General features: G+C 32.7%; 2 protein-coding genes across 7 annotated transcripts; one reads left to right on the top strand and one right to left on the bottom strand.

Annotated features, from left to right (window-relative positions):
- The first annotated feature begins 62,826 nt into the window (after positions 1-62,826).
- On the top strand, positions 62,827-136,992 carry LOC143222496 (enhancer of polycomb homolog 1-like). Of its 4 annotated transcripts, none has more exons than XM_076449103.1 (15): positions 62,827-62,847; positions 63,619-63,751; positions 97,272-97,431; positions 100,205-100,350; positions 100,628-100,723; positions 101,837-101,944; positions 109,181-109,248; positions 111,697-111,777; positions 116,006-116,150; positions 119,613-119,771; positions 121,082-121,168; positions 122,956-123,107; positions 129,665-129,787; positions 132,710-133,122; positions 136,415-136,992. In XM_076449103.1, the coding sequence occupies exons 2-15, from the start codon at positions 63,719-63,721 to the stop codon at positions 136,654-136,656; spliced, it is 2,013 nt and encodes a 670-aa protein (XP_076305218.1). In that variant the 5' UTR covers positions 62,827-62,847; positions 63,619-63,718; the 3' UTR covers positions 136,657-136,992. The 4 variants fall into 4 exon arrangements, with proteins under 4 accessions (XP_076305218.1, XP_076305216.1, XP_076305219.1 ...); XM_076449104.1 differs by lacking the exon at positions 62,827-62,847 and adding an exon at positions 73,826-73,869 and having other exon boundaries at positions 63,614-63,751; XM_076449102.1 differs by lacking the exon at positions 62,827-62,847 and adding an exon at positions 81,733-81,853 and having other exon boundaries at positions 63,623-63,751.
- A 3,011-nt stretch (positions 136,993-140,003) lies between these two features.
- Positions 140,004-246,847, bottom strand: LOC143222495 (talin-1-like). Of its 3 annotated transcripts, none has more exons than XM_076449098.1 (60): positions 246,363-246,847; positions 223,209-223,376; positions 221,752-221,849; positions 218,466-218,595; positions 218,195-218,289; positions 217,744-217,813; positions 216,309-216,451; positions 214,986-215,113; positions 214,781-214,844; positions 214,250-214,354; positions 211,052-211,141; positions 210,712-210,777; positions 209,516-209,617; positions 208,571-208,647; positions 205,169-205,263; positions 204,493-204,581; positions 203,342-203,594; positions 202,905-202,956; positions 201,490-201,640; positions 200,579-200,680; positions 198,959-199,126; positions 193,100-193,201; positions 192,068-192,295; positions 191,436-191,567; positions 182,791-182,919; positions 181,204-181,317; positions 179,404-179,517; positions 179,171-179,305; positions 178,590-178,718; positions 177,385-177,468; positions 176,249-176,476; positions 174,135-174,254; positions 173,201-173,398; positions 172,870-173,009; positions 172,456-172,549; positions 171,853-171,942; positions 171,323-171,445; positions 170,780-170,923; positions 169,893-170,054; positions 169,397-169,537; positions 167,844-168,025; positions 167,020-167,152; positions 166,067-166,168; positions 165,395-165,565; positions 165,036-165,182; positions 163,949-164,050; positions 162,450-162,569; positions 158,240-158,386; positions 157,526-157,695; positions 155,886-156,069; positions 154,945-155,070; positions 153,753-153,869; positions 152,718-152,903; positions 150,895-150,999; positions 150,084-150,189; positions 148,769-148,896; positions 147,459-147,584; positions 146,781-146,843; positions 143,374-143,556; positions 140,004-142,883 (listed from the first exon to the last, which is right to left on the bottom strand). In XM_076449098.1, the coding sequence occupies exons 2-60, from the start codon at positions 223,342-223,344 to the stop codon at positions 142,596-142,598; spliced, it is 7,707 nt and encodes a 2,568-aa protein (XP_076305213.1). In that variant the 5' UTR covers positions 223,345-223,376; positions 246,363-246,847; the 3' UTR covers positions 140,004-142,595. The 3 variants fall into 3 exon arrangements, with proteins under 3 accessions (XP_076305213.1, XP_076305215.1, XP_076305214.1); XM_076449100.1 differs by lacking the exon at positions 246,363-246,847 and adding an exon at positions 246,028-246,158; XM_076449099.1 differs by lacking the exon at positions 246,363-246,847 and adding an exon at positions 246,024-246,153.
- Between the last annotated feature and the right edge of the window lie 41,511 nt (positions 246,848-288,358).

Genomic DNA, 288,358 nt, shown 5'->3' with positions numbered 1-288,358 from the left:
TGTTGCAACTCCTCAGACATCCCGCTGTGCCACTGGGGAGTATCACTAAATCACCAAATTACTTACGGATCGACAACTTTGATGGTTACAGGGTCTCTAGAACACAGGATTTACACAAAAACCACCAATTTTCCAAATAGTTCCACTCATTACTGTTGGGAGTTCCTACCAACCTTAAAGAGCAAATGAATGAACTTAAATTCTTTTTTAGCTTATGAAACTGAAAACAGGCAAAAACCACAAGGATACTCAATATGATGCAATATGTATGCGGAATCTACAGTTAAATTGTATGTTGTAAAACAAATATCCAATTGAAAACCTGATAAGCTGTTGTTTTATTATTCTAATTTTGTTCACTTCGATATTATCAAAACTTCTCAGAATTGCCATTTATATTATCTTCAAAGAGAAGCTATAAAGTCGCTAAAAAGGGTGTGAATATCTAGTGACGACCTGCAGTTGAATCCAGAAGTTAAGGTTAACAACCACGAATTTAATGGGTGTGAATATCTAGTGACGACCTGCAGTTGAATCCAGAAGTTAAGGTTAACAACCACGATTTTAATTGGCGTGAATATCTTGTGACGACCTGCAGTTGAATCCAGAAGGTAAGGTTAACAACCACAAATTTAATGGATGTGAATATCTAGTGACGACCTGCAGTTCAATCCAGAAGCTAAGGTTAACAACCACGAATTTAATTAGTTAATGCGTACTGTTGTTGTTTTTTTTTCTGTGCTTTTAAAATACAAGTTTCTGAGAAAAAGAAAAAAAAGTGCTTAAACTGGTGTGTTTATCTTACCTTAAATAACAAATATTTTTGTAATTCTGGTCGTCAATGAATAAAACAACTTGATTTATATATGTCCATTTTGCTTTATATTATTGTTGTTTGTAGTTCCGGTTAGATACTTGATGTAGAATTGAGGATTAAAATGGCGTGTTTTAAAATCGTGATGTCAGTAAGTACACGTGACCTGATGTTCCCTTGAGAACATTTTTGTGTTTTTTCTGTCTTTTTGTTTTTCACTGACTTCTCTAATAATGCAAGCAATATATTAAAGGTTATTAACCCCTAATCAAAGAATAAAAATGTTCATGTTTTATTGTTGAAAGTATCTTACAGTTCTTGGTAATCTATCATTAAATTATAACGTAAATGTAAGATGTATCTAAATCACATACCTGAAATAATTATTATTAATTTTGTACGTTTAAGAAAATCGTAAATGACACAAAAATGCTTTGACTGGGGGGGGGGAGAGGTGAAACAGAACGTATTTAAAGAATATTTCAGATTTTGTTGATAAAAGGAAATCAAAAGAATTTAATGCGAACAACTTTTGAAAAAGCACCTTACTCAATAGGTCATTAACTTTCATAAGTTTTACGAAATAAGAGACGTATGCTTCAGCGTGTGGAGAGATGACTTCGTACGGTTCTACGTATCTGTGCGCGCATACTTATGAACAATATTTGCTTTAATGACATTTTTTTACAGTAATTTTTTGAATAGCTCTAAAACATATTACTTGGAGATTAAGGCTCTGGTGAGAAGGAAGCAAGTCTTCGGATTTACAATGATAAAAACCAGGGGGCTCAATTCTCACTCGGTAGACCGGTTAGACAGCCCATTGTGGCTGTGTTACAACAAAACACACACACAGTGTTTGGAGATTAATTGATACATGAGCCGGTAAAAATGATTCAAACACCTTTTTATGCGAGGTTTAAAACAACAACAAAAAAGGAAAAAGGGAAATCCGACCGTGCCTATGATTTATTGGATCATGTTAAAATACATTCATAGTTTACTTGTTTCTTCATGTCTTATATTGTTGCTGTTTTTTGAGGATGGGGCAAAATGAAAGCCAGTTGTTGTTTTGAATTAAGCACAAAGCTCTCAATGGGCTATTTGTGCTCTACTCACCACGGTTATCACAACCCGTTTTTAGTGTTGTAAGTTCGCAGACATACCGCTGAACTTCTGGGGGACGTGAAAGTCAGAAATTAATAATGTATTAAAAACCTAATTACTCGAAAGTATTTATAAAATCCAAATTAATCCTTAATCATTAGTTAAACGAGTCCTCTGTTTACTAATGCAAACACTCGACCCGTAATCTGATGGTCGCTGTTTCAAATCCTCGCCTCACCAAACATGTTCGTCCTTTCTGCCTTAGGGGCGTTATAATGTGACGGTCAATCCCACTCTTCGTTGGTTAAAGATTGGCCCAAGAGTTGGCGGTGAGTGGGATGACTTCCCTCTAGTCTTACACTGCTAAATTAGAAACGGCTAGCGCAGATAACCCTTGTGTAGCTTTGCACGAAATTCAAATCAAAACAAACAAACTAATGCAAACGATATACCATAGTTGCTATTTCAGCTCAGACATACGTTTTGATATTGAAAAATAATTTTTTTAGTGATTACCATTTTCCCACTTAACTGAATAAACGAGTCTTATGAGCACGTTGCCATATATCTAGATTTTTTTATACTAAATAAGCTTTAAAACTGTAACTTTCAGATATTCAAAATGACGACAAAACGGGAAAATTAATTAATTTTATTTTTTGTTTCAGAATTTTTACACAAATATTACATAACACGCTATCTTCGCACAACTGTTCTCTATCTTGAAATGACTAGTCAACATGACCAACGGTCAATTCTCGGGTTAACCTTGTCTGATGAAATACTGGTATTTGACCATGCCAGGTCGCGAGCCATGAATTCCCACTTCCACGCTAATCACTGGACCCATGTCCGGATCAAACTCTTTAAGCCAAAAAAGGAAAACAATTAAATGTCAACGTAGCTTTATAAATTTTCGCTCACTAGATGGCATTAAGCAACGTAGACACGAAAACGTCGCAATTACATTTTCACTAGAATTGTTTGTTTTGAATTTCGCGCAAAACTACTCGAAGGTTATCTGCGCTAGCCGTCCCTAATTTAGCGCTGTAAGACTAGAGGAAGGACAGCTAGTCATCACCACCCACCGCCAACTCTTGGGCTACTCTTTTACCAACAAACAGTGGGATTGACCGCACATTATAACGCCCCCACGGCTGAAAGAGCGAGCATATTTGGTGCCACCGGGATTCGAACCCGCGACCCTCGGAGTATGAGTAGAACGCCTTAACACGCTTGGCCATGCCCTTTTCATTAGAAATATCTAGAAAAATAACTTTTCAAAATGTACACGTTAACTCTCACCCCAGTTATAGTTAAGTAATTCAGATGCAAATTAAGTAAAGAGTAAAAATATTTGTATGATGTATAACGTTATTTCGTGATAATCTGTTTTTAAATTGTGGCAAAGCTTATTGTGTACGTAACAACAAATAAGAACTGTTTTAACATAAGTGTGATCACAATGCCGTTAAACTAAGTTCTTGAAATTTTAAGTACATTTTCCTTTATTTTTCCAAATGAAAATGCATTTATCTAGTGATGAGAGCTTTTTATTGTTGTACAACTGTAGAAAATTATGTATTGTTCTTATTCAGTTCTGATAGAGAAACTGGAAATATTCTTGTCAGAGTGATTAGCTCTTTTCAGAAAGTCCTCACACAGTTCAGCAGCAATTCTGAGGTCTTGTAATTCTAAAAGTAAGCTTTGAATACCACCGTGACCCTAAGATTACGAGTTCGAACTCCCGTCACACCAAACATGCTCCCCCTTGTAGTCGTGGGGTGTTACAATGTGACGATTAATCCCACTATTCGTTGGTAAAAGAGTAGCTCAAGAGTTGGCGGTGGGTGATAATGACTAGCTGCTTTCCCTCTAGTCTGACACTGCAAAATTATGGACGGCTAGCGCAATAGCCCTCGTGTAGCTTTGGGCGAAATAAAAAAAAACACACTAAAAAACCAGCGAGTGGCACAGCACGTCTCGTTTATCGTGTAGCTTTGGGCGAAATAAAAAAAACACTAAAAACCAGCGAGTGGCACAGCACGTCTCGTCCATCGTGTAGCTTTGGGCGAAATAAAAAAAACACACCAAAAAACCAGCGAGTGGCACAGCACGTCTCGTCCATCGTGTAGCTTTGGGCGAAATAACAAACACACTAAAAAACCAGCGAGTGGCACAGCACGTCTCGTCCATCGTGTAGCTTTGGGCGAAATAAAAAACACACTAAAAAACCAGCGAGTGGCACAGCACGTCTCGTCCATCGTGTAGCTTTGGGCGAAATAAAAAAAACACACCAAAAAACCAGCGAGTGGCACAGCACGTCTCGTCCATCGTGTAGCTTTGGGCGAAATAAAACACACTAAAACCAGCGAGTGGCACAGCACGTCTCGTCCATCGTGTAGCTTTGGGCGAAATAAAAACACACTAAAACCAGCGAGTGGCACAGCACGTCTCGTCCATCGTGTAGCTTTGGGCGAAATAAAAAACACACCAAAAACCAGCGAGTGGCACAGCACGTCTCGTCCATTGTGTAGCTTTGGGTGAAATAAAAAAACACACTAAAAACCAGCGAGTGACACAGCACGTCTCGTCCATCGTGTAGCTTTGGGCGAAATAAAAAACACACTAAAAACCCAGCGAGTGACACAGCACGTCTCGTCCATTGTGTTGCTTAACACTTAACAGAAGTGTGAGAGAAATTCGCGTAAAACCACTCAATGGCTAACTGTCTTAGCTGTCCCTAATTTTTAATTAATTGAGTGGATGAAGCGCACTTAGTCAACAGCACTTTCCGCCAACTCTTGGACTATTTTAATTGAATAATGAGATTTGACTGTCACTCTTGTAACCCACTCAAAACCACAAAGTGTTGACAACAAATTCCCGTCATCGGGACGTCAATCATAAAACCCTTGGATTCACAGCTCAGCACGTTAAGAGTGTGTGTTTTCCTTATAGCAAAGCCATATCGGGCTATCTGCTGAGCTCACTGAGGGGATGCGAGCCTCCTGATTTTAGCGTCGTAAATCCGCAGACATACCGCTGTACAAGCGGGTGGCAGCAGCACGTTAAGAACAAGGTTATATCCACCACAAGTTTGGAATTAAAAAGCAATAATTAATATAACAAGATAACAAAGTTCAAATTCACAATTCAGCACGTTAAGAACCAGGTTCTGTCCACCCAGGGTTTGGAAACTAGCATTAATTACTAATGATAGGGTAATAAAGTTCTTAATATATTTTTTTTGAAAATTTGAAAGATATACGTTACTAGTTAATTTCAGGAAATACTGAGAGACGTAGCAGCACTGAAGAAAGTTGATATTTAAAGAAAACATTAATACGATATATTGCAGTATAAAGAAAAACATTGAAACTAATTATCTCCTGACATTCGATTGATCGATTGCTTAAAAGGGGCATTGAAGACGCGCTACAACATATTTGACATTTCTCAACTTAAAGAGTTTTTCAGTTGCTTAGCAACGTGTTTCATATTGTTTGTGCTTGATTATACATATACATGTATCTGTTAGTTACAAAACTTTCTTTTTAGTTAAGCATAGTGCTACACAATGGGCTACCTATGTGATGCCCACACGTGTATCAAAACGCGATTTTTTGTGTTATAAGCCTTCAGCTTTATTACGCATGCGTATAGGTCGCTGTGTTAAATTTCACGGAGTGATTATGTATAAACAGATAAGTCTCTTACTAAAAATATTTCTTTTTATATTTGAGATTTAACCAGTATATGTGGGTATATGTGTTTGTTTGTTTTAGAGCAAAGTTACACGTTAGACTATCTTCTCTCTTCTCAGTGTGGGAGGCCCAGCATGGCCAAGTGTGTTAAGGCGTGCGACTCGTAATCTGAGGGTCGCGGGTTCGCATCCCCGTTGCACCAAACATGCTCGCCCTTTCAGCCGTGAGGGCGTTATAATGTGACAGTCAATCCCACTATTCGTTGGTAAAAGAGTAGCCCAAGAGTTGGCGGTGGGTGATGATGACTAGCTGCCTTCCCTCTAGTCTTACACTGCTAAAGTAGGGACGAGCACAGATAGCCCTCGAGTAGCTTTGTGCGAAATTCAAAAAACAAACTCACTGTGAGGATTCGAAACCTGGATTTTAGCGTGGGAAGTCGGTAAACTAACCGCTGACCAATAGCGAACGTTTTTTTTTTCCTTTGATGTGGAGGAATGTAAAGGAAGAAAAATGACTTTATACCATAACAAATAGGAGAAACCTATTGTGCTGCACTTCTTTGTGATGAGAGCTGGTTTTCTTCAGGTAAGCCTGAAGATGACCTAAGAAGGTAGAATCGTTGTTCTGTACTTTATTTTAATTAAGGTGCTAACACCCATACCACCCGTCTTGAGAATACATTTTTACTTCAAGTGGGTTTCTCATCATCACGAAGAGCTGGTTTTGGGTATGACTGGCTGAGAGAGAGTAAGTTAAGCAGTACAGCTAGTAAATCTTGTATAAGTTATTGTGAAAAGATTGCTTTTGTTACGATAGGCAGCAGCCATAGAAGAAAACGTACCTTAATCAAATTACTGCACTTAAACGTCTGTCTCTTATTGATACAGAGCTACATTTTTTGGTGTCTCGAGAAATTAAGTATCTGTATTTCTGTTCTGGTTTTACTAATAAGATGTCTGATATGTTAAACTGAATGTATTATACACATAGACTGTTTGCTGTAGTAGGGCCTATATCTACTTTGTTTACATTTCTATGATATACCGTTTTTCTGTATGTTTATTAAACACGAAAAATGTTCCAAAGAATAGCGTAAAATATATTAGTTTTCCAGATAATTCAGCATATTTTTTATGCTGATTTCAACTAGCCGTATCCATAAGGTTCTGTGACGTATAACAAAACGCATGACTAAGGGGGTGTGTTTTACTGAGCCAGTCACGTTCACGCATCTTTCTGTGCGTTTTTACTTCAGAGTAGAGAGAACAAAGAAGAAAAATGAAAGAAAATGGTGGTCTCCGGTATTCTTAATTATACAAATAAATATATTAATATTTATTTAGGGAACTCTGTTAAACTATTTTAAATGCCGAGTATCGAAGTTTTAACAACCATTTACAACTTCTCTAAATAGTTGTTGTGGGTTCGTTCCTTTCCCCCAGTGATACAGCGATATGTCTGTGGACTCACATAGCTAAAACCCTGGTTTCGATACCTATTGTGGACAGAGCACAAATAGGTTTTGGATAGCTTTGTGCTTATTTCAAACAGTTAATAGTTCGTTCCTAGAATTTCGTGTGCAACTACTTATGATTGAGGGAAACTGAAATTTTTGTTTGTTTTGTTGTTAAATACACAATGAGCCATATGCGCTTTGACCAACGCGGGTATCTAAACCCAATTATTATCGTGCTAAGCCTACAAATTTGCCACTGGGTCAATGGGAGGCGAAACGTAAAGCTGGGAGGAGAGGATTAGTTAGTTAAGATGGGGCCTGGAAAACTGTTTGTTTGTTCGTTTATGGTAAAGCTAATACAGTTATATGTCGCATTCTGTAATTATAAAGTGACAGACTAGAGAGAAGGCATCTAGTTAACACCATCCGCCGATTACTCTATTCGAATAGTGGGATTTGGCCATCACTCGTTTTGGCCGTTTCAGGGCGTGAATCATAGAACCTCAGATCTTTAGTCACTGAGCCGCATTCGGTCCATGTGCAGATCGACAGTTAATCATAAGCTACGCTAACGAAGTTCGAGTCGCGAGATAGAAATCGACGCCGAATATTCTCACTCTTTCAACCATGGGGACGTTATAAATTTACGGTCATTTCCTCTTTCAATGATAAAGAGTAGCCCAAGAGTTGGCGGTGGGTGCTGTCGCCAGTTTCCTTGTATCTGTTTTAAAGTTCAAAATTACGAACAACGACAAGTAGTCCTAGTAGTTTCATAAATAAACTGGATGTATTTTCATAGGAAAGACACAGCAGGCTATTAGCTGTGTCCACCAAGGAGAATCGAACCCTCTGATTTCAGAGTTGTAAATCCGAAGACTTACTTCTGTTTCACCGGAGAACTATAAATAAACTAACACTAAAACGATGTTCCAGGTTCTAAATCACAGTTAACCACAACCATGTTATTATTATAACCTTCTGCGAAGAACAGCGAAATCAGCTTTGTAATACACATTTTGGTGAAATGTGGTGAAAAAAATAAATGCTTGTGAACTTTTGGTTCGTGATTATTAGATACCTTAAAGTCATTGTTTTTACATTGTTACGTTTTTTCGATATGATCAGCATCTTGAAGTCATTGTTTATTACACTGTTACGTTTCTTTTCGATATGCTCAGCATCTTGAAGTCATTGTTTATTACATTGTTACATTTTTTCGATATGCTCAGCATCTTGAAGTCATTGTTTATTACATTGTTACATTTTTTTCGATATGCTCAGCATCTTGAAGTCATTGTTTTTTACATTGTTACATTTTTTTTCGATATGCTCAGCATCATTGTAATGGCCGTTTTTCTTTCCTTTTTTGGTGAGGCTATAGGTTCTCTTTCGTAACCATAACCTTCATTTCGCAGATGATTCGACTTTCTTTTTGCTTTCATGGAAAACATTGAATTCTTCCTTCTTCGAAAGTTGTATCGTTCAAATCTCAGATTATACAAATTATCCTTCCTAGGATATAGCAGTATATATTTCTATAGCCATAAAGTATCACCTTGCAGCCCGACACCGTTGACTGTTCTTGAATTTATCATGAACTCAATATCTTTATATCTCAGCTTGTCGCTACTTCTCGCATCTGCTGTAATATGCCACTGTAATAATGCATACAAATAACTTGTGTAAATCGTGAATTAGCTCTCTGAATAATTTCCGCCAATGCTAGTCTCACTTCAACGTAATGCAACTTCATTAGTTTTACAGCACTGCGAGTTCACGAAACGTTTGTTTTTGTCTTGTTTTTTTTTAATTTCGCGCTAAGATACACAAGGGCTATCTGCGCTAGCCGTCCCTAACTTAGCAGCGTAAGACTAGAGGGAAGACAACTAGTCATCACTACACACCGCCAACTTTTGGGCTACTCTTTTACCAATGAATAGTGGGATTGTCCGTCACATTATAACGCTTCCACGGCTAAAAGGTCGAGCATGTTTCGTGTGACGGGAATTCGAAACCACGAACCTCAGATTACGAGTTGAGCGCCCTAATCATCTGTTCATACCAGACCTTCACGAAAGAAACCTATAGAAATAATCTAATGCCAGGATGTTTGTACAGAATTAACGTGTGATTTTTGTTTCTGTAACAAATAAGTATTTGATTAGCAATACGTAATATTGCGTGTAACCAATAGCAGTGTGGTAATTTTGAGCTCTGTCCGTGACCAAGATGGTGGAAATTTCCTTAGCTGATATATCAGATTTCCTGATAACACCAGCAGAAAAGTGTCGCATGGCTGGAGAATCACCATTGTTTGAAGATCCATCCTGATGTGACATTTCATTTGTCATCTCCTCAAGCTGGTCTAATAGAGAATAGATCGTGCTTTTAGGGTTAGTTTCAATATGGTATACTTCACAATGAAATGATCACGCGAGATTTTTACAGTTTCTTTTGACTAAATCCGCGCAAGAAAGTCAATATTCAATTAGAATAATCAGATAAAAGGTCCGATTCTAGCACATTGCACAAGGTAAAAATAAAACTTTATATTTCTACTGTGGTTAACACTGTATATTTGAAGTACATGTGCCTGATATCACTGTAACGGATATTTTTTTAAGGGTTTGAGGTTCTCTTTCGTAACCATAATATTCATTTTCCAAATGAGAAGTTGTTTCGGAAGGGGTTGGGGAGTCATTTAAATAATTATATATATATATATATATATAATTTTATTATTAGGCAAATAATGACGGTCACTGTTTTATGTTGAGACGTTATAATATGACAGCCAATTTTCGGTGAAATTCAAATAAAAAAGTGACAACAAGAAAGAATCACTTTAATATAAACAGTAATACTATAGGAAATAAATGTTCATTTTCTGGGCACTATTTTTCATTTTGTTAAAATGTTCTGTGGCTTATAAAGTTTAATCCAGTGTCTAAGAATAATGCTGACCCCGAAAAATAGAGATGGTTTATTGATTTACTTCATTTATCCTTTATTAATTTCTCTGAGCTGTGTGTTCGGTCCTCAGGTCCAAGGTTCGAGCTATGACATATCGTCAAAAACAAACTAACTTTAAAACGGTGGTGGTGTTATAGGTGTGAAAGTTAATCCCTCTGTTCGGGTAAGAGTAGTGGATGATGACTTGCAGTTTTAATTGGAGGTGGATATGCCTGACCTCATGTTGACCTTAGCTTGAAAAATGACAAACTTTTGTTTTTTTTAGTAATTAATCATCAGTTAATTTATTTTATATGATTATTTTCATTTATTTAAACACTAAAATATCTAACGTAAACATCCTTTAATGTTGAAAGTCCAAAACATTTTTCCTTACACTGTGCATAAATAAACTCATTGATAACACTGCACAACAAAGTTTTTGCTTCTTGAACACTGTTGGGTGTTCCTTATAGATTTTTGGCTGCTGATCACAAAATCACATCCAAATTTGCCCATCACGTACCGTTTTATCGAAATCTTCAGTTTTGCCATGTTTTTTCTTATATTTGTGCAAACATTTTATTTTTTGTAAAAGACCTATGAACAATGTTTTGTGCAGTCTGGGCATGTCCAGGCATGAAATCAGGCCAAGTTGGAAGCTGTTTTGTGGAAGTATCCCGGACATGCCTGGGCAGGACGGAGCCAGCTTGACACTGTCTCAGCAGGATATAAAAGGGGCTTGCATACACAGATGCTGCTCATTGGATTAATATAGACCTTATAGTGTGTACGTATTGTTTGAGAATATGGCATTGCCTCAGTAGCACTGTAACAAGTCAGTTAGATGTTATAGACGTTTTACAGGACGATTGGTGTCAGTCAATATGTCTCGTCAATGTCATAACAGCCGAATTGCTGGGTTCGACACTGCAGGAATGGTGTTTGCTGTCACCAGATACGAAAATTTCTGTTTTTCGAAGCCGCCAAGATGATATAACCGAATTATTTGCACAAGTTGACAGTCTCTGTTTCTGTGTTGACATCGAAGGATTGTTCTCTGTTTTGGGCTGTGACCATGACCCGCAAGAGTGGCATCTCTTTATTGATTCATCAATGTTAAGCCTCAAAGCTGTTCTGTTAAACAATGACAACGCTCACCCTTCAATAACTGTTGGCTATGCAGCACATATGGAAGAAACCTACGAGAACATGGAAATGTTGCTGAAGCACATCCAGTACAGCAAGTACAACTGGAATATCTGTGGAGATCTGAAAGTCGTTGCTCTGCTACTGGGACTGCAGCTCGGCTATACAAAGTACTGTTGTTTCATCTGTGAATGGGACAGTCGTGCCAAAGAGTCACATTATTCTAGACAGAGCTGGCCACTCCGTAAAAAGTTAGTTCCAGGACAGAAAAATATGGCGCATGAACCGCTTGTCGACCCGTCAAGGATTTTTTTACAAAGAAGGAAAAGGTTTCCGTTATTTAAGACAAATGTTCCCAAAAATAACTATGGCCAAGATCAAAGAGGGCATTTTTGTTGGTCTTCAGATCAGACATGTTATGAGTGACAAGCGGTTCGAAGATCTGTTAGTTGGGCCGGAAAAGATTGACTGGAAAGCCTTCAAAGACGTTGTTGACAATTTTCTTGGCAATTATAGAGCCCCACATTATATTCAGCTGGTAGACAAGCTTCTCAAAGCATACAAAACAATGAAGTGCAACATGTCACTCAAGATTCATTTCCTCCACTCACACTTGGACTTCTTCCCCGCAAATCTCGGTGCTGTCATTGACGAGCACTGTGAAATGTTTCACCAGGACATTGCTGCAATGGAAAAACGATATCTGGGCAACTGGAATCGTCACTGCTTGCTGACTACTGTTAGACACTGCAACATGATGAACCGGACATTAAATAGAAACGAAAATCAGGACCAAAACACTTTTAATTACGTTATACTTAATAGCGTATTAGAAACATAAACGCAATTAAACACGCTATTGCCGGTAAACAGTTAACTGTCTATTTCTTAGAGTTCCTACGTGATGAAGCAAAACCAAAAGTATGTTTGTGCATACCCACCAGGTACCTGTCACAATCAGCAAACACTTTTCAGGAAGTAAAACTTTTTAAAAAAATTGTTGTGCAGTGTAGTTTGTGTCCAGATTATCTTATTGTTTTATATGTTTGTTACAGCGCAAAGCTACTCATTGAGTTACCTGTACTCTGTCCATCATGAGGAATCAAAACCCATATTTTAGCGTTATACATCCATAAACTTACTTATGAGCCACTTGGGTAATCATCTTATTGGAAAACTTACTGTTACGTTTTGTCCAACTGTTTTATCAGTTTGTTTTTATAGGAAAATAATAAAATTGTTGTAATTAAACACAATGCTACATAATGGGCTATATTTGCTGTGCTCATTGTGTTAATGCCATAAGTCTTCAGAATTACCAATGTGCCACGTGAGGAAGGAGAAGCAAAATACTGAGACTGTATGTAGTTAAGAGTAAAGCTGCACCACAGGTACCAAAAACAGGTTACATGTCTGTAGACATACCGTAGTGTCACCAGGGGGCAGGAAAATACTAACCAGGTTACATGTCTGCAGACTTACCGTAGTATCACCAGGGGGCAGGAAAATACTAACCAGGTTACATGTCTGTAGACTTACCGTAGTATCACCAGGGGGCAGGAAAATACTAACCAAGTTACATGTCTGTAGACTTACCGTAGTATCACCAGGGGGCAGGAAAATACTAACCAAGTTACATGTCTGCAGAATTACCGTAGTGTCACCAGGGGGCAGGAAAATACTAACCAGGTTACATGTCTGTAGACTTACCGTAGTATCACCAGGGGGCAGGAAAATACTAACCAAGTTACATGTCTGCAGAATTACCGTAGTGTCACCAGGGGGCAGGAAAATACTAACCAGGTTACATGTCTGCAGACTTACCGTAGTATCACCAGGGGGCAGGAAAATACTAACCAAGTTACATGTCTGCAGAATTACCGTAGTATCACCAGGGGGCAGGAAAATACTAACCAAGTTACATGTCTGCAGACTTACCGTAGTATCACCAGGGGGCAGAAAAATACTAACCAAGTTACATGTCTGCAGACTTACCGTAGTATCACCAGGGGGCAGGAAAATACTAACCAAGTTACATGTCTGCAGACTTACCGTAGTATCACCAGGGGGCAGGAAAATACTAACCAAGTTACATGTCTGCAGAATTACCGTAGTATCACTAGGGGGCAGGAAAATACTAACCAAGTTACATGTCTGCAGACTTACCGTAGTATCACCAGGGGGCAGGAAAATACTAACCAAGTTACATGTCTGCAGACTTACCGTAGTATCACCAGGGGGCAGGAAAATACTAACCAAGTTGCATGTCTGTAGACTTACCGTAGTGTCACTAGGGGGCAGGAAAATACTACATCTTTTTTTAATTTTCTTTCATGTTTGATACTGAGAACCACACAACGTTTGTAAGATGTACTTAATGCACTTGTAATGGAGTCGATCTTTATAAAATACTCTCAAATAGACAATAAACGATTCTTAATAAGCACAATCGATTTGGCATTATAGCTCACGAGTTCTGCCAAGTTTGTTTTTCATCATTAACCAATGTAGAGAATATAAGCTGCACAAGTCGATTCGGCGCAGCTCAAGAGGTCGGCCAAGTTTTCTTTTCCTAATAACTAATAGATACAACATTGAAGATTATTGACAACTATCCAAGCCGGTTTGATATATAGCTCATGAGTTCTGCCAAGTTTGTTTGTTTGTTTTTTCCTTAATGACAAATGAATGAAATGGTAAGAGACTCGGTCATTAAGATTCGTAGTCTAGTTGGCTGAAAACCTGTATAATAAAGCTCTGTATCGTAGCCACAATCATTCTTTATTTTTGAATGTTATTTCAAACCTTTGATGCTCACTCGGTTTGGTTTTATGTTGCTTCTACCTTTTAAAATCTTCATCTCTAGACAGGACAGCGGTGGGTTTACGGACTTACAACACTAGAATCTAGGGTTCGATTCCTTGGGGTGAACACAACAATTCACTCAGTATGGCTTTACAATAAGAAAAACAAATAATTCATCATTTTCTAGGAATGACTGTTGCCAATGTTTTAGCACAAAGGTTCATCTGCGCTGTGCCCACCACAAAGAATTGAACCCTGGATTTTAACTTTATAAGTATGTAAATTTGCCACTGACCTACTGGGGTACTTTTTAAAATTCAAAGTTTCTACTTGAGATGTTCTTTTAGAGTAATAAGTGTTTTATATCTGGTGACTTCAAACCAACATCTTAATTTCTATGGAGAACTTTATCCTTATTCATACTGTTCAATTTTACATAACCGTTTCTTTGTTGATGTCAATGTTTCTGTATTGAATACAAGACTAACTATATAATATTTATGTATAGTTATATATATGAATTTTTATACGACTTTATATAGTACACATTTTTAAGGTCTCATTGTTGTCTAATTTAATGTAACTTTGACACTTTTATTCCCTAAGTACTGATGACTTACGCACGAATAAAGCACAAAAAGACAGTAATTAACAAAACGTAATTATCTAATACGGCTGTATAGTTTTCTAAAGGGATGTGACTTAATAAAATACAGTTCATTAAATGTCACTATGTTACATCTGTCATAAGAAATTTGCTTTAAAAAGCCTTTCCGGACACCCCAGGAGATAATGTGTAAATCACTCACTTTTCAGATATTCGAGATGTGTCGCTGAATAAATTATCTGAACAGTTCTTTCCAAGGAAGCCTTTTGTTTTAGTCTGTAATTTCATTTTGTTGAGAAAGTGGAACGCGTCAGTCTGTTTTTGTTTTCCCAATAAACCTTTTTCCTCTAAGTTACTAATTTACTGACTTGTGAGACGTTTATATATGAAAAACGTATGTATTACTTTTTAATTGTTTTTAATAATTAAAATGGACGGATAATTGTGGGTGGATTTTATCCAGAGCAAAGGTTGGTTTTAGGTTATTCAGGAAGGGGTTCATCCCTTTCACAGCCACCTATATATTTACACATTTAGCATCCTCAGAAAGTCATAGAAAGCAATAATTTTCTATTAATTAGGTTATAAATTTAAGAAAAACTGGTAATCTCTTTCATGATAGAATACAATACACAAAACCCCTCTCTCCTCTTGAAACAAAATTACAAACGTCTTACTCAATCAGTACTAACCCATTAAACTCACATAATCAGATACACTGTGTATATACTGGCCTTCTTTGTTCACACTCAAACTAGTAACAGCGTAGTTTTCTAGTTACCAGATAACTACAGTTGGAAGTTACTGATCTCAAATTTATACATGCATTTTAAAGCGCACAATACCGTTCTTACCGTCTGAATTATATATATATATATATATAATTGCTACTGTGTTTTCAATTATTTTAGTCCTTACTTTTTATAACGTAATAGAATGAGTTTCCTGGAGGTGAAACAGATGGTTGTTGTTGTGATGATGTGAATTTAAACTTTCTTCAACCACGACAACTTTTATAATGGCTTACGACAGGATGTATAATAATTCATACAATGACTGGCTTTATTAGGATATCCACTCATAACAAGACGGATTACCTTTCACACTGATAAATCAGAGTGGTAAAGTAAGTGTGACCAAGAAGCTGATTCACGGATTCATAGTATTACCATTTAGTGGCTGTACTAACCGACAAACAAATACATGTCATGTCTTCAGATAACACAAGTACGGCTGATTGTTGTATTATCGTTCTGGTAGATATCTACACCATTAGATGGAAAGTAGTATTTCAGGGTACGTAGGAATAATAAAAATGTTCAGGAACATTCTCGATGTTATTGACCTTTCTAAAGGTTGACCCCACTAACATTGAAAACATTCCTTACATTGTAACACCGCTCCCATCCTCATAACTCTTTCTACATAGGACAAGCACGGGTCAATTAGTGTGAAATTAGGCAGATCATGACTCATAAAACCACCTCAACTTTTACCCTCTAAACATTTCAGAACAATCTGTAATAATAATAGCTTCCGGACTAATTTTTCATTCCATAAAATTGTCTTGTAAATATTTAGTCAGTTGGGACACAGCGTGACGTTTATTACATTTTCAAACTTTTCCAATTTTTTTTATCTCGGTGGATCATTAGTGTTTAATGACCACAATGGAGAATGTACTCCATTTTGATGTCCACTGATGATATATGTCTCAGAACATCTAGTCAAGAAACGGTATTTAATAATGATATTTTGACTAGAAGGGTACCCACTATCATACCCCCTTGAAAGTCAAGATCAAGTTCCGTCGGTCTCAGCGCATTTAACGCAACAACTTTTTCCTAAATTCAAATATTTTTTAAAGAATAAACTCAACTCGAAATTAAATCACGTGACCTTTCTAGTGACAAGTCTATAATATTAACTGTAAAAATCTAATTGTTTGTTTTCGAAATTCGCACAAAGCTACTCGAGGGCTATCTGTGCTAGTCGTCCCTAACTTAGCAGTGTAAGACTAGAGGGAAGGCAGCTAGTCATCACCACCCACCGCCAACTCTTGGGCTACTCTTTTACCAACGAATACCACGGCTGAAAGGGCGAGCATGTTTAGCACGACGGGGATTCGAACCCGCGACCCTCAGATTACGATTCGCACACCTTAGCACGCTTCGCCATGCCTCATTAATTAATAAGCTTAAATTCTTTGTCACCGTGGAATCACCTGAGAACTGGTTACTTCAAAAATTAAATGTGGAAGGTCATGTTAACTAGAGGGATCAGATGATTCTGTTATAGAGTCTCAGCTGATGGACAAGAAGAAACTGACTGTACATCTTTGATCTTTCATGAGGATTTAAATTAAAAAAAAATACCAATGCAAGATCATTTTGGATATCATAATGATAAAACAAGGTGCAATTAAAACAGCAAACTAAAATAACAATAAAGATTATCAAATCATATTCGCAAAGTTATCTTAAAGAACATTGACACTTATACAGTCGAAATCCATTAAATGCAAAACACATTAAATTCATTTTACGTCTCAAGTTTTGTTGGAGTAGGTTGATGCCAGCAAAGTTAATTTACTGTCATTATAAGAACAGCAATTAATGGTATAAATAAGTGTTGCATATTATAAGATTCTGGTCTATAAAAGTATTACTGAACTGCTTGAAGTTTTATTTGGCCTTTCCCAGCTTCCTAATATCTGATATGGGACACGATGATTTTGGTTGTTTCCGCAATTATAATAGATTTAGCTACGTGCTTAAAAGACTCGTTAACTGATGTGCCTCTTGTCACACAAAATGTCTTCAGGTTCTTTTTTATCTGAGTGTCTGTGTGAGTGGAACGTAAGATATGTAATGTGGCTACCTGCTGTAACGTTTTAAGGAAATGGCACTCATAGATAAATCCAATCAGACATCTCGGTATAGAGCTATAAGTTAGGTTCATTATGCTTGTTAAGATAAATCACGCACCGCCTTCCAGCTGGCGCGCCACAGGAAACGGAGTCACACGCGGGAATACTAACTTATCAGTTGTGAGTTGAATCTTGGGATAGAGAACTTAATCCGCTATCCATGTGGGAAAGAACAACGTGGATGTTGTTGATATTTTAGTTTTTTTTTTAATTGATACATGGACGTTGAAAGGACAATAACATCGAGAACTGGTAGACGCTAGTCCCCCCTATACACACACACATGCGATTCTTACCGTGTTTAATGACCAGTTAGGAGTGAACATAACATTTCAAAAATATTATCATTATCCTTTGCTACCAATGAAAACGGAGTGAAATAAATAGGATTTTTTTTATTTTGTAATAATAGGTGCACTTACAAATATAAATTACAGTCAGGAACCACTGTAGTACTTATTAAACTAATTTTGTTAAGTGCAGAGGTGGAGGAAGAGAGAATGTGAAATCGAGCAAGGTTAAATGACGGTTTAAGTGAGCTTGAAAAATGAAATTATAATTGAAATTGACATGAAACTTAACTATCTTTTGAAACATCGGAACATCTTAATTTAAAGTGTTAAAATAATCTATTCAGCACAAAACATCAATATCTTTCCATTAAGGACCTCTCATTACAATTCATAAATATACATTACGTGCCTACAGCGACGCTGAATGAAATATTTAATTTTTTCTTCATTATTTTTTTAATCCCTGGTGGCAGGCAGAGCACACATAACCCATTGCGTGGCTTCGTGCTTAACTTCGTTTCATTTGAATATTTCACGCTTTTATTTAATGCTACAAAACATGTCATTCAATATTATTTACTTAATAAAAATTCTTTAGTTTCGTAATTAATTTGTTATGTATTAGAAAACTGTAAGTTTTATTTTCTTCGGGAAACTATCTGTACAAAAAATGTGAAATGTGCATTACTTGTGTGAAGTAATTTATCAGTTTTGAATGAATAAAATAACATTCTTACTACCTGACGTTTAAGCTCCAATTACTCAGCCTCTGTCTCAGAAAAAAATAAATTAATTAATATGGAAAATGATGTGACTTTTTTGGGAGGGGGAACATGCTCATGTTTCGACAGAACAATGATCCGCTTTCCCTAAAAATATATATCTTTATCATTTTTTTAAGTTGTTGTTTACTAATTTATCACTATTAGGTTGTATAAATAATGTTCCAAATTACTTCTGTGTTTATTGTTAATCAAGCTAGCCTGAAGAGCTCTGGATTGAGGGAAACGAGTCCACATCAGTGGATACAACAAATATAGCATGGCTGAAATATTTTTATTATACATTCTCCTAATTCCCAAGGGACTAGATTAAGAATATATATTTATTTTTTTAAAAAAATGTAACAGGTCTACTAAGACTGATACTTTATGACAAATAAAATGAACATCTAATTGTAAAGTATTGTGCTGCCATCTACTGTTACTGGTTAAAACTGCTTTTTGAACTAGAAATTATTTTCAAGGAAAGTCGAACACATTCAAACAAAAGTGATTTTTTACGTACAGCGGAAAATAAATTTAATTTTTCCATATTTTATTGCTAATTGTTTGTAAAAACAGCAAGAATATAACGTAATAAAAACTTGTAATGGCTTCTTGATTGAATGTGCTGGAAAATATTACGTCTCTCATAATGAGTGCATATAGAAGGATATCGCTAGACTCAGGGTTAAAACAAAATATAAATAACTTCAAAAGTTTGTACTCAGCGCCATCCTATGAGCTCTTGTTCCGTTAATATGCAGTAAAGCCGCTCCTTCCATCATTTAAGCGTCCCGAATTTTTTACTCCGTTGAATTGTACAAAGACAAAGATTCATGTTCAGATGCTGTTCTTTGCATTTTACACTTCAGACAGGCCCGTCTTGGCCACGCGGTCAGGGCGCTTGACTCGCAATCTGAGAATCTCGGATTCGAATCTCCGTTTCACAAAATATGCTAGCCCTTTCAACCTTTGAAGGGTTATAATGTGACGGTCAATCCAACTATTCGTTGGCAAAAGATTAGCTTTAGAGTTGAGGTTAGGTGCTGATGACTAGCTGTCCTCTTCCTAGTCTTTCACTCCTAAATTATAGATGGCTAGCGCAGATAGCCCTCCTGTAGCTTTATTCAACTTCTCCGTGTAGTTTACTAATATGTAAACAATGAAATTACGCCTCGAAAAGTGGTACAAAAATGATTGATCTTTCAATTGTTTATATTTTGGATTTCGCGCAAAGTTACACGAAGGCTATCTGCGCTAGCCGTCCATAATTGAGCAGTGTAAGACTAGATGGAAAGCAGCTAGTCATCACCACTCACCGCCAGCTCTTGGGCTATTCTTTTACCAATAAATAGTGGGATTGACCGTCACATTATAACGCCTCCACGGCTGGAAGGGCGAGCATGTTTGATGTGACGGAGATTCGAACCAGCGACCCTCAGATTACGAGTCGAGTGTCTTAACCACTTGGCCATGATCTTTCAATGCTAGCGACTTAGTGTAAGGTAGCAAAACAAAATTTCTGTTATCAAGTGTTCAAGAACAATGTCGTATTTCTAACGTTTACAGCTTGAAAAACATCTGATTAATAGATAAACTGGACGTGTGTACAATGTTGAACTCAAAGCTGATTAATTAGTTTTGTTGTCAGGTTCGATTTATTCATTTCACCTAAGCTCTAATTTGATCTTTAACGACAAAATATATAACGTGCTGTTTATCCACTCGTTTTATTAACTACTATAAAACTGACCATCGTGAAGACACATTATAAAAAATAATCACAGTAGGAAAACAGGTTTTAGAAATTATAAAAAAGTATAGTGCTTTTATACAGACATATATTCTTACACTGAAAATTGTTCCATAATTTTAGTAAATATTCAGGAATTTCACAAGTTATATACATTTCTAAATATAAATTTAACTAAAACAAACGTTGGTATTCCAAAGAAAAAATTTTAATAGTAAATACGTCACGCGGATTTGAGAATAGTATTATTGGTTTACACTCAATTTGTTCGAGAATTTGAAACGAAAATTCAATTTATGTGTGCGTGTGTCTGTAACTACTGATGCCAGAAAGCCTAACGTATCCTCCTTGAATAATTATAAAATGTTTTGAACATTAAGTAGGGATCATTTTATAACTAAACATGAAGAATATGTTAGGCTTTACCAGGCACGTGAATACACCAAACTTATTTCTTTGTAATCAGCCCTGGTGGTTAGGGCTGATTATGGGTCGACAGTTCGAATCCTGCCACTGGATGCTTGCCTTTTCAACTGTGGGTGTGTTATGTGACGGTTGATCTCACTATCCGTGGATACGGACTAGCCCAAAAGTTGGGAGGTGGGTGGTAATGAGCAGGTGTCTTCCCTCTAGCTTATAACTTCAAAATTAGGCACAGCTAGCGCAGATAGCCTCCTTGAAGCTTTTGGCGAATTTAAAGGAAGTTATCCAAGCTTTTAACTCGTTATGTGTGTGAAGTTTCGTCTCTTTTCTAAACAATAATAAGTTAGTAGTCTTACAAAATTTTTGGCTTCATTACATGTAAAATGTTTATTCAGGGCTCGTTCATCTAAAGAATCGAGCTATGACGGTTGATGAAGCTTCATTACGCAACCGATGGAACTCGGTTTATTTCAGCTGAAACATATTGTGGTCAGCTCATCGAAGCTGTTCATCAAGAGGATCCGAAGTATGTTTATTAATATTTTGTCTTATTGACTTAATAATGTAGAGTTGCTAGTAAATGTTTCAAACAAATAATTAGGCTTGTATAAGATACAAAAAAGATAAAGCAGAATATTTATCTCATTAATGATTAACACGTGTTATTGCAGATATGATGCTACTTTGCGCGAGAAGAAAATGGCGGTGAAGGACCACGAAGAAACCCAGTTACACCAAGAACAGATATTTGGCCAATCGAAAATAACAGCTATTCTATATGTAATTATAGTGGAGACGTCTGGTTTCTGCAGTAGTTCGATCACCAGCTTCTGCCTCTCGATACCCTCGTTCCCAAGAACTAGTTATTACTATAAGAGTCGCTAGGCCAGGCGTTTCTTTAGCTAATTGCGTCAAAAGATCTGTTTCCGTGATGAGTTTTGTTTTCATAGAAGTTATACAATTGTCAGTTAAACAGTAGCACGTCTAAACAAATATTGTAAAGTCTGATATAAGAACATACTGCATCGAAAGAAAGAAATTGTTTATATTCATTTGAAGAAAGGAGCTAATCTGATATACCAGTGTCTCTTTGCATTAAGACAGTGTTATATTAAAAGTGAAAATAATCACTTTTTAACAGCCTTCAGTAAGCTACTACAAAATACAACGCTTTTTGTGCAACATATGCACTAAAATGTTGTCTTTTACAAAAAGTAAAACATTCACTTCGTAGATTGTTTTGAATTTCGCGCAAACGTATACGAGGACCATCTGTACTGTGTGTGTGTGCGTGTTTTCTTATAGCAAAGCCACATCGGGCTATCTGCTGTGGCCAACGAGAGGAATCATATTCCTGATTTTAGCATTGTAAGTCTGAGGAGTTACCGTTGTCCCAATGGGGAGCCTATCTACACTAGCCGTCCCTAATTTAGCAGTGTAAGACGAGAGGGAAGGTAGCTAGTTATCACCACCCACCGCCAATTTTTGAGCTACTCTTTTTACCAACGAATATTGGGATTGACTGATACATTTTAACACCCCCACGGCTGAGAGGGCAAGCATGAATGATGTGACAGGGATTCGAGCCCGCGACCCTCAGAATACGAGTCGAGCATCCCTGACCACCTGGCCATGCCGTGCCCCGTTTAACAGACTAATAGTCGAGATTAATAATCACACTGTACTGCAAATGTGTTTTATTAGATACCTTTCAAGTAGAAACATGTAAAAAGAAATTTATCTTTTTTTGCTCGTCAAATATCAGAAATGTTCCCGGTTGCTGAAAGTTTGACAGCTAAACTCGGGTTTTCATACCTGCGATTGGCAGAACACAGATAGCATCCTGTGTAGTTTATGCTTGAACACGTTCATGCCCAATACATGAGCAAAAAAACAGAAAAGAAAACGTGAATTGTTGTAATTCCTTGTATGTGAGCATAGGAATACTTTGATTCTCTCTGAGTAACGTATTCTTCAAAGTTGAAATAGGTCCCGCATGACCAGGTGGTTGGGATGGTGGAATCGCAATCTCAGGGTCGTATATTCAAACCCCCGTCGCACCAAACATGTCGTCCTTTCAGCCGTGGGGGCGTTAAAACGGTACAGTCAATCTCACTATTCGTTGGTAAAAGAGAAGCTTAAGAGTTAGCGGTGGGTGGTGATGACTAGCTGCCTTTCCCCTAGTGTTACACTGCTAAATTAGGAGAGCTAGTGCAGACAGCCGTCGTGCAGCTTTGAGAGAAATTCAAAAACAAACAAGATTGAAATAGACAATAACTAGCAAAGGATCATTGGTTTGAGTCACGAGCAATTATAGTTTTATCTTTCGGAAACAATGTCTTGTTCTGTTTTGTTATATAAAACCTGCTGAGAAAAACGTAGGTCTGAACAGAATTACCTATCCCCCCCCCCCATCCTGTCGCATAAAGCAGTATACCTTTAAGTCGCGCCTACGTACAGAATATGGACGGTGTTTGGCATCAAGCCTAATCAGTTGGGCTGGACTGTAATGGCGTACAAAAAACTATCAAAAATATTATTTTGTCTAAAAAAGATAGTTTTAAATACTGAAAGCTGGAAAACAGCCACTGGGCCTGCTATTCGTTTTAAATACAATCTCTTTCATTTCGGTCTTTGACAACACGCGTATTAAGTATGTGTGTTTTTCTCACAGCAAAGCCACATCGGGCTATCTGCTCATGCGTATTAAGTATGTGTGTTTTTCTCATAGCAAAGCCACACCAGGCTATCTGCTCATGCGCATTAAATATGTGTGTATTTCTCATAGCAAAGCCACATCGGGCTATCTGCTCATGCAGATTAAATATGTGTGTATTTCTTCTAGCAAAGCCACATCGGGCTATCTGCTCATGCGTATTAAGTATGTGTGTTTTTCTCATAGCAAAGCCACATCAGGCTATCTGCTCATGTGCATTAAATATGTGTGTATTTCTCATAGCAAAGCCACATCGGGCTATCTGCTCATGCGTATTAAATATGTGTGTATTTCTCATAGCAAAGCCACATCGGGCTATCTGCTCATGCGTATTAAATATGTGTGTATTTCTTATAGCAAAGCCACATCGGGCTATCTGCTCATGCGTATTAAATATGTGTGTATTTCTTATAGCAAAGCCACATCGGGCTATCTGCTCATGCGTATTAAGTATATGTGTTTTTCTCATAGCAAAGCCACATCGGGCTATCTGCTCATGCGTATTAAATATGTGTGTATTTCTCACAGCAAAGCCACATCGGGCTATCTGCTGAGTCCATCGAGGGAGGCATTAAGTATGTGTTTGTTTTTGAATTTCGCGCAAAGCTTCACGAGAGCTATCTGCGCTAGCCGTCTCTAATTTAGCAGTGTAAGACTAGAGGGAAGGCAGCTAGTCATCACCACCCACGGCCAATTTTGGGCTACTTTTTTTGCCAACGAATAGTGAGATTTACTGTAACATTATAACACCCCCACGGCTCAAAGGGTGAGCATGTTTATTGTGACGGGGATTTGAACTCGCGACCCTCGGATTACGAGTCGAGTGCCTTAACCACCTGGTTATGCCAGGCCAGCGTGAAGTAAAAAATCTATCTTAAAGACAACAAAACCTATTTGTAACGCTAAAATCCAAGGTTCGGTTCCCCGTGGCGAACAGAGCGCAGATAGCCTATTAGGGAGCTTTGCCCTAAAACAGGTTAAATAACACATTTAAAGAAGTATATTACAGTAAATTCTCCTGGAGCGAAATCATATATTATAATGTATTAACTGAACAATGAAACATCTCAAGATAAGAGAGATTATATGTTCACCACGAACCTTTTGTGTACATCCAGTAATGAAGGTATATCTCCAATAGGTACATTACGAAGATATAGATGGTATTCTGTTGCTTACCATCTAACAATATACGTATTATAACAAGCTAGGTAACGAGTTATATTAATTTTATTAACATCAGAGCCTTCCAATACAAAACTATTGTTTTGTATAAAGATAATGAAAGATAGTTCTAGTAATGCAGATAAAAGACCATTATCTGGCAACTCACAGAAATCAACGGATGAGTTGTTGTGCTGAAATGTTTTAGTCTTTGTTTACGTTGACACCAAAGATCGAAGATGTCGACAAGGTGCTTATGTATTCTCTTCTCAGTGCTGAGTTAGTTGAAACTGTTTTTCAGTGACAACTCTGCTAGATACTTCATAGAGACCTATAATTTTCTCTCCTGGAGTAATTATAGAGCGAAAATTCGAAAACAGGAAGAAGGCATTTTTAGTTTCGCCAGTACTTCAATAGCACTTTTAAGATAGCAGTTACTAGTTGGAGATTGTAATTCCAACAACATTGAATGAAGTAACTGGTCACGATTCTACGAAACTTCTTATCTCTCTTTGACTCTCTTATATAAAACTGATATACTTTGTTTGTCTATCTTGAAGGGCTGACTTGAGTGATATTGGTTACAGTTTGTTTGTTTGTTTTTGAATTTCGCACAAAGCTACACGAGAGTCATCTGTGCTAGCCGTCCCTAATTTAGCAGTGTAAGACTAGAGGGAAGGCAGCTAGTTATCACCGCCCATCACCAACTCTTGGTCTCCTCTTTTACCAGCGAATAGTGGGATTGACTCTCACATTATAACAGTAACACAGCTGAAAGGACGAGCATGTTCGATGTGACAGCGATTCGAACCCGCGACTCTCAGATTACGAGTCGATTGCCTTAACCACCTGGCCACCAGGCCTCCATGACTTGACATCTAGTTTCAACAATTCGTATTACCACTTTATTTCTAAGATTTGAGATACGGTTTTAACTCTCTAGTATTCTCCATTAATAATTTATCTTGGTGTTAGAAAAAAACACTCATGTTAAAGAAATCAAGATGCGTCGTGAGATCAAAATAATCTGCAAGACACAATGTGTCTTATTAACATCAGGCTCCCCAGTGGCTCAGCGGTATGTCTGCGGACTTGAACGCTAAAATCCGGGTTTCGACACTCGTGGTGGGCAGAGCACAGATAGCCCATTGTGTGGCTTTGTGCTTAATTCAAAAACAACAAATCAACAACAGTTTATGAATTTAAAACTTTTTGTAGCTCGTTGTTGTTGTTTGAAGTTAACCATAAAACTACACAAGGGGCTATCTTTTTTCTGCTTACCACAGCTTTTGTAGCTCGAACTGTGGTAATTCAAACTATGACATGTTTTCAGTGGATTTGCTCTACTAGACGCTTGCTTCACATGCCAAATTTTAAGACGATTGTCTTAATATATTCCATTAACAAACACGAGATATAAAATCAATTTTGATTTAATATTTTTTCTTTTATTTTCTTCGACCGAAAGTACAGAAACATTTAATGGAAAAGCATATTTTCCTTTCATTTTTTTTAAAGTTTGACACACTGATAGATATTTACAACATACAATTATGTGTCAACATTGGTCTAAGCACAAGCCACAAGTGTAAAATAATTTGACAAAACCTAATCAGTTTTTACCATAATGTTTACGCAAAAATCACGTGAATTATTTGTCTGAAATTTTTACTACAGCTTCACCTAAAAGCAAAAGTGAACTGTATTTAGTTTTGTCATTCGTATTAAAAAGGGCTAGTTTAAATGTAAAAGTATTGGTAAGCAAAGCAAACTATATTAGCACTTTCTACTGTGAATTTTTAAAATAAACATATGGGTGAACGATTATTATTCATTATTCATTGTCAATTTTAAGCACAAATTTGCTAAAGATGATGACATTTTCCTAATTAAAGAGTGTTTAACGCTACATGATATAACCGTAATCAATTACCATAAATAATGACGTTTGATATGGCTGTATCGATTGCATGCGAGTGATGACAAGAAACTGGTAATCTAGTTTCCATTGCGTTACTATAAAAGTTTACAGTAAACATTCCTTCATTAGTTAGTTCGAACGCGCATTTTTTTTAACCACCATATGTTCTAAGTTAAACAAACTGCGCGGCCTGGCTAACTAATGAATGAGGGTTTGAATTAATGTTTGTCATGTGTAGCCACCATTTTGGTCGCCATTTTAATTTCATTCTGTTGTCTCATACGCTTAATCTTCCTTTTTATGACCGCATCTTTATTTCACACCTAAAGTGCTTTTTATTAGATCAATTTAACACAAAGATGTGATATCCTATAAACCTAGCGCTTTCGAAAGGTTTACCCTTCTTCTTCAGGGGCAAATTAGAAATAACAGCATAGAGCAATGTGTGAGATAAAATGGAGTCTGAGTGAACGTTATGCAGGCTACCTTGGAAATCCGAAAGTGTTTTAGTAACTTTCAATATATTATTATATGGGTTTCTCAGATTTGGAAACAAAAAAGTTAGATATAAAGAAATCAAGAGAAGACATCCTGATTATTAATAAAGTAAAATAAAGGTGAGATATTAAGATTGCTTAATAAAAAATGTTAATATGAGTTTGGTTTGAATTTCGCGCAAAGCTACACGAGGGCTATCTGAGTTAGCTGTCCCTAATTTAGTAGTGTAAGACTAGAGGGAAGGCAGCTACTCATCACCACCTACCGCCAACTCTTGGGCTACTCTTTTGCCAACGAATAGTGGGATAAACAGATACATTATAATAATCCCACGGCTAAAAGGTCAAATATATTTGGCGTAAGGAAATTCGAACCCGTGACCCTAAGAATACGATTCGAGTGCTTTAACCACCTAGCCATGACTGGCCGTTAATACCACTGAAAAGAAAACATGAAATATGATCCTAAATAAACATTAAATCTTAGAAAGATTAGGGATCAAAGTTCAGAATCCACACTATATGAACATAGAAAAACTCTGAACAAACTGGTGATCATTGATTCCAGGATCTTGACTAAATTACATTTCGTCAATAAAAGTTAACAGTTTCTCAGTAGTCATGTTTGCTTTATAAATTATTGGTCGGCTTGGATTATCACGTTTGTGTATTTTAGGTAAGAGATAAAATCGACGTGGACAAAAGTGTCAGGCTATCAAGTGATGAAAATCGACTTGGATAAACCTGTCTGGCTATCAAGTGATGAAAATCGACCTGGACAAACCTATCTGGCTATCGACCTGGACAAACCTATCTGGCTATCGACCTGGACAAAGCTCTCTGGCTATCGACCTGGACAAACCTGTCTGGCTATCAAGTGATGAAAAGTTTCTTTGTTACTTTCCTCGATTTCGAGGAATTCCTCACGTTCGTCATGGACGGTTTTTAGTAAACTGAGTCGTGAGGACCTGTGGCATATTCACAGTTAGCTTTAGTAATATTGTAATATTTGCAGAGAATAACGCTAGCTTTGCACTTATCTGCTAATTTTATTATAATATAATAACATATTAACACTTTATTTGAAAGACTTATGATATGGTTTCATCTCTCCAGTCTGCTCTATTAACGCATCATTTGAGATACTTAAAACATGGTTTCATCTCTCCAGTCTGCTCTGCTCTATTAACATTTTATTTCCAAGACTTAAAATATGGTTTCATCTCTCCAGTCTGCTCTGCTCTATTAACATTTTATTTCCAAGACTTAAAATATGGTTTCATCTCTCCAGTCTGCTCTGCTCTATTAACATTTTATTTCCAAGACTTAAGACATGATTTCATCTCTCCAGTCTGCTCTGCTCTATTAACATTTTATTTCCAAGACTTAAGACATGGTTTCATCTCTCCAGTCTGCTCTGCTCTATTAACATTTTATTTCCAAAACTTAAGACATGGTTTCATCTCTCCAGTCTGCTCTGCTCTATTAACATTTTATTTCCAAGGCTTAAGATATGGTTTCATCTCTACAGTCTGCTCTGCTCTATTAACATTTTATTTCCAAGACTTAAGACATGGTTTCATCTCTCCAGTCTGCTCTGCTCTATTAACATTTTATTTCCAAGGCTTAAGACATGGTTTCATCTCTCCAGTCTAATCTGTAAATTTGAAAAAAACTTATACTAACTGGTCATTTTTAACAATCTTCAGGGAAATTTTATTTATTTTTCATAAGTCTGTCTCAGATTATATAACACCTCATATTCATCTGTTTTTCTGCATTTCATGACATGTCTAGCAACCAGTTTTTAACAATGTCTTGTCTCAGTAGCCAACATGCATTTCTAAGTAACGGAATATCACGATTTCAAGAAGAAAAAGAAAAGAGAAGTAATACCTGATGTCTCACGGTTTTATATAGAGTGCACAATAAATTATTAATAAATAAATAATGATTTCACCAACTAACAAAGTCTAGTTATACATATTGTAGCTAACTGATGGAGAAATAGTCAGAAGGAATATTGATTTCGTGTTTTCTAACTCATTTTTTTTTAAAGAAATAAAAGGTGGCTTCGAAGTTACTGAAGTGAAACATCTTTGACAAAAATTATACAAACATTTTTTTTCCACTAAATGAATTATATATTGATGCAGTAGGTAAAAAATTATTACATAAATATAGCTATCTATATTTCCTGTGTATATAATTAGTAAGGCATAATGTATTTAACATAAAGGTGTATAAGTAAAGGCATGAGGTATTGTGAAGACATATTTTGTTACACGGAAGACTATTTGTAAAAAGATATAGAAATAAATGACGTATACAAAGTTTTTCGTTCATTCTCGATGTATGAACGTTTTTTTTTAAATTAGAAATGAGGATTCTACTAAGATGAAAACTGATATTCTATAGAATTTAACCTTTCACCAGGTGGCTTCCAAGTCAAAGTAATTATTAATTCTCTAAGAATTTTTAGTGTATTTTATTCAAAATTCTTAAATATCATTTAGGCGTCACATATTGATTCTAAGAAACTTTAAACTAGAATTTAAGTTTGTCACTAGAATAGCGCTGTGAAAAAGAACTGTTTATAAACCCTGAGTATAATTTAAATATTTTGATTAGCAAAGTCTTTCAAGTACACCCTCCTATGTCTAAGTCTATTCTCAAGAAAGCAATGGGTAATTAATGAAAACTCTTCGTTATTCTATTTGTGTATATACTTGTTTGACATTAATTCTGTCACTATTTACAATAAGTATTCTCTTACACAAAAGAAGACTATACAGTTAGTTCATTCTTTCAAAATTGGGAGTCTTCAGAGAATATAAATTATATATATATTTATACTTATACGATGGAATATTTAAAAATCTACCAAACGGATTTAAATTATCTTTGAATAAAGGTACATTAATTCACTCTTTTGTTTTGTTTTTCTTTAAACTTCTTCTGAAGCGATCATTTACTTTGAGTATATAACACCCCCAGCGGCATGCCTGCGGACTTACAACGCTAGAAACTGGGTTTCAATACCTGTGGTAGGTAGAGTACAAACAGTCCTTTGTGTATTTTTGTGATTAATTATAAACAATCAACCATGCCACGTTTTACCATTTATTGTAGGATAACGTTCTGGAAACCATAGTCGTTTGCTGAAGAATCACTTGCGACCAAAACTCTCAAGTCTTCACTTCAGTATTTTAAGATAGGGTACTGCTCTTTCTTAAGGTTGTGGAATATTCGTATCTTTGTAATATCCTAATATGCACATGATACGCTGTATTTTTTTAATGAATTCGCACAAAGAAAACTCCCATTATTTCTCTACAACTTGTAATCAGTGATAATTCATAAATTTTATTTTAGTTCGAGAAAACTAACTTAACTTTTGTAAATATTCAGGGCTTTAAGTGCGTTTCAAAAATCGCCACCAATAATTTACTGACATAAAGTTTAATACTGATTTTATTCATTCAATCAGTTATTTTATGCTCTCCAGCGTTTCTAGATTTTTTTCTAATGATCGCTAATATCATGTCAGTCTGTATGTGATATCATAATGAAGTAACAATAAGGCTTAGCAATGAATAACAATAAATAAAGACAAAACCAACTTGTGCCCACCATTTAAACAGTATATTTATTCCAAAATTTATAGTAAAACGTTATACAAAATCAACTGAATTACAGTTTCTTTCTTCTAAACAGAATAAACCAAGCAGTTTAACAAATGCTTTTTATTTTTGCAATTAATTCCATAATAGCTAATCGCTAGTAATCTGTTTTAATATTTTAAACATTGTGACTGCAGCAGGTACCGAATCAATTTCCTTGTATCACTACATCGGTAACACTTGTTACTGAACGCGTACCGATACAGAGTAAGTGATGCGTCTTCGTGATGTCACAGTTTTTTTTGGTTTTACTTATAAATTAATGGAAATTATGCACAGGGCGTGAGTGAGACTCCTCACTCTACTGTGGTCCGTTCTCTTACACCGAGTGTGGCACTTTTCCGTCGTCCACATCTTCTTGTCGCTGCTTAGAATGGAGCTCCATCTTCCATCAGCTGAGCAGAAGGGATTCATGGCGGCAGAGCTATAGAAGGAAGGAGGAGAGATAATTTGATTACTTAGATATCACAGACGCAGCCCATACAGAGGATAGACGAGAGCAGAATGGTTTTACGCGGACAAGAAAATGATAGCGCCAAGTTATGATTAATGGATCTAATGGTTATGCTCGCACTGACGTCGGATCGGTGGAACTCAAGGGTGATCTTCTCTGTTATTTGAAAGACAAATTGATTCATTCGTCATCATCTTGCTCGGATCGGCTGAATAAGCAATTAAAGTCATTTGAACGGCTAGAAGTAGAGACGATGCTTCGTAGAGAAGGGCTGAAATGGAGCTCCGCCCTCGCTGTGCTCTTTAGTTGGCCTCGCTGGCTCCATCGCGGAAATCGGTCAGATATGCCAAATATAGTAAAGTCAAAAAGATTCATGATTCTAGTCTTACATATAAGCCAGATCGATAGTAAGTTAGGTTGAGCAACCCAAAAATTATACTGTGTGTGAAACAAAAAAAAAACAACCCTGCAACACGCTGTAAATTAAAATAAATTTTAAACCTTATTTCTGTTCCTTTTACAACCGTCTTGAGTTTCGAGTTTTTTAATTTTTCGACCTTTAATTTTTTTATATCACAACAGGTGACTATCGACAAAATACCTTCGTTTGATGCATCTACAAGGGTAAATATACTGCAAAAACTATTGGTATTAACTGATTATTTTCAATGAATTGAGTGAGCTCTACGCAATCCTACAAACAGTTTCCATGTTTTAAGTAAAGAATAATTATTATTAATAACTTGAACTATCTGTTTGTCGTTTAAGGTGTAATTAAATAACTTATTACTAAGTGCTTGTCTTCTCTTTTTAACTGACCTTCTGTCCCCTTACACTCCCCTGGCTCAGTTGTAAATGTGAAGATTTATATCATTAAAATCGGAGTTTCGATACCCGTAGTGAGCATGCGCAGATAGCTCATTGTATAGCTTTGCGCTTAACAACGAAAATAAACAAATCACCATTTCAGTCTTTCTGATACAATACAGACGTTATTAACAAAAATCTCTCTCCAGATGCCTTTAAGTGATTTTATTCTAAGCCTAACCTTCGCTGCAGCTATTAAGGTGTTCTTGCTCAAAATTAATTACTCAACAACAAAATGTTCTGACGTTTTTTTTTTTTGCACAATGAAACACTCTCATTCAAGGTCACAATAATAATAAAAACACGTGATTCTTTTTACTAGATCAACAGCTATATGTACAACATGAACCTTATAAACATATTCATTTCCAATAATAAAATAAAAAAACAAAGCTTAAAGGAAATCTTAAAAACTCAAATTACATATTTCTGGTACATATTGTACAAAGTATTGTTACATTCATTCTTAGAAGTTGAACTTAAATTACTCACTAAGCCTAATTTATACATATACGAAAAGAAAATAATATTACAAATACCTTACTTTATACAACTGAAGGTTTCTTCTTATTGTCAGAAACCGAGTAATTTCAGATTTTCCATCCCACGGTAATACAACCGTACGTATTTTTGTAGATGAAATATCAACAAGTGAAATACTAAGAAAATAATCTTTGACTTTTAAAGTTCTTTTTTACGTTTGCTTTCGTTGTCACGCCAAACATGCTCGTCCTTTCAGCCGTGGGGTCGTTATAAAATGAAAGTCAATCTTACTAGTCGTACGTAAAAGCGTAACCTAAGAGTTGGCGGTGGGTGTTGATGACTAGTTGCCTTTCCTCTGGTATTACACTGCTAAATTATGGACGGCTAGCGCAGATGGCCCTCATGTAGCTTTGCGCGAAATTGGAAAACAAGCAAACAATCATTGATACTAATTGTCTAATTTTGTTGTTTTTTCAAGCATTTGCCTTAATTAAAGCTCACCTCAGGAAAGTTGTTTCAAGCTAGAAAGCTGTTTATAAATGTGTAAGAGAAAACTGTTTGTAGTGTATTTTATTAGTATTCTCTTTAACCTCAATCTAGTGGCGCATCGGTAGGTTTCAAAGCTTGCAACACTAAAATTCGGATTTCGATACCCAAGCTGGTCAGAACACAGATAGCTTTCTGTAACTTTGTGCTTCATAGGTGACCTACTGTTTAAAAATATCTCTATCACTTCTTCTCATTTTATGGAACTGTTGTATTATATAATAAAAAATAAACAAACCTTTCAGTCATCAATGAAGCTAGCGGTATTCTCAAACTGAATGTCACAGCATAAAAAATATTATTGAAAAATATTTACAGATTAAGAGCCATTTTTTAAATATGAAATGGGTATCTTTTACCATATAAACGAAGAAAAGTGTTAATTGGACAAATTACTCGCAATTTCAAACACACAATGGCATTGATTTCGTCATTGATATGATGACATTAAAACTGCCATTATCAGTAAATGATATATTAACAATAATACAGGATAATTGTGAGGAAATAAATTATTTGTACTAAAACCAATCAATCAAAAATAGATCATTAATTGAATCAATGTATTTAACTAATTAGTAATTTTATGCAATTATGGGTTGTTGTTTTCTTATTTTAAATAAGACAGTTTTTTCACTGTTGTATTATTAACAGTGTAAAATATTAATACGACTCGTTCACTTATTTGTATAACTCTTCCAATAACGTGACTTTTCCACTTCTGAGTATATGACTCTTCCAGTAATATGTCTTATTCACTGCTGAGTGTATGAGTCTTCCATTATTTAGTACAAGACTCATTTCCAATACTAGATATATTGCTCTTTCTCCATCAGATATATGATCCTTTCATTAGTGAGTGTGTAACTCTTCAACCATTGAATAAAATGCTCTTTTGCAGGACTGAGTGAATGATTTCCCTACAAGGTATATGACCACTTCACTAATGAGTACATGATCCTTTCATTAGTGAGTGTGTACCTCTTCAACCATTGAGTAAAATGCTCTTTTGCAGGACTGAGTGAATAATTATTTTCTTATTAAGTAAATGGCTCCTTCGTATTCGAGTGGCAAATCTCTAATATATATAGATGATCTGGTTCTTTTATGGAACTTGTTCTTTGGAACCAGTTTACGTGTTTCATTTTAATATGCATACATCATTATTCTTTTAAGAATTTAAGTAAGCATTGCCTGTAGACTTGATTTAGTTATTCGAGATTCTCATTACAAAAGTAACATCGTAAACAGATGGTTAATACCAGGTATGGGTATTAACACTTATTGATAAGCAGAGAACAACGTTTCGATCTTCCTAGTCATTCTAGCCTTTCTGAGACACATTTTTATTTCAAGTGGGTATCTCGTCATCAAGATATTGACAATTTACGTATACTGTTGTTAATTAAACAATTAAATATAAAACTAGGTACGTGATTATTCATCTATCATTTACATTACTTCCACTGTCGGTTGTATTCCGAGATTTGTTTTACCTTCTAGTTTCTCTTTAAGTAAAGTCCCCTGAAGGGGAAAAATAAGTTCGATAAATAAACATTATTCATAAAGAAAACTTAGTCTCTTATAAAACTGACCTCTGAATGTTTTACAATGGATACTAGAGTTTTGCTAATAATAATAATCAAAAACACCTTACCTTTCAGAGGTAAAACTACATGAACACGACGTTATTACTATTGTGGAATCAGCAAACAAGTTTAAAAACTTAGTCACCTTGAATCCTCTCTCACAAGAGAGACACTTAGAAAATTGGAGTTAAATATTTTAGTTAATTAAATTAATTAAAACCTCGGTCTGAGAAACATTAAGCAAGGATCTGATCGTGCCCTAGACGTTATCTAGCCTAACATTCAATCCGTGGGCCGACAGCTAGCGTCCTATTTCCAACAAATGGTGCTGGATTGCGTTATAAGAAAAACGACCAAACTATAATTTTTGATCAGATTAATTATACACCTGGAGGTGGGCGCTGTTGATTGCCTACCTTTCATTTCGTCTGTGGTTTTAAAATTAGGGATGTTAGCACAGTTAGGGCTTACGAATCTTTGCGCACGACACAAACATTAAGGAAGCAAATTAACTTATATTTTTAGCTTCCACACCTTATACTGTCTGCCTAAAATATATGTATATGTATACATGTGTATTTTATATGTATACATCTGTATTTTATACGTATATATGTATATTTTATAAAAGCCCGGCGTTGCCAGGTGGGTTAAGGCGTTCAACTCGTAACCTAAAAGCCGCTGGTTCGAATCCCAATCACACAAAACATGCTCACGCTATCAGCCGTGTGGGCGTTATAATGTGATGGCGAATCCTACTATTCGTTGGTAAAAGAGTAGCCAAAGAGTTGGCGGTGGGTGGTGATGACTAGCTGCTTTCCCTCTAGTCTTACACTGCTAAATTAGGGACGGCTAGCGCAGATAGCCCTCGTGTAGCTTTGCGCGAAATTCAAACAGAACGACAACCTTTTAACTGGTGCTTGTTATGACCTCTGTAGCTAGCTTAACTTTTATCAAAAATTTTTATTTCAACATAAATCCCTTTAACTGGGATTAGACACACATATTTTTGAAGTCACAAGCTCGCTCAACTAGTGAAGCAATTAAAACTGTAGTAGTGTGACTAAGGATAATCGGGTAATGCCCAACTCTAAAGGATTTAAAAAGAACCACACGTGAGCTGTCAGTGTAACAATATCATATGTTGAATATGGATGACATAACGCTCAATGGGAATTATTCTGTTTAACGACTGTAGTAACGTGACCGTTAAAAAGTATTAACAATATGATAGACAGCGCCCACGACAAACAAACTTTCCTTTCTTTAGCACCAAACCCTGCTTTAAACCCCGCCCTCTCTCAGATGGCACCAGTACTATCTCCGCCTTCTTCAGGGTTTTTGGCCCCCTTCCCATGACCTGTTAATGGAGCAGATCCCTGCCCTACAGAGGTGTTCGAAGAAATGGGTGGAGCCAATGTTACGGATTTTATTGGATTAACTGTTGCGACAAAAAAAAACATGTATATATGAGAGGGAGTACACCCACTTATCCATTAGCCCAACATGGGAACTGCATAATAGCAGCGATTTTTCACGAGTTTCGAATTTCTTTTGTTACCCTGAATCGTTATGTTTATTCTACTTCACACAACTCCAACTGTCAGTCCACAATTCGTCTGTAATTATATAAAACTTGGTCTTTTTTCCGAAGCTTTTGTAACAACAGTAGAACTTTAACAGAAAAAAAAATCGAAAGAAAACAAAAACGAAGTGAATCACCAAACGATTTAAATAAGTTCAGTGCCGTATTAGTCTGGTACAATACTGATCCAGTTTTATGTGTAAATCTTTTCTGTTGTGACGTTGTGTTAATATTATACACAGATTTTGAAATATCGGCGTTTTGTTTTTAATTTGCTGATAAATGAAATATCCATACACCCATTAGGACTTATTTTTATGTCGTTGTTATTCTGTGACCGAAAAGTTAACGTGTTAATAGAAAGTTTACAGATATGTTTTGGTATAATAAAATTTGTTTTTTGAATTTCGCGCAAAGCTACACGAGGACTATCTGCGCTAACCGTCCCTAATTTAGCAGTGTAAGACTATAAGAAAGGTAGCTAGTCATCACCACCCACCGCCAACTCTTGCGTTACTCTTTTATCAACGAATAGTGGGATTGATCGTTACTTTATAACATACCCACGGCTAAAAGAGCAAGTATGTTTGGTGACGGGGGAATTCGAACCCGCGATCCTCAGATTAAGAGCCGAGCGCCCTAAACATCTGGTCTAATAAAGTTTAACCGTTCGTCTTGTTCAAACGCTTTCATCAAAACTATACTATATTATCAAGTGATATCTAGTCATTTTAATATAGTAATTGTTATGGTACCTTATGGTATTTTAAAGAATGTATTGTTTGTTGTTGTTTTTTAGGAAAGATTTAAGAATACGTGTAAAATATTTATATTAACAATAAAAATTGAAAGTGACAGTCTTACCTTTTACTTTGTTTTATAATAACTTTAAGGAACGAATATAAAGTAAAATATCAATCAAATTTTTCATTCAAATAAATTCAGTTATTTATAAGAATATTTTTAATATTTATTTTACTTTAGTTTTAAAGTTTGATTCTACTAGCCTAATTTATATCACAATTTTCTGGCCCAATGATAACACTGCACAACAATTTTTTTTAAAAGTTTTGCTTCCTGAAAAGTTTTTACTTATTGTGACAGGTACCTGGTGGGTATGCACAAATATAGTTTTGGTTTTCCTTCATCACGTAGGAACTCTGAAAAATAGACATTTAACTGTTTACCGGAAATGACGTATTTAATTGCGTTTATGTTTCTGATACGCTATTAAGTTCAACATAATTAAAATTGTTTTGCTCCTGATTTTCGTTTGAATTCAATGTCCGGTGCATCACGTTGCAGTGTCCAACAGTAGTCAGCAAGCACTGACGGATTCCAGTTGCCCTGGTATCGTTTTTCCATTGTAACAAAACTGAAGATTTCGATGAAACGGTACGTGATGGGCAAATTTGGATGTGATTTTCGTGATCAGCAGCCACAAATCTATAAGGAACACCCAACAGTGTTCAAGAAGCAAAAACTTTTTTGTGCAGTGTTATTTCACTTGAAAGTTTAAGGTTGCATGTTTATTTTTGGCTGTTCTTATATTAGGTTTTCTTAAATAATACATTTATACAATGTTGATGGATATTGAGATTTTCAACCCGAATGACACCTTATGTGACATATGGACAAATAAACAGGTCAAAAAATTTTAGGGCTCAGACATAGTCATTCCTAAGTTGAAACTGATGACCATAAAAAGGACAAGCAGCCAAGATCATCCGCCGCCTATTTTGCTCTTCTTAACCGACAAACGGTATTTGCTGTTTTGGTTATAACAACTTCGTAGCAGATTGTCATATATTAACCACAAAGTTATGTCCAGTCGTGCATGACATTGATGTATTTATAAGCCATCACAAAAGAACAAAGTAAAAATAAGTCTCGTACAACAAAATTGGGTCCAATATGCTTGTTTGTTTGTTGCGCATAGCTATATAATGTATTATCTGTGTACTCAACACGGTTATCGAAACCGCGACTTTAGCGCTCTAAAACTCCAGGCTTAACATTAAGGTGGAGGGCTAATTTCACTCACATTTTGCTTCACTCTGTGTACACAAAAAAAAAACAAAGCAAGTTCTGGAAAATAAAAACGTGTTATAAAAAAGTTTATTGTAAAAAAATGTATAAAACTAAGATATAGTTTCTTAAAGAATCTTTTGTTACTTATATAAGAAACGTGTGTATGTGTATATATATATACATACTTATGGGACTTAAGTATATATATATATAATTTAAATACGTTTTTTCTTATACAGAGATCGTCTAATATGTTATAAAAAATAATTATAAGGAAATAAAAATAAAGGCAAGTGAATGTTTACTGTGTGTGTTTTTCTTATATATGAAAACCACATTGTAAATCTGTAGACTAACCACTGTCACAACCAGAAAGGTAGTGTTTTTCATATATATATTTTACCTATTTGAGGATTTTGGTTCGAATTTCGTGTAAAGCTACTCGAAAGCTACATGTTTTAGCCGTTCCTAATTTAACAGTGATAGACTAGAAAGAGAGCAACTAGTTAACACAATCCTCTGCCAACTCTTGGGCTACTCTTGACCGTCACATTATAACAACCCCGCGACTGAAAGGACGAGCATGTTCAGAGACGACAAGTATTTGAACCCGCGATCCACAAATTGCGAGTCGAGCGCTCTAACGTTAAGAGGCAGGGCTTTTTGTTTCAGGAAACGGACATTTTAGAAAGTAAAATGTGTTTCTCACTGATAAATAGTGTTCGGTTTATTGAAAATAAGTACAAAACATAACAATAGAGAGAAGCAACTTCAAACTATTACTCAGACATTACGTGGTTTCGGCAATCATTTTGTAATCACCTTGAGGGAAAACATTATTTATTATACACTTGTTTTAACGTGCTGTCAATAATTTTAAAACCACAACAGAGAAAGTAACATCTGTTGGACAACGGTAACAGTAATACAAAAACATTTCAAGAAAGAAAGTGAAGTCTTCTACTAAAACCGACATATTTAAGTTACATAAGATCGCTAACTTTGTTTTTGAATTTCGCGCAAAGCTACTCAAGGGCTATCTGCGCTAGCTGTCCATAATTTAGCAGTGTAAAACTAGAGGGAAGGCAGCTAGATCGCTAACTATAATGTTTTTCTCCTAAAATGTCTTTATGCTATTTCAACATGTATTAAATGTTTTTCGGTCATTGTTTATTCAAATTACTATTAGTCGATCCAGCTAAATGAACAGAAACAGAAATCAGTTTCTTTGTTAAGATATTTAGGAACTGAATATTGAAATTATTGCATTGAATCTACACTTTTCACTAGCTGCTCCTGCTAATCGACGCCACCTGCCGCCTTACTCCTGTTATATCGAATGAATGGGGATTCACCATTACTCTTATAACGCATACATAACTCCAAGGTAGAGAATGCAATCTGTGGAGAGGACGTAAGGGGACGCGAACCATTAAACCTCACATTTACAGTCCGAAACGCTAACATTGAGCCGTGTTTGGACCAGAAAATGACATAGAGATAAATAGAGTTTCATATTTTTGGATGATCAGTAAGCATAGCACAAAACAACCATGCTACTTTGTCTAGAAATCAAATTAAATACAATGAGGAATGACTTACGTCATTACAAAGTAGTTCTTACGTCAAGTTCTTCAGACTGGAAAAGCAGAAAGTTCGTAGAAAGAACACAATACTTTAGTCACCAAAGTAAAAAACAAAGATAAAAATCGATAAGTTCAATTGTCATCAAATTGTTGAAGGAATCAAATAATCATTTGTTTTAGAAAGAAACATAATATTTAGAAAATAATTCATAATAAAAATAATGTGTTTTAAAAACGAGTATAACCTTCAGAAAATCGTATACAATAAAATAATGTGTTTTAAAAAGGAACGTAACCTTTAGGAAATCTTAGATAATAAAAATAATGTGTTTTAGCCCACCCTTCCCCCAGTGGCACAGCGCCATGTCTTGTGGCTTATAATGCTATAAACTTAGTTTCAATAATCGTGTTGGGCAGAACACAGATAACCCATTGTTTTGCTATGTACTTAATTATCAACAAACAAACAATAACATGCTGTAGAAAAGAACATAACCTCTACAGAATCATAGATAACAAAATTAGTGTGACTTAAGAAAGAAAAATTGATAGAACTGACGTAGATAACATGAAAAATTTTAGGAGTTAAGATAAAAGTATTTCCTGATGGCACGGTAGAGATTGAAAATTCAGCAATGGCCGAACCTACCAGTGAGAAAATGATATGACAACGATTAAGAATTTAACATTTAAAACTATCCTAGAAAAAAACATGGTAGAGATTGAAAATTCTGCCACGGTTGAACCTATAAGACTGAAGATAATACATTAGGAATAGGGTTGGAACCATCATACAGATGGTTATCATCCCGGCTTCGTAATCTGAAGGTCGCGGGTTCGAGTCCCCATCATACCAAATCTTGGGGCGTTATAATGTTACGGTCAATCCCACTATTCGTTGGCAAAAAAGTAGCCTACGAGTTGGCGGTGGATGGTGGTGACTAGCTGCCTTCCATCTGGTATCACACTGCTAAATTAGAGACGGCTAACACAGATAGCCATCTTGTAGCTTTGCGCGAAATTAAAACAAACAAACAAACCAAGAGATGGTTACCTGAAGACACTGTTGCCTACACGTAGACATAAGTCAATTCACAGGTCAGTTAATAATCTGAAAATAACTTGTAACCTCTGAAGCTAGATTTACAACTCTATGTTTTACAAGAAAGGTTTCAAGCATATTTTAAAGTTACAGAAAGATAACAACTAACGATGCTTGACTGAATGAAAAATTTATCGCAAAAAAGCTGCTGTCGATAAAGTTGTTCCACAGAATGTTCAAACTGTGTTCAGGAAACAGACCAATATTTCAGTTTTGTCTAAATCCAGGCCAACACTTCTTCTTGCTGCCTCTCTTAACCGACTAACGGTTTGTTTTGTTTTGTTTTGAGTTTCGCGCAAAGCTACACGAAGGCTATCTGCGCTAACCGTCCCTAATTTTGTAGTGTAAGACTAGAGGGAAGGCAGGTAGTCATCACTATCCGCCGCCAACTCTTAGGCTACTTTTTACCAACGAATAGTTGGATTGACTGTCATATTATAACATCCCCACAGCTGAAAGGGCGAGTATGTTTAGTGTGACAGAGATTCGAACCCGCGACTCCCGACTTACGACCGACTAACGGTATTTACTGTTTGGGTAATAACAACTCCGTAGCAGCGAGGCTCAAACCTTGGATCTTCTTCTGCACAGATTATCGTATATTAACCACAAAGCTATGTCCAGTCATGCATGACATTAAGATATTTATAAACTCCGACAAAAGAAAGGAGTAAAAATATTTATATATAAAGAAATGAATTTCTTTGATAATGGTAGATATATATATATATACAAACCTTTTATCGCATATCCCTGTTATATATATTCCAAAGAAACATTTTCACTCACGTTTTATCTTTCGAATATATTTTTGTTAATGAAAACAATCTTGTAATTTTGCAGAATTTTTATATGTATATAAATACTGTAAAATAAACAACTGTTTCGAAAAATAATGGACTGATTCGTGCCGTTTCCTGGTAGTTTCAAAGATTTAGAGATGGAATATGTCATTGAAAGATATTTATTTTAACACAGTTAAACTATAATCATAAGAAAGACAACGGTTAAAATTGCTCTTTTCGGCAACTGTACGTTTCAAGTAGAATATCTACCATATTATTCGTATTCCTGTGATAACATAATCACGTTCATACTATGCTGTTGGATTTAAATGTTGCAAATTGTTTAATAATTTAACATATATAATTTCGTCTGCTTTTGATTATTTCAAAATAACTTGTACTCTATTTGCTATAATATATAAGAAATAAAAATAACGTATATCCTAGAGTCTCGACAATAATTCACAAGTCTATATTTTTGTTAGTAGAATTTGTGTGATAAACGTACTACAATTGGTTATTTTCAAAGCATACTCGTAATTGATATTGTAACCAATAAAATTGGAGTTTATCCAGAGGGTTAAAACATATTCAGGTTATGCTGTGTTGTAGGCGATCCACTTTGCTTACTATTATAAAAAAAAATGCGTAGAATCAATCTGAGATAAGAAGCAATTATATCAATTTTAAAATGTATTTCGAGGTATATCAATTTAAATTGCGATCGCATAAACTAACTGATCTAAATTTCATGATAAGTATTCGAAGCAAAACTTGTTTACGATTTCTCAGAAATTGATCCACTGGGCTTTCCTGTGCGGAGAGTATCATGGAGATAAAGTGGTTTATAAATTTACACATGTTATGCCGCATCATAGCAGAAGAAAATTGTTTGTAATTGCGCTGCTATTTCGAGGCTGAACAATCAATAAAAATCCTTTGTTGGAGCCATCATTTTTTTAATCCAAATAAACTATATGATATATATATATATTGTTGTTGTTTTTTATCAGACGAGTTCAAATCCCTCAAGTTGATGACGTAGCAAGAAACTAGCACGAGTAATATCATGGTTCATTTCGTTCTGCAATATCATATCCATCCACCATACCTGAAAGCTCTAATGTCAAATGACTTTTTGTCTTGAAATTCAATCTGCCAGCCCTACGCTTCCGCTTCACAGGTTCCTGAAAGGTTTTACTGGTCGTCAAATCAGATATGACGCACATTCTAAGTACCCAGATCACATGGACATAGAGCACGTGCCTGCATCTCCATCTCAATATACCGTTGTAAAACGAGCTGACGGTTTGGCAACAAGCACGTTGCACCGGTCAATGGTGTCCAAGGCAATGCGAAGTAACACGAGCTTTAGCTGGTCTTCCCGGAGGGGGAGGCGACTGCCGTGCAGGAAAGATGACGCTAGGCCTAATGACGGGTTAGTGAGGATGTAATGACAGTTATTTTGTTTGGAGAGAAATCGTGACTCAGTCTGCCGCCGTTTCTGACCTTTTTCGTCTGAAGTTTTTTTCATATTCCTCCTTTCTTTCTTTCTCTCGTTTCCACGTGCAAGCGCAGAGAGTTGTCGGCTCTCTTCTAAGCCTCTACTACACGTAGGAATTACCATTCAAAGACACCCAATATTAAAAACACAAACTCTATAATCTCGTCCACAGGCGCATATTTTGGGTATATTTATCACGAAAACTCGAGCTAGATACTCCCCGCCTTTCTCTTGCTAAGCCTTTATCCTGGGTTCCAACAAGGTGCTATTGTGTCTAGCATCAACGAGAGTGCTTACAAAAACCTGAACAGCCTCTTATTTCAAACAGTTTGTTTATACAAAGAGTTATGTAATCAAACGCCGTTCCACTTTACACGGAAATAAAAACTAAATTTGTCTTAAATTACTTGTTCTGATAGGTAAAATCATGTTATTAATTGAGAAACTTAGGCTTGCAAGCTTAATACGTGTTTCTGTTGATTCCAACTTAACTACATATGTGTGTAAACACATTGCAAAAACGCTAGTTCTAGATGTTAGAAATTGAAATTTCACTGGCGTCAAAAAGTAGGTCTAGTTAACTTGTTTGTTTGAGAGCTAAACAATATAGGACTACCTTCTGTGTCCACTGCGAGGAATCGAACTCCGAATTTTAATGGTGTAAGTAAGTCAATAAACTTGCCACTGTTCCAGCGGGAACTAAAGCTAAATGCTTTGAAAACCTATTTTAACTTGCATGCAAAAATATAACATATGAATAATCTAGTTTCCAAATGTATGTATGTTTGTTTTGAATTTCGCGCAAAGCAACTCGAAGGCTATCTGCGCTAGCCGTCCCTAATTTAGCAGTGTTAGGCTAGAGGGAATGCAGCTAGTCATCATCACCAACCGCCAACTCTTGGGCTACTCTTTTAGCGACGACTAGCAGTATTGGCCGTCACATTCTAACGCCCCCATGGCTGATAGGACGAGCATGTTGGGTGCGACGGGGATTCGAACCCACGACCCTCAGATTACAAGTAGAGTGTCTTAACCACCTGGCTATGCTGAGCCTGCCTATATTACGAACTCCACGTTTTAATAATTTAATTATAACGATATTTCTCATTTTGTTTATGTCATGAAGGCCTAATGATGAACAATTAGGCCGCGACAACTAAACTATACGTGTACAGGATTTGTTTTTTTATATCATTTATAGCTTTTTCCTTTTACTATTAAACACGTTTTCTGAAACTGAAGGATGAAAATGTTTAATCTGAAGGTTGATTTTTTTAAATTATTCATATCCATAGATTTTTGTTTTGTAACGAAGTTCTTGTTAAATCTTACTAACCATTAGAATATATATATATACATACATATATTGCTGTTTTATTAAATGTACAAAACAAAAGTGTGTATATGTGTCTAATAATAAAATCAAATAATTTCCTAATTTTAATCGTGTAATAACTCAATAAATTTAACAACATTATGAAGAACATATATCTTACTATGTAAGAAACCAGTATGTGTAGTAATATGGCCAGGTGGTTAAGGCACTCAACTCACAATCTGAGGGTTCCAAATTGGAATCCCCATCGCACCAAACATGCTTGCCCTTTCAGCCGTTGGGGATGTTATAATGTAACGGTTAATCCCACTATTCGTTGGTAAAAGAGTAGTCCAAGAGTTGGCGGGTGGCGGTAATGAGTAGCTACCATGCATTGCTAAATTAAGAACAACTAGCGCAGACAGCACTCGTGTAGCTTTGCGCAAAATTCAAAACATCAAATGTGTAGTAATATTATATCTGTACAGTACCACAAAATAGTTCCCGCACTTTAATTTGTAACAGCGTGGATGATGGAGTGCTTCTGACGAGCTGCCTTCCATCTATTCAGTAGTTCAAAATTAGGAACGGCGACAGGTAGTCTTAGTAGCTTTGCCAATAATATAAATAATAATATCATTACAATTATTACTGTTACTAAACGTATAATAAAGTAAAATAAATTCCTTGCCCATGAACTTCCTTCCTGGTTCGTCGTAAGTTACCCGATTTAATGCTATGTAAACCAGTGGATTTTTTCTCGGATTATTTTTTTCTCTACACAGTTTTGGTTCATTCTAAACAATTTGCTCTTTAGAACAAGTTCACGATCTTCGTTTTACTATATTTACGTATATTTATATAATATACGTTTATTTCATTATTATTATAATTATAACTTTATAATTAAGGTCAAATAAAATAAATGTAACCTATCGCAATTGTATGTTCTAATGTTGAACAATTTAAAAAAGCATTGCTTATAAACCTAATTCAGTTATTAAAGATCCCCATTAGGAAAGCAACGTCATAAACAGATATTAACGAACTATATACATCGTTAATAAATAAACGATCAAAATATAAAACTTGAAATCATTTATCCCAGTTTTCTTCCGAACATATGTACGCAATAAACACAAACATGTATGGTTAACTATATACGGAATTTTATGTTGATATCAAGATATATTTATATGGGTATAAATAGGACCTCATGTATATCCTAAATACATATACGTGGATATAGATAATATGTTGTAGAAAGAACACTTCTGTGGGTGTTAAAACACGCATTGATGGGTAAAAATAGCATACTGTAGACAGAACACTTTGTAAGTGTCGCAAAATACATTAACTTAGCAAGAAAGTACTTGTATTGAATTACATAAAATATTAAGTTGTTTATTTATTTAAATTAATTTCATTTTTAAAGGAGCACTTTTTTGATTAATGAAATACATGACTACAGATAATATACTGAATACAGATAGCTTATGTGTGTATTTAGAACATTTGTACATAAGTATACGTAATATACTGAAAATAGATTTCTCGTGTGCATATTAGAACATTTGTACATGACTATAGATAACATATTCAATACACATGACTTGTATGGATATTACTATAGATCAAATATTGAATACACATGATTTGTGTAGATATTAAAACATTTGTACATGACTATAGATAGTATACTGAATACAAATGACTTGTGTGGATATTAGAACATTTGTACATGGATATAGGTAATATTCTGAATACAGATTATTTGCATGGATATTATAACGTATGTTTTGTATGAATATTAGAATGTATGTATATGGGTATAGATGACTGAATACACATGACTTGTGTGGATATTAGACCGTTTATACATGGATATATATGATATGCACTAATTAGAAAACATATTGCAATGTTTCAACATACACACACATATATATGGGTATAGACAATATGCTGTAGATATAACACACACGTGAATGTTAAATTCAACTATAAGTAGTTAGTGTGTGTGATTATTAGAAATAAATCTTAGTGTTGACACAATATATTACAGTGATTTTCCTTTCTTCAAGATGCTAGGAACACATGAAGGTAAAAAATACGAATTAATTACATTTAAAAGATGTATCTTTCTTTATTAGGGGTAAACTTAACGTAATATATATGTTGGTTCAGTACTTATATTAACATACACATTGCCCATGATGAAGAAATGTCCACCTTTCAAAAACACTCAGGCTGCCTGGTTCATTATTTTCGTCTTTAAATTAGTTTACTTTGGATATTCGTAATCAAAGAAAATCCTTCGGTTGATACAACACCATATAATATTTTTACTTTGGATACCATAATTGCAAAATTATATTTCAGTTTAACCGGTTCGTCCAATAAAATGTATTTAACGTTTTCTAGTGATATAAACAGTTTATGCTGTTATCTATATCATCTTCAGTCCAATTTTAAAGCACTGATTAAAAATTCAGTAGCAATATTATATACTAAGGTCTTTCACAACTCATGAATAGAAGTGTAGCGAACGATGCACATATAAATTATTTATTTAATCTCAAACAGAATAAATATTTCATGTGTGTGTGTGTGTGTCGTTTCTTTTACAAAAACCACATCGGGCTGTCTGCTGAGTCCACCGAGGTACTTCATGTGTATCAGCAACGTTTGAAGCTCAGCTCAGTGAACGAAACGTAGAAAACACAAACAGTAAGTAAACTGTAATAAAAGTGCACAAACAAAGATTCGGGAAACCACACATTAAATTATTTATTACCCTTGCGATAACATATTCAATGTCGACACGATCTCATAAATAAACAGAATGTCACTGTGAAACAGGATTTGACTGGTTTAGTTTGTTGTCTTTACCAAATACAAGAACTGCATATTTACACGATCTTATAGAAACAAATAACATCACTGTGAAACAGGGTTTGACTGAGTCAGTTCGTTGTTTTAATAAAATACAAGAACCATATACCTGCACGATTTTATAGATAAACATAACATTACTGTGTAACAGGATTTGACTGATTTAATTTGTTACAGGAACCATAATATTCCTTGAGTGTATCAAAACTGAGTTGGATAAACAATTAAGATAATTAATAAGAACAGCTCATTTTTGTTCATAAATTTACTTGTAAAACGTATAGTACGTTTCATTTCTGGCAGCAGTGGTTAGACATATTGTGCCCGACGACGAAAGCCGTGTAAGATCACTGAAGTTCCGTCATGGTGGCCGACTCTGAAAGAAAAATATATAATGCTTCATTCTTACACGCGGTATGTGCTTATTGAAGACTTTTTTGTTTGTTTTTTTCTCGGAAAATGATGGCTTTCAAATTTAATGAATACTAGTTATGCTAAGATACCTAACGCAAATTAGATTATAATATCCAGATAACCCTGTTGTTCTCCAGGCGGCGTTGTATTGAACTGCTCTGGCAAATGGTGGTAATAGGAAAATAACACATTTTATGTCGACAATAACCTTTGCGGTGACAATAAAAACGGTTGTTTGTGATTCTAACAGGTTAACCTTGTCAGATTCTCGTGTGCATGATTAGTAGGCCACCTGAAAATAATTAACTTTGATTACGATCTTTCACAGAACAAACATGCCCCAATCATCATTATTACGTTTCTTACTACCAGCCGTGATCACAGCTCCTACACGGTACATATAGCTGCTACTCTTTGTATGAATGTTACATAAAAATCAACTCGATTTCTACGAGTTAATCATTGTCAATATTCCTGACGAAATAAACGGTAAGACGGAGATAACTGTGACGGAAATTTCTGCGGTATTGTACAATGGGCGTGAATGTGCACTTTAAACATGGCATCTCTTTTAAGATATTAGAGGATTTCCATATATCAAATCTAATTTCTCTCTTTTCTATTTCAACCACAATCACTCCACGAGTATTTTTATTACATTAAAGACAGTTATTAGATTTAAAATTTTCTTTGCGCTCGTTTTTCACTACTAGATTTCGAAATTAATTAATTTGTCTAACAACATTAAGACGCGTAAAAGGAAAAAAAAACTAAACAACAATATAGAGAAATAGACAGATGTAAGAAAGAAAGATGAGAGCGAGAGGTGTGTCCGGCTCAGATATGATCGATTCCTTGTCTGTCGTATTACAGATCAGTAAACTGTAATAAAAGTGTGTTTTGGACATGATTTATCATAAGGCGGAGGGTCCGTTTGCCATCGTAATCATTACTTTTGTTTCCAGAACGAAGACTTCTCAGTCAGTACTATTTTGATTGAACGAGTTCCAACCAACCACCACCCAAAGTGTCGTTCAGTTTGAAGAACAGCTGGTCTAATTTAGTTTTTATTTTCTTCGACGAATATTAGAAGTATAAATTCCGCATCAGGACAAAGTCAACTTAAAAGTAAAAGGTAAAATGAAATTCGGTCATCTTTAAATATTACAAGTATCAGTGCTCTCTATACAAACATTATGTTTTATTGTGAATATATGTGTTGATACACATGTTTTAGAAAAACTTTGTAGCGGGTTTGCATCCCCGTCGCATCAAACATGCTCGCCTTTTAAGCCGTGGGGGCGTTATAATGTGACGGTCAATCCCACTATTCGTTGGTAAAAGAGTAGCCCAAGAGTTGGCGGTGGGTAGTGATGACTAGCTGCCTTCCATCTAGTCTTACACTGCTAAATTAGGGACGGCGAGCGCAGATAGCCCTCGAGTAGCTTTGCGCGAAATTTAAATGCAATGTCATAGAACAACTTTGAGAAGTCTACTTGAATGTTTTGTGTTTTTAACAAGTTTGTAAGCGTTAAATTTATTATATAATACCTACGTTATTGAATTTTATGATGTAGTTATTTTACTAACTCATTCAATTCAAATACCATAAGTTGGAAAACGTTAGCAAATCGTGACAAATATTTCACGAAAAATCTAACTGTTTCTTTACGTATCTTACTGGACTCACGCAATGTTTTGTTCAAAATTTGAAAATCATCATTTTATAGCTTTTATAGTGTGAATCATTCTGATTACCTTCCAAGCATGACATATACATAGTTTACACGAGTGAATGTGTTTTTCGCGCTTTAAACTAAGTTATAAGGCTTACAACAAGAGAGACTTTTACATTTTCTTTACCTCATAAACAAAATAAAAATCACACGTTTAAATATTGTATTCAGGATGGTGTTTCGCATTTTGTCTTTACTATTATTGTTTTAGTTTGGTTTGTTTTAAATTTCGCGCATAGCTACACGAGGACTATCTGCACTAGCCGTCCCTAATTTAGCAGTGTAAGGCTAGAGGAAAGGCAGCTAGTCATCACCACCCATCGCCATCTCTTGGGCTATTCTTTTAGCAACGAATAATGGAATTGATCGTAACTTTATAACACCTCCATGGCTGAAAGGGCGAGCATGTTTGGTGTGACGGGTATTCGAACCTGCGACCCTCAAATTACGATTCAAGTGCCTTAACTACCTGGTCATGCCGGGCCTCACATTCTGTAGATGTCAGTAAAACTGTACAGCGTTTGAAGTGTAACCAATATAAATAAAAGGTGCAAACTTTTAATATCAGCAGTGAGCAAAATCCTTGAACTTTAATCGAGAAGTTAGCTCGTTAGCAAACAGATTCGTTGGAGAAAAAGAGAGACTTCTGTTAATGAATTAAATCTAGTCCTAATGTGATAAACTACCTAAATTGAGTTATATTCATTGTGGCCGGTTTTATCCGAAAGAAAAATATTTATTATTTATAGAAGAAAAAATACAAAAACAAAACGATTTTTCAGTTTTCATTATTTACAACATATCAAAAGATATATTCTTTGAGTATATGAATCACTCCAGTACATTATAGTTATCACGAGCTATTTAGCCAGCTTTAAATTAAAAAGAAAAGGCCCAATTAGATATTCATTTGCTGGGAAACAGCTCAGAAATTGTTACTAATTATTACATCTGAGAAACTTATATACTGAGAGTAATGCATAAATGAACTTCTAGTTTCGATTTTTATCTCAAATTATATTAGTTTTGTTTGCGTGTAGCTTAGCATAAAAATTGCAAAGTGGACGCTTTGTACCCACGATATGTATCGAAGCCCAGATTAAAACATAATAAGACTTCAGGCTTACCGCTGTTTCATTGGGGGTCATGATACTGGTAATAAGTTAAATAGTCCCCCCGCTAGTACAGCGGTATGTCTCCGGATTTACAACACTAACATCAGCAGTTCGATTCCCCAGGGTGGGCTCAGCAGATAGTCTGCTGTGGCTTTGCTCTAAGAAAACACACACACACACACAATGAGTTAAAGAGCATCATTTACTTAAAATGGATTGATTGGATTATATATTACTTTATTATTTAAATCACTAGGAGACAACACATTCTTGGAAACAATACACTCTTCACTATTGTTAACGTTGTTATTATCAAAAAATATTTTTGCTGATAGAGAAATTTTATTCCTCAAGAAATAACTATGCAATTATAATATTTAAAACAAAACTTGCTAAAGTGAACCAAACGTTGGTAAGTACTTCTTTCGTGATCTGAAAAATTTGTCCAAAGCTTAAATAAATAGCAAATCGTAAATAATATGATTTTCTGAAAATTCCTTTTACAAATAATTATAATAAAATAAGTAGCATATGAAAGAAGCTAATGACTAATTAACCCTGATGATGACGCAGTAAGATGTCAAAACGTAAAATGTGTCTATTTACAGTCTCACTATTTTATCTTTATACACTAAACAATTTAGTATATAAAGTTTTTATTGTATTTATTGTGTATCATTAAACATCGGTTCTTCTTTGAAAATATGTGTTTAGAAACCCATAATAAAGTGAATTATTATTTAAAATGTTTTCTATTTATTGTAATTTATTGTAAGTGCTGATGTAAAATAAAATAATATTGTGCTGCCATCTTTCGGGAATACTAGTTTTTTTCCCGAAATCAAAAAAGCATTATGTAATATAAATATATTATTAGTTTATCTAGAATAAACCTATTTCACAATAAAACTACAGTAAAGTACAAGCCATTCATATTGTTTTATATGTATTTCATATAAAAACAATATAAAACATCTAGCATTCTTTCATACTTTCTATAATGCGGAAGACTGTTTTAATTACAAATCACTAATTAGTAACACCAAATATGATAGAGACACTCTGTCATTATAACCGTACTTATAAATATTAACGTAATAAAAATACAGTTTCATCTTCACAACTGTCATTATCTGAAATATCAAGGATAACATTATATAAGAAAATAAAACTATACCACCCGTGATGAAAGAAGGTTTACCTTCGACAAACGCTCTGGACAGATAGATAGGTTTCAAATTTAAGTTAAAGTATAATTAAGGATCTAAGTATTATAATGATTTTTTGACAGCTATTTCAACAGATTATGTTGTTGCTTCAGATTATATGGTAATAGCGAATAAGAAGTTACAATATTTGAATGATGAATCACAAAATATTTGTTTACATTATTTCCGTTGACAAACACATTTCGAAAATTCAAACGTAAGTTACTTACATTAATTTCTGGGCACGTCATTAATGATTTCATCAAAAATAGACTATAAATCATAATATCATCAAAGTAGACATTTAAAAGTTTATAATATAGCATCTCATAATATTGATTCATGTCAGGTTATATTCTATTTTAAATATAGAAAATGCTTTTATAAATAATTAAGAAAGCATCATGATGAAAAGTCCATAATTGTTCAAAATCATTATATTTTACACTTTTTTTCTCTAATTTTTCGTGTCTTTCGATGGGCCAGCTGTAAATTTACAGACTTTGTTTGTTTTTAATTTCGAGCAAAGCTACACAAGGGCTATCTGCGATAGCCGTCCTTAATTTAGCAGCTTAAGACTAGAGGAAAGAGACCTAGTCAAAACAACTCATTGGCCAACTCTTGAGCTACTCTTCTACCAACGGACAGTGTGATTGATCGTTATATTATAACGCCCCCACGGCTGAAAGGGCGAGCATGTTTGGTGTGTCGGGGATTCGAACGCGTGACCCTCAGATCACGAATCAAGTGCCTTAACTACCTGGTCATGCCGGGCATTTACAGACTTTCAACGATAAAACATTACGTTCGATACAATGGGCACAGGGCAGAACGCCCAGAATATAGTTTTGTGCTTACCAAAAAAATTCACTTCACACTTTCATTTACAAAATTGTTGCTTTCAGCTTAAGCAAAAATATTATGTCGCTAAAATAGACTAAAAAGCGTTTGACAAGAAATTAATCATAACACTGAAGAACATTTTTATAACAAGTTGATTTTATGTTTATAACCACAACAAAAAAGAATGAAAATGCAATATATATGGAATTTTATCAGTTCCCGATGATATATGTTTAACTTCTACTTTATCAAAGATTTATGTTCATAACACGTTTCTCAGAAACTTGTTATAATACTCATTTTAAGTAACTTAATGTTGATAATTAAAAACATCAGAGAAGAACATTCGTGAGCAAAATTTAACTTTTTTAGCTTCTGTAAAATAAGCACTTCTTTTGCGTCTGTCTTCTCGCTGGGACAGCAGTAAGTCTATGGATTTACAATGCTAAAATCAACGGTTCGAATCCTTCTCGGTGGACACAGCAGATAGTTCGATGTGGCTTTGCTGTAACAAAAACACATACGCGCTTTTATCATTTATTTAATAAACATGCTATACACCCGCCCCATCTATTGAAATATTTAAGAAACATGCTATACACCCGCCCCATCTATTGAAATATTTAAAAAACATGCCATACATACACTATTAAAATTACTAAATGTCTCCCAGTGTATAAGTGTTAATTTTACTAACTTTTAAAGCTAAAATCTCAAGTTAATTTCTCCACATTGGACAGAGAACATGTAGCCTATTGTGTAGCTTTATACTAAAATCAAATCACACAAGGAATTCGTAGAAGAATTTAAAAAAAAACAATAAGATGAACGAGTTTTTTGGAATTTTAATAAACTTGCCAGTTACTAGAATAAAAGAAAATTTCCAAAGAAAAGTGTTGAATAGTATGCAAATACATCTCTCTAAATAAATTATTCGAAAACATTCTGTTTTTCAAAGAAGTTATAATAACTGGTTATGTAAAAATGTTGGGTTGTTCATTATGATTATTGACAACGTCTTCCTAAATATGTTTTGGGTTTTTAGTTTTATTCCTTTTTCCTGTGATTACATAGAAAATGGCGAACCTACGTTGGTTATTAACTTATTTAAAAACTAAGCCTCGACTCTATTATCCAACCACTGTAATAAAAATATCATAATAATGAGTGTAATTCATAGCGTTGGTCTCGACAACTTAATCAACTTGCTTACTTTCACTGATCTTTATATATATATATATAGAAACTAGTTTTGAAATGCGTTGCGAACTATTGAATTAATTCATTTTGATGTTTGTATTCATTTTGTTTTCCTTTCCTCTAACTTTTTCAAAGAATTTGAAAACAAGGTCTAGAAATTCTATGTTTCTTTATTTATATGTTTGTTTCACATAAAGTATAATTCTCTACAATCTTTTTAAATTTGGTTTTATTAAGAGCGTTTGTGAATAATGTAGGTCTTATCTGCGACAGGTTTAATAACGGCGTGACACTCACGAACCACAAACAATACAATAATGACGTTTTACATTCGTTGATTATAAGTTTTCCTCTCATATTACATTACCATTTTATTTTCTTTTTCAATCATTTTTTTTTCGTTGTTGAAAAGCCAAGTTAATTTCGGCCCGGCATAGTCAGGTGGTTAAGGAACTCGACTTGTAGTCTGAGGGTCGCAGATTCGAATCCCCGTCGCACCAAACATGCTCGCACTTTCAGCCGTGGAAACGTTATTATGTTACGGTCAACCCCACTATTCGTTAGTAAAAAAGTAGCTCAAGAGTTGACGGTTGGTGGTAGCTGCCTTCCCTCTAGTCTTACACTGCTAAATTATGGACGGCTACCACAGATAGTCCTCGTGTAGTTTTGCGCAAAATTCAAAGCAAACAAACAAACCAAGGTAATTTACATATCAGGAAAATTATCACTTTACCTATTTCGTATTCACATATGTAAATGTTGTCACTTCTTACTATTTTCAAAAGGAAATTTGTTGTTCATATTGATAATCCAGAATAAATATTTAAAACTTATTGAAAGATTGCTCAAAACATATTTTGATTATTGACAATCAGCTCACACATATTTCGTTTAGAGTTGTGGTGTTTGTAATTAAACGCAAAACTACACACAAAGCTATTTGTGCGCTGTCCATCACTGGTATCGAAATCCAGTTTTTAGCATTGTAAGTCCGCAGAAATACCGCTCTCGCTCTCTCTAGGTTTTTGGGTATATATATTTGTATACACATGAGGGTCAGGTACACTAGACCTCTTCCTCCTTCTATTCCTTAGTTGGAATAGACTGATTAATACATTTAGTGTAAATACAAAATGGCTGAAGTAATAGCATAATTTTAAATCTGGTCCTTTTCAGGGCAATGTCCATTTATATTGTTCTTTCATATTTTTTAATTATTATTTTTTTAAAATAAGTCTAGAACATAGGTGGCCTGTTTTATTTAGCACTATTATTATTATTTTAAATTTGATTTTATCTTAAAGATCTGATGTACAAGTTTAACGGGGAGAGATGTTTAGGCCTCTCTTCATCATATATACAATACCCGTCTAGTTCGCATAACAACTCATTTTTTCGCCAATTTTGATCAAAATATTTTATTGTACTATGTAGAAGTCTATCTGGTATTGTTTGTGTATTTGAGTAATTGTGCATGAACTTTGATGAAGTTGTTTTAGGTACTCTGTATGCTGATGTAATTGGTGTATTCTGTAATGTTTGGAGTTTGGTTTGTATTTGTTTTTTACTTACATTAATTCATGCAGGAGCTGCATAGTCTATTACTGGTCTAATGTATGTCTTGTATATTTTAATGATGTTTTCTGGACCCTTCCCTCTAGTCTTACACAGAAATACCGCTGTGACTGGTTTGATTCGTTTTGAATTTCGCGCAAAGCTGCACGATGGCTATCTGCGCTAGCCGTCCTTAATTTAGCAGTGTAAGACAAGAGGCGAAGGCAGCTAGTCATCACCACCCACCGCCAAATCTTGATTTACTCTTGTATCAACCAATAGTGGGATTAACCGTCACATTAAAACGCCCCCACTGCTGAAAGAGCGAGAATGTTTGATGTAACGGGGATTCGAACCCGCCACCTTCGGATTACAAGTCAAGTGCATTAACCACCTGGCCATGCCGGGCCCTGTGACACTGGAGAGAGAAGCTAGTCATTATGGAAATAATTATTCTATTTAAACAATTGATGAGAAAAACACAAAGTATATTATATATTTTTAACAAAATTATTTTGCTGAAAGCTGTTTACAACGAGATGAATATTTTAAAAGGATTATTGCAAGCATGCCAAATTCATTAATTTGTCGTTTTATTAAGCTTAAAAACAGTTCCAAAAAATCCAGAACCATCAGAAAGAAAAACTCAAATTCAGATAGGCTTCGTACTGCATACAGTATTTACCATACAAATAAGGATTTTTGTCAGAAGACCTGTTTGAATCCCTTCTTTCATTTTGTAAAAACAATAACTTTTTTAATGTGAAGATTTTCTTGCTTCCTAACTGGTTTTATGTTTTGAATATCACAGACTTTGATTTTTCAGGCATTTTATTTGATCTAATGTCAATACGACATTTCTACAGTGCATGTTTGTAGAGACAGTCCTTCCATGATGGAAACCGACTTTATTCAATTTCTCCTCGTTGGGCACAGAATATTTGGACCTCAGTCCATTCAGCTCATGAGTGATGGTCGTTATTGAATACAGGTGGCAGGTGAAATGTCCTATCTTCTCAAATAGCTCTGCAGGTACTTTCCAGGACTGACCAAGTTGACTGAACGTGTTCTGGTAAGTGCTCTCCCTTGATAATACTGAGTGTGTCACACCCCGTAATGGTATATAAGCCAATTAAGACTATGCAGAAGATGCTGTTTCCAAGTTTTGCGATGTCAGTAAACCTGTAATCTGCAATTCTGTATTCCACATTTCTTACAGAAAGAGCAGTAGATGTCTCCATTAAAGCCAAGATAAAACACCATTATATCTGTGCCTTCTGCTGTCACTGTGACCGCTTTTGACCCAGTATTTGCAAAGTGAAGTATCGGCTTCTTCATGAGTAGATTTTACTTCGTCAGCTTCCATCTGGTCATCTTGTAGCAGAAATATAAACAGGTTATATACTGTGTCTTGTAGCTTCTCTCTAAACTTCGGAAGATTCCATTCTTCGACCAAGAATTTGGTTAAACTTAACTTATTGCAAGAGCTGCACAGAAACTTCCTCCATTACTTGATATTGGGGCCTCCTTCAATGTTCCTGAATTGAAGAGATGTGCTTTATTCTTTATTGTATTACTTAGCACTTCTGATCGACGTTTCTCGGTATACGTTAAAAATGCTGTCTTTAAGGTAGTTTCATGAATATTTAAAATGGCTCAAAGAGCATCTAAATTTTTCTGAAATGTGTCTGATGTAGTTTGTACATCTTCTAAATTATACAAAAGGATATCTTCATAGTTTTGTGTGATATTTTCTTGAAAAAAACAACACGAAAATCAGCAAAATTTGCACAAAAGTGAAGAAGAAACTGGAAAAAAAAGGTACTTAAAATTCTGTGTTATTATTACCACTCGGAATAATCAAAACGTTTAAAATCAAATTTCCAACAAAGTCACCAAATTTGGTGGCAATCGGCCTACAATGAAAACGTTGGCAACATAAAATGTAGTTGCTTTATAGGGTTAATATGAACTTTTACCCCTTGGGTTGTGCAGAAATCTGGTCTGATACTTGAACTATTATGATGTATTGGTAAATGTGTATGAATGGAAAATGAATAGGTAAATTTTCACGTAAAGAGAAGGTTAAGCCAAACCCCCTATTTTTGTTATGCTGAAATAGCTATAGTTTGTTTTTTGGAATTAAGCACAAAGCTGCACAATAAGCAATCTGTGCTTTTCCCATCACAGGTATCAAAACCCGATTTATAGTGGTGTGCCAGTGGAAGGGGGGGCTATAGAACAGCTACTTGTATCATTTATCATTTTATACGTAGTCTTCATTCTTCTGATAAAGCGTTAGCGATTTCTGGATTCAAACAGTATCATGCCCCCAGCCTCCCTTAGCATTAGCACACTTTGCACACTTCGCACACTTCGCAAAGCTCACAAATTAGAAACCTCTTTCAAACATCCTGCGTGCGGGGCTAATTTTACAGTATTATTTATATTTAAACTTGAGATATTTCGTAAATCGTTTGTTTTACAAAAAATACACCTTGTGTACAGCCTACTTTTAAATTGACGATTTTTTGCAAACGCTTTAAGGCTTAATATTTTTTTGAGTATATATTATTAACAGAAATAAATAAATATTTACAAAAACAAATTCTTACTTCTAAAGCATAAAGGTATGTCAGTCGCTTATTATTTACTGGTTGTCAATACGAGAGACATGACTACACGTATAAATTTACTTTTTGCCAAACACAACGTACTTGTTGTGATGTTCTCACCAACAATATCAAATCCCGGTTTTAGCGTTACGAGCTTTTAGGCTTACCGCTGTACTTTAAAGTTGCACATCCAACTTCACAAACTTCCTACCTAAAGAATTATACCGGTGTTTGATTTTTTTTTTTTTTTTTTGCGAAAATACGTAATACCTTACTACTGGTCTGAGATCAGGGTTTTGCACAAAACTAATTGCAAAGAACAATGTCAACAATCCATAATATTTACGTTGATGCCAAATTGTTTTAAAGGTGTGATAGTGAGTTTAACGATGTGAAAAACAACATATTGACTCCCCCTAAATTACTGTGTCCGGCATGACCAAGTTATTAAGGCACTCGACTCGTAATCCGAGGTTCGCTGGTTCGAATCTCTGTCACACCAAACATGCTTGCCCTTTCAACCGTGGGGAGTTATAATGTGACGGTCAGTCCCACTACTCGTTGGTAAAAGAGTAGCCCAAGAATTGGTGGTGGGTGGTGATGACTAGCTGCTTTCCCTCTAGTCTTACACTGCTAAATTAGGGACGGCTAGCGCAGATAGCCCTCGAGTAGCTTTGCGCGAAATTCAAAACAAACAAACAAGTACCTCAACTTACTGCTTCACCAAGTGTGACAAAGCTTCTCTATTGGTCAACAGATTAATGCATCCTATCTGAAGAGATACACATAGATAAACAACTAACTTCAATAACCAAGTGCTTACCAGGTTTTACTGAGAGTATGATGCAGTGAAAATTCATATTTAACCTTGTCAGCCTCAATCTGATGGTTTGGATTAATTGACGGTGCCATTTGTCAATCGTGTGCTGAATTGATCTAGAGTATACACCTATGAATGTCATGATGGCATACCTTCACAAATGAACAAAAATTTACAAGTTGATCTCTGGATATTCTTCAGATGAAAGGTACAGCTAGTAGTGGGCCTGTATATAGTTCTTGACACAGTTCATAGTTTTCGTAGTGATAGCAATGAATACGTGTAATAGTTGCATTCTGGAGTACTTAATGGCATTAATGCATCAAAGCGATGCTACATGCCATGAGCACATAAGTTGCTCAATTCAGACTAGAGTGGTCTGTATCTTATCTGCCAGGAGGTCAATAAAGCAGTACTTACGTGATGTATGTGTGTGTGTATCGTACACACTAATTAATAAGCTTAAATTCTTTGCCACCGTGGAATCACTTGAGAACTGGTTACTCCAAAAATTAAATGTGAAAGATCATGTTTACTAGAGAGATCAGAGGATTCTGTTATAGAGTCTCAGCTGATGGACAAGAAGAAACTGACTGTATATCTTTGATCTTTTATGAGGATTTAAACGAAAAAATACCAATACAAGATCATTTTGGATATCATAATGATAAAACAAGGTGCAGACAACAATCGCCTAATCTTGGCAGTTGGGATTAATTGCTTGATTAGCAGTTAATATTATCATTGGATTTACAAATCTTTGATTGAAAGGGAAAGACATCTTTTTCATCAAACTTTCGAGCAGTGATTCAAAGTAAATTATTTGCAGGCCGTTGTGTGTTAACCACTTAATTCTGCGTGGTTAGGGCAGCTGAAAGGATGTTGTGCCCCTAAGTTTTCAAGTTATTTAGTTTTATTTTAAAGTAACACATTTGAGCTAATGTTTTGTGATAATTTCTAAATCTATCTAGCTGAGTTGTAAATTCAGTACTGTGTTGCAGAGCTCGTAAAACTTGCCGGATATACAGAGAGGACAGTCGAAGTTGCCATATAAGAATCATTAGACTTTTGGTACATTGATAGTTGGTTTTGACTATTGATGTTAATTGGAAACTTCAGCAATCCAATATGGTCCAAACAATCAGATTAAGTTTTGAGGAAAATGTTAGCAGATTATTTCCTGAAGAAACTTCTTGAGCAAACTAGTTATCAAGAACATAAATCGACACAACCTTTTTTTTTTATTCTGTCATAAGATAGTATCTTATAATCTAGTAGACTTGTACCAGTCTTTGTTAAATGAAATAAATGATATAAACCCTGACACAGAATGAGAATTTTACACCTTGTATAAATTAAACAAAGTATGTATTACTTTGCTATTTCTTTTTTCGAGTTATTTTTTATTATAAAATACATATAAAGAAAACGCATAGTACGTACTTGTAAACATAAAAAATGGCAGTCTGGATTGTGATTACCTTCAAATTTTTCTTTCTCTTGGGATAGACTTATCTCAAGCTAATCACACTGAACTTAAAATAGGACCACAAATATCGATTTCTAGATAGAGGACAAACTAAGAAAGTATATCTAAAATCAGCATGTAAGCTCTGTTTCTTTGTAAAATCGAGTGCATTATCTCTTGACTCCTGTTTTCTCACAGATTGGTCAATTGTAGCATATAAGCAATGTCTATTTGGCTATCAAACGATATTAAAGTCACTAATACTTTCAATCCAGATGTTATATGTCACTTCAGTATCTTCTCGTGCAAAATGTACATTATCTATTATAAAGAACAAAGAAATAAAAACAATTAGAGAAAAACAATTTCAATGTCTTTCCGAACTGCCTGGCATGACCAGGTGGTTAAGGCACTAGAATCGTAATGTGAGGGTCGCGGGTTGGAATCCTCGTCGCACCAAACATGCTTGTTCTTTCAGCCAAGGGGGCATTATAATATGACGGTGAGTTCCACTATTTGTTGGTAAAAGAATAGCCCAAGAGTTGGCGGTTGGTGGTGATGACTAGCTGCCTTCCCTCTAGTCTTACACTGCTAAATGAGGGATGGCTAGCGCAGACAGCCATCGAGTAGCTTTGCGCGAAATTCAAAACAAACCAAGCTAATCTAAAAAGCGCTTAGAAACTAAATGCACGAAAAAAGACCCTGTAAACACTTCTATATAGCTAAAGCAGGTAGAAAACAGATAATTTGCCTGAAAGGATCATTTCTGATTATTTAACGTGGAGTAGTCTGATTTTTACGTGGCACGTGAAGACATTACACGTGCTTTGCACAGGTGTATAATGTGACGACATTGACGCTGATTGCTATGGTTATCAATCTTGTCACTAAGTAGTGACATCAGATTCAAGCTGTATTTTATTAATGTGTGATTTTGATATATATTACTTACGTTATATCTGGATCAGTCTGTGTATTTTTAATGAGATAGATGAATGCGACATATATATATATATATATAAACAATTTTCTAGGTAAACAATGAATTTGTCTTGGAATGTTAAAATGTACATGTTTGGTGACAAATTTAATGATTAATTTAGATCAGATTGGGAGAGAAACAATGTATGATTTTAGAACATTACAGTACCCAAACATCATAGAAACAGTATATACATAGTTTTAAAGTAAAAGTCGTGTAAACGATTTGTTTTTGTATCAATGGTACATCGGTTGTTTTGCTTACTATTTCAGTATTATGATTTTAAATTGTCAGTAGTTCACATTTAGTTTAAGCATTTTCAGTTAAATAATTACAAGCATTTTAATATTCATACAATATAGGTAAAAAGTACTACCCGCAGCAGTAGGAAAATGGTAGAAAATGCTAAGCAGAATTAAGTCTAAAGTCTTTACTTGACTGAGTTGGATGAAAGAGACCAAACACAACACTTTCATTAGGAGAAAACGTTCGTGTATTTGAACGAAAAGGAATAAAAACATATTTCTTCTTTCCAGGCAAAACAAACACAAATTTTAACATATAATTTATATTTCTAAAATCCGGTAAATTTCTCAATATAAAAATACAAAGTTAAATTGTTTTACGCAAGAAAAATACCAATAAACTTTAAGCAAAAAAGACAATATAAATATTTATAATTTAAATCTAATATCCAGAGAAAGAGCAATCACTCAACAACACTGACGACTAATGTGGCCACTATTAAGTGAATAACAGAATTGACTGTCCTTGTTACAATATACCTATAGCTCAAAGTATGAGGCATCTTCAGTAGTATGCCAGATTCAATGCTCGAGCATTCCAGTTCTCAGACCAGCAAGCTAACTCATAGACCACACCTAACCATTTATTGAGGAAACAGGCCCCTAGATTTACTACTTGTTTAGAGACCTTACTTTCCCTAAAAAAAACCCCAAAAAAACAACAAAAACAAAAAGCTCGTCCATTCTGCACTTGGACTTTTAGTCTCTCATCCCTTCAAGCCAAAATTGGTTTATGCGCTCATTTAATTGCTTTTATGTACAACATTCTTAAAACCAGGAAAACGTTTTCACAAAGAATTCATTCTTATTCAGTGATGTCGAGAAACCCAGTTGTTGAGAAATTTATATGCAAAAACGGCTCGTTTGTGCAAACGACCCGTTTTTGCATATAAAATTCATTCTTATTGCTGAGTACAAGTCTTTTCTCTAATCTGAAAAGGATAATTCAGTAACTATAAAAACGTTTACACTTTTTTGACATATGTGACCAACATAATATTATATATTTGTTATATTCTTTCTGATTTTTTACTCCCGAAAGTTTATGAAATGCTTGAGTCTTAGTATGGATAATGAAATGACAGTTACAAACGGAAAGGAATAGGTTATTTTTAACTGTTTTTTTAAAACTATGAAACAAATTATTTGAATTAAAAGTTCGTTATTTCATTAAGGACAATATAAAAACTTTATTTTAGGTCCTATATATTTTAAAACTGATATAGCTGGGTGTTGTACAGTTGAAATTATTTTTCAGACGTTGACTGGTTTATCTGTTTAATATTTCCACAAATGGAGTCGATAACAGGCATTCATGAAAATGTTGAAAAGTTAGGCCTAATATTATGTTATAAACGGGTATTGGTTCTAGTTTGAGAAAAAACACAAAAAAAAAAACACAATGGTGGCATATAATTATGTTAGAAAAAGTTAGACTCGTATAATTAAAATATAAGAAAAAATTTAGGCTTTAGTAGCAGTAAAGTTGAAATAGTTTATATTGGCTAATTGTAATTAGTGTTATGGTATATTAATCAAGCCAAGAATATGATTACAAAAAGGACGTTTGTCCAGGACAACTTCTGTTAAGCCTACTTTTCAGAACGTGAGCTCGGGTAGAGTGATAAATTTTATACGCGGTTGTGCGCTGCATCGTACATGTCCAATAAACACTTAAACATATTTCTGTGAATGTAAAACTTGAAATTGGCTAATTTTAGCTACTATTGGCGTAAGTATAGGCTTTAAATCTAGTCGTGTGTAAGTTGAATGAAACAAAAGTTTTAGAAAGTTAATTGATTAAATTATCACAGTGACATTACTTTCTTCTGTTGGACTTCGTAACAGCATTGAAAATGAGCAAATTGTCATTTAGAGCACGTGCGTTAGATGCATCAAAACCAATTCCACTCTTCAGGTCTGAAGACATTTCAGACCTACCAGACTGTGCAGCAATAAACCGGGCAGTACTTCAAATGCCAACAGGAATGGAGAGAGAAGAGGAACGTGTATGTATAATTAAAACATTAATTTTGTGTAAAATAATTTGATTTTGAATGTATGTCTTTATAACGACAACAATGTGTGATTTGGCCCTTCATGGTTGATCTTGCACACTCCTACTTGAGTAAAGTAAATAAAGCACACCCTGTAAATTTTTTTATTCAGGAAATTTACTATTTCCTGAATACATTTTTCCAACACATCCAAATCTGAGCAAAACTTCAACATGTGTAGTGTAGTGTGAAACACACAGTAATTTATAATGTAAGGAAAATAAATATGTTAAATCATATACATTCAAAATCATATAACTGAAGTGCTTTCAGAAGATGGACATTTATTTATCAGGTTAACCCTGATGATGTAAGGTCATCCTTTCAAAAGCACTTGGTGTATAGGGCCTTGTACTTTAAGATTATGCTCATAAATTTGACATCTGCAAACTTATTTAATTTACTGGTTATCCCTGGAATTCTATGCCATGTTCTTTTTTATTTCTCATTTTCATTAATAATACTAACCAACTTTAAATCTAGCATTCACTTGCAATCGTTATATACTATCCTTTGATATAGCATTATTATTGCAACCTACCATTTTTATCACTTTTTTTCCTCTCCAAAATATCAAGTTCACATCAGGTCTTAAACAGGGAGAGTGGAATTTTTGAAGAAACTTTGTGTCTGTGAGTTTTTTTTTTTTAATTTTTCACACCCACAAAATCCTTAATCCACCCTTAAAATCTAACTTAAATGAAAGAAGCCAAGTTTGCAACAGTATTGTTAGGCAAATAAAAACAAACAAACAGAAGAGTTTAACATTCCTGTCTGCTTCCTTCTATGTAGCTGCCTCCTGTCACATTTTTGGCAGTTTTTTTCCTTTTTTTGAATGTTAATTTTTTGATCATATAAAGAATCAAAGAATACTTTTGAATAACAAATGAGATGAACACAGTTTATTGATTTTTTCCTATTTGTTTGTCATAAATTCTGTATTATTTTGATGAAAAATGAAATCAATAAGACTTCTGTTTGGCATGAACATTTTGAAAACAACAATCATGAAAAAGTGGTGTAAACATTCTTTTAAAATGGTTATTTAAACAAAAAAGGAACCTATTCCTTTCTTTTTTGGGAAAACTCCAGACACTAAATGTGTTCTTTTTGAAACTTGGTCTTTGTGTTGAATTGCAAATAAATATACAAAAAAAATTATATTTGGTTCCTGATGGTTTAACACTTTATAATTGAAAAAAACTGCTCTTACCTGTTATCTTTATAGGGAGCTTTGATGATCACTTCTTCATGAAACCCTGGGGTTCCACGGAACACAGTATGAAAACTATTGGTCTAAGTGGCAAAATGCTAGAAAATATACTTGTTTCCTTCCTGTCTCACAAAATATGCATAAAAAAGTAGTTTTATTTTATAGCAAACAGTGAAAAAGTAAATCTGGTTTCAGGATATTGCTGTGCAGTTAGTGAAGTTTGAGAATGAATTAATTGTTGAGCTCATTAATCAGTTATATTCAAATTATCAATTAATTTCACGTAAGACTTTTGTAGTTGGAATAAAAAAATTGCAGTGATTAAAAACACTAATTTTGATTAACTGACTAACATGTCTTAAGAATGGCAGTAGTTAGACTACATATATGCAAAAATAATAATAATTAATTTTGATTAGTTGATTCTTTTTTATGACATTAAGTGATTGGAATTTTGACCGATAAATAATTTTACACAACATTAATAAATGTAATCGATGCTTGGTGGTAATTGAGTAAATTGTGCTCAGTTCTAATTTATGCATTAAGAAAACAAGATAAAACATTTCATTGGGTTGTACCATCACTTTGTTTTCTCTACCTATGATAAATCAGACCTTGGTGTTCTCGTTGAACAGTTGTCATCTCCATTTTTAATTGGGGGGGGGCTTTAATGAACATAATTCCCTCTGGAGAAGTGTTGATATTGATGGGAGGGGTTGCTTTGTGAGAGTATGCTCTCAGACTACAACCTTTCTTTCTTCAATACTGGGTATTATACTTGTTTTCATGAACCTAATCAGTCTTTTACTGTTACTGATCTCTCAGCCTGCTCCCCTTCACTATTTTCTCTTTTTCTCATGGTCATTTTCTTATCATTTTGAAAAAGACTGGCCGTGGTCAATACCATTTCATCCATGTGCCCCAGTGGAAGCTGGAACAAGCTAACTTGCTCTCGTTTATTGCTGTAGCAGAACTTGATTCTGCCGTCATCTGTAAACCATCAGTAGATGACTGCGTGGCAGCAGTGACTGGCTGTATTATCCAGACAGCTGCTCAATGTACTCCTAAATCCTCAATATGTTTTCCATAGTATCCTCATCCATGGCAGAATCCTGCCTGCAACATGGCACGGAAGGCTCAGAAACAGCCCTGGGATACCTTTCGTAGGTATCTCACACTTTTGAATCATATTGCTTTTCAGCAGGCCCATGCACATGCTTAGAAGGTAAGATGTCAAAGCCAAAAGGAATCTTGAAAATAATTCACAACCAGCATCTCTTCTAAGACCAGTTCTAAATTCATGTGGGACAAGATTCAGAAGATCAGTGGGCAATACAATTCTGTCCCCCATTCGATTTTGCTCTCTCACGATCAGCAAGTTGCTGATACCCAAAGCATTGCTGATATGCTTGGCTAAAGTTTTTGCCAGATATTAAGCACTTCTGTTTCATCCTCCACCTTCTAAGCCATTAAGACTTGGACATAAAGATCACCTCATTCAGGTTGATTGTTTCTGAGACTGTAATCACCCATTTACACTGGTTGAATTCAAGCTGGCAGTACATTGGGCAGACTTAATGATATACACTATGAGATGCTGCACCATCTCTCTCCCACCTTTCTTGCTATTTTGGTTGTTTTTAGCTGTGTCTAGCAGAAGAATGTTTTTTCCTGATGCATGGCACCAGCCAGGGAAGTATCTGAAGATTCCTTCAAACTACTGTCCATTTGCTTTGAAGAGCTGTCTCTGTAAGACCTTAGAGAGGATGGTTAATGCTCATTTTATTTAGTTACTTGAATCAAACAACCTCCTCTCATCCATGCAGAGTGGGTTCTGACAAAAGCGCTCTATCTCATGGACCTCTTGATTCAACTTCAAATGCCAATCAGAGAAGCCTTTTTCAAGCGACAACGTCTTGTATCAGTATTCTTTGACCTTGCGAAGGCTTATAATACCACATAGAGGTGTGGCATTTTGTGAGACCTCCACTAATGTGGGTTGCCTGGCCATTTGCCCATTTTTATTAGAAATGATTTAATGGGCCTGCGATTCCAAGTTTGTGTTGGTTTGACACTTTCCCATTCTTTTCTACAGGAACTTGGAGTTCCTTAGAGCTGTGTCTTGAGTGCCACACTTTTCAGTATAAAGATTAATGCCATCACTGGAACCTCTCTTTTACTGTTGCAAACAGGCTCTCTCAGTGACTTCCACATCTCACATCAGTCATTGAACATGAGGGTTATTGAGCAGCAGCTACAAACTATCCTCAATCATTTACCGAAGTAGACCACAGCAAACAGTTTTAACTTTTTTCTCTCTGAAACCATTTGCGTACACTTTTGCTACCAATTGGGTATTAACCCCAATCATTAACTCTGTGTTGGCGAACTTGTGCTTCCCAGCTTCACGTTGTCCATGAGGCAAGGTTCTTGGGGCTTATTTTTTACCATAAGCTGACTTTTATACTACACATTAAGCAGCTATGAGTCAAGTATGCAAGAGCACTAAACATCCTTTGTGTCCTCTCTTCCACCACTTGGGGAGCAGATTGATGTTCTGTGCTAGAAATATATCGTGCTCTCGTTCGATTGAAAATGAACTGCGGGTCTCTGATCTATGGCTCTGCCAGGACCTCAGCCTTGAAGGTACTGAACCCCAGTTATCGTCAGGGTATTTGGCTCTACATGGCTTTCTGCATTTCCCCAATCCAGAGTTTGTACACAGAGTCTCATGAACCTTCTCCTCTGCCATTTGCAACTGTCTTTACTGTATACTTCAAAATTTTTATCCTTACCACAGCATCCCACCTGGGGTTGTGTTTTCCTTCCTCAGTGGGCCATGCGTTTTCAGAACAAACAATCTGCCTTTGTTCCTTTTGGCTTTCTTATCCAAGTGCAATTGAATGAATTGGATCTATCCTTGGATAACATTGTTGTATTCAGTGGTCATGCCATCTCACCATGGTTTATTACCATCTCCAAGTCTGATCGTACTTTGAGTCATCTGAGAAAAGTGGATACTCCTGATTGGAAGTACCATCTTTTATTTGCCGAACATCTTTCAAACCATCCTTGCATTCCCATTTATATGGATAGTTTGAAATGAGGTAAATCAGGTAACATGGTTTGTTGTGGTTCAGTGGTTGCACATAAAATCCCATCTGCAGTCTGTGTTTGCAGCCAAAATGTGTGCCATTTCTCTTGCCCTGTATCATATAGAGGCAAAGCAGTATATGAATTGTACTATTTATATTGACTCATGTAGCTCTCTACTGGTCCTGGAATTGATTCATGTTAGTTCTCACCTTGTTCTCACCAATATTCAAAACTGACTGGCCCATTTTACTTAACATTTACTTCTTTTCAGTTCTTCTGAATACCAGGCCACATTGGTATTTGTGAGAACAAACTTACTGACACCACAGCTAAGTCTGTCTGCTCTGACATTATCACTGCTGTGCCTGTTCCATACATGGACTATGGTCCTACATTGAGGGCTCAGCACTGTGCCAGTTGGCAGTCAAATCATAGTGAGTAACGTGAGAAAAAGCTTTTCCAAATAAAACTCTCTACTGTACTTTGGCTATCTTGTTTCCATAAGGATTGTAAAGAATTTGTCCTAACTAGACTAAACATTGGTCACAGTTTTTAACCTATCATTTTCTTGTATGATTGTGCCATTTTAGATATTTTTTGTCCACATGTTTACCCCTGACACTGGGCAGTGTCATTGGCAATGGCAATACTGTCCACCTTACAAATGTTTTTAGTTTTTTAAGGGCCATTAGCCTTTTTAATGCTTTTTAAGTTTTTCATTAGAAATTAGACTTTGTTTTGTTTTAACATGATTCCTTTTTTTACAAAGTTTAATAATTTTACTTTAACTTGTTTTACTGGTTGTTTAGTGCAGATAGCCTAGTTGCTTTGCACCACAGAATGCCAAACAGCCAATCAACTAACCTTAAACTAAAATTATAATATTTATTTCCCTTAATATATACATTAAATGCTTTATTTTGCAGGCCTGACAAAAGAGACAGATATTGTTTCTGGTACAAAATATTTTTTAACAGTTAGTGAAAAGGCAATACATAAATGTAATGTTTTTAAAAGGTGTTCATAAGGTACAAAATGCTGAAACATTATTTTCCTATATTCTCTGCCTATTGTCAGCTGTAGATTTTTGTACAGTTTGAATTTGATGTTTGCATTACTAATTGTATTTGAATTGTACTTGTATATATAGAGAGCTGTGTGTATGTATGTATATATATATATAAAGAGCATAGATGGAAAATGCTATATAACTGATGTTTGATATTTTGAGAATATAACTTGTATACTTTAACACTTTTCGTCAGTTCCTGCACATCAGGTGTTTTGATGAGATTCCATATTTAATAAATATGTGTTATCTTGCAAACTGTTTACTATAGACATTGTGGTATGCCTTCATTTTGACATTTAAAATTCAAATTTCCATGTTTGGGCTCCATATTGTATAAAATGATTCTTTTGATATTCATATTTCAAGTAATAATCATTATGTTAATTTCACTTTTACCAATCAGAGGGCAACTAGTGTGGAATTCAACTCTATCCAGAATGAAACAAAACATTTGTTTGTCTTCTCAATAAGCTTCACTTCCATTGTAAGCAACTGATCATAACTGTGTGTATGATTATTTTAATATTGCTTTATATGGCCTGTTATCGTACATCGACAGTCGACACACAAAGGAAAGTAAATAAAGGATATGAGCATATACAGCATGATTTAGATTATTGGTGAGTCATAAAATACACACAAAATTACTGTACTAATATAATATAACCCAATAAAACCTTAACTTCTTACAATGTTGATATGAACATGATAGTTTAATGTTGCATGTACAAGCAGATGACTTTGAATTCAGCTGTCGAAAATTGAAAGATGTTGTACTGATAATAATACCAACATTTATTTTAGAAATAACTACCAAGGCACTTTTGATGTAAGCCCATTCCATCAACTACATTTTTTGCTGAGTTGGCATTATGTGGACTGATACCATTTAAATATATGGTTTGATGGCACATGGCAGTGGACAAAGTACAGACATCCCATTGTTCAGCTTTGCACTAAAATCACTAGCATTCATTATACCATTCTGTTCTAACTATAACAGTTTCTTTATTCTGGCTTGGCACTTCTTGGTGGTTAAGGCAATTGACTCACAATTTGTGGGTCATGAGTTTGAGTTCTCCATCACCAAACATGTTCAATCTTTCAGCTGCAGGGGCATTTTAATATGATGTTTAATTCCACTATTCAGTTAGAGTAGTTCGAAAGTTGGTGATGAGTGATGTTTACTATATGCCTTCTCTCTCGTATATCATATTTAAATTGGAAATGGCTAGTGCAGGTAGTCTTAAAAAAATTCAACAAAAAAACAAACCATAAATTAAATATTGTGATGTTAGAAAAACATGTAGGTTCAAAAAGTCTTGATAGAAATGAAATATAATTGTTCATAGTCCTTAGTTTTCATTTTCCAGTGATGTACATCACTGATATTAAAAAGGGTGCAACTGATTTACTACAATGTGAAGCAATTTCATGGAAGTTTCATAAATATAATGAACTTGAACACTCTCCTTTTCTCCTACCTGCAAGCAAAAAAGTGTCCAATGCTAATTACAAGAACAAAGAGATATATGTAAATTTGAAACATAACAACTTAACTGTGACAGTACAATGCCAAAAGTGTAAAGACTTAAAAACAAGCTGCAACACCATAGTGATTTCTCCAGCTTACCACTTGTAATACAACTACAGTTGCACATCAGATAAAATGTCAGATCTACCTGCCATATTTTCTCCAGCTGTTTGTGCAGAAGAGGGACATTAAATCATCCCTTTTTCATGAGCCAGTTATTTGAACTTTATTTGTAGTTTTTAGGGATTCAGCAGTTATTTTGGTTGCATATCTTCTTAGTGTCATTTGATTTGTTTTTTAAATAATGAATTGGTTTTGATTTTGACATTTAGTAGTTTTCCATATCTTCTCCCAGTTTAATACTATGATTTATATAATGTTTGGTTGTGGAGATGCGTAATGTTTGTATCTCATGTCATAGTAAGGAAATGAAATGTATGTAATGCATGATTACAAATTTATTGGGTTGTTGAAGGGGTAAGATAGTTGACATGTATGAAATAACACTGTATCTGTGCTGTATACAGATGTAGTGTTTTTACACAGAGAAACCATGTTTTATATTTTGTTTCTGGGATTTCTAGCCTCATTTACAGATGTTAGCTACAAATTAATATGCAGTTGCTGAAACATTTTTTACTGATCATTATTTTTTAAAAATATGTTAAGAAAAGATTAATCCAAGTTCTGATTATATTGATTGTTACACAAACAGTCGGCTCATCAAAATTAGTGTTTCTGATTAGTAATATTTTCATTTATTCCAACTATCAAAAATTGAAATATTGCTGTTATGTTTGTTTTTAGGTGTAAAGATACATTACAGGCTATCTATGCTCTACTTGGCTATAGCCTTAGTTTTTCCTTCATTTTTGGTATCTTTTGTTTGTTTTTTTAAGGGAGGGACTCTTGATTTGATGGGCTGGGAATCTATTCCTGTTCCCACTATACTTGGTTCTTTTGTCTTTGTTATTGCAAAAATATTATGGCAGTCTGGTACTTCCACTGAATTTGAACTACTGATTAAATTTTAATGAGACTTCAACTAACTGCCGACTTTTTGTTTTTCTTTTTGAAGTGCTGAATAGAGGGAAAGGAACTGTCTAGTAGCACCTGCCACTAACATTTTCCTTTCTTTTTACTTCAGTTTTTGTTGCTGTTAATTTATACATACCATGGTTTGAGGACAATTATCAGTCATTTAATGAGTTAGCAAATACCACCAACTACCCAACTTAATCAACTGATACTTAGAAAATATCAACCAACATTGAGCCAATAGTTTTTCATTCTATTTCACCACAAAAGAACACCACTGTAGTCCAAGTGACTGTTTATCACTGTATTACTAAACACTAGCTAGACTGGCTTGTAGTTAGCTTCACTGTTACTAACCAAATTACTGAGTACTAACCTCACTTCACTGACTGGTGATTCACTGCTGACTCTGGTGCTTTTATACATGTGTAATAGGCCTTAGAAAAATATAAAAGTATTTATTAGCAAACAATGCATTGAATATTTTCAGAAATTTCCACAGTACATAATGTAATGGAAATCTATAGAAATATTTATATATATATGCTGTTTAGAAACTTCCAGAATATTCCATATAGGTCAATACAAAATACCTAAAAATATCAAGAATTTCCATAAAAAATGTTAAGAAATAGATTTATTTTCTGAGTTATTCTATACAATACTGCAATAAGAATTGTAAGTAATTTCTAGAGTAACAACTAATAAGAACACATATTACAAAGAAATAATTTGTGACCACTTAAGAATGTATATATAATCCTGAAGTTGAGCACAATCTTAAGACCTGTATAGGATATTATAAGTGAAATGATCATTGTCTATTGCTAGTCCTGAAGTTATTTTAGTAAAATGAGTGGCAAGAGACTGTAGTCCTTGTCATTAAGAAGAAGAAAGGAGAGCTTTAGGGTGATTACTCTTCAGGCTTGCAATTTTCTCCTTAGGTAAAAGTGATTTTAATGCATCTTTGATCATTGGACTTGTACTCTGAACAGTAGGGAAGGTATTAACACACTGTATATGGACTACATCAAGGCTTTTGGGAAACTTGTATGTAAAAACGGCTCGTTTGGGTTGAGAAAATATTTTATGTAGGGAAGCGAACAACATTTTGACCTACATCTGTCATCGTCAGTGGGTTTTCTCAACATCACTGACTTTTGGGAAACTGTCAAGTAAACAGTTGCTTGGAAAGGTAACTCATATGGTGTTAGTCAAAATATGAGACTGAATTAAAAGCTTTTTAAACATTCATAAATAATTTTATCCAAATGTTAGCTACTATAATTAGTAAGATATGACCAGCAGCATATCTCAGGATTAGGTCCTTGTCCTAAACTATTTGTGATATTTATTAATAACCTTCCTGTGTTTTTATTTGCTGGTTTTACAAATGTCTATCATGTTATGGGGTCTGTAATAAGTTGTATCACTGAAATAATAGATACTTCTCAACACAATGCACACCTAAGAGGGGCAAAATTTACTGATATACTTCAAATTTCTGTAAAATACTAACTTCTGAATTTGAATATTGAAATAAGGCATTTAGTACTAAAATAGAAGAGCAAATAATATTTTTAGGGGAATTTTTTAATGCACAAATACTTGAAATTTTATGATCATTTGAAGATTGTAATTGCAGCTACATTTTCCAGGAAAATGCATTCTTTTTCAGGCTGTTTTTCTCTTCATTTTCTTATCCTTTTGCTTTATAATTTTTTCTTTCATAAAAATAAATGCAAATAAATTATTTGTTTTTACAATTTTATTGTATCTTGGGATGAATATTTATGTTGACTTCCAACAATCCATGATGGAACATCTCCATGGACGCCTCCTTCAGCTGCTTGCCTTTCATTCTTTTTCTGTTTAATTTGACTGATCTTGCTTATTATTATATTTTGATCAGGGAACTTTTCAATGGTGTTTGTCTCCTTTATCATCTCATATCTTAACTTTTATAATATGTTAGAATTTCAGTAAGATCAGGAAGACCCTGGATTTAATTCCATTATTTTATGAGAGAATCCGTGCAAAAGAAGTTTAACCAGTCATCTTTTTTTCCAGCTTAAACAGCCCCATGGGACCAAGAACAAATTTGTATCATGGAGGTAATCAGTACATTTTAAACTTTCATGTAGGTAAATGCACAGTCCTTTCAATTAACTATATTTAAAACCTATATATATCAAGTATGTCCTTACAAAATGAATTGTGATAGATATTACATCAACTCAGAAATTGTACAGAATAAAAACAAAACAAAAGTGAGTATTGACAAACACCTTTCATTCAGAAAGCATATACAAACTCAAGGTGACAAACTTAAATAAATGGTAGGACTTGTATGTATATCTTTTAAGTATTTATATATTGGTATATTCAGATAGTCATTCAAGGTTTTAATTTGTCCATGTTTAGGATATGCAACCAGTGTATGGTGCCCTTATGTCTAAAAAGACTGACTGTGTGGAATACAAACAAAAACAAGGTGTAAAATTAGTCATAATTTCGAAAAAGCAAACCTACCACCTGAAGATTGGTGTAACAATTTACAGCTAACATTATGTTGTAGATGTTTACATGGAATTATGATTATTAGTGTTTAAAAGTTTAAATGGTAAACATGACAAACAACTGTGAGAATAGCTGTTTATCAATAATTATAAGAGGGCAGTCAATTGAATTGCTTAATTATGTTAGCAATTAGATATCTGTAGATTTTGTTTTCACAATTTTTTATATTTGGACCATCTACAATAGGAATGGTTGGTTCTGACTAAGTTGCAATGTTTGAAAAGTAGACAAATTGTGGAGGGACCAGACAGTTCGGATACAGCTATGAATGAGAGTATATCTAAACAAGATGTGACTACTCAAGTACATATACTTTTTAGAAGGAAATAGAGCTTAGTTTAGAGGTTCAAAAGGGCCTTCATTCAGACACTACATAATTATTAAAGTTTCCTGACGATAATAATTTCTTGGGTATTTCTAGCTATATTTTAACAAATGTATGACTAAAGATCCTTCATTTATAGTGAGTATAAAGTAGTTAATACATTTGAGCTGCTGTAATTGTGATTGTGCATGTAATATAGATGGGAATTAACTCATTAGTAGGTCTAGAGAAGATCTGGTACAGTGGTGGATGAGTGATTCAAACCATCTTTATTATTAACAAAGAAATAAAAGTATGGAGAGGTGACAAAGTAAAGAAATTACTGTTGGTGATAAATCACCTTAAAAACTTTAGTTTTATTTTCTGTTTCTTCTGTGGCCATATTTCACACAAACACCATTTCTCAAGCCAGAAACAAGCCTCTCAGTTAATGGCAAACTGCTTCAGAATATTCTTAGCGGAATACAATACACAAGTACAGAATGTTATGTACCATATAAACATAAGATTCAAACATTATGGTAATGACAGCACAAGAAACCTGAAGAAAATAGTGATTAGATAATAAGATAAAAAAAAAATCAGTTAATAAAAACAAATTCAAAACAATAAAATAAATAACATAAAACAATTTTCTAAACAATAATGAAGATCACTTTGAAAAAAGGGAAATCATTTGTTAACAGCAAAAAAATTTATATGATAAAATTAAAAAACAAACAAACTTTTTTATTCAGATTCTTTGATGTTGGAGGGAATATATGCTTTAATATCCTCAGTGGAAAGATTGTTTTTATTGAAGTGTTGAGCTGTATACTTACCTTGATCTTTAGTTGAAAAACTAAAGTATTTTCATATGCATGCAGTGAACATAAAGCTAGTTTTCCCTATGTATATTTGAACACAGTTGTTACACATAATACAATAAACATTTTGAATTCCCCATGGTTGTGACTTGAGCAAAGAAAGTACTTAGTTATGTTAATAAATAAAGAAAATGTTTAGGAATTTAAAAGATATTGTGCTTTAGAAACTGTGTGCACGTTCATAAACAAATACATGAACTGCTTTAATTCTCCCTTTATACTGTTAACTGCTGTTAGGACATATTAATTAAATTATATTCAGAGAAGGATTGTTCAGTCCATATTTTGATAGTAAAAATGTGTTCAACTAATAGGGTAATTTAGCAGATACAACAGACATCTGGTGAGATTGAGAATGAAACTCGCTCTAGTACCCCCGGTGTCCGAGCCTGGTTGCATTTGAAATTTAATCATTGTTATTGTAATGCAAAGGCAAATATTCCAATAAACTCAGTATTGTAATTTGTAACGTCACTTCAGGAAATAGATACAAAATTTGCTTTTATGCACACACACACTGCTTGCCAAAATCTTAAGACCAATGAACATAAAGAAAAAAATAAGCATTTTGCATTGTTAAACTCAACCACTTATTTGAGTAGAGGTTCGAAAGATGACAATAAGAAAAGGGAAAATAAAAATTAAAAAATTTTTTAGCATTTAATAGGGAAAATGTGAGCACTATGAAATTAGCCTAAATACTAGCTGGTAAAAAGTTTAAGGCCATACTGAAACGAAGTGTTAATCGGTAAACATGTATAAAATTTAGTCATTTGTGTTTAATCATTAGCATTGTCAACATCTCCCACTGACATCTCCTGTGTTACATTGGGTAAAAACGTGGCAAAGGCTAAAAAGGTTGACAGAGTTTGAACGTGGCAGAATTGTCAAGCTGCAAAAGCATGGTTTCTCTCAATGTGCCATTGCTGGTGAGATTGCTGTTGCAAATTTCTTAAAAGATCCTAAGAGGTACAGAACATGAATTTCAAGTGGTCGTCCCAAGAAATTTCGCCAGCATTGAGCAAAAGGATTCGATGGATTGTCCGGCAAGACACCAGCTGATCGTTGAACTAGATTAAGGCCCTTACAGATGCAGAATGCAGCTCAAAAACAATAAGACAGCATCTACGAGAGAAAGGCTTTAAAAACTGTAAAAGTCTTCAAAGGTCACGCTTCCTTCCACACCACGAAATAAGCTCGGTTAAACTGTGCTGAGAATCACCAAACATGGGACGTAGAAAAGTGGATGAAGGTTTTGTTCTCTGATGAGAAAAAAATTAATCTGGATGGTCCAGATGGTTTCCAACGTTACTGGCACGATAAGGAAATCACACCGGAGACATTTTTTTACACGACACAGTGGTCTGGGGTGCTTTCTCGTTCCATGGAAAAATAGAGCATCATGTTACGCAGGGTCGTCAAACAGCAGCTGGCTAGATTGGCAAGTTGGAGGGAGCATCCTTATTGACTGAAGGCCTTTGCTTGTGTGGAAATGACTGGATCTTTTAGCAGGAAAAAGGACTTTTTCATGGCAAATAATGTGATTCTTTTGGACCATCCAGTGTGCTCACCTTAACTGAGCCCCATTGAAAATGTTTGGGGATGGAGACAAGGGAAGTCTATAGAAATGGACGTTAATTCCAAACAGTGCATGATCTTCGTGAAGCCATCTTCACCACTCGGAATAACATTCCAGCCAGCCTTCTGCAAACGCTTATATCGACCATGCCAAAGCGAATGTTTGAAGTTATTCGCAATGATGGCTGTGCAACTCACTACTGAGACCTCTTGTTGGGCATTTCCTACCCTATTTAGGACTTCTTTTTGGTATGGTCTTAAACTTTTGACCAATTAAAAGTATTTAGGCTAATTTCATAGTGTTCACATTTTCCCTATTAAATGCTAAAAAAATTTTATTATTATTTTTCCTTTTCTTATTTTCATCTTTCGAAGCTCTACTCAAATAAGTGTTGAGTCTAACAATGCAAAATGCATATTTTTTCTTTATGTTCATTGGCCTTAAGATTTTGGCCAGCAGTGTGTATGTGTATATATTTATCTATAAAGTAAATATGATTAGAGTTGTTTCTTTTTTTTTAACATGGTCTTTAGGTCAAGTATGTTTTTGAGACAAGTTTGTGTTAATGGTGTGTGTATTCTAATAGTATTAATCAGTAGAACTTTGTCTTTTCATTCATATTTACACTCATTATATTGCTCATGTTATATTGCTAACATTACTTTTTGTACTTGCTGTTTCTAAAGTCACTGTTCTCTGAATGTATGATTTCATACTTCTGGATATTCAAGATACCTTTACTATATTCAAATTCATTTGTAATCTTACTGATATCTAGCTAACTCAAAATGTATTCCATTAGCAGCTCATATTGTACTTCTTTGATTTTCAGGAATCTTTCCGTCATCTGATGACCTTATAAAGAAGTCAGTAAAGTTTCCACTAGAAATTTGCTCAGATGCTTAAATCTTTAGAATATATCAGAAACAGTAAATTTAAATTTAGAATTTTTTAAGTTGTTCAGAGACAACTTTCTCTTATAACTGGAAACTTATTTTTTTCAACTGTTCTTATGTAAGAAGTGATTTTCATGATCAACTGTCAAAATATAAATTTGTCAAAGACATTCTGTATTCTTGTCCTCAGTGTAGCTCCTTCAGGAACTACTTATTTTAGGTGTGAAGAATGTTTTAAAGGAGAGGTTCTCAAGAATTATTTCAAGTCATCAGGTTAATCTAGTATGAATTGTGAGATAGGTTTTAATAGTAGGGAAGAGCTCTTTGGAGAAAAAGAAAATCCACTTATTGTCACTTAATTTAAATATAATGAATTGATTGAATGTAACTGATGAATAGGCTGAACTAACAAGTTCCAGTGGTAAATTTATGTTGTATATTCCAAATATAAATTACTCAAAAACCAGTTACTTGTAAAGTAACTTCCTCTGTCAGTAATAATATTTTTAGATGTTCTGTGTCTGTTAATGACTTTATTCACCATTAGATGAACAGTTACTGATACAAAGGTTTTTCTTGTATGATTTTTGATCTAGGTGGTAGACTAATCAACGTACTTTATATATACATTGGACTTCTTTCAGTGTTTCTGGTAAAGGTGGATAAAGACAATCCCCCATAAATTCTCATATGTGAGAATGATATACAGGAGGTATATTTTCAGGTTTAAAAAAATGATTTCCTGATAAGTATCAGGCAGGCAAACCTGCAAATAATGGCAGATTTAATCAAGAAAGAAGGAGAATATTTTGTAGTTGATAGCTTTATGTTGTGTGAGAAATATGTAGATTGAACACATTTAGTTGACAGTAAAGACAGTCTAATTATACCTAATATAAGAAACTGTATCTGTACCTGAATGGCCAAGTAGACAATTCTGTTTTCTGGATCAGTGAATAGCTCATCAGTTTTCTGTTGCTCAAGATGAGTATCTGCTGTACAAGTTATGTTTAAAGCAAAGTGAGAATGAACCACATGCTGCTGCCACGACAGTGTGGTGACTATATAATCAATAGATTGGTATAATTCTGTATTGCTACAGAATGTAGGAAACCCATGATATGCTCACATATCACACAGATAAAATTATTCATGATGACAAGAAAACCCACTTTTAGAGGAAATTATATATGTAAAAATGACTGGTATGGGTAGAGAAGCACTATATAGAGAATGAACAATGTTTCGCTCCTCTACATAGTGCTTTCTCTATCCATACCAGCCGTTTTTATATATGTAAGATAAAATTATTATTGTTATTTTTGAAAAGAGTCTGATATTCAACAGGAATGGCATATTTTAATGTAAAGTTTCACATCTGAATATAAATTATGCCAGTATATTCTTTTCTGTAATTATTTAACAGTCTCAGATACTTCAACATAATCAGCTGATTAATAATCATGATAATATTATAAAATTTTCTGTGATTAAGTGGGGCATGCTAAAGATTATTATTAACCCCATCATTTTGGGTCATGGTTATGTCATTTTTTTTACATGCATTCAAAATTTTATTGAAATACTATTTTATGAATTTATGTCATTAAACCTTTTGCTGTAGGCTTGGTATAATATACACAAATTCATCTACATGTTCGCACACGTTATGTATTTAGCCTTTAACTTCTGATGCAGCATGTGTATCTTAACAGAATTTGGTAGACTTTTAATAAAGATGACAAGTATTTTGTATACAAAAAATCTGATTTTTTAATGAAATATTTTTACTAAAGATTTGTTTGGGAAAATAGAGTCTGTTTCATTATTAGTTTGAGTACAAAGTGATTTCATGTTAAGGTTAAAAAACTATTTTTCATCCCAAAAATCTCAAATATAATTTGTGTAATCTCTAAAACCTCTTAAATACATTTCAAACGTTTGTTTACAGTAAGACTTTGGCTCGGCATAGCCAGGTGGGTTATGGTGTTCGACTCGTAATCTGAGGGTTGAGGGTTTGAATCCAAGCATGCTTTCAGTTGTGGGGGTGTTATTATGTGATGGTCAATCCCACTATTCATTGATAAAAGAGTAGCCCAAACGTTGGTGGTGGGTGGTGATGACTAGCTGCCTTCCAACTAGTTTTACACTGTTAAATTAGGGATGGCTAGCGCAGATAGCCTTCAAGTAGCTCTCCGCAAAATTCAAAAAACAAACAAACAGTAAGACTATATTTTATGTTATTTTCCATACTCTAACTGTGTGGGTTTTGTCACTTGACCAACTTTGTAACCATCATAAAAAATTAGGAAATATAAATCATGCTTTTTATCATTCTGGAATGATGGCATATTATTATTACATGGCATATTATTACAAACACAAAAATACAAACATTTAGTCTAAGTACCTTAAGTCTCGTAACACTATATATTTATGTATATATTTTTATTGTATTGACCATATAGTCATGCCTAGCTAACATTACATAACTTGCATTGACATGGTATACGTAACAAGTGCACGTGTAATATAGTCACATTTTAATTATTATATATTAAATAAATGTATATAGATTAATACTGTTTAGAAATAAAATGTTAAACCTATTTTTCTTCAAACATAGAACAATAAATCAAGAAGTAAAGCAAACAATTACTTTTTCCGCTACAATCTTCATTACTCCGTTGGTGCTGGACATCAATTACTAAGTCTTTTGGAGGATTTCAAACCAAATTTGTTTTAGGTTTTATATATTCAGTTGAATAATTAGAAAATCATAAATAACTACACTATAGTTTATCAAGTTTATTAATTAACATGTATTTAGATTTAAAAAAAATATGAAATTCCAAGCAGACTAAACTCACAATCTATCTCAATGAAATCTTGGATTGAAAGAATGTGGTAGTCTTATCAAGGATTAAAATGGTTGAGTAAACCACTCTGGGGACATTCTAAGCTACTGATTGATCATTCACATATATTACCTATTAAAGTAAGTATATATAAGGGACTATATAGAAAATTTGAAAGTGTTGAATAGTACATGAGCCATATCTCAGTAAACTAAAAAGATATGAGGTTTTTATTTTATATTCTAGCTTGATAATATTACTATTTTGATTTTCTAGTTTATACAAAACTATAGACTTGGTATTTTGACATAAAAACATGTAATTTTAAATAGTGCTGCATTCAACATATTGCGTGACTCACTAAAATCTAAATTTGGATGTGTTCTTTTAATATTTACTTTTAAATTAGAAATTAACTCATATATAATATTAAAATTTGAATTATAATCTACAGTTTATTTCCAAACTTACTGACATAAATTCATAAAATAGTAGTTCAATGAAATATTGAATGCAGTTTGACAAGTGTGATGACATGGCTTTTGATGTAGAATCCATTACAGAAGGGTTAAGTTTGGTATCAAACTGTAGCTTATAATTTATAATTTAGTATTATACATTATTCAATTTCCTAATTCAAAAATAAGCATTAAAAACTTAAGCATTGATATTTGTATGTCTAGTAGTACGTTAAATGTAGCACTAGTTCAAATCAGAACACAAAGTTTGTAGTTTTGTATGAATTAGGAACTGAAATTACTATTATTAACAAGCTACAATATGAAATAAGAACCTGCTATCTTTTCTATTTGCTGAGATATCACTCACATTGAATGTAATACAATGACCACACTCACCTTTTTCTATTTATAGAATCGGTCCCTTATATACTCTTACTTGTGTACGTAATGTGAGTAACCAATCGAAAGCTCAAGATATTCCCCATTGTCATATGTTAGGATGCCATCTTCTTTCAAAACAAAATTTCAAGGAGGTAGGTTATGTTTTTGATCTACTTGAAACTTGATATTTTTTTTAGACCAAAATACAGCTTAGTTACTAAATTTGATAAATTATAATGGAATTCTATTGTATTGATATAGTAGTTTATGGTTTTTGTTTATTGAATGTGTATGTATAAATCTGCAAAAAAATTATTTATTTTCACATCTTACACTTGCAAAGTGTCTTAAGGCTTAGCAAGCTATAACAATTAACAACCAAGTACGATGGTCATAACAAGAAGAGGTAATTGTTTGGTCTATGTCTTCATTTATTGTTCTGTGTTTTAAGAAAAATAAGTTAAAGAAATTGTTTTTAAGCAGTAAAGATCTATTCAAATAATGTATAACCATTAAAATGTGACTGTATTTTGCAAAATACTGGTCAACTAAAATACAATCAAGACAGATCACTATTTTAAGACTAAAGGTCAGTTTTATATTATTGGACACGTTAACGTGCACGTGTGCCTCAGCATTTTAAAATATATATTATTAATTAGGTATGACTAGAAGGTCAGTATAATAAAAATAATAAATGTACAATGTTATGAGATTCAAGGTAATTAGGCTAAACATTTATTACAGTTTGTAGTCATTCTGGTACAAAAAAGGAAAATTTATATTTATTTCCTGATTTTATTTGTTGTGGTTACAAGGTTGGTGAAATTGACAGACCCCCTATAGATAACGTAGAGAAAACATAAAGTTTTTACTGAAAACAAATGTTTGGAGTGTATTTGGGAGGTTTTAGAGATTACACAAATAATATTTGAGATTTGGGGGATTGAGAATATTTTTTAATTATTATAATAACATGAAAATCACTTTGCACTTGGATTAGTAACAAAACAGACTCAATTTTTCACAAACAAGTCTTTAGTAAAACTCCATTGAAAATTCTGAATATTTGTGTGCAGAAGATTGTGAATCATTACCAAAAGTCTTTTTGGTGAAGATATGACCACAGCATTAAAGTTTACAGTATAAGAATTTAACATGCAAATGTGTCTATAAACTTGTGTATTTTATGCTACGACTGTCATGGAAGGGTTACAAAAATATGTTTTATTTTGTTTGACTTGCATGTACAGTAAACCATATACATGAGCTTAATGAAAACTAGAGTAATGCAAAGGAATACCACGTTGTAATACCGTGATAATATTAGGTACATGTATCATTTTTCTGTATACATTTAGGTAATTTTATGCTGCTTGGCAAGCTCTGAGATTTGGATTTTGAGACAGAAATTATTTTAAACCTGTGGACAATTCCAAAATGAATCTGGAAGGCACGAGTCTCATCTAAATAATCTTCCTGGAATTTTCTTAAGAGTTAATAACCACTTCAGAGCTCTGTGGTCAGAAACAATTAAATTTTTCTCCTTCATGGTAAAGTTGAATATGTTTTAAATCCCAAACAACATCAAGACATTCTCCTTCAGTTGTACTGTAATTTCAACTGGCTTAAAAATACAACTAATATAACATATAATGGAATCTTCTCCAAGGTCACATGATTATGATAAAACTGTTCCCAGCTGAACACCAGAAGTATTGAAGCGTACTACAAAAAACATTTTGAAGTTTAGGAAAATCAAAACTTGTTTAGTGTTTAAATGTAGTTCTGATTTTGAAAGTGTTTGTTGATGATCATTTGTCCAATGGACATCGAAAGATTCACTTTTAGTTGTGTGACTAGAAATAAATTCCCTATAGTAAATATTAAGAACAAGGAAGATTGGTACCCTTTTAATAAAACTTGATATAGGTTTTAAGTAAAGGAACAACTTCAGTTTCATCACTAGTTAATCACTCTTTGGTGGTTATATATCTAATGAAAGGAAACTATGATAGATGAAATTGACTTTTTTTTTTAAGTTTAACCTTTAATCCTACTTCTGACAATCTTTGAAAAACAGCATGTAAGTTTACAGTGTTGTGGAAAGGTGCACAAGTCCACAACAACATCAAAATAAACCAAGTGCATTCTTGTTATATTTCCCCTAAAACTGAATTTGTAGAAATTGACTGTTGAAACTGAGAAAAAGGACAATTCTGAAGAAATACCCTTCATTATGAAGAGAAGAATGATACTAAATCCTGACATTTAAGAAGCATTACAAGAATGAATGTTATTCAAAGGACAATTTTGTAATTATCTAACACATTATTTATAATAATGACTATTTTCTCATGCTCAGGAAGTCAAATCGACATGTTTTTTATGATGTTCTAACATTTGACTCACAGAATTTGTCAATAACTCATCTGGATCTGATAGCTAATAAGAATAATTGTTAGTAGTTTTTTTAATTTTTAGATAAACAAATAAAAGCCTGTCAAAATCTAATTATAAAATATGCCTAAGATGAAATGCTCAACTTCATACATGAAAATGAATGTAACTGTTCCTTCCAAAATAATCCACAATGTTTTATATATATATACACTATCATCATTCTACTTATTGAATGAGTTAAATAGTTCACACTTTTTAAACAGATGGTCAGGGATTAGTTCATTATCATTGTATGGTTCATGATTAAATTCTGTTAAATCTTGTAAGACTAATTGATTAAGAATATTTTCAGGTAAGGAAATGTATAATTATCAAAAATATTTGTTTAATCTGCTTGGTGTATCACAAGAATGGTGTCATTAGTAAATTGTAAACTTTGATTCCAAATATTCAGAATAATAAATAACACAATGTTAAAATTGATACACAATTAAAAACATTTCTCAAGTGTGGACTCTGCATATCATCTTCAGGAATGAATGAAACCTGTAGTGTCTGCATTTTAAAAAAAGTTCTAAAATGTATATCAATTTTAATATTGTTTATTTTTAACATTGTACAAGTTGAAGAAAGTATCTTTATCAGAATCTTCCAAATATGCTGTCATAAGCACATAAAACGTTTTGAATAATAACATCATGAAACAGATCTGACCAACCAGATTGAAGAACATTCTGGTTAGTATTATGTAAATCTATGTCATGATGAAAGTATTATACAAGTAATTCCAAAAAGAAACTTTTTGTGAATAGAAACAAAAATAAAATTGACTACATTATTCAAAACACAACTGGAAATGAGACAGAAAATTAGTAACAAAACTTTAAACTTTCAGAAGATAACAGCATGTACTATAGGAAAAAAAACTGAAATAAATCCAATGTAAAAATAACATTCATTACAAAAATCAAATATAATGTTAAGAATAATATGGTTACAGAACTTTCAAAGCCCTTGATAAATTAGATCAGCACAATGTACACAAACGTTTATATATATAAAAGTGTTGTAAAAAGGTTCTTTCTCCTATTATGCTGCCATTATTACATTAGTAAGTCTTGTTTTATAACTTTTAGTCACAAGGTAATGAAAAAAAGTTGTTCTTGTAGACGTGAGAATAAAAAATTAACAGTTTTGTGGATGTATAAATTCAAAAAGAAAGAACACTTAGTAATGGGAAAAGAAACGTGGATACAAAAAGAGAAACAGTAACTTTAAGAATTTAACAATAGTAATTAAGAAAGAAAAATTATAATACCAATACAGTAACTTACTGACTCTCACAAAATAGCTCTTTTAATTAGTACTGCCCTCTGTTGACAAAAATGCTCATTGCTTGTCACTAGCCTTCTACCTTCTGCTTTTGCATATCCACCTGTGAATTATAATGCAGCAGCTCTCCACCAATAGGAGTGTGACGTAACCCCTATCATAATTAATGCAGTTTCCAAGTTTGTATTCGTTAATCACTTCTAAATTGTCAGTAGTACTGTACAGACATGCTTGTTTTTTCTCATAAATTTGTTGAAATTTTCCTTTTTTCTGCAGACTTAATTTTTCTTTACTTACAGTGGCCTCTTTTGTTAGTGTGTTATGAATCCCAATCTGTAGTGAGTTGTGTCTGACCAGATATGTTTTTTTTTTTTAAATTCACACTGTCCATCCTGTGACCATGCCCTATATCAATGGCATTGTCAGTCTTTTCACTGCAAGTTTTATCTACAGGTGTTTTTTGTGTGTCTCCATTTTAGTTGTTCTCTATACTGAAACAGCTATGTCACAGAATGAGGTTATGCATACCATAGAAATAGGGTGTTTCGTACAACTTCTAGTAGTTCTCTCTAGTTTTTTATAAATATGCACATCCCAGACATACATGAGTGAAGCAGACAGAGATTGCTTCCCATCTCTGATAGTCCATGGCATTGATACTCTTTGGCTTACAGACCTGACCTACAATTTAGGAGGCTGCTGGGTTTTGGTGAAATGACTCCATTGATGTGGTTGCTCTACTATTCAAAATAAGGTATTGTTATTACCTATTGCATTGTCCTCAGTGATGGGGTCTCCTGGACTCTCCATTGTATTTTTTCCTGCTTTTTTCTAAAGGAGTTTAGGAATTCTTTTCATTTACCAGCTCCCGGTTACTGGGGATGGTGGGTTATGGAGGCCTGTCCTTCTGAGTGGGGCATCATACCACTCAGTTGAAAGTAGGGAGTTGGAATTCTGTGTGTGTCAGAAGCATATTGCTCTTCATACCATGGACCTGATGTATTAAGTAATACCAGGCTTTAGTGGTAACACTAGCCATATAAATGTACAATTTTGGATACCCCCAGGTGTTGTATGAGGTCAAACTACCACTATGGTCTGTCCTGATATAGCCTCTCGACACCTAGAGATCCCATTAATTGGTAAAATGTGGTATGGGACTCCTTTATGTTTTTCTGCCCTTCATGTTCACGACATAGTTTTAAAACAGTAAAGACTATACCTGGTTCAAATGTGGTGTAATCTTTTGCTGTGATGTGATATTTTCTTTTTTCGGTTCCACACACTCACACCTGTTCTCTCTTTGGGTGCTTTTTTCACTGGCTCTCTACCAGTTCAGTGTAGAACTCTAGCTATTTTTTGAGAGGAGGTTAACATTGAAGTTAACGTTTTCCTAACTTGAAAATGTATTTCCAATAGACACTTCGCTCCTTTCACATTTTCCACCCAGCTTCCTCACTTTCAGCGATACATAGTGTAGGTTTTTTGACCAATTTTGAAGTGATTAATGAGTGCAACTGTGGAGAGGGCACTGGTTATGATGTGGGCTAAATCATTCTCTTATTGGTGGAGAGTTATTGCATAATCATTTACATTTGGATATGCCAAAGCAGGAGTTGTAATGCTAGTGGCAAGCATGGAAAATTTAAACCAGTAGAGGGCAGTACTAATCTGAGGGTCGAGGGTTCGAATCCCTGTCACACCAAACGTACTCACTCTTTCAGCAGTGGGGTCATTATAATGTGATGGTCACTCCTATTATTCATTGGTAAAAGAGTAGCCCAAGAGTTGGCAATGGGTAATGATAACTAGCTACCTTCCCTCTAGTCTTACGCTCCTAAATTAGGGATGGCTAGTGTAGATAGCCCTCGAGTAGCTTTGTGCAAAATTCAAAACAAACATTTTCTAAGCCATCTCATGAGAAAAATCAGTTAGTTTAATGTAATGGATTCATGAGGTATATCCTAATTACTGTTATGATTTTTCATTATAATCTATTTGTTAATTCAAACAACATAGCCCAGTGATTACTGAAGTTACTTTATGATTCAGTAATTTCAAGTTTGAATGAATATACTGATCAAATTTATGATCTGAAGTAACTGTCCTGTTGCCACCAATCATGCTTGTCGTTTCGGCCATGAGAATGTTATACTTGTTCTTGAGTTATGGCAATGTAAAAACTAGTGTAGCATGAAGAGCATTTAACAAAGCAAAATATTTTTCTCATATCTTCATTATTACTTGCCAGTGCTGACAAAAAAATTTGCCAATTTAATCTCAAAAGATGAGCTTTCATATGTAATAAATCAGTCTTTTTTCATTTTTTCAAAATATTTCAAATATTATTTAAAGGTCCAAAATATATCACTTTTACAAATAACATAGGCACATATTTTTAATGTAATTCAATACAATATTGTAAGTATTTGAAACTGAATTAATAATGTTTGTAGTTAGTGTTTCAGTGTCATTAAATCATGACTATGTACACTTACAGAAGACTATCACTATTTGAAAACATACATATGTACCATGCAAGAGTGTTAGGACAAAATTAGAAATTAGATTTCAGGAACAGTGGAAGGTAAATCACTGGTGAAACATCAGTTTTATTAATCTTCATATTTAGTACAATATAAACTAAGTGGAAGTGCTTGAGTTCAGCAAATAGTTATATATTTTGTGTACCCCTTTTGACTCAGCAACTGCAGACAGTCTTTCAAGTGTTGTTGCGAGATAGTTAATCAAAATGTCCTTTGTTATTTTACTGAAAATGTCTCTAATACATTCCCATAAAGTTTCTTTGGAGGTAACTTTTGATTTGTCAAGTTTTTGAGCTATACAATTCCAGATCTGCTCAATTGGCTTGAGATCAGGACTTCATGGGAGCCATTGCATTATTCAAATGAATCCAGCAGTTCTTTCAAACCTAAGTAATTTCTGTATATTAGGTTGTCAAAAATAAATGTCTTTTTGAACTGTGAAGTTTGGAAAAGTATAAAGTAGTGTTGTGAAATATGCTTTCATCAAAGTAAGCACCATTTGCTTCAACACACTTTTGCCAATGTGTAATGATGCTGTTTATGCCCCTGATGTAGAAATCAGAGTTTCTATGGTCAGTGAACTCCCTGAAAGCTTCTTCTGCAGCTGCCTGGTTTTGAAAGTGTTTATTGCTCAAAAATGAAAATCTGTAGGGAAAAGGCCTGGGGAATAAGGTGGATGAGGCAGAACCTCAATTCCCAAATCATTCTAGTTTTGGAGCATCATCCTTGACACATGGAGATGAACATTGTCATGGAGAAGAATAGGACTCCTTCAATTGACCAGAGCTGGTTGTTTCTCGTGCAACATACAATGAATGTTGGCCAATTATTGACAGTATTTGTCTGCTGTGATTGTTTCCTATGGATTCAAAAAGTTGTGATGAAGGATGCCGGCCACAGTCCACCGTACAGTTACCATGACATTTCTTTGGTGAAACATGGGATTTGGAAATGCTTTTGGGCTGTTTTATAATTGGGCCATTGTGCAGATCCTTTTTGATTGTCATACAGAATTCACTTTTTATTGCATGTCACTATCCATTCAAGAAATGGATCATTTTGGTTCTGCAATAGCAGCATAGAGTATGTCTCATAATGCTGATTTTGTTGATCTTCAGTCAACTCATGCGGAACCCATTTATCCAACTTTTTCATCTTTCCAGTTGCACTCAGGTGGTTGACAAGGCTTGACTTGCTTGTGCCAAGATTTTCTGCAAGCTTACATACTGTTATGTGAGGGTCTGTCTCAACTGCTTCCCTAATGTGTTTTCTTTTAAGGATGGCTTCCTTCCATGATCTTCAAGACTTTCATCTCCATTTTGAAACCTTTGGAACCAACACTGAACTGTATTTTCAGTAACAGATCCATGGCCAAATGCCTGGTTGGTGTTCTGTGTAGTTTTAGTAGCTTTTTCGTTCAAGTTTGAGGTCTTAGAGGAAAATCAGACGAAAGTCCTTGTCCATATTGCTTTGGCCGTTGCAAAACTTACTCTGAGTAGAGTTGAAACAGCAGACAAACATTGGATTAAACCAACCAACCAGTGGTAAGTTACTCAATATTCAGCTTTTAAATGTCATTGTGAGAATTTCAACTTTTATTCCTGGACAACCTAATACGTTAGATGAATGTTTGGGGTCATTATCTTCTAGATAGTAGAATCCTTTACTGATAATACACAAACTACTTGGTATACCATTATGAATCAGTATTGGGTGGTAGTTGACCTAGTCCATTATTCCATCTATGTGGCAAATATCTTCTGTTGCCTCAGAAGAAAACCAACCCAAACTATCACCCATGTTTCATGGTAGATGCTGCACACCATCAGATGTACAACATATACTTTAAACCAGATATTTCAAACTTGGACTCATCTCTTCATAGCTCCATTTTCCAACCATCACCAGTTCAGTTTTGACAGATTTCAATCTCTTAATGATATCTAAAGATTGAAGTAAAGGTTTTTTAATTGTTACACAACCAAATATTCAATTCTTATTGAGTTTTCTTGATACTGTAGATAAATGGCAGTCTTTCTTCTGTCCTGAAGGCTGCATAAATGAAGATACTTAACATCATTGTCATTGAATTTAGATGTTCTGCCTATTTCTTTCCTATTTTTAAATTGCTCTGTCTTGGTCTTACAATGTATGGTACACGTGTTGGTGTTTAGGGAGCATTTCAAGTCTGTGTCAATTTGTTGGAGAGTCCAACCACCATCACATAAAGCTTTTATGCAAACTCTCTGCTCTATTGACAATTCTCTACTCTTTTTGGGCTGTGGCATGACAAGAAAACCTAATGTATAGTGCTAAAAACTGTTTTTATCAAGGTTTATTTGTGAAGTGCTATTGAATTAATTTCTTCTAGCATCTGCCAATACTATATGCTAGCTTCCTTCTGTATAGTTAAGACACTGCATGGGGTATCATGATAATAAATTTGATCAATATGTTCATTCAAGCATATGACTGAATGACTTGCCCTTGGTACAAGTATATGGGAAATCTAAAGAATGATAAGTATTCTCAACCTTGTTCATACAGTTGTCAATATGGATCAGTGAAGCATTACCATAGTGTTGAAATTTACATTCTGTAATGGTATGGAAGAATTAGCCCCATAAAATGAGAAGAATGATAAAATAGTCTGTAATCGTAACAGCTTTGCACAGTATTGTATTTGGTGAAAAATGCTTAAACTTGGTGGGCATGCCTGGTAGGTTAACCATGTTTTAATAAACACGGACAAGTAATTCTGGAAGCTGAATGGTCACAATGTTGTGGACAGAGAGCATGATGATATTGGTTACAAGGCTCCTAGCAGGTAATATTGGCCATATTACATAAAAATAATTAATGAAGATAAGTGTAACTGAGTAATGAGTCCATTGTTTAATCACTTAGAACATTTCACTAATTGTCCAGACCAATTTTTTATTATCTTCTTTACAGCTAGAAGTAAGTACTGTAAGAGTTAAAATATTATCAGCAACTTTATTAATTTACTTATTGTGCCTCTGTCAGTGTCATTAATTGGTGGTCATACTTGCTTCTAGTTGTCCATGCTTTCTAATATGTATGTGTCAAAAAATTACCTCCTGTCTTTCAGAAATTATATTTAAATAATTTAATATATATTTCATGAAATGTACAGAATTGTAACATTTTGTCACAGTAGATGATTTAAACATGACTATACAGGGTGTTTGGAAAGTCACTGTGCACTTGTATATTTATTAACAGACATGTTTTAATATAGAATACAGGAGGTAAACATGAATGACAATTATAAACAATGTTTATAAAGTGACCCCCATTGGCATCAGTACAGGCCTGGAACCTTCTTATTTTGTTTCTAAACACCGCTATCAGTTGCTGGCTTGAAATAGACTGAATAAAATATGATTACAAAACTGCACAGTGACTTTCCGAACACCCTGTATATAACTCCAAGACTTTTCAAATTGAAACTGATAGTTGTCAAAATGATGTAATTTTGGATTTATGCTTTATCACATGCCATAAAGTACCATTTAATTGCTGTTTTCTAGATATTAAGAAGTCAATACATAAGTGTGGTTTTTGCTGATTTTATTGCAGTTCAAACTGAAGTTCACCAAATATACTGTTAACTAATTTTAAATAACACTAAATTGATGTTTTGAGTTGTCTGCACGAATGTGCAAAATTCCTGATTAATAATAAATATTCATTAGTGCTATAAATAGATCCAGATTAGATCTCATTTAAAACTGATAATAACTTGTGTAGCTCACCAGAAAAATAATGTGTAATTTAATTTAAAATTTACTTGTATTGATGTTGAATTTCAACTTGTAGAACTATTGTTTTTTTGTAAAAATTATGTTGATGGTTTATAAACAGTTTTAAAATTAATACTTTAAATATTAATTTTAAATTCTATTCATTTTAATTCACATTATTTGTATAACTGGTTTTCATTAATGTATTTTCATTTCTAATTACTCAAATTTGTGTCTGAATTTTAATTTAGATATGAATAAAAAGTAAATATTGAGTGGTTGAGATTGTATCATTTGTAGAACATGCTGTGTTATCAATGTTAAATATAATTCTTGGAACTAAATTCATAATAACATTATCTTATTGAAGTTTAATTTTTAGTTATAAATAATTGAAAAATTAATAAAAAATAACAAATCAAAAACAAAAATTAAAGAGTGAAAAAGTTATTGTTTAACACTAACTCAAAATATATTGTTATCACAAACTTTATAAAAAAGTAAAAGTTACAGTGTGAAAAAATAGAAAAATAAAGTTAAATAGTTTATCACAAAAGATATCGTTAGTGTTATTGGACATTTGAAATAGTGCTAAGACCATAAGTTTCAAGTGAAGTTACTATTCATATCGAAAATCAGAACTTTTATCTGTCTGCAGTGGTGAAGATTTAAGTTATGTCTGTAATTCAAATGTTTAATGTTGGTCCCTTGTACTGAAAGAATCATTGAATATTTGGTGTGTTCTTCATTCACACAGCTTTCTTAAAAGTTAAAAATGTGATTATGGAATTTTTTGATCAACGTTAAAAAGATGCAATTCTAAAAATGAAGTAGTTTTTTATTATTTTAGAACAGTGTCTCATAACAAAATTTTGAATTTTTCATAGCATAAAAAAATAATAGAAAAAAGAAAATCTATGAAGCTTGCCAAAACTGGACACTCTTTAAGTATATATTAAATTGGTCCAAAGTTTTCTGTGTGATATTTGGTTAAGTTTTTCTGATAAGAAGAAACATTTAAAGAGATATCAGTGACATCCTTCCATTTTTATGCCTTACAAGTGTAGAACAAGTTTTACTGTTCAATTTATTTACTTTCTGTCTGAAATACAAGTTTCTCCACCAATGAAAACTTCTGATTAATATAAATAAGAAAGAACAAAGACCTAAACACTTACCATTAAGGTTCATGTTTGATTGATCTGCATTATTAAGTCTTTTGCCTTCATACAGTTATTTTACAATCTTACTTGTTTTTCTATAGTCCACCATTGTTATTTTCTTAGCTAATCTATTACAAGATTTTGATCTATTTTGTAGAAGCCAGGTGGAAAGAGTTTTTTTCAGAAGTGATCTAATGGCTTATGACAAATGTGATATATTTGTAATTACTATGAAAGGGGCCTAAAGACCACTTGGAGGAGTTACTTGCTTTAACTGCACACCACTGTACAGTGGTATGTTGTTTGTCAGTCAGTCAATAGACACTAGACTACAACTCAGCTTACAAACAAACTACAAAAGCAATGGATAATGATATTTGTTACTCTTAATTTTGATATTATTTACTCTTGAAACAAATCATTTACAAGAACCCTGGAGAAATGCATCTAGCAAATTAAATCATGTATTGGTTGATTTGTTAAGTGAGAAAGAGGAAATATTGTTGTTGCCATTTTTACAGCACTTTTTATTAGGAATTAGGCATTGATAGGAGTATGTGCATAAATATTAGTTATCCTGCTGATAAACCTACATAAGCTTATTATTATGGAAACTACTTGTAAGTCAGAAACTAGATTTTTGTCCACCATTAACCACTCATGAGAGAAAAACTAATCATTTGGAATTAACTTATTTTTTGTATGAGAGAAATATTAATGTTATGAACAGTGAAAAGTATTTTGGTGTGGTATGGTTATTTAACTCACAGTTACAGCTGTTCTCAATTTGACTAACCTCTAGTGTGCAAATTTTTGGTCACCACTAGCCTTCAAACTCCCACCTAATTCGACATATATATACCACATGAGTTGAAAGGTTATCTAAGAGTTGAAAGGTTATCATTATATTGGAAAAAGCTTTGCTCAGGTCTTATTTGGTGTTTTGGATTTAGTTTTTGTCCTTTTATTATAGAAAATACTTTGATTTGCATGAAAAATGTTCATTGGAGTCAATCTATTATAGTGGTTTTTGGTTTGACACATTTAAGCCATAAAGAGAGGTGTAAAAAGTTTAACTTGATTTCTGAGGAGCAGAGAACTGCATGATGACCCACTTTTGCTGTTTAAACTTAATATGGCATTGAATAAATTGCCCATGGTGGATGCAGTAGAGGATAAAGTTGTGAGTAATATCCTAAATATTAGATGAAATAAGTATAAACTATGTAATATCAGCTCAAGGCTTGTTATTAGACAGAATATTTCCTACTAAATATATTAACTTATGGTTTGTACAGATGATGTTGTATGTACTGGATGTTTAAGTTTTTATTGGATAATTTAATGGATGAGAGTATATTTAAACATATAACTGCATTATGTGTACAAAAATACAGGAATTTCTAGACTATGATTTATGTTGTTTTTTTTCAGTATAAAAATTTACATAAAAGAAAATTTTGCCATCTGAATATAGCTAGTAACCAGTAATATAGTTCTCACTTCCAAAGTTTCTGTAACAGATTAACATGTGGGCTTCCTGCAAGATATTTATGATCTTATGTGCCTGATATTGTAAATGCATGGATTCATGAATTTACTTTTGGTTTTGCATTTTTAACTTAACCACTGTCATATTCATGAGGATTTATTTTTCAATTCCCATGGTGGGCTGAGCACAGATAACCCATGGTGTAACTTTATGATTAATATCAACCAATCAGTCAAACACTTCTGTTTGAATATTTATTAATGTACTATGAAGATATATCAGACATGTTTCATCATGTAATGCAAATTGTATTGTACTGTTAGCTGGAAGAGAAATTTGAAGAGAATAAACTTGCTTTATAATCATACATAAGAAATGTAAAACTTAGGTTTTTATTATTGTTTTTCAACATTAATTTAAGGTCATTAGTTAACAGCTATACTGTAACTGAAGGTATAATAAATACACTCCTTAAATGGTTAACAGCTATACTGTAACTGAAGGTGTAATAAATACACTTCTTAAATGGTTAACAGCTATACTGTAACTGAAGGTGTAATAAATACACTCCTTAAATGGTTAACAGCTATACTGTAACTGAAGGTGTAATGAATACACTCCTTGAATGGTTAACAGCTATACTGTAACTGAAGGTGTAATAAATACACTCCTTAAATGGTTAACAGCTATACTGTAACTGAAGGTGTAATAAATACACTCCTTAAATGTTTAACAGCTATACTGTAACTGAAGGTGTAATAAATATACTCCTTAAATGGTTAACAGCTACACTGTAACTGAAGGTGTAATAAATACACTCCTTAAATGGTTAACAGCTATACTGTAACTGAAGGTGTAATAAATACACTCCTTAAATGGTTAACAGCTATACTGTAACTGAAGGTGTAATAAATATACTCCTTAAATGGTTAACAGCTATACTGTAACTGAAGGTGTAATAAATACACTCCTTGAATGGTTAACAGCTATACTGTAACTGAAGGTGTAATAAATACACTCCTTAAATGGTTAACAGCTGTACTGTAACTGAAGGTGTAATAAATACACTCCTTAAATGGTTAACAGCTATACTGTAACTGAAGGTGTAATAAATATACTCCTTAAATGGTTAACAGCTACACTGTAACTGAAGGTGTAATAAATACACTCCTTAAATGGTTAACAGCTATACTGTAACTGAAGGTGTAATAAATACACTCCTTAAATGGTTAACAGCTATACTGTAACTGAAGGTGTAATAAATATACTCCTTAAATGGTTAACAGCTATACTGTAATTGAAGGTGTAATAAATATACTCCTTAAATGGTTAACAGCTATACTGTAACTGAAGGTGTAATAAATACACTCCTTAAATGGTTAACAGCTATACTGTAACTGAAGGTGTAATAAATATACTCCTTAAATGGTTAACAGCTATACTGTAACTGAAGGTGTAATAAATACACTCCTTAAATGGTTAACAGCTATACTGTAACTGAAGGTGTAATAAATATACTCCTTAAATGGTTAACAGCTATACTGTAATTGAAGGTGTAATAAATATACTCCTTAAATGGTTAACAGCTATACTGTAACTGAAGGTGTAATAAATACACTCCTTAAATGGTTAACAGCTATACTGTAACTGAAGGTGTAATAAATATACTCCTTAAATGGTTAACAGCTATACTGTAATTGAAGGTGTAATAAATATACTCCTTAAATGGTTAACAGCTATACTGTAACTGAAGGTGTAATAAATATACTCCTTAAATGGTTAACAGCTGTACTGTAACTGAAGGTGTAATAAATATACTCCTTAAAAAAAGATAACATAAATTAGTTTGTTCTTTTCTTTTATTAAATATTATCTGACTACCTATCATATAATTATAAATGCTGACTGATTTTTTTCTCAAAATTATATGTAAATAAATGTCTTATGAACATGTTTTCTAAAAATTAATGATATTATAGTAACAGCATATTGTATAAAGAATGTTTGTTATCTTTTCAGTATTTTCCCAGACAACATTTTTTTATATATATTTGGTCATCTCCTGATAGTGGTCCTTAATTAGACCTTTGACCTATATATATTTATATCATATTCAAATCTTGTTATTTGTAAAGCCATATAGACTGAAATCAGTTCTCAAAGAAATATTCATACAAGTCAGATATCTGATTAGTCAATTTATTAACTGTCACAGTAAAGGGCAATGAATTTTACAGTGAAAAACAAATGCTTGAAGACCAAACTTTTCATAAAATGCTCATAAAAGTTTCGAACTAAAGTTTTAAAAATCTCTTACCTAAAGTGAAAAACATAAATAATAATGTCCACTAGTGTTATCTATTGTGCTAAAAGATATTTAAGTTGTTTTTGACACATCCAGTCTCTGATGTTTATTATGTAATATGATATCCCTGATTTAGTCTAATTGTATTTCTGTTTTTCTGAATATTTAAAGAGATCATTGTGAAAGTGATAACAGATATATCTTAAAAATTAACACAAAATTCTGACTCATTTGGGATTTGAATGCAGGACTTCCAGACATTGGTCAAGTGTTATGACCACTGTGACAAATTTTAATAATAGAAACTTAACAAGTGGTTCGAATTCCTAATGTAGTCTGTAAAGGTGTTGTTTTTTGTATAATTGTAATATCTTCCTCAAAACTTAATGAGGTAAAAGATTAAAAAAAGTTATGAAAATCCCCACTGAACTGGGATTTGAACTTGAGAAATGCCACTGATCCAATAAGAACAGCATGTGTCTTTTATGTGTGTTTATATATTTTTAGTTTTTAGATGCAAACTACTACTTTGAAATAGTGATAATTATTGTAATTATGTTAGGAACATCATTTACAAAGAGCAATATCTGCCCAACAAGTTTTTGGTCATACGGGAGAGCTGATTATTCCTACACCTGAAGTATATTCTACAAATGAAGATATATACCAGTCTTTGTATCCTGCAAATTACAAGGTTTCAAGACAACTAAGACACATGCAGCGTAAGTAAATACTTAAAAATAAAAATTTTATATGTGTTTATATAAAAACAACCAGATCACCTTGTCTAAGATGCTTGATTCTAAGTAATATTTTTATCACTTTGTTTCTATTATCTATGATAAATGTATTTTAATTTTATGAGGATACTTTTATTTGTATACTGTCATTTATTTTTAAGTGGTATTTGGTATTCAATTCTTGTGACAGAATAGGTCATAAGCACTCAATTTATGTAAACCTGTGTTGCTGATGGATTTTTCTGCAAAGGACTGCTTCACCTGTAAATAAATGTCCCACCAATTTAAGCAGAGTCCACAAATGTCTTTAATGCTTGTTGTGACATTTATATTTTTATGTCTGTTCATTACTGAACTTCTGAACTATGATAGGACAACTATTCCACTATTGATTTGATGCAGCCTATTATTTTATTTTTTGAAGATATATTTAGTAGGTAGAATAAAGTGAACTTATGAATAAGAATTATCATTCCAATAGGTGAACCTCATATGAAAAACAAAATAACCTTATCATTAAACTTTAAATGTACTTATAGTGCTGTATATACTTGTTGTGTCAGTTGTTTGTGAAAGGATCACATATATGTTTATTGATACACAGTTATGGTGATATATATATTATCTGATGTTATTGGTGGTTTCATAGATGGTGTATTGTTATTTTGATTATTTTACCTTCTAACATTATCTTATGCCCGTAGCATTAACAGCTTTCTGTTGCTTTTACCTTTTCTTTCTTCAGATGAATTTCTGTATGATTTTAACTGTTATCCTCAAGCAGGTCTATTTTTGAATTGAAAGAACTGGAAGAGAAAGGATAAGTTCAAATTTGGCTTTTCACAATAATGTTTATTGTTAAAGGATTTTGTCTGCCAAAACTGAATCATGATTAGGTAACGTATTTAAACAAGCTACTGGTATCATGTCTTGTAAACTGATCAGATACACTTGTAAGTCTCACTTAGGAACTTAATGGCCTAATGGTATTATTTCACATCAGTTCTTTATTAATAAAGACATTTAACATGATTAAAAACTTAATAATCTTAAATACTTTAAAAGTGATGCACTACCAAAACAGCTTAAAGTTTCTTTAAAATAGGATTTTATGTTTCTAAAGTGAAATTAGTAATAGAAAGAGAACATAAAACTAACTTAATGTCTGTGAAAATAATATATATTATTATATATATATAATGATATAAATAATATAATATAAATAACATATATAATTATATATAATATAATATAATTTTTAACTTGAACTTCTTTTTAAATAAAGGTATCTTTTTTTTAGAACAAAACTATGTATTGCAAATCTTAGTTCAAGATGTCTTTTTTTTATTTTTTGTCTAATTATAAGAATAAAACTAACTGAATTTTGAATGCAAATCATGTGGGGATTTTAATCATTGAGATTAATTCATAGGCAAGTGTCATAATGTACTGTGATGATAGTTTGCATGATAGTAGAGCTCCTTATATAAGGGACATAAGGCTTTAAGCATCTCTTAACTGCCATTTATTCTTGGACTTAAGACTTTATTAAGTGTTTTTGGTTGAAATCAGTAAATAGTGACTCGTACCATAAACCTTTCAGATTTTTAAACTGTTATTCTGACTAATGTCACCCTTTATAATGAAATAAAACAACAAAACAGTTTGTTTACCGTTTTTATTTTCTGTTCTTTGATTAATTTTTAAAAATATGTGTTTGATATCTTTGTAATTGAGGTTAAAAAAACAAAACAAAAACTGTGCACCTCTCCAGTATTTGTGTCAATTTTACATTAATAGTGTGATATGTAGGTATACTTTATGCATTATGCTTTATCTAAATCTAAACTTTTTAAAAATTTTCATTTATTTTAGGTATTTCCAGTTTATACATAACACATGACCAATAAAGTTAACTTACTTTAACTACAACTACCTATTGTTTTGTGTCTTTACCCTGAGATAATGCCTTGTTTGCCCAAGGAGAAAGTAGCTACAAGGTTATACACGACTGTTTTTATTGCTGGATGATCAACCTCATTAATCAAGATAACAGATTAATTATGAGTGTTTGCTAGTGTGGAATAAAAACATCTTTTAATTTAAATTGTGATTAAATTTATTATTGTCATGAAAATAATGAACTAATAGATTATTACCAATTTTGATTATTCCAACTATTCAAGTCTTGTGTAGAAATAACAATTAATTCAATATAGGCATTAATGAATACAACAATTAATTGATTAACAAATTATAGTAATTGCCCAGCTCTAACTGTTTTCACCAAAATTTCATGCAACACTGAAATATTGTCAAGTGTGAAAAAAGTGTAATTTTTTTTTCATTTTTATTAATGATAAATCCCAAAACTGTAAAAATAGAAGTATAAACTATGAAAATATTTTAAGTACCTAGTCAGTACAAGAGGTCAAGGTACATTTTATAGATGCCACATGTAAAAATGTACATGTCATATAAAAATAATTGTATTGTATTGACTGTGGAAATAAGGCATTAACTCTTTGAGTAATATGAACATGAGGCCTTGACCTTGAACAGAATTTGGAGTGAAAATCAAATATTTGATGAGGGGGTACAGATAATGTCTTTTGAATTAAGGTCAAGAATATGTGCAATATATTTTTCTGGTACTATGCCAAGTATTATAAATTGTTTAACTACTGAAGTGTATTGGAATGATTTTTATTTCTGCATGTACCACTTAAGATTTTGTTTTCTTTCTCTTCTACAGCTTTTGCAGTTGATCGTGATATTCCTGACTATGACATGGATTCGGAAGATGAAGGATGGCTGACACAACAAGCCAATAAAATGGAAGTTACACCTCTGCAGCTTGAAGAAATGATGGATCGTTTGGAGAAAAGTAGCGGGCAACAGGTATGTCATGCTAAAGTGTGTTGTTTCTAAGAACATATAATATGATTTCAAAAATACATTTTGTGTTAGTAGTTAGTATGGAAATACAGACAATTGTATACAAGTCTCTTCCAGTTATTAGTGTGGCTATAATGTGATGAAGTATGCATGCCTTATACATATCTTGTCTAATGTTCTGTTACTCTTACGGGAGAAAAATAAAAATCCTCTACTAAGCAAGATGTTGCTTATTTCTTTCTTATCACGTGTACCACTAAGCAAAATAGTTTCTTTATAGGTTGTTACACTGAAAGAAGCTAAACTTCTTTTGAAGGAAGATGATGAGGTTATTATTGCAGTTTATGACTACTGGTTGAACAAAAGATTGACAATGGTTTGTAACAATACTTTATTTTCTTTGTAAATCTGCTCTTTTTTTCTTTTTTCTCAGTGTCATTGTTTAGTGGTTTCTAATCAGGACTGTGAGAAATTGCACAAAATCATAGGCAAAACTATTATCTTGTCAGCCTACATAAAAAATGGTATTGGATATTGCACTCGAACATTTTGTAGAATACTAAATAAGGTACTGTGAAAAGTGTATTTGATTCTTCTTTATTTTACTCAAGCTAAAAACATCATAATTCAAGTGTAAATGAAGCTATAATTACCCCTCGAGTTAGCTTTTTTATAAGCTTATGGTGTTCTATTAAAAACTTAAGTACCAGGTGAAACAGGAATTACCAGCCAGTTAGAGACTGACATTATATTCTGTGCCTGTACAGTTGGTGACTTTAGGGAGTTAACCCTTATATTATGTATGAAGTGGAGGAATAAAAAAATCAACACCCATACTATTAAATTTTATAATTGCAAACTTTGTTAAATGGATGGCATTCCTTTCAGCTAAGTTTCATAATAAAAACTTGGCTTAAACAATTTATCAAAGAATACATTCTTTATAGTTTGGCATTATTAAGTAGTTAATTTTGAGATTATTTGTGTGTGAAAAGTACCAGCATTTTAAAGGTATTTTCATTTGAATAGTCACAGATTTCCTGTGAGAAATGGATATTTTGTTAAAGCATCAATTTGGAGTAACTAGAAAGTGTTATAACTTTTGCAAAATTGATGTCACTGATTTTGATAAAATGACAATAATTATATATTTTAAGGTTTTGATATTGTTCGTATTTGAGATTTATAATATATATACAAAAATGCTTTTTCCAAAAGCATTTCATCACTCTGAAATGTAAGCTAAACAACGTGTTATTAATTACTTTTATGAAAATCTCACTTTATATATGTTAAAGAGATTAACTGTCTGTTTTTTGAACATACTTAATATTTACAAATTGTGACTGTTCAGTAAAATAAGCTTTTTTTACAGATAATTGTTCTTCTGAAATAAATCTTTCAAGTGAGTTCTCTGGAAAAATTTAAATCGGGGCACACTTATCTAAAGAATAGTTTTTATAATAATCCATATTGGTTCTATTTCCAGCAACATCCATTAATTGCACAAGTTAGAACAGAAAAGAGGGATAGTTCAACTACCAACAATCCTTACGTAGCCTTTCGAAGGCGTATGGAGAAAATGCAGACAAGAAAGGTTTGTTCAGTAATTAAAAAATTAATTAATGAAGTAATGATAAGTATCACTGAAATATTGTTAGTAACATTGTGAAAATCATTTGTACTTATTTTAATTGTATTTTGCATTGTTTATCCATATTAAACAAAAATTCCAAGAAAGCACTGGAAGTCATTTCTTTTTGTATCATCTGAATTAATCTAAAGCAAAGAAAGGAGAAAGTTGTTGTTGTTCAATGATAAATATCTTTAAGTAGTTAATATTTTTTTACATTATTTAAACTTTTTTCTACAGAATAGTGTTTTGTTGTTTTTTGATAGTATTTAAAAAAATGCATTCGTAATTAGACATTTTAAAATAGTGTATGAAGTACTCAACAGGTGGCTAAGGAACATTTTTAAAATTTTAGCAGTGCTGTCTTTTAAACAAATTTGATCTATTTGGGTTCAATGTTACTTCAACAGAATTTCATTTCAGTTTCTTATCGTAATTTACGGTTAACAGTCTAGAGGAACATGTTTTATACAACATAAAAACTGCTACTGATGAAGCTAGACAGTTTATTAAAGTCTTTTGTGCTTCATCAGTACAGCCACTGTTTTTTTTTTATGCAAGAATCTTAAGTGCAACAGTCTGCATTTAACTTAATGAAATTTTCATTCATCAAAGGAATACAAGTTTTATTGTACCTTAGTTTTTATTTCAAGAGCATTTACAATTATGATGAATTCTCAAGTAACAGTAACTTTGAATTTTTCCTGTGAAAGTGAAGGAATTACAAACACAGGACCTGTTTCTACTATGACTTTGGGAGGCTCATTGGCAGTTGAGGACATTACAACTACTGTGCAGAATGTTATGGATTTTCTCATGCATTCTGGGCCTACTCCTTCTTTCCCTTCAGACATTTTCCCTTCTCCTCAATTTGAGATGACTAGGAGGATAACATATTTGACTGTTTCCCCTTACACAAGGGTTTGTTTCAGTTGCTGCCTTACTAATTGAGGAAAATTCTCAACCTTCAAATATATTTCTGGACATGGTTTTTCAGGTATGTTCTTTTCTTCATCTTTTGCTTGTGTCTTTTGGTTCTTCCTATTTTGTACTCCTTGAAACAAATTCTAAAGAGTCCTTTGTTTTCTTCCTTCACTTGATTACACTGATTCCTTTCTTGAACAACTGTATTGTATTGTGAGTCTACATAAAAAAATGGCATAATATATTGTACTCAAACATGATGATCTTTTTGACTCTTTTATCCTAGCTTACAGCGATTCTTCTTTATCTTTTATAGGTTCCATGTCTCTTCTTCCTGTTTTGGAAGATAACCCTGTGACTTTTCTTTTGCTTTCTAGTGCCCAGTTTTCGTGTCATCTTTTTCTCATCATCTTCCTGCATCACTCATCCTCTTTCCACCTTATGTGTGAGGTACTAGAGTTTGGTTTTTTGAAGAGGTTTATTCTCTTCTTCTTACTACCTTGGCCCATACAACTTTCTTGGTCCATCCTTCTATACTTGGTTCCTCTTCTGTTGAGTTAGAATGCACTCCTCACAAATGTCAATCTCTCTCCGTCATATGTACATGATCTTCATTGGGTTCCTTTTCTTTGCCCAGAATTTTTTTGTTTTTATTCCTTATTCACAAGAGACCAAATGTGAAGCAGCTTGGCATCATTTCTTGTTATCTTTCCCCAGTTTCTCATCTTTTTCAACCGTGCTCTTTGACTTATGTTCCTACCAGATCACTCTGCCTCTACCCTTCCCATTTGAGCTTTCAGGCCTTTTTCTTTTTCCACTTCCCAACATCATGTTCATTGCTGGTCTGGTCTCATCAGTGTCTATCGTATCAGGTGGGCCTAATAGATGTCTATATGTCTCACATTGCCAACCTTTGATCTTAGTCTTCTATCAACAGATGGGCTCTTCAATTTCTACCCCATAGTCTATCCATGTCCATTCTGTTCTGATCCCATTTATTTTCAACGTCTTGTGGATGCAGTCTTGAATCTTTTGACCAAACTTGGGTAGTTACTTCTTCAGGTTTTTACTCTAACCTCTTTACCTCTTTGTGGTCTTCAAGAAGACTTGCGTCTGGTTGTAGACCCGATCATCTCAAAGCCAGTCTTTGGTTGTTCCCTAGTTTGAGATAGATATTTATTTTTCTCTCAGATTGTCTTTTTTCACTTACCCTATAGATAACCAAGGTGAACTTGTTGGATGCCTCTTTCTACATGTTTTGACTGCCTTGTCTTACAGATGTCTTCTGCATTTCTTCTATTGGAATCAAGTCTTTCAATTCTGTAATTTTCCATATGGTATAGCTACAGTTTTTTATGTTTGAATCAAGTCATCTGGGCTTTTGCTTATCCTTCCTCTGAGGTTTTCCTTCTCTCACATCTTTTTGTTTCTGCAGAAAGCTGGTCCTATTGGGATGACTTTTTAAACCCTTCCTCTCAGTATTTAGTACATCTGGGCATTTTCTTCAATTCTCATCTCGTTTGAGCTCAGTTTTCATGTCTTTTTCTATGAGCTATGGAATGTATGGTTACTAAGGTTTGTACTTTTCGTTTTCATTCTGCGTGAGAGGTTATTTTGCTTTTGGGGACTGTGGTTTCCTTGGAATTACTCATTCTTTTTAAATCTTTTGAATCTTTTTTAGGATCCATGGTCTTTGATTGTGAACTTTCTTTTTCATTCCTATTCTGTTTATCTTATGTTCTTTAAGGAGCTTTTACTTGAAGCTAGATTTCCTTTCTCAGCCATATAATTGTTTCTCAATCTCAACATTTTTCATTAGGTTTACTCTCAGTAGAGTTACCTTCATAGATGCTTTTGCCACTCCTCTGTTCTGGTTCTCAGTTCCTCATCTTTAAGCTCTGACTGTTGATATTCTCAGCCAGGACTGGTGTCACCTTTTTCTGTATTCCTATTCTTCCTTAGATTCTCTTGGTTGTGTCTCTGTGACCATCTCAGCCCTGGTGTTTCTTATGCTTTTTTGATTGATATCGTGGTCCTCTTTTCCAATATCCAATATCCCTTCTCTATTGATTCAACCCCTACATCACTTTTTTATCCAGAGCTATCATCCCTTCACCTTCACATGTGGGATTTGTCCACTCCATTGTGTTTAACATTGTGATTTAGCCATATTCTTATCCCATTCGTATTGCCCTTTCACCTTGCCTGGCTATCAACAGAAGTGGCTGGTTTATCATCATTGATCCATCTACCACTCCCTTCCTCACAGCCATCCTACTGTGACACTCCTTTCTCCCTTTTCCACATGGTTTGTCAATTTCTACCATCACTGGTTATAGGGCAGATTTATTCACTTCCTTTTGCTTTTCCATTTACCATAGGATGTTTTTGTCCCTTGTCCTCTCCACTCTGTTGTGATCCTTATGTTTTCACCATCTTTCTCACCTGATTCCCATGCGTGACTGGAATATTAATGTAGTGTTGTACTCCATCTCATCTGCACTGTTGAGCTGTTGGCTGTGCACTTGTTATATAAATGTTTTCTTTAAATTTCTTTCCTTTTCCTTCTCACCTGTTGTTGCTGTAATTCAGATATCTATCTTGTTGTTGCTTCTTTTACTCTACTTCATCTCATTTTTATCTCTATCCAGACTGGTCCTTTTGTTCTATTTCTTCAGCTGTTTGGGAGAGTGAGCCTTCCTTCTGTCTCTCACCTCTATGCTCATTATGATCCAAATTGACTCCTGTGTTCAGTTCAAACTGTTCTGTGTTAGTTGGCACAGACTTCTTCCTTTCAGGACTTTTACCATACTCTGTTTCTGTTTTATTACCCCTTTTATTATCCAGGGACCTCTCACCTTATATCATTGCCAGGTTGATCTTTGGACTCTTCTGGGTTGTGTATTATTCTCTGGATATTGATGCTTGAGGATTCTTTCACACACAGTTATATCAGATTCTTCACTTTACTCATTCTGTTGCTTCTCATTCTTGCTAGCCTTTGGACAAGAATCTCGTTGTAGGCATGTGGATAACTCTCCACACATTTATTCCTTATTATTTTCATCATCTGTCTGTTTTTGTTTTCCCTGGTTACCATACTTTAACCAACTAACCATCTTTGAGATGGGTATGTTTTCCTTTTTGTTTAACAGGAACTTGTCAGGTAGCTGGTGCTGCCTTTCAGGATATACTTATGTTTACTTTCCAGACTCAACATTGGGCAAAGGGTAATGGACAGTGTTCAAACCATGTGCTGTGGTTCTACCAATGCTCTCTGTTGAGACAGGGTGTACTGCAAGACCACTAGAAGTATACAGTATTGCTTAATTGTTTGATCCAGACTGTGCCATTTCACGAACTATCACAGAAAAAGCCAGCATCAGTGAAGTGACTGCCCACTTCTATGTCATGTGCTTACTGGCTTTTAAAAATAGGATTTTGTGGCCACCTCTTGTATTGTATCCAGAAAAAGAACTTTCTAACAGTTGTTCATGAGGAATACAGGCACTTCTGAGTCTTTCCAGTGCTAATTATGCCTGCCCCCTTCTTAAAGTGAAGCATAGGAAACCTTTGACACTTACCAGTTCATAGCTACTGGGTTGTGGATTTTGGAGGGTTCCTCATTAATTGGGATTAGCACAATGTGATGAGGAATAGGGTGGTGATGACAGTGTAATGATCATGCCATTACTGTGCCTTCTTATATCCCATGTTTGACCAGTTGAGTTGAAGCCAGCATATTCTCTACTGTCTGATTGTTTCCTAACCACACTACTCTTTCTAGTTCTCTGACGACTTGTGTGCAAGTATCATGTTATTATTCTATCCATTCTTGCAACATTTTTGACTGACTTGTCTCTTCTAACCCCTTATTTACATTCCAAGTGAATAGTTTACCTGGTCAATATGAGATGTGGTTTCCCATGAGTTTGTTCCTATGAAACCCTTACCATCAGTTGTCACACTCTGCCAACATTCCCTTCAGGTGCTTTCTGAAAAGAGTTCATCTAGGATTAAATTTTCAGTGACTCCTCCACCAATTTAGTGCGGGATTTTAGCAGATGTGAAGAAGTGAGATATTGTCTTGTATTATAACATTTTTCTAATCTAAGAATGAAGTTATTGTGAGTACTTAAGGGGAGTTATTGCACATGGAAATTTTGTCACCCTTCTGTTGGTGAAAGGCTGTTGTTGTACGATAATGTCATTACGCATCAGTACAGTTCGCATTAAATGCATGAATCTTAGGCAGGAGCTAGCTCAACATTAGTAGCATGCAAATATCACAGGCAGGTGCACAATGAACATAGCTGTTGTGTGTGTGTCTGCTGAGGTGAGTATTTATTGGAAACACACTTTTTAATTAAGAAAATGTTAAAATGTTTGTAAGACAGTGCTGTTTTACTTTTGGTTCTTTTTTCAATTTTTTCAGATACAATTGTACAAATTGTTTGTGCTCAGTTACATGGAATGTTCTATTTTCTGTTAGATGGGTGGCATAAGTAAAAAATTACAAATATTGAAGTTTAGTCTTCTGTATTTTGCAAATTCATTTCCAAAAATTTTTTATAAGTTTTTTTCTAAATATTCCATCACTAAGATAGAATAAGTGGGTGCAATTTAGATTCCCATTGCTTTTCTTTTAATTATAAGTTGTATCGTCAAAACAGAAATAATTATTTTGTAATATGAGTTTAATCCTTACATCACGAAGTCTTTGTTGAATCTTATATGTAGTAACTCTTGATGTGTATGATTAAAAAAAAGTCCATCTTTGGTGAAAGTACTTACATCATATATAATATTAAAGCATTTGTCTATTTATTCTAATATATTTCACTTATAATGTATATATATAAATATTTCACCATATTTACACAGAAGGTTGAGTACATTATACTGAGGTGATTTTGAATAATATGCAAATTAACAAGTGACAATCACAGCTGTTAGAAAATAATGGTTCAATGGCATGTATTAAAACTACATTTTGAAATTGTTTAGAATTTTTTAGTTAGTGTAATACACTAAAAATTGCTTTTGGGAAGGAAATGTAACATATATTTCTGACACAAAATATTTATACATTGAGATCATAAAAGTTTGCTTAGATTTGGTAATTGAAATTTTCAACACTGTCATATCTTTTGCATTGAATGTTATTGGAAAGTAAACAATTTGGGGAACTATGACCATCCAGAAAGAGACCTGCGATAAGTCATATGCCAACAATGGTAAGCAAAGTGTGGTGTCTTATAACAGTTGAAAATCCATGGGGAAAAATCTGCAACAACTCATATGCCAACAATACACATGTCATGTACACAAGTTCATTGTACTATATATTTTGTTCAACCACTGCATTCCTTTATCAATTACAGAATGAAATTGGTATTCATACTATTCCATACCAGGAAATATTGGCAATATTTCTGGATACAACTCCTGTGGAGTTCTTTGCAATCAGGTTGTTGAAGTAGATGCTTGAAAATAATAACTCTCCTACTACAGATGGATTATGGAAAGCACTCAAAAAAGAATGGTGTGCTTTAAGCATGACAGCCTATAGTAATTGAAACTATTCTACAATACTACTGCCAAAATACACAGTTGTAAGATAGAGAATGAATACACATTTTAATGTGGATTGTAGTGTTATGATGAGGCTCAAAATAATTTTGATATAATGTACTTAGCTTTTGTGCACATCTCCAACTTTATAATTTAATATGTTATCTCCATTGTGTTTGCTGACATAACTAGCTCTTTCATTGCAACACTATTTGATAACAGATTTTTCTCATGATAGTACATTGTGTGAGATTTTTTTTCTGTACTACTAGTTAGTGAAATCAAAATATTTAAAAAAAAGGAAATTATTTTAGTTATGTCACTTTATGCAATCAGCATGAAGAGGTTGATGTGTTATGTTCTGGTTGAAATTTGTCAATATAATTGTTTGTGTTATTTATCATCCCTGTATTCATATACTCACAGAGGTATTCAATGTAACTTAAATCACTTTGAGATGTGTAATGCGATGATGTGATGTCGAACGTTAGATATAGAAGGTTATAACCAAGAAACCAATTCAAAGCATGTTTAAATTAGACAAAAATTGTGAAATTTTTTTGTTTTTTAACATGAACGATAAAAACAAAATATTGTTGAAAAGCTAATGCATTATTTTAATATCAAAACAAGTAAAATCAATAACACAACAAAAAAGTAAAACATAATTGATTATTAAATTTATTTAACTTTATGATTTAGAATAGGAAAAATGATGAAACTTCCTATGAAAAAATGTTGAAATTGAGGAGAGACCTAAGTAGGGCTGTGTAAGTACATTTTTAAATTTTTCTCATTTTACCACAAAATGTTTTCAATTGTAAACTTAGATTGCTATTCAATGATATGATCGCAGATAAGTCATACTGGGTGTAAAACCTAATACAAATAAACTGCTGTTTTGAATTTTAAAAATTTTAGTTAGTTGAATAAGTTAACCCCATACTTTACTAAGCATATTTTTTTTAAATCTCATTGATTTCTTTTTGGAGTCTTGAAATGCTAGAAGAGTACATAAAAAAATAGCAGTATGCTTTTTTACCAGTTGCCCTAAAATTACCACTGGGATATAGCAACCTGTTTGAAACATAACCAGTTACATTAAAACGTCAAATATTTGTGTATATTACCACAAAAAGATCAATTTCATAATATAATGAAATATGTTTGGCTGTAATTTTATTTAATCCTTTCTCAATGGGTTACAGGTCAAAGGCCATGTCATCACATTTATTGACTTGTATTCACAATTTTATTGAACTTCTATTTTGTGAATTTATGTCAGTAAGTTTGGAATGAAATTGTAGATTATAATTCAAGCTCTAATGCTATATTTGAGTTGATTTCAAAAGAGTATTAAAACAACAAACTGAAATATATATTTTAGTTAATCACATGGTATGTTGAATGCAGCACTGTTTTAAAATTAAATGTTTGTGATGTCAAAATACTAAGTCTATAGTTTTATACAAATTGGGAACTCAAATTACTAATATTAATAAACTACAATGTAAAATAAGAACCTCATATCTTTTTATTTTGTTGAGATATGGCTTATGTACTGAATCAAATATGATAGCCATGTTCAACTTCCTCCATTTTTTTTTAACTCATCTTTATATTCTCTTATTACAGTATATGACATGAATAACCAATTGACAGCTTAAAACGTTCCCAAAGTGGTGGTCTCAGCCATTTTAATCTTTGAACAGGCTATCATATTCTTTGAACCAAGGTTTCATGAAGTTGTGTCTTTAGTCTGCTTGAAATTTCAAATGTTTCTAAATCTAAATACATCTTAGTTAATAAATTATAATGGATTTCTTCAATATTGATGTAGTTATTTATCATTGTTTGGTTATTCAACTGTACATATGAAACCCAAAAACATTTTGTTTGATATCCTCCTCATGCAAAATTTTAAAAGGCTTAGCAACTTATGCCAAGCAACAGCCAAGTTCAGAGGTCATAGAAAGGAGAAATAATTGTTTGTTTTACTTCAAGATTTATTGTTTTATATTTTAAGAAAAATAAGTTTAATAATTTATTTTTAATATTAATAATCTGTATACTTATACAATGTATAATAATTGAAATGTGATTGTATATTACAAAATAATAGTCAACTAAAACACAGCCAAGACAGGGAAGTGTAAATATCAGTTTTATATTATTGGATACATAACTTGAGTGCACGTGCACCAAGTCAATACAAGTTGCGTAATGTTAGCTGGGTATGACCGGAAGGTCAGTATGATAAATACATAACATTATGAGACTTAAGCTACTTCGACTGAACATTTGTATTTTTATGTTATAATATGTAGTCATTCTTGCATGAAAAAAGCATAACTTATATTTATTTCCTAATTTTTTCATGATGGTAACGAGGTTGGTCAAGTGACAGACCTGCCATAGAAGACAATAGAAAATAACGTAAAATATAGTCTTACTGAAAATAAACATTTGAAATGCAATTAGGTGGTTTTAGAGATTACACCAATAATATCTGAAATTTTTGGGATGAAAAATAGTTTTCTTAATCATAACATGACATCACTTTGTTACTCAGACCAGTAACAAGACAGACTCTATTTTCACAAACAAATCCTCAGTGAAAAATATTTCTTTAAAAAAATCTTTTTTTTTGTCTACCAAAAACATCTAATCTTTACTAAAAGTTCACTTAATTTTGTGAAGATACACATGCTGTATCAAAGTTGTGGTACAAATACTTAATATGTACAAATGAATAGATGAACTCATGAATGTTATTACTGAGCCCATAATAGAAAGGGTTAATGCATCACCATAAATGTTATCTCTTATATAAGCACTATAAAGACCCAACAGTCATGAATAGAGCATCTGAAGTTCTACTTCTGGCATTATTTGTAATTTTTTAATGACACTTATTTTAGTGACTCTTTTGAACAATGTGTAAATTACATTGTACATTTTATTGGATGTTTTCAATATGTCAATCGCCCTGAAAATTATGCTGCTGTATGTTGCGTTTTATGTTATGATAAATCTTATTTTTTCAATTTCTGATTTATATGTGGTACAAAATTAGTAAGTTACTATTTACTTTCAAATGTCTGTTAGAAAAGTATACATCAGTGAAATTATTTTTTGGAAGTACTTTCCAAATGTGTATTAAGTATATTATATTTCTACTGTTACTGTATGTATTACTTTTGATTGATGTTTTCCAGTACATTGTTAGAAATGGTCAAAAGGAGAGAAAAAACAAAAAGAGAACACCTTCACTTGACTGTTGAGATTTTTGAAAAAAGGTGAGAATGTATCTATAAAGAGAGAAATTTGAAACGAATGTAATGATAGCTTTTACTACAGTAGTATATTTTTATGAACCTTATTTTCAGTATTATTGTATTAAAAAAATGTAGAGATATTTAGCTCATCAGGGGCTGTTTCTACAATTTACAAGAAAAAATTGTAACATAAAAGCTAAAACGTTCTTATTAGGGTCTCAGTGAATGTAATTTAGTAAGTTGGACATATGATAAGAACTTTACAGTTCTAAGCAGCTTAATATGTTATTACAATGGTATCAAGTGTTATTTTATTTCATGAGGTTTAGAAATATTATTTTTTCAAAACTTATTTGGGATTGATAAACAAGAACAAAAAAAAGAATGTACCACTTGATATGTGGTAAAAAAAAATTAGTTCTTAAAATCTCAGTTAAATTTCAAGAAGGAATTGAGTATTAATTTCTTAATGGTTCCCACAGTGCATCAGCAGTAGTGCCCTCTGTTGGGCTATACCATTTTACCATTTTATTAACTGGTATAAATTATAATTACACAATTTTATCAGATGTGATAATGTGAATCACAATTTACTCTTGCATAGTGCAGTCAATGACAGTTACTTATGTACAATAAAATTGCTACAATGACCTAAATTTATTAACTCTTTGAACCAATAATTTTTTGTGCATTCTGCTGGAATTATTTTCATGATGTCCAAATGATTATCACCATATCATCTAGAATTTACAGTCTATTTATATAAGCTGGATAACAACATGCTTTGATTAGTTTTCAGCCATACTAACATAAATGTTATCAATGTCAAATGGTTAAATTAGAATTTTTGATCAGACAGGTTTAACCCTATTACAACAGGCTCATTGTAAGATACACAAGTTCATATACACATTTGCAACTATACTGAAAAGAGAAGTTAGTTATAAAATTAGAAATAAAAGCAGCAGCTGTGCCTTTTTATTTTATTAATGGTCATGAAGTTTTAAAGTACTTCTTTTATAAGTCTGAACTGTTAAACGTTTTATGTTTATGTTCTGTTAACTAGAATCCTGCTGAAAATAAGCCAATAAATTGCAGCTTGTTTTAGTAGACTGTTTATGTGACATCACTATAATACAACACCCCTAAAATAACAAAGCATGTGTGAAAAGATAGTCAACTCCAAGAACAGGATGTACAATGTATCAAATTATATATGCTAAAATTTTCTTGGAAAATTCAGGGTAATCGCACTACACTTGGAACCAGTGAAAACATTTACGTCAGCAATAGGATGTGTAATTTATTGGCTTGTGTGTATCCTACAATGCTACAACAAGATGTTTCCAGAATAACAACACTGCACTTTGAACTTGTCAGAACTTTCATTATATGATTTGGTGCTTATATGATAAACATTGCAGTCATTTGAATATTGGTAATCATGGTGGGAATTTTAGAATTTAGTGGTGTAGGTGTTTGTACACATGCTTATAAAATCCTATTTCTCTTTTCAACATTTATTCATCAAGTAATAAAAACTTGGGTTTTAGTATTATGTATCACACTTGCTTAGTCTCAAAAGCATTATAGGTCTAGTCTTCTTCAGAAAACATTCTTACTTAGATGGATATTCATTTATATTTCTGTTGTACGTGTTTTCTGATAGTTACTCACATTGTATATCTTTGTATGTGTTTCAGTTCCTGAATGTACATTGTGAGTAAATATTTGCATATATTTATATAGCTGAGGTTGTACAACTTTTTATTGCTTTCTTTTACCATATATTTCTAAAAGTTATTTTATCCAACTGTAGACATGTATAGTAGACATAAAAAAAAATGTATAAACAGAGCAACAAGACATGAGGAGTGCTATGTGACACCCACACAAATTGATATTTAGCTTTTATATATATATATTTATTTTTATATTAAGAAATTAAAACATATGTGATATTAAAGTATTTTAATACCAATAAAGTTACTTATTAAACTTTTAAAAATAAATCACTAAAAGAATGTGACATGTACAGTTAGATCCATCTGTGGTGAAAGGATCAAGGTATTTATGAAGCATTAGCAAGGGCAGTTAGTTGTCATCACACTCCTTGAGTTAAGAGAAGTGGGTGGATTTAGGAGGTGCACTTATCTTTATAGTTTGTCCAGGAACTGTAGTCTTAATGTTTACTTCATTCAGAGAAAAACCAAGTACATGAGTGATTACTTAAATTTATTAATATCTGATGTAGGCTTTCAGCTTATACTAGATTAAGCTGCATTGGGTTTAAACTACTGAAATTTCCTAGTGTATGTCAGCTGCAAGAGAGAGAAAGAAGTGGTGTGTTGTTCTTTAAGGGAAGATCTGGGATTCTTTAGGGTAAGCATGGGACTGTAGAGTTTAAAACTACACAGGACTTATTTGAAGTATATTTCATCTTTGGAGACATTGTTCAGTTTCATACCTTTGTATTCATATTATTTATTATGGGGTTGTATTTTGAAGAAATAGACTCAAAAGTCTTCAAATGTGGAAATTATGAATGTGGTGCCTGTAATCAAATATTAGTTAATAATGTATTTAATGACTGATGTGTCAGCGAAAGTAATAAATGTTTTGGGGGCTTGTAAATATCACTATTATTTGTGTTCATTTTGAGATGTTAAATCATGTTATTTTGTCTGAACAACTTAGTAAGTTTTGGATATCAGTTTAATAAAATTCTTACTTGATGTATTTCTCTTTGATCAAGTGTTCAAGTCCTCTTTTTTTAATATAGTGCTCTGCAGTATTTGCTACTGATCATTACCCATGTATTAAAATCCACAAACTTTCCGTAGCATGTGATGCACTGTAGGGAATGAAGATTTAAAAAAATTTTGTATTTTGTTTTTTAAGAGACTGGAATATGAACTTCCAACTAAAAATATAATAATTAGTATGTAATATTTAATTTTTTAAACATTGGAGAAATATTATATTAACTGACATTATCTTCCAAAAAAACAGATGTTTCTGGTTCATTTGGTTTGTGGTGTTTTTTATAGTTTCAAGGAAGTAAGTCTAGTAATGATAAGCATCTTTTTTCCTTTGTTAGTGTATTCTAATAACATAGAATCAGTGCATCTTTTTTCCTTTGTTAGTGTATTCTAATAACATAGAATCAGTGCATCTTTTTTCCTTTGTTAGTGTATTCTAATAACATAGAATCAGTGCATCTTTTTTCCTTTGTTAGTGTATTCTAATAACATAGAATCAGTGCATCTTTTTTTCCTTTGTTGGTGTATTCTAATAACATAGAATCAGTGCATCTTTTTTCCTTTGTTAGTGTATTCTAATAACATAGAATCAGTGCATCTTTTTTCCTTTGTTAGTGTATTCTAATAACATAGAATCAGTGCATCTTTTTTCCTTTGTTAGTGTATTCTAATAACATAGAATCAGTGTTGTTTGTGAGTGTAATTTTGATGGGAATACTGTTTGAAATGTATAGGGAAAAATGTTTTGTTCATCTGGTTGATTGGTCTTTGAAGCCATCCAAACAATGGACAGAACAAATAGGATTTTAGGTTGTATTTACAGAAATATAGAATACAAGTTGAAAGAGTTGTATTATAATTGTATAGGTCATTGATTAGGTCATATTTAGAGTATTCTGTTCAGTCTTGGGTTTCTTACCTCAGAAAAGACATTGAATTGTTGGAAAGACTTTAGAAGATGACACTAGAATGACACCTAGGTGGAAAGGTCAACCTGTGAGGACAGGTTAAGATCTCTGAAATTTTTTTCTCTTGAAGAAAGAAGAGTTTAAAGGGACCTGATTAAGGTGTTTAACATTGATAAGGAAATTAACAATATTATCCCCCCATGATTAGTGGAGAGAATGGCAAGACTACAAGACATAAATTTTGTAGGAAAGGAGTAATTTTCAGTTAAGACAGTTTTATTTTTCTAGTATGGTGGTTAGCCTTTGTAATAGGTTGTATTAATATCTGGTGAATGCAGTTAAAGGAATTTAAAGGTAAACTTGATAAATGTATGAATAATAAGAGTAAGTTTTAATTTGTTTTTTTTTATAAGTTTAGTTTTATATTATGTTATTTCAGATGTATTTTTCCTAATTTTTATATTACTGCAAAGAAAGAATATTCTTATATCTTGAATATTAATGTATTTTGAATATTAGTCATATTTAGTAGCTTTTAAGAAAGGTACTCAGGATTCTTTTTCTTATAATGTTTTACAGATACCAAGCTAAAGATTACACTGGACAGATTTTAGCAGAAGTATCTGCATTAAAACATGCTCAAAAATCTTATATTTTGTTTAAAAATCAACTTGCATCTAAGCATGAAGTACAGGTGACTAAGTACAAACTAAAGAGGCATATGGTAAGTCTTGGTTCCTAACATTGTAATATTTATTACAAGATTTTACTATACAGACCATTACTGGGGTAGCAGTATTATTAAGCATATTATTCAGTGTTAAAGAAATTAGGTCTAACCTCACTATGAATATCCTTTAGTGAAACTTTATATAGGTAGAGAAGTATTAGAAGTGCATACTACTTGAAAACAAAAAGTGTTGAATACTTTTGTAAAGTCTACAAGTTTCTTGAAATAAAACGAAGTGTTACTTTGTAATGTATAAGTACCCTACTCACTTGACATCTTTTGGAACCTTCATTCATATCTATTCAGTCTTCTGTCCCAGGTATTATTTAATTTCCTCCTCATTTTAAACCTGCATATTACAGGAGATAGCTTGATGTCACTTCTGTGGTGTTAAACAGTGTTGCATCTATTAATGTATTTCTCCAGTTACTAAACAGTAAACATCCAAATATAAAGTTTATTGTTAAAAATCAATAGAATGATGAACTCCTATTCTCAAATGTTCACATCTTAAATAACCATGGTATATCTACCATTTAAGTTTCATAAAACCTTTTCTCTGGACTTTGTTAATTATGAAAGTTTTACTTATTCAGTATTTAAAGAAATTCTGGTTAAAATTTTGTTTTACAGAGTCTTTAGAATATCAAACTCTTTTGAGAACCATAACTCGCTCATCAGTCCGTCTGATCAACCATATGAACATGACCTATTTGTACTCGTTTAAATACTCCATAAATTATATTGAAAGTTAGATATATTAAGTGTTTATATCTCCAGAAAGTCTGGCAGTCTTTTAGTTAACATTATAAGTCTTTTGCACACAAAGAATTATAATTTTTACTGAAGTATTTTTTAATAAACTAAAATAAAAATTTCTCCATGAATATATGGAATGTTTATTTTTAATAGTTTGTGTGAAAAGTAAATTTCATGTTAAGATTAACAGTACTTTTCCTCATCTCAAATTTCCTTTGTTGTGATCCGCAAAACCTCTTAAATATATTTCAAACATTTGTTTCCAGTAAAACTTTATATTTCGTTTGTTATTTTCTCTACCCTAACTCAAAAATGGATCAGTGAATTTGACTGACTTCATGACTATTAAATAAAATTTGCAATAAATCAAAAATACTCATTTTTTTTATTTCCAGAACGACTTTTAAGTTGTAACATGAAACTACATTAATTTATCCTTAGTAGCTTTAAGCTTGTAACAGTATACATCTGTTAATAATTAACTTTGAACCACATCTAACTACTCTCTGCACCACAATCACACAGGGGGCATGCAGCTTAAGTTACATTGTTGAATTATGATACCTACATGCTGGTAATGTGCATACCTTATGAACCATTTTTGTTGTATCATTATTTGTTTTACGTAATCTGATCTGAACTTTCCAAACACTTTTCCTATTTTTACATTTTATTTACTTTTGTAGTAATAAAAAAAGAACAAACATGAACAACAAGTAAATAACGAACCCAACCTTCTTTTTTTTTACTGTTGATTGTTGAAGACATCTGAGCCTACAAATTGTATACTAATAGTTTAAATTGTTTCAGAAAGTTTTTAAATAAATGAATAATGCACCAAAGAATAGAGATTAATAACATGAAAAAAACAGACAATTTTCCTCAACTCTCTAAATGTATGTTTCTAGTTTTCTAACTATATGATAAAAGCCATTAAAAATTCATCCAAGCAGACTGTTGTGATATCTTTGGGAACCAAAGTTGTATTATAAGTGAAACACATGCTTATCTGCTCAGAACACAACATAATACAACATGTCATTTGATGAATGGAAACCTTGACTTGCTATTGGTTATAGGTACCATATAATTAAACATAAGAGAGAAGTATTAACAAAGAATGAAATTATGGGTGTGACAGGTAGTTGTGGCAGGGAGTGGGTGATTTTTTATTTATAGCTCTGTAACCAAGCAAAATTGAAGGCTATAAAAATTAAAGTTTGTCTGAACAGTAACAATTCTGCAGGGGGCAGTTTATGTTTAATTTTGTACAATTTAAAGGGGTGGTGGATAAACCATAGAAAATGTTATTATATGACACTGGGAAAAGTTCAGGATTTTAAAAAATATTTGCTTGCACAATTAAAAAAACTAAACTTGTATACTGTTAAAATATATATTATTAGTGAAGTTTTTATGCTATGTTAACTGGTGTAACATAAAAAGTATTTTAATACAATTTTGATTGTGAGACACCAAAACTTTTGAGTCGTGTAAAGAATACCCGAGTCAAAAGATGTAAGGTATGACGATGTTTATTTAACTATTTCAACTTCTTATTTGAAAACATCAGAAAAATAAAGTACTGTTAAAAACAGATATTTAACAAATAAACTTTAATAGCAAAACAAAAAGTTTTACAATAAACTTTTAAGTTAATTGTAATAAAAACTTCAGTCTTCTTTTTTCAAAATAGCTATATATTTTCTGATACTTAAACATCTCTTAATAATAGATATATGTTTGCAGAACACTTTGTGTGCATAATTTCTAGTAGTTGTTTGGAAAACTTCAGTGTGTGGCTTTATCAAAATTGCAAGAAATGATTTTTCTTGGTAATATCTCTTTGCATAGTTGGTACATCATAGTATTTCTGTGTGCAGTGCATAACTGCATTCTTACCATATTCCAGTTGTCATTACTCTAACTTGTAGGCACTTGCCCACTGTTGTTTCTTATCCTTTCTACACAGAGGTCTTAATTGATGCAAGGTGTGAGACTTCTGTAATTAATTTCAACATTTCTTGAATTTGTTCTTGAGCACTTTTCCTCAAAAAATATACAGATCTCTGCATTCTGATTATTCAACATTACAAGATTTTTGTCAGTTCCATTTCATATTTTTCAGCTGTTTCGGTTATGAATACTTATAAGAGAAATCTATTGTAAAGCCATTTGCATAAGTAGACTTTTGAAGTTAAGCCATGATATATTGACTTTGTTTTTGTTTTTCAGTTACAGTTTTAAGTTTAAAGCATTTCTAATTAACCTTGAATTCCTCCTGTAACACATCAAAAATCCTAAGGTTATGTGCTATAGTATTAACTAGATATTTAAGGTTGTAAGATTTAAATCGGTAACATGCAGTTGTTATTCAGTATAGTGATAAAGTAAAATGCATGATATTATAATAAGTAGGCAAACAATGATTTATAAATATATGATGAAGTGATTTGTTATTAGGGGAAAATATTACATGTTTCGATAGAACGATGGTCTGTCTTCTTAAGTTGTCTCTCGACTAATGTTCTTTCGATACATGTAATATGTTACCCCAGTATTAATTTATTTTATTATGCTTACAAGAGATTGTATGCTAATTTATTAGTATATTACCATAATGTGCTTCCTTATTCAATTTTTTTAAAACTTGTTTGAATTTTATTGTAGTTTATTTTATCAGTAACTTTTTAACAGCATGAAGGAATACCCAGAAGAAGAAAGGAATACATAAAAAAGAAATACAAACAAGATATTTCACTATTCTTGCACAGACAACTTTCATCAGCACAGAAGATTGATACAGAAATAGATTTTTCAGATGTATTTAGTTCTGATGATGATGGCTTTTCCTCAGTAAGATCTCTAAAATTTGTTTTCTAGGATAAAGATATATTTACAAATATTTATTCCTACAGTTCATTATAACATAATTTAACTAATCAGTACTGGTAGGCATTTGCATCATGTATTGTTAATTATTTTGAGAGTAACATACTCAAAGTGAAAACACGTTTTTCTTAAACTCAGTAATGTTTGAAATGTTATAAATTTGAAGCCTAAAATACTTTTTATAAACTATTTTTAAGGAACAAGATATTTTATTCTTTCACAAAAACATGGGTATTAAACTTTCAATTACTTTTTAATGTATATAAAATCATCTCTATAACATGTGTATAAAAAGTAGTGTTTTGTTGTATTGAACATCGAAATGTTAGTGTTTACCACAAATTATTTTAGGTTATAGCTTAAAGCAATTTTTTTATTAGTGTTATTGCATTTAATTTGCTAAAAAATTTTAAATATTGTTCTTTTATTGTTGATTTCTCTTTCTGCTTCAGAATGGCAATCTGTACTTTTTTCTTAGAGCTTGGAGATTTTGTCTTTTAAAACCTTAAACAAATATATATAAATCATTTGGGAACTTTTCTTGGTTAAAATTAGAAACAAAAAATATTGTATCTTAGTCTTAGTTGTGATTGACATTCTTCACCTGTTTTTTCACTTTATTCCATCGTGGAAGTTAGCTTCTTAAGATGGCATTGTTATCAATAAGATATAAATCAATTTGGAATCATTTAGTAATGTAAGACATTTTTCAATGTCTTTTTTTTTCCTCACAATAAAACTTTTATATAAGTTTCTGTCAAAGGTGTAGTTCTGCTGATCCCATAATGTCCTAAAGTCTGAACCAATGAATGTTTTAATCTTTCCCATGCTCAGCATTACTTTTGATTAAATAAAACTTAATAGTAACTTGCATATAACATTTTATAATAAATTAGCTTAGCTTTGAAACTTTTATACTTTGCTACCCAACAGTTGTCACATACTTGAATAGTAGAATGTTGTAGTAGTTAGTAAAAACTCACCAGTTACTCATTCAGTTGTATACACATTACCAATACCAACCATGAAATTAACTAAACATGTTAGTGGGTTAGATATAATAAAGATTTAAAACATCTTTCTTACAAGCAACAATTTTTATAAACCTTATAAGACATTTTAACATGACTTGTAATAATCTGGAGAAACTTGTTACTATTTTTTTTAGCAACTTATCACTACCATTTTCTACTAGTCCACCATGGAACAGCTGTTGGACGCAAAGTATAGAACTTTAAAATTAGGCTTCTCAAAATGAGTTACATATTTTGTAGGCTACCTCACCATCAGATGCAGAGTATGACGATGATCCTGATGGACCTTTTGTCTTTAAAAGAAAGAAGTTTTGCTATTATCATGCAGTAAGATTTATAGTTACATCCCAGATATTTCAGCCTTTTTTGTTTTGTTTATTGTATTTACCACCATATATAAATCTGTTGTCTTTCTTAACACTGAAGTTATATAACATTAAAACAGATTTGAACTATGCATTAGTGAAATATGCCTAAGCTATCAAAAGCAATGACATTTTTTAGGCTTAAGTTATAAATCATAGTTGACTGCAGATCTTTTTCCTTCATTTTCCTCTTAATTCCTTTACAGATTTCAGTGGTGACTTTTGTCATCTGCAAAAAAGTGTTATTGCTTAAACAGCTTAAGCATTGAATAGTTTTTACTTCATACAAATAACATTTCAAATATATTTGTGGTTGTCATAAGTTAAACTGTTATGTTTGTACTCAGATATTGAACAAAAGTCCTCCAGCTTAGTAACTTGGCAAAGGACTGATGTGTATGAAATGCTATTTTTAATAAAAAATAACTGATTTAGAGGAGTGTAATATAAAAACATGTAATCTAGACTTATTTTAACATTTATAAAACTGTATTGTATTCTGGTTCTTTAGCATGTTAGCCATCAGGTTGGAACAAATTCATTTGACTTTTGGTTCTCTCAAATCACCATGCAGTAAGATTTATATTTACATCCCAGATATTTCAGCCATTTTTGCTATTTAGAAATTTAAGGCATAAATAACAGGATAAAAAATGCACTTCAAAAATATTTGTATAAGCTAACAAAACAAATAAAATGTGCTATTCAAAGAAAAATGTACATGTACCACTTGTGAGTTTCTGTATATGTATCACTTATGACATATACACATTGAATATATGTTCAAGTTAGCTTTTTTCAGTAATGTATTTGGGTTGTTATAAAATATCCTGTTTATTTATTCTGTAGACTGATTTTTAGCAGAAGTAATTTGTTCAGATAAGTATAGTCTGGCATATGATATCAGAGTATATGATATCACGCACGATATCAGAGGAGGGTTTTACGATGAATTGTCACAGATGAGAAGTGGGTTTTTTGTTGTTACAACTTGAGCACTAGCTTGTCAGTTCATGTAGACTTTCAGAATACAGAGCAAAAGTATTATAGTTAAAGTAATGACTTTGTATAACTTAAGCCCTATCTAAGCTTAGTATGGTACATTTATATGTTATACGACTTGTAAAACTTTATATAAGTATAAAGCACAAAAAAAAGTGAATATTAAAAAAAAGAATTTTGCTGTGAATTGACAAATTATAGAGCATATTTTTTTCCTTTAAAACATCATTGCATAGTTTTCTAGGAAGGAAACCAATTGGCAGATTCAGAAAGATACATACTCATCTCTTTTATCAGAAGGAAATGATTGCATGTAGTCACAAATATTGTGAATACATTGAAGTACGCATATATAAAAGTGTTCACTAATAATTCAGAAAAATGTTTTTGTATGCCTATTGTCAATAAAAAGCAAAAGGAGTACTCATTAATATTATGAGAAAAGATTCAAAAGTTATCACTTGGTGAAACCTGTATTTTAGAAATTTAAGGCACAAATAACTAGATAAAAAAATGCACTTCAAAAATATTTGTATAAGCTAACAATACAAATAAAATGTGCTATTCAAAGAAAAGTGTATATGTACCACTTGTGAGTTTCTTTATACGTATCACTTATGACTTACTTTATATTTATCACTTTTATCCACTTTTTTGTGAATATGACATTTCAAGATTATACATATAAATGTTGTTGTATTTGTCAGTAAAGGTTCGAGAACCTCTTCTTTATGTTTTGTATCACAGCCTCTAAGGGAAAGACTAGGAAACTGGCCTTGGTGTAACCCTCAAGAGGAAGGTAGAGGTGGTCATAACTATAGGTTTTGCTTAACATCATTACTGTTTCCAGAAAGGAGATGTATAGGTTTTGCTAGAAGGAGAATGGGTAGAGGTGGTAGGTAAGGAATTAAACTTTTATTATTTAGCACATCTGCATGGATAAGTCTGTTATTTTATTACTTTTTTTCAGGTAAGGAGTTAAACCTTTATTATTTAGCACACTGCACACATGCATGGATAAGTGTTATTTTATTTTATTTTTTTCAGATAAGGAATTAAACCTTTATTATTTAGCACACTGCACACATGCATGGATAAGTGTTATTTTATTTTATTTTTTTCAGATAAGGAATTAAACCTGTATTACTTAGCACACTGTACATCTGCATGGATAAGTCTGTTATTTTATTACTTTTTTTTAAAAAAACTAACTTTTTTATGACATGTCAAGGGTCAAAGGTCGTGCCATTAAGCTTGTTGACTTCAACATTTTATTAAAATACTATTTTATGAATTTGTGTCAGTAGTTTGGTATCAAATTGTAGAATGTAATTCAAACTTTAACATTATATATGAATTAATTTCTTAATTTAAAAGTAAATATTAAAATAATACATTTTTGTGAGTCGTGGGATGTTGAATGCAGCACTGGTTAAAATTACATGTTTTTGATGCCAAAATACTAAGTCTGTAGTTTTGTACAAATTAGGAACTCAAATTAATAATATTATCAAGCTGGAATATGTACTAAGAACTTTGTATCTTTTTAGTTTACTGAGATATGGCTTTTGTACTGGATCAAACACAGTGGGTCCCATTCAATCCTTTCAAATTTTCAAAACAGTCTCTTATATACAATTACTTCACTATATGTCATGTAAATAACCACTCAACAGCTTAGAATGTCCCCAGAGTGGTTTTCTCAGCCATTTTAATCTGTTAAAAGGCTACCTTATTTTTTCCAACCAAGATTTCAAGGAGGGAATCCTATGGTATAAGTATAGTTATTTTTGATTTCTTTTAGTTTTTCAACTGTATATTTAAAACCTAAAAATATTTTATTTTATATTCTGCACATATGAAATTTTAAAAGGCTTAGCAATCTATGACCAGCACCAATGAAGTTTGGAGATTGTAGCTAGAAAAGATAATTGTTTGCTTTACTTCTTTATTCATTATTCTATATTTCAAAAAAAAGTTTAATAACTTATTTCTAAATACTAATAATCTATATACATGTATAATGTATAATAATTGAAATGTGACTGTATATTACAAAATACTAGTCCACTAAAACACAACCAAGACAGAAGACTAAAGATCACTTTTTTATTGGATACATAACACGAGTGAATGTGCACTGCATAAGTGTAAGTTTTGTAACATTAGTCAGACATGACTACTAGGTCAATATAATAAAAAATAATAAATATATATAAATACATAATGTTATGAAATTTAAGCAAATTAGAATAGACATTTGTATTTTTGTGTTATAATTTGTATTCACTCTAGCACACAAAAGAAAGCATAATTTATATTTATTTCTTAATTTTTTAAGATGGTTATTAGGTTGGTCAAATTGGCATATCCCACATAATTAGGATAGAGAAAATAACAGAAAATATAAAGTCTTACTGAAAACAAATGTTTGAAATGTATTTAGAAGGTTTTATAGATAAAACAAAGATTTATAGATTTGAGATTTTGGGGGTGAAGAATAGATGATCATAACACTAAATCATTTGGCACTCTCACTAGTAACGAAACAGATCAATATTTTCACGAACAAATCTTCATTAAAAATCTGATTTTCTGTTTACAAAAATTTTGTGATTTTTATTAATAGTAGATTTAACTGGCTATCAAAACTACATTGTTGAAATAGGCTGTATGAACAAATGTATAAATCATACAAATATAAACAAACACTATTAAGTACATATGTAAGGAAATGTTTCTTAAAACAGTAAAGATGTTGATCACATTTGTAACAGTTAAATGCTTTTATTGAAATGTTTTAAAGTTTATATATATTAACATTAAGTTGCCTTTTGAATTAAAATTGATACTCTAAGTACAGTTACATTTCACATACTTTAATAAACTTTCCATAAAACCTAGATAAAAAACAAATTCTCACTATGAGCTACCCAGAAAATAAATTGGGCCCAGGGCAAACTTAAAATATGGAAATCATATTCACAAGTGTAATGTAAATATATATTATATACAGTATGATGCTGTTTTGAAAGTTAGTTAATTAGTTAGGGTGTTCTCATGATGCTTTTTCACATAAAAACAGAGTTGAATTTATAAGAGTTAAAGGAAAGTGCCTCCAAGCTGGCACCTCATCAAGACAATTTTAAAAGATATTTATATTTGAGGATACTGTATTTTACATCATTCATAGTTTTCTTTTTGTGGTACACTTCTCATTTTTGTTTTCAATTTCTCTTAGAAAATAATTTTTATATTTTTTTGAAGGGGTATTTTGAATTGGGGATCCAAGGCAAGGTTCCCTCTCAATTTCTGATCAGATTCCTGCTTATTAGTCATATTTTAGCTTTGTGTTAGGGCCATCTTGTAATTCTGGAGGGAAATTGTTACAGAACCCTGACTCCTGTTTTATGTATGGACTAATTTTTGTTGTTCAAGGTGTATGTATTACACTTACTTCGTAGTGAAATGGAATAGGAAGCTTATAACAAAATCAACCCTCCTATGTCACATAGAAAGATGTATTATTAAAAAATTGGTGAATGACTTATTACGATATATTTGTGTCGTCTTTATTTAAATTAACCAAGAAATAAATTTTCATAACTTCCACTATTATCCTTGCTCTTGGCTTCAAACTAGTATTCGTCAAGATGACAGATGTATTAAATTGTTAATAGTTCCTTTTGTTTCCCAGTGTAATGAAGGTTATGAGGTAAGAATCTACTTTGAAGTATAATTCCAATATTGTACTTCACTCACATCACAAGATTGGCTATTCTTAACTGTTGCTGCCCCTATATGCAAATGAACTCCTTTATACATGCCACAAGCCTTCTGCATCCCTCTGTTAGAATCAAGTGACACCAATCTGTTTCTCATGTGAATCATCATCTGTTATCTCTCCACCAGTAGGAGCATAGTGCACCCACTTGGTACATGTGACTCCTTCTGTCCCACTTGGTACATGTGACTCCTTCTGTCCCACTTGGTACATGTGACTCCTTCTGTCCCACTTGGTACATGTGACTCCTTCTGTCCAACTTGGTACATGTGACTCCCTCTGTGCACTTTTCACAAACTATCACTTCTCATTTGGCACCATTTAAGTTTGACTTGCTCTTTGGTTTGTTTGTTGTTTCATGTTCAACTTTGTTTTTCTTTAAAAAAAAAGTTATTTTTCAACATCATTTGATTTATCGGTTAATTCAAGTTGGTTTACTTCTATGCTTTAGTTTAGTTTAACCTCTCTGTGCAATGCATTTCAAAGTTAGCCCTACCACTTTGAGGGTTACAATGGTGACTAGGTGTGGGTGACCTAATGGTGAATTTTTCTGCTTCTGTATGTACATCAGGAGATCAAACATTATATGGTCCAACCTTTATCTGTGGACTTCACCTAGGCTCCTACTGAAATTGCTGAGCCTTTGCTGACTGTTCAGAACTTTGATTGTCTTTTTTCACCTCCAGAGTTAACCATTCATTTCCATTCCTAACATGGAGAATCTTCTAGGCTTTCTTTGGTCTTCATGGATTTTTGTCTCTCACATTTGTGTTGTTTTATCCCTGTAATCCATTTCATTATCACCTTATTCATTCCTATTACATGAACGATCTTACAAGCCTTTGGTTTCCCTTCTTTCCCTGATATTTAAATTCTTGCTTATTCATCAACCTCCTAGACCTCCTAGTTGCATGAGAGGATTTGCATTTTGTGCCCTCTGAGAACTTTTGATTATTTCAACTTTTCCTTACATTGTGCTGTCTATTCAGGTTTAGATCAACAGTTGTTAGTTTACATATTTGGGGGGCAGCTCCCTAATCGTAGGTCTTTCTTCCATGTGCCCCATATCTTTGCTTGCTTTTTATCCTTACCAACTTCTTCTGGTGTCCTTCTTACATACATCTCCTGCTGAGGCTGTCTACAGAAATCCTTGTTCTTCTCTCCTCCAATTTAGTTCACATATCATCCTTTGCATCTAGCATTTACTATGTGGTTTCTTTGTTACTGGGACCTTGCAGGTCATGATGCCTAATAGGCTTGGGTTAATTTACCCTTGACTTTTCTTAAAAATTTACTTATGGTCCCATTTTTGGGATATAAAATGTTGATACTGTTCCAGATATTAATGAACTTTCAGTGACGCTGGTCCACCAAACTTCCACCTTTCCATATATTGTATCCTGTTTGTTTCAGTCAGAGCCTCATATTCCACCAGTTTCCATTGTTTTCCCCACCTCTTGTTTCTCATTTCCTTCCTCTTTTTCAAGATCTCATGACTTACCAGCATCAGTTAGAAGTAATTTGGGTATTGCTCTTGGAGCAAAAAGTGGAACTTGTTCCCCATAATTCAAGGGTTTTTTATCCCCATCTTTTTTCTTTGTTCCCAGGAAAAAAGTGGATTGGCAGCCATTAATCAATTTATCTTACCTCAACAGATTCTTTTAATTATCTCATTTAACCATGGAGTCTTTTCTTACCCTGAGATAGACATTGTTTCTTGGGTTGTGGATGACGTCTGGGTATGTCTCCAATATTTATACTGATATTACCTTGGTCTCTTCCTTATCTTCATTTTGTCCACCTTGGGGTGATTTAACAATTTGGGCCATTTTTTAGACTTGTCTCAGTAACATACATGGTTGTTCAGTTGCCTGGACTTTTCCACTGTCTGTGAAAGTACCTTCTTGAATAGATTCCACACAAAGATGACTATAACCATTCAGTGCAAAGTAGATCAACAATGTTCTGTAGGTGATCTGAGTGATGTAATATATCATAATTTGCAACAATCAATACAACAGAGTGAGAAGTATGCAGTTCATTTCTTTGGTTGGGAGACTTCATTCTACCCTCAAGTGGATGTCAGTGCTTTGTGGGCATGTTTTGAATTTAGAGAAAACCAGTCAACTTCAGTCTGCATAGAGTTTTTAGGTTGCATATCTTCCTCTCTCAATTTACTCCATTTGAGTTGTGGGTCACAGCAGTGGTTCATGAGTTCTAGTTCTATCCTTGGCTATCTCATGTTTTATCTCCTTACAGGGATGTTATTGGAACTTGTGTGGTCCTGGACTGTTTCACAGCTGGGGGAGTTGATTACATGTGATAGATATCCTTTCAATACTAGTTGTCAAGTTCCCAGTTCAGTAGCTCAGAGCTGATTTGTTTGTCATACCTGGGAATCAGAGTGGTTTATAATTCCCTGGTTCTTGAGTTTGAGGTGAAGACAATACGATATTCATTCTACACTCACAAGGTTATCATTATCTTACAAGGAAGTTTTAATGTAGTTAATTTACTGAGTAACAGTCTGCCATGACTTAGCTATCAACATTCAGAGACATATCCTTGTTTACCTACATTTCTCATTATAGGATGAAATTACAATATCTTTCTCTTCAGGAATACATTTTCAGTGTAGGTAATTTTAACTTTTGATGAGGTACTTCCCTCCTCTCACACTTTCCACCCTTCTTCCTCGCATACTTCCAGTACTTTCATTTTCTGCAAAACTTTGAAGTGATAATTCAGTATAGGCACATAGAAGGAGTTATATGAGCATACTTGGTCCTACTGATGGAGAGGTGACATGCAGTGATTTATGTGAGAGACATGTTGGAATCACTTGGTTCCAATAGAGAGTCAGAAGGCTATGGGCATGTATTAAAAAAAAAGGTCACATGAAGGGGCAACATTGAACAAGAATAGTTAATCTTGTAAGTGGAAGGAAGTACATTTTTAGTGTAGGAAAATTATAACTTCAGTAGTGGTTTAGAATAGAAAATATAAGTTGTAGTTGAAGCAAATATGAACTGAAGGTGAAATATTATTTCATGGAGCTTTAAACTTTTATTATAAATTAGCAGAAAATCACTGAAAAGACCTAAAAATAAGCAAACAGTGGTAAATGAAAACATATTTGGAATTAATTTATAAAGATAAAATTTTATAGGATTAAATAGTAAAACATTCCTCCAAATTTATACCTAATTTCACACTATTCAGAACTGTATAAGGAACTTAAAGAATCCCAGAGATTCTGAATGCACCATTTTTGAGTTTGAAATACTTACTTCATTACCTTTTATCTATCTAGAACTTCATCATTGCACATGAATCTTCAATTCGTATAAATTGTCCATTAAGGGTTAAAAAATAAACTTACTTTTTTGCCTGAAAAATCTGAAATGTGTACAATTTTACTAGAATGTAGTATTTTTGCCAATATGATTTTTTTACAAAGGACACTGAGGAATTTTAAAAACTTTAGTTATGATTATGGGCAGAAGGATATTTATAGTATGTATATCAATTTAAAAACAACACAATGCTAGTAATATTATTTTTAAGACATATATTTCCTCTTGGTCTTTGAGGAAATCATAAAACATTTGAAGAAAAAAGTCTCTGAAGTTGCACTTAATTATACAAATTCTTAACATTTTTATTTACAAGGCTTTTACTCGACCGTGCCTGGACACCACTAGAAGATTACTGGAGAAATTTAGATGTAACATTCAACAGCTCATTAAATATGATTCCATCAAACACATTTTTATCAGAAGTAATAAATGAGTGGTAAGTGAATCATTTGAAACTGCTGAATTGTACCTTGCTAGTTAAAAAGTTTTTCAATTTAGAAATTGATGAATTAATGGTTTCTGTGAAAATACTGTATAATTATTTCCATTTATAACAATAAGTATTGTAAAGAAACCCAACTTGGTAGTTTTATCAAGCATTGTATGTTGTCAGCACAAAAATATCTCTTAATACAAGACACCTTCTTTTAAGAATTTGGGACTTGTGCATTTTTAATACCAATTTTAGTCATGTAGAAATGAAACATCAGATATTAGAAACTTTATATCCTATGTATTTTTAACTTACCATTTGTTTTAAAGTATGCTTTTATGGAAGACGGGAATTAATTTAGTCCATTTTTAATTTTTATTTGGAAACAATATTAATAATTTTTTTATCATTGGATGTCTGTTGTTAGACTTGTTTGAATAAACACATCTTTATTTATCTGAAGTTAAAGTTGTTTTGTTTAGAGGAAAAAACTTTCTGTTTAAAGCAGGAAAACTTAGAAAGGTTGTCTGAAAACACAGTCTTTCAGTGAAAAATATACTGTATGAAGAGAGAAAGCCTTGGTTAAAGAAATTTGTGATAACATATAGGTTAACACTTAACTATTTGACATTATGTGGATAGCTGTGTGTTTCTAGAGTTTGAAATCATAGGTTTAAAAGTATTCTAAGAATATGAGCTTTACAAATAAGGCAGCAAAATTTTATAACTTTAAAAACTGTGTAAGTTAATTAATCATCTGTTGGGTTTTAATGCACAGTAAAGTTGTATTCGTGATTATTAGTTAATTAGTAGGTCTCCATTTTACATACAGTAACTGACTGGAAACGTTCAACACTTTCATGACAATGTTATACCTCAGTTTGAGAAACAGTCAAAATTCAGATTGCTTTTGATAGCTCAACATGTGTATATATAAAACAAACAAAAAAACTTATTAGCCATCTGGTGAGCTTATTGAAAGAGTCATTCAAATAATGGTAAATTATTATTTCTTAATCGACTGATTTTTTTTTTTTTTTCAAATCATTCTTTTGGTTCATTTTTGCTATAAACATTAAATTTTATAATTAAAACAGTCTGGACTTATAGTAACTGGGAATGTTTTAAATATTTTATTTTCTCTGATACATTTTTGCAGTTTAAAATATAACTTCACTCTCATGCTATTAATATTAAGCACAAACTTTTTGTTCATTATAGTTTCAATTAAGAATATCTTGAAATTGTAATTATCAAAGATGTATTTTATTTATTGTTTATCTATCAGAAAATGCTTGAACCAGAAATAGTTACTTATGATTTTACAGCACATTCATAAAGTGATACAATGTTAGTAATACTAGGTTACTAACATAAAGTTCACATTCATAAAGTGATACAATGTTAGTAATACTAGGTTACTAACATAAAGTTCACATTCATAAAGTGATACAATGTTAGTGATACTAGGTTACTTTATTTTGTACATAAATTCAAAATACCTTTACTGTTTAACTACACTTCTAAAGGGAAGCCATGTAAATTTATATAAATCAGGATAAAGGTGTTATTACACTACATTATCAAGTATATTACGTGAGATTGGAAAGTGTTCTACCTTTAAGGGTGATAATATGTGAGCACAAGTCAAGGTACTATATGACGCTCATTCTATGCTTAGCTACGTGAAAAGACATCTGAAAATGAAAATGACCAGGTGAGGGGGGGAAGGTATTTCTTGTTGTTATTAATGAGCTTTCTTTGATGTGCATGCTTTAAAGAAGAAATATGTATTTACAACAAAGAAAAAGTAGATAGCTACTTCTCCTAAGTAGTTGTAGATAGAATTCATTGTTTTGTGTCACTAACACAAGGATTGGTAACTGTTATAAAATGAGAGGAAAATAAAGTATGGGTCTGGTGATCATGTTTGTGTGTGAACTTCTGTTCAGTATTTCATATTGCATTTGACATGCTTAGTTTTGTTGTTTCCTTTAGTGGTAAGGAGTTTGGAAATATTGGCCATTTTAAAGCAAATTTTACATTTTTTTACAGTCAAACTTTGTAGAAGTGTGAACATTGAGCTTTTCTCTTCACTTTTATACTGCTAAGAAAATTAATAATTTTTGTTTTCTTTTTTTATTCCAGACAAAGATTGGGAATTGAAAATTTTGAAAATATGATGTGAATATAAAATAAAGGAGAGAGGGTAAAGCTGATGAATTAAGTTTTGCAGATCTGTTCTTGAAGAATGCTCAGAATAAAAACAAACCATGTGCCACATCTAATTATGGAAATCATTGATCTCTGTTTCTCCATATTCATAATGGCAGCTTTCTTAATAAACAATGAAAGATAATTGGTTAAAAAGAATGAAATGAAGAAAAGTGATTAGATGTTGATGAGGACTAACTCCTTTTTATGTACATAAAAGTTGCCATGTTTCTAATTACTTGTGGAATTGAAGCAATATAAATGTTACACACAGGTTGTAATAGTAGTCATATTTATACATTAACATTGGTGGACTGATACCAGAATAACTTACAATGCTTGTTAGTATAACTCATTTGTAATACATGACCCTAAAAGGATTTGTGGTTTTTATACACTATGTAATCTGGCATTCTTCAGTTTATTTTGTGCCTCCAGAATATGTCTGTGGACTTGCGATGCTGGATACCTGTTGTGGGCAGGGCACAGATAGCCCATTCTGAATCTTTGGGCTTAACTTCAAACAGTCATAGTTTATTCCAGTCATAACAACGAATTCAGGTCTCATGTTAGATATGTTTTGAAATTTATATCAGGTTTTACTTCTGCAGGTAATTCCATTTTTGTTTTTCACTTGAAGTAATGCATTTTGAAATGTTTTTAAAACAAAATATTTTTTAAAATAATTAATAGCATTATTTTTCTTTTTAGGCCATTTTTTCGACCTCAAACTCCACCATTTGTTAATTGTAAAGAAAATACTGTGTTATTAAATTATCAGTCATCAGCTCAATTGTATAGCTCAATGAAAAAACTGCCTTCTGAAACAGATTTTGAAAACTTCCAACATCACCAAGAAGACTTGTTTGAAATGCAGCGAAAGCAGCTAGAAAGATTAAAACAACAAGAACTCAGTACAGAAATTTCTAAGAACATTGAACATTCCTTTTCATCTCAACCTACATCACATTTTACATTAGATTCTGCAAGTGTTCAGTTTGCTGTGTCAGCTCTACTCACTGTATCAGAAGTCTCTGAAATAATGAATTCTGTAGTTTCTACTGTAACATCAGGTGCACCAGATGGATTTATTAGACATTCTTGTAACAGGATCACTCGCAAAGGTAAGGATATATTTTAAAGAATTTTTTGTTGATGTAGTAAGGAAATTATAGTTGGAAATAATTTGGTTAACTTTAACAGTTGTGACATTTTAAATTTTTTAATTATTTTATAAGTGTATAGTTATTGAGTTTAATATAACTATATAGATTTTTTTATTCAGTTTATTTAGAAAGGGTTTAGCTTCTGGCAGGTTTAAATGTTTATTTATAAGATATTATAAATGTGTTATAAATCCAAAATTATTTAGGTTTTGTAAGAACATTAAACAGTGTATAATTTGTTTTTTTCAGTTACTACTATTTTTACTTTTTCAGGGTTTTACAGGTTGTTGGTTAATTACTTAAATATGCAGGTTGTGCTTTATTCATTTAACTTACACACTCTCTTTTTAAACTTTCAAATTTAAAAACTATAATTATCAACTTACACATATAAATAATAAACTGTCACTAAATCGTTTTGAAACTGACAGTTAGTTTGTATACATTTAAAAAAATAAAACTTGGTAGTTTATTTTTCCCAATGAAAGCAGCTGAAATAATGTTTGTTCACTTAAACAGCAGTGCATAGGTTTAAATTTCCAATATTATAAATAGGTCGTTTTTGGCAGAAAGTCATTGGCAAATAATAGGTGTGCCTGCTATTTTAACTCTATACTCACAATTATTCAAATTGTAGTTAGCTAAATGATTAGAAAACTAAAAACATTTCTAATTCCTTTATGAAAAATAAATGTATTTTTAAATAATTTGAACACTAAAATCTAAATACTTAAAATAATTTTTTATATGTTTAATAATATTCGCTATTAAAAACTTACGTTGTTTTTATTATTTTCTTACTGACAATAAAATGAATTATCAGTATAACCTATACTAAGTCTATAGCATATCTTTGCAAACCAATATATTGAAAGGGGTACGACTGTATGTGCAAAATAAGAGTGACAGCTTTCTTAAATATTGTGAGTTTCTTGTTGAGCCAGGCAGTTAATAGAATTTGCTTATCAATTAATTCATCCAATTTATTGATTGATTACCTTCAATTAATTTGTTGTTCTCACATGAAACTTGGATAACTGAAATAATTGAAAATGATGATAATGAGAAACTAATATTAATTAGTTAATTTATCTTTGTGAGTACTAACACTAATTGTTTAGGCTTACCAACCAAGAATTAATCAAAAATGATAATTGTGATAAATTATTATGGCAATATTTCAATTAATTAGATAGATGTAAATACAAATGTTGATTAATTGATTACGTTTCTACGTTAATAAATTAAATCATAATTTTGTGTAATCAACCACGTTATGTGACACTAATCAATATATGTGGGTAATCAGTCATGTCAGTTAATAAGGTTAAATGCTAAGATGTGGTATTTAGCTTACTTGTGTAGTAATGGCATTCTTATACAGATGTTAGACATTGGATATGTGAACCAGTTGCTACTAACTAATGTTATTTCTTTTTTCATGGGAGGTGCTCAAAATTATCCAGTTAATTTTAGAGTTATTAATCTTATGTTGTTTATGAGGAATGTTTTGAAATTCAAATAAAAGATGCTTTTCTAAATCGTTCAACAAAATTTAAATTTTTTTCTGGATGGTCAGCATGGTTTCACTAAGGAAAATCTTATTTTACTTATATTCTGACATTCTTTTAAAGAGGTTACTTGATGTAGATGAGGGGTGTGGATTTTATGTATCTGTATTTTCAGGAACCATTTGACAAGCAAGGTGCCACATAAAAGTCTTGTAAAACAATTTATCTCTCTGAGTGTGGGGGATAAGTTAACAAAATGGATAAAAGAGTGGCTTGATGGAATAAAGCAAAGGGTATAAATAGAGTTTAGTCCAGCTGAATTAATGTCGCAAGCGGGGAACCGTCCAGCTGAATTAATGTCACAAGCGGGGTACCTCAGGCTTCATTGTTGTATTCTTTGTTGTTTTTAGTTTATATTGATGACACAGATAAAGAAGTGTTCAATAAATTACTTACATTTGTAGATATTTAGGTTTTTGGGTGTTGCTGGCTCTGAAGAGGTGGATGCTTTACAAAATGGATTTAGACTATTTAATGAGTTGGGCAGATAAACGGCACGAGTTTTAATTATAATAAATGAAATATTTTGCATGTGAGTTATCATAATTTCAATTATAAGTATAAATTTGATGGGAATAATCTTAACAGCAGTATGGAAATAAAGGATTTTAGTGTTGTGATTGATCAGTCTTCTAAGCCAATTAATGTGTTGTTGCTAATGTGAGACATATAGGATTTTAGGTTTCATCAATAGAAGTAATGAATTTAACTATAAAAAACTTATAATTTCATTGCTTAGGTTACTTACTTATTCCTCAGAGAATTGTATTTAGTATTGGGCTCCTTACCTTAGCAAAGACATTTAATGTTTGGAAAAAGTTCAGGTGAGGGCTACTAGGATGCTACCTGGTACAAAAAGGTTGTCATAAAAGAATAGGTTAAGATCTCTGAAGTTGTATTCTTTATTTAAAAAAAAAGAAAAAGGTCGAGGGAATTGATAGCATTAGTGTGTCATCTTGTTTCATACTTAATGGTGAGGGTGGTAGGGTTAGGGGACACAAGTATACATTTTGGCAGAGTAAGAGTCATATTCACCCAACACAGTTTTATTTTTTAACAATGTTTAGCTTTTGAAATGGCTCACTTTATGATGTGGTAAATACAGTTAATTTAAGAAAGTTTAAAGGAAGGCATCATGACAATTTGTATGATGTGGGCTTTTTTTTTCTTCACTTTAATTGATTAGATGGGATAATCTAGACTGCCCACAGATCACTTGTTTGTGTTTTTCTTTTGTTATATCATTTTACTGAATGAACTACAACTTGGAAGTTTTACAGAGTTTAGTAGGAAAACAACCATGCTCTTTCCAAAGTGCTTCATGTGCATAAAATAACAGTTTTTGTATGTTTTTCATCAGCTTTTAGATAATAGACCTGGTGTTAAAATTAACTTGTACTCTGTACTCTTAAAGGGTTGAAACTTAGCATTGTTATGTCAAGGAGCTTTAATTTTTTTAATGAAACTTAAAACAAGAAATAATTGTGACTGAGGAATAATACATAAGCATCACTATATTGAGGTTTTTTGGTTGTTTTTTTTCTGATACAAATGTGTATGTCCATTTCTTACTTTCATAATACTTTTTGTTCACAATGCTGAGAGAAATAAAGTATTTATGTATATTATAAATGTAGAAGGAAGTCTCATGCTATGCAAATATATTTTATTTTTGACAGGATACGAAGACACAACAGTCAGCACAGTTCATGCTGTTATTGGTGGTAACTGTGATGAAAACTCTTCTCATAACCCATCAACTGACTCTGTTATCGAAGTTACTTTTCCAACTTTGACATCTTCAGAGTCACAGTGTTTCCAGGTGCTATCATCCTCTGATCTTGATGATGAGGATTCTAGTTCACTTTACAGTCCACCTTTAATTGTTCATAACAGTTTTTCTAGTAACATTGATCATTAAGTCAGCTAGAGAAGCATGCCATGTATGTCACAAAATGTGGAATGAAAGTAGAATTAGAGAATTGTTAGGTATTGGTGGCTAGTGTATATCAAGTAAAGTAATGAAAAACAAAATGGCCTAGTCAAAAAAGTGATTTGTTACTGGTTTGTATTTAAATGGATACACAGGAAGGACATCACATTTAAAAAACCTCTAAACTTACAAGCAGTAAGAAGATAATTTTTTAACTGTTAATAGTTCTAACTAGAACATGTTCATTTTAAATTCAAAAAATGTGAACTTTTCTATGTTGATTATAAATTTTTTGTTGTGTAATAAAACTTAGTAGTATAGAAATTGTGAATTTGTTATAATATGAACCTACAATAAAATCAAGCCATGTTTTTCTATGCCCTCAGTTTCTCCAAGCAGAACAGCACTTACTGGTTTATCCATGTGCATTTTTCATTGGACAGGATATCTTTTAATTGTGTAAATAGAGTTTGATCATTGTTACACAAAAGATATTACATATGAAATTCTAGGCCTGGTTAACTTTTGAAGATTGGGTCATTGATACATAGCAATTTTTTTCCCAGGCTTATACACACATATTTAAATATGGGATGAATGTATATTCACCGAACTGATACAAAAATTACTAGATACAAATTTCTAGGCCTGATTAATTTTTAAAGGTCACTACTATAAACACTTAAAAACAGTGTTTGCACAACCACTGTTTTAATACTTGTTCCTAGAAGTGCTCCACTACCTGAGTGTTAGCATATTTTAAGCTGCTAAAATTGACCTTGTTTAGGAACATATTATTTGGTTTAGTTGAATAGTTTACTACAACTATGATGTCTTTTGTTTATTTTCACTATAACGCTGTGGGAAAGGAACAAGTACCCCAATTGAAACTCTAATTTTGCTCACAATAGTGTGTAAATACCAACTGTAGTTTTTGTCCATTGGTATTTTCCCATTTATGACATATCAAGTCTTAAAAGTATTATGAGTCCTATTGTACCCAGTTCATTTTAGTCTTCAAGCTGTATGAATTGTCTACCATGATGGTCATTTTTGCATTATTTTGGATACGCTGAATAATTGGTTTCAGACGGATATCATATGTGAAAGCATTTTTTTTGTTGAGTGTTGGAACACAAGTTCTTTACCATCACTTGCAGATGTTCCAAAAGTTTTGTTTCTTTTATTACTTTCATCCATCCATGAATATTCAATGTATGTTGGACATTTCAATTTTGAAATAGAAACACACATATATACATAAGTATTAGTAAAAATACAAAGTGCATCATATCTTCAATACCTTCCAGGTCAGTAATTATAGTTAACAAAAGTATTAACACCCAGGTAAAATCCTTTGTTTCCACACACATGCTATTAATCTATTTTTCAACATTTATAAATGAATTTAGGTAATGTTCATGCATGTGTGGAAAACCACACACAAATTTATATGCGTATTGCTAATATCATATATCATTACACACTGTCACAAACTTTAGGAGCTTATAACAGATTGCCATCACCTGTGTAAATTAGTTTCCCAACTTTCTCAACTTGGTAGCTGCTGTGTATAATATGCTGCCATCTTGGAGCAGTTAGAATCAGCTCGTGTTTATTTTCAGAAATCACAAAATAAATAATTAGTGGCATAATTCAGCCAACTAAGAATTTTCATCAAATAAGATTAATATTTGTGCTGTTTCTACTGTATATCAGTACACAGTCAGAGAAATCTCCCTCACGAAATATAAAATCATTATACATTCTCACAACACTTCTGCATTAGGATATTAACTTGGTAGCTTAGAAAACGGGCGTCACAACAGTTTTAGTCACTAATTTCCGAGTCACATAATTGTTCTAGCTTCTGATAATCAAGAAGTTATCATTCAATATTAGGGGTATATACATATATCTTAATAAAACTGTAATTGAAAATTAATGGTTGCTAGGCCCTTTCTGTGCAATTAATCATAGGATCAATAAACCAATGTAACCATGTAATAATTGAGTGTAAAATCAGAAAGGGTGGTCAAACATTGTATAGTAAATCACTTGATTTCTTGGAAAGCAAGAATTGCCACTTTTCAACCAGTAATCTTCCAATCAGCAACTGTTGTAGTTCTCTGATGATCAGTTAGTTCCACAAACATTGATTGAAAAACCACAGGCAATAGCTTAGATAACTACTAAAGTTTTTTTTTTTTTGCCTATAACCCTATGCATTTCCTTATCTGGCTTATTTTTGATAGCCAAGCAAGTACTTTGTTTTTTCACTTGTGTCAAATGATTCAACATTTGAGACACCATCTTTTTCACACTCATTGACCCCAACTTCAGGTCAAGCCAACTGCATGAAAGGTTTGTCTGTAATGTTAATATCTAGTGTGCTGTTTACATATTTACATTTGCTGTGACTTATATACATCAGTGGGCCAATCTCCATGAGAATGAAGTACAGACCTGTCCAACCAGATTCTGAAACACTGGTACATATCAAAGCCACACCAAATTCTTAACTGGTGCATTATTTATTTATTACCTTCTGATAGTGCTTTTAGTGGAGGGTGGCTTTTGCTAATTAGTAAACTCAAGAACCTTGACTAATGGAGACCATTACCTTTATTCCTGGGAACAATGCGGGTTATCTACTCAAGGGGACAATCATTCCTCACGTCTACAATGATCTGGATTTTCTACTGGAATATTTGGTGTCATTAAAGTATGGTTACTGAAGAAAATTTTTGTCATTTTCATTTTGTTTCCTCCTTGGCATTAAAAATGCAATTTATTAACAATGACCTAATGTAAGAAATATGAGGCTTTTATCAGTTGTTTTTTGAACAAGTATGAAAATGCAAGTGTGGTGTGAACTGGTAAGATTCATTCTTAGAAATCACCAAATGTTTTATTTTGTAACCATGATTTAAAACAAATTTAAGGAAATCTATTCTCCTTACACTTTTATTTTGTTTGGAAATTCCATTTCAAAAGGGAAACTATGATATTCAAGTGCATACATCGATATCCACCATGTACTTTTTATATCATTATAGGCTTGAAAATGACATACATGGGACATCAAAATTAGTCAGGGAAATCAACTTCATATTTTAAAAATTCTGCATGTTTTTCTTTACTTAATTTGCACTTATAAAGCTAGTATTTACAATGCCCTTCAGTAGCATGTCTGTAGACTCATAGCGCTAGAAACCAGGTTTTAATACTCGAGGTGGGCAGAGCACATACAGCCCATTATATAGCTGTGTGTTTAACTTCAACAATCTTGACAATATTTTAAAACAACAGTTACAAAAAACTCCACACTGAAGTAAGAAGAATTAATACAGCTTTATTGTCAGTAATTTGATGAAAAATTATATTAGTCAGTAATGTATAAAAGAATGTTTAACTTATTCTAATTACAATTAGGAAGCAAATATAATTTGGCCTATTCAACAACTAAGTAAGAGATACATTTCATATTATTTTCTTTAATCACTGGCTAATTAACATATAGTTCAAAATTAGTTTTTACCTCAGTACAATATACATATATTGTACACAACTAACCTCCTGTATTTCACACTTCTAAACTATGAATTTTTATTCAGAAAGTGATTTACTAACTATCAACAACATAAAGTGGTGAAAACATGAATAACAAAATACACAGAATTTATATTTAAGTCATAGTAGTATTAATAGTGGTTAACTTCATTCTCGAATGTAAGACCTTTCTTTACAAGTAATTTGAAAGAAGTGCCTCTTCAGTAATGGTTTTAAACTTACACAAGTTAATATTTTCGTTGTGAGTTGTCACCATCAGAACAGAATTTTTCATTAATATCAACAGTAAGCACCAGGCTTATTACTAGATTATGAATTAGATATGTAAAAAAACTATATAAACAAGACCATCAACATCGAATAACCACTCTTCTCATAGTTTGTTTTAAACAGAAATAATGAAAATGTTATTTTTATAAATCTTTGCTCTATTCTTCAATTAATATGGTAAATGATATAACACAATGAACAAGAATGTTTCCAATACTACAAAATAAAAATCAGTTTTAAAGTATTCAAGTAAAATGATAGGAATGGTGGACCTTTATCAAAAATACTACTCCATATACCAAAACCATTACTTGGTTGTGATAATACTGCCTTGCAATTAAGAAAAGAACTTCACCTTTGTGACCTGTGTTGAACAAACCATAACACAGAAATACAATACATATTTTTAGTGATTTATACTCAACAAAACAATATTCTTTCACATTATAAAATAATAAAATGTGCATATTTGTTTTGTAAGTTGAAACAAATGTAAAAAAATATACAAAATTCTGTACCAAATGTTTTCCTCCAAACGAAGTATTAGTTATTTTATTAGTAGTAAGAACTGGCTATTCGAAATGATTAATTAGGTTTCTGAGCCTACTTAATATTAGCAGAAAGTTAAGCTGTATTTTTGATAAAATAGTAACGTTTCTATTTAAGCTTAATTTGCTCAGTTTTCATTAACTAGAAGTAGAAAAGAAAAAAAAAAGTCTAAAATTAACCACAGTTGTCCACTTTCAGTACAAATAAATGTGGGAAATACAAGTTTAATTTCTACCAGTACTTGTATAATAGAACATAACAATAACTTTATACGTCTTACATCATGTTGTTGCAAGTTCATTACTACATCAATAGGGTGGAGTCACGGATATGAAGTTTAACAGGAATAACAACTTAACTTACATATGTAAAATTTATCTGATGCCTCTGTGTGCATTTGTCAATATCCCTTTAAAAGCAAACAAGATGACAAAGTCATGATAATGAGCTGTAAGAAAATGTGTTGAAGGAACTTTTTTTTTAAAATCACATTACAAAATTTTGTCAAGGAACCCATGATTATTCAATTTTTTTTCTTGTTTATTAAAAAATAGTTTTCTTCAGTTTATAAACTGATGCTTTTTAGAACCTTTTTATAAGCTAATAAAATACACAATATCTGTGTGAATTAAACTACCTTCAATATTCCTTTTTATTAAACTCTTAATACATACAAGTTTGTACATAATCTATAAACCTAACTTTCCTGGTTTAATTATGCTTTTAAGCATATAGTACCACTACCAACATTAATTTCAGTTTATGACTAGCATGTTATATACAAACTATAGAGAAAAGCTCACTGAGGTTTATTTAGAGTTCTAGTATGCATCTCAGAATACCTGAAATTACACAATTTGTATTACAAGCAAGTATAAAAATAGAAGTTTAATTAAGCATAGAAAAAATATAAATGCTTTACAAGATTTTATGGTAACATAACATACAGACTATAAAGAGAGATTTGTGTTTTAAGAAAATGCTGTGAATTGGAATGAAAGAAGCCACAAAACAACACAATGGATATAAAAATATAAAATAATGCATATTCTCATAGTACACAAAATGACATTGACATGCATGGCGTAACGTATTAAACTTTAGCATGATGCACTCACTACGTATATGTTTCCCTATGTATGAACGGTTTTTGGCTTATACATGCTGTTACACAGTTAACACCTTAGTTTTATCTGTGAAGAGAAAATACTGGTATACAACTCAAGATCTAGGAAGTATTTGAAATAATACGTAACATAGACAAATCATTCACCAGCAAGTTTTAAAAAATGCTAAATAAAAACAATTTTAAACTTCTATCAGTCAGAACTAAAACGTTTGCAGTAGAAACATGTTCAGTGGCTTACATTCTGTTAAGAAACAATTTTCCTTTGCAAAAAGTTACAAACAAATCTCATACTATACAAATACATGCTAGCATTTAAATTTTCATATTAAAACCAAGAATTGTCACACAATAGTTTGATAGTTCAACTGATTACAAGTAGTTGTGTTAGATAGATACATATTAAATGCTATTTTTCAACTTGCTCAGTGAATCCATTCAGGGGAGACCCATAACCATGATATTCATCAGGAGCTTTGTTCCCATACTTTGCTCTGCGAAGAGCTGCTAACCGTTCTCTTGCTTCTTCTAGTTCTCTCTCTTTGCGAAGAATTTCTTCTCTTGCAATAATTTCTTGAGCAATACCACCAACCATTCTTTTATTAATGACCAGACTTCTTTCTTCATCGTTTTCAATTGCTTTTTGAGCAGAACGAACCAGGTTATCTGTAGCTCTTTTAACAGCATTGCCAGCATTCTACAAAAATACGAAAAGGAAAAAGATCAGACAGCTAAAAGAATTTTTTCTATTTTGTTTAAGTCTCGATGTCAGTTTTTTTGTTGTGTAGGTACAATTATTTCTTGCACTAATATTATGTTAGCATTACTGAGAGAAACCTTGTGTCCTTCAACTGAGTAATGTTCGTAACATGTATTCTAAAGTTGGCTGGTATGGGTATTAAAACTTTAATTAATAACATACTTTATTTTAATACCTATACCAGCCGTCTTTAGAAAAGAGTTTTTACTTCAAGTGGGTTTCTCGCCATCACAAGTAATGCTTAGTTTTTCACAATATATGACTACTTCGTTAACGGCTAAAAGCACACAGCCAAACAACAGTAAAAAATAATGTAGGCATTATTATAAGTTCCTTTTGGATTATGAGGTTATGATTAACTACTGCATAGGAAAACTATGATAATGTTTTGAAGAAAAAAAACACCTTATTTTTGCCAATCTCTTACCTGAAGACGTTTCATGGATTGCGACTCGGGATCTGCTTTGACCTTACAAGCAACAAGCAGCTGAGCTGTCGAGCTAGCAACCTGCTTAGCAGAAGAGATGAGCTTTTCTTCTGTAGAATGACCTTGCACAAGTTCATTGGCTGATTCTACAAGACTGTGAGTTGCAGCAGCAACAAGTCGTGCCTGTAAAAAAAAAAAATTAACAGATGCTTTACTTGCTTTAACCATAATGCTGGATGATTGGCATGTGTCCAATGGATTTACTGTTGTTTATTTATTTTAGTATCTACGTTTTTTTCAGTACAGTTTCCTTTTCTCTGTCTTGATGTATTGCACAAGTCCTGCCTGTTTTAAAAACTTGTAGGGAATTCTTGAAAGTGTAAAAATCAACAATACTTGTTTCACAAAAGTGTGCAAGAATATTGGTAAAGGTTCTAAAGACTCACATGAATTGTATAAAAGTAGTACACAAAGAGAGAGAGAATATTACTGTACAGCTACAATCAGTGTGCTATAGGCCTAGGAAGCTATAATTGTTATTAGTATCCATTAATCAGAGAACTACAGAAACGAACCAGAAATGTTTATCGATTTTGAACAAACTGTTCAATGAATTACTTTTGATGTTATTATTTTTATGAAGATCTTAAATATCTTTACTGAAAGGAGTCATCTTGTGCTCAGTGCAAGGCCAATCAAGAAACAATAGCTAGCTAGCTTAAGCATGGTGTGACAATATCAAATTAGAAGTAATCTGGACCAAGATCATTGATATTTAGTTCTATACTGGATATAAGACTCTGTTGTCTTCAAAAACTGTTGTATATGAAAGTAATCATTTATAATGACTAGCAATAACTGTTTTTATAAACTGTTTTGATTATATGTTTATATACTAAAATATATTTGTGTTGTAAAAAGAAATTACATATATTAATCTTGTTGGCAAATAACACAAGTTTAATGCATATTAACATTTCATTAAATTCAAATTTAAATAGTAATACGTAAAACATAATATATTACAGACTCATCCAAAATATATAATATGTATCATAATAATTGGCATAAAGCAACATCTGTACAAAACTGGTACAAAAATAGAACCACATTTAAAAAATGCCAATGGCCCATAAAAAGCTAAAATTACGATCAAGCTAAACAGTATAACCAATGACACCGTCCAACTTATGAGATTAACCCTTAGAAAACATGTCTAAATTGGTGTAGCTTCTCACACTTGAAATGACAATTGTTGTTCAGCATTTATTGGGGCAAAGCTATCTGTGCCAAACAACTGGTAAAAAATTAAAAATAAAACAAAAGTTATTAAAATACATAAAAAGGAATCACATTAAAACAAAGCCCAAACTTTATTTAAATAGAGTTAAAAAGGACAAAGGCCCTTGAAAATTTAAAAACACAATTGAGGTGGACAGCGACACCATAGCCAATGATACTATCAAATGTAAAGGTTGAACCCATGGCAAAAATATATTTAAAATGCTACAATTTCTAACAGTTGTAATGATTGAAGGACAGTAAAATAGAAGCCGTTGTGACCTGAGTGTCATCCAGACCACATAAAAGAAAAGGACGAGTTAAGAAAGTTAAAAAAGGCTACAGTCCATGCATGGAACAGGCACAGCCATGATAGCACCAGAGCAGACAGACTTAGCTGTGGTGTCAGCAAGCCCGTTCTCGTGAGTACTAACGTGTAAAAATTTAATAAAAATAGTTTTTAAAGAGAAAAGTGCCAATCAGTTTAGAATATCAACAAGAACAGGGTGAGAACTAATGTAAGGCGATTCCAGAGCTAAGGTAATCAGTATAAATAGTACAGTTTGTGTACTGCATAGCTGCTATGTGATCCAGGGTAAGAGAAATGGTATACAATTCAGCAGTTAGCACAGAAACTGTAGAGGGGATCCTGTGTGCAACCACCAAATCACAATAAACCATAGTAATGCCCACAGAGCCACCTCATTTTGAATCATTCCCAAAAGGTGGAAGAGAGGACACGGAGGATGTTCAGTGTCCTTGTACATTTGACATGTATCTGCTTAATGTGTGGAATAAAGGTGAGTTTACAATAAAAAATATGCCCCAAGAACTTTGCTTCAGGGACCACAGGAAGCACAACTTTTCCAATGCAGAGCTCAGGATCGGGATGAATATCCCGTTAGTGGAAGAAGTGCATGCAAACAGTTTTAGAGTGAGAAAAGATAAAACTGTGGTCTACTTCAGTGAACAACTGAGGGAAGTCTGTAGCTGCTGCTCCATAAACCTTATGCTCAACTAATAACACAAGATATGGAAGTTGTTGACGTGGAGACTGCAACTGTAGAGGAAGAGTCGTCCACTGATGACATTAATCTTTACGATGAAAACTGTTACACTCAAGACACAGATCTGAGAAACTCCAAGTTCCTGTGGAAAAGAACAGGAAAGTGTCAAAACAATGTGAACTTGGAATCACTGGTCCATCAAAAAATGAGTGGGGTTCTCATACCTCCATGTAGTATAATAAGCTTTCTCACGGTAAAAGAATACAGAAACAAGATGTCACTTGAGAAAGGCTCCCGGATTGACATTTCAAGTCGAATCAGGTGGTCTACGGAGGAATTCTGTCATCAGAACCCACACTGGGTGGGAGAAAAGAGATAAACCCATTTTAGCCAGATGTGCCTGGATACGTAAACCAAATGGAGGAATGGTAAACCGTTTATTCCGAAAACCACAGCCAACTGAGGAAGGAGGATACAACTCCCAATGGAACACTGTGGTAATAATTAAAGCTTAGTAGTATATTGTAAAGAAAGTTGCAAACATAGGAGATGAAGAGAAGGTTTTGTGAGGCTTAGTGTATAAACACTGAACTGAAGAATTGCAAAAACTGAACCAAACTGTAACATTGGATTTACAAGCCACCATAGCTAAGAAAAATTGTAATAAAAATATAAACTGTTGACCCCTCTCACTAAATATAAAACTTTATAATTGGTAGAGAACTTCGTACTCTGAAGATTCCATTACATCCAAGATGCAAACATTACAGTGATTAAAATTCAACCAATATATTATAGATCTTTATCTATGCTCACTAAACTAAAATTTATAAAATTAATTATAAATTACAATTCTTTTTCAATATTCACTACCATGTCCCTTATATTACAATAACTCATGACTTTTGCAAGTTTTCTCAACTCAAGGATATTCAAGCCAAATGTAAAACATTATAAAACACGATTACATGAAAGTTATATTTGTTTCAACAATTAAGAGATATTTAGAGAACAAAAGATTGCATGAATTATTTTAATAAACAAGGCTCCATATACCTTACTTGCAAAATTATCTAACAAGTGAATCATAAAGTCTATGAAAAGGAAGTTAACACTTACAGCTGACACAAGTCCCTCAGACCACTGACCATCATCAGAGGTATACAGAGGATGAGCTCCAACCTGAAACAGTAATGTGAAAACTATTAGAGTGAAAAAGATATAACATGCCACCACTATCACTTCCAAAACTTCCCTTTAAGCAACAATAATTCAGCTGAATTATCTAAAACACTGAATCACAGGCTGATTCAGATAAAACATTAGTTTTTAACATTTCTAGCAAATATAATGATTTTTACTTAAGAACCTCCTGATTTCCAATAAAATATATGATAGAATAATTTACGTTTCTTTTCACTACTCAAAAATAATATGCTGGTATGATTTTTCTTGTCCTTTGGCACACACACATGGTGTGATGCAATTAATAACAAAAGTTTGAATTCTAAAAACTTGATAAACCAGAAGTATTAAAAAAGTTACAATTTGGAAATTTTTCTTTTGTTGTGGAAAAACAAAATATGCTGTTTTTTTAGAATTCCACAATTAATTTTAGTAAAGTAAGAATAGAAATAGCTCTGTTGTTGTTATTTTTAAAAGTTTGATATTTATGTTTCTAACACTTCATGAACATCATGTGTAATTCAAACTTAAGAGTAAAATGTTATGTTTAATAAGTTTTACTTAGCTACAAGAGCAATGTTTTCATTATTAACTATCAGAGTTTTGCTATACCATTCCAGCATCCACCAGCTCTTTCTGTGCAGCAGAAGCAGCTTTAACCAAGGCAGACGTAGCAGCTGTTATGGATTTTGCTGCTTCGAGGATCATTTCGTCGAAATTCATTTCTTCATTGGTTTCCTAAAGTAATTTATTGCTATATTTAGTAATAGGAGATTTATGTTTAAAAGGTCAAGAAAAGCTGAGAAGAACTTGTTTTCTTTTAATTTTCAAACACGCAGAATTTGTTTACTTTACGTCAAAAGAAATAAAAGGCAAAAAATAAATGAGTTTATGAAAAAAAAAAATTATTCAATTCCTATAGGTTAACTTTGTGATCCATAAGTTTCACATCATATTAAATACAAAAACTGTTATAATCCACTTCAGTAATATTTATCAAAAAAATGTAGATACGAAGAAAAAATTGGGGGTCAATTTGGTGGTATGTGCAGTCTTACTTATTATTAACTTTTATGACTGTCAATCAGAACACTATCACAAACAATAACATTTCTGACACATGATCAGTCATTTTTATCACTAATTACAAGGTTAAAATTTTAAGATCACTCATTTTATTGGAAAAAGAACAAACATAATTATGAAATTATCTAAATTCTAATTTTGAACAACTTAGGACTGAATAGCACGTAAACTTTTGCAGTCACAAAAGAAAAAAATATTTCTGAAAAATAAAGTATTCCTTAAAAGATAGAGCAATATTAATGAATTAGTTCTACAATGATAGGAAAACTAGTAAGTTATTTTCTGTTTGAGACCACATCTTATTTACTTCTATCTTACTTGTGGTAAAGGTTAAGTTTACATACTTATTAGTTTGTGATCAAATAATGAACTACAGTAAGCTCATGCTGCAACAAGAAAGCTTTTGTACTTTTCAATCACATATAAGCAATGACATACATTTAACTTTCAACTTTACTTTTAAACATACTATTATACTTTTATTTTCTTCTTTCAAAGCTATGATTAAAGTTTTTCTTGACAGGTTTTTCCCCCCTCTATAAGCATATGTTTGACTCTTAGTTGAAATAAACACCACAACCAAGAATATCAAACATATCTCACAGCTTAGGGATTCTTTCTCTTCTGCTACTAGTAAGTGTCAAACTGCTTCCTTTCCACCCGACATCTTGTGAAGTAAAACAAATCTCATGACTACACTGATGGAATCCATTTTATAGTAGTACATAAACAAAAGATACTACCCTAACTGTTCTGATTTGAATCAAACAATACAAACTGAGGTAAAAAAAATGTTTTTGAAACACTTAAAATAAAAGAAGATTTAGGAAACAAACCCTGATGTTGTTTCTTCTGGGTTTAAGATGGGCTAATTTTTTAGCAGCAGCATCAATGGATGAGGCTGCTCCAAGCAGTTCAGTTTCTGCTATCACTGTCGGATCATCTGGGTCAACCCAGTCTCCACCTGAAATATTAATTTTTTAATAAAGTTTTATTGGATATCAAACTGTTACTGAAACTAAAAATGTATCTCAGAATGGCTAGTATGGGTATTAAAACTTTTACTGATAAGCAGAGAACAACGTTTTGACCTTCCTCTTTACTGACATGAAGATGACCTAGGAAGGTCGAAATGTTGTTCTCTGCTTACCAAAAAAAGTGTTAACACCCATACCAGCCATTCTGAGATACATTTTTATTTCAAGTGAGTTTCTCATCATCAAGAAGTGTTACTGAAACCAGTTTTTTGTTTTTAAACTTTTTGGTTTCCTTCTGAGATTTCATTTAATGGTAAACACTGATACTTAGTATTCATTAATATCTATAGATTTAAGATACGTTGCTGCTGGAATCTTCTGCAATGGTTATATATTACAACAGTATTAAAAACAACAACAATGGAACTCTAAAGAACACAGAGAATACATATTCTTTATATTATTTTCTGTATGCATGCATTGTCTCTGTAAACTAAGGACTATTACATAAAACTAAAACCATATTATTACACAATTACTGTCCATCAAAGTAGAAGAACTTTAGAAGGCTATTCTACATCATACAATAATGTATTTACTGTTGTAAAAAAATACATCTCTTGTGCTTTTAGCTCATAACAACTCATTTTATCATATCATTATAAACCACTGGAATATACATTAAAACAAAAATGTAGGATAAATTGGCCATCATAAAATAAGTTTATGACAGCAATCAGGCTAGCTAGCTAGCTTAAGAGAGTTTATCACATCAAATTCTAAAATAACACAAATAAAAACGTTTATGTAAAACATACAGTTTCTATGAATGATCTATACATTGCATAAATGAGAATTTTAATGACAGCATGATAATGATCTAAACTTAAACCAATATTTAAACTGTATGATTGAAAAAAAGGAAACAAAAAGACTGGAGTCTTATATATATTACAAACCATGATACACTTTCTCAAACTGGGAGAGATTTAAAACAAAACTTAAGCATATAATATTAGTTACAAACTTAAATTATACACAATGCTTAGCTTAACAACACCACTGTATTTTTCCTTCTGTATCCACATTTCAGCACAACCTGTGTTGGTTTAGTCTTCAACATAGAATGACACACTCTCTTATTCACTACCTTTAAGTTAATGCCACAGCTCACCTTTTAAGGCTTCTGCTCCACTCACAATCTCAGAAACAGATTGAGCAATTGTTCTTGACATGCCGATCAACTGTTGCTTGCTCTCGTGACTGGGTCTCTGAATTACCTACATTCATAATATTTTTTTCCATATTAATTAATCTCTGAAGAACTATTAATAAGCAGACTGATTTAATTCTTTTATGTATTACAAGCATTATAACTGTCATTCACCATCAAGTTAACCCTAAACTAAATAAGAGCTCAGACATAGATTGACGTACCTTGATATTTAACACTATTTTTGAGTCAACTTTATAACATTTCTTCAACTTTAATTGCAGTGTTAGGTTTTGAAGTTCTTTACAAGTTTTATAAAACAGAGTAATAATATAATCAAGCTTGGTAACCAGTTATTATCTTACTTTATCTACACAGAACAAGTATCAATGTTATGAGCATAATGCTTCATGATAGCTTTTACAATGTCACAATCAACTGTCTTTTCACACCTACTTGAATCAAGAAATTGATTTATTATCAACAGAAATAAAAGTATAAATACATATTTAGTAACACCCTTCTTAACCTTAAGAACAATCTTTTTTGCAACAGTAATACTTCTATGCTTGAAAAAAAACTGACAGCTCTGGTGAATTATAAAGTAATTTTTACACTTCCTATTAGGATAGCATATTTACAGATCTATAAATATACTATACTTAACAGGAAATGTAAAACCACATTACAATTCACAACTAGTATCATAAATCAAGATATGTTTATAAATAAAGGTACAAAAAATCTGTATACACTACAAACAGGTCCTAACCTGATGAACCATCAACAACAGCTCTCTGTAACTTGTGGCACAACTACGACCGGCTTCCAGGATTTTTGATTTAACTTCATCACTCTCAGCAGAATAAGCAGCTGCCTGTAAGGAAGAAAACAAAAGGCTTTTATTAATACACAAGGAAATATTTTTGAACTTCAATAAAGTTTTTCTTTGTTACTTGTTTTACAGAGACTGCAAATGATAAGAAACAATAAATTACTTTTGTCATGTCCAACATAACGCACAAGTGTCCTCAAACATTTACTTTTATTTTTTCACACAATTTTCCCTCAAGCATTTATGTTGTTGCTCTGTGTTATATTTTAGTTAATGTCAACAACCACCCTGGTTCTATCTTCCACAAATAGGGGGAAAATCCTTGTTAAAAAGTTCTAGCATGGCAATTATTTCTGTCTGTAAATTTACTTATTGCAATTGTTATGATTAAACCAGTTTTAACTTCTTTTTTTCTGCACAGAATTATTATGCTTAAAATATATAATAATATTTGGGAATGTTAAATGAAGTTATAGATTTTGAGTGGTAGCAGGGCAAGTACACTTCCTCCATAGTTGATCGTAACTGTGCATCGATGTACATTTAAACTAAGTGACCTAACCAAGTTTTGTGAAGGATGAAGAACTGATAATGGAAGACTATTGTGATTGTATGAAAAGTTAACAATTTGTCTATGCCTAGTTATGTCATAAAAGTGAACACATATCTTTAGAAGTAAATCATTTTTAACAATAATTTAACAAACACCAAAAACAGAGAAGGAAAACAATATAAATGCATGTTTTATTATAAAACAATATTATTTATACTGGTTTTAGTCGCTGTATAAGTAAGGCTTCTTTGATTTTGCATTTGTTTCCCGACTTAATATTTGGGTGTTGTTTTATGGTTATGTTGTGTTTATTTGAGTTGCAGTGTTCAAAAATGTGTGAAGGTGTTTTTTCATGTTCTTTGAATCTAGTTTCCATTTTTCTGCTTGTTTCTCCAATATAGAAGTTGTGGCAGTTGTTGCATTGTGTTTTATAAATTATGTTGGTGTTGTGTTTGTCAGTGTAAGTTTTTACATAGTATAGACTTTAGTTTTGTAACTGGTTTTTGAATAAATTTGGTGTTTACTGGAATGTTATGTTTTAAGTTTTTCAAATGTTGGTTATTTTCCCGACATCAGCGAAAAAATAACCAATATTTGGAAAAAAAACTTAAACAAAACACAACATTCCAGTAAACACCAAATTTATTCAAAAACCAGTTACAAAACAAAAGCCCATACTATGTAAAAACTACAATTACAAACACACAACAACATAAAGGAACGCCTTTGTACCTATACTAATTAATAACCTAACATACACCTGCAGCCCCCCCTACAATCCCATACCCACCCATGGACTTGTCCCAAAGATACATGTCCATCAACGATCACATTCAAACTCTCTCTTTCTTAACCTGAAGATGACCTACGAAGGTCAAAATGTTGTTCTCTCCTTATCAGTAACAGTGTTAATACCTATAGCAGCCGTTCTTAGATGCATTTTTATTTCAAGTGGGTTTCTCATCAAGAAGCTTGGAACCATTTTGACTTAACTGTGCTACTGAAAAATATAAAAATAACTAATGTGGGGAGGAGAATAACAAAGCTACATATTGAGCTATTTGTGCTCTGCCCACCACGAGTATCAAAACCCAGTTTCTTGAGTCATAAGTCTGCAGACATACTGCCATGCAACTGAAGAGGAAGGGGGGCTCTGTATTTATCACTTAATTGAAAGTAAATCCAAGTATCTCTTCCTCAAACCTACTTTTGAAGTTGTCAAGAGATCAAAAATGGCTTTCCTGCTCATGTTAGCAGCAACAATTACATCATCCTGTTTACCACTGTTTCCTGCAGCGACTGCCTTTGCTGTTGCTAGAGTAACAGGTTTAGTAGCACGAACAAGATCTTCTGGAGTGGCTTTTTTAGCAGGAACATCAGACAAGTCATAGGCCTAAAAATTAGAAGTATATATTTGTTTTCATATTTTGAACTTGAACCAGAAAATTTTCTCATGATCGAGAAACATAAGCTACAGTATTCAAAATGTTTTAATTGCAATATACGCATATGAGAAACGTGTAAGATATATTAAAGCCTTTATCTACATATAAACATTTAAAACTAGTCTGTATGTAAACTGCATTCCCCAAACTATGTTTATTTCATTCTATTACTCTATATTTATAATAAACAAATTTAACAAATTTAAAATAAAAACATAAAAACACTCAAATTTTAAACTCTGCCATAACATTACTCTATACAGTTAAATTAGATATTTATAGACACAACTAATCTGAATGATTAAATTACCAACTTTGGTAGAATTAGCAACCTTATTGACTTAATCACATCAATCTTATTGTCTGTACATTTAAATATATTGAGAAACGAGTTATTGAAAAATAGAATATATACAAATAGCTAATATAGGGTGACAAATTATTTGGAATATTGAAATAAAAACACAATATGTATACTTGACTAGACAAATGTCAAAATAAACAATGTATGTCAAGAACCACGTGATCACATACACACACACACATTCATAAATGTTGCAGTTATCAAGAATAACCTACAAAAATAAACAGAACAAACCATACATAAAGTTTCTATGAAGAAAACTGAGGAAATGAAGTTCTTTTATATGTGTTAGCATTAAGTTGTCATTGCATATAGCATTGCACATGAGTACAAGCCAAGTAAACTTTCTTGATGCACTACAAACATAATAAACCAACAAAGAAACATTCCATGTTATTTCATTTAATGCAGTAACTTCTACAATGTAACGTACTTTAATTTCTTGACCAATCACTTCAATGGTAGATTCCAGGGCTCTTGTACCACGAGAATGTTCATCCTCCACAGACTTGACTGTTTTCAATAATGATGTTACATTTGTTACCATTACCTGAAAAAATAAACTTTATATTAAGTTCTATCATAGATGAGCTCAATGAAAAAATGTGCATATTATTGGTAGTAATTTCAATGTTTGTAAAGGAGGATAAAAACGCAATTATAATTAGTGTTTTCTTTGTGATGTATAATAACACATTTCTTTCACATTTTTTTTATGAAAGCTTGAAACCACATAAAATAACACTATAACAAAATTTTTAAATTTTCTTGTTCCTGGGCAGAAAGTGTTATTTCCCAATTGCTTATGCCTAAAGTAAATGGAAAAGACCTATTTTTCTCTTCAAACTTTACTTTTGTGACCTGGGAGCATATAACAAATACATGATGGAAGACTATATTTGGGGGCTGATACGTGAAAGTGATTTACATTACAGCTGCAAATCTTGAAAAACTACTCACTTCTAAACATTTTTGTATAACTTTAGTATAAATACATGTAAATCTTGATTCATATTGTTTTATTCAAACCCAAATTTGTCCATTTTATTAATTTCTAAATTTCATTATCCAGGTCACAAAAGCAAAGTTTGAAGAGAATAATGGACATTTTCTGTACTTTTACAACAAACAATTAAGAAATAACACATGCTAGCTAGGAACAAAATTTGTGTTACATAGTGTTATTACTAAATTTACCATCTTCTAGTAGACTGCAACAACTGTTATATACCTTTTATTTAAACAAAACAATTATCTAAATTTTAACTTCTTTAAAAACCATTTCTAATTAACAGTTTGGAAAGTTAACCAATTTTTGTTTTAATAAATGAAAAAAGATCAAGTTAAAGAGGCCTGTGGATTTAAGCTTGATAGTTTTGTTGGTTGAAAGCATTTGCCTCATAAGCAGAAACAGGGGTTTTAATCTCACCACTCTTAGTTTTTACTTCTTTAAAAATTATAAACTATCCATAATTAACTAACTACTTCTCTTTTGGGCAAACATTTTAAATACTGAAAGTGTAACTCATTGAAATTATATTCACGTAAAAGGAACTTACTTTTGTAAACTTGAAACAATGTGTAAACCAAAAAAAAAAACATTTCATAACATTATGTGCCTCTACCTTAGCTGATTCTTTCAAATGGGACATTGCAGGATCATTGATACTTTTCCCTGATGCAGCCTTTGTAGCTTGGATAAGATCACCCAGAGCACTAGCAACATCTTTCACAGCATTGATAATCAGAACCTATAATACAATGTGAACAAAACACGTACAAATCCTCCTAGTTTACTTTAATTACCAACAGAAACACCCAAGGAAGATTTTAACATTTTCTACAAAAGTAACAAACACTACATATTTTTTTTATCTTTTGTTTTGTCAGACGAAAACCTTTGTTCAAGATCTGTTGAAACTTCAAGAAACATATTTGTTTTAAAAAATGATAGTAACAACCTTCATTCTGTTTTCATATACATAATTTTTGTTAACTATGATAAATTCTACTTTAAGCTATATCTTTACTGAAAATATTTTAATAAATACAGATTAATTATCTAATTGAAAAAAAGTATGTTTGTTTTTTTGAATTTTTCACAAAGCTACAATGAAGGTTATTTGTGCTTGCCATCCCTAATTTAGAAGTGTAAGACAAGAGGGAAGGCAGTTAGTCATTACCACCTACCATCAACTCTTTTACTAACAAATTGTGGGATTGACTATTCTTTCAGAAATAGAAAAGCCAGCAAGGAAAGTTTCTAATTAAACACTGTTACAAGCTAAAAATAAAGGCTTTAGAATATATTGTTGAAACTGCTATGAACCAAATATGAATAAATTTGGATGCATTTGTAATTATTTCATTTGAAATGAAATAAAAAAAATAATGTAACTGAACTTAAAATTATTCACAAGATTTCTTTGTCTATAAACAAACACAAACATATGAGACAGACCATTATCTGGATGGATCATAAAGTTTGTAACACATTTAGCCTAATTTTGCATAAACTGTGGGCTACAAAAAGATTTTCATGAAAAAAAACAGAACAAAAACTCACCTGAGCTTCAGGGTTATTTGACCCCAGAGATGCTGCTCCAAATTTGACAACCTCAGACAACTGAATAATAGTTGTCACAGCATTTTGAGCAGCCACAGCTAACTGTTCCTGACTGGACGCAGCTCCAGCAACTAATGTTTTTGTATCTTCAACAAGTGCTTTTGCAGTTTTCAAAATATTCTCTCTAAGAATTTTAAATATTATATTAACTATGAACAGGCCCAATTGTTTCTATTTTAATCTGTTTTACTGTACTGCATATATACTCAACCACCAATAAACCAAATCATACATGAGACATTCATCTCTCTATGCAAAGTAATGAAAAACAGGTTAGATAATTAATATTATGCTTCAACCAAAATGATAAATTCAACTTCAGCTTTGTTCCATTAGAAAGAAGAGAAAAATCGCTAAATTACCTCCACAAAAAATGGTAAGGTATAATATTTTTGTTTTAGATATGTATTCAAATTAAACAATAATTCAGGCAATGCATATCATTATTTTTTGCAAATGAAAAGATATGCTACCTACTTAAGAACCAAAGGGTGTTTTATAGACTATGCAGTTACAAAAACATGTATTCTGTTATTTAATAGTAAAGAATAGTATAGCCTAACAAGTAATTGATGAAAAGTTATAGCCACATTTCCTATAACAGAGGAATAATAAAGTATACTACACTGCTTATCACCTAATTATATGTCATATGCTATAAAACAAACAACAAAAAGAGACATGATGCAAACAAAAGCTATCTTGAAGATTTCAAAATAAAAAATTAGACTAATTATAATGTATATTTTGTAATTTGGGTTACAATTAAAGTTCCAATTCCTTTTTCAACAAGTCAACAATTTATGTATACAAAAATGTATTTCTCAGAATTACATTGTTGGGATTTTGACACAATAATGTTGACATCAGTATTTTCGATGTGCCTTATGCACTGTATGATAACCAGACAGATTCAAACAGGTGAATTAGGCCAAACTCTGTTTGACCGATGCAGTCCCACATCCAAAAACAGCTGTGATGCATGTATATAACATAGATTTGTGCAATTTCAGAGTAATAAAATAACACTTAATAATTTACAGTATTTACAAAATAATAAACACATAATAGTCAAGAAGATGCTTTGGTATCATCATTGGATCATGCAAGTTTTAAGTCATTAGTGAACCTTATAACAATAGTTGATCTAATACCTGTGATCAGCGAAATTATAACAATAGTTGATCTAATACCTGTGATCAGCGAAATTATAACAATAGTTGATCTAATACCTGTGATCAGCGAAATTATAACAATAGTTGATCTAATACCTGTGATCAGCAAAATTATAACAATAGTTGATCTAATACCTGTGATCAGCAAAATTATAACAATAGTTGATCTAATACCTGTGATCAGCAAAATTATAACAATAGTTGATCTAATACCTGTGATCAGCAAAATTATAACAATAGTTGATCTAATACCTGTGATCAGCAAAATTATAACAATAGTTGGTCTAATACCTGTGATCAGCAAAATTATAATAGTTGATCTAATACCTGTGATCAGCAAAATTATAACAATAGTTGATCTAATACCTGTGATCAGCGAAATTATAACAATAGTTGATCTAATACCTGTGATCAGCGAAACTTTCATTTTCATTTTCTGCACTTAAAGTTCCAGCAGTAGCAAACATGATAGTTGTGTCAAGATCTCCAATTATTCCATTCACAGTGCTAGCAGCATTGATGCAAGCCTGTGTGCCTCTGGAACCAGCTTGGAGAGCCGCTAGCACGAAGGAAGCCTAGAAAAGAATGAAACAGTGAGTGAAAAATGGCTTTCTGGAAAACAATGCTCCAAGGTTTTTTGTTAAACTATTCATTCTTGACTTGCATTTACTAAAATATTTGTCATAATGATACTTTTTAAAGAACTAACTTTAATTAAAAAGGGAAAAAATATGTTTAAACACACAAATATATCAAAGAATGCAAAGAAATACTTAATTGGATGATTTTAAAATACAAAATTAGGCCACCTACTTATAAAAAAAAATTAAAATGTATATTTTTCAAGTTATTTGTGGTACCAAAAATTTCAAAAATTACAAAACATCCAACCAATTTCAAATTAAAACCCCAAAAACATTTTTTTGATATCAAAAAGCTTTAACTAAGACCAAAAACACTGTAATAAACTGATTCTACCAATGGTAGTAACACAAGTATTAGCAAGTTAAATGTTACCTTCCTCCTTTTGTGTTATACTTAATTTTGTGACTTCACAACAGTGCAAACTTTGATGTACATAACTTACTTGCATATAAACTCACAACTTAATTAACCTACTTTTTCAGAGACACTTCTTGCATTTCCAACCACATCACGCTGACAGAAGATATCATTAGGATTACTTTGACAGGCACCAGCAGATTTGGTCAGATCTATGCATGCTACTCCCAGGTCCTGCACAGCTGTTTTTATTCTACTAGCAACCTAAAAGATCAGAATTAAATCTCTGCATAAGAAACAAAACATAAACCTAATTAGTTTCAAAGGTAGTATGATGCAGGACAAAAGATAGATCCTTATTTTCAATTTCATTAACCCAAAATATAGACCTCATTTTTCAATAACATCAAAAACCTGTCTTATGCATTCAGAGTTTGTTTAATACCAAAACATCTAAATCTGTTGCCACAGTATCAGATGTCTGAGAAAGATGTTCATGAAAACTACCACTATGCTAAACAAGCACAGCTTTTGATTTACTGTAAAAAATGTGATACAACCATACTCATCTTAACTTGTTGGTTTATAATCATTTGCAAAGAATGAAGCACATTACAGTGATTTTGAAGTCTCAAACTATGCCACAACATCCAATCATGAGATCTCTGATGACTGCATACAACAGCCCTGCACCATTGTTTTCATAGCAAATTGCTCTTTTATAAGGATCTCACATCCAAAACACACTATTCCTCCTAATTTGCTTTTCATAATCCATCCAGTGTCCAAAGATGATAGTTGTGCAGCCCCCTATTTCAACACTCCAATCCCACAGAAAGACCTAAGTGCCATGTCTAGTGATTTGACCAGTATGTCTTCATACTGAATAGTATGAATGTGCATTAAACTCTCCAATTTCTTAAAGTATATAATGGCTAAATCTGGGGTATGACTTAAAGTCTTATCTGGTGAACCAATACCCTACTGACCTCATTTACAGATGGAGATCGTTTTTGATTATGTTGCATACAGTTGCCAAGGGAACGTGTATTGCTTTTGCTGCTGACCACTGTTTTGTGGATTTTCACTTCTTAGAAGATGCTGTGCTTTACTTACTATAGCTGGGGTACAATTTGTTAAGTCTCTATCAGGATAATCCTGGTGCCCAAAGCTATCTAAAATTTTGAGTCACAATGTCATTAAGGTTAATGGATATCCCTATCTTAGAAATACATCTTTATGATCTGAGAGTATAAGTATTTTGTGCTAGAAGGGACTGTTACATACCTTTCCAAAAACCAGTTAACCCTATGATTATGGTTTCTCTTTTTGCACATATCACAGAACTTTACTGCATTAAATTCAATGTATATCACTGAAATTAGTATTATAATGTATATTATAATTTAACATTTTAATTCCTGTATTTCAAAAGAAACTTTTCAAATAAAACTTAATTTCTGGTTTTGCTGTCTCACAATGCACAAGCATTTACAAGTTTCAACAGTTGTTGTAATTCTTCTTGCACACTGCATGTTATGTCTACTTAAAAACTTGGTTAATTGCATGATCTAAGAAAAGAAAAATAAATCTAATGAAAACTCTTAACATGCCCAATTTATACACATAAGTCATTCAACTTCATACTCAACTGTATATATTTGAAAGAGCATATTTCAAACTACATTCTTCCAATAGTTATTTTCAAACTGGTGGGCAAAATTCTGACAAAATATGTCAGAGATTTCAAAGCATTTTTGTTGCTTTCATTACCATCAGCACTTGGCATTGTTTGTCACCTAGAAATATGTTAGTTACACACAAAGTTAAATTGTATTTAGGTTTTAGTTTTATATTTTAGTTAGTTATCTGTTATGCTTTAAAATGCATATTAAAAAGTTTCAATATTTAAAAAAAAATAACACAAACCTTGCCTCAATTAATTACATTTAATGTAGCACACAAGTGCAATTTCATTCTGTAGAAGGCTAAAGCATCTATGCCAACAATATTACAGTATTGCTCAAGGATGCCTGTTGACTTTTGTCACAATAAATAATAATGATAAACAAAAGTAAAACACTGAAAGTAAAGTATATGTGAAAAATGTAGATTTGCAACTAAGAATATATTAGAAGATATTTATTTTTTAAAGTTATTCTTACAAAAAGATTAAAAGATACGTACATTTTTTCCATATCTTAACTTTAAACACATTTCATTACACTATATGTTGATGATAATACAAAAAAATATTTAAAGTCTGAGTGCAAATAACTACAACACAAATAGGAATCTTTAGTTAAAGTACTGAATAAGAATAATCTCATTATTTGTGTACAAACAGACTTATAATATTACCAGTTGTTACAAAGATATACGTTAATAACGGTCAGAGTTATTTACAGTACTGCTGAACTGTATGCTGTTCTTCAAACACGAGCAATGTCAAATGAGCACATCCTGCTACTATAGGGTTAACTTTTGGTGGCATCAAACTGTCCAAGAAGTGCAAAACATTGTTTAAATGTAGTTCTGATACATTCTATTCCACCTCAAATTTATACTGGATATACTTGTTACAACACTTGCTGATTTGCACATTTAAAATCATTTTAACATAATGCATTTAATCCTGTCACATGATTCCCATTGTGAGACTACAGTCCTTTTGAGCCATTTTGAATTAAATATATGAAACATACACCAAGCATATGCAAAGTATCTAACTTTTGCATACTATTACTCCTAGTCATGTAATAATGAAAATGCAGCAAGTTATAGTACAATGCAGTTTCTTTCGCATGTTCCAGTATTTGTCTGCCTTTAATTAAATATATTAACAAGATTTGGAACACTGTATATCTTTCATGACTGACGATAAAATTGTTATTTAAACCTAAGTTTGAGATACCTTTCTCACACCTTTAGTTGATATTGTAAGAATTAAAAAGTGAGTTTGTTTTAACCACAGAAACAAAAACAAACACTGACAAAGATAACTTAAAGGTTTGTGTCATTGTTCATTCAGTGACACAGTGTAGTAGTAAATATTAATACAGGTTTAATTTTATTATAGTAATAACAAAATTATAAAAATATGTTGGTGTTTAATTAATAAAAGTACAAAATTTCAACCCTCACACAAAATGTTGTAACTATGCTCAATGTACAAATCAATGATTAAGTAATTTCATTACTGTTGTTCTTGAGTGCACCTAGTTTTGATGTATTGTGATGCAACTAACATTAATGAAAAAGTACACTGCACTAATTTTATCTAGTTGTTGTCAACCACCACTATGTATGCTGTATCCCAGCCAACTTGAAAAGCCTTAGTTTTAGGTGCAAGGCCTTGTCAGCACTGAATATAAGAGATAAACAAAATAGAAATATTATTATACACTCTTCTTTAATTTCACCCAGAAGATGTTATCACAGATTACACCTGAAAATGTTAAAATTAAATTACAAGTTCACCTGATAACCTGACCTTGGATACCATATGTTACTTAAAATAATACAGAATTACTTGGGCTTTCACTTGCGTATAGAAAATCTGTAGATCCACAGATTAAATTCCACAACAAACCCATGCACACACATACTAAAATATTAAAATATGAACACACAGACACACATACGCAGAAACAATTTTGTTTTGTCTGCTTTTGAATTTCACACAAAGCTGCATGAGGGCTACCTGTACTAGCTGTCCTTAATTTAGCAGTATAAGACTAGATGGAAAACACCTAGTCATCACCACCCACTGCCAACTCTTGAGCTACCTTTTTACCAAAGAATAGTGGGATTGACCGTAACATTTTAACACCATCACGGCTGAAATGGCAAGCATGTTTGGTGCAATGGGATTCGAACCCACGACTCTCAGATTATGAGTCAAGCTACTTAGCCATCTGGTCACACTGGGCCTTTTGTTTTGTTCTAAACTGAGAATAGAGGGTTTCCTAAAACTGCTCTTTAGTCTCTTGGGAAGAAAGATACTTTCTCCAAATTTCCAGTACAATTCAATGTTGAATCCCTGATATTTGAAACGTGCATTACAAGATTTTGCCAAATATATTAATAATTAGCTTTAATTCCAAATACTTTATAAATGTAATACACTTTATCAAATTCATGACAATGCTATACTACTGGTTTAGATTTTTTAAAATTATTTACATAATTCATTATAAAAGTTAGAGGTTTACTATTTTTTTTCACCTACCATCAACTGCAATTATAACAAACAACATCTTTGATAAAAAAAATTTTTTCTTGAATATGATTTTTATCCAGCAGCTAATAAATATTCCAATCTTACCTCTGAATTGGAGGTGGCACTAACAGCTCCCCTGGACTCATTGGCAACAATGGCATACTGGTGCGATAAGTTTGCTGCTAGCGGGCCCAAATGATTAACGTTGGTTGTTGATTTAGCAACCTACATTGTGAATGACATTTTATAACTCACAATGTGCTTCAATATTTTTCACTTTTACAAACTTAACAAAAAACTGCACTTTAACTTTATGTTTTAGAAAAAGAAATAAGAAAAGCAATAGGTGAAACACTACACAGGTTTCACTGAAGTTAAACTTAATTCAGTTATTTCCCTATAGAAAGAAAGTCTGACCAACAAAAAGTAATTAATTTCAAACATGCAAACTTGATTTTATATTAAAAAAATTAAGTCATTTTAACAGAACATTAGAAAATTTTAAAATATACAGAAGACATTTAGTTACAGTTTTAGTTAACCATCATGTGACTAGAATATTTAAAAATCCATCTTTAAGAAAACAATTTTTTATAACATATTATTTTACTTTCTATTGTAAAAAATCTATTTCCACTTCCTACCAAATGGTTTTAATAATTACTTGTTAGTTTTGTTCACGTCTTACAAATGGTAATATTTTTTTTTACTTATTCTTGTCAACAAATTGTTTTTCTAACAAATCTTTAACTTCTCTTTTAATTCAAGAACAGATTTCTTATAATTTCCTTAGGGGCTGGAACCCACCCTTGTCATAATTATGTGTAATAAAATGTTTTTTATTCTACTGAACAAGCCTACCAGTGGCACAGCATTATTTACGTTGACTTACAACACCAGAAATCTGGTTTTGATACTCATGGTGGGCAGAACACAAATAGCCCATTGTGTAGCATTGTGTTTGATTACAAACAAACAAACTACTGAACAAATTTTCTTAATTTGCTGTATGAAACTGTTTGTTTGTTGTTAAGTATGTCAAGCACAAACAAAGCTACACAATTTGTACTGTGTATGCCATGGGAATCAAAATCTAGTTTTTAGTATTACAAGCCTTCAGATTTACCACTGAGCCACTACATGGCCATATGAAACTAAATGTACATCTTAAAGGGTAACACCAATATTATTTAAATATAACTGTTTTTAATGATGCTGACATGACAAGAAAGTCACCTGATGTTCCTATTCTAACATTTCCTAGAATAGTTTACCTGAACAGAATAAGTTTTTCCGTGCTTTAACGTACATATCCAATCAGAGCTTTCCATGCAAAATCAAAGTAATGTATCTTCAACGTGTTTTGTTAATGTACATTTTAGTAATTATTGTATTTATTGTATCTTTTATTAAGTTTACTCTTCTTTTTGGTTTAAATTTCATTGTAAAGTTTGTTTTGTCTTTCCTTCCAAACCCTCTTTTAAAATGAGACATCTGTTTGCATATCTATTCCACCCTTCGACACAACATACACGTAATGTGACACCAAGTTTCAAGAACACTACTTATATCTTAAACAACTACTTCCTGTTAAAAATACATACCATATCTTGAGCAATTCTAGCTATTTCTTTAGAGGCATTCACCATTTTAGTTTGGTAGTCAGCAAATGAGTCACTTTCACTGAGTCTAACATGTTCATCAATCTGAAAAATCAGTTGTTATGTATTAATACAAATTCTAAATTTCTAAAATTTCCAAACAAAAGAGCTTCCACAAAAAGTATCTTTTTAAATAAAGCTTTTTCTTTCAGTTAGTTTTTGTAACCTACAACAATAGCACTTTCAACTGAACATATTTTCAACAATTTTGTTCTGATAACATAATTACTTTAGCTGTAATTATAACCTAATAATACACAGGGCAGTCTTACAGTACACAGAAAATGTTATAAACTGTTTGATAGTTAATACAGTTTCTAAGATAACTATAGCTAACATGCACACTTAAAAATGTCATGTTTTACATTCCACAAAAAAATCTTTGTTGAACCAAAAATAGAAGTTATTCTTGGATGACAGAACTCACACACACACACACACATTCTTAAACAACCACTCTATTATAAAACTTACAATTAAGTTTCATAAAAGGCTTAAGAACCTATAACATATTTTAAGTTTCAATGATTTTACTACAAAGCAAAGTTGAAAACAATTCTTAAGAATACAAAGCAAAGTTAAAACAATTCATAAAAAAAAAAAAAAAAAGAGTTCTATTGAAATGAAAATAAATTAAATCAAATAATGCTATAAACATTTAGGCTCACTTTCCCTTTGGTGCTTTACTTGAAATGATTGATAATTTAAAAAAAGCTTCAGATGGGACTACTAAAATTCAAGATTCTTATACCTTAATTACATAAATAACATACAATTAATATTTTTTATTAAATGATTTAAATGTGTATCTACATTAACTTCACAGTAAAATCAGTATTTTTCAAGAAAGTGTGTCTCATACATTTAGTAACAACCATTTCAGAAATTCAATAAAAATAAATTGTGTTTAACCATGACATTTAAACAGTAGGTGTTGAAATTACCAAATATTCTAATATGAAATACCACCTGTTTGCATATACAGACACTTTTATTCTTTATAACCAAAGAGACAAGGAAGAAAATCTACCTTTGCAACTGACTTATTGAGAGATTCAACTAGTCCAGTCACTATTCCAGCCTCAGTGGCTGCAGCCTCTAATGTGTGCAAGAGATCATGTAAGGCATCCTGCATGGCATCGGCCGAGTCGTCGATTTCTGTGTGAGCATGTGTAGCCTATAAAAATAAAGAAAACAGGTTATAACAGATAAGAGTTGCTGTCTCATATTTTGTAGTTTCTTTAATAATATTTACTTGTTTTTTTATTGTTTAAAAGTTGTAAATAGTTTGCATAACTTCATTACTTTTTCACCTTCTTTTGTATATTCATAAAGACAAATGATAACAGTTGAAAGTTATTACATAGACTACAAAAAACTTTGTGCAACCTTTGGATTCCCTCCACACTCTTTTACTGCATACACAAGTTGTAAGGCACATTCAGAAACTGTTTTTGTTTGGTCGAGTAGTGCCATCTGCTGTTTGGAATTCGAAGTATGAGATGCACTACCAACAGCACTTTGAACTAGTGGATTGAAATAATTCACCATTTGTGAAACCTGAAATGAAAATTACATTTACATCAACTAAAAAAATATAAATTAGAATAAGCACATGTTTAAAAAACAGATCTGATAAATTTACCATAAAAGTTTTAAAGGTATCTAAAACACTACTAAAAAATTATCTGTTTCTGTTTCTTATCTAGGGTAAAAGATGAACACATTTTTTTACCAATTTGCATTATATACAGTTATGATTTTTCAAATATGTCAAACATTACAAAAATTGTTGAATAACAATGAAAAAAATGAATTATATTTATGAAAAAGACACTCAAAAATATTTTTGATTGTCAAATAAATGGTCAATTGTAGACTATGAACTTACATCTACAGTATTATCTACAATCAAATTCTATCTTGTATAAAATTATATAAACATATGAAAAATTCATTAATATGCAGCAACAGGAAAGAAACCTGAGAAATATTTTACTAAATTCTGATTATTTGCTTGATTATGTTATCAACATACAATCAGCACTTAACACAACTTACAGCATGACCGATTCTTTCAGCTTCCCCTTTAGATGAAGTTCGAACACTGTCTATTCTGTCCATAATTTCAGTTGCACTGTTTTCCATTTGTTCTTGGAAACCCTTCAATTGGAAAAGATAATTATAAATTACATTCGTGTTTTTACGGATGAAATTTGTTTTAAAAAGTACATAATCAATAACACTCAGACAAAATATAACCAGTCTTGTCAAGAAAGGTAAATAAAAAAAACCCTAAAGATTTCACCTCTAACAATAAAAATATAACAGCTAATCTACTAAACAAATCAACTGAACATTTCTTTAAATAATCCAACCACAAAAGAATGCTCAGAAAAGATCTATTCCCTCTAAGCATCATAGAGATAAGAAAAGTACTGCAACTTAAGTGTTTTAGTCAACAAAGGTGTGGTTGAAAGAAAAAGGTTTGTTTAAGTCTTTTTCTCTAAATTAATGTATCAATTACATTGCTTAAAATAGCTAGAAATCTAAAAAAAACATTATAAACTTAGCTGCATTTTGAAAGCCCTTAGGAAAAAAGTTATGAAAGTTTGAGGTACCAAATTAATCCTACATGCACTTTATACAAATTAATGAAATTATCCATAGAACTGAGAAATACAAAAAGTTTCCAAAATTATGTATGCAACAACCAATGTATTAACAAATGTTTACAAGCTTATAAAAATGTACTAAATATTACACCTACATTACTCCAAAGTAACAAGTTAGTAGAGTAAACAATTTGGTTATAAATAAATAATTTAAAAAATAAAGAAAATAAAATCTATTAATAGAAGGAGATCTCAATTTTCTGTTTTATGCTATGAGCTAATGAACGTCTCACTTAAAGAATAAAATCAAACACTCGAGCTTCGGTTAATTAATTACACATAACTCGTTAATCCATTAAAATATTCTACTTCAAATGCTCCTTATTTCATGTGACAAACCTTCAGGGTATTGTCCTGACGAGGTGAGAGATTCTGACTCATGACATCCAGTGCTACTTGATCCAATGTTTTGATATATGTGCTTAACTTCTTAACAGCTTCTTCACATTCGTTTTGACCTGGAGCTTTATCCCTCGAGTTAAAACAACAAAATCTTACTTAGAATAAAGACACAAATGAAGAAATCAAGTTAATTTGTCCACAAACACCTGTTTCACACTGATGAGTTTCCAGTTATGTTTCAGAGCAGGTTCTTGATTTATTTCATACAACAAAAGTATACAACAGAGAAAATCAACTGATACTTTAAAGTAAGAAAATGAATTTTTGCAGCTGAAGTGGAAAAGTCAAAACATACTTTTGAATTCCATGTATCTTCTAAACTGCTAACGAAAATGAAACGTGTAATATATATAACACGTGAAATTAACTTCCCATACACAGGAGCATGAATAAAAAGAAATGAAGGATTATATATTAAAAAATAGGTTTTAGACTGAAGTCAAATACTTCGATTTCTCTTATCACTTTTTCATTCCCTGAAATATTTCACACAAAAAACACTAACAATAAGTCAACAAATATCTTCTATAACTAATTAAATGTAATTTTTAGTGCCTATTAGATATTCCTCATACATAGACATATACTGTTTAACACAATAAAATTCAAAATAAAATTTTTGTATCTGTGTCATCTTGTAAAAACTAATATATTTTAAGCAATCCAATGATTTGCTATTATATTTTGTAGAGCTTACAAAATTCCATTTCTTGTTTTCCATTTCCCTAAATTTTCATGAAATAAGAGCTTAAATTACTTACTTGATGGAAGAGACCAACTTCTTAATAGCATCAGAAACATCGTTGCTGTACCCAGTCAATGCCTGCCACGAGGGTGGATCTTCAGGCTTGAGGGATAGTGCCTTTGCTGTTTCAATCATGTTGCAGGAACCATCAATAATAGATTTTCCTGCTGAAATAATGGGTTCCTGAGCTTCTTGTGCCTGCAATTATTGAGATTCATCATTTAAAAGTACTGGAAAGCCAATTATAACAAAGCTGTTTCAATCAACTGAAAAAGTCACAAAAAAGTAAACAAACCTTACGCCTACCTAATGACATGTTCACAGATCAGTCACGTTTTGCTTTGTGTGTGTGTGTGTGTTGTGTTTTTTTCTTATAGCAAAGACACATTGAGCTATCTGCTGTGTCCATAAAGAGGAATCAGACCTCTGATTTTAGTGTTGTAAATATGGAGACTTTCACTGTCCCAATGTGTTGCTAACCTGAAACATATTTCTTCAGATTCTACTTCTAGATTATAATTTTTGTCATTTTTAAGTTAACTTTTTATTAAATGATCTATTCCACACTTGTCATTAGCACAAACCACATCTTCCAGCATCATATAGAGATAAAAAATCTAATAAATATACAAAAGACAAAAGGAATGTTGAGTTGGTTATTATTAAAATATGCTAAAATAGCTTGAAAACATGTTATTGGTTTAAATAGTCTGGTAAAATTAATGAGCTCCATGTGTTGTTGATAATATACAAAACTGGCACATACATAGTTAACCATTATTTATTTTATTCAACTCAGGATTACTTTCACACAAGGTGACATAATTTCATAAGTCAAATGTTAACTACTGTAGAAAACTTGTACGTTTATCAGTTACAATCTGAAATCATTATTCATGACATCACAATTGTTGTTTATACATAACATGGAATAATTTAGATAAACTTTCTGATACTTGAGTAAGACAATTTACTCAACTATTTTTTTAATTTTCAAACTCAGGTTTCCAACTAAGATTACACTGCACAACAAAGTTTTTGCTTCTTGAACACTGCTGGGTGTTCCTCATAGATTTTTGGCTGCTAATCACAAAAATCACATCCAAATTTGCCCATCACGTACTGTTTCATTGAAATTTTCAGTTTTGCTTCAATGAAAAAAGATACCAGGGCAACTGGAATCTGTCAATGCTTGCTGACTACTGTTGGACACCGCAACATGAGGAACCGGATATTGAATACAAAGAAAATCAGGAGCAAAACACTTTTAATTATGTTGAACTTAATAGCATATTAAAACAAATGCAATTAAATACATTATTGCCAGTAAACAGTTAACTGTCTATTTCTCAGAGTTCCTACGTGATGAAGCAAAACCAAAACTATATTTGTGCATACCCACCAGGTATCTGTCACAATCAGCAAAAACTTTTCAGAAAGCAAAATTTTTCAAAAAAACTGTCGTGCAGTGTTATGAAAACTAAAAAAAAGTTTCTTGTGACAGCAATTTTTCACTGCAAACTCTTCCATACATGATGTATAAAAACAATTCATGTTTCAATATTTTACCTTTGGGCTGATTTTGGCTGGAATACTTGCAAATTCTGGAGAATTAGCAAATGTATTCAGACTCTCAACAGCTTCAATCAAAGGTTTAGTGGCAGCTGAGCAGTTATGTCGATTTGTTTCACTGGGATCCTGGTCCAGTGCCTTAAAAATAAGAAACCAAAAAGAAAATTATAAAAGAAAATTATGACCATAATTTTAATAAAAACCTACTAACTTTTACAGCATCATCATGAAATTTACCCAACATTAATTTTTTTTCTTCATCAATCAACCTTAGGAATCAACTTTGGTATCCAAACAAATTAAATAATTTTGAGAAAATATTTTAGGAAAACCAGAATTTGACAAGTCTAATTCAAGAAACCCAAAGTGTTAGGCCTAAAATAACTCACAATAAAGGTGTAAACTAGGTGTTTAACCAAACAGTAGATAAAGAAACAAAATCTTTTTTCTGCAGTTAATACATGCAATGATGAAACTTAAGTCAGAAGCATACCTTAATCTCTTTGACTAAGTTTGCAGTCGCATTTGCCAAATCTTTGGCTGACTGAACAAAGTGTCGTTTAGCAACTGGATTACTCGTCTTAGATGATGCAACTCTACAAGAATTGCACAGTGATGATGTATGTTTGGCTATCACTGTAGCTGCAGAAAGGACCTAGAGAAAAAGTTCAATACTTTTATAACAGTTAAACTGTTTGTGCAAAAAATAAAGAAACATAGCACTGATAGTAGATTCAGTACAATACTAATTATGTAGGCTTAAAAAGTAACTAGAAGAGATGAAACACTCATATTTGACTAAAATAAATATGTTGTTAACTATATGAAAACAGATGTAACAAATACTGTAGAACAATAAACATATAAAGCATTTAGATTCAAAGCATGATACACGATCTTAAAATACACACACACACACCATTCAAGATACACAATCTGACTAATAACCTATTCTGTATAGTTACTCTTTAAAATACTTTATGGGATTTATCAATACACTGCCAGTGTACACACATCTTACTAAGTAAATGTTAAAAATATCAACAACTTTCCTGACTTTTATCTAATTTTCTAATCACTTCTTTTTCTTTCCAAATCAATGTTGATATTACTATTTAATTAGTAGCAGTCTTACAGGCATAGAATCATAGACATAAAAAAATTAGTTCACTGTAACATTTTATATCATGATGGTTATGCATTCATTCAAATAAGAATATTTTGGCCAAAAAATCATTTAAAGTTGTCACTTCCTTAAACCTGACAAAAATATGCATTGTTTCAAAGCTTTTGATATTTGAATAAATTAAAGATTTCCCAATACAATTAAAAAAAAATAAAACTAAAAAAAAAAGGAATTTAAAAACTACACCAGCCTACCTGCTGCTGATTACTTGTTTGATTAGTTAGCTGCTGACATGCCATCTGTATGGCTTGGTTAGCACGAGCAAACTGTGCTAGATCCACTAATCCTGATTTTCCTGCAACACTAGAAGGATCTGATATACCAACAAGATAGGCTGCCTAACAGGTTAGAGAAAAGGAATTGTTTTCATATTTGTAAACCTCAGTTCATAATAAGTAAACCAATATCCTGTAGTACAGCAATATTTCAATACTCAAAGCATCAATGTACGTGATGAACACACAAAATTTAAAAATAGATTTCAGACTCAGCTTAATGTGCGTAATATTTTAAAAATCAAATGATAAATTTCTTAGTCAAAATCTAAATCAAATTCCACTCATTTCACTACTGGAAATATCTAAAAAATGAACAAAATGTAGCTGAAAATTTAAAAACTGGTTCACTACAACAGCAATGAGCAAAACACATATACCTTAACCAGCTTAAATTAGAAAAAAAATAAACAAAAATCTTCGTCATGCCAAATATGTAAAGAAGAGGGTGTCGTAAGTCACCTGAGCAGCATTTTCAATCAAGGCAGATATTGATTCTGAGACATCTTTGACTGCTTCACCAAATTTCTCATGTTCATTCTTCTTAGCATGATTTGCAATGTCAGCCATGCCATCATCAAGATTCTGTTGACCAAATAAAAAATGATGATTGGCTGACCTGATCATTTAATAGTTAAATGAAATTCACTTCAGAAAAAAGTTTAAGTTTGTATGTAATATTTCAAAATATAAAAATTTGCTTCTGAAGGAAAAAAAAATTACTTTTTGTTAGAAACTTATTTACAGTTACAAATACTCTGTTTATAACTGAACCTCTGAATTTGTAACTATTGAATTTAAAACAACATGCAAAAACACATCCCTTTAAAAACAACATGCAGAAAACATCCCTTTTTAAAGAACCTGTAAAAGATTCTTAATATTTGGTTTCAAAATATACTAAACTACTACTTTCAAGCACTAGAAATCAAATATCCCGGGAAATTAACGTAAACATTTGAAACTACTGCCACTACAACTTTTTCACGTACCTTTGACTTATCCATGATGTTATCCAGACATTCAAAGTATGAAGAATCATTAATAGCTTCAGAAGAATTTTCCAACAGTGGTCTCATCATCTAGTGACAAAATTATTTACGTTCATGTAAAACAAGAATAAGCAGAAAATAAGTGCACTTTTTACAAATAAGAAAACAAACAAAGTAGTGCCTTACTTCACATACAAAGTTGTACTTCATGAAAATTTTTAAAAAGAAAATTTCTAAAGTTTACTGATCGTTAGTTGTCGTGCATCATAGACAAAACCTTTAAGGAAAATGTGGTCTAATACACTTTAGTGAAACACATTATTAAAAACTAAAAGTTATATTCGTTAATATATTGTATTAACTAACACATAAACTAATAATTATGAAATATAATTAATTTTAGTGGTGCATATAGTTTTTCATTCATTAAGACTTTTGCTGCAAAGGTACTAACCTAAGGGTTAAAAGATAATTATTTATTTATTACACAGATTTTCTGAATAATATCAATAATATTTAATAAAACCATTCATGCTTTTTTCTTTATTATTAATACCATTATACACTACAGTATAAGCATATGTTTTATCTTTACTTATTTACCTGAATATTTCTGATTGCACTATCACATTCCTTCTGACCAGGTGCTGAAGATGTGCACATATTTATCAGATGGTTGATACTTTCTGTCACAGCTCTAGAATTAAAACAAGTTATGTTTATTTTCTAAAATTCAGGAACACCTTACTGCCATACTTACAATCCACTGAAGAAAAAAACAATTCTAATGGTAACTATCGTTTACCGAGACCTATTTCTGCCCATTACCAGAATACTACACCGAAAAATAGTCTTCTTTAAGTCCTCCAACTAAATAAAAACTAAAAATCAATTTCTAACTGTTACAGCATCATATGGTTTCATTAACAAAGCACTAGCCTATTCATACAACAGCTTGCAGAATTATTGTATGAGATAGTGTCAAATAAAAATTACCTGTGAATAAAAGCAACTCACCTTGCAGCAAGTGCTAACTGGTTCTTAGCATTCGGAGCACCAGGATCAGCAGCTACAGATTTAGCTGCAACCAGCAACTTGCTTGATACCATTGACACATTCTTCACACTTAACACCATTTGCCCCTTTACTTCTGAATCCTGTGAAGATGCACATAAAATTTTGTTTTTATTGGCCAATTAACAAAACGAACATGGTTCTCCTTCAAAGGTGCTCCTCTAATTTTGGTTTTTAAATCTATACTTCTACCTACAAAACTTCACACACACATTACAGTACAACAAAGGAAATAACATGAGCAAATTAAGATGTTCTTGAACAACAAACTTACTTTCGTTTGTCCAATGATCTCCATTCCACAGTTCAGTAAATCACCAAAAGCATTTCCAAAGTTTTTGGCAGAGACAGCTAGTTTACTTGGTGAACCTTTAGAGGCCTCCATCACATTACCTACTTCGCTGTTTAAGATGGCAGCAACAGAATTCAAGTTACTTTGGAGCTCACTGTATGATCGACCAGAGCTTGGGAACTAAAAGTGTAAAGACAGCAACACTAATTTCAACAAAACTAAAGTTACAAATATCTTGATTTAATATCTTTTAATTTATATGTTTATTTGTGTAACTGAAATTTAGATAAACATTTTTGTTCAATAACATTCAGTAGCTTTTAATTTATACTGTAAGATCTGCAATGCACCTTTTGGTCATAAACTAAAAAATTACAAAAATAATCAAACAAAAGCAATTCAAGCAGAAATGTGTTGTTTTAATTACTTTTCTCCAATAATAACTGAACATAATTTTACGTTTTTTAAACACAAGTGTGTGTGTGTGTGTGTGTGTGTGTGTGTGTGTGTGTGTGTGTGTGTGTGTGTGTGTATATTAGTGAAATTAAATAATTGCATTTAAATGAAGTTAAATGAATAAACAAAATCAAAAGGAAGGACTGTGTTAAAAACAACAAATCCCAACCTCTGATTAATTATATTATAATCATACATTTTCAAGCCATAAACATTTTTAAAAATATGCAGCGTATTTTATTTCATGTTAATGCGTTTTCTTTATAGCTTGAAAATTTATGGTTATATATATATATATATATATATATATACACACACACACATCAAAAAAACAGGTGTATTGATAATAGTAAATACTTTAAACAGAAGTATAATTTTAACATGAAATATATACTAGAATAGTTTAAAAAGTATATATATTTTTTTTTTTTAAATTCAAGAAGACTCAATTTAAACGTACTTCTTGAGTATTCAAAGCTTGAGTGGCTTCCGTAATGTTACGAATTGCATCATCAACATCCCTCTGTCCAGGAAGGCAGTTAACACAGTTATTTAAAGCTGTTGATACAGACCTTGCAACCTAGAAACAAGAATATATTGTGCTGTTCATCACAAAATATATTTTATTTCTAAATGTTTTTTGTTTGTTTTGTTGTTATTTTTAAATTTCTCACAAAGCTACATGAGGGCTGTCTGCACTAACTATTCCTAATTTAGCAGTATAAGACTAGAGGGAACTTACTCTTAGGCTATTCTTTTACCAACAAATGGTGGGATTGACCATCACATTACATCACACCCACGGCTGAAAGGGTGAGCATGTTTGGTGTGATGGAGAATCGGACCCACGACCCACAGATTATAAGTCAAATGCCTCATCCACCTAACCATGCCTGGCCTATTTCTAAATGAAACTGTCTTGAAGAAGTTTAAATTTTATAAATGTACAAGCTCAGAAATTTGTTGTACAATCATTAAATATGACAATAACATATAAATGAATGTTACAAAGACAAAAAAAACACTTTTGAAACAACAAAGATGTTTTAGCAATTTTAAATAATTTTAACAATTTTGCTATTTTTAATAGAGAGTAAGTTAAATATTTTGTAGTTGATCAGAAGATTTTATCTTTGAATTTTTCAACATTTTTATGTCCTGAAAAAAAAACCCATAAAGTAAAGCAAAAGCTGTAGGAGTTACATTACAGTTGTTAAATTGAAAAACAATTAATTAACTGATTAATTAAATAGGTTTAGGACTTTTTGTAATATTTGTTTTACATTTGATTCATCATAAAGAGAGAACTTTAATTAAAATACAAGGAAAAATGTTACTTATTTAAGAATAGTGGTAAGAACGTCCATCTGACAATAGAATGGACAAATCTGAATTCACACAAAAACAAGCAAAAACTAAATTCCATTTTTTAGTGATAGATTTACTGCTAATTGTTTAAAAATTTTGGTGAAACACAGATTCTTAGCTATTTCTCATTTTCCATACACACACACATTTCATTACAAAGGTATAATAAAACCTACAAAATAAGTACGCCTAATATATAATAGCTGCTATGTCTCAGACATCTTTTTTATAATAAGATTTTTCATCTAGCTGTTTATCATTACATTGTGTATTGGCACATGAGGGCTGAAAATGATACCAAAATAAAATAAAATAAATCAAAATTATATTAAGCCAAACAATTTGTGAAATTCTAAAGTTAAAATCTCTTTTAAAGTAACTATGAATCTTTGAAGTAAGGTTAAAGAGACATGTAATATATTCTTGCTTTTCCTTTTCATAATACTGTTAAAAACCTGAAACAGTACAATGGTGAATAAAACATTTACAGAGATGCCAACTGTTTCAAATGACTGAGCATAGTTGATTGTAGACAGGATCCTTTCACAGTTTTAGTCCTTTTAGAGTTGCCAGAAATAAGACAATCTGGTAAACGAGGCCTCTTTTTTTCCATCTTGTGAATGATCACATTGGTGTTTCTATGCTGCTTACAAAACAAGAAATACCCATCTATGCAAGCGCCGATTGGCTGACAAGCACTGATGACGTAACTATGGATTCTCCCACATACTCAGTATGGAGAAGCACTGCACTCAAACTATTGGTAGACGTCGGAGATACAAATATTTTTTATTATTTCAAGCACAAACATGATTATCGCAAGTAGCCATTTGGACTGTCTTCTATTTATTATCAAAATTTATTTGTATCTCACGAAAAATTTTCTTTTCACCCCTTTCAAGCCATGGGGAACAATTTATCACTTTATTGTATAGGCTTATATAATATATAATAATTTGGGAGTTGCAACAAGTCGTAATATTTGTCTGTATGAGCGTATAGTCGTTATGATTACACTCAACTCATAATGGTTGGCATATCTGCATTTAACAGATGATAACTATTCTTTTAACACATACCAGTCATTGTCAATAATGACTGTTAACTTTGAAACTAAGAAAATATATCATATTTTAATGAAGCACACAAATACAAACTTAGATGTTCAAAATAAGTTAATGCTAATAAAAAGAAAAGACAGTTTACTTGTGTCAATCTTTTCTGATTTTCAGGATGAGTAGGATTTTGAACAGATATTCGAACTTCTTCAATAAGCTGAGCAGACTTGGACATAACATCCTGGGCATTTTCAATAACCTTTAACTGGATGTCTTGTTCAGACGTAGTGGCAGCCACACCTCTTACAGCTCCAGTGAGGACCTTAAGAGCATTTGCAGTATCTCGAGCTGCAATTCCTGTATAATTTTCATTGCCCTGCAAATTAAGACAGATATACACTTCTTATTCTTGCTAAAGAGAATAATGCTGAAATTTTAATTGGTCATTTATAAGTTTCACTATCACAATTTTCATTACGAGTTCAGTAGCTTCAAAGCAAGTCTTTTGTTACCAGACCTTTTTGGTGGAAGAAAATAGCCTCACAGCCCACTTACTGGTTCTACCTTGTCCGTTATGATTTCTCCTGAGATCTAGCTGTGGCATTGAACATCAGCAACTTGCATTTTGTTTCAGTTTCAGAAACACTGCCTTAGAGAATATATTAAACTGCTTATAGTAATAAATCAAATACTGAAATGCAATCAGTATTGTAAATATTACTTTTAAAATAGAAAAGTAAATACCACATACTTCAAATTGTCAAGAAAGTCTGTTACTCAAAACTGATGTTTTTCCTTATGATTAAATAGATAATGTAAAACTAAAAAATAAACTCACACTTTACATTTTACACTCCAGTCACTATAGCTCAGTCGTTTTTTTTAAATAAGCAGATTTCTTCCTAATTTTTTTTAACATTTTACTTTATATAGTACTACTGTTATACATTCCACCATATTTATTATGTCCAACTGTCAAAGAGTAACAAAACATGACTGAAGGTACACATTTCTTTAATCACTTCAAACAATGCAGGTCAAATCCCTTATTCTGATATTTTAGTAGGTGTTTTTATTCTCTCACACACCATCAATAAAGCTTTGACAAACCAAGCATTGGCTTCTACATTGCATTCTTGTTAAGGTTAGCTCAGTATGAAATTTATGGCAAAAGATAATTCTGTTATTATTTTGGTTAGCAAGTGTTTGAAAAATCATCAAAGGGAGTAAAAGAAAGGCAACTGGCAACATTGACAACCTACATAACAAAGAACAGTCACATACTTGAGAAGCTGCTGTGAGCAGTTGAGCTATTGATGATCCAACTGTTTTGGAAGTGCTTCCAAGTTGAAGTGTTGATGACTCATTCTGTTGAGAAAAAGACAAAAAAGGCCCTGATAAAGAAAATATTAGAAATGTACATATACAGACTGCTAAACACTCTCTTTCCATCTTTTCAATTTAACAGATGACAACTATTTTTTATAAGCAATGTAGAACAAAAGTATTTATGACTTGATATGTATTTCAGTTTTTGACTTGGTCTAAAAAGATATGTTTTAATTGTATAATTATTATATGAACTAGTTTACACATTTAAACAATGGTATTTTTTATTTAGATATATATTTTTAAGAAAGCTTCTAGATATTAATTGATGTTTACAGTACACAATCTTCTGTACAGTCACAGTCATTTTAAGTAATTTCAAAACAAAAACAGTATTTGCAAATTACCCTTTTTTTTATTTAACAAGGAAATATTGATGAATTTAAAGCTAAAACAGAAAACAAATCACACCTTCAGTGAGGCACTCTAGGGCTGAAAATCATGATAAATCAATACAGAAATAAATCAAATTCCTGCTGAAATTAACAAGTTGAAAAACTAAAAGTCAAAATTTCTGTTCAAGTGACAAAATCATACTAAAACTGCAGTATAAAAACTCAATTAAATGTAATTAGAATGCTTGTCACAAAAGAGTGAAAATAAATACTTTATGTTGTAAATTCTGACTATGCTAATATTTATATAAATACAAGTAATAAGCAAGTGGCAGAAGAATTATCTGTATGGAATCATAACCTCAAGAAGATCAAGATGAAATGGAAAATAAACCTTTTGGTTGGGATATTTTGAATTACACAATCCATCTTCAGCATTGTTATACAAAAACAATTATGTGGTATGATTTAATATATAGAAATAGAGAGGAAAAATAAAATATAAACACACACGATGAAAAAAAACCTAAGAATAATCAGGTATAAAAGGTTTATTTTTTACTATCATCTTCACCATGTTGAAATAGTAAACAAATACCAAACTTTAATTTAATGACTGTGGCTGCTATAAATGAGTATGGAACTTTTGAAAGCCATACATCGTATACAACACACTCACGTTCAACTGCCTAAGGCAGACCCTTACTCTACACAGCAAATAACGAATATACACTGAAGCAATTATAAAAGCTGTTTTTTACTTACTGTTTCACCAGGCAAAGGTTTCAAGTCAAATGCCTTCACAGCTTTTTTGAAAGCATCAAGTTTGTCCTTTAAGCAGTTGATGAGGTCTAGAGCACTATCAAGTTCAAGTATTCCACAAGCTTCCTGTGCCTGAAGTAATTTTAATATACATTACCATAATTATTAATTGTACATCCATAGATTATGGTGTTAAGATATATGTATGTTTAATTTTTAACACACAAATATAATGTTCTTAATTCATGAGCTAATATTTCATCAGTTGATAAACTTATTGCCATAAAGGATTAAACAATACCTTAAAAAATGATTGGCACATTTAAATGTATTAATTTCTGATGAATATCGATCTTTTGATTTTAAATATATATCAAATTTTCAGGATATGTTACAAATACTCGAGTTATTATACATAGTAAATAATACTAGAGAGTAATCACCATCTTACGTTAAACAATAGGCTATTGTTCCACACGTGTAATATAATTAAGCATGTTTCTACAATTCAATTTTTACAAGTTAAAAATAAACAATAATCAGTTTTAGAGTTTATAATAATAAAAAGCAACACAAGATTTTACCTTTGCCAGGGAACTACGAAGCTCTGACAAGGCACTGGCCATATCTTTAGAAGTACTGTTCAATTGGTTTGCCGAAGAAGAGTCGGTGATTGTTGGAAGTGCTGCCTTAGATGCTGAAATCATCTTAACAATTGGCTGTAAGAACAACAACATACAGATAAGCATAAGAACTTGAGATAAAGTTAAACAGGTAGTGAGTTAAACAAAGATGGATTGTAAATATTAAATTTCACCTGAATCATCTGTTCTGATGCATTGATCAAGAAGAGCTGGTTATTGGCATTATCTGGTTCTTTTGTTGTAGCCTTGATTCCCTGCACCAGGGATGGGATAGTTTCTGCCACTGCCTGAATAGTAAAAACCCAATGATACAAATTGCTATATTTATAATTTTTGAAAGCTATTTTAATGATTGATTCTTAAATCTACTTTTTTGAATGGATAGAAAAAATATAACATTAAAAGAGAGCTTCAACAAGAAACCAACAAAATTGCATGCACAAGGTGATTGTAAATCTCACATTTCAAATAATTATACTTTAGGGATTACTTGTCTCAACATAACAAATTTCACCAATAACACATTAAAAACCACTAGTATTATCTTGGAAATTTTGAACTTAATACAAGATATTTTAAAGCCATATTATGCTATCAACCCTTATTACTTTTTTTTGTCATCAACAAGCATTGCTTTAATTTCTTTTAATAATACAAAGCTGGTTATTTAAATAAAATACAGGATATTAAAAGAATCAACAAGCAGTCTAAAACAGATGCTGCTTGCAGCAGTTCGTTTATAAAAATAGGTTTGATATACTGGTTAAGAATGATTAGAAGCATTTCAATCACATTCTGTAGTACATTCTACCATATTGAAAACTTTGTTCATTAAAACTTATGACCTTCATCATGCCACTAGTAAAACATGGTTTTCCTATGATAAGTAGTTTTTATATAATTACTTTAGAAATATAGTTTTATTTATAATTCCCTATATGTTGTAAAAATCCTCAATACTGAACAAGAAAAAAATGTATAATGTATCATTGTTCAATAATACATTGTTTTCTCCTAGTATAACATGTCTACAATAAAAGATTTGAAAAAAGGTTCACAGTGACAAACAAATAATTATCATGTAAGCTTAATCAAGTAGGCAATAACACTGCCTATGTACGGATGGTTCGGATTGTCCATCAAAATAGTATTTCGAATATCTCCTCAACACATTATCAGAGCGTTACAAAACTATTCAGTGTTTCCTTTTATTACGATATCTATGTAATGACCTTAACCTGGGAATGTTTGTAACTATCAAAGTAAAAAGTTTTAATTTCTTGTTGTTCTTTCTTCTGTTTCTATTTTATTGCATAATAACTTGAAAACTAAAACAATGGTGTTAACCAATTTCAATGAAGTGACACAGTTTCAAACAAAGTATCCACTTTTTATGTACTATTATTAACTAGCAGTAATTTTAAAAAGTCACAATTCTAAAGTAAGTGATGTTATCAATAACTGCTGAAGTTAGTTTTTCTTCAAGCATTTGGTGTTCCTTTAAAAACTTAAGTACAGGGTGAAACAGCAATTATGAGCCAGTAACAGTTAACCAATAAATATCACAGTTGGAATTGCACTGTATTTAGAACTTGCTTGTAAATACAACCTTTCTATATCACATTAAAAAAAAAAAGTAAATGTAGGGATGACTTGTATCAATCTTTCAAAAACAATGCAAAAAAAAAGGATGACATTTGCATCATTCCCACGTAACAGAGCAGACAAGAATTAAAATACAGCAATACATCTATAACTATTCAGTTGCAACTACGTCTAATTTATCCTACTTTTTACTGTTAAAATTCTACTACACTGTGTGGCTGTGTTATTCTGTTATCCCTCTTTACAACTACAATCAATCACGCATGAGGCATTTTATAGCAGTAGCCTAACCTATCCTACAAAGACATAAACAGAATACAAATTCAAAGTTTATTTATACACTAGGTGACAAAGAAAAATCATTTTACCTTACAGCTTTCAATAAGCTCTTCCTGAGATGCCCAGTTCTGATTATGCGATGAAGCTCGCTGTGCAGCTGCTATGTTCTGGGTAGCCATCGAAGCAGCATTTCTTGCAGCATTCTATGGATAAACATACAGGGGGAGAAAATTACTACGAGAAAATCAAGCTGCACTTTAGGCTTTGCTGGAACAAAATATAATTATATCCAATGGTTTTAAAATAAATCTGCTTAACAACAAACTGGATACAATTAATTTTTAACGATTGATTGGTTGGTTGGTTTATTTACTGTTTTATGGCACAAAGCAGCTAGGCTATCTGCGCCAAACGTCCAGTAAAAAGATAAAAGTAAATTTAGTAAAATTTATGAAAGAAAATTAAGGTAAAACAAAACAAAGTTAAAAAATAAATGAATAGCATAAAACTAATGTTTACATCTAGTCTACAACGTCAAGAGAAAAACTACAGTAATTCAAGTTGTAAAGGACTTTCTGTAACATGTCTGTAATAATCATAACTCGCCAGGAAGTCTAAGAGGTCACCTGAAGTTGGCCTTTTCAGTGTTCCTAATTGTTCATATTTCATTATTTTTTCTTTCTTACACCACCAAAATTCCATATGCTGCTAAGCAAACAGTACATTTTTATTTATATATCAAAAAAAAATCTTGTAGAAATTCTAATTAATAAATATTTTCATTTCTCCTTTTTCATGATAATTATTTGCACACTATTAATTTAAAACTCATTACAATTTCAGTTTTCTCTCTCTACAACAAACCAAGAATGCTTTAATACATGTGCCACATTGCATCAGAACACATTTATTTTTGTACCGACTTTAAAACTTCAAATGTGCTCTTGCAATGACAAGTTTTTATTAGAGTAAAGAACTCATAAGCATTAAATACCTCTATCTACAGTACTTAAAAAAAGACACAGAATAAGGAACTGACCTGATTAACTAATTACTCCAAGGAAAATTAACAATAGTTAGAATTTGTATTGGTAAAGTGTTACATGAAGAAAACTCTTAAACAATAAGGACTGTTTAATCTTTGAATTTAATGCACAATTAAATGGTACACACTCTTAAGGGTAAACCTTGAGAGACTGTATACTGAATGTACTTTAAAATGTTATGTATATCCCAAAATGAAAGGTATCAAACACAAAAAGAAAAACAGCAAACCTGAGACATACAAGTATATTTTAATCTGAATAATTCAAGACTTAACCTTCTTTGGGTGTTTTTTTTGTTTTTCACCAGTACAGCAAGTTTATTCACAACTGGTTCAACTTCATTCGCAACAAAACAAAGTGCCTATTAACGCATCAATTTCTGCAAAGTTATTGTGTGTAATATCTGGGATAGTTATAATGTATATTAATCTTTGCTTACATGTGTGTAAAATATCTGAAATTTATATAAATGAGAAAAAATGCACTTTCAAGTATGTAAAAATATGTGTCAGGCACTTGAAATTGAACTTCAAACACGTGCACAACTGTTGGAGTGCACTTGTATATTTGTTAAACAATCTTCTAATTTTTGAAACAAGCCTCCACATAACTAGTAGTCACAGAACATACCTCGAGTCTGTGGATCAACTTCTTCTTTAATGCATTGCTGGCTGCAGCGTTTGTAGCAGTTCTTAACTCCTCTGCAGCTCGTCGCAGTGCATCTTGCGACTCGGAATCATGTGGATTACCAGCACAACCCTATAAGAAATATCAGAAATACTGAAACCAATGGAAAAATAATAGTGTGGATTTAGGTTTTGCATCTTTTTCCTGCAATTTCTAAATGAAGGCTTTATTTGAGAAAGTCTCACAAGTAACAATCTCCAGTATGAGTCCCACTAATTTTTATAAATTTAGTGATGGCTTTACTGTTTTTTGTTTTTTTTATCACATATAAAATAGCAAGATTACACCCATACGAAAACTTTTTTTTGCCTTGAACATAAATACAGAAGTTTGAAACTATTAAAATAATTGCTTTCCAAAAAACATTTTGAAACTATTATTTACAAAAAAAGGTGTTTTCCTAATGCAGACCACTAAAGTTTATGCATATAATTAAAACAGCATTAGAATTCTGTAAAAAAAAATGTTTAATTAAATGTTAATATATAATGTTAAAATACATATTTATATGTGCACTTCCAATACTAGTTAAAAACATTACCAACTTAAAGAGCAATACAATGAAGCCTTTAGAAAAATGCTAATTAATAATATAAAACTACAATTAACCACTAAAAGATATGTGGAAACTATTAGTCATTACATAACATTCCATAAACCACATAAATGTTACTGAGAAAGTATTATCATTACTACAATATCCTTATTCTAGTCCAATCAGCTTAAATAATTCATTACATAGACACCAAAAATTTACGAGGAAGATAGCAGATGGTATGATGCTTGGAAGGTAGCAGATGGTATGATGCTTGGAAGGTAGCAGATGGTATGATGCTTGGAAGGTAGCAGATGGTATGATACTTGGAAGGTAGCAGATGGTATGATACTTGGAAGGTAGCAGATGGTATGATACTTGGAAGGTAGCAGATGGTGTGTCTATTCATTTTTGCTCAAGGCTACATGAGTTAATTGCAGTATCCACCTCTCTAACTTTGAAATAGCAGACAAGAGAAAAAATAGCTAGTCCACATTTCTATTCACCATTTATTGGTGAATACATCTCCAAAATTTGGAGGGTGATTTGTTTTTTAAGAAAGAGGCAATGAAGAGACATGTATGATGGAACCTCTGATCCAAAGTAAAGCACATTAACCACTAGGCTATGCTTGGCTGTGGTATTACAAGAATGAGCAAGGAATGAGCGACTTGTGAAGAACAAGGAAGAAAGTTTAGATTATTTACTCAAACTGACTGGTCTGTCATATGATGTTTTCTTTGACATAGCTCAAAAAATATTTAAACACAATTAATAAAAGAGAGATGCTTTAAATCTTTAACTGATTTATTGATTTCTTTTGTTGAAAAAATTATATCTTCTTCAAAATAATACAAAAAATGTTATGTAATGAAGGTAAAACAAAAAAGTATAAAACCAATATTGACACCTAGTCTACAATGTTAAGATAGAAGGCAGAGTACAAGAAGTTGTAAGGTATTTACTCTAGCAAAAGGTAATGATCATAACCCACCAGGAAGACTAACAGGTAAGTTCAAGAACCATCGTCAGTCACCTGAAGTTGGTCTTTCCAGTCCTGGTTCCGGGTTCTGTGTCATAGCAACCAGTATCAAAATGTAAAAGAATAGAAGTTTTAAAAGATACATAGCAAAATTGTAACAATGAGAAGCCAAATGTCCAGTAAAAAAGATAAAGTCAAGTAAATGGAGTAAAATTTATAAAAGTAAATGAAGGTAAAAACAAAACAGCAATTAAAACAGAAAATGGTGTAAAAACCAATGGTGACATCCAGTCTTCAAAGTTGTAAAATATTTACTCTAGCAAAATGGTAATGATCATAACCCGCCAGGAAGACTAACAGGTAAGTTCAAGAACCACCGTCAATCACCTGAAGTTGGCCTTTCCAGTCCTGGTTCCGGGTTATGTGTCATAGCAGCTATTATCAAAATGTAAAAGAATAAGAGTTTTAAAAGACACTCCGCAAAATCGTAATAATGAGTAGCCAAATGTGCAGTAAAAAGATAAAAGTCAAGTAAATGGAGTAAAATTTGTAAAAGTAATTGAAGATAAAAGCAAAACGGCAATTAAAACAGAAAATGGCGTAAAAACCAATGTTGACATCCAGTCAACAAAGTTGTAAAGAACTACCTGTAGCAGAATGGTACTAAAAAGTAAAGTAGTAAAAGTGTGAAATAATATGCAGCAAAAGTATAATAACAACTCGCCAGGACGACTAACGAGTAGTTCAAACAGTAGCGTTAGTCACCTGAAGTTGGCCTTTCCAGTCCTGGTGTCGAGTTATTTAATGTTCTGGCCATTGTCCAATGTCAAATTGAATGAGAGAGATTAAAACTGTAAAAAAGGAACCACAATTAAATGAATAAATATGCAACACTTAAATGAGATTAAAAAGATTAATGGCCATTAAAAAATTAAAAACATTATCAAGGTGGACAGAGTCACCATCACCAATAACTCTGTCCAATGTTACAGACTGACCCTGGGAAAAAATATGTTTAAAATATTGCCGTCGTTGAGAATTGTAACGATGGCAAGAAAGTAAAACGTGGCTGATAGTGATTTGAGTGTTACACAAACTACACATTGATGCATCAGTTCCAGATAAAAGAAAATGATGAGTTAAAAAACTGTGACCAATGCGTAGCCTAGTGAGAACAACTTCTTCCTTCCCGAACTTTACGGAAGCTAGATGGCCAAAGTCCAATTTTGGGTTTGATTTGAAAAAGTTTGTTGTGGTGTTGCTCACTCCAAGTGGACTGCCAGCTGGCACGGAGCCGAGCCTTGAAGACAACACCATAGTCCATGTACGGAATAGGCATAGGAGTGATGGTGCTGAAGCAGACATATTTAGCTGCCATGTCTGTAAGCTCGTTCCCGCGAATACCAACATGGCCTGGTATCCAGAAAAGCTGGATTGAAGTAGCTGCTAATGAGAAATGGGCCAGTCGGTTTCGAATATCAGCGAGAATAGGATGTGAGCTAACGTGTAGCGATTCCAAGGCAAGTATAGAACTAAGCGAATCAGTATATATAGTGCAGTTGGAGTACTGCTCAGCTGCAATATGATCCAGGGCAAGAGATATAGCATACAGTTCAGCAGTGAACACAGAAGCTGTAGAAGGGATTCTGCGCGCAACTACTGACCCATAGCAAACCATAGCAGAGCCCACTGAATTACCTGATTTGGAACCATCTGTATAAATGGGAACTGAATGATTGTTTGAAAGATATTCATTGAATAAAAGACGGTACTTCCAATCTGGAGTATCTGCCTTTTTAGGTGACTGAAAGAAAGGTCACATTTGGGGCTGTAATAAGCCATGGTGGGATGGGCGACCTGTGGAATCTGCAATGTTATCCAAGGACAGACCCAATTCATCCAATTGCCGGATGCGAAGGCCAAACGGAGCAATGACAGATCGTCTGTTCTGAAAAAGTACTGCCCACCGAGGAAGGAAAACACATTTCCAGGTGGGATGCTTTGGTAAGGAATGAAGTTTCGAAGTATATTGTAAAGATAGTTGCAAACGGCAAAGGTGTAGAGAAGGTTCATGAGATTCAATGTATATACTTTGAACTGGAGAGATACGGAAAGCCCCAGTGCAGAGTCGAAGTCCTTGGTGATGAATGGGGTCCAGCATCTTTAAAGCCAAGGGTCTGGCAGAGCCATAGACCATTGATCCATAATTGAGTTTCGATCTAATAAGAGCACGATATACCTTTAACATTGAACAGCGATCTGCCCCCAACTGGTAGAAGAGAGAACACGGAGGATGTTCAGTGCTCTTGTGCATTTGACCCGAAGCTGCTTTAAGTGTGGTATAAAGGTCAGTTTACGATCAAAGATAAGCCCCAAGAACTTGGTCTCCGGACCACTGGCAGCAAAACTTCACCAATATGAAGTTCAGGATCAGAGTGAATACCCTGTCGATGGCAAAAGTGCATGCATACAGTTTTGGAGAGAGAGAAATTAAAGCCGTTCGCCAGAGTCCACTTCCGTACACAATTGAGGGCGGTTTGTAGTTGCCGCTCAATATATCTCATGTTTGACGACTGACATGAGATGTGAAAGTCGTCGACATACAGCCCATTCGCAACAGTGAGAGGGAGTTGTTCAGTGATGGCATTTATTTTTATACTGAAGAGTGTAACACTCAATACACAGCCTTGAGGGACTACAAGTTCCTGTACAAAAGAACGGGAAAGTGTCGAACCCACACGAACTTGGAATCTCCTGTCCATTAAAATTTTTAATAAACCTGGGTAGATGGCCACGTAACCCATATGTATGGAGGTCTCGCAAAACGCCATACCTCCATGTTGTGTCGTAAGCCTTCTCTATGTCAAAGAATATTGATACAAGATGTTGGCGGTTGAGAAAGGCTTCTCTGATAGATGTTTCAAGACGAATTAGGTGGTCTGTGGTGGAGTGCTGTCGACGAAACTCACACTGGGTGGGCGAGAGGAGGTTGTTTGATTCAAGGAACCAAACAAGACGAGCATTAACCATCCTTTCTAATGTCTTACAGAGACAGCTCGTCAAAGCAATTGGATGGTAGTTTGAAGGAATCTTGGGATCTGACCTGGCTTAGAGAAAGGTAAAATAATAGCCTGGTGCCAGGCATCAGGAAAAACATTCTCCTGCCAGATCCGGTTGAAAACAATCAGAAGGACATCAAGGGAAGCAGGAGATAGATGGTGCAGCATGTCATAATGAATATCATCAGGTCAAACAGACATACTGGCAGACCGATGAAGGGCCATTTTTTAGTTCCACCAGGGTAAAGGGACAATTATAGTCAAAGAAACAGTCAGTTCGAAAGGAAAGAGGTGATCGCTCTGCCCGAGTCTTGATGGCCAGGAAGGTGGAGGAACAAGCAGAAGTGCTAGATACCCGGCAAAAGCTTTCACCTAGAGTGTTAGCGATGTTCCGAACATCAGTCACCTCCTGACCATCAGAGAGTAAGATCGAGAGGAGGATAGAATTGTAGTGCCCATTAACCTTTCGAATCCTGTCCCATATGATCTTGGAACTGGTGGTAGAAGATATGCTGGTTGTGAACTTAATCCAAGATTCCTTCTGGCTTTGACGTCTTACCCACCTAGCATGTGCATGGGCCCGTTGGAAAGCAACCCCGGTTTGAAAGTGTGGGATATCTACGAAAAGTATCCCAGGCCCACTTTTGAGCCTTCCGTGCTAAGTGGCAAGCAGGATTTCACCACGGATGAGGATATCGTGGAAAACGTGTCGAGGTTTTAGGAATACACTGAGCAGCTGCATGTGTAATACAGTCAGTTACCGCTGCTACACAGTCGTCTATTGATGGCTGATTTACAATGGCAGGATCAAGTTCTGCGAGAGCAGTGAAAGTGGACCAGTCTGCCTGATCCAGCTTCCACCGGGCACGCTGGTAGGGTGGCATCGACCACGCCAGTCTCTCTCAAAAGGATCGGAAAATGATCACTGCCTAGTGGATTACTGTCAACCCTCCATGAAAAATGGGAGAATAATGAAGGGGAGCAAACTGAAAGATCAATAGTGGTAAAGGACTGACTAGGTGCATGAAAGTAAGTGGAAGAACCAGTATTGAAAAGAGAAAGATTGTGATCAGAGAGCATCCGCTCTACAGATTGGCCCCTCCCATCAATAATAGCACTTCCCCAGAGGGGATGATGTCCATTAAAATCCCCTAGGATTAGAAATGGAGATGGCAACTGTTCAACGAGAGCATCAAGATATGATTGATCATATGTCTCTCCAGGGGACAGGTACAGAGAACAAACAGTGATGGTATGACCCAAGGAAACACGGATGGCTACAGCCTCCAAGGGCGTGTTTAGTGACAAAGACAGGGTGGCCACGTGTTGATCAACCAACAGTGCCACCCCTCCATGTACTCGACCATCACACAACCTGTCATTTCTGTACAGAGAAAACTGCCGAATGGAGACAGTATCACTAGTTTTGAGAAATGTCTCTTGTAAAGAAAGACAAACAGTATAGTAGGAAGCAATCAGTGTTTTGATATCATCCAGATTAGAACGTAACCCTCAACAATTCCATTGTATCAAGGTGGCCATTTTTAACGGGTAGGTGAAGTGGCTAGAGAACCCTTCGGTTTACGACCACGTCTTTTTTCTTTACTGTCTTTAGTCGGAGGAGGTCTATCAACCTCCATGGATCCTGCTCTGGGTCGGGTGGGCAGGTTTTTGTTATTGGAAGGGGAATCCAGTGACTGAGGACGAGAACGAATAATTGTTTTGTCTCTTGTGGTGGGAGAAAAGATGTATCAGAAGAAATGCCTGTATTTGAAACTGAAGGACGTGGATCTTGAGGTTTGTTGGAAGGTATGGGAGGAACAGAGATGGGTGTGGAAGTCAATTCATCAACCTTTTTAACCACGGAGGTAAAAAGGCTTTTCATTTGTTTTGAAAATGATTCTCTTGGAGGCACAGAGAGATCTGTCTGCACTCCCACTGTAGTTGTGGAATGAAGTGCAGCAGCATATGTCTGAGATGGAGTTGTGGACAGCAATTTTCGAGCCTCAGGATAACTAATGTTATGTGTTGTTTTCAAACGCTGCACCTCTTTTTCCTCCAACCATTTTGGGCAAGAATGAAAGTAAGAGGGGTGAGAACCATTGCAGTTTACGCAATGTGGGTTCATGTCACAGTCATAGGCATCGTGGTCCTTGCGTCCACAACGAGCACATGTCAGGGAACCACGACAAGATGTCTTTGAGTGGCCGAATCTCTGACATTGGAAACATCGAAGAGGGAATGAGATAACCTGCCTTGATGGTGGCAGGTGCACGTGGTGAAGTAAATGTTAAAACGAGGGTATTTGTTGGCAGCATAACTCCATCTTTGCAGTGGAGATGCCTCACTGCAGAAACTCCTTGAGTGGAGAGACCAGCGAGAATCTCTGACTCGGGAACGTTCTTCAAATCCCTTTCAACAATAACTCCTCGTGAAGAATTCAAGGTAGCATGGGGTGTAACCTCAATAGGTATATCCCCAATTGCCTATGAATTCAAGAGGAGTTCACTGTGTTGGGATGTGGATGTTTCAACCAATATGTCTCCAGATCGAAGTTTCTTTACTGATTTTGGAGAGCCAGCAAGTCCCTCTAGTCCCTTTTGAATAAAAAAAGGGGACATTTGCCCTAAAGGTTTTTCCGAAAGAGAATGTAATATAAGAAAATGAGGTGCGTGTGTTACTGATGTTGAAGATTGCTGTTCTGAGTATTCAAGACGTGGTCGCTTACCCATTGACTGTTTTTTTACAATTTTATTTAAATTTTTTGGAGGATTCATAGGAAAAAGGAAAAATTTCGGTACCCACTGACCCCACCCGCCATGGAGCCCTACAAGGAGACGCACTACAAAGTCATGCAAGGACAATGCAGCAAGGACAATGCAGCAACGCCAGGGTTTCGTGAGCACTATACTCAAACACCAGCATAAGGCACAATGTCCACAACACCCGTTGAGAACTTCCACACTGGTACTTGGTTGACTCTAGCCCAAGTGGACCAGCCGATTGACCCAGGGGGCCACCCAAAGGCCGTCTGTCTACAGGAATTCGAGGCCAAAGTGGTGTGTTAGGGTTAAACCCCTCAACCACCAGGATCCTCTCCTCCCCTTCACAGGTCGCCACGCACGGCAAACATGTGGGTGGATGTTTAGATCCCAGAGAAGGTAACCAGATAAAACAGAACCTTCCCTGGGAGGTCCCCTCACCACGTACAGGAATCCACACTGAGGGGTCCAAATAAAACTGTAAATAAGGTTTACTCTTTATGATCTAATTTGTAAAAAAAAAAACACAAAACTGAAGAATAATTAAACAAGATTTTTTTCCCACTTTAAGTACAAAAAATTTTGTTGCATATGTGTAAAAAATGCTACATTTGTCCAGAATAGATTAAATTCTAAGTTAATTTTTCATAATTAATTTCCAGCCACCTGATCCAAGCAGCTTATAGAAATATTACAATTTAATATTTTGGTAAAAGAGAAGAGGATGTTTAAAAAACAAAGCATATGAGTGACACACAGAATTGAAATTATCAAAACTATTAGAGAATTCTTAATTTTAATTTCTATTTACCAAAATCTTATACCTTGGTACATAAAAAAACATATACGTTAGATTTTTCTTTCCTTCCCCGAACTTCATTATCTCATTTATATTGTAATTACTTGCCACTGGATGAACACTGAATTATTTGAAATATGAAAACCAAAATAATAATAAAAAAAGTAAGAACTGTGTAGTAATTTCTTGGTTCAATGTTTACACTGCACATAAAATGTGATTTGTTCTTGTTAAAATACTTAGTTTTGAACTTATTGTCCACTGACTATAGAAAATATTGTTTATGTGTAAATGAAACTATACATCTACTCAGCAATACTAATACTATTAAATCCCATAACATATCCATTACCTTATTTAATTTTGCTTACTTGTTATACAGAATGTTATATTAAAATCCATAATAATAATATCAAATAAAATTACAAACTTGTACTAATGATTTTCGCACCTTTGCTGCTTCTACCATTCGAGTCGTTGCATCTGCTAACATTTTGGCTGCTGCTAGTAAACGTTTTTGTAAATCTGTGTCTGGTTGAGATTCAGCTTCTCCTTTGATGGTTTGAATAAGTTGAGCTGTTGACTAAAATTATATTTACAATCTTAATTATCCATGTATTTAAAATTTCTTTTTCACAAGTAAAAGATATAATTCTGTTCTAATGTGCAAGTTTCTTTAAATGACAAAATTCCTTAAAACTGATCATTTTATGACATCATTAACATAAAAAAGAATTTATAAAAGCACATGCTCATAAATATCTAAATTTATTTCATATGATATTACACATATTAAAATTTAATTAACATTTTATCCTATTAAAACTTCAGTAAATATAAACTTTTAACCACGTTATACAGTTAACTAAAACTTTTATTAAGACTATGGTGCAAATTTTGTAAACTCTTTTTATAGATGATAATGTTGAAGTATATTGTTACTAAATGATTTACTTCATAACTATTTCAGGGTTTTAAGGAAGAGCAAATACTACAACAAAAAATTACCCCTTCTTCAAAATATAATTTCATGCTTTTATTTAAATGTACTACCTTTTATTCAGCTGTAAGTATATGTTATACCTGAGCAAGGACCTTGGCTTGTCGAACCATCTCACTGGCATCACCTGTACTACTGAAAAGCTTGTCAGTGGCATCAAGAATCGTGTCTACAGCACCCTCATGCTCCGAAGATTGCCCATACTGCTCAGGAAGATTTCGTACATGATTTAACAGATCATTAAGAGCCTGAGTCACATCTGTAGCAGCACCCCCAAGTTCTTTTAAGAGTGTTTCATCCCTCACTGCTTCCTAAGACATTAATGATTCAAAGAGATATAAGTTTGGGTAGAATTGGGTGTCACATCACACAGAGAAACATAGAACTGTGTATAAAAAGCTAAATATATTCCAACTTTATGAGTCACTGTTATTCATGCTTACATGATATTTATGAGTAGATAAAAATTAGAAGATTATTTTAATTGTAAATTAAATTTTATGAGAAGACAACCATCTCAGTAAATGTTCTTGTGCATCTAAATCTATCAATTTGTGACAGTACCATACAGAACTAACTTCAGATTTTTCTCACAATGTTATTATTAGAATCTTCTGTCAGAATATTTTGGTTTTCTCTACATAATTTCTTTAAAATTCAACACCATAACTAGAACGATATAGACACTTTCTTTATGTAATCTTACATCAGAGTGAACAACTTTCTCAGATCAAACACTACAATTTTGTTTTACCCCATAGGGTAAAATAAAATAGTAAGTTCATTCGAAAAAAACAAACTTCAAACATGCACTGAAAATGCTAAATAATTGGGCTTTAATTATAGGTTCACTGATATAGCATAACTGGGCAAATATTCAATTAGATAAAACTCAAACTTAAATCTGGCATACAACACCATACGACACAACAAATAATAAGCCTAAAATTATTTCCAACAAAAATAAAGTTAATAAAAATTGCAATATTGCAAATTAATACCTGTGATAATATTCAGAAGAGAAAAAATTTAAAACCAGCACACAATATCTTACACAAAGGAACACAGAATGCAAGACTCTCTCAAACATACTACAAATTAAAGTATGAACCCACCTGACAAACTGTTACAATATTTTCCACAGCCCTAGCAACTTCTTTAGCTGCTTCAGTTAGCTGTTGTTGGCATGCAGAATTACAGATGGTTGGTGCAACTACCTGGTATCATAAGAACAAACACTACATACATGAAGAATAGAGACGTGAAACTTAAAATGCAAAAAAAAAAAGAGTCTTATTTCAATGAATTCAAAACAAAAAAAACTTACAGTACTGTGCAAAATTGTTAAGACAAAGTTAAGAATTAGATTTCAGGCTACTTTCAATGAAGGATGGAAGGTAAATCACAGATGAAACATTAAAATGTTATTAATCTTTGTATTTAGTTCAACAGAAACTCAGTGGAAATGCTCGAGGTCAACAAACAGTTAATATTTTGTGTGTTCCTCTTCTGTTTTAATAATTGTACAGTCTTTCAGTCATTGTTGCAACATATGTAATCAGTGCCCTTTGGTATTTTCCTCCAAATGTCTCCGATATGCTTCCATAATGTTTCTTTGAAAGTAACTTTTGATCAGTCAAGTTTTCCATCTATCAAACCCACATCTGCTCAATTGTTTTTGAGATTGGAGCTCTGTGGAGGTCATTGCAATGTTTAAATGACTCAGGCAGTTTCTTTCTTAGCAATTTCTGCAGATTGGATGAGATTATTATCTTCTTGGTTATAGAATATTTTGCCAATAATACACAAATCACTGGATATAAAATGGTGGATCAGTATATGATCATATTTGTGCTGGTCCATTATTCTATCTATTTTGAAAATATCTCATGTTGCTTCTGCAGAAGAACACCCCAAAACCATCAGACTGCCTCTCCCATGCTTTTTTGTAGTGTTATGTACTGAGGTAAGTATCTTTCCCCTTTCTTCCATTGGATGTTCAACTTATGCTTTGAACCAAATATTTCAAACTTGGACTCATCTGTCCATAATACTCTTTTCCAATCATTAGCAGTTCAGTTTTAGTAGTTTTTTTTAGCAAATTTCAGTCTCTTGAAAATATCTGGAGATCAAAGAAAAGATTTTTAAAAATTTTACACAACCAAATATTCCATCATCAGTAAGTCTTCTTGATACTAAACATCCGGACACTTTTTTGTCATTTGGTACATGGTTGTTTTTCTCATACTTGAGAACAGTGGTTGTCTTCCTTCTGTCCCCAAGGCTGCATAAATGAAGATACTTAACATCAGTGTTGAGATTAGGTGTTCTGCCTCTTTCCTTTCTTTATCTACCTCAGTTTCACAATCTAGGGTGTATGTAGTTGACCGTGTTTGGGGAGCATTTCAAGTCTATAACAATTTGTTAGAGAGTTCAACCACCATCAGGTAAAGCTTTTATATGAACTCTTTGCTCCACTGGTAATTTTCTATGATTTTTGGGCTATAGCATGACAATAACTTTAATATATAGTGCTAAACATGGTTTTTTGGCAATGTTTTTTTGTGGAATGCAATTAAAATGATTTCTTCTAGCATATGTTGATATCACATGCTAGTTCCTTTTTATATAATTAAGACACTCCATGAAGTACCCATAACAGCTATTTCAGACCCTAAATTTGATCAGTATGAACCCTTATGACATGCCCTTGGTACAAGTATTTGGAAATTCTAAACAATGATAAGTATTCTCATTCTGGCTCATTCAGTTGTTAACAGGGATCAGTGAAGCCTTACCATAGTACTGAAATTTACATTTCTTTAATGGCATGAATAATCAGCCTCATAAAATGGAAAAAAAGACAAAATATTCACTTCTTCTAACACTTTTGCACAGTATGTTTAGTGATTTCTTTAAGCACAATATTATTAATATATACTGAGTTTTTAGTGGGACACCCTGAGGATTTGTGAGGGTTAATAAAAAAAACCACTGTTTAGCCAAACACATTTAAAATTAGAGTTTGCTACCAAGATACCAAGTTTTACCTCATGCTCTTATGATGCCCTGTTTTATTAACGTCAGTGCTTTCTTTCTTTCAGAGAGATGCCACTTCAAGGAGTTTAGTTAATGTCTCTAGGAGTGATGCATGACAACAGATGTATGGCAAAAGCCATCTTTGCTCCAAAAGTGTTCATATTTCCAGGCTCACAGACAGAAAGAAGACAGCAATGAGAATAATTTGTACATTCGTGTCCACCGTTTAAAGTAAAGCATAGTGTCAAACCCTCTCCCATTATCTGCTCCAAAGAAAAACTAGCAATTCATCCAGGTTTAACTTTACAAGATTTGAGGTCCACAGATGGTCAATACCACATTGAAGAAGTTTCTCTGCCAACTCTGATATTTCTCTGATGAACTCTTCACTCTCACCTTCTTTGACGATAATGTGTTTATGGAGATAAAGCACAGTATTATCCGAACTCTTGAAAGCCACAGGAGTTAAGATTACCTGAACAAGGCAATGGATGTACAGAAGGACTTGGAGACAAGGGTCAAAGTCATGGTGAACAATCTCAAGCTTTTAAAAATCACAGGCATCAGATTAAACCACTGGTTATCCAAGAACTCAGGCTAATAAGAACAAGATGAAGAATTTTTCAAGGTAAAGAAATTTACAAGCAACTTCAAGTTGTCAACAACATCGCAAAGGTATTGTGGCTCCCATAAAAGAATACAGCCAGATGAGAACCAAAAATAATACCTCCTTTTGATGGTCAAGGAGAACTGATGCAAGGAAAAGCATCAACATTAATGCTGCAAAAACAAACGTTGCTTGATTCTGTTATATGAGAGCACACTGGCAGCTTCAAGGAATTCATTCTTCTATGGTTCTGTAGTGTATTTATTTGTGACATTTTTTAAAGTTCTTACCCTCAACTGTTTCAATAACACTTCCACCAGGTATACAGTTTTTTATTTGTTTGGGCAATTCACTATGTGTGTGATCCACACTGTACAGCACAAGCAACATAGGATGAAAAACATCAAGAGCCAGTGAGCAACACTTTAACATGCTTTGTCTACTTTTGTTTCTGGTGAACTGTTCTACAAGTACAGTGTGTCCCAAAAAAAATTAATTAATTACTTTAGAATTTTATCCCCAAAATAAGGGCCACTGTATTAAACAGATATACACAGACAGTTATTACAAATATGAAACAAAGGAAATGGGCAATATCTGTTTTATTTCAATTGTAATTAGAGAAAAAAAGAAATGTGCTAATTGGTTCATAACATGCAATAAACTATGTATGTTTAACAATTTTGTTGACAAATTTAGCACAAAATACACAAGCTCATATACACATCTGCACGTGTTAATTATTTACACTATAACGTTTAACGTAGTATTTGTACCTTCATAAAATTTGGTAGATGTTTGTGAAATATTACAAGTCTTTTGAACAGAAAAATAAGACTTTTTAATGAAGTATTTTTACTATAGATTTGTCTGTAAACATAATAAGACTTTTGTTACTAATGAGTGCAAAGTGATTTTCATATTATGATTAAAAAACTATTGCTCCTCATATAAATCTCAAAAATCATTTGTACAATCTAAAACCTCCTAAGTACATTTCAAACATTTGTTTACATTTTATCTATTATTTTCTCTATCTTAACTCTATACAAGACCCATCAATTTGACTGACCTTGTTACCACAATAAAAACCTGGGAAATAAATGTTTTTGTTCTACAATGACTACATACATTGAGTTTAAACAGTTTAAATTTCATAACATTATACACTTATATTTATTTATTATTTCTAATATACTGGTTTTTTTAGCAGTGCCTGGCTAACATTACAGAAGTTTTATTGATGTAGTGAGTATACACTCGTGTTACTTTATCCAAGAATATAAGACTGGCTTTTACAAAGTAACCTATCTTGACTGTAATTTAATAGACTAGTATTTTGTGAAATAGTCACATTTCAGTTTTATTGTGTGTGTGTGTGTGTGTGTGTGTGTGTGTAAAATTATAGATTGTTTCTGTTTTGATCTTTGGCTACTCTTTTACCAATGAATTGTGAGAATAACCATCACATTATAATGCCATCACAGCTGAAAGGGAGAGCATGTTTGGTAGGATGAGGATTTGAACCTGTGGCCCTCAGACTGTGATTCAAGTACCCTAACTACTTGGCCATGCCAGGCCAGAATTATAGAAAATAATTATCTCTTCTAGTTATGAGATTAGAACTTGTTTGTTTCTAAGCCTTGTCAAATTTTACACATGGAGAATATGAATAAAAATAAGCATTATAACTTTGCAATTATTGAAATATTGTAAAATTTGTAATAAACTACAATATTTTGTCAGTAATGTTGAAATGCTGATAAAAAATTAATAGTTAATGGATTTAATAAAGAAACTTTAAATAAAATTATCAAACTATTCTGTAACAAATATAAGAATGTATTAAATAAATATCAAGAGTGAAAATTAGAGAAATTTTACTTAAAATTTATAATAATTATTTTTTATTTATGAATAAGGTAATTTAACAACTTGGCACTACTTTATGTGGATGTACACCTTGCTGCATATAAAGGCTTATATAAAGGCATGATACAGTGAACTTAATAAATGGATGGTGGTTGGGAGTCATACGAGTTTATTTAGATAACTGGAATGGACTCTTCATACTAGTATAATTCATTTACTGGAGTACCAATTAGTGCCTTTCTACCATGATGGTGGCTGGAATGCTAACTTCAAGAGGTAAGTTTTTAACTTACTTACTCCCAAACCTTATTTTTTTTTCTTATTTTAATTAGTTCTTTTTTTTTTCTTCTTCTTCTTTACTTTTGAGAACAATTATCTTCCCTCAACTGTCTGCAGGCAGTATGATATAGATATGGAAATATTGTGGGCTTAAGCACAGACATTTCACTCTCCTAATTTCTATTTCTATACCTATTGCTACTCCTCTTTATTTCTTATGTGAAACTGACAAACAGAGGTTAAAACTAAATTGTGTATCCCCACTGCAATGTGGGTCAAACTTCTGCAGTCACCTCCAAAACCTATGATACATTTTATATCCCACATTACAGCTTGTACACTGGGATCTGTTCAATTAGTGCAGTGTTTTTTGTTTATTTTTGTTTCAGCTTGTTTAACAAGCTAATATAATTAGTCAGAGGTTTGGAGTTCCAGTTTTTAATGCTGTCCTTCCTTGTGATTTTGTTCACTTAACTTTACTGGTATTAATTGTCTCTAACATATACATAGTTTGAAGTAACTAAAAATCATAAATTACTGTATCAGTATCGCAGAATTCCAGTATAATTTATCAAGCCTTGGGTCTAAAAACTAGAAAATTTTGAGCTCACTAAATACTTATCTTTACTGTTTGACATCCACAACGAAAAGAATGAATTTTCCAAGTAAATGGTTTGAAAAGGCTCAGAAAACTACACAAGGAATGTCCCGAGTTTATCAGAGTTGTAAATAAAGTAGGTGTACATAAAGTGTTTTCAAAAATGGGAAGTACATTTAACAAAACAGACAGAAGGTGTAAATTTAGATTTTAGCTTGTCAATATTGGTAATTTGAGTTTCCAATTAAAAAAAACTATATACTTTATATTTGGACATCACAAACATCTAATCTATACCAATTCTGCACATACAAAAATCAATATTTAGGATTTCTTTCTTGATATTTACTTTTAAATTCACCAATGTATCATATTATTTGAATTCTAATCTACAATTTGATACCAAACTTCTTGACACACATTTATAAATAGTAGTTCAATAAAATTTTGAATGCAAGTCAACAAACGTTATACGACATGACCTTTGACCCACGGCCCATAGTGATAGGGTTAAGTAGTGATAAATATGAAAATATTTTATTATTCCTACAAAATAAATTCAGAGAGCTAATCATTTACCTTTGCACAAGCAACCAGCTCAGAAGCAGCTAAGGCACAATGAGTTGCAGAACTGATTACTTTGTTCTGCAAAACTGAATCGTCACATCTGCTGGCCACATTCTTGGCTTTCAAAACTAATGCTGCAGTTGCATTTGCCACTCCTTTAGCCAGACTCAACAGAAAATCCTGACAAAAAGTAATAAAATTATTTTTAAAACATATTAAAAGTAGCTTATGGACAAAACATGAAAGAAAATTCTAACAGTCAAAGTACGTTCATTAATTTGTTTCCTTTTTGCAGCACCAAACCATGCAAAACAAACCAGTACCAAAACAAACTTAGGTCACAACTAGCCATACTGGGATCTTTATTTCACCAAACCTAGAAAACATGTATTTTACACACATTTTAAATATAAGCAATAAGAACAGTTTTTAGTTACTTGCTTCATTTAAGGTCAAGTTTACTTTTCAAAGGTCTTGAAAATTTGCATTAACTGTTTTTGTAATTGCTTTCAAGTTAACTCTTTCTATTTATTCAAATCTTATTCCTACTTTCAGTTATTAAACTCATTTTATTCACTGCTGTGATTGTGGTAGATGTAAATACAAAAAAGAGACTGAAATTTATTTTTTTCAGGAACATTTTCCATGAAAAAACAAAGTTTCTACATTTAAAATTTTATGATAACTGTACAAGAAACAGTAAAGCTTTTATAGTGCAAATAATTGATCACACATATCTTCTAGATAAGGAAATATACTTAAACATAACAGTTTTTGTGGTTCCTAGCATGAAACTGCACAAGTACAATCACTTGGAATAAATTAATAAGATTAGAAAAAATCAGTTCCTAAACAGACAATGAGATAATTCTCTATTCGATAGCTTTATGAAGACCAGAACAACCAATAGTCTGATGGGAATTTATAGTAATCAGGTACATCAAAACTGACAGGATTAATCTGGTGGGAACGTATAAATATCAGTTATCACTATAATTAACTTTGACATCAACATATAACAATCACATACATTTATTTTGGATATTCTTCCAAAGCTACTTAAGGGTTAAGTGTGTTAGTCCTCCTATTTTTAAACTCACATTCTAGAAGGCAATTAATCCACAGCACTCACTGTCAATTCATGGGTCATCCTGACAAAATAGTGAAATTGGATCATCTAACTTACAACAAACCTACTACCACAAAGTGTGGAGTGCAATTCTGAAACAACAGGATGTGAACTGAGAGCCATAAGGTTTAAAAGTGGGCATGCTAACACTATTTAATGCACAGCCATAATAAAGTACAAATAAACTAATAGTACCATATGATAATCAGTTATGATTAATCTGATTGTACCTTATAATAAGTAGCCTGGCTAAGACTAATCTGTGCAAACTAATAATGATGAACTCAGTAGCAACTTGGTGAAAATGACTGATGGGAAAAGTATTAAGCAGATCAAAAGAAAAATACAGAATAATCTATTTATTTTCCACAATCTTAATGTTTAAAACACAATTTTTTCAAACTTACTTGATACTAACCACATAATAAAGAAACAAAGTTCAATAAATTAAAAAAAGTTTCTTAAACCATTATGGAAAAAAGTCCTTTTTAACTGAATATTACCTGTACTTCCTTGTCAACACCATCTTCTTCACCAATGGTGTACAGGACGCCATGGCTAGCTTCTCCAACTCGTGTAGCAGCTTGGATTAAGTTCTGACGAGGCTAAAAATAATTTTGAGACTTTCACTTATTTTAATTATTCCAACTGGCATTTTTTTCCTCTTTTAACATGTTTACAATTTCCTGTTTACTATACAATTTATTTTGCAGTAATATACATTTTTATCTTGCTCATAAAAATATTTTTTCAAGTAAACTCAAATACACTTTATACCTCTAAGTTACACACTAATGTTTTCCTTTTTTGTATTTAAAACAAAGCCATTTAGTGGGACACCTTAATAAAATTGCAGTGCTGAACCTTCAACAATATAAAGGGTGAAAAGACAAAACTACAAGCAACATAACAAAACCTTTTTTATAAACAAGTATTTACACAAACACTGAATCAAGCTGATATAATAAAGTTCCTGGCAATGGCATAGCTAGGGTTTTCAGTGCCCAGGGACAAAGTCAGTTTTTGCACCCCCTCGTTACAAAATGTAAGCCATAATTCCTAATTATGTAACATCAATTTGGCGCCCCTCCAATTCTGCACCCGGGGACAGATGTCCACCACCAAACTGTATAAAGAATGTAACTATAATTATGACACTGTATTTAACATTATGAAACTTTGGCAAAAGATTATTATTGGGAATTTTTCACAATATGACCATAACCACTAATTATCAAATAAGTAACTTTTGTCTACAAGTGGGAAAGCAGAAACCTAACTTAGTCAAATTTTCATATTCAACTGATTATACTAGAACTGATATACAAGTTCATCCAGTGAACCCTTCAAAATAATTTTATCTGATGGTAGCAAGTATATAAAATACACTAAACTATCTATAAAACTGTCAAACCTCTGTACTATCAGGTTCAGCAGCTTTTAGTAAGTCAAAAAAGGCTGAGCAAAGGCCTCGGGCAGCATCAAGTAACTTGTTTCCTTCTGCTTCATCCATAAGAGCAGCTATCATTTTTATATCTTTAGACATTTCTGGGAGGTTGGTGGTACTAAAGTAATAAAAAAATTGAATACATACACACGTGTATATAATTAATTACATGTGTACTGTTTCTTAAATACTAATAATAAAATGTAATTTTATAATTACTTTTGACAAAAATTCTGGATGGATATAATTCACTTTCAGTCATAATGAGTCTTGCTAAAACTTTACTGTTTTGTTGTTTTCTAAAGATATTTTCAAATTTCAGTATATTAATATTAAATCAACTTTTTAAGTATTTGTATTTTTTAATGATTAAACAGTTAATAAGTTTAGTTATCTTTTTAGAGATAGTAAGTTTTGCTTTTATATAGCCGTATTTACAAACCAAAAACATTGATACAGATGTAATATTAAGTATAGGAAATATTATTATTTTGTATTTATGGCAAACCTACTAAAGGCTACTTGCCACCATCCCTAATTTTGAATTACTAGCCAGAGGGAAGTCAACCACATTATGAGACTGACTGTCACTCTTATAATGCATATACAAGTTAAACTGAAGGAAATATTCTGTAATATCAAAAACCAGAGAACTATAACAGAGACAACCCACACCAATTAAAGAAAACAGACCAGGATCTATCAATTAACACTTGTAGTGCTTAACCCTTAAAAGACAGCCATCATCAATTGCTGCTGCTACCTACAACATTCCCACTGTTTTAAGGGTTAAGGCAAAGATAAGTCATTAACAAAAATGCAGAATATACAGGTGGTAATAACACTAGAAGCAGGTAACATAAAAATCTTGACACAATGTATCATGTTATATGTTATTACTATAATAACAAATCAGTGAAGACACCAGTGATTACGCTTATCTCGTCCACCTTCAAGCAAAACCACAATCTTAATATCAATGATATTTGGATGCTTTTATGATATGGGATTATACATAAGACATCAGAAAATTGAGCTTTTAGGCTGTTCTTTCATACTCCATGAACAACATAACCACACTAATATCATATACAGTTTTTTAAGAATGACCGTTTATAAAAAACCACAACATATATCTAAACCAACACCACAGTTTCTTCAGCAGACTATTAAAGAACTTGGCACAGAAATCAAAACACTAAACACCCCAGTAATACAAGCATATTTAGATTTTTTTTGACATAATTAAAACAAGATGATGCATATCTTCTATTTGTTATTAAATTAATGGACCAAGTACAAGGATAAAAACATTTTATTCCATTCCATTATGACTTGTTAATATGCTGAAAACTGGGTAACAGAGAGATATAAAATCTTACATGATATTGATAGCTGCATTCACTCCAGGATGGTCAACTTCATCTGGAGAACCTAAAGATTAAATGGTAAAGTTGTACAAAAACAATTGCATTTCTGGTGATAAATAAACACATTGTTCAAACAACTCCTTCTACAAACCAATTATTTCAAACAATTGCAATAAATCTGAAAATAAGAAGTTTTGAAGAAGTCACAACTATATTTAAATGTTATAAAAAAAAAAGAGTTAAACTACAAAAAAATTAAACATTTTTACAGAAAGACGTTTTATCTGAAAATTACTTGATTTTAATATATAATGTTTTTGTTTTACTTTTAAAGAAAAAAGTCTTTTTAAAACCAATATTTAATATCTATAGAGTGTAAATTTTACTTGAGGTAAGATCAACAATAACATTACAAAGACAAGTTTCATATTAAATAAGTCTATACTCACCAGATGTCAGTGTAATCACCTGTGCTGTTGCAGCATTCATTGCTCCAAGATGAGAAGACACACTTTGTTTCTTGACATCAAGTGTGTTCTGTTTCCACTGCAATGAAGCAGGGTCTGTTCCCATTTCAGGAAGATCTGCTTTCTGTTGCAATTCTTTCTGTGCCGATTCTATGGCATCTCGTCCTGTATCAATTGTGCTAAGTAGAGCCTTCTGTGGTTCTGTCAGCGTACTATGAATTTTTGGATGTTGTGGCTACAAAATAAGTAACAGTAATGAAATACGTCTCAGACTATGAACATTTTCTTGAAACAGCCCAAATTAAACTTTTAACTTTAAGGTATTTTGAAACAATTCTAATATAATATCTATGCACATTATGTTTTTCATGATATCAAAAATATTTAGCAGGTTGATACTGAGATTTTATGGAATTTAAAGATGTTGCTAATATTAACAGTGTCAGAAAAACGTAGTGTTTCCTTATGCATCATTATCTTTGTACACATATATAAAAAAGAAAAGATTTACTGGTAATTAATAAACACGAAGTAAAAATGATTTATTATTAAAAGTCTGAATCAACCAATCTGAAATTTATTTTGGACAGAAAGAAATCACCTTTAGAGCCTACAAAACAAATTTTAACTAAAACATGATAGCAAGATGTAAACTTATATATATATATATTATATGTAATAATTTGAATAAAATCACAACTATTCAATCAGACATGTTAAAACAATTTTTATGATTAAAAAAGCAACCTCTATTATAAGTTTACAGTTCACTCTTTTAAGGTTTTACAAAAACAAATAATGAAAACAACAACTGTTAAATGAAGATTTTTATCAGTATTAGGAAATTACACACAGTACTGCAACTATGTAACAACATTAAACACATTTACATGATTAGATCCTACCTTTTAAAGAAACTGGGTAAACAAAATTTATTGTCATTGCATACACACAGAGGTTTAAATACTCTTTTCATTCCTTTTAACAATTGTGCCAATAACACTTGCTTTTTGTTTAGAGATATCACACATACAAGGGTTATTAATACTGAAAGCATAACTATGTATCATATACATTTAATTCAGGTGATCAGTCAAAAACACAAAGAGCCCATCACAAAACTCTCTACTTACTATGGTAGGAGAATGAGCACTATGAACTTGTCCTTTGACTTCTCCATACTGAGCACCTTGCATGTGGCCTGTGTTATAGCTTTGAGTGCCTAGAGGTTACAGTTCAAACTACATTATTTTCAGTAATATTTCATTTGAAGATCAATAACAAGCCTTACACAATTACAATCTTTTGTTATAAACGATTATGAAATTAGAATATGTGAGCAAATAGTTGGTAAGTCCATCACACGCACACAAGTAATAATGCTAACTAAAGGATAATTAACTCTATTTAGATGAGACATAAATGTATTCCTTATAATTTGTGAAGTATTTTAGAAAGTGCCTAAACTGGAAAGCCAAACATTTTGAATTGAAACTTGTATGACACATCAAAGGGGGAGTGACTTAGTGCTTACATTAAAATCATTCACTGTGAGCCCAAAGAGCCGAGTTTTCTCTTACAAATACTTAAATTAGTTGTCCTTACCATTCTTATTGTGTTTCATACAGTATATCTATATTATTCATATAAACTAACAGGATAATATTTGTTTTGTACTTTTTAGTTAGCCACTCACACACAAAGATAAAGGTTATCTGGTTCTGTGACGTATACATATAGATAGCCAACTGGTTCCTTCGCACATGAAATGCAAGTTTTTAATTATTATAATTTTTTTTTTATATTTACCATCTGTTGCACTTCTCATAACACCAGGGACTGCAAGTGATGCAGAGTTTACGTGAGATAACTTAGCTCCTGGAGCATGCTGCATAATTGTGGCTCTATTCAGAGAAAAAAAAAAAAAAAAAGTGTATATTCATTTAACTTTTATGCAACAATACGTCAACCTTATACAATTAATAATTATCTAGTGATAAAGATATCAACAACTGAGCTTATAAAAGACAGGCCAGAATTATAGACAGTTATATCAAAGTCCTACATGAGAATATGCTTATCTGTCTTGGCTTATTCCTGTACACTGAATTACAAGTCCTACCTAAAGTAGTAAGTATAACATTTAGTTATAGTGATGATGGATTAGCTCTAAGAGTTGTAAAATTATTTACTGCTATCATTTTAATTAATAAAATATAAGCATCACTCAGATCTAATCAGAATTTGTTGTGAAATGTAACAAACAAATTAGGTACTTCTACTACTTAAATGTCAGATAAAACCAACTTACTCAAATTATAAAATACTTCTAACTTACAGTATTATATTAAATTTCAAAATATTCATCCACTGTACTACATGAAAAACACATACACAAATATATGTAGCAAACTGAAGTCAGAATCTAAAATACAAAAATCTTGGAAACAAGTTAAAATATTTTCTCAGCTATACACACAGTATCTTACTGTGTATGGTGTGTTTTGAGTTGCAACTAAAAGAACATTTACTCTTAAAAATGAAAATTTGAAATTTTATAATAGTGTGGCTAGACATAAAACAATCAGCAATTAAAACCTACAACAAATTTAACAATTTCCACAGTTTGAATTATGAGAATTCATACAAATATCAAATATACAACTATTTTATTTGTGAATATCACACAAGCTGTAGAAAGTTTCAAATTAGTTTATCCTGTAGTTTGTTTTGGCAATACAATAAAAAACATGCAACAGATGTTTTGAATCTACAAACAGAGGTGTGAAGAAGTTAAACCAAGTAAAAAAACGCAACATAAAACAAAGTTCCAAATAATGATAAGAATCTATTTCTTTTAACACTGTGAATGAACTGCATTTTATAGAAAATTTTAAGTATACAAGTATGACAATTTCTAAACTTCAACTGCTCATTTGACATACAGGTAATTAATTTATTGACGATTAACAGTCAACACATTCTTAGATATTAGAATAAAATCTTCAAAACAAAAGCTCTATTTATACTGCAAAGTAAGAATATTTTTAATTAAAGTACTTTTCCCCATTTAAGAAATATATAAAAACTAAAAATTTTACTTTTCAATACTAACCTTGACCTCTCCTGCTTTTAAGCATGTAGATAAAACAATTTTTTTTAATATGACAGAGAACGAACTTTGAAGAAAAATATCAACATTCTGTATTATATTACACAGACTAAGGCAATAATTCTGTCAACTATATTACATTATTATTAAGAATATACAGTATATGCAGAGATTTACATAATTGATACAGATGCAATAAGAAACAAAACTTGAAAGCACAAAAGGGTGTATCAAAACAAAAATTAAAAGTAACTTTTCTTGTTTGTTTTCACTAAGTTTTGGTGTGTTCATTTGTTGCTTGGTTACTTTATAATTTATGTATTTTTGATGTATATTTTCAATTTGAAATAGAAATATAGTTCCAGTTTGGCAAACTTTACACTACACTTTAATACTGTAGTTTTGTTGATTAGTTACAAAACCTGCAATTTTAATTAAAAGGACGTTTAATCAAAAGCTGAACAAAGAAGCATTTAATTAACTGTAAAATACACTTTGTTTCTTTACTGATGTTTTGTTCTAGTTTCTAATTAACTGAAATAATAGAGAAATTTTTTTTTTGCATATTGATAAATTAACTTTACGAGTGAATACTGAGCATCAAAGTACCATATTAACAATTATTTTTATTTCAGCAGATACTACAACTCAATAATTGTGTTACTAAATGCAAGTAATGTTATTAATGCTACACAAAAATGCTAATACCAATAAGTTAGAGAAAAACTCTTCCAAAGACTCAAGTTTGTGCACATTTTATCTACTGGCAATGTTCTGAAACTGAAATTTATATTATTTTCTTTGAAATGTTTATTATAGTTACATCTTTTGTTGTTATTTATAACTACAATAGGAATGTAACATTTCTATTATGAAGGAATTACATGGGTTGAAATCAATGTTTAAAGCAAAACAAGATGATCTCTTTGTATTCATTTAAAGCCTTTACAGCACAGTGAGTATATCTTTTAAAAATTTGGAAATCTTTCAGTTTTTAGTGAAGTATTTTTAATACACTACAATAAAAATTTGTCCATGAATATACTGAGTATATGTTTTAAATAGTCCAAGTGGAAAATAAATTCCATGTTAAAAATACTTTTTCTCTTCCCAAATTTCCTTTGTATAAGCACTAAAACCTCCTAAATACATTTCAAGCATTGTTCTTTCAGTAAAGCTTTGTATTTTATCTCTTATTTTCCCTCCTAGCAGAAAACAGGATCAGTCAATTTGACCAATGTTGTAACCACTAAAACAAAATTAAAATAAATTATCTTTTTTCTTTCTAGATTGACTTCAAATTGTAACATGAGCTACATTTGTTTACCCTAGGTAGCTTTAAGCTCATAACAATATACATCTATGTATAGTTAAATGTTAGTCTTTTATTGCCCTTTGAACCACATCTAACTATTATTCTTACCACTATAATTTGTAAACCACTCAGGACACATGCAGTACAAGTTATGTTATTGAATTAATTACCCATGTGCTGCTCATGTGTTTGCATTGTAAAACATTTCTAACATGTACATTCTGATAGGTTATATGTAATATATAATTACATGTAAGAGAAAACTATGAACATATCCTGACAGGTGGGTGTGGCAGGAGGGTTTGATTTTCCAGTGATAGTTCTGTAGCTAAACAAAACCAATTCTATACTGAATAATTTGTATTTACTTTCCTACTTCTTCAAGGAGTGGCAGAAAAGAAATAGAGAAGAGAGAAGACAAGATGTCTGGAGAAATTTCAGGATTTTTAAAAAATATTTCCTTGTAAAATTAGAATAAAAAGTTATGCACTATTCAAATATAGATTGTTAGCTAACATTTTATGTTATATTAACTGGTATAACATAAACAAAAAGTATTTTAATAAAATTTTGAATCTAAGACAAACTTTTTTTCATGTGTAGTAAAGGATACCTGGGCTGAAAGAGTTAAAGAAAACATTATCACAATCAATCATGAGCCTCCACCAAACAGTTTGAGTACAGTAGGTTATCTCATTATATTTAGATTCAATATCAAGCACTGAAATTTCAGTCAATGTAATATTCAATTACTCATACAGAAATGATTTTCAACATCACTTACTTTGCTGGTGATACGCTATCTTCTACCATAGTGGAGCCTTCATTGCCTTCAATTCCAAAATGGTCTTTAGATTTTTGCTAGAGATGGTATAAAAGTAAATGTCATAAAGGAAATTTTAATCTTATCAAGTTATATCCATTCAGCTTAGATTTATCATTTAAGAACCAAAAACAGGTGAGTATAAATGATTATGGCTGTGCTGAAATCAGAAAAGTTATTCACCTAAAGTTCTTTTAACTTGAATCAATTTGATTTATTGGAAAAGAAAATGAAAGTATGTAAAAAAAAAAATATCCAACTCTACAGTACTTAGAAAAAGTACTTGATACTAAAGAAACAATTCGTAAGCAAAACATAAAACAAAAACTGCTACATAACATCCAATAAAATATTGGAACTCTATGAAAAAGTGAAAACAAAAGGAAGACAGGATTCAAACCTGCAACTTTACCCATTGTAAAATTACTCACAAACATGCTAGCTGACATTTATATTTGCCAATATTATAAGTCATCAGATAAGGAAAATTTTGACAAGTATGTATGCAAGAGATTTTTTTAAGAAAACAATTAGTTACTAGCAATAAATACATAGCACTAAAAATGTCTCTCAGAATATGCAATATGTAAAGAGATTTCACACTTTAAGTATAGTAAATTTAATTCATATGAGAAAACTAAGACTAGTTTGTTTGCTTCACACAGTTACACAAAACACCATAAGGTGAAATGTGCACTAACCATCCTAATTTTGAACTGACAGACTAAAGGGGAAATTAACTAGCCAAAACAGCCAATACTTGCTCTTATTAAATAACAAGATTTAAACATCTCTTACAATGTACTCCTAACCTCAAAACGTGGAGTGTAATTTTGTAAACTTTCACATTCATAAGTCAATATAATAACAATTAGGCCAAACCTAGTCCAACTCTGTAAAACTCACCTTTTTTAAAATAATATCTATATAACCTGCAATGAGTTGAGAGATATGCTCGCCCTCTGTTGTCTGAACAGAATAGTAAGAATCAGAATAGTCACCAAAGTCCTGTTAAGAAGGAACAGAAACTTTTTATTATTCACGTTAAAATACCACATGCACTCTTAACCAGTAAACACATACTAGATATACAATTTTTAAACTTTCTGCAGTTCTTAAATTTTAATAATAAAAATTGTCTCTTAACAAAACTACAAACATCTGTAAAGATAGCTATGTGTTACACTTAGTACACACAGTAAATATATCAACTAATAACTTGTCAGGTACTGTGACAATGGTAGTTAAATTAAATGTAAAGTAAATGCTTTGAACTTGGTATCACTAAAACTTTACACATCACGAAAGAAGTTTAAACATTACATCTTGTTATAATTTTTAGAAAGGTCTCAATAGCACTGTTCATGTAAATATGCAAAGAACTCAAATGATAGACACTTTTTATGACTGCTTAAAACAATCTATCAAAAGACACTAAAATAATTAACAGCACCCTCAACATGCAGTTGAAACACACAAAGATATTAAACCTCATTTCTCTTGGCAAAAGAAGAGTTAGAGGAAAACTGATGAAGTGTTAAGGAAATTAATATTTGTTGATGCATTTTGTTTGTTTCCATATTGAATGGCCAGAATAGTGAACACAAATATAACTTTTGGCAGGGAAGAAGCAATTAGCTAACACAGCTTTATTTTTCTAACAGGTTAGTTGGCTTATGAAATGAATTGCCTTCAGATGCAGTAAAATTTAAGGAAGTTTATGGGAAAACTTGATAAATATTTGAATGATAAGTACTGTCTTCGAGTTGTTTTCTTCTAAAAGACTTAGTTTATCTTAGTGAACAGGATAGCCTAGAGGGAACCAAAAGGTTCTTCCTGTGCTTTATGTTTTTTTTTTATAGATAACAATAATAGAATGACAGAAATTTCCACTCCTAACAGCTACAGTACTCTTATAAATGTCTCAGCTTTAGAAAACTGAATTTTACCAAAATATTTTTTTCAACAAAAATGTGTCAGGTAAAGGCATACATTTATGGTGTTAGCAAGTCATTAGCTCTAATACAGACATATATTGACAAATAAATACACAGATAAGTTAGTCTGAAGTAACAATAACCAAAGATACTACTAAAACTTACCAAGGTAAAACTATTTGGTGACGCTGCCCACCTTCTAACTGTGGTTAATGGCCACGTCTTTAATATCTACAAACAAACAAAAGTATTTCAGTTTCTCCAATTCCACAAACTTATGAAAAATAAATATATAAATAAATTGAAAAAAATAATTCAGGATATCCTACTCGATATTTCAAACTCTCAACTTGGAACATAGTGACAATAAGAATTTTCAACATACAATTAATACTGGTCAATCTGAGGTGACTTATCATTTTTTTCTTAAACATTTAATATTAATTATCTTTCTTCAAACATACACTGTTAGGTTTTAATTTTATTACATTATACTTTGTCTTACCTCTTTTGTTTTTTCATCTAATCTCAAGACGCTGTCTTTTGTTACTCCAAGCAAACGAGGAGTTAATTTGTTCTTACCTTTCATTTTTTCCTAAAAAAGATTGAGAGAATAACTTAACAGGTAAAACATGAAAGCAATTAGATTTCACCACTTAACTGAAAGATAAAAACAGTAAGAATAAAAATGCATTGATTTAACAATTAACTATACCCTCTTTAACCATCTTGTATCTATTATATGGCAGACATAACTTTAAACCTTTATTTTCAGAATTGTTTCTGAACAACAGTAGCAATGTTTATTACCAACAATCACAAATGTTTCAGCATAGCCTATTATCTAACAGACGTGACTTTAAACTTCCAATGGAAGTGTGGCTATTGGCATCAAAACTGTGATTATCAGAGGTTACATACTGTTCAATGTTGTCTATTATCAAAACTGTGATTATCAGAGGTTACATACTGTTCAATGTTGTCTATTATCTAACAGACGTGACTTTAAACTTCCAATGGAAGTGTGGCTATTGGCATCAAAACTGTGATTATCAGAGGTTACATACTGTTCAATGTTGTCTATTATCAAAACTGTGATTATCAGAGGTTACATACTGTTCAATGTTGTCTATTATCAAAACTGTGATTATCAGAGGTTACATACTGTTCAATGTTGTCTATTATCTAACAGACGTGACTTTAAACATCCAATGGAATTGTGGCTATTGGCATCAAAACTGTGATTATCAGAGGTTACATACTGTTCAATGTTGTCTATTATCAAAACTGTGATTATCAGAGGTTACATACTGTTCAATGTTGTCTATTATCAAAACTGTGATTATCAGAGGTTACATACTGTTTAATGTTGTCTATTATCAAAACTGTGATTATCAGAGGTTACATACTGTTTAATGTTGTCTATTATCAAAACTGTGATTATCAGAGGTTACATACTGTTTAATGTTGTCTATTATCAAAACTGTGATTATCAGAGGTTACATACTGTTCAATGTTGTCTATTATCAAAACTGTGATTATCAGAGGTTACATACTGTTCAATGTTGTCTATTATCAAAACTGTGATTATCAGAGGTTACATACTGTTTAATGTTGTCTATTATCAAAACTGTGATTATCAGAGGTTACATACTGTTTAATGTTGTCTATTATCAAAACTGTGATTATCAGAGGTTACATACTGTTTAATGTTGTCTATTATCAAAACTGTGATTATCAGAGGTTACATACTGTTTAATGTTGTCTATTATCAAAACTGTGATTATCAGAGGTTACATACTGTTTAATGTTGTCTATTATCAAAACTGTGATTATCAGAGGTTACATACTGTTCAATGTTGTCTATTATCAAAACTGTGATTATCAGAGGTTACATACTGTTCAATGTTGTCTATTATCAAAACTGTGATTATCAGAGGTTACATACTGTTCAATGTTGTCTATTATCAAAACTGTGATTATCAGAGGTTACATACTGTTCAATGTTGTCTATTATCAAAACTGTGATTATCAGAGGTTACATACTGTTCAATGTTGTCTATTATCAAAACTGTGATTATCAGAGGTTACATACTGTTCAATGTTGTCTATTATCAAAACTGTGATTATCAGAGGTTACATACTGTTCAATGTTGTCTATTATCAAAACTGTGATTATCAGAGGTTACATACTGTTCAATGTTGTCTATTATCAAAACTGTGATTATCAGAGGTTACATACTGTTCAATGTTGTCTATTATCAAAACTGTGATTATCAGAGGTTACATACTGTTCAATGTTGTCTATTATCAAAACTGTGATTATCAGAGGTTACATACTGTTTAATGTTGTCTATTATCAAAACTGTGATTATCAGAGGTTACATACTGTTCAATGTTGTCTATTATCAAAACTGTGATTATCAGAGGTTACATACTGTTCAATGTTGTCTATTATCAAAACTGTGATTATCAGAGGTTACATACTGTTCAATGTTGTCTATTATCAAAACTGTGATTATCAGAGGTTACATACTGTTCAATGTTGTCTATTATCAAAACTGTGATTATCAGAGGTTACATACTGTTCAATGTTGTCTATTATCAAAACTGTGATTATCAGAGGTTACATACTGTTCAATGTTGTCTATTATCAAAACTGTGATTATCAGAGGTTACATACTGTTCAATGTTGTCTATTATCAAAACTGTGATTATCAGAGGTTACATACTGTTCAATGTTGTCTATTATCAAAACTGTGATTATCAGAGGTTACATACTGTTTAATGTTGTCTATTATCAAAACTGTGATTATCAGAGGTTACATACTGTTCAATGTTGTCTATTATCAAAACTGTGATTATCAGAGGTTACATACTGTTCAATGTTGTCTATTATCAAAACTGTGATTATCAGAGGTTACATACTGTTTAATGTTGTCTATTATCAAAACTGTGATTATCAGAGGTTACATACTGTTCAATGTTGTCTATTATCTCACAGAAATGACTTAAAACTTTTGTTATTGGAACTGTGACTTAACGGTAGCACCAATACACTGATTATTAGAGATCATACGTCATTTAATGTGATCTCAAACCATTTTCAGCACTCAGTATAAAACTGTGTGATTCATTTGAATATTACATTTTTCAAGTAATGTTACCTTTTTCATTTTTACTGGTCATAAAACCAATCCATAACTAGTCTATGCATGAAAATAAAAGATTCATACTACCTCATAACATTTTCCAGGTACCTTTGAAATATATACTAAAATCAAGTTCAAATGCAATTAATCACAAAATCTCATAATATAAAAAGAAGCATTAAAAACTTTTAAAACATCTGTGATAACAAAAGCCATATTTTTCACACTTCATTGCTACTGACTGTAAGAGAATAAAACTATGAACATATGTCTGAAAATAATTTGTGAAGGAAAATGGCTAATAAGACAAAACTTAAAATTATTAATATATATTTAAAAAAAAAACTAAATGTCATAAATCTTTAAAAACAAAAATTATTCACCCATTCCTCAATACCTAAATTAAAAATTTATCAAAACAGTTAAAGTGCATCATTTCCATTGTGTTGTACTGTGCTTGGATAAATGTTTTGTTTGCATTTTTAGCTTTTGTTTTAAGTTTACAAGAGATAATAATCAAGTACATATGCTTTACTTATAAAACAGCTTACCTTAACCAAAAAAAAGGTAACACCATATGTTCTTAGTGACCGTGCAAGTGATACATATTTTACCTTGGCTTCAAGTTCACTCATTCCTAAGCATGTTTTATGTTCCTAAATTAAAAATATCATACTTTTATTTGACATGTAAAACACACAAATCTTGCAAATATTAAAGATTGTTAAACAATTTCAGGAGCCGTATCAGTACGCGTTGAATGTCAAGAGATACAGGGATTAAAACGACGCATACCGAGAATTTTATTAAAACTACACTAACAGCATAAATACTACAAATTAATAAACAGATTTTCTTATTTTATACAAAGATCATTCTGAGGCAAGAGGCACATCATAGAAGTATAAAATAAGTAATTCCATACATCTAATTTTGTCTTTTAAAAGTTTTATTTGAAAATATATTTAATCACAAACAGTTTCCACTCTTAATCTGGGACGTAAACATTTTCAGATGTTGCAATAAAAATACAAGCTAGATGCATACGTAAAACATAACTGACCATAATTACCAACACTTACCGTAAAAATTTTCTTTTCAATCACTTTAACCTTCCAGTAGTCTTTTGGTAAGAATTCTTTAATGCTGCAGAGATATATACACAATGATAAATATTATGGCATAAAAACATGCAAGTAATTTTTATTCAAGTTATCTTCAACTATAAGCTTACTCAAGAAAACTTTAGTGTTAAATACATGTCAAGTTTTTAATTTTTTAGCTTACTCAAGAAAACCTGCTCTATGCTTCTGTTCACTGTGATCTCCAAACTGAATCTGACACTGGATTCCAGCAAACTTGGATGCTTGTTCAATTGTCACTGGATGAGTTCCATTGAGAATAGCATCTCTAGCCTACAAAAAAATTACATATAAGATTGTTCAAAAATATCTTGTTTTTAAAGAACATATATGGTTACAACGTGGTCAACTGTTGAACAAAATTTAGTAGAACTTCAAATAAGGATGGTAAACTTTATTTCAGACATCTACTACTCTACTACCATACAGGAAATATTCATGCTATTTTTTGTAATGAAATTAACTTATTAACAAAGAAATTGCATCAAATCCACAATTAATTTAACTGGCATTTCAAACTAGTTCTTTTAATATCAGAAAATAACTATATTATGAATGTAATAATCCAGTTTTCAAATCAGCCATCAATGAAAATCAGTTTATGTTTTTAACTACAGATTATCTTTCTCTTAGCAAATATGAACTTGGAATAACCATATCATTATCTTACTGAAACTTCTTGTAACTAACTCCCAAATATGACTTAATTACAATCTAATACAAATAAGTAAAGAGCATATAAAAAATAAAGTTTAACAAAATCCACCCAAGTCTTAACAATGAGGTTCTACAACTTAAAACAATTTTCAATAGACATAAGTAGAATAGACATTAAAATAACTACTTATTAAAATTGTCAAAAATTTAATGTAATCTTATAATTACTTTATTAACCTTAGAGCAATCTCACAATTTGAAAGATTTTAAAATGTCATTGACTATTATATATTTCAATAGAAAAATTTCAGATATTATACACCACTTCTTTCATTTTAATCACACAAGTGAAAAACTATAAATGAATCTGGATCCTTAACATTAAAATAAATTTAAAACTTGAAAGATATTCATAACTATTGTACAGTTAGTTGCTTCAAGGTATTAGAAAATGAAAACTTCTATAGACGATCAACTTAATTTCTAATTTGTCTAAAGTAATGGAAGATTTAAAACAAAGTACTCTGCAATAGAAATGTAAGTTACAAAAGAATAATCATTTTAACAAATGAATAATAAAAATCCTTATAGAAATTTGCATTCAATATTTAATTTTTTACAATTTAACTTTTTTTAACTTATTTATATTAATTGACTATAATTATTTACAAACCTTAGTTTACATAAAACCACCACAAATTTTGACGTAAATATTTACATCTAATCGATTTGCCATGTAAGTGGCAATTAATGGAAGTAAATGTCTACAATGTAAGTTCTAACTTAATTTTCTGAGAGTAAGCAAACCTACTTGAACATATAATAAATTTAGCTGTACGGGGTCTCTTGAGTCGACATTTTGATCAGAGAAAAAAAACTTCCGTCTCAACAAAAGTGTTTCATCTTCATTTATACCTTGTTCTCTTAATGTTTTGGAGTGGTCAACCCAATTTACTATATTAAAAAATAAAAACAATGTATCCCATTTTGAAAAAAAAAAACACCATTTCTCTAAACACTATTCTGGCAATGTAACCTTCTTTATAGTATTAAAAGCATTTATATTTCCTTATAAAAATTGTTCAATTCCTAGATACAAGTCAACAGTACCATGAACCATTTTATTCCTTTCAAAATAAAACTCATTTTTGTATGTGAACTTATTGATTCAATATTGTAAAAAAATAACAGCTATGTCACCTATTTCACTTTAATATGAGGTCTGTTCAAAAAATATGCGAACTGACGTCATAACACAAAATGTACTTTATTTAGAAGTTACAGGTCTGGGACCCCTTCAAAGTACTCTCCTCCCCAACGCACACACGTATCCCAACGATGTTTCCACTTGTTGAAACAGTCCTGGTACGCTTCTTTTGTAATGTCCTCCAGCTCCTTCGTCGCATTTGCCTTAATCTCGGGAATCATCTCAAATCTTCTTCCTTTCAAGGGTCTTTTGAGTTTGGGGAACAAGAAAAGATCGCAAAGAGCAAGGTCAGGTGAGTAGGGGAGGTGGGGAAGAACAGTGATCGAGTGTTTGGCCAAAAACTCACAAGTTCTGAGGGCTGAATTTCGCAGCAACGTGGTGCATCTTCAATTTTTCGGTCAAAATCTTGTAACAAGATCCAACTGATATCCCACACTCTTCAGCAAACTCCCCGACAGTCAGACGTCGATTAGCCCGCACCAGGGCATTTATTTTGTCGACATGTGGGTCGTCAGTTGACGTGGAAGGACGTCCAGGATGCTCATCATCTTCAATAAACTGTCGACCATCCTTAAAACGTTCATGCCACTTGTAACATGCCGTACGCTTCATAGCAACATCACCGTAAGCCGTGTTAAACATAGCAAAAGTTTCAGTCACAGATTTTCCAAGTTTAACACAAAATTTCACACCAAGTCGTTGCTCCTTCAGGTCATTCATTCTGAAATCTGCCAAACGAAAAAAATTGCACTTCACTTAAAACCGCGTAGCTAATACACAAATGAAGATATCTGCAATCGGGAAATGGCGTCGTAATCAGCTGATCTGTGCGAACCTAGCGACACCAAGCGGCTTCCCCTGGAACCAACTGGAGCCGCGCAATTCAAACAGTCCGCATATTTTTTGAACAGCCCTTGTTCAAAACTGCGATTTCGTACTCTTCACCACTTCTTTTAGATACATATTTCTTTATTAAAACAGTAGAATCCTGTATTCTGTAAGCTTTACGACATAAAATCAACAGAGATAACCAACTTACAGTCATCATCAGTTTTTAATTTCTTTTTCAACTGCTCCATTTTTTGATCTCTTTCTTTATCCTTTTTATCCTAGTTGTAAAGCACAAAATAACAAAATAATTCATTACTTTTAATTTCAAATTTGAAAATCTGGATTATGGTTATTAAATTTTTAACATTTTAATTAGAAAATTTTCTTAAATTGCTATATAATAAGTAATGTAAAAAGTCTAGTAATTTTTCACAATGTAGTTTAGTTTATATTATTCACTATTACATTACACACTTAGTTTCCTTATACAACTTTTATGTATCTATCACCACAATAAGATGTCATACCTATAAAACAAATCAATGTATGGTTTTCTAAGATAAGTGAAATACAAGTACCCCCAATCCCCAAAAAAATCATTTAAACTAACATCAAATTTCCATATCACTACAAGATTGAAATTCTGAAACAAAACTCACCTTTCTCAAGGTTAGTGTACCTGTGGTAGAAGCATCTTTGACAGGTTCTTCAGCAAGATCTCTCACAAGAGAAAATTCATCATGATTTGTGATTCCTACCATGTATTGCAAAAATGCAAAGATCAGAAAACAAAACAAAACAATAATTCCATTTACTTAAAAACTTTGTTAAAACAACAAGAATCATAAAATCATTGCACTGATGTGAATTTCAGCCCTTATTAACTATTCTTAAAAACTGAATATAATATATTATTTATCTATAACTTACCTATTTTTGTGCAAATAACAACCATGAGATTAGCCACAGGCTGGCTGTCATCTACTCGTAACGTTTTTATCGATTCGTCTAACATTCTGACACGTAACGTCCTCATCTTTTTCTTATATTCAAGTAAGTCCTAGAAGAAACAAAATGTATTCATACAGGCATTAGTTTAACTTTGTCCAATCTGGATAGTTTTCCACATCGATAAAATTAACAGTGATTTTACTATGTGATGCCAAAGCTATCATTCAACTAATCATCTAAGTAAATTATTACTATATCTTTATTAGAATCAAATATCATAGTTCAGATTAAATATATAATGTTAAGTAGTTTAATATATGTTGTAGAAAGTTTAAGTGAAGAACAATTACTAACTAAAATTGATGAATTTGATAGGTTTGATAATATTATATTCCAAGGTACTTGTGGCAATTTCAGTGTAGACAACTATCTTAATAAAGTGCATTAAAGTGTTGTGGCATTGGAATCTCAGTCTTGGAATCAATTTTTTATCCTAACTGTAAACTTCGAGTTTCTGATTTGCGTACTACATTCACGATCGTATATCTGAATTTAACGTAAATCTGTTGTAACTGGTGGTAAAGTCAAGTTCCAACAACTAGCCAACACAGCCACCTGTAATAATAATATCCCGAGTTTGTTTATGTGGCACCAGAAGTATTCCAGGGGCAAACAAAATGGTTTGTAGCTGACTTGTGGCAGCAAAACTGACTAGCCAAAAGTACAAAATAATTCATGCAATAAGAAAGTCAACTCAAACTATGAATTCATGATTTTGCAGTTACACTGAAACAATTCCCAATTTTATAAATTTTCACTAAAACTTACAGCACATACAGCTTCAAGCCCTAACCAGGAAGAATGGACAAAAATAGCATATAACAGTTTGAGGACTTACAGAAAAAAATTGGTTGTTAAAACCGTGCAGTACAGCTTCAAATCTTACAACTAAAAGTAGGATGACTGGTTAGAAAAACACCCATATTATACTACAGTCCTATGACTTAACTAAAACCACTTTATCAAGCTATACAAAAACCATTATTTTCCAGGTAAAATATCTGAAAGTTAGACATATGGCAAGATGTCCAATCTTAAGTTATACAGGAAAGAATAACTAACTAGCCCAAAGAAGTGCGAGAATACTCAGCAAGACTACATGGTTGAAACTAAGGTATATTTTATTACTAGTCACAGCTTTTACAATAAGGAAAAAAAGCAGGTATGATATTTCAGTTACTGATGTGATCATTCTCACGTAAGCAAGGATTAAAAAGTTGTGTACTTGAGAACAACTGTACCAGTCATTGAAACATTGTGCCTGTTTTAAAAAATATCCTTCCTTGCTACAAAAACCTGTAACTTGTAATCTAACCTATATAAAAGTCAATGTATATCATTTCACACTTCGTTTCTTCAAATAGGAGTCATAAATGCCAAACTGCATTTAGCTGGATGAAACAGTCCAATTACTCTCTGTACATTATAATTTTAGTGACAGTAGTGAAAAGATGCCACGAGGGGGTTACCGTGCAGAATCACCTAATCTAAAGACAAGTGTATACAAATTATCATAAATGTTCCAAAGCAACATGACATAAAAGTCATTGTTGGAATATTATGTTACCAAAACATGCTAGTTTTTCTATATATTAGAAGTTGTTAATGGACTCATTTTTACCACTAACTATTTTATGAATATCATAAATTCATGAATGATCTTAATTCTGATTGGCTTGCAAAGGAATTTATCAATGGTTGATTACCTTGATTGTACTTTTTTTGCTTGTTTGTTGATTAAGCTTGATTTTGCAAAATTTATTTATTTTAATTAGATATGAAATGTGAGGTTAGGTTATACTATAGGGTTGGGGTGGTAGTAGTCATATTTGATGGGGTATACACATCAGTAAAATAACAATCAGTAATTAAGCTCAAAAGGAAAGTATTGAAATGCATAAAGCCTACCAATAATTAAATGTACAACTTAAAATGGCCAGGTATGCAACGCTGAGACTAACTAAATGAGCTGAATTAAAACAGCCAGGTATGCAACGCTGAGACTAACTAAATGAACTGAATTAAAACGGCCAGGTATGCAACACTGAGACTAACTAAATGAGCTGAATTAAAACGGACAGGTATGCAATGCTGAGACTAACTAAATGAACTGAATTAAAACGGCCAGGTATGCAACGCTGAGACTAACTAAATGAGCTGAATTAAAACAGACAGGTATGCAACGCTGAGACTAACTAAATGAACTAAATTAAGACAGCCAGGTATGCAACGCTGAGAATAACTAAATGAATGAATTACAACGGCCAGGTATGCAACGCTGAGACTAACTAAATAAACTGAACAGTTACATTACTAAAACCAGTGTCTATCAATAATAATGAATGCCTAAACAAAACAGATTTTAAAAAGCCTCTAGCAATTCTGATAAACTAGATTTACTTACTCCTCAAAGAGTTCTAAGATTACAATTTCTCTCCTCTGCTTTGGAACTACTTCAATAAGTACACATAATTAAGGGTTAAAGAGAGTTTTCATAAATACTTCATATACAGAGAAAGAACAAAGAAAAACTTATCAAACTGTGATATGTCATTTAAACCTTTAGTCTATGACAGTCTTTCACATCACATCACTCCCATTATTACACCATACACCCTTATCACTATTGACCCCTATCCCTTGTACTTCAAATTGGCTGAAAATTTGAAGTTTATGCTAAGACAATGTTCTGAACATTCAATTATCATAGCTCAGATTACATTTCACTCAACCCTCCATCCACTAGTAACCTTGTGTATATGTAAGACATAACAAGTACTAAAAGCAAACACTTTAACAAATAAAACTACATCATATCTCAGTTATTTTGTTTACATTAGTTTGTTAGTGGTGTACAATTAGTTTAATAAAATCCAAAATTAATATTTTTTCAACATCATGACAAAGTTCAAGAACTTCCAACACTCACTGAAAGCTAGAAATGTAAACAACACTGATTGGTCTGACAGAAAAAGAACTGATGTTGCCCTGCATAACAAAAAAAAATGTCTTCAGATCAACTTTACAATAATCCTGAAAACAGACTGATCAATTATTACAGCACTTGGAACACTATTCTTCAAACAAACATGTCTACAACTCAGGATCATGAAATTCTCAGATATTTATCAACTCTGGTTGACATCTGAGATTACCATCTACCATTTTAAAATTATTAAATATAACCTCTTAGCTAATAACTTACCCCATCCCGGAGCAGATAATGTTCCAAGGTTCTACCAGACTCCAGCCACACTCCTTTTTTTGGATCTTCATCGGGCAAGAAAAGCCCATAATCTTTGGCTGTAAAAATATATTCAAATATTAAAAGACAAACCTACAAAAGACTTTTGTGAAATCCACAGTTTTAACAAGGTTAGAGGCATGCGATTTCAGTAATTAATAGAATATATCCAATTCGACTTGGCTTCAACAAATATGAACATGCAAAAATTTTTGTACTTTATAAAGTTTTGAATTTAAAGAACACTATACCAAACCAGTACTTATTAGTCATGTTATTACTAACCTAAAATGTAATCTACTTAACTGATACATTTGCTACTAACCTAATGAAAGACCTTTACAAGTGGCTAAATGTAAAGTGAAAAACTTTGGACTTGACAAGTACTTTACCATATTGTGAACCTTTCAGAATATTTCCACTAATTTTGAATTACTGTTTGGGAAAATTAACACTTGTGTAGTTGATTAGAAAACTTTCATTAACTTCAGTCAACAGTTACAGCTGTTGTAACTCTTACAAACCAAATGAACAAAATGGTTGCATAAACATACAAAATAAATAAACTTCCATATCATACAAGTCATAGGAACCTAACAAAGTGGGGAAGGGGCAATATTCCACTCACTTTGAATATTTGTTTTTATCAAAACATTGTCTTGCCTCATTCACTTACCAGCCCTTCACTTGTCCCCATCCAATCCACAGTTTTAACTAGATTAGAGGCATGTGATTTCAGTAACTAATAAAAGTGTTAAGTACAACACAGTAATGTTTCTTAATCATTTTAGAGAAAAAATTAAAAGCATGGTAAAGTAGAATTCAGGTATGAGTGCTACAGTTATTAGTTAACTTTCAAGCTTAATGAACATATACTGCTTGGGTTTTATAAATATTAATTATCTCTTGTCCTTTTCTGTTGTTCTTTTGGGAGCTTAAAAAAAAGTTTTAACTACAAATTGATTTTTGAGAATGTATATGTATATATATACACAAAATGCTTGCCTGTTTTTTCTATACTTGAGATATATATAAACACACACACGCAAAGGGATATTTTTTTCAGCTACTCACACAAGCTGCTTTTTACACAAACAAGTTATAGTTTAGTATTCCTAAGTTTAGACAATATCAACAATGACAAATATACAATGTTGTAAAAATAATAGAAATAGATCACAGCTGACACTATAGTATTCTATTTAGATAATAAAAATAGATCACAGCTGACACTATGGTATTCTATTTAGATAATAAAAGTAGACCATAGCTGACACTATGGTATTCTGTTTAGATAATAGAAGTAGATCATAGCTGACACTATGGTATTCTGTTTAGATAATAGAAGTAGACCATAGCTGACACTATGGTATTCTAGTTTTTATCAAAAACAAAGTTTATTTTGTACTTCAACTTACATTCTCCTTGGTTGGCCTCGGATATTTTCTCTCTTATGTTTCTACAGGCATCAAAAACTAACATAGAAGGCTTAAACTTCATTGTTTTTACCACATTTTTCTCAAAAACACTTATTTTTAATGAAAGATTTGCCATCTTTAGAGTTTCTTGCTAATTTTCTTCTCCACCTGTTAAATCAAATAAGCATTAACTGTCAAGCCTTCTTATCTAGAAGCTCATAATAGAAACATATTTCTAACATCACATCAATAAAACAACTAATCAAACATTGCTAATGAAAACTTACAAATCAAATCATTCTATTACACATATCTTTAATTAATTCAAAATATAAATAGGCTTATAGGTTAATTTCAACAAAACTTGAACCAATATTGCACATGCAAAATTAAACATTAAGCTGTTTAATTATACATATCTAACTGCTAACTTCAGTAAAAGATAGAAACACACTTACAGAATAAATTCAATAACATGACACTGCCATGAAAATTAGAAAACCAAACCTTTCTATTATATGTACATAACTGCTAACTTCAGTAAAAGATAGAAACAAATTTACAAGATAATTTCAACAAAATGATACTATTAATTCTAAGTTAGAAATCAAGCCATTCTATTAAATGAATTTTTCAATTGTCAACTTACAGATGTAGACATAAATCAAAAGTATAATGACTGGTTTCAAATTAGTTTCCTTCCCTATCAGTTGTACACTACATAGAGCTGACAAATTAACTCAATTATTTCAATTAGTAACAATAAAATAATCAGTTAACCAAAATTACTATTAAATCAGTTAATATCATTAAACAAGTGAACTAATCAAACTAGATTTTCAAATCATTATTATTTTCAATTATCCACTTTTCACTTGAGAATACTGAATGAGCCAAACAATTAATTGGTTAGCAACTTCCACTAATCACTTAGCAGCATATACAATTTTCATTAGTATTTAGTATATCAGTAAGTCTTTTGACATAGTTCTACCATATTTAAACTAAATCCATTATAGAAGAAACTAGTAACCTCAACACTGAACACGTAAATACTACAGAAGAACTCGAAAAACATTACCTCAAGCATGTATGCACTACATATGAAGCCATTAAACATTATATTAAGTATGTAAGCACTACACATGAAGCTGGTGAACATTACCTTAAGTACATAATCACTACATAAAGTTGGTAAACACTAGATTAAATATGTAAGCACTACTAAATATGCAAGCACAATTCATGTCTCACAGTAAAAACTGCTAAATGTTAATTACAAACTAGCATTCAAATGCCAAATATTACATAATCCTTATTTATGACATAAATCAAGTGCTTTAACAAAATATTTTCTAAATGACTGTTTAAAAGTTGTATTAACCAAAGTGACAAACTGTACATTCTATATAATGTTGTTAACATAAACTTTGAACCATAAAATTAAATACAGAAAAAGCAACACTACAAAATGTTTTCAAATGTTAAACTAAAACCTTCACTTTTGATTTATGAGCTTTTCAGAATTTAGCAAAGTTCAGTTTTTGTTTAAATTGAATAGTCATATACATTATAAAGGTTTGGTATATCCAACAATAAACTATTTTTAACTTCTGAAAACAAAATCATTTGTCTCGACCACTTTTACAGAGTATATTAATCAGCAACTACAGGTTACAACTCAAAGGTACTAAAAACTAAAAAAAAATGCTTTTAAAAATGTCTTTTCTTTTGTATATTTCTTGAATGTGTAGGGCCGTTTGGTTTCACAAAATCACATCATCACAACAAAATGTTTTCAGCTCAAGGTAACTAACAGGAGCAACAGCAAGAATATGGTTTTAAAAACTTGTAATGGTAAGAATAGGGGGCAGTTTTGATCAGGAAGAAGTCATTTTCAGCTAAATCAAGTTTATATTTCAAACAGGATGGTTTGCCTCTGAAATGGATTACCTTTGGATACCGTAGATGCAATTAACTTTAAGAAGTTTATATTATGTTAATAATGCTTTTATAAATACTTTCAACTGTAAATTCATTATTATCTTATAATATTTAGATAGGCTTAAAAGATTTATATTACTTGTAAATCACATAGTAATCTAACAATGCAAAATAATCCTGATAATCAAGATACATTATACTAAACAATATAACCAGCACTGTTAAGTAAACTATAACTAAAGAAAGAATACAACATACTTACAAAACATATAAATACAATTTGTTTACTTCATTATAATGTAGTTTTTAACCAACAGCCTTCATAAAATAACACATTCATAAAAATAAAAGTCTAAATGAATTTTTTATGATACAAGATCATTTTATTAAACCTGCAATGCTCCTAAATCTTTCAAAATAGGGATTACTGACTAAATGCTATTAATGACTGTATGTAAAGACCCTGTAATAAAGATGTAAAATACAGACCTAAAATTCAGTGAGAAAATACTCTTACAAGTAAATGCATTTTGAATTATAAGACTAGAAATAACAGATACAATATTTATCAAAATGGCATATCCTATATATTTTAACTTTATTTCACAATTTCCATTTTTGTATATTCAAAAGTGTGTGTGGTTATTTCAGTTAACTGACATTCACATACCTCTTCCTACCTATTTCTAAGTCAAATTACTATAGAAACACGAAAATTATTGCTTAATTTAAGTCATGAAATTTTATACAAGGAAAGAAGAAACAAATATTTTTAATAGCAATTTTTCAACTGTAATGTTTACCCAAGTTGCTTCATGATAAATTTTCTTTTTTCTCGAACATTTCACATTCAACAAACTTAAAGAGTACCATGTTAGGTCTACTGAATATGAATAATATATGAATGTATAATACAAAAAGAACTGGCTTGTAGAAAAACTTATTAATAGTGTGCGATCACCTTATAAGTTAGTTTTTTTAGTAGCACGGCAGACTCATTAATACTACACAAATTACACTTCAGCTCAGTAATGGAGCAGTTATTAACTAACAATTACCATCTTAAAAATATATGACCTAAAGTGCAAAATAACCTAATCTAATGTACATATTTTACAGTAGTAACATTTCAACATATATATCACTCATTACAATAATTAATACGATACATGCAGTTTATGTGCAGTCCTATTACAATAATTTGACTACAGGAATGCTATTATTAACTTTACAGGTCAACCAGTGTCTTCCAAGTTATAACTATATAAATTGCCTTGCTTTTATGCCATAAAATAATAAGGAAATACCAAAGTAGTCTTTAAGAGTAAATAATGTAGTTATTTGTCCATTCCTCGCAAATCAACTTTTTATGACATATTTACATGAGATACTAAAGAAAACATGATTTGAAGGTCAAACAAATGTCTGTACATTTCTTATTTATTTTCTTGACAAAGTTTTCAGAAACTAATAACAAGAAAATGTATGGTAGAGGATAATGTATATTCAAAATGGTTATATTACTACCAAACTTTGAAGAAGTAGATTTCTATCTTACAAGTTTTAATGACATTAAATAAAATTCACAACAAACAGGTATTAACATTAACAATTTTGAAATCTCTCCAATTCCAATTCCCGACATATTTTTATTGAGGTTTGCTAGTCACTTTCATTGGCAAATTAAAAATAAGAAGTTCAAATGACCAATAATTTCTGCTTCGATCAAGAACATCTTTCACTATAGGATAGGAAAAGAAAGAAATATTTGCTAACCATACAAATGAATAGAGTTTCTCTGCAGACATCTGGTGGGTTTTAAATCAATCGTAATATTACAGAAGAAAATGTTACTTGTCTTTTCTCACATTTTACACATTACAAACAGCCCATACATAAATAAATATGAGCTTAACTAATTCCAAAAAACAAACACAATATTTCTAATACCTGGATTTGTGACTTCCCATTATTTCTATATGATATTTTACTGTTTACTTAATCTTTGGAGTATTGCAGTAGAAGGTGAGGGTGGGAGGGGACCTTCGCTGGAGCTACAACTGGGAGACTCCCCTTTTTGTATAGAAAATTATTCAGGTTCTTCATATTTGGGCAGTATTTTGTAAATACTATCCTCCATATACAACTCAAATGTACAACTATATCCTACAGCAAAAATAGCTTCCTGACAAAATTTATTGAATAGGAAATGAATCTAAAACAGTGAAGAATCACAATTTGACAAAAAAAAAAATTGTCTAATTGTACAAAAGTATCAGTTTATCAAAACTTAGTGAGGAAACAAAATTATGATTACAGGTACATATAAACTATTTTTTAACAGCTAATGACTGATAAGTTTACGTGAAATTGATGAAAATTCAAAACAGAAGATAGTGAAACTAATTTTTTTTAACTGTAATTTTCTTTGATAGATTGAATAACAAAAATACTATTTAACATATGAAGTGTGACAAACCTTATTATGTCTGCCTATACGGAAGTAACAAGTCTAAACAGCTCACAATCCTATTGTGGCGTTTAAGTTATGTACTGAGGAAACAATACGTTTCAGAAATATAACATTATTTCCAATACGATTTCCATTAGTTTTAATACATACACATTTATAGCTCAAGAGAAACTTGTTCACAGTGACCTACCAAAAACCTACAATTTCAACAAATTTCATACACACGGTTAAAAACCGTGATTCATGTCTTTTTTTTTTTTTGCAACATACACTCATTATTTCCGGTAAGGAAAACGTCACTTCCAATCTCTAACAGAAACGTTAGTGTAAAGTTCTATGCCTTTAGGTCAAATTAGTTATGAGTTACACTGACTTATAATTTCTATTACATACTTTTTCTTGCTTTTAAAACTTAACATCTCACATGGATTCAAATTCACAACAGTCTTTCTGCTTCAGTTAAATTAATCGTTTTGATGTAAAGGTCTTAGTAAAATTTAAAACAAACCGTTTCAAAAACAGACGAGTTCTTTAGGCTTATTGGTAAAATACTACTACAAATTGCACATCGTTCAAAGGCAACTTAGAAATTTTCAATATAAAGAACATACAATACAATCATATATTGCTGGTAATCACAAATAGTTATACGATGTTGTATTGCACTCAGAACCGCGGTTTGCGTTTCCCCGCGCGTATCTCGAAAACGATTAGATTTGGTTTGTTTTGAATTTCGCGCAAAGCTACATAAGGGCTATATCCGCTAGCCGTTCCTAATTTAGTAGTGTAAGACTAAGGGTAGGCAGCTAGTCATCATCACCAACCACCAGCTGTTGGGCTACTCTTTTACCAACGAACAGTAGGATTGACCGTCACATTATAACGCCACCACGGCTGAACAGGCGACCTATTTAGTGTATCGAGGATTCGAACCTGCGACCCTCGGATTACGCGAAAACTATAATCGATATAAACGAAAAGTTTACAAAAAATGGGAAGTCAGTATGGAATAGTCCTCCCAAAATTTGTTCTGATGATCCAAATCCAGATATTGGATCACTTTCGAGCATTCTTTATAATGGGTAGAGGTGGAATTTTTCCGGTTTTGAGCACTACAAAAATAATATGGATCTGAGAAGGATTTTCTGACTTTTCGAAGGTGAAATTTGACATTATCTAACATAAACGCATGCAATATCGGAAAGTAGCGGCGGGGCAAGGGTATATCATCTCCGATTGCTCTGGTTTATCTTTGTTAAGCACAAAAAGCACAGAGTATGCTATCTGTGACCTACTTGTCGTGAGCGTCAAAAACCGATTTTTAGCTCCGAAATTTATTATTAAGAAAAGCACACTGGAAGAACTTAGTGTATTAAAAATACAAACATTCGGATCAAATCACTATTTACATCAAGTCTTTATAACTAATGTGTGTGTGTGTTAGAAACACTCGTTAACTGGAAATGAAAACTGTAAACCATCAGGATCTCCGATTACAGATGATTCTTAATAAAGACCTGTATTCATTCCAGTCCCGAATAACGTGCGACTACAAGTTTGTCCCAATAACACAAAACATAAACCTGAATACCTCATTTTCACCGCATCAAAAGTGAGCTGAAAAATTAACCGTGCTTAATTTGGACATCTTACAAATCTGACATTTTGAAAACCAAAAAGGGAAGATTAAAGCAAACCTTTCGTTTGATTTTGTTGTTGTTTTACACACCATGTAACTCCAACTTGTGTTTCGGTTACGGAATACATCTAAACGCGATTTTTAAGGTATTTGAGCAAATTATTTTACTCAAAGAAAGACACAAATTATTAAGAATATAAAGTAAAACGCTTCTGATGCTGTTAAGTTACGTTAGAACACCACTAACAATACATCTCTTTCCTAAACTAAATTAACAGTAGTTTAACTTACCAAACGAAATAAAAAGGGCGTAAAATTTAAAAATATTTTCTCTTTCCATGACATTTCTTGATGAATTCGTTCTCTGAAAAACCCAAGCTTCGAAGCACTGACTAAGCTTGTCCTATTACACGCCGATATAGAGACACGGCAGTTGTCAGGGGAAGATAAAGATCTTACTTCGCATGTGTACTGGCGGTTCGTGATGACGAAGGATCTCTCTTCACTGCAGTGCACCACAGCGGTGAATGAGGTAAGCTTCCCTGCAGCCGATAAGATGTTTGCCTTTCTGTGACAAACTTCTTACGCAGATATCGGAAGGATGGAACAATGAAAGATTTATCAAATGTAACTCGGCAGGAACGGTTTGGCTTTTGGTCTTTTAAACTTGATTATTAAAGCACAAACCTTATGTAATTCTACATCTCAAAAAATTAACCCTTCCCTGTAAAAATTCCAACTGTTCAGATAACATCCTACAATACTAAAAAAACACCTGTTTATACAGGATTTAAAATATTAATTACAAATTATTTACGCGTATTCTTCAAAACGAGGGTTCGAATTCCGACACTGGATATGTTCGCCCTTTCAGCCGTGGGTTACGTTATAAAGTGATAGCCAATCAAACTTTTAGTAAGTATAGATTATCCGAAAGTTGGTGGAAGGTGGTATTGATTAGCTGCTTCACCTTTAATCTATCGCTTCTAAATAAGATACGGCTAACTCAGATAACCCTCTAGTAACTTTACGTAAAACTCTACAAAACTGTGTAATTTCAAAAACTGTCTCAAAAAATAGCTAGAATTAATGAGATGCATATTTTACATACCATAATAATCATATGTTCTTATTATTTTGCATTGTCGCTTTACATCATGAAATACAAGGTCAGAGGTGACGCTCTACACCGACCACTGTGAAATTGAATTGGCAAATACATCATTAGTAGTTGTATTCCGTGCATTGTTCAAAGAATAATATTTTTATGTATTATTGTTTGTTATTATCTTTATTGTTAATATTTTTTTCAGATGAAGTGTTACACTTGACTGATCAGTTGAACAAGGGTAACTAGTACTTGTTAGAACGAACCAGTTTTTAATACCTTCTATACAAATAATTTTCTCAATAACCGTTGGAGCTCCTGTATATGTCCATTAGACTGTCTACATATGTTACTAAACTGTGATAAATTGTAACTCAGTTTGTACGTAATCTAATTTCAAACAGTTATTAATACCTTTAAAACGAGATTTGTCTTAAATAAAGGACGAATAAATCATTTAAATAAGAAATATTAGTGAAATAACTGTGATATACGACTGGTTTCTTGAGCGACAAATTATATACCCATTTCGGCCCTCGGTGAAAACCCCATAGATACGGTGAAACTCTACAAGGATTTGTTTGAGTTTGAATTTCGCACAGCGCTACACAAGGGCTATCTGCGCTAGCCGTCCCTAATTTAGCAGTGTAAGACTAGAGGGAAGGTAGCTAGTCACCACCACCCACCACCAACTCTTGGGCTACTCTTTTACCAACGAATAGTGGGATTGACCGTCACATTATAACGCCTCCATGGCTGAAAGGGCGAGCATGTTTAGTGTAATGGGGATTCGAATACACAACCTTCGGATTACGAATCGAGTACCTTAACCATCTGGCCACGCCGGGCGAAACTATACAAATAAAAGTGAACACTCAGTACATGATAGCCTTTCTTTTCAAATATATTAGAAGTTTTGGAGGTTGTTGTACGGATGTTAAAAACCTCCGTCTTTTCAATTTTGAAAACGCAGAAAACACGAATTCGGAAAATCTCTGCCGGAAATTTCAGTAGCGTTCATTCTCCAGGTGCTCCTGCATGGACAAGTGGACAGGTTGCTCGCGACAGGTCGCGGGTTCTAACACTCATCATACCAAACATGCTCGCCCCTTTTAGCTGTGGAAGCGTTATAATTCTACAGTCAATTCTACTATTCGTTGGTGAAAGAGTACCTCAATAGTTGAGAGGTGATGACTAGCTACCTTCTAGTCTTCCACTTCATTAAGGGTAACTAGCGCGAAATTAAGAAACAAACATTCCCCGAGTAAACTGTTGTAAGATAATGGAAGTTAGGATGTGAAAAACTCGAAGTGAGAAAGTTGGCAGAGATGGAAAGCAGTTGTGTCATTCCTTCAACGAAGCCCATTTAGAGTAGAAATGTGGTTAAGCCCTCTAGTGTCTGAATTTGATATATTTAACGCATTAAATTTAATGATAATTTTTGATTTTGCTTTAAGGAAAACAATATTCTACATTAAGAAATTACATATATATATATATATAATATTTAATTTAATTATGCAATATCTCATTTCATAATTCAGCGCTTATTCTAAACCTTGTATAAACCGGAAGTTAAACGGTGCAAATCATAAAAGAGCGGAAAAATTAAGCAGTAGTTATTTCTTTATCAACACATCGTAGCTGGATATTTTATTACTGTAATTTCGATTATTACGAGAAACTAAACAAAGTGCTGAAAATTTTATTTACAACCTTTGATTTGTAGAATTTTGTTTAAATTCAACTATATATAATAGCTAGTGAAATAACGATATTAGGGTTATTCTATAGAATATTTTTCAATGCTTCGGAAACTTTAATATTAATTTGGTTTGCGTTTGGTCTAGTAAGTTAGCAAACCAAGTGTGGTTTGGATCAGTCAAATCTTTCAGAATGAGATGCGTCCACATACAGTTTTCCTTGATATTGGGTAGTTACTGTACACCGGCATGGTACGACTTACTCTGTAACGTACAGCGCACGTGTTTATTTGTATTTAAGCTAAAAGCTACAGGATGGACTATCTGTGTTTTACCCATAACAGGTACAGAAACCCGGTTTCTGGCGGTGTGAGTCCAAAGGCATGCTGCTATATCACTGGGGTGGGGGTAAGACTAGAAGGAAGGCAGTTAGTCAACACCACCACCGCCAACTCTTGTACTAACGCATATGTGAAGAACGTTTGGACCCATATTTTTACACTCAGCTTTGATTTCCTTTGCTGGATAATAACACGAAAACTAAATCTATATCATCAAAACTTACCAATATTAGTTCTCATAGTGCCCTCTCTCGGCGGTGAACCTGCAAGCTGACGACGTAAAGATCCAGGTTTCGATATTTGATGCTAATAAAACACAACTAGCCCACTGTGTAGTTTTGTGCTTAACAAACAAACACTGTTAAATGCGGTGTACAACTCTGCCTTTAGTCATTAGAATCGTTAAACAAAGAACATAATAAAGAAAATGACACACATCATAAATAGGTTTACCGTTGTTTAAAATATTTCCATAGCACAGAATGTAAGTGAGCTGTAACGTTTAAACAACAAACAAGTTATCGTGAATATGTATTGTCGTGCTTTATCATTTCGTATAGTGCTAGTAACTCGTGTAGTATGTCCACTCTTCAATGCTGTACAATATTTTATAGTTGGATTGATTACAATTGTTGTACTTAAACAACGGGGGTTTACAATAGTACTAGAATATCAGAGGTACTTGGATATACATCGAGTAACCTCGATTACGATTTTGTAATGAAAAATAGGGTAAACATGGGTGCCCGAGATAAATCAACACCACATCTACAGTCACACAAGCCTCCAACAATTACCACCATTGGTCTAAACAAAACAGCATCATTAATATGAAGTTACCAAACTGATAATTCTAAGGATGTAGTTCTCTATTCTTAGAAACTGCAGTTACTTTAATAAACATCGAAATTGAGTCTATACAGTTACTTACAACTCATTTTTACCGATATTAATAGAAAAAATACAAATTCAATTTTGTAAATATAACTTGGGGGTATTAGGTGAATATAGGAAGCTAGCTCTGACTATCAAGTATAAATTAATGTGTTTCGAGTATTGACCTCAACTAAATATGAAAGATAACACGGTTCCCTAAAGCATGTTATCATATCGTTAAATGCTCAGATGAAAACCGAACCCGTAAAATAAGACATTGCCTTTTCATATATAGAACTGATTATGTATGGAAAGCACAACAGATTGAAAATTTAAAAAAATTCAAACAGAAATTAACCAAACGCTTGAAGATATTTATATACAAGACTGGTATTCAGGTTTATATGATTATAATAAATGTTACTCTTAAATCAGTTTTAAAACAAAAAATTGGAAAGTTTAAAAGGTCAGATTTGACAAAATTACGTTATTTTAAGTTACAGTTTTGATCCAAAAATAGATCATTATAAAAATACAGATAGATCAGGAAGATGGTGTAATTATTGACTGAAAAAATAATTACAAGCTATAGGAGACGAGTATCGTCTTATTTCTGTTTATCTACAGTTTAATGAACTAAATATAATTAATTAACAAACTCAAAACGTAAAAACAGTAAATAATGAATGAAGCAAAAATGTACGATAGTTAGAGTAGGAAACATCTTTAAATTAATGTTGATTTAAACTATTTTGATGTAATGATTTGTTTGGAATTTCGCGCAAAGATACATGAGGGCTATCTGCGCTAGCCGTGCTAAATTTAACAGTGAAAGAGTAGAAGGCAACTAGTCAACATCGCCCGCCGCCAACTCTGGGGCTACTCTTTTGCCAATGATTATTGGAATTGACCGTCATATAATATCGCTCCCATGGCTAAAAACAATGTTTGGTGAGACAAGGATTCGAACCCGCGACACTCGGATTGCGGGTCAAACGCCCTAATCACCCGGACACATTCGGCCTTGACGTTATGGGCCAACAATCGTAAACGCCTGAAATACAGTTTATTATTAAACATTTAGATTCGATTAGCAAATAACAACAAAGTACTGTTAGTGAGCTCACTAACAAGGGCACCGCTCTTATATACAAGGCTCACACGTAAAAATCGAAAACAAATATATTCTCTACCATTTCAATGTCAAACTGTGCACTAAAAAAATGCGTTAAATAAATACATAACGTTTTCAACTTGTGAACGTCTTTTTCTGTTCAGTTACCTTTACTATCTGCAACTGCAACGGATCGGACTTATTGATTTCATTAGATAATAACTGAGTATTTAGATGCGAGGACGTTTTGAATCTAAAAGTTCTTGGAGATACTTAAAGCAATGGAAGTGAGACACGTGTTCTGTGGTTTCAAACGCAACTTTCACAATGCATATCATACCACTTTGATGTTGATCGCTAAAAATAACGTGACCGTTACTCCCACGAGCACAGAACATCCAGTTTTAGAAATAAAAACAACTTATCAGACAGTAATACAAGGTGACTGGTAATTTATGTAACATGTACTTTACAAACACATATATTCACGTGTACACAAACAGTTTCATATTTAATCACTGTTCCTTTTTGTATGACGTCTCGTATTATGTATATTTTCAGTTTATCACTTTTCTTCCGTGTCTTTTTTTCCGGTAAATGACTCATTAAAATTATCACAATCACATTAATTATAAATGTCGAATCGAACTATAAATGTGATAATAGTTGTATATTATTTGGAATTGTTTTGTTTTGAATTTCGCACAAAGCTGTACGAAGGTTATCAATGTTAACCATCACAAATTTAGTTGTGAAAGACAAGAGAGAAGGCAGCTAATCACCACCTCCCACAGCTAATTGTTAGGCTACTCCTTTAACAACGAATATTGGGATTAACCGTGCGTTATAACGCCCCCACGGCTGAAAGAGCGAGCATGTTTCCCGGACAGGAATTTAAAGCCGCGACCCTCAAATTGCGAGGCAAGCGCTCTAACCACCTATTTGGTTTGTTGTTGTTTGTTTTTTAACGAGAGCATATTTTAGCCCTAACACTTGTGATAAAAATCACATTAGCCTTAGGTTATATATATACTTTTTTTCTTGTGCAGATAAAGGACCTGAAATAACTTTATAAACCCCTGGTGTGATATGGACAAATTACTAAAAATAAAAACATCTGTAGGGCGATTGTTCTCATTATTGTAAAGTATAGACTGGATTTTAATACTCTACGGGTTCAACACCATATCTAGTTTTTGCGCTTTATGTATAAATAGCGATTCGAATAGGCTTCAGGTTGTCAATAAACCAGCACAGAGACGTGATTCAATTGCAAACGAGAGGCATCACGGACAGAGGTGACGTAGGCAAACAACAAATCTGAAATGCCACTTTGACAAGTCTGATTTGCAATCAATAACCCAGAATCTACTAAGACTATGGAAAGCATATCTACACTGAAGCGCATATCTACACATTTTTATCTGTTGGTTTTCAAGGGTAGATAACCCTCCAGAATTCAGGACTTTAAGCTGATTTGTGCACCAAGGTCACATGACTTTAAACAATGGCTGAACCACATATCACACCTGTGTGTACGTAAGTTTAAACTTCAAGATAACAAAAACATAAATCTACATGATTTTGTAACCATCACTTTACTGACCACACTTCTGACTACAATATTTGCTTCAAACCTCGTGAAGGTAACTTTCCCCTAAACCTTATTTGGATAACTGGTGTCGTATTACGGTGCGTGCCACGTTTGGATTCTTTAAAAATTCCAATATGTCTTATTTGGTCAACTAGTATAGCACTGGGTCATGTGCCAGGTTTGATTTGTTAAGCGTCAGGCGTTACAGTTTCGACTGTCGTTCTAGTTTGGTGAAATTGGTTCAACACGTGTAGATTTGACACACAAAAGGTTTTCTTGAGTGGTGTATATGACACGAGAACATACGGACATAAAACGAAGTACCTGGGGCTTTGTAACGTCCGTAGTAGGGAAATATTTCATATAACACGTGTTAATGAGTGGTGTTTTTTTCTCGAAAAGCACGTACTTCTTAAACCTAACTTGGAAACGTCGCCCGGGGCTGCTGTATGCACTTGATTTAATACAGCAGTCGGGGCGACGTTTTTAATTCGTTACTGTTGATATTCCTAATAACCATAAAAGGAAGTGGATAGGATATAAATATATATATATATATATAAAGATGATACCAGAGGTTGGTTTTCTGTCATAGTAACTGAGCGCCATTTTACCATGCCTACCTTCTAACAGTAGCTGGAGCATGTCACCGTCGAACACAAGGCTTAAAAAACGACCCAGATGCTCTTAAATGAGTGATAATGAGAGCAAACGTTCCCGAAGCATAAAATTAATTACATTTATGCTGTAATTACAGAGCTCGACCGGGTATATTAGCACATCTTGAACAGACTTTACTAGCATTTTAGAAGCTTTCAAAATTATCGCTTAGCTAATAAACGATTCGATCTTTGTGTAAACAGATTATCACCGACACAACTAGACTTAGCCTCCGAAGGTATACAACACAATGTTTCAATAAACATTAGTAATACATATTTATCAAATGCTAACCAACACCTTCTAGAACTACGCTTTCTCACAAATGCAAAGATCTTGTTAAGGAGTCAACATGTCTACTGTAAATAAACTATTCACTGACTCAAATCATTTTAAATTCTAATATCGTGGGAAATTCTCCCACATCAGAAAAGAAAAACAATAATGCCGACGACAGTAAATCTACCACTTGAGTTTTTGTTGGTCTCTTAATAAATAGCTAGATAATGGATTAACTGCACTTTGCATGGCCAGGTGGTTAAGGAGCTTGACTCGTAATCTGAGGGTCGCAGGTTCCAATCCCCGTCACACCAAACATGCTCGCCCTTTTAGACGTGGGGGCATTATAGTATTACAGTCAATCCCACTATTCGTTAGTAAAACAGTAGCCCAAGAGTTGGCGGTGGGTGGTGATGAGTAGCTGCCTTCCCTGTAGTCTTACACTGCAAAATTAGGGACGACTAGCGCAGATACCCCTCGTGTAGCTTTGCGCGAAATAAAAAAACAACAACAAAAAACTGCACTCTGCCCGTTGCCGGAAATCGAACCCCGAATTTTGGCGTTGTAATTCTGTAAACTTACCGCTGATCTAACGGTGGGGGAGTAGCGTGTTTTCACTAGTTCCTCTTTTTTTCTCTCTCTCTTCTTTTAGCAGAATAAATATATATTTGAAATATTATTTTAGAGTAATAAACACTGGCAAGTACTTTATGAAAATACTTTTTTCAGCACCCTTACAGAAGGAAAACGTAAAGCAGCAGTAGTTACAGGGAAGTAACAAATGTGGATTAATAAAATCACACCAGTACAGCTGCAGCATTGCAAAAACAAAACCGGAAATATTGAGATAAGATCACTCACCTCTGTTTTCTACAGCTATATACACACATGGGAACCAATTATGAGCAAACGATACCTTAAGCAATATGTGCTTAGGTGTAACATTATTTTATCTATTCCTAAAACCCTGTATATAAACCAGTTTAAAATTAGTTATAATTTACAAATTTACGTTATATTTAATGTGTGTGTGTGTACAGATATGAATGTCAGACTATTTCTCCCTCCATTTTTAATTTTTTTGTACCGGTTTGGTGTCTTCAAAGAAAAAAAAACCCTTAGTAAAACTATTTCCTGAAGCCACACAGCCAGTAGATGGAATTAATAAAGGAGGGGGAGACTTACATTCTAGTGTTCTCTTATTCATATCCACAAACGAATCTCGTCTATGAGTTTTATGTTAATTACAAATACCCCAACAATTTTTTTATTTAAATTTGAAAGTTTTTCGTTATCTAAACATTTCAAGTTAACCAAAATAGCGAATCTATCTAGATTTTACTGAACCATTGTATAAAGTGGACAAATTTTAAAAATTTTGTTCAATTCCAAAGCAACTTGTGAAACTTTTTTTTTTATCTGCAACCCATAGAATGGCTCTGAAGTTTACTTGTTTGTTGTTATTTTAATTAAACTTTTGCTCAAAACTCAGTGATTTCACCAATTATAGATATAATTACAGTTTTGAGAACAGTAAATCAAACCCTTTCAACTGATGTATTTGATCAATCCCAAGGTTTCATTAATTTTCTCTAATCCTGCCTAAATAATTTCAAGGTGCCACAGATTTCATGATTCCCTCTTATTTATAAAAACACTGAGAAGACTGATAACAAATCTTAAAATATGAACACGAACCTGATGGTTGTTTGTGTGACAAAAGATATAAAGGTTATTTGCCGCCTTCCCTTTTTTCGAGCTTCCAACAACACAGGAAAACAATAAGCATTACAGCACCCATCGCCAACCATTGGGTTACTCTTTTACTCACGAATGATAAGACTAGCTGTTACATTGTTACATTCACACAGACAAAAAAGCATATTTGGTGCCATGTTTGGATCCCATGACTCGCAGGTCACGAGGTGATCATGTCCTAAGTCACCAGACCATGCCAGATCCAAATCAAATGAATATTTTTTAAAATTTCTTCTTAAGAAAAGGCAGTCTACTTGTGGTAGGAATGAAATATAGAAAATTTAATTACAAAGATATCACACTTGAATGCTCCAAAAATAGCAAAATACAACAAGTCTTATATATGTTATAGATCACTATTCAAAATTGATTTTAATTTTGTGACATTTTAAATCTTAAGTTCGTTCTTTGCCATAAAGCTTTAAGAATGATAATGAAAGTGCATTTACGTAGTAGAAATTAATTTGCAGCTGAAAAAGAAATTATTTTTAGAATTTATGTTCATTATTTAAACAAATGATCAAAGCACATTTTGATTGTCATGCACAAAGCCACAAAATGGAATACTTAAGCTGGACCCCTTACAGGACCCAAATCCCAAACTTTAATGTTATGATTTCCAAAGCTTACCCCTAAACCATCAGGGAAGGGATAACTAAAACTCATGACAGATTGAATGTACATATTATACGTTCATTTCATAGAGTTGTAGTATGCTCAAACACATTTGCTTAAAAACTTCAACTCAGTTAAAAATTAATAATGATAAATGCAATCTGCATGCACTAAACTAATAAGGGTTAGCAACTATGTCTAGTGACAAATGTTCATATTATGAAAAAAACATTTAAATAAATTTCACAACTTCATGCATGATTTTGCAGTACATGCAGTTGAGAACTTAAACAAAAACTAAACTAATGGAATATGGTTCTTGTTATAAGGTGACATATCAGCATACAACAATTTAAAACTGCAAATGGTGTTATCACTTATGGGATAATACAACAAACAGAAACTTAGCTACAATTACTTAATATACCACTATAAAACCAACACAAATTTATACTAAATAAGGCAATGGTTCAAATATCTTTATAAAACTATCTCCTTGGTAGACTGAACTGTGATACACAATTACATAAAACTCAAAGAAGTTGCTCTAACAACTGTAATAATGTCTAAAGTGTAATTACTTTACACACCTGCAAAATCCCTTAAATAAAGTTCATACATAAATTAGTAGGCCTAGAGCTGTGAATTCACAAGATAAATATTACTTGGTACTAATATAATAACTCACATTATCCATAAAAATTATTATATTATTACTGCCCTTTATACTTGTACAAAACTAAAAAATGATGGTTTAGTTAAAGATAGGGGCACAGCAAAGGTAGGGTGGGGGTGTACCTCTCTAAATTTCCACTTGTTAGCACAAATATTGTGAGAAAAAATAATTTATTGTTGCTACTAAAGTTTGCGAGTTACCCATACCAAAGTTGTTGTTTTTTCATTCAGAGTTGCAGTTAAAGCTATAGTGACATGTGTGCTTGATACATAAAACAGTTTCCAGACAGCATTACCATATGCATGTACATTTATAGTGGTGGAATTCTAGGTTTTCTCACTTATTAATGTCCATAAACACAGACAACTGTTAATTAAATATCACTGATTAATTAACACAAACTTATATTAGAGTAAATAAGAAAAAAAATCATGGTTTTCCATCATATATTTCCTAAAACCTTAAAAGGTGAAGCCTTTTTTTCTTGTTTTTTAAGAACACAAGTGTTATGTTGATCAAACACTAAAACATGTACAGATATGGATTTCATTTCCTACTAGGAAACACCCCATTAAAACTAATGTCAAGCATATGTTTGTAAAGTGACATTTCAATCAAACACTTGAAAAAGAGATGCAGGAATTATAAAATTTAGAAATAATATCTGCACAAAGTTCTTATATTCAGTAGTTTTTCTTAACTGCAAAATAACCATAAGAAATAACATGGACTCCATTTGCTTTTAAACACTTGTAAACTACTTGTATACCAAATCTTTTGAATAGAAATTCCTAATTGCATGAGTTACATAAAAGATACAGAAATTATGTTCATTTTGTAATTTCCAATTAATTCCACTAATTACTATTGCCCTTCCTATATACTTTACACTGAAAATTATTTCACCAAATCTTTTGTTTTGGCAAGTTTTCACTACTGATTATTGTAAAATAAATTTACTCAACATGATAATATCCAGAACTCTACCAGAAGTATACAATATAAATCTAATTTATTAATTTGAAAAATAAAATATTTAGTTATATAGCTTGCCTTCTACAATTAATGTAAACAAATTTAAACATCAAATAAGAAATACCAGATACAATATACATGGATCCTAAAAACCGTATGTACTTTAAAAGGTTCTAGACATTACAAAAACACAAACTGCAAAATATAGAGAACAAAAGTAATTTTACTGTGTATACCATCTTGTACTGACTTATCAGATCAAATAAGCATTTTAAAAACATCTCTCAGGTACAAAAAACTTTAGTGAAAACGAATTTTTAGTGTACAATAGACTTTTACTGTTAACTAAAAGTTGACCACATTTCACAAAGATACACTATAAATTCAGTATTATACTCAATATTACTTCTTCAATGTACCAACCCCACGAACATTTAGTTAAAACAAAATTATGTTTTTGGCATTTCTTATGGGAGATGTACATGTTTGAACATTCCTATGTATAATAAAGACATCACTACTGTGTAGATTGTTTTACATAACTAATAACAGTTTCCACATATGCCTAATCAGACTTCATACTCTCAGCTGTGGGAGAATTCAGAAGCATTGCTATTAGAAAATAAAGGAGCAAGGTAATGCATCTGAAGTATGGTAACACTTGAAACACACTTAATTTAAATGAGAACCAACTCAGTAGTGTTACTAAAAAAACAGGTAGATAAATCACTTAAAGCCATCAGAGCAGTACTTTTTTTTGCCAATAGTAAAGTTAATACAATAACCAAGTATACATGGAAAGAATACCTAATACTGTATATGTGTGTGTTAAAGTGAAAAAAAACAAATGAGTGATGTAGAAATATAATGCATTATTTGAGACATACTATGTTCACACACTTAAGTTACTATGTATATGGGGAAGTAAAATGGACTCAAAACACCATACAAAGTCTAACATTGCTCAACTAGTTATGTTTTTTACCACATCTTTTATTCTTTTATTTTAGCTTGAGAATATATCCTCAAATCATATATCCTCCTTTTTTGGTTCATCATTTTAACTGGTTAATATACCTTATCTCTTCTACAAGACATTTTGTTCTTACTGAAATCAAATGAAAGGATGCTGTCCAAAATTTTTTTCAAATTTGTATATAAAATAATTTTAACTTAACAAGTGTTACCTTGTTTCCTTTTCACCACAAGTCAAAAGAGGTAATTATCTTGCTGTATAAATCACTAGTTAGGCCTTACTTGGAATACTATATACAACTTTGATCTGCTTATTTGAGGAAGAACATTTAACAGAAGGGCTACCATGATTATTACAGGGATGGAAAAATCTTTCAAAGATATATTAAGATCTAACTTAGTTTCACTTAAGAAAAGGATATGATCTGATGTTATCAAAGCCTACAAGATTATATGGGAATAAATAAGATGTATGCATTGGATTTCTTTATCCTACAGTCTGAGGGTGATATGGGATAGATTAGAAAGAAAAAGTTTAGGTTCCAGTTAAAAAAGTTTTATTTTTCTAACAGGGTGACTAACTTATGAAATGCACTGCCCTTATCAATAATGAATCCCAATATTTTGTAAGAATTTCAAAGAGGAATAAAATTTTCCTGACATATTATGGGTATGTTTAAGTTTGTTTTTTTTTGTCCCTATAGGACCAAACCATTTATTGTTGTCCATAGATCAAAAATTTCTCTGTTTGACAATAACAGCTGTATATTAAATTGTATACATGTAATATCAGCAAACCTTCAAGTGTAAAATGTTCATGTGTAAACAAAAATGTGCAGTTTACTAGTATTAACAGCTGTAGGCAAGTTGAGAATGTCATTGCAATTTAACCCTACATACACATGTGGGGTCAAACTGCAGAATCCAAGACCTCTTACATTGTGCTATCAGCTATTCATTTAACTACATTAATGATTTAATGACAGTTCATTGTTGAAGAATGTAAATGCCAGATACAATAAATATACAGGAATATTTAAAAAAAATGTATAAAATACATTTAGAAGACTCTATAGGTTATGCAAAGACAATATGGAAACTATACAAAATGCAACACAATTTATATTTTTCACATGAACATCACCTTGCACTTTGACCAGACATAGTGTAAGTCAGGCTCGTATTAATATTCACAGTCTTGAGTACAAACACATTTGTAATTCATACTTCTTTTAGACTTGCACATTTTACTAAATCCTTACATCATTTTGTGCACATACACAGTAAACTTGGAACTGTGGTCAGTCCAACAGACTGAACCTGTGCATATTTGGGTAATACACTTTCTTTTACATACAAGTAATATTTTCCAAAATATATGAAACTGTTGCACTAGTAGTACTTGTATTGTTGCTTCTCTGTATACTAAACTATTAATTAAAAGTATAAGAAATGTCAATTTAAAACCTTACTAACAGCTTCACAAACTATTAAATATTCATAAAATTAGGTTTTATTTACATTCTTCAAACTTTCAGCATCCTTATTTAAAAAATTAACTTATTTTCTCTCAATAATAGTAACTTATTTGTAAATTAATTCATCTGTCACTTTAGTAATGATCTAATTAAAACATTACAGGCTATAATTGTTCATACTCCCTACAACCATTCAAAAGATAACAGCAACTGTTACTCTTTGTTAATTACATACCAGTAACATATTGTACAACATGCATAGTCAGTTTAGTTAAGAATGTACAATTACTACTTGAATATCAAATGGAAATGATTTACTTGTCTACATTAAAGATAACTCCACCTTTGGTTTCTCAAAAACTTGTGTAATGTAGCAGGTTCCATTACTGCACTGTATGTTATTGAATACTGATCGGTATTACTAGATTGATTTTCACACTTTGTCTTTCTATTTACAGTGCTTGTAAAGCTTTCATATTTCTGCTAATCTATCCTGTATGAACTTTTCAACAGCTTGAGCTCTATTCACTACTTCCTACAGTATTTGAATCAGGGAACAGTTAAATCAGACTGGTGGTAAAATTTTATAGACAAACCACATATCAAGTTTAGCAAGTTTTTCTATTCTGATTACATTTTTCATTATTATGTTATAATGACCATATCAGCTATGATTTGACTTTATTTATTATACTGTGTTTTCATAAACATTGCTTTTTACTTGTGTCATGGGAAAGTTAGTGCTACTAATCCAAAAGATGTTAAACAAATAGATATTGGTGTAACTGTTACACTTAGAATAGTCTTTGGCATTATATACTTGAAGTACTATCCCAAGTTTTATTTGGGAAAATACAATGTCAGAGCAAGGTTCCAAAAATATAGCAACAATGGTTCAAGATGAGAGATCTTGTTTCTGTGTTTCTTAAGTAAAATATTCCATTTTGTTTCATTAATAATATTCCTTATACTAGCTAGTATTACAGTGAATGAAAATACTTTTTATTTTCATTTGCTGTTTAATATTATGCTTTTACAACAAAGTTATTTTGCAGTACTAGCTTAAACTTTGTATTTAGAACTAACCTGAATCTCCTAAACTGGCAGAACCTCTCGAGATATTATTGGGTTTACAGCTGACAATACTGTCAACAGCAAGAGTGCCCACTTAATGAAACATGTTGTCTAATTTTAATACACAGAAATGATACAAAAATAGATTTAGTTAGCTACATTAAAGGTAAGGTTCATTTTTAGTTTCGTTCTAAGTATTTAGCTAACACTGGTTTGAACTTATTAATACTGTTTACTAATGAAGTATTTCCCTGTCAATTCTACCCATTCCAGGATAAAAAATATTAGCTTGCTGTTTTAGAGCTATTTTGTTTTAGGAGTAATTCAACACAGAATATTGGAACAGGTGTCATCTAGTTGAACAAGGTCTGTACAGTAAAAGTTGTTAACCATGTGTTATAGCTCCTATTACCATAAGTTATGTATAAGGTTAACAACAGCTAAGTAAACCCTACTCTTTCAAGATGATCTGGTTTTTTTCAAGTTTTCAATACAGATGTTATCTATTTATTACATTACACTGGTAATATTATACTGCATATACAGTAAAGAATGGTAAAGAACTTGAACACTAGAATTTTTTAACTATAGAACATCACAGATTAAAGTAACTTCTCAATCAGGCTTTAAACTCACGCTGGGCTAACTTCTCTTAACCCAAAGCCAATGTTCTAGCATAAACTATCCAAGACACAGTTAACTTTAAAACTCAACCTTTTGTCAATTCATTTCACAACTCCATTACAATTATCAATTAACATGTAATTTTATAAATAGTGCTTAGGAGAAAGCACTAGAACTTTTCAAAGAAACAGTTTTTACTTATTCTAATAACCAGTATGGTTAAGTAAGTTTACCAACATACAAGTTTAGTCTACTACAAATCTTACACTGAAAGCAGAACATTATTAAAACTTCTGGAAGTACCTAATAGTCGTATTAATAATTTTAATCAGTTGATGATTTCAAAACGTGAAACCGCTTGATATAGTGACAGTTCTATAAATTATAACACAAACATCCACGGCACTAGATAGGATTTACTCTTTAAAAGTTGTCAAAGTCTCTAGATAGTACTTGTACTACTACTGCTACTACTAGTAAAGTAGTACTCGTTACGACATCAGTACTTCAAGTGTACTACACCATTCTACAGTATATACATTTACACTTAACGTTGAAAGTTAGCACTGACACATTAATAGCATACCACTAGCAGTAGTAGATTCATACCGATACTTTACTACTAATAATAAAACTCTTTATACTATTGATAACTTCATTAATTATTTATTATATAACGATTGTATCGATAAACCCAAACTGTCATTATAAATCTATGATAACAGCCACTACGTACAACTAACTTAATTAATTATTATCAGAGTTCATATGTTACTAAGTACATTGCAAAGTTCACTCAGTGTTTACAATTTACTTTAGGGGTAAATTTCATTGTAAAGTTATAATTATAAACAACTTTAGCTTTATATAACTCATTCGGTAACATGTCAAATGATACTTCGTACTTACAGTTAGTTACACGATATCGTTTATGAAATCACAATTACTTCGTGCTCGTCAAACTCAAAACTACCAACGTTAGTGACGTAACTCAGAATATTGTTTCAATCACTCTGGTTTCAATTGCAGCTGATTGCAAAATACTTTACAACAGCCAAGTTTTGTCATTACTAGTACTATTCAAATTGAAGACAGTACATATATCTAACTATTATTCGATATATAATTTTTTAACATAAACTATTATTACTAAAACTGTTTTAGTACACCTTGAACTACTTTTCAAAGTTCAATGATACGCGATAAAGAAGTTTAATTCATACGAACAAATTTTGAATGTATACTTACCATGTGTTTTGACGGCACACCCTCAAACCTGCAAAATGGCGTGCAACGTGACGTCACTATAGCGTTTAAATGATAAATATTTACGAGCCGCACCAGATAAAGGTTCGTATAAATGGTAAAAAATAACGACTGGTTCTCCTTTATTATTCACGATTTCCTCAACAGTCAGCCTGTTCTTTAAAAAAATATTCGCAATTTTTGGAAGCGGTTATAAACAAATGATAAAGTGACAGGAAATTCGATTCTGGCTTCATCATCTTTACATACATCCGACACCAACGCCCATCTGACATGTTTGCCATATAAGGCAATCACTTTCAAATTATATACAATGTCCTACTTTTCCTGAACACAGCTTCCATTTGCTCATTTTACAAATTAATTCTGCAAGTAAATTTTATCGTTTGATTCATGTAGGAATCCCCTTTACACTCTGGAAATCAGGTTGTTTTCCGGTGCCTAAACCATAAAGAACACACCAAGTAATCCAATCGCATTAGCTGCTGGTTTGATATTGCTAGTCAAGTTACGTCATACGTTACTGCTATTGTAAGCAGTCTTAAGAAAAACATCAGTAAATAACTGCTTAATTTATTCATTCTCAATAATTTTGTCATGGTGTTCGCCTTCAATCAACATTGTGAAGATTAAACATTAAGTTACATCACTTCAAAAAATTATATGTTAATATCCTTCATGTAACAACTCAATTGCTAGTTGACTAATAACTGTAAAGTTATATTCAAAGTTTTAAGACAACTAGGTCAAAAGCAAGTGACATCGCATATAAAATACAACAGAACTTAAAAACTACAATGTATAAGAGCTAAACAGCACCAAGTTACAGAAGTCTATATAGGCGAACACGATAGTAGGGGTACACTGTCTCTCATATTTACCTCAGATATTAAATAAAACTAGAAAATATGGGTGCTCAAACCCCCAACGTTCTATACCCAAAACTTCCATTCACAGTTTGTAGTTAGTTTTAAGCGGTGGGTTCTCCGAATGAAATAGAAACATAAATGAATATAAATAAAGTCTAAACCAAGACTACAATTAAACCCTGACGTAAAAAAGTAATACTTTCTCAACTTTGTGTTACACTTTCTTCACCTTGATAGTATGAAGTGATGTATATAAGGACGAGTATGATAGGGATTCGAACACACAGGGTGGGAGTCGAGCACCTTAACCAGCAGGCTATGCCAGGTATCATTAGTAAGAAAAGACACTATTTTCAAATCAACAATTAAATTTAGTTAATCTATATAGTTTATTAACGAATTGTAAACGTATAATTTCGATAATATAAATCTGACTGAAAGACGTGAAATGAAATCAGTCTGTAAACCTCCTAACTTATACAAGAAAAATGTTTGTTATACTGTTGTTTGGTATTAGGCAGAAAGCTCCAACCACGTGTATCGAAACCCGGTTTTTAGTGCAGCCATACCACTGTGGCATTGGGGGTGCTTGTTATAATTAAAGTCATTTCTAATAATACTCATCGTTAAGTATCATTAATAGACATTGCCATCTAGTGGTTTATTTTTTAGTTAAAAAGTAGAGTATAGTGTGAATGCGTGTTATATACTCTACATTAAAGTTGAGAAAATTGTTATGACTAGTAAAGTTACCCGTTTCAGGTTCGGCATTTATTTCCTTTGCCTCGTGAGGATAGCTGTACGTCATTATTTGTAGGCGGAGGAAAACTGAAGAGATATTAAAAACTCGTCAAAGATTAGAAAACAGAGAAAGTAAAGTCGAGCTTCCTAAACAAGCCCCCCTCCCCCAAATCTCATACATTTTGGCTGTGAACTGTCACTTTTGTTGGAGCTTGTTCTTTGGAGAGAAAACAAAAAGTCGAGCACAATAGGCATTATTTAGTTTAATTATGTTTATTCAAATAAATGTAATTATCGCTGAAAGTACTTCCCTGTTAAATGTCAGGAAAATTTTACAAATAATGTTTGTACATATACTGAGGCTTTCCTGGCTCTGTTTCGCGGACCTCAGTTTAGGAACGACTGAGGTAAATTGGATTAGAATCCCTCCGGATTATATTGTAGTATCCCTTAGAGATTTACAGTGATTTGAGATCAAGCGATTGGCAAGTTGACAAACAGATATGTATCTGTAAACAAACAATGTTTACCCAAGTTACAAGATAAATCATACAGAGCACCTGAACTGAAGTTTATATTGCTACCATTTTATCTTTAACCGTTAATGCTATTGAACTACATTCAGTTTTATTAAAAGTTTGACTTATATTGCAGTCATATAGGCAAAGAAACTGGTTACGATTTTAAGCTTGTCTAAAACAGATCTGTGGTTTATAGGTTGAAAATAAAACCTTCTTGTTTAACAGAATGATTTAAAAGCAAACACATATCTTAAGAACTAAAATATCTGAATTTGTTACATGTTGGCAAAGAAAAGTAATGGAATACTTAGATGAAAATATATAGTGCGAAAACTTAGCCTAAAAAAACAAACACGTACTGAAATGCCATCGTAACTGTAGTATAATGCATTAGAACTCTCCATGTAGGGATGGCACGGATTCTTGTATTAAAATAATGCAAAGTCAACTGAAATTTCTTCTCTACAGGCCATCAGAAACTAGATATGAAGAGTTCGCTGACATACTTGCTGTATCTCTGGTGTATATGCTGCATTTCAGCTATTCAGAAAACGCCAAAGTCGAAAACCGGCGAATAGCGCCAAAACTGACATTTTTTATTTTCGTTTATCATAATTTTCGTTCAACAAGCCTAGTGCCACCTAGTTCTATCAGTAACTACAGGAGAGAAAATATCAGGATTTTTAAAATTAGGTTTGGTTTTGGTTAGGCAAAAGTATCGAAACCTGAATTTTAGCTTCAAAAGTCTACAGATTTATCGCTGAGCCAATGGAGGTATTTTTAGAATTAATTAAAATGTGATTTAAATGAATTGTATAATTCATATTATGATTAATAATATCGATGATATCATTTAAAGTTAGTTAAGATTGAAAATTAATTTTAAAAATATTATAAATACAACTCAAAACTTCTATTTATTCTAAGACCTTGTTACCAATAACACCACAACAACAAGAAACACTGAAATAAAAAGGATTGTCATATAATATTTAACAAACAACGAAAAAGATTTAGTGTTTTCGACAGGCAGACCTGTGGTTTACCATTAGTAGATTCTTCATTGAGTTTGGCCATTGTTTACATAAATCATTTCTGGAAATGAGAAAAATATTTTGGAACTCTTTGAAAAAGTAGTTTCCGAAACCGCAAACAATTTAGCTGTAAGTGGAAATGAAATATATTTTACCATCTGTAGTAAGATTACAAGAGATAACTTCATCTTATCCAATTTATCAATATCTCCCGCATTAATTTGGTTGTTAATACGAAGCTTAAAAACACATGAATTAGTGTTTGTCGAATTTCGCGTAAAGTCAAGCGAGGACTATCTGCACTAGTTGTCCCTATTTTTATATAGACAGACAGGAAGAAAGTCAGCTATTAAACACTACCCACCGCTAACTCTTTGACTGCTCTTATTAGACTTATTCCATTTTTGCTTTCTTTTGGCGGTAATAGGACGCGAGCCATTGAACATTAAGCCCACAGTGCTAAATTCTGTGCCAAGCTCGGCCCAGTATATGTATCAATATTAATTTACATAATAGTGCTATGTATATAAGAAGAGAGGATGTCGGTTTTCGAAATTCACATAAATGAAATAAAACTTATTTATCAGTAAGTCAATAAGTCAAGCTGTGAATCTGTGCAGCAGCGGTAAAACCTGACAATGGCTGATGGTTAGAACGCTCGACTCGTAAAGTGTGGATCGTGGGTTTGATTCTCCCTCTCACTAAAACATGTTCACACTTTCAGCCGTGAGGTCGTTTTAATGTGACGGCCAATTCCACTATTCGTTGGTTAAAAGTAGCCCAAGAGTTGGCGGTGGGTGGTGATGACTAGCTGTCTTTCCTCTAGTCTTACACTGCTAAATTAGGAACGGCTAGCGCAGATAACCCTCGTGTAGCTTTGCGTGAACTTCAAAAACAAACAAAACAAAAACAATCCCTCTAGTCTTTCACTGCTAAATTTAGGACGGCTATTGCAGAGTGCCATAGTATGGGTCTAAGATGAACTTAGTTATCTGGTTCGAAGTTGTGCTGTGATAATGTGATAAGAATTATGGTTAGTGCTACAATAAATACAAGTATTAATGCGCATTATAGTGCTTATACAAGGTTAATATTAAAATAGCCAAAGTGTCAATACAGAAATACATTGTGTGAATATTGAAAGAGTGCATAATACAATACTATAACTTGATATATTACATTGTTTTAACAATGCTGTGATGAAAATGGATGCCTTGTCTACGTGTATGAAAAACATACAAAGTTCCAGACCACAATGAAACTTTGTCTGTTGCCGCAGTAAAGACAGACAACGCAATTGCAATCATACTGTGAACTACAATGCTACCTTTTATACTTGTGACACACAACACTGTATCGAAATGCAAAGCGGAAAGAACAGAAAGTGGTATATACACACACTATTATCGCAACGTACTGTATGTGTAACCAAAAGTGTGTGTATTTTTTAGCATATTTTTGAACAGAAGCATACATTAGTGAACTACACAACACACTTTGCTTTGGTAAAGTAGAAATTTAAAATTATTAGTAGTCTTTCGTTACTAGTTGGGTTAAAACATAATAGAAACATCCACACATACGTGAAACACATTTTCTGTATGCATTTACAAGCTTTCTCACTTCTGCAGACTTATTTTATAACCTGACTAAGGGTATTCGGACAAATATCATATTGTTGTAAGCAACAGACAAATTTTATAATTTATGCACAAAACAATACAATGGGCTATTTGTGCTCTGCCCACCATGGGTATCGAAACCCAGATTCTAATGTTGTAAGTCCGCAGATATACTGCTGTGCCTTCTGGGGGCGTTTTTTTTCAGTTACTGCCCTTACTTTTAGAATCGGCCGCTAGAGCGGCCACAATGTTACTGGCGCCATTGCAGTAGTGAAAGAAAATGTAAACAAATTGACATTATTTCAATTTCATTTATTTTTTCACCAAAATGGTTTGCTTTTGCATTTTGCGCAAAGCTATTCAAGGGATATCTGCGCTAGCCGTCCCTAATTTAGCAGTGTAAGACTAGAGGGAAGGCAGCTAGTCATCACCATCCACCGCCAACTCTTGGGCTACTCTTTTACCAACGAATAGTGGGATTGACCGTCACATTATAACGCCACCACGGCTGAAAGGGTCGAGCATGTTTAGTGCGACGGGGATGCGAACCCGCGACCCTCAGATTACGAGTCGCACGCCTCAACCCACCTGGCCATGCCAGGCCCACAAAAATGGAATCAAATAGTAATTATTCAAAACCACCAGACGTAAATAAAGTTACTAGTTGGATCAATCATGTAAGAAAATGGCCAAATGTTATGTATGGCGACATTTACAACTATCTGGTATCATCAAAGACAGTCGATGGTCGGGAGATAAAAATCTTTAAAAATTCGCAGAGTTGTAACTACTTCGAAAGTGGTCATGTAGGTCAAATTTTGCACAAAACATGTGAAAATAATGATATTATTTTGAAAGCAGATATCTGTGCCTCACAAAATATATAAAAACAAATGAATTTTATGCTCTTTGTAAACAAGATGCAAGGCAGGACAAGAACACTCGTGTTGCCACTTATTACCAGTTTTATGGAATCTTGAACATGCACTTAGAAAGAATTATACAGGTATAGCACGTGCTAATGAGTTTGTAACAAGGAACTGAAAGAAATATAAACTTAAAGCCCTTGTCTTCTACTACATGTATATTCCGGAAGCCAAAACGTAGTGGTAACACATTGCCAAACAAGCACATGTAATTTCACATTTCAAATGCAAAATATAAAAACATGGTTACTATGACATAATTATTGCTACTTTTTAAACATTGAAGGTACAACTGTAAAGCTGTTTAAGTTGTAAACCAATGAAATTGTAGAAAAGATTCATAGACACCATGACTTCTTGATGTCTTGTGTAAAATGTTATAATTTTTTAAAGACCTTTGTGGCCCGAGATCAAGCTAAAAATAGACAAACTACAACAACAAGTACTTCATGGAGAGAACCGAGATTTAGAATAGCTGCAGGTTCTGTACCCAAAGTTCCAGTAAAAGAAACTACAGATTGTACAAACTTTATTCATGAACATTTGTACAAAAATTTGTAGGAAAAAGTATATGAAGTATGGAGTTGAACAAAAGTCGCTTTCAAAAGATTGTTTAAAATCTTTTGATTAAATGTTCAGAAAACTGGAATGTATGTGTTGTACAAGGAAACCAACTGCCTGATAGTCCAGATGGAAATAATAACTTGTGATAACTTGCTCGAAATTAAACGTTCTCTTACGACTAACTGGCCAGTGCTGAATGAGTTTATCAGACATGGTAAATACGGTGTCATGAAAACTGAAGACGGCTAATATAAAGCTGAGATGAATTAGAGGTTTTTATTTGCAAGCTGACTATGTTCTGTTCAGGCTCAAAAAATGATAATGTATCCATTGATGTAGAAATTAACGAATATTATTTGCAGATCAAATTAATAGATTAAGAACATTTTATGTGAAATTAATGAAGTACAAAATTGTTGATGAAATAAATGATGATTGTCTCGTTGCTTAGTGTTTAAAACATTCGCGCTCTAATGATGCTTCAATTTAATAGCGTGTAATGATGAATATTAAGGCACCAGTAAATGTTTATCTTGAAAGTTAAGTTTGTTTGCCTCTACATATATATATATATATATATATATATATGTATTCTCTATTTTCTTCCACATACACCTCACTGTTTAAGTGGGAACAATCTTTCACTGGCCATAAAATATATCTAAATTCTTTACAAGCATATTTATATGCAAATGGTAATTGACAAAAGTACTTGCAAAACATTAATTCATCTTTATTAAACATGCCAAATTGTTTACACATGCCAATAAGCTTTCGTTGTTGAGGTCCGGCATGGCCAGGTGGGTTAAGGCCTTCGACTCGTAATCTAAGGGTCGCGGGTTCGAATCCCCGTCGCACCAAAAATGCTTGCCCTTTCATCCGTGGGGGCGTTATAATGTGACGGTCAGTCCCACTATTCGTTGGTAAAAGAGTAGCCCAAGAGTTGGCGGTGAGTGGTGATGACTAGCTGCCTTCCCTCTAGTCTTGCACTGCTAAATTAGGGATGGCTAGCGCAGAGTCCTCGTGTAGCTTTGCGCGAAATTTAAAAAAAAACAACAACAAAGCTTTTGTTGTTTTGTTTGTTTTCCTTCACTTTCTTGTCTCTGTTGCTTTCGTCGACCAGGCATTGTTGTTTTCTCATATCCCAATTTACGCTTAGGTAATGGATTTATTACAGTCAATCTACCGATTAGAAAACGTTCCACACGAAAGTGTAATTTTGCTGGCATTGTTTTCCTGTTTATAGTTTATTTTTCATTTGAACTTAAGTTTAGATGGCAGCACATGATATTTTTAAGAGATTAAACAGGCACATTCTTCATCAATATGTCCGTGTTTATCATATACATTTAGTTTACAGCAATTATTTGAAAGTTCATTGACGGCACATGAAGTCTTTCTGCCTCTTTGGTATTTCTTTTCATTAGCAATTGTCGATTCTTAAAGTAAATAACAATTTAAGAAATGTAAACAAAAGACTGATATTGTTGTGATTAGAGACGTGCGTTTTCTTTCACTATTGTAATAGCAGATGGCCCGGTATGGCCAAGCGCGTTAAGGCGTGCGACTCGTAATCTGAGGGTCGCGGGTTCGCATCCGCGTCGCGCCAAACATGCTCGCCCTCCCAGCCGTGGGGGCGTTATAATGTGACGGTCAATCCCACTATTCGTTGGTAAAAGAGTAGCCCAAGAGTTGGCGGTTAGTGGTGATGACTAGCTGCCTTCCCTTTAGTCTTACACTGCTAAATTAGGGACGGCTAGCGCAGATAGCCCTCGAGTAGCTTTGTGCGAAATTCCAAAAAAACAAACAAAAAACAAAGTAATAGCAGACGCACCACGTGATTGATTGAAGGCAGCGTTCGTGTGAACTTTACGTCAATTATAGATAAATCTGCTTAGATGTTATTAGATGCTGTAATTTGTTTGTTACCTGAAGCAAACTTCTGGATCTGATGATGTAATAGGGCAAAAGTTCAAATTAGTCCTAGAAGTATATAAAGCACGGGTAGATTACAGACATTGGACTTTCTGTGAATCGTCAAGTTAGTTGAGACAACGATAACTACTGCACTACTTTTTACACTAAAGTGGATTGATTATACGTTAGTTCTTGTACTATTGTTAGAGAGGTATAATGTAATTTGTAAATGAAGACCTAAACAACTTGCCACAGCTTAAAAGTGCTTACGTTTGTACAAACGTTTAATATAGGAAATAAACTAATATTATCTCATTAAACGGACTTGACATTGAATAATGTCTTACCTGATAATTTAAAAATTGGCTTCAGACGCTAAAATCTGGCTGCGATACCCGTGGTGGAGAGATAGAAGATAAACCATTGTGTAGCTTTGCTATTTACAACAACCAAACCAAACAGCTCTTAGAACTTACTTTGAAAGTGAATAAACTAAACATTTATGTTAAATATTATTATCTCTGAGTGATGTACACAAAACTTATGAGCATCAATATTACAGACAAGCTCTATTTATTTTATTAGGCTTAACGTTTATTTCTTAAACACTCGAAACACACAACTTCAGATAAAAAAAATTATAAACTGCCCATAAAATCTCTGAAAAGAAAAAAAGAGGACAAAAATATGTTTCTGTGTCATTCATTACTATTTTTGAAGTCGTAGAGATGAAATACTAAGTAGTGAATTAACTTAACCCTAATATTTTCAATGGAAAATAAAACCATCCGATCGAATAACGACAGATTCTACATTGGTTAACGTATACTAAGAAAAATAACTTAATCATCAGTGAAGATAATAAACCATATTAGCTAGGGCTTGTTAAAGAAACGTATCACTGGAGATATTAAAATATTTCATACCAGTTATGGCTATTCGGAACATTACTCCAGTTGTCAGTGAGGGAAAATGAAAAAGTTCTAAATCATTCAGTATCTGTCAAGAAAAGCGCCACACTTATCACTGCGGATAATCAAAGACCCCATATTGGTTTGTGTCCGTCAAGTAATCCAGTCATTAATGAGGATAACAAAACATACCGTTCAGATTAATATCTGTCTGTTATTAAATTCAAAATTGTTTTAAATATTCTAATAATAATAATAATAATAATTATATATATATATATATAACGCTCATGATTGGACGTGGTTGAATGTGGCTTTGATTGAAAGTAATAAAAAAGTAATGTTATATTCAAATTTATAACAAAAATTTAAATATTTTGAATAGACACAGAATATCCGGTTTAGAAGAAAAAGTGTTGAAAACAGAGAAGAAAGCTGGTAATTGAAGAAGCCTGACAACGTTGTCAAGAATGGACTAGTTTATAGATGTAAATTGGAAAACTACTAATATTTTCGAAGGTAAGAAGAAAGAAAAGTAAAAGAGACCAAAATATTTGTCTCCCTGGCGTTAAAAAGAAAGAAACGAAGAGGTTGACTAGTTTGGAAGACATGGTATCGAATGGAATTGAAATGATAAAGTACAATTTATGAGTAATCGCACAATAACTTAAAATTAAAAATATTTTGTTTTGGAATTTCGCACAAAGCTACTCGAGGGCTATCTGTGCTAGCCGTCCCTAATTTAGCAGTGTAAGACTAGAGGGAAGGCAACTAGTCATCACCACCCAGCGCCAACTCTTGAGCTACTCTTTTACCAACGAATAGTGGGATTGACCCTCACATTATAACGCCCCCACGGCTGGGAGGGCGAGCATGTTTGGCGCGACAGGGATGCGAACCCGCGACCCTCAGATTACGAGTCGAACGCCTTAACACGCTTGGCCATGCCGGGCCAATTAAAAATATAATAAAGCAACAGAAAAAAAAGACTTAAAGAAACTTTAGAATTGGAGAGTGTAGCTAAAAAACAGCAAACGTCATTTGAATCAAAAATTAGGCATTTATAATAAAAAATGTGTTGTATCCCTACAAAAATTTATGAATTAGAAAGTTGAAGTAGAGAACCTAATTTAGTATTTAAAGGAATCATCAAGGATGAAAAAAAACTTGATAAGTGTTTGTTTGTTAGATGTTAAGTACAAACCTACATAATGGAACACTTGTGTTGTGGTAACCATAGGTATCAAACCCCGATTTTTAGCGACAAAACTCCAGAAAGTTAGCATTGAACCACTAAAGAAGAGGAGATTTGATAAGAACCAGAAGAAACTATTAAAAATTAAGGTGTGTGAAAGTGTGTGTTAGCACGAGACGTAATAATTATTGAAGATCAAAATCTTGAACGATATAAAAACAAACTAGAAGTTCTAATTAAAAGGAACTAAAAAATCTGTTTGGAAAAGGTTGTTAGGTGGATAAACGAAAAATAAGTGCTGAGAAAAGATTCCGCAAAAAATTTATAAGAAAAAAGTATAGGGAAAGACTGGAAAATGTAGAGTAATAAAAATTGCTCTTAAACTTTGATACGTGTACTACTGGTGATATGTGGAGCTAATATCTATTAAAATATTAATGTAAAAATTATAATATTATGGTTAGGCCAATTTCAGCCTTACGCGTTCATACACACAATAGTCTCTTCACATCAATGTTCCTTATCTGCTTGTATAGATTCGTCAGTGTTTTCCCTTCAAGTTAATAAAAATCTTCTTCAACTGTGCCAGAAAAAAACACAACAAATCAAAAAACAACGACATTAAGAAGGAAGATGTCAAAAAATTAAAAAATGGTCAGCATGAAGAAATGTTTAGAAAATTAAAAGATGGTCAGCATGAAGAAATGTTTAGAAAATTAAAACAAGATCAAGAGGTTAGAGAGAGTAGTTTAATAGATGAGTCAAAAGAAATAAACTTAATGTTTAAAGAAAAATTAAGAACAAATGTAAATCTGGTTCAAAAAAAGTTCCAATAAGCCACTGTGGACTTACAGGCATGGCCAGGTGGGTTAAGGCGTTCGACTTGTAATGTGAGGGTCGCGGGTTCGAATCCCGGTCGCGCCAAACATGCTCGCCCTTTCAGCCGTGGGGGCGTTATAACGTGACGATCAATCCCACTATTCGTTGGTAAAGGAATTGCCCAAGAGTTGGCGGTGATGACTAGTTGCCTTCCCTCTAGTCTTACACTGCTAAATTAGGGACGGCTAGCACAGATAGCCCTCGAGTAGCTTTGTGCGAAATTCAAAACAAATAGACAAACCCAAGAGTTAGCAGTGATTAGTGATGACTAGCTGCCTTTCCTGTAGTCTTACACTGCTAAATTAGGGACGGCTAGCGCAGATAGCCCTCGTGTAGCTTTGCGCGACAATTCAACAAACAAAAACAGATTTACAGCGGGATTACAAAAAGTCTGAGGAAGTGCGGAAAGACAACTACTAAGTACAGAAAGGCAATAAAGACAAAATCTTGGAAGTGTAAGAAAAAAGCATTAGAGTAGAAAACAACATCAGTAAAAATAAATGAGTAGTTATTCAGTATTAAACAAGTGATTCAACTAACTGTCAAATTAGTTCAATGCCAGTATTAGTTATCGATTCTATTCTGCTCTTCATTTACGCGGTAAGTTAGTCTTGTTTACCATCGTTCATTTATGCGGGAAAATTTTATAAGTTAGGTTAAAACCTCGCAAAATATATGAAAACGTTGTATTTGAAGTTAAGATAATATTTAGTTGCGGATTTTAAGTTTAACAGTTCATTCATGAAATTAAGCCTTAAGTGAACATGGTTATAACCAACTCGACTGAAAAAATAAATAATTTGTTACCATTATATAGATTGGACTTGGGCATTATTTTGTTTATCGAATAACCCAAAACAACCTCTCCATCGAAAAACAAATTGTAACAATATCAACTGAAGAACCAAATTATGAAAATACGACTTACTTAATGGTTATAAAGAAAATAAGTACTAAAGGGATTCATTGACTGGAATTAAACACAAAGCTACACAATGGGTTATCTGTGCTCTACCCACCACTTGGGGGAGAAAGGGTTGTTTGTTAGTTTTTGAATTTCGCGCAAAGCTATTCGAGGGCTATCTGCGCTAGCTGTCCCTAATTTATTACTGTAAAACTAGAGGGAATACAGCTAATCACCACCACCCACCGTCAACTCTTCGGCTACTTTTTTACTAACGAATAGCGGGGTTGAACGCGACATTATAACGTCCCCACGTTTGAAAGGGCTAGCATGTTTGGTGAGACGGGGATTCGAACTTCGACCCTCAGATTACGAATCGAACGCCTTAACCCACCTGGCCATGCCGAGCCAAAGAATTGGGTTACCGGGCCTGGGACGAAAGGGAAACGAAGCAGTATCTCTGAAAAGATTTAAGATCAGAAACGGTATATTTATGTAAACACTTTAAATTCCTTAATAGAAAATAAAAACTTCAAAAAAGGGGAGGTTTTCGTCATTTTTTTCGTAAAATAAAAATGCCAGTTACTGTGAGGTGAATGGGAAGCAATTTTATGAATAAACTGTCAAATAAGTATATCTGGTAGAGTATTAGGTTAGAGGAAAATATACACAAACGATAAACAGAAATAAACTAGAGAGTTTTGGAGAATAAAGCAAGTTAAACAAAGATAATCGATACATGATCTAACTATTCTGAATATCTGTACATGACTTAGAATATTAACAGATGTGAGAAATATTCTGCTTGAAGTATACGGGTGACGTCGTAATGATGGCCTATTATCATGACGAATATAAAATCATGTTTAAAATTCGCGGAGAATAATGAAGTAATCTTAAGTTTAGATAAATGAGAGATGCTGGTTTTTAGAAAAGGAGAGAAAATGAAAGAAGAACGAGAAATAAAAACGGACAAGTCAGAAGATAGAGCTGGTCTAAATATATTTCAGATTCTATATAAACACAAATAGTCGATAAACAAATCAAATGAAATATACTAAACACAAAACACAACAAGCAGAAAAAAATATGGAATTTGACTAAAAACAACAAAAAAAAGAATGTGGTACAGAGAAGTTATAAACGTAGAAATAATAATAGCAAAACGGCGTGTAAAATGGACTTCTGTTTTATATAGAAACACGACCTATTACTCCACGATGACGAGAAAACCCACTTGTAGAGAAAAATATATATGAAAAACGGCTGTTTTTACATACATACTATCTTTTACCTAAGGCGATAAGCGTAAGGAGGGAGATATATGTACACATACGAGTATCTTGTTTTGTTTTTGTTGTTAAACGCAAAGCTGAGGCTGCAGTGACGTAAATATTTGGAAAATATTAAAGATAAGGGAAAGAAAGCGGTTGAAACATTGTGTAAACGTAAATTGCAAATGTGATATGGATTGATAAATTAATGGGGATAGGAGATGAAGAAAACGTTTGAGGTTTAGTGTAAGTTCTGAAACGTGTCAGGTGATAACAGAACTGAGAGTAGGAGCGAAAAGTCTGTGTGACGGGATTCTTATCAGAATACAAGAGGAGGTGAAGCAATCGAAAATTATATGAAACCAAAACAACGTTTGTTTTTGAATTTCGTGCAAAACTACACGAGGGCTGTCTGCGCTAGCCGTCCTTAACTTAGCAGTATAACTAGGGAAGGTAGCTAGTCATCACCACCCACCGCCAACTCTTAGGCTACTCTTTTACCAACGAACAGTGGGATTGACCGTAAAATTATAACGCTCCCTTGGCTGAAAGGGCGAGCATGTTTGGAGTGACGGGGATTCGAATTCCTCAAAATCAAAAGAAGACGAAACGAATTCAGCTGTAATTAAGTAAGGAATAATAATGTTTCAAACAGGATAAAAACATAGGTAAAGACCAAAAGTGGAATTTGTGAAAAAAAAAGAACATAGATCGACAATATATTATGGAATTACAGAATAATGGAAGTAAAACATACAGACGGAGCAGAATCGATAGAGAATGGAATAAATTCTTGTATATGGAAACGTTAAAGGAATGAATAAGGAATACCTACACGTGCAAACGCATTTACAGCTGTACTGGGCGTGACTTATTAATTAGCGTGGTCAGACTGTAAGATATACTGTTTAAATTAACATCCTTCTAAAAAGTCGGAAGCCAAGTAACTAAATAAATTAAATAATGCAATTTGGTGTGTGTTGTTAAACATAAAATTACACAACAGGATTTCTCTGTTGTGCCTAAATGTGCCCTTAATTTGGCTTAAATGTATAAAAGCTTGATACAACGTAATTATATATAATTTAATATAATTTAATATTTTAACTCAAAAAAAACCCGGTGTGGCTTTGTTATAAGAAAACACACACATTCTTTCCTGAAAAGTGACCTTTGAAGTCACAAAACCAGTAGAAGAAATTAATAAAGGAAATTTCAGAATTTTATATTCCAGAGATCCCAAAATTCATTATAAACGATCTTAATTTAGAGATTCTGATTGAAAGGAAAAAAACTGGTTAGCATCATCCTTCTCTTATAAGGATATTCGTAACTGAACAGAGAAATTGTCTCACTTTTATAAAACTGCAAATGATTCGAGATAAATTGATGGTGCTGGTTTCGAAAGTGTAATCAGAATTTGTTCAGCGCTTCTGGATTTTGGGTAATTGTAATATCTCACTATTTATCAACACTATATGAAATACCTTCTAATCAACTCTGTATAATAGATTTATGCTGTGATATTAAGTTTAATTGAAAAGTTTAATGGTCATACATATTTGATAACTTCAAATATTCACTGTATTGTATTGGTGTAAAATTTCAAATATATTGTTCATGTATGCTGTTTTTTTACATATAACTGTAGCGAAATAAGCCATTTTTGCTTCATTCTTACATTCACCTACTCAGCCAGAAAATAAAGAAGTTCTTCAACTGAGCATAAAAGGGTTAGAGTCAGGATGCTCTCTCTCAGTTCCCTTTCAACCACCCAGTTGGTAACTTTGCCTTGCTCTTCGATCTTCTTCCAAGCATTATACCCACGATATAACTAAATTCTATAAACCTTTGTTGTAGGTTTTTAATCTTTTAAACTCTAGTTCTGTAAACATAAATTCTCTTATATTTTGTAGAAAATAATTTGAAATGCTGTAGCCTCCAGTTCAAGTAAAGTCCAATAGTGCAAAAAGCACCCAAAAAGTGTCTGTTACGTTTGTAGAAAATATATTCCAGTTTCACAAAGGAAAACTATCCCACACAAGGTAAAGGTACATCTGGTGAATAAAAAAAAAAAAAAAGTGTGTCATTTACAGTTCTCATGATATGGTGTGATTTAACAGGGGCGTAGATTTTTTACACCCGATGGGGGGGATGATTTTTGCAACCACTTATGTGGACTGTTCAAATTGCAAATTGGTAATCACTGATTGCGTGAACCCGAAAGCTGTAAACATGCAGTCACAGAGTAATCTTGTTGCCACGATACTTGCATGTATACTTAGGCCTACTGACTGATACTTACGAACTATCGCTTAGATCGAAAAGCTTAAAAGCACGCCTATGTTAAAGATGTACATTTCGGCTACTGCCTACATCTAGGCCTAATTATGTAATTTGATTGGTAAGAACACGAGAATCACAAGAACAAACACAGAATTTGTAGGCCTGTGATGCAATAAAACAATTCAACAGACCAAACTGTACGGGTGGATGATTGTATGCACTATACCCCCACCTAAAATGAAGGAGTGGATGTATACCCCATCCCCCCCCCAGGATCTACGACCCTGGGTGTGAACCCCAATATTATCTAACTGACTGTTATTTTTGCATGGCTAATGTTTGTGGATGTTCAAGCAAAACTAAACAATATATGAAATATCCAGATGTTGCACCTGCATTGAAACCAGCACATCATTTGTATGGCCTTCCAGTGCCGAATCCATTAATGAATTGGGAAACAGAATAACCATCCTGTGAAAAAGACAATGAATCACCTTCGTTTGTTTTCGAATTTCGCGCAAAGCTACTCGAAGGCTATCTGCGCCAGCCGTCCCTAATTTAGCAATGTAAGACATTTTATCAGAGATGGGATCAAGAAGCTGCAAGCATTCTCCAGATGCATTCTGCTATGTATGTGGCTAATTTAACAAGACAAGAGCGAAAAAGTACTCTGTGACAGCATCTACTAAAATGTGTTAAGCCTACAAGACATATTTTGGCATGCCTGTCAGGGATCAAAACAAACCCTGGGAACCTCATTTTACCTGCAAACACTGCAAAAAACTGTAGAAGGTAAGACGGACGATTTTTGCTTGCTTGAATGGTAAGATTTTATATTATACAAATTTTAGACCTTTTAAAATTCGGTGCACCGCAAAGAGGAATACAACAGCGTCAGGACCTTGCTAGAAGTCTTGAAATATGATGAGTATGGCTGGGAGGTTATCGGAAACTTCAAAATGGTGGCATTTCTAATGGGTCTCCAAGGATGATTTACGATGTTTCCCTGTTATCTTTGCCTTTGGGACAGCAGGAACACCGCAGCGCATTACAATGGGAAGCACTGGCCAATACGGACCATGTTCTCTCTGGGGAGGCACAATGTCAAGTGTGAGCCACTAATGGACCTGCAGAACGTGTTGTTTTCACCATTGCACATAAAATTGGGTCTTATGAAATAATTTGTCACAGCTCTTGGTAAGGAGTCTGCAGTCTTCAAGTACCTTCGAGACTTCTTCCCTAAGCTGTCTGAGGCAAAGGTCAAAGTTGGTGTTTTCGTTGGACCACAAATAAAGAAGATCCTGGAGTGCACAAAATTCCCCAAGAAGCTCAGTAGGAAGGAAAAAAAGCTTGGGGCAACTTTGTCGCAGTGGTTTGGGGCTTCTTGGGCAATCACAAGGCCGAAAATTATGTGGTACTGGTTGAAGCTCTGGTGAAGAACTACGGCAAAATGGGCTACAGGATGTCCCTGAAAGTCCATTTCCTTGACGCTCATCTTGATAAATTCAAGAACATGAGAGCATACTCAGAGCAAGGCGAGCGCTTTCACCAAGATATACTGGACTTTGAACGCCACTACCAAGGAGAATATAACGAAAACATGGTGGGAGACTATAAGTGATTTACATTACAGTCGCAAATCTCGAGAAATTACTCACGTCTAAACATTTTTGTTCATTTTTGTTTAACTTTAGTATAAATACATGTAAATCTTGATTCATGTGTTGTTTTATTCAGACCTTATGTAAATGAAAATGTGCAAATTTGCCAGTTTTTACATAGAAAATAGGTTAACTTCTAAATTTCATTATCCAGGTCACAAAATCAAAGTTTGAAGAGAATAATGACCATTTTCTGTACTTTTACAACATAAGCAATTAAGAAATATCACATACTATCCAGGAACAAAATTCGTGTTACATGGTGTTTGTTATCTTTCGCTTTTGAGCCGTAAATACTAGCCCCTCATTAGCTCAGAAGTGACCTTAAAATCTTATAATTCTAAGATGCAGGTTTCCATCCCAGCGGTGAGCATAATACATGTAGCCAATATTGTGCAATTTTGCGTTTAATAATAGACGAACATAAATTCAAAGCGTTCTATTAGAATTTCTAAAATAAGTTGTTGTATAGCGTGTTTTATGTCTTGGACAAAAAACGATGCTATTTAACTTAATATTGGTGTTGTTTTTATGGGATATTGATTTTGTTATTTACAGGTAAAAACGGTATATAAATTTTATAACTATTCTGGAAAAAATTCTTATAAATCAACACTACGAAGATATTTAGATCTTTCGTGCAAATTTCCACAGGGGCTATTTTGAGCTGATAGACTGGAAAGAAAACAACCAGTTAACAAAAGCCACCACCAAGTTTTGGGCTACGCTTGTCTCACTGAACAGTTGGATTTGACTTTCACTCTCTTAATATATGGTCTCCTCACGGCCACAAAGTACGGATTGCGATTCCTGGGCACGCTAACAACTAGGGTCAGGCATAGCCAGGTGATTTAGGTACTCAACTCGTAATCCGAGGGTTACGGGTTCGAATTTCCGTCAAACAAAACATGCTCGCCTTTTCAGCTGTGGGGGCGTTATAATGTCACGTTCAATCTCACTATTCGTTGTTAAAAGAGTAGCCCAAGAGTTGGTGGTGGGTGGTGATGACTAGCTGCCTTCCTTCTAGCCTTACACTGCTAAATTAGGGACGGCTAGCGCAGATAGTCCTCGCGTAGCTTTGCGAGAAATTAGAAAAACAAACAAACTCACAACTAGGCCACGCACGGACTATTACAGTGATCTTTTGGCTTTAAATGTTAATAGAACCCAGTTGCTCAGCAGTCAACATGAGGACTTACATCGCTAAAAATCAAGTTTCGGTGTCCGAATTTGGTACAGCACAGATCACCCATTGTTTAGCTTTGTGCTTAGTAAGAATAAAACCATGTTACTATATTTCAATTATAATTATGCTTATGACAACGAATTAATAAAAAAATAGCATCTTTATAGCAAAATTATACAAATACATGGATATTATTCATCTAACTTATTATAACGTTTCTAAGTATTGTAAATTTGGGTTAAACTGTCCTCCCGGTGTGACAGCAGTAAGTATTTGGATTTACAACGCTAAAATCAGGGGGTCTATTCTTGTCGGTGGACACAGTAGATAGCTCTATGTGATTTTGCTATAAGAAAAACAAAACACACACAGAATAACAAAATATTGGTTTTGTGGACAGTTAGTCTCATATCTAAAGAAATTCTTAAAATTATCAACTGAAGGTGATTTGATATTTTCATGGAGATTTCATTTAAACCATAAAAAAGTGTGCTTGGTGGTTGCCCAATAGTTTTATCGATAAGCCTTAGTAATTCTGGAGTTAGATTTTGAGATTCTTTCTCTCTAACGAACACAATGTAGATAGCTCATAGTGAAATTTTATGCTAAAACAAACAACCTTTATTCTATAATACAGTTTATAATTAATAAGAATACGTTTAAGCAAACAAAGTCGTAATTTCCCAACCAGTTGAAGCGCAGATTACCTTTGCACCATAAAACGCAAATAACCAACGAATCCAATCCAACAAGTTACGTCAAATGATTTTATATTAATGACAACCAAATAGGGACTTTATTTGCTGTAATTATTAAATATCTTCACATCCATACTTATGATTGTAAGCGATATTTGATCTGTATGCAACTGGATGACAAACAAACGAATAGTGAAAACCATATAAAGTATTTACAATCACATATTTTAATTGAAACTGCTTTAAATAAAAACCACAGAATTATCACTAGAAAATGCGGTAGGACTGGGTAAAAATGGCCGTCGCACATTATGTATTGCTCATCATAGTGCCATATATCTCTTATATCAATTTAAGATACTTTTATAAACACCTCACGCAGGGTTTCAAGCTTTTCAAAATCATCGCTAAGTTTGAAAAGTATCGAGCAGGGTAACAACCAAGTGTTCTACTGATTATTCTGGTTCTGACGTCAGAAAGGTTAGCTCACCACCAATTGAAGTTTTTGAGACGATTTACACACCAGAATGTTGCATTTAGTCTTAATGGTATCGAGGGGGGGATGAAAAGCAGTATAGCGTTTCGTTAACTTACGATGTTCAGCAAGACAATTCATAACATCATTTACACTGACCAGCTCCTATTTGCTTTAGCTTGATGCATAATATTGTTACGAATAGAGTTCTCTCTTTTTTTTTTTAGCTGACATTTGGGCTTAAATGTGCCACCACCATCCATTAAGATAAAAAAAGAAGGAAAATAAAAGTAAGTATACAATTTTGAAAAAAATAAGGATGGTGTGTTTGTTAAGAATTTCGCGCACAGGTACACGAGGGTTATCTGCGCCAACCGTCCCTAATTTAGCAGTGTAAGACTAAAAGGAAGGTAGCTAGTCATCACCACCTACCACCAACTCTTGAGCTACTCTTTACCAACAAATAATGGGCTTGACCATCACATTATAACGCCTCCACGGCTGGAAGGGCGAGTATATTTGGTTTGCCGGGGATTCGAACCCGCGAACCTCGGATTACGAGTCGATTACGAGCCGTAACCACTTGGCCATGCCGGGTCTGGAGGGGGTGGATTTTGTAATGTAAAACAAGATATGGATGAATATGAAAACCATACATAAGCAGATGCTGAGTCAATGTGACAAGCTTATGGAAACTAGCCACTGTAAGACTTCATAACATTATTCATTTTTGGATGATTTTATTCAAAACTGAATTCATATAAATGAAAGTAATTCAATATTTAGTTGTAGATAGAAGTCTTACAGTGTGAAATATTTGGCTACTTTCATAGATATTTTTATATGGTTTTATGTATTAATTCCTACGTTTTTGTTATTGTCTTTGTTCACGATGAGTTTTATTAGTCAAATTGTGACCAGTTCGTGACGTAATCCAAGTATTATATTATGGGAAGAACGCGGTCAAAATTTCGTTTATAACTGGACTGTGAATACAAGGATTCGTGGTTCTAAAACCGTTCTTACAAAAAACGTGCTCTGACGATTATATCCCACTTTTCGATCAAACAAACGAAATCAAAATGTTGATTGTGGGTGTTATTGGCTAACTGCCTTTCTGTTAATATCCCAGTTTGAAACCAGGGAGAGCTATGTACAGGTAGTCCTTATGTAGCTTTATGCGAAATTGTGTAAGGAATAAAACCTAATATTATCATAACTATTTGGTAAATTATATACAAAAGGTCAATTAATGATGGCGCATTCAACTGTGAACCCGTCTTCTTCACAAGTAGAGAAAGAAGGCAAGTCTCACTGGTCACGAGTATGAATGTTTAATTTTTAGGAACGGCTGAATGGGTTATAGAACGGTTCTGAGCTTGATTTTGTTTTTGTATGTGTTTTTTTTTAAAGTACAAGCTTTTAGCTTAAAGCTAATAACAGTTTTAGACTCAGGATGTCTCACCCTTTCCATTGATGTATTTAACCACGCCCAAGGTCTCAGACTAGTGTAATTTAGTATTGCTTAAAATAATTTCAATTTCAAGGTAAGATGGCAAAGGTTCTAATGAGTAATAAAATATACAAGCGCCCCACATTTGGTATTGTTGGCTTACAAAAATACAAGCAATAAAGAGGAAAGAAAGTTCTAGGTTAATTTACTCTATTCTTGCCTAAAAGAATTGGCCCGGCATGGCCAGATGGTTAAGGCACTCGATTCGTAGTCTGAGGGCCGTGGTTTCCAATACCCGTCACACAAAACATGCTCGCCCTTTCAGCCGTGGGGGCATTATAATGTTACGATCAATCCCTCTATTCGTTAGTAAAAGAGTAGCCCAAGAGTTGACGGTGGGTGGTGATGACTAGCTCCCTTCCCTGTAGTCTTACACTGCAAAATTAGCCCTTGTGTAGCTTTGCGCGAAATTCAAAACAAATCAAACCTAAAGTAACTTCCCGTGCCGCGGCTGTTGAGAATTCTCTCTTGTCTCAATATGCTTTACTAACCTCTTTTTAACATCGCATGTTTCTTACTATCAGTGTTTCAACTGCCTAAATGTTACTGAACGCAACTAATGAGTAGAAATTTATGGAATAGTTTTTCAGTGTTATGTTTCTAAACGTATTGGCAAGGAAATAAAGGGATACATTGAAAACTATAGTATATAACATACATATTGAACTTTAATTTCTGTTTCCCATAGTCCACAAACGTTCTTTATGGTAAATATTTGCCGGTCATATCAAAGAAGTTATTCTGTAAGCAACAAAACAGTGGTAAACTAAACTTTCTTACTTAAAGTCTAGGAAGAAAAAGCAAATGTGATAAAAATATTGTTTTGGTCCTAAAGACAAGATTTCAGCGGAAGTGTCGAAGTCTTTATTATTTGCTGTTCATACTTACCGACAAACATCTTGATACAACAAAATGGCGATTCCTTTGAAGTAACTCAAATCCTGAGACAGTCGAACAATGTAGAAAGGCATAACAAGTGTCGAAAACGAAGCAGTTCGTTGTAAGAAAGACGAGCGATCGAACTAGCGAGCTTAGTTCGGATCTAACGAAAGATAAACACAGAACTGAAACGGCTGAAGATCAAATAATTTCTGACTAAAAGGTTTTCTCTTCAAGTCCGTATGTAAGTAACAAGGAAGCAAGCCGTTATTTTCTCGTCTACTTGATGAGAACTGTCACTTCATCATTTAAAAACTTACAGTTATTTGTAAATATTACATTGTCTGCTTAAAGTTTAGAGGTTTCTACATTTTCTTCAAACGTAATCTGTAATTTTTCCTATATATTTGGATGGGTTGAACGTGGCTTAGTAGTTAGCGTGCCGGGCTGTGTATCGAAATATCCGAATAGCCGTGTATGTAGTGGACTGATCATCGGTTAAAAAGTATGACAATGCTAGAAACCGGGTTTCGATACCCATGGTGAGCAGAGCACAGATAGCCCACTGTGAACCTTTGTGTTTAACTTCAAACAAAATTATAAACACTTATATCTGGAATTTGGTGTCTTTCCACTTAACCATTTAGCCCACGTGTCACGTGAGGTATTGCTCTAGTTAAAAATCTCTCTCCTTGAAACATTAGCCTGCCTGTCATGTAAGGTACTGCCGTGGTTAAAATATATTTTCCTTGAAACATCAGCCCGCGTGTCGTGTAAGGTATTGCCCTGGTCTAAATATCTTTTTCCTTGAAACATTAGCCCCCGTGTCACGTAAGGTATTGCCCTTGTCTAAATATCTTTTTACTTGAAACATTAGCCCCTGTGTCATGTAAGGTATTGCCCTGGTTTAAATATCTTTTTCCTTGAAACATTAGCCCCCGTGCCACATAAGGTATTGCCCTGGTTTAAATATCTTTTTCCTTGAAACATTAGCCCCCGTGCCACATAAGATATTGCCCTGGTTTAAATATCTTTCTTTTTGAAACATCTACAGCAAAAAAGTTCCGACTTATACGTCTTATAATCGATTAGATAGTTTTATGTGTTTGACAATAGTTAAAAGTTATTATTTAGAATGTTTCTACCAAAACTGAAGAACAATTCCTATATCATGTTCTTGAGCCAAGGAGTCTGTCTTTTGTTCTGGGAGAAACTACTGAATCAGATACGTTACCACCATGCTAAGAACTTGCAGTTTGTATGTTTGTTTTTCGTCGTAAAACGTAATAGGCTACATGTGCTGTGCCCACCACGAGTTTAAAACCCGTTTTTAGCGGTGCGAACCCGCAGACTTTCTGCTTAGGTACAGGGGGCATCTTGCAGTTATCAGAGATAAACTGTTTTACTAAAAACTGCTGTTTCCAATTTGCTAAAACCTTGCAAGCCACAGAGATAAACTGTCAATTAGACACACTCTCTAAATATACTTAATTAACTCTGTAACTAATAGTCATCATATAGAGTTCTATGTAATTTATCACATATACTAAATAGAGAATGCAAACGTTTGTTTGCAGTTAAGCTCAGAGCTATACAATGTAAATCTGAGCTCTCCCAGTTTTTAGCATTATAAGCCTCCGGACTTACGGATGTACCACTGAGGTCGAGTATATATTACAACCAGATATTTTATTTGAATGTTTCCTTCATACTTTTATTCAATAAAGGTCGAGTGTAGTTATTACGTTGGTACTCTTACAAAATATTTGATAGAGCAGTTTTTGAGATGTTAACATCACGTGCTGACACTTTGCTGTATTTTCACACAACTCTCCTTTGTTCACACAAAACAGTTAAGTGCTCTTTTCTTGCTAGTGGCTAATGCTTTATGTAAAAGAAACAAAACAACTCGTGCAACTATATCTATGCGTTAGCCCAGTGACAAGATAACACTAGTGAGATATTATATTTTATAACAACTATATAAACTTTTTGATAAAAGCTCGATGTCGAAAAGAACCGTTGAAGGGAATAAATGGCTTGAAATCAGATTTTAATCTGAGCAGATTAAAAGGTCAAGCTCAGAGTGCGTAATTGTTTTCAAAGACAGAGGCCCAATTACCGAGCTAAGAGTCTGCGATTTCTTGCAAGTTTCTACATTACGTCAGTACATCTAGTAAAATATTACAGGTTTGTGCGTTTTCGGATGTCCGTGATATGCGCTAGCCGTCCTTAATTTTGAACATAGGCTGCAAAAGAACCTGCTGCCAGCTGATAAATTACTGATTCTCATTAGAGTATTAGGAGCTGATCGTTACTTTTATAATGCCAAAAATCCAAAGTGTGGATAGTGAATTGTTTTGGGGGGAGAGCTTTAGGAAAAACGAGTATTGTCTCGCAGATTTGTAATCTGATACACGGATTACTTGACCAAAATCTTTTTAGTACCATTGGTGAGGGAGTGGAGTAAAAGTGATTTGAGGGCACACTCCTTTGAGTTCATTGCTTGTTTGAAGTTAAGTACAAAGCTGCAAAATGGGCTGTTTGTTTTGAATATCGCGCAAAGCTACACGAGGGCTATCTGTGCTAGCCGTCCCTAATTTAGCAGTGTAAGACTAGAGGGAAGGCAGCTAGTTATCACCACCCACTACCAACTCTTGGGCTACTCTTTTACCAACCAATAGTGGGATTGACAGTCACATTATGACGCCACCACGGCTGAAAGGGCGAGCATTTTGGTGCGACGGGGATGCGAACCTGCGACCCTCGGATTACGAGTCGCACGCCTTAACCCATCTGGCCATGCTGGGCCTCTAAGATGAAAGACGTATGCGTAAAAGTGACTTTCGTCGGAAACGTACGTTATGGCCTGGTTACCATGGTTAGTTTTCCACATGATCACTTAATTCTACCCATTAATTTAATACTAACCTTTCATTGTTACCATTAACAGCACCGTTAGATACTATATCCTAGGTTCTGGCTGCTAACCTGCTGTTGTCTTCAGGTGAGAGGAATCAGGATTTGACCCTGGGTCTCCTTTCTCTTATCTAATTAATTTATTTGTTTCTTGTAAAGCACAGAGCTACAAATGGGTTATCTGTGCTGAGTTTTAATGTTGAACTTCTGGGGGACAAAGCTAGGTTGTAATTTATATATAGTAACATTAATATGAAATATTCAGTCACTACTTAATTACTTAATAGATTAAAACGTACGATTAACATTCACGTCCCTACAATGGATCAGTGGTTATTTCACGAACCTTCAGCGCCAAAATCCGGGATTTAGTTCCTTGCGGTGTATAGAACACAGATGAACTGTAATGTGTCTTTCTAATAAAACAAGTATATTTTATTACGAAACTTAGTTGCTATAGTCACAACCTTATACACAGTATATCGGCTGTCTTGAAATCAGCTCAAATTAAATGCTAAATGGAAATGACATACACGGACGAGTGGTAAATGTTTATTTGCCACACTTGTAACGCTTTTTGATTCTGGACTAAAAATAGTCTTTAAAACTTGGTGAAGGTCAGATAGACTCCTATAGCTATAGAACAGGTGTTAGCTTCAGTAAAACTAGCAGAATTTGTAATGGAACGTTAACTTGTGGGCTGAATCCTTAAAAATTCTTAATTATTACTAGTCACGAGATGACTTAACGTGCAAAACATTGAAGAAAAGAATGCCTTATGATTTAAAATATTCTAATATTTTAAGGGTAAGTATTTTAAAAGAAAAACATACAGTTTAGTATCAATCGGTATTATTTACCCGATAGGGGACTGAAGGCCGCCAAAATGGATTGTATGTTTTAACTATTTACACCTTTATACAGTAGTGTGTTATCTGTCAGTGAGTCAGTAGACACTAAACACAAGGGAATTTTAACGTTGTAGTTTAACTGTTGTGACGTCAGTAAAACATGCACATGCTATTAATCACGAGAGGAATAATACACTCTGTAGGCTACAACACAGCATGCCATCCTGATTTCGAAACCCGGCATGGCCAGGTGATTAAGGCATCCGAGGGTCGCGGGTTCGAATCACCTTTATACCAAACATGCTCACCCTTTCAGCTGTGAGGGCGATATAATGCAACGGTCAATCTTACTATTCGTTGGTAAAAGAGTAGCCCAAGAGTTGGTAGTGGGTGGTGATAACTAGCTGCCTTCCCTCTAGTCTTACACTGCTAAATTAGGGACGGCTAGCGTAGATAACCCTCGTGTAGCTTTGCGCGAAATTGAAAACAAGCCAATAAAATAGACTCTAGATAAAATTAATTGGAAATTCCACAACCTACTAAAAAAGAAAAAAATATTCACACACATTTCTATTCAAACCATTCCTGCAACTAAAAATTAACCAACAATGCTCTCACAATAGTGAGAAAACATAAGCTTCAATCTACAAGTGTAATAATTTTTAATTCATTGGTTTGTTAGGCCACCTTCGGATAGTTAAACACAACATCAGTTTACAAGTCATAAATGAAACTTATCAACTATAGTTGTAATGTTGTTCCAAAAGTTGCTTATTTTAATAATATTTTTACAAGAATTATGAAGGAATTCAGCTGTAAAAAGTTACTAGAAATATCAAGTACGTTTCATCAATCATTACTACTTGGATGACGTTTGGTGATTATTTTTACTGAAGAATTATTCCCTTTTTCACATTATGTCTCTCAATTCAGTTGCTTACTACTTGGATGACGTTTGGTGATTATTGTTACTGAAGAATTATCCCCTTTTTCACATTATGTCTCTCATTTCAGTTGTTTACTACTTGGACGACGTTTGGTGATTATTGTAACTGAAGAATTATTCCCCATTTCCCATTATGTCTCTCATTTCAGTTGCTTACTACTTGGATGACGTTTGGTGATTATTGTAACTGAAGAATTATTCCCTTTTTCACATTATGTCTCTCAATTCAGTTGCTTACTACTTGGACGACGTTTGGTGATTATTGTAACTGAAGAATTATTCCCTTTTTCACATTATGTCTCTTAATTCAGTTGCTTACTACTTGGATGACGTTTGGTGATTATTGTAACTGAAGAATTACTCCCCTTTTCCCATTATGCCTCTCAATTCAGTTGCTTACTACTTGGATGACGTTTGGTGATTATTGTTACTGAAGAATTATTCCCTTTTTCACATTATGTCTTTCATTTCAGTTGCTTACTACTTGGATGACGTTTGGTGATTATTGTAACTGAAGAATTATTCCCTTTTTCACATTATGTCTCTCAATTCAGTTGCTTACTACTTGGACGACGTTTGGTGATTATTGTAACTGAAGAATTATTCCCCATTTCCCATTATGCCTCTCAATTCAGTTGCTTACTACTTGGATGACGTTTGGTGATTATTGTAACTGAAGAATTATTCCCTTTTTCACATTATGTCTCTCAATTCAGTTGCTTACTACTTGGATGACGTTTGGTGATTATTGTTACTGAAGAATTATTCCCTTTTTCACATTATGTCTCTCATTTCAGTTGTTTACTACTTGGACGACGTTTGGTGATTATTGTAACTGAAGAATTATTCCCCATTTCCCATTATGTCTCTCATTTCAGTTGCTTACTACTTGGACGACGTTTGGTGATTATTGTAACTGAAGAATTATTCCCTTTTTCACATTATGTCTCTTAATTCAGTTGCTTACTACTTGGATGACGTTTGGTGATTATTGTAACTGAAGAATTATTCCCTTTTTCACATTATGTCTCTCAATTCAGTTGCTTACTACTTGGATGACGTTTGGTGATTATTGTTACTGAAGAATTATTCCCTTTTTCACATTATGTCTCTCATTTCAGTTGTTTACTACTTGGACGACGTTTGGTGATTATTGTAACTGAAGAATTATTCCCCATTTCCCATTATGCCTCTCAATTCAGTTGCTTACTACTTGGATGACGTTTGGTGATTATTGTAACTGAAGAATTATTCCCTTTTTCACATTATGTCTCTTAATTCAGTTGCTTACTACTTGGATGACGTTTGGTGATTATTGTAACTGAAGAATTACTCCCTTTTTCACATTATGCCTCTCAATTCAGTTGCTTACTACTTGGATGACGTTTGGTGATTATTGTAACTGAAGAATTATTCCCTTTTTCACATTATGTCTCTCAATTCAGTTGCTTACTACTTGGATGACGTTTGGTGATTATTGTAACTGAAGAATTATTCCCTTTTTCACATTATGTCTCTCATTTCAGTTGCTTACTACTTGGACGACGTTTGGTGATTATTGTAACTGAAGAATTATTCCCCATTTCCCATTATGCCTCTCAATTCAGTTGCTTACTACTTGGATGACGTTTGGTGATTATTGTAACTGAAGAATTATTCCCTTTTTCACATTATGTCTCTCAATTCAGTTGCTTACTACTTGGATGACGTTTGGTGATTATTGTTACTGAAGAATTATTCCCTTTTTCACATTATGTCTCTCAATTCAGTTGCTTACTACTTGGATGACGTTTGGTGATTATTGTTACTGAAGAATTATTCCCTTTTTCACATTATGTCTCTCATTTCAGTTGCTTACTACTTGGACGACGTTTGGTGATTATTGTAACTGAAGAATTATTCCCCATTTCCCATTATGCCTCTCAATTCAGTTGCTTACTACTTGGATGACGTTTGGTGATTATTGTAACTGAAGAATTATTCCCTTTTTCACATTATGTCTCTCAATTCAGTTGCTTACTACTTGGATGACGTTTGGTGATTATTGTAACTGAAGAATTACTCCCCTTTTCCCATTATGCCTCTCAATTCAGTTGCTTACTACTTGGATGACGTTTGGTGATTATCGTTACTGAAGAATTATTCCCTTTTTGACATTATGTCTCTCAATTCAGTTTCTCTTAATCATTATATTATCAAATATTTTAAAACAAATGACTGAAGGAATTTTGTTATTGTAGGTAAAACAAGAGAAAATAACTTATATAATCATCTAAACATCCAGTTGAAACAATGATTGCTGTAAGAGCTGTCATCTAAATATCCAATAGAAACGATGATTGCCATAAAGGTTACAATCTAAACATTCAATACAAATATTGATTACCCTAAAGGCTACTATTTAAACATCCAACAGAAATAATGGTTGCCCTAAAAACTAATATCTAAACATAAAAAAAAACAATAGCTAAGGGTAAGCATCAATCCATACAATTGCTCTGAACTAAAATGTCTTCGGTTTAGATACAAAGTGAAATACAGTTTTGTTGTAACTTTAAAAACATGTTTATCTTTTAAATGGAGAGATTAAAAATGTTTACAATGAAATATGTTTTGTATCTCAAGTCAAAACACCAATGTTTTAATTTGAAACATCAACAGTGTTTAATATTTTCCTTTTACACCTCGAACTAAATCAATGCAAGTGTTTTAAAAGTTGTCGTCATATTTTAAGATACAAATGTTGTCAAAGCGAGAAATTAAGAATTTGTAAATGAACTAGAAAGTTTTATAAGTGTTACTACTCTTTATTTACCCTTGTCAACCAAAATCATCGAGTGCATAGGGTTATCTTAGTTTTAACTCTTAATACACTGGCACCAGAGACAAATATAAACCTAATAACGTTTTTCTTGTTCATGACATCAAATAGTGAACTTCAGCAGAAATGAAACATGGTGTCCACTCTGTCATTTTTACACTTGTTAATAAGTTAAATAAATTAAGGAGGCGTTTTACCCTCGGCAATAAACCTCAACAAGAGTGAATCGAAAAACAGGAACGTATTTCTCGTACTCTTAAATTTCATGTATGATGTTTAAGCTGTCTTTTTCTCACCACAGGGAACACCTATTTCATATATATGGGTCTTTAAAAAGCGAATAATATATATATTTTTTTTCTCTTTTAGCACTAAATCTGTGAACTCCAGCGAGAGGGCGCCAAGTGGTAAGTCAGATCATATACTTTTTCGACGTAATTCATGTTTTTGATGGCGTGGTAAGGACAAAATCCAAAACACTAATGTTTCTTTCAACATCTCATTCGTTCAGGCATTTACAATAATAGATCAATAACGTGAGTTATTAAAATATTCTTTAAATACTGTGGTCAGTAACGGACAGCCGAAATAATACACACGAAAATACACTTTATTTATAAAAGTCTGTGAAGTTAAATAAGTGTGTTAATAAAAATTATTAAAACCAAGAATGAAATTGTGATCAGTGTTCTTGATAATTCGCGTACATCGGATCAGAAAGAATTAAACCTTTTTCAAACCTTGATGTTTGTATTTGTTGCAAAAAACAAATACGACATTAATTAACTAAGATACGAGCAGAAAGTTGTTGAAATAAATTTTGTTCTGATGTTGTGATGCAATAAAACTCGTATAAAACAACTTATGCTATTACTAAAACTAACTTTTTCATATACACAAAAACACTTCTAACTTATGGTACAAATCAATCATATACACAAAAACACTTGTAACTTATGGTACACATCAATCATATACACAAAAACACTTGTAACGTATGGTACACATCAATCATATACACAAAAACACTTGTAACTTATGGTACACATCAATCATATACACAAAAACACTTGTAACGTATGGTACATATCAATCATATACACAAAAACACTTGTAACTTATGGTACATATCAATCATATACACAAAAACACTTGTAACTTATGGTACACATCAATCATATACACAAAAACACTTGTAACTTATGGTACACATCAATCATATACACAAAAACACTTGTAACTTATGGTACATATCAATCATATACACAAAAACACTTGTAACTTATGGTACACATCAATCATATACACAAAAACACTTGTAACTTATGGTACATATCAATCATATACACAAAAACACTTGTAACTTATGGTACATATCAATCATATACACAAAAACACTTGTAACTTATGGTACACATCAATCATATACACAAAAACACTTGTAACTTATGGTACACATCAATCATATACACAAAAACACTTGTAACTTATGGTACACATCAATCATATACACAAAAAACACTTGTAACGTATGGTACATATCAATCATATACACAAAAACACTTGTAACTTATGGTACACATCAATCATATACACAAAAAACACTTGTAACTTATGGTACACATCAATCATATACACAAAAACACTTGTAACTTATGGTACATATCAATCATATACACAAAAACACTTTTAACTTATGGTACACATCAATCATATACACAAAAACACTTGTAACTTATGGTACATATCAATCATATACACAAAAACACTTGTAACTTATGGTACACATCAATCATATACACAAAAACACTTGTAACTTATGGTACACATCAATCATATACACAAAAACATTTGTAACTTGTGGTGTATATCAATCATATACACAAAAACACTTGTAACTTATGGTACATATCAATCATATACACAAAAACACTTGTACCTTATGGTACACATCAATCATATACACAAAAACACTTGTAACTTATGGTACATATCAATCATATACACAAAAACACTTGTAACTTATGGTACATATCGATCATATACACAAAAACACTTGTAACTTATGGTACACATCAATCATATACACAAAAACATTTGTAACTTGTGGTGTATATCAATCATATACACAAAAACACTTGTAACTTATGGTACATATCAATCATATACACAAAAACACTTGTACCTTATGGTACACATCAATCATATACACAAAAACACTTGTAACTTATGGTACACATCAATCATATACACAAAAACATTTGTAACTTGTGGTACATATCAATCATATACATAAAAACACTTGTAACTTATGGTTTACATCAATCATATACACAAAAACACTTGTAACTTATGGTACATATCAATCATATACACAAAAACACTTGTAACTTATGGTACACATCAATCATATACACAAAAAACACTTGTAACTTATGGTACATATCAATCATATACACAAAAAACACTTGTAACTTATGGTACACATCAATCATATACACAAAAAACACTTGTAACTTATGGTACATATCAATCACATACACAAAAAACACTTGTAACTTATGGTACACATCAATCATATACACAAAAACACTTGTAACTTATGGTACATATCAATCATATAGACAAAAAGACTTGTAACTTATGGTACATATCAATCATATACACAAAAATACTTGTAACTTATGGTACATATCAATCATATACACAAAAAGACTTGTAACTTATGGTACATATCAATCATATACACAAAAACACTTGTAACTTATGGTACATATCAATCATATACACAAAAACACTTGTAACTTATGGTACACATCAATCATATACACAAAAACACTTGTAACTTATGGTACATATCAATCATATACACAAAAACACTTGTAACTTATGGTACATATCAATCATATACACAAAAACACTTGTAACTTATGGTACACATCAATCATATACACAAAAACACTTGTAACTTATGGTACATATCAATCATATACACAAAAACACTTGTAACTTATGGTACATATCAATCATATACACAAAAAACACTTGTAACTTATGGTACACATCAATCATATACACAAAAAACACTTGTAACTTATGGTACACATCAATCATATACACAAAAACACTTGTAACTTATGGTACACATCAATCATATACACAAAAACACTTGTAACTTATGGTACATATCAATTCTAGAAATGAAACACGTATTTCTTCTTTTCATCCAACAAAAAACAAAAATTCACAAACAATGTTTGTTTGTTTTTGAATTTCGCACAAAGCTACACTAGGGCTATCTGCACTAGCCGTCTCTAATTTAGAATACTAGAGTGGAGGCGGCTGGTCATCACCACCCACCGCCAACTCTTGAGCTACTATTTTTCCCAACCAATGGTAGGATTGGCAGTACATTATAACGTCCCCACGGCTGAAAGGGTGAACATATTTGGTTTGATCCGCAACTCTCACATTACGAGTCGAGTGCCTTAACCACCTGGCCATGCCGGGCCAGTTAATACGGAGGGTTGTATTTGGTGTCTCATATTAAAATGTATCTAATTAACGTGTTTCAAAGCAAAACGTTGTTCGAAATGTGATGAGACTATTTAACGGTCTCATTTTTAGTCGAATTCAACGAGGGGTTTGATATAATGTGTTTTCGTGTGAAACACAATTCATATCTCGTTGTTGTCTCACAGTTTAACAGAAGAGTGGTTTACAATGCTTGTTTTGAGCTTAAATAGAAGCCTAACTAACAACGGAAAATATGAAAGAAATGATATTATTCTTTCGAGAATAATAAATGATCAGAATGATAAAGACACTGATTTCTAAACCTGTAGACTTTTTGAAACAATAGACTTTAAAACAACACGTCATTCGGCAAATTGTCCTCGAATTTATATAAATAATTAAGTTTTCTGTAGCAGAATGGACGATGAAACCAAGGTGTTGCGTTACATCGGAAGTGCAAATGTGTAAAAAAAAACCAAAAAAACTATATTTATAAATATTATAATTAATGAAACTTATATTGTCTTTCTTTACAGACGCCTTCAGTGGCACAGCGGAATGTCTGCGGACTTATAACGCTGGAATCTGGGTCTCGATACCCGTTTTGGGCAAAACATAGAGAGCCCATTGTGTGGCTTTTGTGCTTAATTACAAACAGCAATAAAAATTCTCTGCAGACCAATTAACCCACTATAACGTATGCGTGGAAGGTTTTTCGGTATTCTGTTCTGTCTGTTCTGTTTGTCGATTTATTAAACTACAGAGAAAGATAGAGCTCTCTTACTTACATCAGATCTTTTCCAAAATTGTCTGAGTAATGCAGTAAAACAAACAACAAAGGCGCCTTTGTCACCATAACTGTTATCGATTTATAACAGAAAAAAAATCAAAAATCAAATAGAATACAATAGAATAGAATTCCTCGGAATTTCTATTGAACATCGGAACTAATCTACTTGTTCAGAAAGGTTTTAGGCAAAACCACAAACCTTGTTTATCTTCCTGGTATCAATGAGTTGGTGAGGTAATGTTGCAATACACTTTTAAACTTTACTTAAAGTAAGGAATGCTTCTGTACTGACACAGTGACGTGCGCAGTATTGAAAGACTGATCATTATTGGATATTGCTACTACAAAAATTACCATGGTAACCTGTTTAACAGTTTATATCCAAATAAGAAATTGCTACTAAACCGCACGTCCCTAAGTAAAAGAGATATCCAAATCACTTTTGTTTTGTAGTAATACAACTAAAAAGTAAAACCATGCTCTTTGTGATCACCATTAAGCTTCAATGCATCATCATCATCATAAGAAGAAGAAGAAGACGGCTCCTCCAGCCTTGTAGTCGAAGTAGTTTCACAGTTGATGCTGAAACCAGGCAGAGGTCACCTAAGTGTGCCCATTGGCAGGCTGCCAAGTGAATGCACCATGAACTGGCGCCTACAGAACCGGAGGTGCATCAGTCTCGTTCGAGTTAAGGCGAAATCATACGAAGCAAAAGGCGACTCACCGGCGCCATCGCTTCAGTGCTCAACAAGCACAGCGTTATTTAATTCTGCGGGAAGCAGAACAGCGTATCTTCTTCACAAGGGAGAAGACAAATTACCGACCATCTCCGTAGTGCGAGATAGGCAGATCGAACTTCACGCAGTGATTGTGAAAATTGCATACGAATCATCACCACTCGGAATAAGCAAGCACAGATAACCCAAGTAAAAAATAGAACGATATTAGGTAGCGTGGTTTATGTACAGAAGTGTTACATCTATAGTGATTATTTCACGGTTGTTTCTAGATTAACTGTTTATAGTGTGCACCTAAATATCCTAATCTTTTTACTAATAAAGTCTTCCTTTAATCAATCATAAACAAATGCAAGTTAAATATCACTTATAAATGGTATTTTGTGTGTGTGCCTGACTTAAGATCAAATGATACATTATTTGTAATGTTAACTAGGACATTGACAACATATTTCACTAACACATGGGCCCTGGCATGGCCTAGCGCGTAAGGCGTGCGACTCGTAATCCGAGGGTCGCGAGTTCGCGCCCGCGTCACGCCAAACATGCTCGTCCTCCCAGCCGTGCGGGCGTTATAATGTGACGGTCAATCCCACTATTTGTTGGTAAAAGAGTAGCCCAAGAGTTGGCGGTGGGTGGTGATGACTAGCTGCCTTCCTTCTAGTCTTACACTGCTAAATTAGGGACGGCTAGCACAGATAGCCCTCGAGTTGTTTTGTGCGAAATTCCAAAAAACAAACTGTAAGGGAAGACTAATATGGACTTTGTTTAGCATCTACAATAGGTCGTTTTTAATTTACAGTTAAATTTATCACGGGTATACACTGTTTTTTTTAGAAAATTGCTCAAATTACGCTTCTCTCTTATAATATATCTTGTAAATCGTTTAAAATATTTAAATTGAAACAAATTTGAGTCACGATATTTTTAATTTTTTACGTAACGTAGAAAGAACGTCAACATTTCTAAGTTTTTATTTTATTGTATGCATATGACTAATGTTTTACTAAATTGTAAAAAAAAAAAGTATCCCATTTTGAAAATAAATTCTGATTGGAATGAATAGTGCAAAAGTATCACCAAATTTTACTGTGTCGTTTTAACAACTGTTTATCTTGCAGCCTAAAAACAATAGTCAAATTTTGAGTTTCTATATATTTTGAGACGTAAACTCAGTGTGTTCACTGAAGTCGGTTTTAGTAAAGAATTTAAAAATGGTTGGCTTGTACTCTTTCAGATATGTAAACAGTCTTTAAAACGAAAAAAATCTAATGTCTAAGAGTAGTCACTGATCATGTGTCTTCCTTCTTTACTTTTCTTATATTCATTTCAAATAGTCCTTGAGCTTGAAAGTTCCAGTTTAAAATATATATATTTTTACTGTATCCCAAAATTACTGGTTTGTGCATTGTCATAGCTATTTTTAACGAAACTATGAAACCAAAACATCATTAAATAACAGATGGATTCTCGTCAGAAAACACGTGTTTGCTAGTTTGGCCCCCACACACGTGCACGTAAATATATGCCCAGCGGCAAATCTGAAGGCTTATAACGCTCAAAATCAGGTTTCGATATCCGAGGCCCGGCATGGCCAGGTGGGTTAAGGCGTTCGACTCGTAATGTGAGGGTTGCGGGTTCGAATCCCGATCGCACCAAACATTTTCGCACTTTCAGCAGTGGGGGCGTTATAATGTTACGGTCAATCCCATTATTCGTTGGCAAAAGAGTAGTCCAAGAGTTGGCGGTGGGTGGTGATAACTAGCTGCCTTCCCTCTAGTCTGACACTGCAAAATTAGGAACGGCTAGCGCAGATAGCCCTCGAATAGCTATGCGCAAAATTCAAAACAAACAAACGATATCCACGATGAGAAAATCCCAACTGGCTCTTTGTGTAGCTTTCTGCTTGATAGCAAACAAACAATTATTTTAGGCTCTTTGTGTAGCTTTCTGCTTGATAGCAAACAAACAATTAATTTAGGCTCTTTGTGTAGCTTTCTGCTTGATAGCAAACAAACAATTATTTTAGGCTCTTTGTGTAGCTTTCTGCTTGATAGCAAACAAACAATTATTTTAGATCTTTGTGTAGCTTTCTGCTTGATAGCAAATAAACAATTATTTTAGGCTCTTTGTGTAGCTTTCTGCTTGATAATAAACAAACAATTATTTTAGGCTCTTTGTGTAGCTTTCTGCTTGATAGCAAACAAACAATTAATTTAGGCTCTTTGTGTAGCTTTCTGCTTGATAGTAAACAAACAATTAATTTAGGCTCTTTGTGTAGCTTTCTGCTTGATAGCAAACAAACAATTATTTTAGGCTCTTTGTGTAGCTTTCTGCTTGATAGTAAACAAACAATTATTTTAGGTTCTTTGTGTAGCTTTCTGCTTGATAGTAAACAAACAATTATTTTAGGCTCTTTGTGTAGCTTTCTGCTTGATAGCAAACAAACAATTATTTTAGGCTCTTTGTGTAGCTTTCTGCTTGATAGCAAACAAACAATTATTTTATATTCCAAATCTGTGAAAAACTGACACGTTTAAATTTCATTTGTTTTTTAATACTTTTCCGGGAATCCTTTTAAATATTGAATAACTAGTTTTTATTTTTATATTATGAAAGCTACTGTCATGTTTTGAGCCTTTTGTAACAACTGTTCTAATTTTTTTAAAATTTCATCACTATAATCAACGAAAGCTCTGAATAAATTGCTTTATTTATTTTATTTTTCAACAGTTTTCTTTGAAATCTAACATTTGGAAAAACATTTTACTCTCTAAGTTATACTTAGTGTAAGACGCTCTACCCACAAACCTGTCACCGAATATGCTCACTCTTTCAGTCGTGGGCCGTTATAATGTGACGATCAATCCCGCTATTCGATTAGAGTTAACCAAGAGTTGAGGGGGGATAGTGTTGACTGGTAGCTTTCCCTCAACGGCACAGCTTAAAATATTTAAAAGCCACGAAAATGCATATACTTCTTCAAACACTTATTTAGAAGTATTGTTTATACATGTATTATTCATTGTAATTAGTAAGATATCTGAGCATAGACACTCTGTTTGAGGTCGATAATGCTTATGGTTATTCGAAGTGATTCGAATGTTTTCCTTATTATTTGAAAACAAGGCTCTGACGAGTTTAACCAATGAAATAAAGTTAAATTAAAGTACTCATACCAAATACGAATATGCCTTACAACTTGGTCCCCTCACGGCACACTAACACTCAGTGTGTGTGTGTGTGTGTTTTTTTTATAGAAAAGTCACATCAGGCTCTCTACTGATTCCACCGAGAGGAATCGAACACCTGATTTTAGCGTTATAAATCCGTAGACTTACCAATGAACTAGCTGGGGACCTAACATTGAGAAACTCGGCTTTAGTCTATCAATTCTAAATTAGGGACCACTAGAGCAGATGGCCCACTAGTTGTCTTACACAAAACTTAAAAACCAACAAAGCAACAATTAATAATAATATTTTTTGTTTTTATTATTTTATACAGTTGGCATAGCACTGATAGCCCATTGTATAACATTGCGTTTAACAACAAACAAATCATAAATAGGAAATATAATGTAAGGTCACGAAGTTTGGTTACATCAGTATGAATACCTTAGAGGATTCTAGCCACTTCTTCTTGGAAACTGTTCTTCTTGGAAATTCTTTTAAAAATCTCTTAAAATTATTATTTGTCTTGAATCAGTGATGTAAAACTCCTTTTGTTAGGAATTATATGATTTATGATTGGAATATTTTAACTTTATTAAAGTTCTTTGACCACCCCTATAGTTAAAATTCGGGCTAATCAGCATTTATTAAGTGACGTCACTGACGTATCGGCGTTGAGTTACCAAGGTTTGTTTTGAGCAAAAGAAGTCCTGATTCAGTGAGGAAGCTGCTTTGTTATAACGAACCTCACTGTAAAAAAACGGAAATGGTGACTGATTATACACATTAGCCATCTAGCTTGACAAAATTTATGAAAAATATTTGACAACAAATGAATGAACAGAAGGGTGAGTTGCCGTGGAAACGTTACATAGTTTAGTAATGGTTTTCCCCACATAGAAAACTGATTTAGATTCTGATAGGGTTGGCACGATATAATGCCACGTGATAGTTTGGTTTTTTTCTGTGGTTATAAGCTGCGTCCACATGACTAGAATCAATCTCTAGTAGTCTTCATAACTCTTTATTATATCTTGTCGTTTCACTTGAACCGGGTTTAAAAATCTGATTGTGATTCAGGGCTGCCAGTCATTTTAACTTATAAACCACGTTACTAATTCAGAAATCTCGATCATTTTGAGCCCCTACGGGTTTAAATACCCGTAGTAGGCAGAGCACAGATAGCTCATTGTGTAGCTTTGTGCTTAATTACAAACAAACAAATAATCTGTTTAATTTCAGAAGAAGTTACAAACGTACGATTTCCAGTAATTTTGTTGAACTTACAATAATAAAATATATCTTACCCTATATTTGTCACTCATTAATAAAACATGCCTCCAGTGGCACAGTGGTATGTTTGTGGATTCACACTGATAAAAACCTTGTTTCAATACCCGTGGTGGGCAGAGCACAGATAGCACATTGCGTAGCTTTGTGCTTAATTCTAAACAACCAATAATAAAACTATATTTAATGCCTTTTTTCCCTAATATACAAACATTATTTGACAAAAGTCTCTTTGTGTGTCAACATTATAAGTAGTGAACCGTTGGACCAATTATCACCAAACTTGGAATATACTTTTATGACGCACCAAGTTAATGTAGCTTTATTAAGGTAGGCTTAATTTCAAAGAAACTTTAAAGGTTTTAACTCAAATGCTTAGATTAAATTACCAAGGATGTGAATATGAATAATTAGTCGCTTTAATTTTTTAACTTGTTTTTTTTTGAAACATTAGCACATTGTTAAAAACAAAGGTTGTGTGATTCATTTTCATGACAAAAATAACAATGATGAACATATATTTCTTAAAGCTACACTACAATATTCCTATAATAAAAACATAGATTATTTTGTGATCTAAACTCCAAAGCGTTATTCAAACTAATGCAAAATAAATTTTCCAATGAAAATTCTAGTCCTAGAACGGTAGTAAAGGCTTAACACATTTTAATCACAAACAGTTGTTTCTATGATTGGTTAATAATTAAATTGTAAATCAAAGAAAGACCGCATTAAATAACAACTCAAAAACCAATCGCATAAATAAATTGGTAAATGTCGCAATTTGATCAATGATTGCGTTATGTGTTGAACGAATACGTCAGCCAATAAGAAATAAGCAGGAGATTCGTTGTCATTTTACTAAGAATATTCAAGTTAAGTGTTGTAAGGACTGAGAAAATGAAATTTCCAAGGAATTCAACAACTGAAAAAAATCACACTTGTTTAAAGACGATATATAAGTGTGATGGTAAATACCAGTACCGTTCTTAACCTATTTAAAAAGTAGCAACTCTTGTCCGGAAGACAAACACTGACACGTAACAACAGTAAGAAAATCTGAATAAATCCCTAAGCCTGATAAATGCCTAAAAATCAAACTGAAAACTGATGCAGAATAAATTCAATTAGCGATAAACGAGAATCAGAAAACCAACATTTAATTTGCACAGTAATTTTTGCTCTGTGTAGAGAAACATTCTTTCGTTAGCCTGACATAAGGTTTCGGGAGATACCAAAACAAAACAAAAATAAAAAAAACGAACTGACATTTATTGATAAGAATATATAATATATAATAATCGCTAAATGACAATAAATGCGTATAAATTATCTCGAAATGTCGATAGGGCTTATCTTGTTGTTTTTTTCGGCTACATCTATAGCTCAAGATAATATGATATACCATTAAATCATAAGTTATAATTATTTTTTATCCTGCAAGTAACTAAAAGTTCTATGACATGCCATTAAATTACTTTTTATAATTATTTATTATCCTGCTAGTAGCTTAAGATACTACGACATGCTATTAAGTCACAGTTTATGATTATTTATTATTCTGTCAGTAGCTTAAGATACTACGACATGCTATTAAGTCACAGTTTATAATTATTTATTATGATTTCTGTAACTCAAGATACTACGACATGCCATTAAGTTACAGTTTATAATTATTTATTATCATTTTTGTAACTCAAGATACTATGACATGCCATTAAGTCACAGTTTATAGTTATTTATTATCCTGTCAGTAGTTCAAGATACTAAGACATGCCAATAAGTCAAAGTTTAAAATTATTTATTGTCCTGCCAGTAACTTATGACACTACGATAAGCTGTGAGAACACAGTTTATAACTACTTGTTAAAAACTGGAAGAAATACAAAGAAACGACCAATTTGAAAATTACGGACATCTGTTTGCACATACAAAAAGACCGATAAAACGTTGGTTACAGTCTAATAACACTAGCAACATTTTGATGATAATTAATAACTACTCTTCTTTGATACCTGTATCTTCATCACTAAAAGTAACAATTTTCTCACTGCACATTGTTTTTTAAATAAAATATAACCAGAGTAACCACCTGTCTTTGTCACGGGTCAAAAGGTACGACCATGTGCTAAGTATCTTACTTTAATCTTATTAACGTTTGAGTGTCTACAAAATGAGGAAGATACATATTTGTGTATGTATATAGATAGATAATACTTGTTTCAGAGTTTGACAAGCTTTTGAAAAACCTTCAGTAAGTGATTTCTCAGTGACCAGACTAATGCTCACGTAAGAAACGCTGGAAGGACAATTTTTTTTTTAATTACAAGCAGTAGTTTATACTATAGGTTAATACCAAAATTGTAAATCAAACAAAGATCATGTTGATAGCAACTCAAAAACCAATCATATTTAATGAAGTTCTAGACCACTTTTGGATACATGTAACAACAATAGACCACGTTTAGATACACGTAACAACAATAGACCACTTTTAGATACATGTAACAAAAACAAAAAACAAAAAAAATCATTAAACTTAATTAAAAACAAAATAATTACGATCCCAAAAACAGCTCTTTCGTGTTTTAAACCGTATTCGGAGCCTGTCCGTCGGATTTCTCCAAAAGTTGTATTGTCACTTTTCTTTAGGTAAATATTGACAAATTTGCCTGGTTTTTCGGACTGCGGACCGGCAGGAAAAGACCAGTTATCGAAAATCGATTACTTTGTGATCTAAACTCTAAAGTGTTATCCTAACTGATGAAAAATAACTTCTCATATGAAAATTTTATCCATAGAACAGGTTTAAAATTCAAAGTTATTCGGTTCTTGGCTTCCCAGCGCTTTAGTGAAATACCTTCAAATTGACCTCACATG

Source organism: Tachypleus tridentatus, chromosome 8, assembly GCF_004210375.1.
Source record: "Tachypleus tridentatus isolate NWPU-2018 chromosome 8, ASM421037v1, whole genome shotgun sequence".
Taxonomy (NCBI): Eukaryota; Metazoa; Arthropoda; class Merostomata; order Xiphosura; family Limulidae; genus Tachypleus; species Tachypleus tridentatus.
This window is presented reverse-complemented; position numbering and strand designations above follow the sequence as displayed.

Coding starts and splice junctions, on each gene's coding strand:
- LOC143222496 (XM_076449101.1), top strand. CDS start 63,599: ATGAGCAAATTGTCATTTAGAGCACGTGCGTTAGATGCATCAAAACCA. Junction 119,772..121,081: donor ATGATGATGGCTTTTCCTCA/GTAAGATCTCTA, acceptor CATATTTTGTAG/GCTACCTCACCATCAGATGC. Junction 123,108..129,664: donor AGAATGGGTAGAGGTGGTAG/GTAAGGAATTAA, acceptor TTTATTTACAAG/GCTTTTACTCGACCGTGCCT.
- LOC143222495 (XM_076449098.1), bottom strand. CDS start 223,344: ATGGCAAATCTTTCATTAAAAATAAGTGTTTTTGAGAAAAATGTGGTA. Junction 203,595..204,492: donor GTGCTCATTCTCCTACCATA/GTAAGTAGAGAG, acceptor CTTATTTTGTAG/CCACAACATCCAAAAATTCA. Junction 165,566..166,066: donor CTGAAAGAATCGGTCATGCT/GTAAGTTGTGTT, acceptor TTTTCATTTCAG/GTTTCACAAATGGTGAATTA.